We start from the raw sequence: 204101 nt of genomic DNA on the forward strand, positions 1-204101 counted from the left end.
CATTTTCTTTGTATAAAATTTGTATTAAACTTAAATATCTTTTTTGATGATGGTGTTTCTTTGTGACTGAGCCAGTGGACTCACACCGTTATGCTCTTTTGGGTTCTGCCCCCCCCCCCCCCCCCCCCCCTTTTTTCAGATTCTTCACCTTTTTTTAATTAAACTGTTTTTGGAAAAATGGCTCGGTCGTCCTCAAATCTGCAGTTTTCCATCGGGTCGGGATGGCCGTGTCAGGTCTGCATGACCCAGCACAGGAAGTCAAGGGCATCTCCACAGGTGGTGAGCACATAATGGGGGGCGCCAGTGGGCACCTTTCCTAGGAGGTCCTGTTCCTTGGAATCCGTTGACGGGGACACACCAACCAGAAGGGAAATCCTGGTTGGTCTTAGCAAGACAGTGAGAGGGGGAGGGGGACAGTCTTCACTTGGCGAGGGTTGGGGCCTGAGCTTTCGGGAATGGCGGGGCCCGTGTGCGACCTTAATACGGCTTGGGTTCACCCGGGTCATTTGGCTTCTGTGGGGTCACAAAACATTTTGATTTTTTTAATCAGTCACTTGAAAATGTAAATCCTATATGCTCAGCTCATGGGCCTTGCAAAAAGCAGAGGTTGGGCTGGATTTGGGCCATAGGCCATTTGCTGACCGCTGCTGGGAAAGGAACAAAATGGGGATACTTTATTTTTTAATTAATTAATTAATTTTTATTAATTATGGTGCTAAAATCCAGGATCAAACCAAAAATGGGCATATTTTAAAATAACACCAAGGGGTGAAGGTGACTTCTCTCACTGGAACCTATACTGGGGGTTTGACCTGAGACCTAAATGAAGAGCTGGCTGTGGGGACCTGGAGTGGGTGAGCATCCTAGACCAGAACCAGCAGGTACAAAGGCCCTGAGGTATTCACTGCGAGCTTGACATGCTTGATGGCCTGCAGGGTGGCTGGTATGGCTGAGAGGAGTGGAGGTGGGGAGGGCACCGCATGTAGGGTCAGTGGTACCTGATATTCATGTGGATGGTGTGGGCCACCGTGATGGGAGCCGCCAGGGGCTCTTGTAGAAACAGGCCCAAAGAAGTAACTAGCTCAAGGCCATGGAGCTAGTGAAATTCTAATTGGACTGCTACTGAATGCTTTTTCCAGCAAATAGGCCATCATCTTTTTTTGGGTTAGAAATTTTTTGAGCTTCCTTCCTTTTCTTTTTCTTTCTTTCTTTCTTTCTTTTTTTTTTTTTTAAGATTTTATTTATTTATTTGACACAGAGAGCACAAGTAGGCAGGCAGAAAGAGAGGGGGAAGCAGGCTCCCTGGTGAGCAGAGAGCCCAATGCAGGGCTGGATCCTAGGACCCCGAGATCATGACCTGAGCTGAAGGCAGAGGCTTAACCCACTGAGCCACCCAGGCACCCCTCAGCTTCCTTTCATTGGGCATGTATGTGCCCCTTGCTGTCTCATTTGAAGACCACAGAGGGGCAGTGGACACAGCCCCACCTTAGAGAATGAGGCTGAGGTGGTAAGCAGGACCGCAGTATCCCACTTCTTCAGCTCCAGCAAACCAGCCCCTATCCGGCCCCAGGGCCCTTGCACTTGCTGTGCCCTTGGCCTGGCACACCCTTCCGTGGCTGGCATCTTGGATTGTCTTTCAGGTGTCACCTCTGAAGCAGCCACTCCCCCCCCCCCATTGTCCTCTGTCCCAGCCTCTTACTAGTTCTCATATCCTTGAGCAAAGTTAATACATATTTATGACTTCCTCTTGTGTGTCCCACTCAGAGGTGAGCTGTGTTGCCAGGGCTTGGAAGGATGCACGGTTTCTGGGTGGGGTTGCGTTTAAGCAGGGACAACCTCTGAGCCTTCCTCACTGTGAGGTTCCCCAGCACCCCGACCCTGCACCCAGGGGTCTCAGCTGCAGCCTCCTGTGGAAGGAAGCATCCGAGGCGGAAGTGGTAGAGAAAGTGGTGGTTTTTAAAAAATGTTGAATTTTACTATATATTTGACTAGGTCTGTGCCTCCCATTTGGAAAGACATGGGTGTGCTCCCAGCCCCCCTGGCTCTCCCCGGTCCCTCTCCTAGGCACTCTTCAGTCTGTGCATTTACAGACCCCTGTGGGGAGGCAGTTTTTTTCTCTTTTTGGAACATAAGCGGCAGCATTTGACACAAACCCTCCTGTCTTGTTGCCTTTTTTACTTACCTGACGTCTGGGGCATATCTCCCAACACCTCTTCATTGCCCTGTGGGTCCGTCACCCTGGGTTGCAAGAGGACAGTGCACGTCACAGCCCCCGGGAGTGCATCCTCGGATAGTCCCCGAACACTGGCCATAGGGTTGGGGGTCCCGTGGGAGTCCTCCAAGGCTGCACCAGAGGGTCTGTGAGAAACCAGACAAGAGAGGGACAACTCCAAGCTTCCAGACAGGGTGCGGAGACTTCCTCGCTGGTGCTAGTCCCGGTCGAGTATTTTCAGATGCCTGAAGAGTCTGGATCGACGAACGAGAAGAAGGAGGACCCAGAGGGGTTTGCCATGGTCCTCGTTACGTTTTAAGGATGGCCCAGCGTGGGGCCGGACTGGCTGAGAATGCGGAGGACCGTAATGCGATCGGGCACTCTCGCCACCTGGTGGCCCTGGCCTAGAACTGCAGCACCAGAGCCGCAGCTGGACCACGGGGGACAGAGAGGTGGGCCAAAGCCGATCATTCGGGTGACAGCTGCTTACCGAGCACTCTGTCTGGACTAAGCACTGAGGATACAGTACTTGCAAAACAGGTGCAGCCTCTGTCCTCATCTGACATTCCCCACGGGAATCAGTCAACTATGCAGATAACATGATCATAGGTGGGACAGATAATGTTGAAGGTAAATAAACGGGGCGTGGAGGGGAGGTTGATGGTGTGTTTGGGGACGGCCTCTCAAAGGAGCTGGTCCCTGAGCATAAACCGGAATGAAGGTGTACCGAGCTGTGATGACCAGGCCATTGGTTATTCTCAGCGGAACATTAGAAGCCCCTGGGAAGGTGGTTTTTTTTTTTTTTTTTTTTTTTGGTGATAACAAACAGGTAAATGCTGAGATCCTACCTGCTTTTCCCAAATAATGACATCCCACTCTCCGGGCTCGGGTTTGGGCTTCTGTCCTTTCAAAGTTTCTCAGGTTATCCTACTGGGCAGCCAGACCCGAGAGCCATTAACCTGGTTGGAAGAATGTCCCGGCTGGAAGAACGAATATAAGAGGCCTGAAGTGGGGACCCGGCATCTTCCAGGAAGAGAAGGCAGGCCCCTGGGGCCAGAGCGGGGGGGTTCCAGGGGGGGGGGGTGGGGCTGATGGGCTCAGAGAGGGAGAGAGGAAGAGGCTGGGTTCCACTGTGCTCCAAAGCAGATGGCAAGCCGGGTGGGTAGTTTTCTTTTTTAACAGCTTAACTGAGATATAATTCACATATCATACAATCTACCCATTTGAAGTAATTCAGTGATTTTGGGGTATATTACATTATTTAAAAAAATGTAGTAAAACATGTAACAAAACTTGCCCTTTTAGCCATTTTCTTAAAAAAATTGAGAGAGCGCGTGTACGAGCAGGGGAAGGAGCAGAGAGGGAGAAGCAGACTCCCCATTAAACAGGGAGCCCCATGCCGGGGTTGATCCCAGGACCCCGAGATCATGACCTGAGGTAAAGGCAGACGCTTAACGGACTGACCCACCCAGGCACCCCCCTTTTAACCATTTTTAAGTGTAAAACTCAGTGGCATTAATCAGGGTTGTGTTTCACACATAGAAATTGTTTTCCAAACTTAAGCTTTTATATCCGAGCACATCGGGACACCCCCTGCATTTTCTTTCATCCGGGGAAGCAAAGGTCACCATATTTCTTCCACCGTCCCTGGGGTGGGCTGAGGGTTTTCCATGCTGGCATCTTCTGGTCTTCATGATAACCGCACGGGGCAGCATGAGGGAAGTGACTTCCCCAAGGTGACACAACAGGTTAGTGCCAGAGTCAGGATTCAGACTGGACCCCCATGACTGCGACACCGCGGTCAGTTTACGAAATGACCTCCGGGGACCCTCTTTTCTGGACTCCCCGCCACTGTCCACGGGGTGGGTACTGTTCTCTCTGTGAAGCTGGGAAACTGAGACTCCAGGCTTCCATGAAATTAAAGGGGGGGGGGGGCAGGGTTTTAGTTGCATACAACACTCTAGGTAATCTGGCAGGAAAGGAATTCATTAAAGGATATTGCGGGACTCACAGACATCTGGGAGGCAGGGCCGGAGAAACCGGCCAAGTTACATCACAGGACCTTCCCTTCACGGCCACTGGGCCCAGACACTGCAGCTCTCACCGGTGACACTGGGCCTGTCCGTCCAGCCTCCTTGCTAGATTGGATCCCACACATCAGAATGCACGTTGCAGAATCCCACTGCTTTCCCGTGCGAGCGAATCTGGACGGGGCAAAACAGGTTGCGCTCGTTGGGTCCAATTGAGTCTAAATAGCGCTTGGGGGTACTTGATTGGCTGAGTCTCCAGCTGGGGATCTCTGATTGGTTAAATCTAGGTCACATGCCTACGTCCTAACCGCAAGGAAGGCTGGGAAGTTGGGATTCAGGACGCTTCGGCTGCCACGCCTAAGGTAGGAAATTGCCCAAACAAAAGGCCTTGGGTTGACACAAACATTGTCAGCGGCCCCTGCAAAACTTCCCAGAGTCTCTGTCAGCCTGGCCAGAATTCTGGCCAGCAGAATTCGCCCGGCCAGGTAAAGCGGAAGGGTATAGTAAGCGAACCAGGCTGTAGTGGGGCCCACGGCAAGTCGGCTCGGCTGGAACTATATTTCCCAGAATCCTTTTCCCTTGAATGGTGCCGAGTTAGACTTGACCCAAAGCGGGACTCAGATGTGATTTTGAAGCCGGAAGGGAAGCAGCAGCTCGTTCTCTTGCAAGGCTGCTGTGGCTAGGACAGCTGCAGACGTGCCCTCAGACCCCAGCTTGTCCTTGCTGGCTTCTGTGCTACACGCCGGTCTTGTTTCTGACTCCTGGACACCAGCAGCTGGCCCGCCGCCCCTGGGTGCTTGGCCGCAGAGGCCAAGGTTCCTCGTCGATTTCTCTTCTGGCGCCTCCCTGCAGACTCACTTTGGTGGCTGGACATGCCCCACGGCTTCTGTTTGCCTCGTTGGTGACTGGGCGCCGCTTTTCCAACTCCTCTGACCCCCGTAGAAGATCTAAGTCCCATAATACGTATCTCACCCCTAACTCATGGGCCAAATCTGAGTGCTTCCCTGATTGGATCTGATACAGGATGAGTGTTTACAGACTCAGGAGGAGGGCTGAGGGAGCCTCATGGCAGGACCGTCGGCGAGGTGTGGGGTGGGCGGGCATGGGCGCGGGGTGCTGCTCCCCCGGGATGAGGAAGCCCCTCTGTTGATCTGTAGCAGCTGCTCCAGCTCCTGGGGCCTGACCCACACAGCATTGCTCTCGTCTCCACCTGCAGGCCGAATGCCCCGTGTGCAGCCCGCTTTCTCCCTTACTTAGTTCAATACCAAATAGGGGTCTCTTGTGAACGTAGCTGATTTGTGGGCCCTCAGTGCTCCAGACCCCTGACTGAGAAGGGTTTCCAGCTTTCCCGCCTCTCCATTCCAGAAAGCACAGCTCAAGGAGGGGCAATGGTTGAATCTGAATAAGTAATTTCTCACCCAGAGTTGTGGCTGGTGATCAAACCCTTGGCTTTGCCATCTGGCCCAGGGCTCTGTCTGCCCCAGGCTCTCTTGAGGGCATGATATTTATGGAAAACCATTGCCTCCCTGGCCCAGGAGATAGTCCAAGGCCAGGTCAGCTGGGCTGTAGACAGCTTAAGACAACTGGTACTGACCTCGGTTCACTTTGGTGATCTGCAGGAGAAGGCAACTTCATTTCTGTAGCATCTTTTACATTCCAGGAAGTTCACGTGCACTGAATCCTAATAACCTGCCCTTGGCAGCTGAGGACACCAGACCCAGAGAGGTTGAGGAAGCCGTCTGAGGTCACACAGCTAGTGAGTGGCAGAAACGACTTGAACCCAGTCTGATGACGCAAAGGAATGTCTGCTCTTAACCTTTACGTTTGTCATCATTTGAGAAGCTTTTGTATAAAAGCTACTTCCTCCCTCCCTCCCTCCCTTATTAGGCACCCATTCTTGGCTGGGCAGTTTCAGGTGCTGGGGACACAGCTGTGGACAAAGAGATGTAGCTACGAGGTAGTGGTAAAATGGGAGTTGCCAGCTCTGCTCCCAGGACCAGGTGGGGAACAGAAACTAGTGAAACAGGTCGGGGGAGAGTGGACACAGACATGTATTTTTTTAATATCAAACATGTTAGAATAGACTTGTGCCTCTGTTTTCTTCTTGAAACCTGTAGTTCTTAGTTTAGTTTTTATTTTCCTTCCACTTTTGATAGAAAAATGTGTTTTCTATGGAAAAACCAGCTGCTATGTGTGATGGTAGATGATGTGTCAGGGAGGTGACAGGGCATGGCAGGGGACGGTGGCATTTGGTGAGGTTGGAGCAGTGACAGCAGAAGCTGCGGAGTGGCCCCAGCTGATCTTGCGTACCTGCAGGCCCAGTGTTGCCCTATCCTTGGTTTTGTTTTTGGAGAGAAGTTGGAAGAGTGGATTTTGAGTTAAATCTCTCAAGTTTTGTTATTATTTTTAAAGATTTTATTTATTTATTTGACAGAGATCACAAGTAGGCAGAGGCAGGCGGGGGTGGGGGGCGGTGAAGCAGACTCCCCGCCGAGCAGAGAGCCCGAAGTGGGGCTCAATCCCAGGACCCTGAGATCATGACCTGAGCCGAAGGCAGAGGCTTAACCTACTGAGCCACCCAGGCGCCCCAGATCTCTCAAGTTTTGAATAGTTGGGTCAACGTTTGAATGCGTTAATGTGAACAACAATGAAATGTCTCTGTGGGCCCAATCTGGACTGTGAGCCACCAGTTGGCAACCTTGGGCCGAAAAACAGTCATTTGGCAAGGATGCTGGGTTGGGGTTCAGCTCGGCCACCTTCTGGCTGCAAGGTCAAGGGCATGCCACAACACCCCTCTGGGCCTCCATTTCCCCCTAGGTAAATGGGGCTTGTGAACGCCGCAGTTAATTGGAAGATGGACGCACTGTTGGCCGAACGTTGTTCTAAACTAGCATCTTCCGGACACCGGGTTATAAGAGAAAATGTCATAATAGATTGTGACCTGCACCATTTAAAATATAATAGAGCAGATGGCATAGACTAGGATGTGTCACAGTAAGATGGGGGAGGCATTGATTGGTGAAGCCCATTTCAGACACAGACAACATACACACACGTGTGTGTACATACACAGGTACGTGTTCTCCTCGGTTTGATGTAATCGGCACCGCTCACCGTGGGGTGCAGTCAGAAATGTCTGGAAGCCGCCGTTCTAAGTACTGGTCCTGTCTGCACGCGTTCAGTGCTGTGAGCAATCCGCCGGGTTGGTTCTGTTGTTGCCCCCATGTTACATCTGAAAAGTGAGATTCAGAGAGTAGCGGGAAGAGCCGGGATTTAACCCAACGTCCCCTGCCTGATCACCGTGCCATGCTTCCTCTCCCGTGGGGGTGATCTGAGCTAATGTGGGTCAAGGGCTTAGCGTGGTGCCTGGGACACAGCAGGTGCTTAGTGTTAGAAGCTGGGCTTGGGTTTGCAGCTTCTCATTCAACCACAGCAGGTGGCTATCGGGGATCCAAGGGGCGAGGCAGAAGAGGCCCAGAACTCTGCTGACTCTGCTACCCGTGGAGAGGGCTGATGTCTGCAAGGGCGTTTCACCTACAGCCAGAGCTTACCGGCTACTCATTTGGGGCCAGATACTTCATGCTGAATTTTATAATGCTCTCTGAATCCTTTTAAGGGCAGCCTTGCATTGTTTCCAGGCCCGGCTTAGGGTGGCACTGGAGGGCGGCTGGGCCCAGCTGCGGGGTCGCACTGCCCTCTGGTGGTCACCAGCGGAATAGCTTTTCCCCGAGCGGAGCTAGCATCAACAGCGGTGGAAAGCACCACTCACGGGGAGACTGGTGAGAGATCAGGACAGTGATGGAATGTGGGTAGAGGCTGGGAGAGGCTGTGAAGGAGCCTTTTGGGGGTTCCTAGAAAGCTTTTCCATCTTGATCTGGGCGGTGGTTACCCAAGTGTGATCCTAGGTAAAAATACATCAAGGTGCATACTTGAACTTTGTGCAGGAAACTCTCTGTAGATTATAAGATGAAATTTAAAATTATTTAAGTTCATGAGGAATTCCAGTTGTTTTTGACTGGACACCCTACTTCTTTTTTTTTTTTTTTAAGATTTTATTTATTTATTTGACGGGGAGATCACAAGTAGGTAGAGAGAGAGGGGGAAGCAGGCTCCCTGCTGAGCAGAGAGCCTGATGCGGGGCTCGATCCCAGGACCCTGAGATCATGACATGAGCTGAAGGCAGAGGCTTAACCCACTGAGCCACCCAGGCACCCCTGGACACCCTACTTCTATCCTTCTCCCTCTAAACCACTGTCCCCACAGTAGCCATTTTTAAAAAATACCAATTCGATCATGCCAGTCTCCTGCTTAAAACCCTCTTGTGGGTCCCCATTGGACTTAGAATAAAATCCCGACCCCAGTAAAATTCCAAATCTGTGACCAAAAGGATCCGACCACATCTGCTTGGGCCTTACCCTCTGACCCCATGACCTGTGACCTCACCTCCAGTTTTCCCAGGTTTCCCTTCTTTCCCTCCAGCTTGAAAGCTTTGTTTGCCCACAAGTTCTGTACTTCCTTCTTTCCCCCTGGAGTGCTTGCCCTGGATTTTCTCACCAGCCAGGACTGAGCTCAGGTGCCACCTGCTTGGAGGGGAGCAGGCTGTCAACAGCGTCCCCACACTGTTCCGGTTACTCTGGGCCTGTCATCCCAATGCTCCCTTCTGGACTCCAGCCAGTGTCTGAGAGGACAGCAGCCCCCTCGTTGACCCAGCACCACCATGTGTATACTCGGGAAGTCACGATCTCAACCAACAAAAAGACCCTCAGTGTTTATCCGCTGGACAAGAGGCTGCTTTTTGGACCCTAAATGTTGGTACAGAAGGTGGCTTATGATACATGATGTTCTGAAACTGCCCTTTTTCACTTAGTGATGTGTTTAGGCAACCTTCCCAGACTGATACGTAGGGAAGAGCCTTATTCTTTTTCATGGTTGCATAGTATTCCACCCTGTGACCGTGCCGTCCTTTAACCCGCACACAACTGATGGGTGTTTAGGTGGTTTTCATTCTTTGCTATTACAGACAGTGTTGTAGAAAATAAATCTGTATGGAGTTTTCACACCCACATGAATATATAGATCAGTTCTCAGAAGTGGAATTGCTGGATACCATTTACAAATTGGGTAAACACTGCCAACTTCCCCTCTTAGGGAGTTGTGCCAGTTTCAGCTTCTGCCAGAAATCTGTGAGGGGCCCTACAGCTCTGCTGGTACTAGGAGTCCCAGAACTTTCATATTTTTGCCAGTGTGATGTGGAAAGTGGTATCTCAGTGTATCTCAGTGACCATCTTTTTATAAGTTTAAAAAGCAGTTTTATTTTTTAAAAGATTTTATTTTACACCCATTGTGGGGCTTGAACTCACATCCCTGAGAGCGAGAGTTGTATGCTTCACAGACTGAGCCAGCCAGGTGCCCCAAGTAGGAGTTTTTTTGTTTTTTGGAAAAAATGTAGGCACCCCCCTGGCTGGCTCAGTTGGTAAAGCGGGTGACTCTTGATCTCAGGGCTGTGGATTGGAGCCCCACATTGGACAGAGAGATTACTTATAAAATAAAATCTCTTTTTTTTTTTTTCTTTCAAGATTTTATTTGTTAGAGGGAGCACAAGCAGGGGGAGAGGCAGCTAGAGGGAGAAGCAGGCTCCTTGTGATGCAGGACTCGATCCCAGGACCCTGGGATCCTGAGCTGAAGGCAGATGCTTAGCCAACTGAGCCATCCAGGCATCCCTAAAAAATAAAATCTTTTTTTTTCTTTTTAAAGATTTATTTATTTATTTATTTATTTATTTATTTATTTGATAGAGATCACAAGTAGGCAGAGAGGCAGGCAGAGAGAGAAGGAAGCAGGCTCCCTGTTGAGCAGAGAGCCTGATGTGGGGCTCGATCCCAGGACCCTGAGATCATGACCTGAGCCGAAGACAGAGGCTTAACCCACTGAGCCACCCAGGTGTCCCCAAAATCTTTTTTTTTTTTTAAAGATTTTATTTATTTATTTGACAGAGAGAGATCACAAGTAGACGGAGAGGCAGGCAGAGAGAGAGAGAGAGAGAGAGAGGGAAGCAGGCTCCCTGCTGAGCAGAGAGCCCGATGCGGGACTCGATCCCAGGACCCTGAAATCATGACCTGAGCCGAAGGCAGCGGCTTAACCCACTGAGCCACCCAGGCGCCCCCTTTTTTTTTTTTTTTTAAAGATTTATTTATTTGACAGAGATAAAGAGCACAAGTAGGCGGAGTGGCAGGGAGAGGGAGAAACACGTTCTCTGCCGAGCAGGGAGTCTGACACGGGGGTTGATTCCAGGACCCTGGGATCATGACCTGAGCCGAAGGCAGATGCTTAACTGACTGAGCCACCCAGGCGCCCCTCTAAAACATAAAATCTTTATAAAAAAAAAGTAAAATCGGGCGCCTGGGTGGCTCAGTGGGTTAAGCCGCTGCCTTCGGCTCAGGTCATGATCCCAGGGTCCTGGGATCGAGTCCCGCATCGGGCTCTCTGCTCAGCAGGGAGCCTGCTTCCCTTCCTCTCTCTCCGCCTGCCTCTCTGCCTCCTTTTGTTATCTTTTTTTTAAAAAAAAAAAAAAAAAATTTTAAAAAAAAAAAAAAAAAAGTAAAATCTTTGTTTTGTAGCCTTCAGGCAATTTATTAAAAAAATTTTTTTAGGGGCACCTGGGTGTTTGGGCTCCCTGCTCAGTAGGAGCCTGCTTCTCCCTCTCCTGTTCCTCCTGCTTGTGCTGTCTTTCTCTCTGTCAAATGAATGGATAAAATATATATATTTTTAATTTATTTATTTGACAGACAGAGATCACAGGTAGGTAGAGAGGCAGCCAGAGAGAGAGGAAGGGAAGCAGGCTCCCTGCCGAGCAGAGAGCCCGATGTGGGGCTTGATCCCAGGACCCTGGGATCATGACCTGAGCTGGAGGCAGAAGCTTTAACCCACTGAGCCACCCAGGCGCCCCTGAATGGATAAAATCTTTAAGAAATTTTTTTCTAGACTTTTTTTTTTTTTAAGTAATCTATTGGGGCTTGAACCCATAACCCCAAGACCCAGAGTCACATCATGCTTCCTGACTGATCCAGCCAGACACCGCTAGCCTTCAAGCATTTAATTAATTAATTCATTTATTAAAAGATTTGTTTATTTGACAGAGAGAGACACAGTGAGAGAGGGAACACAAGCAAGGGGTGTGGGAGAGGGAGAAGCCAGCTTCCCCCTGAGCAGAGAGCCTGATGCAAGGGTTGGAGCCCAGGACCCTGGGATCGTGACCTGAACCGAAGGCAGACGCTTAACCACTGAGCCACCCAGGCGCCCCTGCCAGTGCATTTTAGATGCCTGAGTAATATCTGGTGACAAATGCCCAGCTCTAGGTGTTGGTAATATGAATGAATGATATTCTGAGTAGATATCTGAGCCTGTGAGATGTAACACTACTACTAATAACACTATTATGTGCTATATAAGTTGGGACGCTTTTGGTTACAAGTAACTAAGGAAGAACCAATTAAAAATATTTGAACCACAAGGACTTTTGTTAACTAACATAATAGATATAACCTGACTTTCCAAAACAGTTGTCCTTTTAAGAATTAGTGCTGTATCAGTGGAAATCTTCTACTCTAAGTATATGCCTGTAAATGAAACCACACTGAAGCGTCCAAAGATGGAGAGAAAGAGACTGAATTAAAAAATTTAAAGCCATGTCTTGAATTCTGCATTTGGGATGGGGGTGTCTGAGGTCACACATCCCTAAACTTTTCAGTCAGGTAAGCCAAAGAATTCTGTTGTTTGGTTTACGCCTCCTCCGTTGTGTCTCTTTCCTTTGCAAGGGAAAGAAATCCAAATGGTTACTCTCTGATTTCTAAAGTCCTTGGATAGGCAGACCCAGAGGCTGACGTGAGGACTTCCTTGGGTCTCTGTCTGGGCTGGTCAGGAAGTTCTCAAGTCATGCTCAGACTTCTGGGAGGCCAAGGGCTTTTGTTTGTGAGTGCTGAATAGTGTAGTTCCTCTACTTTGAAATTGTTCTCAAGAGATGCAAGATACTCCTGGGAAAACAGTGACAATTAAGCAGCCTGGGGCCAGTGAATCTTAGCTTTCCCCACCCATGCATCCATCCTCCATTCCTTCATCCATCCATCCTCCCACCCCCATCCATAATCTATCTGCCGTCCGTCTGTCTGACCGACCGTCTATCCATCCATCATCCATCCATCTATCCATCCGTCAGCCCTCAGTGCTGTATCTGTGTCAGACTGTGATGGGGATTGAGTATACAGAATGAGGAAGACCCTATCCTTGACCACTGGGAGTTCTGGGTCCTCTAGAATTCAGGCAAAAACACTTACCTTACAGACTGTGAAATCCTAGCTTCCATCAAAACCACTGGGACATTTAGTCCTCACAACAGAACAGTGCTTGACAACCTGGGTAGTTAATTTTAGGAATAAGGGGTGGGTCTGTCTGTTTCACCCAAACCTCCTCTCTGTGGATGGCTGGACGTCTGTTAGTGCCTCTAATGGAAGCCTCGAGCATGGTCATAAAGTAGAGACACCCTAGCCCACTTCAAAATGTAAACGTGGTTTTATTTAATGCCTTTTATCTGTCACAAAGTACCGCCTCCTCCCCAGGGTCCCCTCTTCCTAGAAAACAAGATGGCAGCATAAGGCACGTGCACTGTCCACATGACGTCGGGTTAGGTCTTTAAAAATAAAAATAAGCAACAGTCTTCCCATCAGCCCCGAATCGCCTCCCTCACCAAGTGTTCAAAGAATGATTGTCCCCCCAGAGCACAACTTGGAGCAGAGAGTACGTAAATGCCAACTGCACCAGCCCACATGCCAGGTTAGAAAACCAAACCAAACCAACGACTAAGAAAACCGACAACACAGGTACAAGAGCGTAATACCGGAGTAATGAGATTAGTCCATAAATTAAAAAGAAAAACAAAACAGAACAAAAAAATCCCAGGCCTGCCCCTTCCTCATTACCGGCCCTCCCCCAAATTAGCAATTCCTTGCTTTTGTTCTGTGGGTCTTGTAGGAAGGCCTGGTCTCCGAGCCAGTCCTCTTCTCCAAAGTTAAATGTTCCAGAGCGGCTGTGGGCTTCCCGGCGTCTCCGGACCCGCGCTCGGACTACGGGGACAGCCGCTGAGATGGTCACCAGGCACGTCCTCTCGGCCGCAGGGGCCCTGTCCGGCGTCCGGCATCAGGCGGGGAGGCGGGGACGGCGAGGGCGTGGGTGGGTGCGTGGGATGCGCCCGTGATGGCAGGTGGCGAGGCGGCAGCTCCGCTATAAATACTCCAGCTCCAGGGCGTGCCGCAGCGCCTCCAGGTCCGCGTGGCAGGATACCCGCCAGAAGGGCATGTTGTGCTGCAACACAGAACACCAGCCGCGGGGTTAGGGCCCCGCGCCGCGCCCCCCCGCAGTGCCCCTGCCCAGAGCCTGAGCCCGATGCCGAATCCCCGCAGGCTGTGTGTCCTGTGGGCGTTTCCTGGACCATGGGACCCCCCCCCCCCCCCCCCCCCCCCCCCCCCCACCGTGGCCGGTGGCCCCCGGTCCGGCTGCACGGTTGTGTATTCCCTCGCAGCCCGCGCGGCCTGGCTCATCCCGAGCAGCCTGGCACACGGTGGACCCTCTCCCCATCTTTGGGAAGGTCTTAGGGCACAGGTGGCGCGCTGACCCGGGAGGGAATCCGGCAGCGAGATGGCCGTTCCTTCTTAAAAAGTTGTCCTGGATCCTGCCACCTGGAGAAGAAAGTCTCAGCTGGGGGCTCGTGCGGCTTGCGCCTGTCCCTGCCATTTGCTCGTCTCCCGGTGGCCGGAGCCGGTCCCAGCCCAGGCTGCGCAGGCGGGCGCGGCGGACGGGGCAGCGGCTGGTCTAACTGCCCAGGCACCGGGCATCCTATTTGCCGCCCGCAGCGGCTGTGGCTCTTCCTGGTGCCTGGCACGTTGGCTCAGGGCGGCTACTGTGATTACATCGAGGCACACGAGGTCGCAAGGGCGAGGAATACCGTTGCGTGGGGCGCGTGTGCCCGTGTGCAGGGCACACGGGTGGGGGGAGGCTGGCTAGTGAGTCCCTCGGTGTCAGGATGCAGGGTTTGGATCCCACGGTGTCAGCCTGTGGCACAGCGTCTCAGATAATAGTGTCTTAGGACCACTGTTCCAGAGCCAGACCCTGGGCTAGTGCTTTGTTTTCTAGCTCACCGAACTGCCCAGACAAAAACACGAGCACCTTTTCCAAGTGGGCATGAGAGTGAGAAAGAAGAGAATTGATGTAACCAGAGTTAAATTGCCGCTCACCAGAACGAACCGCCCTCACAGTCGCGGTCATCCCACAGTCACTAACGCTGGGTGAGCGTGCATGTTCTGGGCCACACACACGACCTCGTGTAACCTGGTCCCGGATGCTCAGGGAGGCACTCTGTCTTATGTCACGGATGAGGACACTGAGCCACAGAGAGGTCATGTCAGGCTCCTGAGAAGACAACTGACTGCATTTTTATCACTGGAAAATTTAATCACTGGCTGAAGTTCTTGCCTGCCCAGTACCACTCTCTTCTTTCTTGCTTCCATAACCCAGAATTTGGCAGTGCTATGCCCACATCTAGAGGATGAGCTATGACTGTCTAAGCAAGCTGTGACAACCCCAGCCTTGTCTGCCAGGGACTTGTCCTGTTTCCCCAACCTTTTTTTTTTTTTTTTAAGATTTTGTTTATTTGGAGAGAGAGATGGAGGGAATGAGTGGGGGGCAGAGGGAGCAGCAGACTCCCCACTGAGCAGAGAGCCTGATGTGGGGCTCGATCCCAGGACCCAGAGATCATGACCTGAGCTGAAGGCAGACGCTTAACTGAATGAGCCACTCAGGAGCCCTAGTCCTATATCCCTCTTGACTTGGGATCCACCGAAGCCAGTGAGGAAGGTGGGAAGGGGATTCTGGGAAAGGTTTTCCTCTAGGATTAAAGGGAGGCACCTGAGGAGAGAACTGCTTCCTCCTTACTTTCCCTTCTTATTTGGATGCGGTCACATTACCATGTGATGCCTGGAGCTGTGGTAGCCATTTTGAGGTCATGAGACAACAAATCAGAAAATGCTGGAGATGGTTAGAAAGGTAGAGTGAAATGATAGGAAGTGATGCTTGGTGAATTTCTGACCCACGGCAACAATCCAGGGCACAACTGTTTCGAATCTTACTGGGTAGCAAGTGTTTAACTCACCATTACATAGGCTTTTTGCTACCCGCAGCTAAAAGATACTGAGCCTCCACAAGACAGTCATTGGCCTTAAATTATTTACTGAGTGAGCAGATGGCACTTGATGAATATTTGGATGCCTGGAATTCTGCCCTGTGAGGTGCCATGTCCATATAGCATCTATACCGGCATCCTTTTGGCTCGTGGAGTACATCAAGTTCTTTTCTGCCTCTGGGAGCTCTGCACTTACTGCTCTGCCAACTCTCTATATCATCATTTATCTTCACCTTTCTGCTCTGTGGTAGGCAGAATAATAGCCCCTAAAGATGTCCAACGGATCCCTAGAACCTGTGAATAAAGGGATTTGGTGGCTGTGATTAAATGAGGGATCTTGAGATGGGGAGATGATCCAGAGGGCAGGGACTGTGTCTGAAGGTCCCCTGCCGTGTGCTTGGGGTGGGGGCCTCCTGCACAGCTGGCACGCACACACAGGGTCCCCACTGGAGTCACAGAAGAAATCCACAGGTACGAAATGAACAGGGTGGTTTTGTGTTGTGGTGAGCACTATGAAGGCAACAGAACAGGGAGGCAGGGCAGAAAGCAGCTGGAGGGGGTGACTATTCTGATAGTTGGGGTCTGGGAAGGCCTCTCTAGGGGGTGACAGTTAAGCAGGCCGCAGAAGGCAAGAAGGAGGTGTAAACCTTGGGGGGAGATAATTGAGGCAGAAGACGAAGCAAGTGCAAAGGCCCTGAAGACAGAGCTTGGAATGTCCTGTTCACTGCAGCATAGCATGGTTCCTGGCACATAGTAGGTGCTCAAGAAACACACAGGTAAGGAATGAAGAGGAAGGGAGGGGGGACGAGAAGGAAGGCAGACTTCTCATAGTTCTCAGCAAACACATCTTTTTCTCTTTTGCTCAAAAGAAGCTGCATACTATCCATCACGGGCAACAGATGCCATTTCTTTAATGCCATCCGGCTCCCCCAGCTCCCTCACCCTCTCCTCACTCAGCCAAACCTTCCTGTCTCTGCGAAGATGGATTTTGGTTCCTGCCCGGCCAATCCTGTCCCCCTTTAAAGAGTGTAATTCATTTTTCTGGGAAGAAATGAGCAAAGGTAGAAGAGAACCTCTATCCCAGGCCTAGAGCACGGGTGGATTTATCACTTACGGAGAGGTGGGGACAAATGACCCACTAAAATGGAGATATTAACAACACTGTCAGCCCCGACAGTCCCAGTCCCTGGTCCTGTCGCCGTATTTCACGCAGCTCAGGTGTCCGGCAGCCTGGCCTAATGACTCCCATCCATCAGGTGGGGAGAGCGGCCGGTGCACAGCGTTTCTCGCTAATGGGCTGGGGCTGCTGCTTCAGATGGTTGCCGAGGTTTTCGGGGGAGGCCAGTGTATGGGGGTGTGTGGTGCGCCCTGGTCTTCTCTGGTGGACTCTCTCTCTTGTCTGACCAGCTCAGGGGTGGGGACAGAGTGTTTGAAACTCCTAGGTCCACCTCCTGCCTGCTTGCTATTTGGAGCAAAACACACATTAGTTTGCAGGTATAGCTGTGTGACCTGAGGTAGGTTAACGAACCTCTCTGAGTCTCAAACGCAGCCTCTATAAAATGAAGCAGATGATACCAGCTCTGCAGGGGGTTTGAGGATTCACTAAAACCGTGACGGCACTAGTCAAGAGGAGGGGTCTGGGCCTGTGGTTAGGTCAGGCGCCCCTAGGTGCCAGTGACCGCCCTGCCACATGCCAGCTGTGATGGAGATCCCCCAGCTGCCCCCCCTCTCAGAAGCAGCCCCGTTTTTCTTAGCTGGGGACACGGTGGCTGAGAATAAAGGCGACATCTCCCAGCTAGCACCGTCATAAAGTGTGATAATGTGACCCAGAACTGGCCACTGGGATCTGAGCAGCAGTGCCATCCCCCTGTATCCCCTGTACCCTTAGGGATGCCGCAGCCTCCCCCTTTCCATTGCAGGGCCGCCGTGCAGATGGGGGGGGCGTGGCCAGAGAGCAGTCCTGGGACAGGCAAAGCAACAAGACAGAGGGAGCCTGGGTCCCCGGTGCTGGAGCTCATGTGTCTTATGGGAGACAGGAGAGCCCGTTCTCTCTGCTGTTCAAACTGCCATCCAGCGTCTCTGGCCACCCCAGCCCCGCTCCACAGAACCTGGGTGACGCTGGCCCTGCTGAGAACCCCCCCCCCCCCGCCCTGCTCTGCTGGAGACCATCCTCTCCACCCCTCCACCTGTCTCGGTCACAAGCGTCTCCTGTGGGCTCTGAGCAAACGAGATGTGGGTGAGTTCTCACCTTATGTGCAAATTAGCATTCATATTTTCTTTCTCCACTGGTTCTACCGGAGACCGAAGCTCCTCCGCTTCCAAAGGCTCTGTTATCCCGCCTCTCCCGCCCCACCGTCCCGGGGAGCAGGACGGAGGCTCGGGCTGCTGGGGACTCACTCTGCAGGGTTCCTCTACTCAGCCCTGGGTGCCTGTTCCCGGCAGCTGTGACAGATGAGGAAGGGCTGCTCGGAGAGGGGGCATCATGTGCTGAAGGCCACACAGCCCCAAATGGCAGAGCTAGCATTTAGGGTTGCACGTGCGCCCCTGGTCGCATCTGTGGGAGCCAGGCTGGCGGGAGGGTGAGGCCAGGGAGGTGCCCAGCTGGTACAGTAAGGCCAGTCGAGACTAGCTGTTCTCAAAGGAGAAAAAGCCTGCCCCCCCAGGGGTCACTGTGGAAATTTCTAGAGGTATGAATTTGGACTCCTGATGATTTGGGGGGCAGTGCCAGTGGGGTCCTGCCTCATCTCATAGACCTGGGACCTGATTTTCGAATGTCCAGTCAGATAAGTATGTACAAACCTGACGTAATAACCCGAGCCTGGGCTCTTAGCACTGGAGCCATCATGTAGAAATCTAGAGTATCCTTTCCATGCTTTTAATAAAACCTGCGTTTCTAGGAGGGCAACTACTGTGTAAAGCAAGGGAAGTCTGTATTTTTTTAATTCCGAATCTCTCCACGAGTGGCTTAGCAGTTTGGAGAGATCAGGTTAGGGCCGCAGCCCCTCACGTGGCTCCTGAGTGGCCGAGACCGCACACCTGGGTCCCCCGTGTTGGCTGGCTCACGGGCACGGCACGCTTGGGTCCAAGCACTGGGATTTTGTGCCCACTTACATGTTGAAGCGCACGTTACTGTGAGTGTCAGTAACTTTCCCTTTATTTCTCTTTGATAATACCATTCGATCTTGACATCTTGGCCATTGTGGCTATAGTGCCCGTGACCATTTGTATTTCATTTCAGTGGAGTAAGGGGGTCATTTCAAAACATTTCCTATGTTGCCCTAACAAACTCTTTCCAATTGCAAGAAGGCTGCTCCACTGAGGTCCCTGTCCCTGTTTGGGCAAGGGCCAGAGGGCAGGGCAGGGGAGCCGGGGGCCGCAGGCCTAGGCTGGTTCTCCAGGCCAACTGTGCTTGAAGCAAAGCTTTATTCTGATGGCTGTCCCAGGTTGCGGGCAGAGTTCGGAGTTAGAGCTCAACCTGGAGAGGGGGCTCTAGAGCCCCTGGCAGGGGCTAGTCTCATCACACAGTGCTCTTGACCTGGCATGGTGTTTCTGGAACACCACTAATTCGTGGTAATTCGTGTGATTCCTGCTACTGCCTTGGACAGTCCTAGTGTATCACCTCTATGACAATTATTTACTTAATATTTTTCTTGCTAAATTAATTCATTTTTTGGTTTTGTTTTTAAAGATTTTTGTCAGCTTGAGAGAGAGCACAGACAGGCAGAATGGCAGGCAGAGGGAGAAGCAGGCTCCCTGCTGAGCAAGGAGCCCAATGTGGGACTCAATCCCAGGATGCTGGGATCATGACCAGGGCTGAAGGCAGCCGCTTAACCAACTGAGCCACTCAGGTGTCCCAATTAATTTTTTTTTTTTTTAATTTATTTGACAGACAGATCACGAGTAGGCAGAGAGGCAGGCAGAGATAGAGGAGGAGGCAGGCTCCCTGCTGAGCAGAGAGCCCAATGCGGGACTCGATCCCAAGACCCTGAGATCATGACCTGAGCTGAAGGCAGAGGGTTTAACCACTGAGCCACCCAGGCACCCCAATTAATTCATTTTTAAATATGTTTGAAAAAGTGCTCAGGTTCCTCCGGGACCTCTCCTGGCACTCCCCACCCCTGCAGCCCACGGCCGTGACCAGGCTGGCTCCCTGCCCGAAGCTCCAGCCTCCAGCCCTTGGAATCTCTTGGTTCCTCTCTGGGACTGCCTTCCCTCTGATATCTCCTTGGCTCACTTCCTCTCCTCCTCTCTTTGCTCATATGTCACCTGGCAGCGAGGCCTACCTTGACCACTGTGTCCACTGCCACTTGCCCCACCCCCACAGTCCCATCTGTCCCCAGTCCCTGCTTTATTTTTCTCTGAAGCTCTGGTCACCACCTTACACATGTTACCCTCTTCTGTCTACCACTTGCTCCAGGCTGGAGCTGAGTGAGGGGCGAGAGCCTGACCTTCCTGCTCCCGGCAGGCTCCCCAGCACGGGCTCCAGCCGCTGGCACGCAGGAGATGCTCAGCTAACAGAGCTTATCCACGAGCTGCAGTGTCTGCGATGAAGACCCCAGTCAGAAAGGCCCGAGTGGTAGCTGGTCAGGGAATTCTTCCCTCTGTGGTCCTGCTGGAGTGTGAGGCCTAAAGGCGGAGTCTGCGGGAGCTGGGAAGGGGAGGAACCTTGCAGGTGGCAAGGCCTTTAGCTCTGCCCCCAGGCCCTCTCCTGGGACCCTTGGGGCCCTCCCTCTTTTTTCAGGCTTTGTCCACTGAGACTCTAAACATTTCTGCATTTCCCTGGAATCTGTTGCTGGGGGAGGGCAGGGGGAAACCAGGTCCTCCCAATTAAGCTCTGGGACATTAACAATCCACTTCCCAGGTCTCTGGGTGGGGGGTGGCAGCCTCTCTGGGATGCGTTGACAGGTCCAGACCCAGGACTTTGGCAGCTGTTTCTTTTCCAAGAGCAGAGCTGAGGCCACAGAACCCCCTGCCCCTCTCCTCCTGGGCCCAAGATCACAAATGCAGGATTTTCTTTCTCATTAGCTTAATGCTGTCTTTATTAACTGGGAAGGGTTCCTGGAACATATGATCAGTAAGTATGAAATAAAGCGTGCACACGTGCACCAGCCCCCCACCAGCCTGCCTGACAGAGTGTCTCCGGGCTCCCGAGCAGTTGTCCTAGAAAAAATCCAGGGCTACTAGTGGGGGGGCAGCCAGAGGCACCGAGGGGATTTGCAGAAGGAAATTACTCAGGATGTTTCTGCAATTGCAAGTGGGAAGGGACGGGGGAGCTAAGAGCCTGGGAAGGAGGGGACCCAGCCAGCGCCGGGTGGGGGGTAGGGAATCCTGGGAGAGCCCAGGAGAGCCACGAGCCTGTCTCCAGGGGAGAAGCAGCACAGCGTGAAAGATGGACAGACGGACAGAGTACCTTCTTCGCCCCCTGCTCCTCTTCCACGCCATCACCGATGACAATGTAGACGGCTTTTCTGCCAAATCGTTGCATTATCCTCTCGAAACAACTCTCCTTCCCTGCGCACGCAAGAAGGGGAGAAAGACAAGACGAGGCTTGCGGGGACCCCTCACCGCAACCCAGGAGCTTGCTGGGAGCAGCCGTCCGCCTGAGGGCCAAGCACGGATCGGGTCGTCCTCAAGCAGTATGCACCCGGTCACCATCCCCACATGAGGGGTGACAGCGCAGAGAGGTTCAGTGGCCTGCCCAGGGTGACACAGAAGAGGGAGTGCAGAGGCTCGAGGCAGGCTCCGGAGTCTACACGGCCGGCTGGTGCAGGGCCCCCGACCCACTTCACAGCAGAGTACATCAGGTGACGTGACTGAGGCGTCCAAGTGGCAGCCTGGTGACAGACTTGACCCTCAGGGCGGTTCCCCTACCCAGTTCTTTTCCTTGCTCCCCGAGGACGACCACCCCGAGGATGACCACCCCTTCGTATCTGCCTCCTTGCCAGGTGGGTGGGCAGCAGTGTTAGTCCAGATCTGGATTCAGATCTTCGCTCTCCTGGTGGTCGGGGCAGCAAGTGTAGCGACAAAAAGGCAAACAGCAGCGCCAGAAGTAGCAGTCGCTCCCCGGCTCTACCGCCTGCGAGGTGCGCTGCTGAGCACTGTACCCACATCGGAAGTGCTCAGCCGCGGCGTTCCTGGCACGCGGGGCAGGACGGGGCTTTGCCAAGGGGGCTGCCCTGATCCTGGGGGATGGGAAGGGGGCATCCCTGGTTTCCACCCAGGAGATGCCTGTAACACCTCCTGCAGGTGAAAAATAAAACAATGTCTCCAGATGTTGCCAGAGATCTCCCGGGAGGCAAAATGCTTCCGCACTCTGTTGGGAAGTACTGAATTAGGTTATCCATTTACCGTCATCCCGGCCGTCCTTACGGAATTGCAATGAACAATGAAATAAAATGAGATAAAGAAACTGAGGCTGGCGGAGGGCCCTGAAGAAGAGCAGAGGAGGAGTATCGACAGTAGTTACAATAACAACAACACAGCTCTTATCTGTGAGCACTTGTGCTCTGCTGGGAGCATGTATTACCCCCTTGCGTCAGACACTTATGGGGATTTTGATCTGTTTTTACAGACTGAGAAACCACTTACCTGGGTCACCCGGCTAGCAAGCACAGAGCTGAGATTCGAACCTAGGCTGTCCCAGTTGCTTGAGCTCTGGGCTACTCTGTTCTGCTGCTCTAGGTAAGACTCAGCCCTGCTGGGACCGTTCCTCCCTCCGTGGGAGCCCTGACCGCGTCAGAGCTGTGAATCCTGTCTTCTGAGGTAGCAGAATTACATCATCACTTTGCCAAGCCTTTTGCTACAGGAGGTGGAGTCTACTCCTCACCCTGCTGATACTGAGTTGGCCACGTGACTTGCTTTGACTGATGCTGCACGGCTAGAGACCTGCCACGGGAAGTGTGTGTGGGTGGTGTGGCTTGGCTCCCTTCACTTCTCCCATCTGTCAGGAGAAGAATGTGTCCCTCCCTGATGGCCGCAGTGAGTGAGCATCCCACGGTGAGAGGATATACAGAACAGACCAGAACCTGGATGCAGTCCCAGGGGAACCACAGCGGGTTCCCCAAACGCGTGAGTGAGAAATAAATACCGTCAGCCACTGAATGTTTGTTATGCGGCCTTATCAGAGCAGAAAACTGACCACTGAAAAAAGTGATGCTTTTAAAGTTAAAACCGGGAGCTGGAGGCCAAATTTCTATGCAGTCTCAACTCTGATTACCCTCAGTGTGTTGACCTTCAGGTTCCCCAAGTGGGAAGGAAGTTGCTCTAACATGTCCCTGATGGCAGAATCAATGGGCTGAATGGAAATTTTAGATGTGCCTGGGTTACGGATTCCTTTCTTGCAAAATCTACAGAAGAAAGGTGCTGTTAAATGAAACTTTGCTTTAAAACTTTTATCATAGGACTGAATGGAGTCTTTGGCCTGTTCATGTTCATTGTGGGTTTTCCATACTCATCTGACCACTGAATGGATCCTCTGTTCATGAGTCAGGTCGTGAGACATGTCCTCTTGGACAAGAGTGTCTCAAACATTCCAGGACTACCCTCACCATTGTGACCAAATCTGGGAACTCCTGTTACGTAATCTTAAAAAACAACTCCCACTTCTATTTTTACTGAAATGAATTCATTTAAAAATATAGAATAGAATCACTATATTAAAAAGAACACTAGGGGCACCTGGGTGGCTCAGTGGGTTGGGCCTCTGCCTTCAGCTCAGGTCGTGATCTCGGGGTCCTGGGATCGAGCCCCGCATCGGGCTCTCTGCTCAGCGAGGAGCCTGCTTCCTGCCCCCCGCCTACTTGTGATCTCTGTCAAATAAATAAATAAAATCTTAAAAAAAAAAAACAACACTAGATCGAGAATCTAAGATGACAGAGGAATAGGAGACCTAAATTTCGTTGGGTCCCAGGAATTCTGCTAAATAGCTATCAGACCATCTTGAACACCTACGAACTCAATAGGAGATCAAAGCAAAGAATAGCAACAATTCTAAGCAACCACTTTCTGGAAGGCAGGACAGGCAGAGAAATGAATTCAAGGTGACATACGGGAAGACAGACCACAGGGGGAGGGGCCAGCTCCCGGCAAGTGGTTGAGCAGCGGAGCATAAAACTGAAAATTTTAGAAGTCTGCTCCACTGAGGGACGTCACTCTAGGGGCTAAGGTGTGGAGGGTGGAGCCCTCAGGGACAGTGTGGTCTCAGGTCCCGTGGGGTCACAGAAAGACCGGGGGTGTCTGTAGCAGAGCTGCAAGTTATTGGAGCGGGGAAGCCAGCTGCAGAGGCGGAGACAAGGAGGGGGCTCTCGGCTCAGGGTTACTTAACCATGATCTGAGGCACAGTTGGGTCAGTGTTCGAGCAGGAACCCCACAAGTGGCAGATCTGGGGAGACCCACCTTCCTCTGCTGGAAGAGCAGCGTGGCAGAAATGTGCTGGGTTTGGAGACTCCAAACGGGGCTGTGCACCAGAGAGAGAAACGCTCAGTCACAGGCCGGGGGAGTTCGGAGTGTGGCCCGAGACCAGAGAGATGGGAGTGATTGACCGCTTTTCTCCGAGGGTGCACTGAGGAGTGGGGCCCCCAGCTCTCAGCTCCTCCGGGCCAGAGACTGGGAGGCTGCCATCTTCATTCTTGTCCTCCAGAGCTCTACAAAAAGCCTTCAGGGAACAAAAACTCCCCGGCGTGAACCCGAGAACCCGAGCAGATTACTTAGCCTGGCCCCTGGCAAGGGCGGTGCAATTCCTCCTCAGGCAAAGACAGTTCAGAATCACTACAACATGCCCCTCCCCCAGAAGATCAGCAAGAACATCCAGCCAAGACCAAGCTCATTGATCAAGGAGAACTGTGGAACTCCAGAGCTAGGGGAAAGCAACACAAAGAATTCATATGTGTTCTTATATCCCCATGATACTTTCGCCTTTCAAAGTTAAATTTTTAAAATTTTATTTTTTCTTATTCTATGTTTTTAAATTTTTTCTATTTCCCATTTTAATATTTTAAAACTATTTTATCAATACCTTTAAAAATTTTTTAAATTTTTATTGTTATAGTCCTGTTTTATCCCTTCATTGTATTTAACCTTGTTTTTTGTATACATATAGGTTTTTCTTTAAAAATTTGGGAAACAATTTCTTCTAACAGATTAAAATATACCCTAAATGTAGCACATGGCTTTGTTCTAGTCTCCAGCCTGATCACATTGTTTCCTTTTTTTCTTTTTTCAATCAACTTATCAATTCTTTTTTAAAATCTTTTAAAATTTTGATCTTTACAGTCATATTCCATCCCTTCATCATGTTTACTCATATTTTTGTATATATATATGTTTTTCTTTCTTTAAAATTTTGGGAGGTTGTTTCTTCTAACAGACCAAAATGCACCCCAAATCGAGTGTGTGGCTCTGTTCTATTCACCAGTCTAAAATATATACATGTATGTGTGAGTGTGTATTTTGTTTGTTTTTGTTTCCCCCTTTCTTCTCCCCCTGGTTTCAGGTCTCTTCTGATTTGGTTAGTGTATATTTTTCTGGGGTCACTGCTACCCTTTTAGTATTTTGTTTTCTGGGGTCACAGCTACCCTTTTAGTATTTTGTTCTCTCATTCATCTATTCTTATCTGGATAAAATGGCAAAGCATTAAAACTCACCAAAACAAACAAACAAGAGGCAGTACCAAAGACTAGGGACCTAATCAATACAGACGTTGGTAATATGTCAGATCTGGAGTTCAGAATGACAATTCTCAAGGTGCTAGCTGGGCTCAAAAAAGGCATGGAAGATATCAGAGAAACCCTGTCTGGAGAAATAAAATCCCTTTCCAGAGAAATAAAAGAACTAAAATCTAACTAAGCTGAAATAAAAAAAGGTATTAATGAGGTACAATAAAAAATGGAGGCTCTTACTGCTGGATAAATGAGGCAGGAGAGAGAATTAGTGATATAGAAGACCAAATGACAGAGAATAATGAAGCTGAGCAAAGGAGAGACAAAACAACTCCTGGACCACGAGGGGAGAATTTGAGAGACAAGTGATACCATAAGATGAAACAATATTAGAATAATTGGGATCCCAGAAGAAGAAGAAGAAAGAGACAGAGGGGCAGAAGGTATATTGGAGCAAATTATAGTAGAGAATTTCCCTCATTTGGCAAAGGGAACAAGCATCAAAATCCAGGAGGCACACAGAATCCCCTCTCAAAATCAGTAAAAATAGGTCCACACCCCATCATCTAATAGTAAAACTTACTAGTCTTAGTGACAAAGAGAAAATCCTGAAAGCAGCTCAGGACAAGAAGTCTGTAACATACAATAGTAGAAGTATTAGACTGGCAGCAGACCTATCCACAGAGACCTGGTGGGCCAGGAAGGGCTGGCATGACCTATTCAGAGCACTAAATGAAAAAAATATGCAGCCAAGAATACTATATCCAGCTAGGCTATCATTGAAAATAGAAGGAGAGATAAAAAGCTTCCGGGACAAACAAAAATTAGAAGAATTTGCAAACACCAAACCAGTCCTACAGGAAATATTGAAAGGGGTCCTCTAAGGAAAGAGAGCGTGAAAGTAGTAGACAAGAAAGGAGCAGAGACAATATACAGTAATAGTCACCTTACAGGCAATACAATGGCACTAAATTAATATCTTTCAATAGTTACCCTGAATGTAAATGGGCTAAATGCCCCAATCAAAAGGCTCAGCGTATCAGAATGGATAAAAAACCAAAACCCATCAATATGCTGTCTACAAGAACCTCACTTTAGACCCAAAGACACCTCCACATTTAAAGTGAGGGGGTGGAAAACAATTTACCATGCTAATGGATATCAAAAGAAAGCTGGGGTGGCAATCCTTAGATCAATTAGATGTTAAGCCAAAGACTATAATAAGAAATGAGGAAGGACACTTTTTCATACTTAAAGGCTCTGTCCAACAAGAAGATTTAACAATTTATTTATTTATTTATTTATTTTAAAGATTTTATTTATTTGACAGAGAGAGAGCACAAGTAGATGGAGAGGCAGGCAGAGAGAGAGAGAGGGAAGCAGGATCTCTGCCAAGCAGAGAACCCGATGTGGGACTCGATCCCAGGACCCCGAGATCATGACCTGAGCCGAAGGCAGCGGCTTAACCCACTGAGCCACCCAGGCGCCCAGAAGATTTAACAATTTTAAATATCTATGCTCCTAACATGGGAGCAGCCAACTATATAAACCAATTAATAACAAAATCAGACACATCATCAATAATACAATAATAGTAGGGGACTTTATCATCCCCCTCACTGAAATGGACAGATCATCCAAGCAAAAGATCAACAAGGAAATAAAGGCCTTAAATGACACACTGGACCAGAGGCACATCATAGATATATTCAGAACATTCTATCCCAAAACAACAGAATACACATTCTTCTCTAGTGCACATGGAACATTCTCCAGAATAGATCACATCCTGGTCACAAATCAGGTCTCAACCAGTATGAAAAGATTGGGATCATTCCCTGCATATTTTCAGACAACAATGCGCTGAAGCTAGAACTCAATCACAAGAGGAAAGTTGGAAAGAACTCAAATACATGGAGGCTAAAGAGCATCCTACTAAAGAATGAATGGGTCAACCAGGAAATTAAAGAAGAATTGAAAAAATGCATGGAAACAAATGAAAATGAAAACACAACTGTTCAAAATCTGTGGGACACAGCAAAGGTGGTCCTGAGAAGAAAGTATATAGTGATACAAGCCTTTCTTAAGAAACTAGAAAGGTCTCAAGTACATAACCTAACCCTACACCTAAAGGAGCAGGAGAAAGAACAGCAAAGAAAGCCTAAACCCAGGAGGAGAAGAGAAATAATAAAGATCAGAGCAGAAATCAATGAAATACAAACCAAAAGAATAGTAGAACAAATCAATGAAACTAGGAGCTGATTCTTTGAAAGAATTCATAAGATAGATAAACCCCTGGTCAGACCTGTCAAAAAGAAGAGAGAAAGGACCCAAATTAATAGACTCATGAATGAAAGAGGAGAGATCACAACCAACACCAAAGAAATAAAAAAAATTATAAGAACATATTATGAGCAACTATACGCCAGCAAATTTGACAATCTGGAAGAAATGGATGCATTCCTAGAGATGTATAAACTGCCAAAAGTGAACCAGGAAGGAATAGAAAGCCTGAACAGACCCATAACCGGTAAGGAGATTGAAGCAGTCATCAAAAATCTCCCAACAAACAAGAGTTCAGGGCAGATGGCTTCCCAGGGGAATTCTACAAAATATTTTAAAAAGAATTAGTACCTTTTCTCCTGAAACTGTTCCAAAAAATAGAAATGGGAGGAAAACTTCCAAACTCGTTTTATGAGGCCAGCATTACCTTGATCCCAAAACCAGACAAAGTCCCCATCAAAAAAGGAGAATTACAGACCACTATCCTTGATGAACATGGATGCAAAAATTCTCACCAAAATACTAGCCAATAGGATCCAACAGTACATTAAAAGGATTATTCACCATGACCACATGGGATTTATTCCTGGGCTGCAAGGTTGGTTCACCATCTGCAAATCAATCAATCTGATACATTAATAAAAGAAAGAACAAGAACCATATGATCCTCTCAGTAGATGCTGAAAGAGCATTTGACAAAGTACAGCATCCTTTCATGATCAAAACTCTTCACAGTGCAGGGATGGAGAGTTCATACCTCAATATCATATCAAAGCCGTCTATGAAAACCCACAGCAAATATCATTCTCAAAGTGGGAGAAACTGAGAGCTTTCCCCCTAAGGTCAGGTACTTGGCAGGGATGACCACTATCACCACTGCTATTCAACATAGTACCAGAAGTCCTCCCCTCAGCAATCAGACAACAAAAAGAAATAAAAGGCATCCAAATCAGCAAAGTTAGAGGTCAAACTCTCATTCTTTGCAGATGAAATGATACTTTATGTGGAAAACTCAAAAGACCCCACCCCAAAACTGCTAGAATTCATATGGGAATTCAGTGAAGTGTCAGGATATAAAATCAATGCACAGAAATCAGTTGCGTCTCTATACACCAACAACGAGACAGAAGAAAGAGAAATTAAGGAGTCAATCCCATTTATAATTGCACCCCAAACCATAAGATACCTAGGAACAAATCTAACAAAAGAGGCAAAGAATCTGTTCTCAGAAAACTATAGAATACTCATAAAAGAAATTGAGGAAGATACAAAGAAATGGAAAAACGTTCCATGCTCATGGATTGGAAGAACAGACATTGTTAAGATGTCTATGCTACCTAAAGCAATCTACACATTTAATGCAATCCCTATCAAAATACCATCGATTTTTTTCAAAGAAATGGAACATTTCTTTTGAAATGGAACATTTCCATATAAATGGAAATTTACACGGAACCAGAAAAGACCCTGAATAGCCAGAGGAATGTTGAAAAAGAAAGTCAAAGTTAGTGTGATCACAATTCCGACTTCAAGCTGTATTATGGAGCTGTAATCATCAAGATTGGTACTGGCCAGTATGCTACTGGCACAAAAACAGACACATAGATCAATGGAACAGAACAGAGAATTCAGAAATGGATCCTCAACACTGTGGTCAACTAATCTTTGACAAAGCAGAAAAGAATGTCCAATGGTAAAATGACAGTCTCTTCAACAAATAGTGTTGGGAAAATTGGACAGCCACATGCAGAAGAATGAAACTGGACCATTTCCTTACACCATGCACACAAATAGACTCAAAATGGATGAAGGACCTCAATGTGAGACAGGAATCCATCAAAATCCTTGAGGAGAACACAGGCAGCAAGCTCTTCGACCTCGGTTGCAACAACTTCTTCCTAGAAACATTGCCAAAGGCAAGGGAAGCAAGGGTGAACATGAACTATTTGAACTTCATCAAGATCAAAAGCTTTTGCACAGCAAAGGAAACAGTCAACAAAACCAAAAGACAACTGACAGAATGAGAGAAACTATTTGCAAATGACATGTCAGATAAAGGGTTAGTATCCAAAATATTTAAGAATTAAACTCAACACTCAAGGAACAAATAATCCAATCAAGAAATGGGCAGAAGACATGAACAGGTATTTCTGCAAAGAAGATCTCCAAATGGCCAACAGACACATGAGAAAGTGCCCAACATCACTCAGCATCAGGGAAATACAATTTTAGTATATGTGCTACCGAAGCGAGCACAGCATCAGGGAAACACAAATCAAAACCACAATGAGATAGCGGGGCGCCTGGGTGGCTCAGTGGGTTAAGCCGCTGCCTTCGGCTCAGGTCATGATCTCGGGGTCCTGGGATCGAGTCCTGCATCGGGCTCTCTGCTCAGCAGGGATCCTGCTTCCCTCTCTCTCTGCCTGCCTGTCTACTTGTGATCTCTCTCTGTCCAATAAATAAAAAATATTAAAAAAATCCACAATGAGATATAGCCTCACACCAGTCAGAATGGCTAAAATTAACAAGTCAGGAAATGACAGATGCTGGCGAGGATGCGGAAAAAGGGGAAGCCTCCTACACTGTTGGTGGGAATGCAAGCTGGTGCAGCCACTCTGGAAAACAGTGTGGATGTTCCTCTAAAAGTAGGAAACAGAGCTATCCTATGACCTAGCAATTGCACTACAGGTCTTTAGGGTATTTACCCTAAAGATACAAATGTAGTGATCCAAAGGGGCACGTGCACCCAAATGTTGATAGCAGCAATGTCCACAATAGCCAAACTATGGAAAGAGCCCTGATGTCCATTGACAGATGAATAGATAAAGAAGATGTGGTATATATATACATTGGAATATTACGTAGTCATCAAAAAATGAACCTTGCCATTTACAACAATGTGGATGGAACTAGAGGGTATTATGCTAAGTGAAATAAGTCAATCAGAGAAAGACAGTTACCATATGATCTCACTGATATGTGGAATTTGAGAATCAAGGCAGAGGCTCTTAGGGGAAGAGAGGAAAAAATGAAATAAGACAAAACCAGAGGGAGACAAACCATAAGAGACCCTTAATCTCAGGAAACAAACTGAGGGGTGCTAGAGTGGAGGGGGTTGCTGGGGTGGGGGTGGATGGGTGATGGACACTGGGGAGGGTATGTGTTGTGGTGAGTGCTGGGTGTTGTGTAAGACTGATGAATCACAGACCTGTACCCCTAAAACAAATACATTATATGTTAATAATAATTTTTTTTAAAAGATTTTATTTATTTGACAGAGATCACAAGTAGGCAGAGAGGCAGACAGAGAGAGGAGGAAGCAGGCTCCCTGCTGAGCAGAGAGCCCGATGTGGGGCTCAATCCCAAGACCCTGGGATCATGACCTGAGCCGAAGGCAGTTGCTTAACCAACTGAGCCACCCAGGCACCCCTGTTAGTAATAATTTTAAAGAACCCAGTCCCCTCACACCCATTAGGATAGTTATCATCAAAAAAGGACAGAACAGAACAGATGTTGGTTGAGGATGTGGAGAAACTGGAACCCGTGGGCCCTATTGGTGGGAATGCACAATGGTGCATCCGCTATGGAAAACAGTATGGCGGTTCCTCAAAAAATGAAAAATTACCCTACAACTCACCAATTCTACCACCAGATATATATCCCAAAGAACTGAAAACAGAGTCTTGAAGAGAGATTTGTATACCCATGTTCATAGCAGCACTGTTTTACAATAGCCAAGAGGGGGAAGCAACCCAAGTGTCCGTAGACGGATGAATGGATAAAGAAAATGCAGCACAGACAGAAATGGACTATTACTCAGCTTTTAACAGGAATGGGATTCTGACACAGGCCACATCATAGAGAGGACCCTTGAGGACATTATGTTACGTGAAATAAACCAGTCACAAAAAGAAATATTCTATGATTCTATTTCTACGAGGTCCCCAGAGCAGTCATTCCTAGAGGCAGAAAGTAGAAGGGTGTTTGCCAGGGGCTGGAGGCAGGCAGGAACCGGGACTTCCTGTTTAAGGCAGACCCAGCTGCAGGTCTACAAGATGGAAAGAGTCCTGGAGCTAGACAGTGGGGATGGTGGCACCACGGTGTGAACGTGGCTCACATCCCCGGACTGTACACTGAGAAACGGTGAAGATGATAAATTTCATGCTACGTATACTTTTCCACAATTAAAGATAAAAAGTATTTAAGAAAGAGGTTCTGAAGAAGCCTGCAAAGGCACATGACTACAGCGTGCAGAAAGACGACGACAGGGTGACCAAGGCCTGCTGCAGAAGCTCTTGTGGGCGTCAGAGCCTGAGTTTTATGATTTTAAAACCTAAAAATCTAAAAGCACTTTTCTGTAATGTTCAGAACTAGAACTTGAGTAAAGGCAAAAACTGCTCTGGGGAAATGCTTCCCAAGTACTACAATTTTTTTGTTGTTGGTCCAGAAAAGAAAAAACAAGGTTAAAAATTTCTAATTAAAAGCATCTTAACGCGGGTTGCTTAGGTGACTCAGTGGGTTAAGCCTCTGCCTTCGGCTTGGGTCATGATCTCAGGGTCCTGGGATTGAGTCCCGCATCGGGCTCTCTGCTCAGTAGGGAGCCTGCTTCTCCTCTCTCTGACTGCCTCTCTGCCTACTTGTGATCTCTCTCTCTGTTAAATAAAATCTTAAAAAAAAAAAAAGCATCTTAACTAGATTTATTTTGTATTATTACATAGTTTTAGGTGATGTAAGAATAATAAACCCCAGCTCCTCCCTCAGGGAAACCAATAGGACTTGCCCTGATGATAAATGATGCTGTTCATTTCTAGGTAAATTCTCTTATCTGATGGAAGCTGAACCTAAGGCTTGTTCTTTTTGTTAATAAAGATTATCAAGCATTAAGAGAGGTGTCAAAGCAAGAGAACACTAAACTGAGACTCTCTCCTTAAAAGAGAAAAAACACCGAACAAAAAACCCTAAATTTTCTGTGTGGTTTAAGGTTAGATTCAAGGTTATTTGAAGACTTGTACCACCTAAATTAAAATCACCTCATGTGCCATGCTGTGGTGGAAACTATTTTCCTTTTTTTTTTTTTTCATTTTTAAGATTTTATTTATTCATTTGATAGACACACAGAGCATGAGCAGGAGGGAGAGGGAGAAGCAGACTCCCTCCTGAGAAGGGAGCTGGACGTGGGGCTCCATCCCAGGACCCTGAGATCATGACCTGAGCCAAAGGCAGATGCTTAATTGACTAAGTCACCCAGGTGCCCCTATTTTCCTCTTAGTAATAGAGTTCCATGACTTACCTATGTTCATGGCACTTAGCTATGGACTACATTTCCCAGCCTCCCATGCCACTACTTACGGCCATGTGACTAAGCAGGGGCCAATAGGAGGTGAGTAGAAGCACCAGGTATCCCACACTGAGTTCTGGCTTTAAAACATTCGACACGTATTACTCCTTCCTCCTTCCCCTCTTCCCAGACACAGAATAACAGTGTGGCAGGATTCTGATTTAACCACACATGAGAATAAAACCGCAGGGGATGGTGGAAAAATAAGGTGGGAAGAGGACAGAGTTGCCCCACTAGCCTGCATCAGTCACCTCTATTCTGTTGACATGCGAGAGAGAAAGGAGCTCGGATTCTGACGTAAGCCCTTGTATTCGGTGTTTGTGTGTTACAGCAGGTTTGCAGGTATTCTTACTAACACCCACACTTCAGAAAGCGATGCTCCTAACCACTTTCTCTGGGAGCTGAGGTTAAAGCGAGTGGTTTGCGGGATTGTTCTGGGGATCCGAGTCATGCCCACAGACCAGTTCTTTAACTTCCTTAGTGCTGTTTTCCTTAAGCTTCCCAAATGCGGGATGAAGAGCTAGTCTCACCCTTCCTCCCTGCATCACCCCGAGGCTGGGTTGTCCCTACCTGTCTTGGTTGCACTGTAGATGTTCTCAATAGGAAACACGGAGCCCAGTCCATACAGCAGGACTTTGGCTAAGGCAGGGATTAGTTGCGTGGTAGTGACCAGCACGTTGACACAGTTGGGCCTGAGGACAAAGAAGACTTAGGTCAGAACACCAAGGCCAGGCCTCCTCACCCTGCAGCACGAGCCTGGAGTTGGCAGGAGCTCTGGTGGGGTTTGGAGCTCTGGCTAAGTCATCTTCAGGCGAGGGGAAGCCCGAAGGTCCTTCAGCTATTCCTCTCTTAAGCCCGAGGCTGCCTGGCACATTGAGACGCAATCCTGTAATATTATTTACAGAGTTAGAATGTAATACTTAAGTAAAACAAATGCTTCTTGTAAGGACACACACATAGCTGCAGCCACCTTTCAGGGATAGAAATGAGGAATATGGATCAGGTGTAGGACAACAGGGAGCAGTGAGGACTGGGGCAAACTGGAGAACACCTGCCAGTTCTGATATTTTGACAGAACCTAGAAATCTGGAGTTATGGATTCTTTTCCCAGTCTTTGGGACAAAATGTGTATCCAACAGGACATATCCGTGGGACGGAGCTGGCTCATGGGCTGGCATCTTGTCACCATTCACATGCTGGATCACAAGATTTTTGGACGCTAGTGCAGAGAGTTATTTGTTCTCTGGCTCAGATGATCTTGTTAAAGAGCAAGAGGCAATTTGTTGGGAGGCCTGGAATGAAACCAGACCCTCCTTACCTTGTAATCGCCCCCTGGGTGATCTGCGGCCCACTATACAATGGTTTTCAGATGGCTTTGTGGTGACCAGCAGGTGTTGTGGGCAACAGTGGATGGGACAGACCAGCCTACGTGCAAAGGTCTTTGGCTCTGCTGGACCCTGAGAAGTCTCAGCACCTGTTTGCTCAGCGGTGGTACAAGGTGACCACGGTTCTGTGTGAGACCTCAGCTTTATCAAAGGTCTGGAAAGTGTGCCAGTGAGAACTGGGAAAGTCCAATTCTCCAAGTATGGAAATGGAGGAACCCCTGCCCTCAAATGGGAGAAAGTTCAAGGGCAGGAAGGCAAACGGGGGCTCCCACCTACCGGGAATTGATGAGGTTGAGCGCCTTCAGAGAGTGGGTCAGCCAGAGGTCGGTCAAAGCTTCCAGCTCGGCTCGGAGTTGTAGCCAAGTCTCTCTTTTGGGAGCTCCTATCAAACCTATGGATAAGGGAAATAAAGACGTGGTATTTATCATTTGAGAGGTCTGGGGGGTGGTGGTTAGGGAAGGGGAGTCTAGCTACAGGTACCCTGAGGTTCCAAATCAGATGGTACCCAAGGTCAACTTTATCCAGTAATTTTAATCTTACTTTGGGATTGATTGATCACTCATCCTCGCCCCTAACTGATCCATTCATCGACACACCCACCATCCACCCTTCCCTCCCTCTGCCCATCCATCCAACAAAGAATTTGGGAGTCCCTTCTGTGTACTCAGTATTGTAATAGGCACTGCATATGCAGATGAACAAAAAATGCAGATTATAGCATTTATACTGTTACAGTGAAGATAAAAAATGAATAATAAAACATTTATTGAGTGCTTACTGTGTATATGGCCTGGGCTTTTAATATGATTTATTTCATTCATTTTCACAGTGACCCTAGAGGTGGACATTTTTTCTTTTTTTTTAAATTGAGATATAATTGACAAATAACACTGTGTAAGTCAGGTGGAGAAGCTGAAGCTTAGTGAGGTCAACAGACTTGCTCACCGCAGGAAGTGTGGAGACAGGTGTGGCACCAAGGCAGCGGGCTCTCTAGACCTGTCAAGTCTCTCAGCCATCAAGGCCCTTGAGATAAAGTCCAGAGCCCTGGCCCCTGTGTCTGCTTAGTTCCTGGTCTCCTCGCTTGCCATTCCCCTGCCGTCCTTCTGTTCCCTCCCTAGTGGCCTCCACTTTGTCCTCTGACACACCAAGTACGTTCCTGCCTCAGGACCTTTGCACACCTCATCTGAGAACCTAGACCCCTCTTCATATCTTATCTTCCCTTTTGGCTAAGTCCTTTACACTCCGTTTCAATGTCATTTCCTCTGGAAGGCCTGTCCTGGTCAGGTCTCTTATTTTACACTCTCCCAACACCCTGCACCTCTTGTCCTTAGCACTTGTCACAACTAGGATTTCACACACATCTGTGTGATCATGTGTTCAGTGTCTGCTTCGCCCACCATGCTGTTGGCCCCACAAGGGCAGGGACCGAGCTGGTTTTGTTCACCGCGGCGGAACCAGCCCCTGGGCGGTGCTATTGCAGGGGCTGGCGTGCGCTTGGTGCCGAGTCAGTATTTCTTCAAGGGAGAAGGGATTCACTGGGACACGCTGCTGTAGATGGTCTCTGGCTCGCCTTCTCTCTGTACCTCCCCCACAGCCCTTAATAATACAAACTGCTGGGCGCACAGGACCACAGAGTTTACAAGAGGCTTCACACGTGCTTCCACGGGCAGCCAGCTGATCCGCCCCTCCGACTTTGCACCTGCTAGGGAAGTATGCTCCTAGCTTCTGTCTGCTCGCCTCCAACACGCGGCTTTTCCCCGGGCTGATCTCCTTCCCCAGACAAGAGCAACATTCAAGAAATGCTCACTGCGCAGTGGCACAGTTCCAAGCCAGTCCCATGTGTTAATTCATATTATCCTGACATTTATCCGAGGAGTCGGGCAGCATCATTATTCTCACCTTACACCTGAGGAAACTGAGGCACACGTGGGCTAAGTAACCCGCTCAAGGGTTATAACAGGACGTGGCAGAGGGAGGTGTAAAATCAGGCAAAGGCCTCTGAACCCAGCCCTGCCTCCTGATGTGGATTTGTTAAGCCTTTTCTGTTTTCATCCTGTTTTTTGGGGATGTCTCTCTTCTGAGCACAACCTCCCAAACCCTCGGGGTCCTGGGGTGTGTGGTGACCCCCAGGCTGGAGACTACGGCCCTCACCAGGCTAGTTCTGTGATGCAGCAAGAGCTGGGGGAGAGGAGCGGGGAAGGGAGCATGCAGAAACTGGGGTGGGGGCAGGGGGGCTCCCCACGGTATCCTGCCCACTGCAGGCTCCCTTCGCCTGTTGACACACTGGGCAGTTTCCCCTCAGCTTAGGGGAGCGCAGAGCAGCCTGACAGGAGCCCTGGGTGCTTCCTGGGGCTTAACCTAGATGAGGAGCAGGTGGCCTCCGTTGGCCGACCCCATCCCTCTCTCCTCTCCTCCAAGCGCGCCTGCTCCCCTCCTTTCTCTGCATCAGGGCGGCTGAGCAGGCAGGGCTGAGCCTGCAGCTCTTTGCCTCACTCTCGCCATCCACAGACTCGGGTGTGAGAGGCCACGGAGTGTGGGCAGAGGTGGCGAAGAAGCCGGCCTCGGACTCCACCGTGGCTCTGCCCCGTGGGCTGTGTGATGTTGGGCGGGTTACTTAACGTCTCTGATCTCAGTTTCCACCTTCACACCACACAGATGAGGAAAGCATTTACTTCATAGGGATGTTGTAAAGAATAAATATTAGATGAAAAGCCCTCAGAGCAGAGCCTGGCGCCCACTGAGTGCTCAGTAGACATTAGCTCTCGCCAGGACAGCATTAGGACCACAGCCATGGTCGGCAGACACAGAAGAACCTGAAAGACTCCCAAGCAAAATGAGAGGAGCCAGTGACCAATGCGACCGTTTACTTGAGTCCCTGCCTCAGGCACAGAGTCTTGACTTCTGTCCCCATTAACAAACGTTTCCATAACCCAGGGAGACAGAATTGCTTTTATCCCCATTTCATAGATTGAGACACCGAGGCTCAGGGAGGTAGCCAGAGAGTGGAGGCAACGGGACTGGAAGTAGGTTCTGTCCAGTTTGAGACCCGAGATTCTTTCTGGGGCGGGGGGTGGGGAGGGAGCTCCAGAAGCTTTGCAGACGCTACCAGCTGCCTTCTCAGACCTTTTCCCTTTATGCGCCCATAGCTGCTTCCACACACTGTGACCATCAAAACACCCTCACGTGTCTCCTGGGGGAGAAGCAGTCTCACCTCCTGTTAAGAACCACTGGCCCACAGAATTCCAGAAATAGCGATCTAGGGCCTGGCATTACAGAGCCAGCCTTGCCCACAGCCCCTTCCAGACTCCTTGTTCCGGTGCCCTGACCGACACTCTGGTGAGGCCGGAGCCGGTGGCTTTCGCCCTGTCCGCACATCAGGGCCTGGACCCTGTGATCCCAACCGCGGCGGCAGCCGGGCCAAGATCAGAGCTGGAAATGCCCCAGCTGGTTCCAGTATGAGAACCAGCAGCCTCCAGGCCTTCTCCAACTTCAGCGTTTCCACAGATTACCTGGGAATCTTGTTTCAAATGCCGATTCTGACCCAGTGGCCTGGAGGGGGTCCCTAGAGTCTGACAACAAAGGTGATGCTTACGTGGCTGGTCCGAAGCCCACTGTCTGAGCAGTGGGGGCTGAAGCCACCGGTCCCCCAACTCCAGTGAGTGCCGGAGTCGCCCAGGATGTGTTGGAATACGGGTGGCCAGGCCACCCCAGCCTCAGACCACACCTGATGCAGCCGTGGGGTGGGAGGCCGGCCCCCAAACCCGCTCCACTGCTCGTGGGCTGCGGGATCCCGGGCAGGCTGCGTCGTCTATTCCTCCGCCTCCCCCACAACCCCGAGTGAAGACGTGGAAATGCTCGTGTCCCCTTCCAGAGTGTGCCCCAAAGGTGCGCACTGAGCAAGCTGTTGTCTGCGCACGCAAGGGACCACGGCCGCCCTTGACCCTGCCTCGGCCAGGGGTGAGACCTGAGCAGGTTAGTCCCCCACCCCAACCCTCCCTCCCGCCCCGGGGCGGGGGGGGGGCTCCGACCACTCACCACCGACGTTGTTCTTGTAGGTGTTGTACATCTCCTTCACCCGCCGGTAGCGGAAGGCCAGCTTCCTCATCCAGTCCACGCCGCCGTGGACGCCGGAGCCCAGGCACATGTTGGCTCCCGGGGCCGAGCTGTGGAAGCCGTCGGCGGAGAAGTTGTACGTGCTGCGGGGAGGGAGGGGAGAGACAGGGATGGGGGGCGGTGGGCGTGAAGCCCGTGCAGTGGCCAAGCTAGGATAAGCCCCGCCCCCTTTGAAGCCCGTGCAGTGGCCAAGCTAGGATAAGCCCCGCCCCCTTTGAAGCCCGTGCAGTGGCCAAGCTAGGATAAGCCCCGCCCCCTTTAGAATGGAAGCTGGAAGGGAATTCCAAAAAACGATTGCAGCTGGTTCATCCCAACAGAAGAGTCCGGAAGGAAAGAAGTTAGTTCCCGCTACTTCGATCCCCAAATCAGCGCTGCTCCGTGTTCCCTGGAAGGCCTGGCTGCCAACCCTTTCTTCCCACGCTGTGACATCTCCCTGTCTTTCACAGAAATAATCATAGCCTGATTTTTTTGATTTTTTAAATAAGGCAGAGCTGATTGCTGGTGCTTCGCAGACACAATCCTCCGGTCCGGATGCAGCATGCCGGCCTAAGCAGTGCTCTGTGTGGACTGGGGACGAGTCCGAGTGTCTCACGGAGCTGATGACAGAGGCGGCAGCTGGGAACACGAATGGGGGAGTGGGGGCGAGTCCCCGCTGACAGCAACCAGCACGTGAGAATGAAAACCCCAACGTACCAGAGACCCCCATCTTCTTTCCCCTCCGCCAGAAGCCTCGCCGGAGGTTTGCAAAATCACAACGTTGCAGGGGAAAACCAGAGCGCGACAAGGGACGCGTGTAGAGCATGACCCAAAGCTTCAAAAATGAGTCTCTTCCCAGGGGCACCTGTGTGGCTCAGTCGGTTCAGTGTCGGACTCTTGATTTTGGCTCCGGTCGTGATCTCAGAGTTGTGAGATCGAGCCCCGCATGGGGCCCCACTGTGGGCGTGCAGCCCACTTGAGATGGTCTCTCTCTTCCTCTGTGCCACCCCCCCCCCAGCCCCCAACCCCCACTGAGTCTCTTCCTGGAAAAGAAGAGCAGGAGGAGACAGGCCAGTGTGGTTCTCTGGCTGTTTCAGGGAGTGAGTCTGTCTGATTTCCCCCATCTTGTACTACTTCGAACTTTCTAGATGTTCTACGATAAGTTGAAGAGTGGAAATAAAGACACGTTATTTTTTACAAAAATCATTCCTGCTGCAGCAGGAATGAGGCAAAACTTGGAAATTGTATCTCACGTCCATCCCTGGGCTTCAGGGCCCTGCTGCTGCGATCAAAGGGCATTTGGAAAGTGTGAGGTGCTGGGGACCCGTGGGTCTGTGGGTGCAGACTCTGAGGACCCGTCTGCAGCCTCGTGTCAAGCAGCAGTGAACTTGGGAGCCAGAACAGCCCTTCACCCCGAAATTCCTCCTAGGTCACAGCCTTTCCAGCAGCGGCCTGCTCTCCCTTCTCAGTCTCTTCAGAAGTCTCTGCAGAAGCCACGATCAGGTGTGACCTCCCGCGGGTGCTCACAGGAGATGGTGCCACGGACATGCGGGACCTCCTGGGCCAGCACCCGCCACAGTAGACCCACCATGTCGGACCCACCGTGGGAGCTCCCTTGTTGCTGGATGGGGTGGCAGGGTCCACACGGCGCGGGGGAGAGTCTGTGACACGAAGCCATCGTAGGCAGAGTGGCCCCTCTGGTGGCTACTGATCCCAGGGCTGACCACTGTGAGAGGCTGGGCGTCAGCTCCGGGATCAGTCATGGCTGCTGGAAGGCTGCGTGGATCTGGTTGGTGAAGGTTCTGGGAGGGAGGTGGCCTGCCATGCATGCGACTGGCCCCCGTGGCAGCAGCAGCACGACACAGCTCACTGGCCAGTATTCCCAGAGGCTAGGAAATGGCCATCAGCCAGCTTTTCAACGGCGACCACGTGACGAGCTGCCTGTGGGGCTTCTCCCACGTTCTCTCAGATTTATGATGTACGCGCCAATGCTTTTTTTTTTTTTCCCAAGATTTTATTTATTTAATAGAGCTCAAGAGAGGGAACACAAGCCAGGGAAGCGGGAGAGGGAGAAGAAGGTTCCCTGCTGAGCAGAGAGCCTGGTGCGGGGCTCGATCCCAGGACCCTGAGATCATGACCTGAGCCGAAGGTAGATGCTTAATGACTGAGCCACCCAGGGGCCCTGCCCCAATACTCTTCCCTCTGTGCATGTACGGTTCCGTGTGGAAGTCAAGGTTGGTGCCACCTAAGTGAGTTACGGCTGTAAGGAATTTGAGGACATCCTCCTGCCCTAGTGTCAGGACATCAAGGACTCGGGACATGGTGGAAGTTTCCTTTAAGTTACGAAGGGAACCCAGGACTACGCTTTATGGATCCCTCTCGGAGTAGTGTGGAAAGGCCAGATAATTGGTTCTTGAGAAAGAACACAACATGCTAAAAACTCCGAGGACACCCTGGGGGAGGTCCCTGGATGTTCTGCCCAGAGAACAGGAGGGTAGGGAAGGACGTTCATGAACCCTACCACCCCCACATACCAGCTGTGTGAGGTTCCGTAGGTTACTTAACCTCTCTGTGCCTCCCATTCCCCAGCTGTAAAATGGGGAGGAAGAGAAGAGCATGTGTTGCTCCCTGCGGTAACTGTGAAGATGAGGGAGTTAATGCACAAAAGACACCTGGGATAGGGCATGGTGCAAAATAAGGGCATTACCAAGGTTGGTTTCTGCTGTGAACTGAAGTAAACAAGAAAGGGTATTTGATGCTTGGTACCCGGCACACAGTAGGTACTCAAAAGAGACTTCTCAAATGAATGCATGGAGAATTTGGTGTCTATGGGGAAAACCATCCTTGGATGGTTCTGGAAGTGAGGTCCCAAACAGCTCAGCATGAGACGGCCTTCAGCGGAAACTGCTCTCAGTCCCACGCCAGCCAGCTACAGGGGAGATGTTACAAACACGGAATCCTGGTTGCTCATTGCCGTGAAGAGTGGTTCCCAGCTATGACGTCGTGGAAAGGGCACAATTAACCTTGATCTGGGGTCTATTTACTCCACAAATAGAGAAGCCCCGGCCGGCACTGGAGCCTTGCTTCTTGCCCGTCCTGACTGCGAGGGATTTTCAGAATGGCTAATTAATAAGAAGCAGGCGCCTGCCTATCCCTCCTAGTACTGCTGGGCTTTGAAAAGACCTCCAGGGCCCAGTGACAGAAGCTTTGATTTCTTTCTTTGGAGTAAGATGGAAGACACATCGAGGAAGCAAACACTAAGTGAAGTTCCTGGTCCCATAAGCAAAACACCATGCAGTCTAGTAATATTTCTGATGGGGCGAGAGTTCCTGGGCTGGGATAATTTTGGATAAGCACAGATTAACTATGGCTCCATTTTTATAAGGTTTTCTCAGGGGCGGGCTTGGAACATTCCAGCCACATTCCTCTGAAAGCTGTCTCATTTTGAGCGGTGGGATACCTTATTTCTGGAACCCATGTCCTACCCATGTTTTCCCCTAGAAACTAGACATACGGCTTACCTGGTCAAGAAATCTTTTTTTGAGTATTGACTGTATCAACATTTATATTAAATAATATATTTATGCTAATGAAGCAATCAAGCCTTTGAAGAAGGGGTGCCAAACTCTTGGTGGTGGTGATTCTGGGAGGCACGGTCAGAAGTGGTGTTTGATTTTTTTTTTTTTTTTTTTAACCAACATGCATGCATTACTTTAGGCAGCTGACAAGAAACCGCCAAGAGGTGAACATAAGCAGAGCCACAGAGAGTCTCTGGAAATCTCTGTGACTGGGTGATGCGAGAGCCTGCAGGCTGGAGGCTGGGGCTGCGACCTAGGGCTCTGACCCAGGCAGGTACGCTCACCCTCATAACCCAGCCCGCTCCTCCTCTCCACTTCTGGTGGAAGGCAAGCTCAATAACCAATCAAAAGGGGGCAGTTTGGGCTCCCCAGATTCCTACCTCAGGTCTTGCCCGTTGTCATCAGATGAGACGTCGTCAACGTGGATCTGGTCACAATCCTACGGAGAATGTGGCAAGAGGAGAAAAAGAGGAAGTGTGACTGTAGTCTCTGAGAGCGAGTCAGTTTCATAAGCTGAGCACTGGTGTGGGAGTCAGGAGTCCTGGATTCTAGTGTGAGCTTTGCCCCTAAAGGTTAGGTGACCTCCCATGAAGTTTCATGCCTTCTGTTGCCTTTGGGACCCTTGTAAACGAGGTTGGCTGTTGAGGGGGAGTGACCATGTAATCTATCCTGCACACCCAGACTGTTTTGCAAGTAAAGGGACTGCTGTTAAGATTGCACTGGGAGGACAGGCACAAAACAGGACCACCTGCCTCTGCCCTTGGGTGTGTGAGGACATATGGGCATCCCGGCCCTGCAGTTGAAGCCTTTGCCTTAATCAAGGTATGTCCTCTGCGTGGAAGGCTCTTCTGCCTTCATCCATGCAGGGAACCTTGGATCGATCAAGCATTCACTTCCAGAGGCACCCCCTTCCCCAGCCCCCCTCTGTGTCCCGTGAGCTGTGGCCAGCACTGATCGGGCACTTATCATAATGTGTAATGTACGAGGCTTGCCATTCCACAGACTCCCGTGCCCTGCTGCTCTCCACCACTCACACCCGGCTCAGTTCTCTTTGGGGAAACACCTTAGTACAGGTGAGTTAAGACCGAGGGGAGGAGATGACGGAGGTGGGCATGTGACCCAGGCCCAACTAATCAGAGGGACCCAGGAGCCTTCCAGCCTCAGTGGTGGTGTGAAAGGGGAGCATGTGGTCTAAACTAGACCAGTGAGGGCCGGCCCGGGACTCTGGCTGAGACCTTGGGGGAGGGGGTCTCTCCTTTACCGCAGCTGCCAGGTGGTAGGATTCAGCCTGGAGAAAAGCAGATCTGAGAGCTGGAGAGGGATGAGGCCCTGATCACAGTATTTGATCCCCAGGATCCAGCCCCAGCTGAAACCAGAAACCAGACCACCCTGACCGTGGTAACCTGAGTAATTAATCCCCCCCCCCACCTCCCAAATGTCCATGCCCCAATTCCAGGCTCCTTATATAGCGAAAGGGATTAAGTTAAAGGTCCTGAGATGGGGACATTATTCTGGATTATCCAGGTGGGCCCTAAGTGTAATTACCAGGGGTCCTGTGAGTACGAAGCAGAGGGGTATTTGACGACGGAGAGAATAGGATTGGGATGCCATTGGGATGGCACAAGCCCGGAAATACAGGTACCCACTAGACACCAAAAGAGGGCCAGACTCCTCCCCTCAGAGCCTCCAGAGGAAACCAGCCTTGCCAGCGTCTTCAGCCCAGTGAGACTGCTTCTGGACACCCGTCTTCCAGAACGATAAGGGAACACTCAGCTTAAACCACTGAGTGTGTGGTGATCGGTTACAGCCACCACAGGAAATGACTCCCTGGGCTCTTCGGTTTGAGCTAGTGGAGTTGGATTTCTGTCACTTTGCAACCGGGTGACATAACCGCTTCCATGAAGCTACACGCAACATCCAGCCAGAGGGGTCACCTCTGCCCCCGCCAGGAAGTCCACCCAGGTGGCAGGAGGACCAGGCGAAAACCGTGAGCGTGCTGTGCCTGCTCCGGCTCCTGGTGAACCCCAGGCTCTGGAATCTGACCACCTCCCGGCTGTGTGACCTCGAGCCAGTGGCATAACCACCCTGAGCCTCCAAGGTCGCCTTGGGAAATGCGAGACAGAGGAAGATCCTTCACGGGCTTGGCGTGAGGAGAAGGGAGGTGCTGGGCTAAATGCACCTAGCGCCAGGGCTGGAACGCGGCAGGTGTGGCATGAATGGTAGTTTCTATTACTGTGTTAAGATTTAGGAATGTCCACATTTTGGTTGCAAGGTAATTTCAGGAGGCAGGTGTCTCCTGGAAAACACTACAAGGGAGAGGGAAGCACATGGAACTCTGAGGTTGACCTCTAAGAAAAAAACTGGTGGGGACATCTCTGGCTGGCTGATGGGAGGGTAGAATCTGGGGGAAAAAATGGCATTGTCAACATTTTGAGCACATCTCTTTTTACTTAAGGAAGAGGCTTGAATTTATCTTCGAGAATAGGAGCTCTGTAGGGGATGGGAATGATGGGAACCCCTCCCCTCATTAATTTTTAAAGACCTATAGGGGTAACCATGTTGTTATGGAGATGTGGGGGTGGGGACAGTGGCATTTGGGGTGGCCTGGGCTACTCTGTGGGGATCAAGGCTGGAGCCTGGGAGAAAGGGGTGGTGTGGCCACTATTCTCTCTCTGGTCCCCTGAATGGGCTTTGGATTGCAAAGGGGTTTGCCGGGAGGTGAGCTTCGCTTCCAGAGTCCCTGGCACACACTGGCCCACAGCGCTGTGGCAAAGTATGACCTCGAGTCCTGACACCTGGGGCCTCTCACATCCGTGGGCCTGGGACAACGCCAGGGCCTGGGCAGCAGCGTGCTCTGACAGGCCTGGATGGAAAGGGCCGTGGGGAAGTTCCACCATGTGGGCAGGTGGGAGTAGGGGCAGAGGGCAAAGAACATGGCGGATGTTAAGTGGCGAACCCAACTGAGAAGCTCTTTGGGGAGCACTGGGAAAAAAACTGGGGCTACGGAGTGACCGCTCTTGAGCTAGCTTACACCCAAACCTCTATTGTTCTTCATTCTGCATTTCCTTTCTTCCATGGGCCTGGAATTCTCATCGATATTTGGTGGTCTCAGGTCTACCCAAGACCTTTCCTAAAATAGCAGAACACAATGGTACACCCCAGCTTGAAAGGTTCTACAGTCACGCTAAGACAGTAGTGATTAGCCACATGTGGCTATTGATAATTATTTTTAAATAAACTTAAATTCAACAGCATACAAAACTTAGTTCCTTAGGCCTATTTCAAGTGCTCAGTAGCTACATGTGGCCACTGGCTACCGTACCAGACAGCGCATGCACGCCCATCATCACAGAAAATTCTAGTGGACAGTGCTGCTGTCGAGGGGTAAAGGAACCAGGCTGACGATTCTTCTGTGCTGATAAGCTCACTTAGGGAAGAGCTTGCGAGCTGGCCTGGAGACCGGGCTCACTCAGCCCACACTATGCTTGAAACATTTTTTTTTGGAACAATAGCCAATACGTAAACCTGGGAGACCGCTCTTTCTCTCCTCGCCTTCTCTCCCCCTTTTCCCTTCTTGTTCTCACTCTCTTCCTCTGTCTTTCCAGATTTTCGGCTACTCAGACTTTACACGCTCTGGCAGTGTGGCGCTTGCATTCATCTGTCCCAGCCGTCCCTGGCCCTTTCCAGGGCTGTGCAGGCTCGTCTGGGTTTTCTGCCCTTCACGTTACCTGCTCACATGGCCCCAGTGGGCGTGCTAGTTGGAGACCTCTGAGCTGCAGAAATCTTACCTAGATGGAAGGGTCCTCGACCAGCAAGCCTAATATGTTCATGAAAATGGTCTTTAAAAGCCAACGCTGACTTTGAAGACCCAGGCACAGAGAAAACAAAATTAGTAGCAGACTTCTACCCCCTGTCCATGGCTTTGCCTGAAATTGGAAAAACACCTCCTTCTGCTCTCCAGTCCTTGCCTCAAGCTCAAAAGCTGCTCCGGGGGTCACACGGGCTCAGGCCCCTGGGCAGGGTTCCCTGTGCTTTCCCTGATGTCAGGGGAAAGGCATGTGGGAGGCTCTGGTTTTCTCATTTGCAAGGGGATTGTTGGGGGTGCTAAAGTGTGACAACAGTAGCGATCACATTTCGGGCTTCATAAAATACCATGGCGCTCAGCTAGACGCTACCTCATACTCCACCAGCTGACCTGGATCCTGTTACCCGCTGGGCCTGGGCTGGCAGTGAGGGGAGTGCAACAGTGCCGAGGAGGGGAGCTCTGGGGGAGGAAGATCCTACACCCCCCAATTCTCCTGTGTGGGGGGCCAGGCTTTGGAGGTGGGATGCTGGCTTTTCATAGCCTAGGGTGTTTCTTGCCTCTTCGGGGTCAAGTGTGGCCATCCTGCGGGGTCTAAGCAGGATCCGCTCATAAAGACAGAGGAAGGGTTCTCATGCCCTGACCTGGGTGAGACGCCTGGGCCTCCATGCAATCCCCACCATGGGGAATTCACACTTTCTGATCCAGAGAAACACCCGCACATTGGTTTGTGCAAGAATGTCCATCATCCCAGTGAAAAGCAGGAAAACGCCTCAAGTTCCCTCAACCGGATCATCGCTAAATAAACTGTGGTACGTCCATTCAGCGGACTCCTGCCTGGCGGGTCAGAAGAGTCAGGGAGACTTTTGTTAGTACACAGAAGTATTCCCAAGACATCCCACTGTGTGGGGAAAAAAGAGCAGCCTGGAGAACAGTACAGCCAGGTTCACACTGTACATATGCTGTTGACCTAGGAGCAACAGGGGGGTTTGGAGGGCTGACCCCCACGCAGTCAAAAATCTGTGTATGACTTCTGACTACCCCCAAACTTAACTGCTAAGAGGTTTTGTTGATTGGAAGCCTTACTGGTAATATAAACAGTCAGTTGCCACAGATTTTATATATTATATGTATTATATACTGTATTCTTAAAATAAAGTGAGCTATACAAAAGAAACTATTAAGAAATCATAAGGAAAATACTTGTTACTTTTAACAAATACAGGACTGTGCTGTATTTATTTAAAAATCTGCATAGCTGGGGCACCTGGGTGGCTCCGTGGGTTAAGCCTCTGCCTTTGGCTCAGGTCATGATCTCCGGGTCCTGGGATCGAGCCCCACATTGGGCTCTCTGCTCAGCGGGGAGCCTGCTTCCCCCTCTCTCTCTGCCTGCTGCTCTGCCTACTTGTGATCTCTCTCTGTCAAATAAATAAATAAAATCTTTAAAAAAATAAAAAAAATAAAAATCTGCATATCTTTAGATCTATGCAATTCAGTCTCATGTTGGGGTGCCTGGGCGGCTCAATCGGAAATCAGTTGAGCATATGACTCTTGGTTTCAGCTCAGGTCATGATCTCGGGGTCATGAGATCGAGCCCCATGTTGGGCACTGTGCTTAGCATGGAGTCTGCTTGTCCTGCTCCCTGTGCTCCTTCCCCTGCTCTAATAAAAAAATTAAAACAAACAAACAAACAAACAAACATGTTGTTTAAGCATCAACTGTATTTATAAAAACCAATTAAAAACAAAGTAAAATATTTTATATTTTACATATACATAAATGGAAAAAGAAAGATCTGGAAACTTATGCATCTGATTGGAAGCAGCAGTTCTATCTGGGAAGGCACTGGGATTGGGTTAGTGGTCAAAGGAGGCTTTAAGTTCATCAAAATGCTTACTCCCTCCTTCCCTCCCTCCTCCGCTCTCTCTTTTTCTATAAGGATAATGTACATATGCATTGTCTTTGAAAATAGGAAATGTTTCATGGGAAGGAGACAGACAGGATCTAACACAGGAGCAGGAGGAGGGATCAAGGGAGAGGGAAAGGCAGATTGTTCTGCTGAGCAGGGGGAATGATGGGCTACTTGGTCCCAGGACCCTGGAATTATGACCTGAGCCGGAGGCATATGCTTAACCGACCAAGCCACCCAGGCGCCCAGCACTTTGCCTATATTAAGGGGGATGCTGTTGACATGCCATCTCACAGAGGAGAAAACGAAGTGGAGAGAAGTGCAGAAACTTGCCATTGTGGGCTGAGTTGTGATTGTGAAACCCCAGCCCCCAGGACCTGCAAACAGACCTTATTTGGAAATAAGTTCTTTGTAGATGATCGGGTAAAGGTGAGATCATGAGGGTGGTGGCTCTAATCCGTATAAAAAGGGGAAATGTCGACACAGAGACAGACACAGGCAGGGAGAATGCCAGCTGAACATGAGGACGGACAGGCATGGCACAGACTCTCCCTCACCGGCGTCAGAAGGAACCAACCCTGCCGGCACCTTGATCTCAGACTTCTGGTCTCAAGAACCGTGACACAGTGTTCCTGTCGTTCTGGCCACCCAGTGTGTACTTTGTTCTGGGAGCCCCAGCAAATGGATACAGTGCCCCAGGCTACACAGTGAGGGAGGAGGAAGAGCCCAGATCCACAAAAACCATTTGTAAAAACACTTCTTGTGGCCCCAGAACCACATCACACAATGCATGGGTCAGGAGCAGGGAGGTTTCAAGGATGAAAAGTGGCTCTTGCCGTCCAGGTACTTAACATATCACTGGGAAAGAGGAGGTACACGTACATGAGAGGCTGCATTGCTCATTCAACACACAGACCTACTGATCACTTACTATGTGCCCAAAACTAGGTTGGATCCTGCTTGTGTCCTGGAGCAGGCCCTGACTCCTTGCTTCCTCTCACATTCCTTCACGAACCCATCAGCAAATCCTGCTGGCTCTCCCATCAATGTATATCCACCATAGGTCAATATATATTCACGATAAGTCAATGTATAGTTGGTATATGTCCACGATCTGACCATTCGCACCTCCTCCACTGCTCCCACCACGCTCCAAGCCCTCCTTATCTCCCACTGAGATCAGTGCTCAGCAAACTACAGCCTCCCTGTGCAAATAAAGCTTTACTAAAAAAAAAAAAGATTTTATTTATTTATTTGACAGAGATCACAAGCAGGCAGAGAGGCAGGCGGAGAGAGAGGAGGAAGCAGGCTCCCCAAGGAGCAGAGAGCCCGATGCGGGGCTCGATCCCAGGACCCTGGGATCATGACCTAAGCCGAAGGCAGAGGCTTTAACCCACGGAGCCACCCAGGCACCCCCACAGAAAGCTTTACTGCAGCACCATCAAGTTCATTCATTTACTACTGTCCATGGCTGCTCCTGTCCTACAACAAGAGAACTGAGTAGTCAAGACAGAGAGTGTGACCGGCAAAGCCTGAACTAGCTACTACCTGCCTCTTTACAGAAGAAGTTTAGGGACCTCCGAGTCAGACTCTTGGGTCATTTCCTCACTATCCCTGCTTCTCCCCCTTCTATGCCCCATCCTGCCAGGCCAGTCCACATCTTGCAGCCAGAAGGGTCCTGTTCACTCCTAAGTCAGGTCCCGTCCTTTTCTACTCAAAACCCCACAATGGCTCCCACCTCCCTTGGAATAAAAGCCCGGTCCTCACGAAGGAGGGCCCTGCGCGCTGTACCCAGCCTCCACCTCCCGCCATCTCTCACTGCACTTGCAGACACGGCAGCCTCCTGCTGTTCCTTCAACAACTGGTACACGCCCGCTACAGGGCCTTTGCACCTGCTGTCCCTTCTATTTCAAATGCTTTTCTTTCCCTTTCCATTTGCTAAAAGGCTGAAGAGGCTCTGTTGATATAATCTCCTTTGTAAAAATGGCCCCAACTCCACCTTATATCGGGACAAATAACTTGTCTTTGTTTTCCCACTTTGCGGGGCCTCTAGGACCAACTAGGTCTGATATAGTGGCCAATCTCTACTCTTATCCGGGAATTTTGAAAAACTCTAAAGATAGCATCCATCAGAGGATATAGCAGTTAGGAGCATAGACTCTGAACCCCCAGGTTCAAGTTCTGGCCCTGCCACTCAGGAACTGAATGACCTTGGACAAGGTATTGAATCTTTTTGACCCTCAGCTTCCTACCTTTCCTACCTACTACTTACCACACTGGGGTACTGCAAGGATTAAATGAGTCAGTAGAGCTAAGGCACTCTGAAAGGGAGAGAAAATGAAAATTCTTGCTATTCTCACTAATTTGAATCCTATAGGCCTGAACTCTGTGCCTGGTACAGTAATGGTCAAAGTGGAACAGAGTTCACCATCAAGAGAGGCTCATGGACGGCCAACCCTGCAGATAAGGCAATTTAGAAGCAGAGCAGAAAAATGCATTCCTCAGTCAAACCCCACCAACATGTCAGGACGCCGTGCACTCCTGCGTCTCAGGGAGCCGGGGCAGGAGAGAACTGGGAGCGACGTTCAGGTTCGCGTCTCCTAGGTGCTGCAGTTGCGGTGTTCAAATGCCCCTCCCTGGGCTTCAGTCCCAGCCCTGCCGTATTCTAAGTACATGACCCTGGGTGGCTTACTTAACATCAAACTTTTAGTTTTAGAACGACTTTAGATTACAGAAAATTTGCGAATATAGTACAGAGCGTTCCCATATATCCTAAGCTCAGTTTCCCTTATTGTTAACATTATATATATATATATATATATATACATATATATATATACATATACATATATATATACATATATATATATATGTTATATATATAACATCTTACATATATATGCATTTTAAAGATTTTACTTATTTATTAAAGAGAGAGAGAGAGGAGGAGAAGTAGAGTGGGGAGAGGGACAGACTCCATGCTGAGCGTGGAGTCAGACATGGGATTCGATCTCAGGACCCCGAGATCATGACCTAAGCTGAAACCAAGAGTCAGACGCTTAACTGACTGAGCCATCCAGGCGGCCTAACATCTTATATTTGGATGGTGCACCTGTCACAATTAATAAATTACTATATCCTTATTAACGAATGTCAATTTCTTTTTTTAATCACAAGTTGATTGGCAATTTAATTTTTCTTTTCAACATTCTGTTCTGCAGCTTCCTTGGCCCTTTTTGCCCGGAAGCCGAAGAGCCGGGCATTGGCACGGGTCACATGAAGACTGACGAACAGCCTGCGTTTATTCTCCTCTGGGAGGACCCCGACTCTCTCCGCATGGACATTCCGTGTGGGCATGACCCGGCCCATCAGCTGGATGCCCAATCCGAGTTCTTCGGCAGAGCTAGTCATGTGGACATGTTCGGCCTTCTTGGAGCCACTGAGATCCCAATGGTCTGTGCCACCTTCTCGGGGATGCCAGACACCAGTAACCCTTCCAAGCAAAAGCCCCTGCCCGCTGGACTTTGGTGCAATGCCTCACCGGGGGGCAGCCCGCGATGGGTCAGATGGGTTCCAATGCAGGGCACGGTCAAAGCGGTGTGCCTTGGCTCGCTGGGTCCTGCCTCTGTGGCTCTGCCATGTCCGCTGCTGGAACCACGTCGCCACCTGCCACTGTCAGTCCTCGTGGAAACGGGGCTTCAGGATCGCGCCATTCTGGCTGGGCGCATGGCTGCCCCCTCTGGGCCTCCTCCGAAATCGGCCGGCCCAACTAATGTCCATTGTTTATTCAGAAATCTTTAGTTTTCTCCCTCATGTCCTTTTTCTCTTCCAGAATCCCCTCCAAGGCATCACACCACATTCTGTCCTCTTCTCTCTTTAGGTTCCTCCGGGCTGTGACAGTTTCTCTGACTTTCCTTGGAGCTGCTAACACTTTCAAGGGGTACCAGCCAGCTGTTTTGCAGAATGTCTCCCAACGGGGATTTGCCCGTTGTTTGTCTCCTGGGTAGATGGGGTTATGGGTTTCGGTGAGCAGGACTGCAGAAGAAAGTGCCATTCCCACTGCATCATGTCAAAGGTGCATCCTATCAACATGACTTCCCCTGCTCATGGTGACCTTGACCCCCTGGCTCAGGTGGTCTCCATCAGGTTCATCCACTGTAAGGTGACTCTCCTCTCCTTTCCATACTGATCTCTCTGAAAGGAAGTCACCATGCAAAGCGCACAGTTGGGATGGAGAATCTAAATCAATGATTCAGGGGGCTCAGTCGGTTAAGCATCTGACTCTTGGTTTTGGCTCAGGTCGTGACCTCAGGGTCATGAGATCGAGCCTCGCTTCTGGCTCTGTGCTCACTGGGGAATCTGCTTGAGATTTTCTCTCTCCCTCTGCCCCTCCCCCATCCACGTGTACTCTCTCTCAAATAAATAAAATCAGGTTCCTCATCCGTCAAACAGAGCCGAAGAACCGTCCCTCGCAGGCTGCGGTGAGTGAGGAAATGCACGTGCGCTGCCCAGACGGGAGCTCAATAATGTCTGCACCGGGCAAGTTAGCATCGTGGTGCCTCAGTTTTCCCATCTCAGAAATGGGGGTACGCCCCAGTATTTAGCGTCTGCGGCGGCGAAAGTCCTGAGTGAATGAGTGCAGGCGGGCCCCGTGGACAGTCTGAGGTACGTGTCAGCTGGCGCTGTGACCGTGTTTATCATTCCTGGCTGTGTCCTGCGCTCAGCTCATGCCATGGCCGGCGTCCTTCTTTCTAGAAATGCATTCAGATCCTCTATGGCTCTGTCCACCTTCTGGGTGGGGCGTGAGGGCGCCGTCAAGGTTCCTCAGGCTTCTGTTGTTATCTGCGGGGCTTCTGTTTTGTGTATACAATGGGAAGGTGGTGTGTTAACTCCTGGGGGAGCTTCTGTCTTTGTCTTGCACATTTACGTCAGGAGTTTCTTCTCCTCTTGCTGTCTGGACCTTGCTTGTCTTTCTCCAGACGCCGTCCTGGCTACACCAACCCTCTCTGCTCTCTCTTTCCCTATGAACCCATCATCTACAGCACCGTATTGAGTCTGGGGAACCTTCTTTCCCCAGCCAGATGGCGGTCACTCCCTGTGGGAGAGGCAGCAGAGCACGGTGGGTGAGCCCTCAGACTCCGGAGCCAGGCTGCCTGGGTCTGAATACCGCCACCGCCAACTGTGTGACTCTGGTTCACGTAACCTCTCTGTGCCTCAGTTTCTTCATTTGTAAAATGGGTGTTTTGGACTGAATGTGTGTGCTCCTGCCACAATCCATAAGGTGAAGCCCCGAATCCCAGTATTTGGAGCTGCGGCCTCTAAGAAAGTAAATGTTAAGGTTAAATGAGGTCAGAAGGATGGGGCCCTGATCTAATAGGATTAGTGCCCTTTAAGGAAGGGATGTCAGAGAGCCCCTTTTCTCAGTCTCCACACACACACTGAGGAGAGGCCACGAGAACGCGGGGGAGTAGGTGGCCTTCTACAAGCCAGGAAGAGAGTCCTTGCCAGAAACCAGATCTGACAGCGCCTCGGTTGGAGACCTCTAGCCTCCAGAACTGTGAGAAAATTCCTTTCTGTTGCTTAGACCATTCAGTCTGTGGTGTTCTGTTGTGGTAGCCTGAGCAGACTAAGACAACGTGTAACAACGAGGATTACACAAGTTATGTGCCCCACATCGGGCTCCCTGATCAGCAGAGAGCCTGCTTCTCCCTCTCTCCCTGCTCCTGCTCTCTCTCCCTATCTTTAGCTCTCCAATAAATATATAAATTCTTTAAAAAATGAGTTAAAATTAAATACAATAGAAATTCCGGGTCTCAGTTGCACTAGACGTAATTCAAGGGCTTCCTAGCCCCACGTCGCCAGTGGCCACTGTACTGGACAGAACATTTACAGCACTGTAGAAAATCTACCAGACGGGACTGCTCTAGACCATCGGTTTCCAAATGGTTTTGACCATGACTTTCAGTAAGAAATACATTTGCTATCACACAGAGATTTTAATTGCCAAAACATAATTTCTACAACTGGAACAATTTTCCAACAATATTCACCACCACTGTTTGTGACGTACCTAATCATACTCTAGTTTACTCTTTTCTCCTTAATTGCTGAAGAAAGGATGCTAGTCTTCACCCTTTAAATGGTCATGGTTTGCTTTTTCCAAAATGTTAGCGCTCCTTGTGTGGTAGGAAGTGGAAGTGCGGGAATGGGAGAATGACCAATTTTGAAGGCTTTTCCTCATTTCAGTCCCACAGCGACCTGCAGAAGAAGTGGTGACTCAGCCAAATTCAGTGCCTTGTTCAAGGTCTTAGAGCTAAGAAGGAGTGGGATGGGGATTTGAACCTGGGTCCTTCTGATCCCGGGGTGGCATCCCCATTCTCTTCCCAGTGCGAGGCCTCTCTGGGGAGTGGGAGCCTCCATGGCCGTGGTTCCAGGCTCTGGTCCTTCATGTGGAACCGTCTTGGAGTTTGATCTATAGAAGCCCCTTTCGTTTACTTCTCATTTTATCTTGAAATCTATTCTCCTTTTCAGACGTTTAAAACTCTCATTTCAGGGTTCCCTGGCTGGCTCAGTCCATTAAGCATTTGACTCTTGATTTTGGCTCAGGTCATGATCTCAGGGGCATGGGATCGAGTCCCAAGTCGGGCTCCATGCTGGGTGTGGAGTTTGCTTCAGATTCTCTTTCTCCCTCTCCCTCGGCCCCTACCCTCCACTCTAAGAAAGTAAAAAATAGGGGCGCCTGGTGGCTCAGTGTTATTAAAGCCTCTGCCTTCAGCTCAGGTCATGATCCCAGGGTCCTGGGATCGAGCCCCGCATTGGGCTCTCTGCTCAGCAAGGAGTCTGTTTCCTCCTCTCCTTCTGCCTGCCTCTCTGCCTACTTGTGATCTCTGTCAAATGAATAAATAAAATCTTTAAAAATAAATAAATAAAACGTTTACCTCATCCTAAGTAATATCACCTATGAAATCACTGGCTTAATGGCTCAATCGTTTCCGCCCCCAGACATGAGGAGGAAAAAACCCCGTACATTTAACAAGTTCTTTTTTCTTTTTCCTTTTTTTTTTTTTAAGATTTTATTTATTTACTTGACAGAGACAGAGAGATCACAAGTAGTCAGATATGCAGGCAGAGAGAGAGGAGGAAGCAGGCTCCCCGCTGAGCAGAGAGCCCGATGCGGGGCTCGATCCCAGGACCCTGAGATCATGACCTGAGCCGAAGGCAGAGGTTTTAACCCACTGAGCCACCCAGGTGCCCCTACAAGTTTTTTTCTTTTTAGTATTCAAGTAAAAGCCCGCCGCCTGAAGCCTGGGTTGGGCTGTCCACTGCGTGATCCAGGAATCTCGTGCAGCCGCCTCAAGGCCTCAGCGCCATGATTCTCCAGTGGGTGCCGCCGGCTTTTTGGGTGTGACAGTTCCTGACGCGCAGGGCAGTCCACAGGGCCGGGTTATTTGGCATTCCGGGTCCTGCCTGCGGCTAGCCAGTAGCTCTTCCCTTTCCCGGGATGACTGGCACCCTCCTTCCCATTTCCAAACACATCCTCCTGGCAGGATGGCCCTGCCCTCGAGTCTAGGGAAAACACACCGATGACAAGGATAAAGACGTTGCGACCCCCGACAGCGCGTGCTCTTGGAGAGGACGTGGTAACAGCGCCCACCCTCTCCCACACCCTGAGCTGGCCCTGGCCCACCACAGCCTCCGTTTCACGTCTTTCTCTTGCCTAAACTGAGAGCCTTCTTGCTGGAATTTGGAAACGCTCCCAGTCACACCACTGACACAATCTCAGCCATTCAACAAGCTCTAGATTTTTCAATCTATTTTTAATCAAAGTTATAGTCTCTTGAAACAGAAAGAACGAATTCTTGTCTTGAAGATTTGCATTTTTTAAGAGTGCAGACCTTGGAGTCCAGCAAACTCTGGTTTGAATCTTGGGCTTAATACTTCCAGCTGCCGTGAGCTTAGGCAAATCCCTAACCCTCTCTAACCTTTACTTTCCTCATCTGTAAAATGGGGGGAAAGAAACATGATGGGCTGTACAGGGTTGTCACAAATTCCTGGCACCTTTGCAGGATCCTATATGCACATGATGATAATGAAAATAATTAGAATAAAATAAGACTAATAATACTGATAACCATCAGTTATGTCATGCTATTATGTTCTAGAGGCTTTATATACATTAACTCATTTAATTCTGAGTAATCTTATGAGGCAGGAATTATAATTATTCCCATTTTGCAGATGAGGACAGAGGCACAGAGAGGTTAAGTACTCACCCGAGGTCACACAGCTTTTAACTGCAGGGCTGGGTTATGAACCCAGGCCATTTGGCCCCAGAATCTTTGCCTTCAACCATTGCCTCATATTGTCTCTGGTAAAGATCCACCAGACAGGGGAGGTTTACAGTTCGTCTTTCGACTTTTTGCACCCATCGAAGACATTTCAAAATCTACTGATAGCATGCCGCCTCTGTGCTGGCATTTGGGTTGGGTAGGCACTTACTAGAAACGCTTCACACTTCCTGTAAAGTGGGCTGCCCTGGCTGCCTACACCACCTCCTTTACCTGCCAATGAGGGAGCGCCCAGTGGCCCCTGAAGCTGAGTGGGCACAGGCAGAGTCTCAGGACTCAGAGTCTCAGAGTCCAGGAATGGGGTCTAGGAACAACCACTAAGAGGGTCCGTTCCCAGGTCTGGATCTGGACTTGCTCCTAGCGACTCCCATCTCTCCGGGTGACTTGCAAGGCTTGGCGGAGACCTTTCATGGCTCTGGGTCTCCAGGGGCAGAGGGCAAACGACGGTCAACCCTGTGGGTCTGGTTACAAACAGCCCAGTCTCTGCTGTCACTGTTGGGGACTTAGCCAGGCCAGGTAGTCCATGTGCCAGCGCAGGGCAACCTTGTACAGCGGAGGAGCTGGGCCCAGGAGCGGGACTGTACACACTGCAGCTCTGATCTTACAACAGCCTACAAGGCATGTTTTCATCCTCGTTTTACAGAAGAGGCAACGGAGGTCCAGAACATCGAAGTCACATTGTGTCTAAGATCACTCAGTGAACAGCAAAATGGGGTTCACACCAAAGTCTGACTTCAACGTCTGTGCCTCTGCCGCCGCCTTATTTGTTGGGTGTTTTCTCTGCTTTGAAGGTCATGGTTCTCTGCCAACCTTGCTTTTGCAAGCACCCCATTCATCCTGGGGTGGATCGAGGAAAGAGAGCTCTCTCTGCCACAGGAAGTTCCTGCTGTCACCCAGCCTTTGGACAGGTGGAGACCGGCTTGGGCGTAAATGCCAGGGCCTCCCAGCTGCGGACGGCACCTCTGGTGCTCGAGTCCCCCAGCACGCATGCGTGTGGGGGCGGGGAGCTCTCAGGATTCTGCTTTCTTCCTGCCACTGGCAACACACTGAACCAGCCCAGGGGGCAACCCGTGGCTCCCCGCCTTCCAGCCTACACCTCGGCGGGTGTGGGAGGTGTCTGACCCTGGGCAGAGAGTCCTGAGGGCTCTTATTCACTCCAAAATTTCTCTTTACAATGGAGCTGGGTTCTAATTCAGCTCCAAGTATACTTTCTTTCGCCTTCTCTTGGTTTTATTGGGTTTACGGGGAGATAGAAGAAGAAACCGAGCTGTTGCATCTCCCAAAGCTACACGGCTTAATACTGGGGCAAATCCTAACCCTAGAGGAATGGGATGCTCCCACCACTTTCTCTAGGGGCGCACACGTGCACACATACACATATGTTACGTTCAGTTTCAGGGGTTCATGTACTCTTCACAGAAGGTTTGTGACCCGAACCATCGCTCTTGAGCTGTAAGTTCTGCAAGGGAGAATTTGTCTCTACGTTGCTAAAGTGCCTGGCTGGTACTTCAGACACGCATTTTCATCGAAAAAGGTGAAACAAGTTAATAAACGTGGATCTGTCTGCAGGAATGTTAACTTCTGCTGTGTTGTATGTTCCCCAAACATACCATTCTGTTTCTAGCCCCTTTAACATTTGTACCTGCTGTTTCCTGGCCTGGGAGTACTCTTCTCCCACCTTTCTCTCTCCTGTACTTTCTCCCCATCCGCCCAGCATCTTTAATACCCAACTATCTTTAATACCCAAGTATCTCTTCCTCTTTGATGCTTCCCCTGTTCCCATCATCCCAATCAGAAGGACCACTTAATCCCTTCCTCCTTCGGGTTGCCATGGGTATGTCCGGCTGTGTTAACACGTGTGTCCCTTACCAGAAGGCGGGATCCTCAGGGACAGGGGACACACCTGGCTCATTTCTGTGACTAGAGCCCCTGGTACATAGAAGATGGGCAGCAGAAGTTAGTGGGAGGAATACAAGATAGAGGGACAAGATGGGGGAAAGAAAGAAGGAAGACTAGGTGGATACATGGAAGAAAGGAAGGGAAGGAGGCCAGAGAGGGAAGGGAGCTCGGGAATGCATGGAGAGAAGGGAGATGGAAAATGCGTGGGAAGATGGATGAATGGACAGCTGGATGAATGAGTGTGGGGGGAGGACGGATGGATGGAAAGGCCAGGGGACTGACAGTGATGGGCTGGAAATACAGGTGGATGGAGGGAGGGTCAAAGAATGGATAAAGGAACAAAGAATGGAAGGAAGGAAAAAGGAAGGGAGGGAGAGAAAAGGAAAGAACAGATGGGTGAGGTTCTAGGGGGAGGGAGAAGTGGGAGAGAGAGAACAGGCAAGCCAAGGCAGAAGCAGGGCAAAGAGGGAAGACAGGGAAAATGAGGCCAGAACTTTCTCTAATGTGGAACCGCCATGCTTTGTTCACCCCGGGGCCATGTTGACTGGCATCTCCTCCCCTGCAGCCTGAGCCGGGAAGTCAAAGCCAAGAGTGCTGTGTTCCCGAGAGCCTCCGCGCAGCTGGAATGGAGGCGGCAGGACTAGGTCAAGCGTTGGCCTTGGCCGTGAGTCCTATAGCCCTCTACGAAGTGGCAGCTCGGGAGGCTCCCCACTAAAGGGCTTTCTGGGTGAGTGCAGGTCAGTGAGCCCCGAGGATGGTCTCCCCAGCTCTTGAGCCATAAGCGCACCAGTTTCAGTTGAACCTGCACCTTGCCCCGCAACCCAGCCAACATTTTGGATGACGCGTCCCCTGGCCCAGCTTCCAAGCTGCTCCTGCACAAAGGTGAGGTGGCCTGGAGAGGGGAACTGGTTGGCGGAATTTATGCCCAAACCCCAGCAGCTGGAGTCCATAACCTTGTTGTATCTCTGTGTTGCATGCACGGCTTTTGAATCATTGTGAAATCAGAAGTTGTATTGTTCTAGCTTGTAGTGAGATAAACGACGTCTAACAATTTAAAGGAAACAGTTTGCCTTGGTACCGTGGAGTACCCCCCACCTTCGCCCAGCCCCGGGACACGCGCTGCACCCCTGGTGGAAAGGGGCCTGCTTTTTGGGCACGTGCGGCGGGCCAGGCTGCGTGAGGGCAGTTTTCATCTCTCCCCCATCATCATTACAACCTGGGAAGCTCAGTTGCTCTTCTACCTGTTGAGCACATGAGGGAAATGAGGCTAGAGGAGAGGGAGACCCCTGCCCCGGGCACACAGCCAGGCATGGGCGGAGCCAGGACGCCAAGGCAGATGGAACGGATTAGAAGGTGCTTGCCCTGAGCTCAGGACAGGTGTCCTGGAGAGCCTGAGATACAGCTGACCTTGGCGCCTACCCTTTCTCTGGAGTCTTCCCCCTGAGTGCTTTCACGTGGGAGGCTGGGTGCCTGACTTGACGGAGGGAGCTCAGGTACCTGCTTCTACCCTTGCCCTCTCTGGTCTGTTCACCCAGCAGCCCGACGGAGCCTCAGAACGTAAGTCAGATGGTGTTCTCCTTCTGCTTAAAACCCTCCAGCGGCTTCCTGTCACCCCGAGAAGATCAGCCAAAGTCTTAGGATGGCCCAGAGCCCCATGTGGTCTGCACCCAGCTTGCACTCCACTACCATCCTCCCTGATCCTGTGCCGGCTTCCCTGTCTCCAGAACCTGCCAACTCGGACCATGTCTCAGGGCCTCTGCCCTGCTCTTTGGTCTGGACTCTCCCTGTCCGGACACCCACGTGGCCTGCTCCGTCACCTGGTTCAGGTGTCCGCTCCAATGTGCCAATGTGGCACAAGCCTTACCTGGTCGTAGCGAGTGAAATAACAGCTCCGGGACCGTCTCTGCTGGTCTCTCTTTGGGGCACTTTATCTGACATTAAATATTTGGTGGTTTGAGGTCTGCTTCCCCAGCTGGAAGGTCAGTGCTTTAAGGGCGGGGATCTTGCTGGTCTCATCTGTCCCTGAGTCCACAGCCCTTGGCGGAGGGTTTCCCTGAAACTGCTGCTGCAACCGAGAGCGGACTCCCTTCTTTAGAGATGGCCCTTCAGGCTCCGAGTGGAGGGAGGGTCTTCTGACTTCAGCCCCAACACCTAACCATCCATGCAGGGGCTGGCCTCGCTGGCTTCGGGTGGGCCATGGCCCTCCCCCAACTCCCACAGTCTCCCTGGGGAGCACCGGGAGGCTGCCCCGTGGACGTGGACAGGGGCTCCTGCCCCAGCAAGCTAACGGTTTTAACATGGGCACCACGGTTTCAGTTCTGCTGGGGTGCCTCGGGGGCATCTGGCACGGGGGACATTTCTGAAAAGCATTTAGGGAGTAAAAGCAAACTGGCTTCCCTGGGCAGCTCCAGCTGGGAATTCAATCCTTCACCAGGAGGTGTGGCTTCCGCTTCGGAACCAATGAGGAACAGCCGAGGGGGCTAAAGACATTGCCTTGAAACACACAACAGTCCAGCAAAACACCTGGCCCTGAGCCTCAGGTTCAACCCACACCGATAAAGTGCCCACTGTGTGTCAGGCGTTCTTACTGTGTGGGTCTTTAACTCTTACCTCTGCCCGTCACTTTGGTATCTTCCCTGGGTGTCGCAGACATCTCCAACTCCATGTGCCCTCAACAGAAGGATGGGTTCCCCCCTGCATTCCCACGTCTGCCCATCTCAAAGGATGGCACTGTAACCCTTGTCAAGCCAAGCCTTCCGCCGCCCCCCAACTCTTCTATCTCCCTCACCCCCCATCCAAACCCTCAGGAGCCCTCTTGGCCTTAGTGCAACCCTGAAGCCTTGATCCAACCAACTTTCTTCTGTTGTTTGGACAACTGCAATAATTTCTTTGCTGATCTCCCAGCCTCCACCCTTTGCCTCCTGTTGTCTACTCTCCACACACAGATCTCATTTAAAACATAAATGAGATCACACAGCTTTTCCTGTTTAATGCTCCCTGGCCCCATGCTGTCTACAGCACGTAGGATAAACTCTGATATCCACGACCCAGGTCTGGCCCACACCTCCCTCTCCAGACTCTCTCATCCCAGTTGCCCCTGTGCTTTCACTCATTAACTACAGTCACTGTGGCCTTCACACACTTCCCACCACAGCGCCTTTGCATGTGCTGGTCCCGCCTCTCTAGATCTCCACCTGGCTGGCTGCTCTTTTAAGCCTCAGCTCAAGTGTCCCCTCCTCCAGAGGCCTCTCCTGACTCCCTGAGAAATGCTGACCACCTCCCCACAGCCTACCCCTCTCTCCCATCACTCACTATCATATCTCATTGTTGTATTTTCTTCACGACCATCTCATTAAATGGACTTTCTCATTTATGGATTTGTTTGGCTGTTTATTGCCAAGGCCCCCGGGATTGAAGGTGACACAGCTGGAGTTCCTGCCCTCATGGAGCCAACATTTTAAGGAGGAGATCTTGAGAGACTAAATCCAGCCTGGATTTTTCAACTACAAGAGCCAATAATCACTCTTCCTTTGCTAAAGCCAGTCAGGTTTCGTGATTTGCAATCAGCCGACTCTGTATTACATTACACTCCATAAATATTTGCTGAATTCAACTGCCATGTTTGTTTTGCTCATTTGTTCTCTCCCTCCCTCCCACCTCCCTCTTTTTCCCCAAGACACAAGAGGTCACTGTAACGCGAGTCTGCACGTCGCATCTGGCTGAAGGGACAGTCCTGGGCCTGATGCTCACAGAACAACCTACCATGCCAATGTTCTCTTTTGTCATCAATGACTTTCTACATAGATCCTCTCTTTGATTCCTCAAAAAGTTGAAAATAGAGCTACCCTATGACCCAGCAGTTGCATTACTCGGTATTTATCCCAAAGATGCTAATGTAGTGATCCAAAGGGCCACCCGCACCCCAATGTTTATAGCAGCAGTGTCCACAATAGCCAAACTATGGAAAGAGCCCAGATGTCCTTCGAAGACGAATGGATAAAGAAGATGTGGTGTATATACACAATGGAATACTACTCAGCCATCAAAAAAAATGAAATCTTGCCATTTGCAATGACGTGGATGGAACTAGAAGGTATTACGCTGAGCGAAATAAGTCAATCAGAGAAAGACAATTATCACATGATCTCACTCGTGTGGAATTTAAGAAACAAAACACAGGATCATAGGGGAAGGGAGGGAAAAATAAGGCAAGATGAAATCAGAGAGAAAGACAAACTGTAAGAGACTCTTAATCATAGGAAACAAACAGGGCTGCTGGAGGGGAGGTGGTGAGGGAAGGAAAACCTTCCTGATGATACGTATTAGTCACGCTCTGGGCCAACCAGGCTAGATCTGAATTCAGAGCCTTCATATTTCTACTTCACAGGCTAGTCCCAGGGATTTTTGATTCCAGGAAGAAACATTCCTGCTAAGATAAACTGGGCTGTTCTTTCATACACAGTATAATTTTAAGTTACCTTCATTTTTCAATCTGGTAAACCAAAAACACAAATACAATTTGCAAAGCCATTTGATCCCTCCGTTAATCCTCTTATCAGCCAAAATAACAACAACAACAACAACAACAAAGTCACACCAAACCCCTTCTCACCTTGTAGAAAGCTGCTTGCTCTTTCATCAGAGGTAAGTCATGCATTGTATTTCCCTCCTTGCTTTGGCTACCAGGGAGCTCAGAGAGATTAACTCTGAACTTCACTGCAGTAGTTGGCCTGAGCTAGATTTTTTGGTACAGTGCTTTACCCTTATTCATTAACTTAGCTTTCTATTCCTTTGCTTTGCTTTAATAATTCAATTTTAAATATGTTTTCCATTTGAAATCCTTCTCAAATCTTTCTGCCACAGGCTGGATATAAACAAAGGAGTTAAATACATTTCTGACGCTATCTCCTTCCCCTTTCCTATCTCTTTTGCCACTTGCTTCGGGCACAGAAGCAGACACTAAATAAGCACCAGTCTCTCTGCTTGCTCTCTCTGTAAAATGTGTTTTCAGGGGAATGTAAATTGTTTTTAAAAGCTTCCATCCTGGCCCACTGCTAATTATTACTGACCCAGGAGGATCTGTACTAATTTGCCTCAATAAACTTATTAAATAGTAAGTTTCAGGAGGAAGCGACCGCATGGCCTTAATTGGATTAGCGAGACCACCAGTGGTCATCGCAGCCAGAGTGGCGAGAAGCCCGCTGGCCACATGGGGCAGCTGTGGCGATCAGCTGGCCAAGTGTGTTTTCAATAAACTGTTGCTGGCCACAGCGTTGTGCCTTCTTGGGGGTTGTCAGCAAAAGTTTCTAGCCTCCAAAGGAAAAAGGAAAAACAGAAAAGAGAGAAGGCAGCATCTCTTCCCCTGAACCCGCCGCAGGTCGTTAAGCATGGGGACTATGACGCGGGACGGGGCAGGGGTGCCAAACCTCCAGGTCGTTGAAGAACAGATGCGTATCTGCAAGGTTGAAGATCATTTCTTCCATCATCAGGCCGATGCGCACCGATGTCGTGGTGTCCTGGTAGAAAGAAAGGACAGAGTCACCTGCTGGCGGCGCCTCTCTCTCCTATCCCCCCTGCTGACAGGCAGGGTCATTCCTGATGGGCTCCCACGTGGTCTCAGCTGTGTCTCCATGTGGGGTCAGGGTGACGATGCTTGATGGCTTCTGAGATTTCCCTTCTAGGCGCCCCTAATTTCTACTAGCCCTCTCCCCCAAAGGCCCCCGCAACTGTGACTGTGCTCAGCATTGCCAGATCCAAGAATGGCAGCAAGAAAGGAGGGCCCCTCCCAGCCTTTCCCCTTCCAGGGAGGCCTGGGAGACTGCAGGGAAGCAGCGCAGACTGTCTAAAACCCACCGTGAGAGCCGATATGTATGTTGGTTGTCTCTTTACTACGGTCTCTCTGTGGATGCCGTCATTCTCCTCCCGATAAGTGCACTATCACGGTGACCTCACAAGAGGATTAATTATAAAAACAAGCGCACAAACAAAACCCCATGATGGCCCATCCTTACCCCGGAAATCTAGGCCGCCATTAAAAAAGCAAAGTCATGTGGGAGTTCCTGAGGTGAAACTATCACCAAGATATGAAGTAACAACTGTGCAGTAAAAGGGTCCCTTCTCTCTCCCTCTCCCCTATACACAGGCTGTGGTAGACTGCGGGACTCTTCACCCATATTTGGGGTCTCTTCCTGGAGAGCTTTTCCCTGTAGGAGGATGACCCACATCGGGGGCACACTACACCCATGGGTCCAATCTGGCCTGCAGCTTGTTGGTGTATGGCTCATGAGCTAGGAATGAATTTCCACATTAAAAAAAATTTTTTTTGAGAGAGTGCATGTGTGTGCAACTGGGGGGAGGGGAAGAGGGAGAAAGAATCTTTGGCAGGCTCCACACCCAGCATGGAGCCCGATGCAGGGCTTGACCCCATGACCCTGAAGTCATGACCTGAGCCGAAATCAAGAGCTGGACACTCAACCAACCGAGCTACCCAGCGCCCCCAACTTTTTCCATTCTTCAACAGCGTGTTGTCTATGGCAAGTTTGGCACTTTGAAGGCAGAGGAGAGCAGGAGCCACAGAGACCAGGTGTCCTGCAAAGCCTAAAATATTTACTATCTGGCCCTTTGCAGGAAAAGTCTGGCGACCCCTGAAATATGCCCTCCCTGTTTGACTCAGATGCGACTGTGTGACTTGCATGGGTAATGATATGTGAGCAGAAGTTGTGTTTCATTTCTCGTCCGAAGATTTAAAAGCAAGTGCATGGTACTGGGTATTTACCCCAAAGATTCAGATGTGGTGAAAAGAAGGGCCATCTGTACCCCAATGTTCACAGCAGCAATGGTCACAATTGCCAAACTGTGGAAAGAGCCAAGATGCCTTTCAACAGACGAATGGATAAAGAAGATATGGTCCATAGATACAATGGAATATTACGCCTCCATCAGAAAGGATGAATTCCCAACTTTTGTATCAACATGCACAGGACTGGAGGAGATTATGCTGAGTGAAATAAGTCAGGCAGAGAGAGTCAATGATCATATGGCTTCACTTACTTGTGGAGCATAAGGAATAACACGGAGGACATTAGGAGAAGGAAAGGAAAAGTGAATTGGGGGAAATCGGAGGGGGAGAAGAACCATGAGACACTGTGGACTCTGAGAAACAAACAGCATTCTGGAGAGGAGGGTGGTGGGGGGTTGGTGAGCCTGGTGGTGGGTATTAAGGAGGGCATGTACTGGATGGAGCACTGGGCATGATGCATAAACAATGAATCTTGGAACCCTGAAAAAATAAAACAACAAAAAAATGAAAACAATAAAAGTGCATGGTTGGTCATGCTCTCTCCTCCTACTTCACAAGACTAAATCTTCCAGAGACAAGATGATGTGGGTCAGAGCTGCAACAAACCAGAACGGGCATATACCATAAAAGAGAAGTGGATGACGTCTTGGAGATGCTTGTTACTGCAGCATAACCTCACCTAACCTAACTGATACATGTGAAAAATACTCGGTACGATGGCTCTCAGTTCTGGCTGCACACTGCAATGATTTGGAGAAGGTAAAAGTCCTTATGCTCAGGCCCTCTCCTGGGCCAATAAAATCAGAATTTCTGAGGATGGAGTCCAGGCATCAGACATTTGGAAATCTCTCCACCTTCCTAATTTCAATGTGTGGCCAAGGTAAGAACCACTGGTCTAAAAGGATATACAACACTTGGTAATATTCCAGGTTAATATCTATTAAGTGCTTTCTCTGTGCCACTGTACAAATTAACTCATTTAAGCCCCACAAAGACTTATGAGTTGAGCGTTATTATTTTCCCATTTTACAGATGAGAAAACCGAGGCCCAAAACGATTAGGTAACTTGCTCAAGGCCCCGCAGCTAGTGAGTGCTGGGATGTGAACCCAGGTCATGGGGCCCCAGAGCAGCCCTGCTTGTGCGGAGGCCTTGGAGAGGCTGTGGTGGCAGGAGGCGTGAAGGGGACCTTGTACACGTCTTTTCCTGCTTGAATTTTTCACCAGGAGACTGTCTCACTTCTAATATAAAAATAAATAATTAACGACATAAACCCTTCTTGACCCTGAAAAAAAAAGGGGGAAAAATGCAGCTGGTGATCTCAGCTCACACACACAACTGTGGAGAATCAAGCCCAGGAACACAGAAATTCGGTGAAACACCTCATTAGGGCCCCAGCAGCCAAAGCTTAGCACTCCGGGTCCTGGCTGGAAGGCGGCAGGGTACTCAGTGAGAAATGAAGAAAAAACGAGGAAAGCAAACGTTTCGGGTCCAGCAGGGAATTGGTGTGTGACCCGGGAAATGGTTTTGGAGGGGATGTTTCCACACATGACTCAACCCCAAACCATTTCACCCCTGCGCGATTGTATGTTCTGAAGCCGCGCACCCAACCACGGGTGAGCAGGCTTCCGTGCCCTGGACGTGAGCGAGAAGCTGCCATCTACACAGATCCACTGAAAGAATTTATATAGAAAAATGTCTGCTCCCAGGCCAGCGCATAAACCAGGAAAAGCAATTCTTGCGTATGGGATGGGCTGTCTGTGAAAAGTATTTTGCGTAGCTAGAAGAAGGCAAATGTTCAATATTGATACAGCTGAAATGACATCTTATTGATAGCGGCAGGATGTGGGGAGGAAGTCTGCATGTGTGTGATGAGGGCCAGGGTGAGTAAAGAGAACTAAATGCTCATCTTCTAGTTTGGGAAGTCAGGGAGCATGCCGAAAATGGAAATGAAATAATCAAGAAGTAATAACATGAGCAGGTTACTTAGAAATTTGGAGATAAGTACCCAAAGAATCGGCAAGGGTTGAAAGTTGTTGCCTGTGGGCAGAAAGAAAGGGTATGTGTGGGGTCCACTGGGGACTGCTGTTTCCTCTAACACTTTCCTTTGTAGATCTATATGAGTTTTAAACTATATGCATGGATTTCCTAGATTAAAAAAGCGAAATTAAAAATAAAAGGGAACATACTGAGTATTTCCCTAGAGAAAAACCCATGCAGAGGAAGAGGGGACATGTAAAAAGTCATTCATTTCAGAATTATTTGTAAATACCAAAGATTGAACAATTTAGCTGTCTAGCCAAAAGTTACTAGAGAAATAAAATGTAGTACCTTCATTCGGTGGAAAACTAAATTTAATTGAAAGAAATGAACCACATCTCCACGTATTAATAGGGACGTGTCAAAAAAATAATACCAAGTGAAATTAACAGTTTTCTGAAAGTTATGTACTGCATGTTACTGGCATTTACTAGAAACACACACAATGCTACTACCTATTTTCCATAGTCACTTTATATTTATAAATTTCTGGAAGGATATACTCAGAGTCAGAACAGTAACTACTTCTGGAAGGCACAGTGGAGAGGACGGGAATTCGAGGTAAAGATGAACGTTAACTTTAGCACGAGCTCGAATATTCTAAATTGTTTTGAAAGAGAAGGGATTCACATACTTATCATATAATCAAAATTAAAACAAAATTTTGAGGCACCTGTCTTAGTTGGCACAGTGTGAGACTCTTGATCTCAGGGTTGTGTATCTGAGCTCCATGTTGGGTGTAGAGATCACTTAAAAATAAAATCTTTAAAAAAAATTCAAACAAAATTTTAAAAACACCCAGATGTTTCTGAGGGGAACCTTTAGAATGCCCATCTACTCCTTGAGAATTCTCATCGTTTCAGGTTTTCCTAAAATCTGTCTGCATGCTGGCTGGGGATTGCTGTGAATTCTGTAGGTGGGACCTCTTTTTAAGGAATTTGATATAAACTAGCTGTAAAAGGCAGAAAAGTCTGGAATAGCCCAACTGTCCCAGGAATTAAGGAATACAAAGTGTGACCCTGAGCCAGACCACTTTATCCAAGTAGAAAATGTTTTTCCAGGATTGCAAAGACTGAGAACCTAAGGGGGAAAAATGGGCGGGGTCTCAGCAGTAATTAACATGAAACACATCCACAGTGAGGGCAACAGAAAGCCCCTGGTTTTGTCTCTTGCTACCTGCCCAATCTGTTCCTAATTTACTCCACAAACACACCACCTTGGTCTGTTGGCTAAAGTCGCTCTGTGCAACTTGGAGGGGGAATCTCTTTCTGATCTAGCACGTCACCCTCTCAAATAAACCCTAACATAGGGAAACCTTCACGTCACGTTCTTCAGCTACAAACAGGCCCACGACCCATTCAAACTCACTCTGACCCCTCTAATACCTGAGGTCGCGGTGAGGTTTATGCAGCAGACACTCCACCAGCACTGGTCATTGTCAAAATCCCCCAGGCCACGTCCTTGAACCCGTACATCAAGAACCTGTGTCTGTAAACCCAGCTGGAACACCCCAAATCAGGTGGTACTGCATGAAAACCACCTCTTAATCATGACATACTCTTTGGATTAAAAAAATCATCAGCTTATTTAGGTTCATTTCCTAAATAAGCAACAGCACACCCAGACTGTTTTTAACAAATGATCAATTTAAACCAGAAGGGAGAACTGAAATAAAGGGATTCCCCCTCAGACCCCCGCCAAAAACTGGCTTCTATTTGTAACTTGTCCATCAAAGGACCGTGCTGGGGACAGGTGGGGTTGGGTGGGTGGAACGTCATCTTTGTTTGACTTGTGAGTTTGAGGTGGTTCTTTCCCAGAGAGGGGACAAATCAAAGGCACTGCAGATTTTTTCTACGTGTTCTAAGGGACGCTGAGAGTGACGTGGCGAGCTGTGCTGTGCGAGTGTTCATTCAGGAGACAGACGTGGAGGCTCCAAGCCTTGACACCCTGCCTCAGCGTGGGTGCCGTGGACCTAGACGCAGCTCTGGTATCTAATTATTACACATTCTTGGTGAAGTTCTCTAACAAGAGGAGGATGGCAGGAACTTTCTACACCTGGGCTGCTCTAAGATCTGCCCTGTGGAGCAGTAACTCAGTTGTCTTGTGACGCACGGTTGTGTCTCCTAGATGGACGGGATATGGTAAGAGCGTGAAAACGAAAATCTTTCCTAAAAGGAAATTAATCTGATGTCAAACAAACTCGAATGAAGAAAACAGCATACGGGTTCTTGGAGGTTTCCATCTCTGAACACAAATGTTATTCGGGTTAATTAAGGCAACGGTGGCTGTTTAATACCAAGTCTCCATCGTGCCCAAATTTATAAGATCCCCATTTCAAGCCATATTCTTGGAGGTCTACTTTCCATTCCTCTATCTATTAGAAGGCAACATTTTCATTTCAAAAGGAGTCCAAGTTTTTACCAGTCATTTAAATGAGTAACTCTCCCTGTCCACTATAGAAATCTCTTCTCTGAGCTAACCCTGTTTTCTGTTTTTAAGCATGTAGTGCTTCGGTTGTAGATGGTTTTAATGCACGTTTCATTCAAAGAAGTGAGATCCACACATTATTTATTCAACATCACAACAACCCTTTGAACAAAAGGAGGATTTGTCCTAATCTTATCCTGAAACTTCAGGTGACTGTAGGCCTTGAGGTTCTTTTGGGGCTGGTTGAGTGATAATGTTAACAGCTACTTTTTGAATGCTCTGGAGAGAGACTAAGAGAGTGGGCTCTCAGCCAGACTGCTTATGTCCAAGGCCAATTCCACCTCTTACCAGTTAGATGACCTTGTACAACTTAACTTCAGCACGCCTCAGTTTATCATCTGCAAAATGGGGTTACTTACCACACAGGGTTGTTGTAAGAATCAGATGGCTTTTTCAAAGTGCTGGTTATAATCGTTACTGAAACTTTACTTTAATGGCCAGCATTACCAAAGAAAAAAAAAGAATGGAAGAAATACAAGAGAATCTGTGGCCCACGGTCTGTTTTTGTAAATAAAGTTTTATTGCAACACAGTGATGCCCATTTGTCCGCTTAGTGTTTATGGCTGCTTTTGTGCTACAATGGCAGAGCTGATAGTTGCTACAGAGCCTAGCCTAAGTCTAAAATATTTATTATCTATCTATCTATCTACCTGAGATAGAGGGCAAGAGGATGAGTGGGGATGGGGTGAGGGGGAGGGGCAGAGGGAGAGAGAGAGGCAGGCTCTCCACTGAGTGGGGAGCACAATGTAGGGCTCAATCCCAGGACTCCGGGATCACTACCTGACCCAAAGGCAGATGCTCAACCTACTGAGCCATCTAAGTGCCCCTTATTACCCCTTTATAGGAAAAGTTTGCCAATCCCCAGAATAGATGACAAATACCCAAGTACGCCATTCACAGTAATGGTGAACTTCTATTTCAGTTGGAGTGTGTGTGTGTGTGTGAGAGACAGAGGGAGGGTGGGGAGGGGCAGAGATGTCATGGTATAAAATGCTTTTCTTCCTGAGGCAGCTTATGGGACTAGAACTCAGGTCTGATCTGACACCATAGTCCACAATCCTCTGGTTATGTCATGATGCCTGTCAGGACGTCTTTGCTGTGAGGACGTGTCTACCTTCCATGGTTCAGCTGCATGACTGGAAAGAAGCGTGACATCGCCCCTGGGATATCCTGATGGACCAGGCCCAGCATCCAGCAGTCTCCACAGGAGCTGAGCCATTCGGTTGGTTTCCTGTGGGCTCCCTGCTGTGAAGCTTCGGAGGCTCTCTGTCAGGAAAGGGTTAACTAGGTAGGCCCATGTTGCTAGAACCCTTTGCATTCCTAAGGGGGTCCTCTTCAAGACTGATCCTTGGCCGGCTCCTGACAGATGAGCTCTGAGTCCTTGGGCCATGCAGTGCTGGTTGATCAGACGGTGTCTGCTAACAATGGAATTAGGGAGAGTGCCCGTTTTTGTGTTGGGGGGCTGGAGTCTGGGTCGCGGAGGCGCTGTGTGCCTACAGCACGGAGCCCAGTAAGATCCTGGACACCAGGGCTCAGGTGAGCGCCAGTGGTCGGCCACACCCGGCATGTGTTGTTAGATCAGTGCCAGCAGAAGTCACTGGAACGTCTGTGCTCCACTGGGAGAGGATTCTGGAAGGTGGTCTCTACTTTCTCCTGGATCTTATTCCATGTGCCTTTTCCCTTTGCTGATTTTAACCTGTGTCCTTTCACTGTAATAAACTCTAACTGTGAACATAATAGCTCTTCTGAGTCCTGTGGGTCCTCCTAACAGCTCATCGAGCCTGGGGGTGGTCTTGAGGGAAACACCAACTAGTGAGGAAAAGGGGCAGTGGCATGATATTGTGCAGAGACCTAATCTCTCTGGGAATGAACTTTCAAGTCTATAAATAAGCAGTTATGAATTTTTAGCAAAAATAATACCCATTATTGGCCTCCCAGGATGATTTCGTAACCCAGGCCTGGGCTGAGCCATTGTGACGGATGGTCGGTCATGTGGCCAATGGAAGCCCCTGAGAATTGGCACCAGGAGTTAGCTGTAACTGCTGGGAAAGTGGCAGCTTTTCAACCCCAGTGCGAGCTGGGAGAGCTTCTGCCAGAAGTTGCCGGCAGCCATCTTTGTCACCACACTGGCAGAGCCTCCCTGACAGGGCATATAGGTTCAGACAAAATTATGTGGGGACTGGATCCCACTGTTCCTGAAGTCCCCTTTGGGACATATTGGTCATAGGAGTAGATACATTTTCCTTTTTGGCTTAAACTAATGTGTGTTGAGTTTTTGTCACTTATAATCTAAAATTCTTGACTCTGCTCGCCGTCTCCCCATGTCTGGGCAAAACTGGGTGTTTCCAACATTGCCAGTGTCCAGTGGTCAAGCTCAAATGCTTCTCCACATCTTAACAACAATCAAGTTCTGCCACGTGGCACTTTAGAAAGACTGAATGTCTTGTCTTCTGATGGCACCTCTTAACAACCCCTTCCCAAGGTGATATAAACCAAGATCCAGTAATTATCTGGTCTGAGAGCATCAATCTCTCCTTCACATAGCACTAATGAGGCAACTGGCTTCCTGCAAATGATGACCCCAAATTGTCTCCATTTTCAAACGTGTGCGTGCAAGTGGCCACAGACAAGCAGCTCCATGGAGCAAAAATCGCTGAGAGCATGAACCATGCAATTTGTGGGGCCTGAGTTCAAATCCCGTCCCCCCTTTATTTTTCCCAAAAAAACCCAAGGACATGACCTTGGATGAGATGTTCATAGTTCCTGGGCCTCAGTTTCCTCATCTAAACACAATCAACGAGTCCCTCCCAGGAATCCTGGAGGATAACGCATGTGTGATGACCTACCCCTGGGGCTTGGGTACCATTAGCAAAAAGCAGCAGGGGCCAGAATCTTCCATCGGAAAACTTTCCCTTCTTGGAAATTCCCATGCACTCGTTTAACCTGGTATCTTCCAACCCACGGCCATACTCGTTACACCTTTGTTAAGTTCTGTCCCACCGCAGGGCAACTGGACTAACTTAACATTTTCCTTTAATTCAGCTACCCTCCCTGCTTTTTTCTAACTTAAATGCATATAGTTGAGAAACAAGTTTTTTATCACGACATAAATGGCAAATCGGTTCTAGTGACTGTAACTGGGAGGTAAGCGCGAAGATAAGCAGCGGTGTTCGCTCCCTGGGCTGTCTTTTTCAGCTGCTTGAGGCCACCTGCACGCCCAGTGCCTCCACTTCAATGCCTTCCTTCTGTCCTCCTATCTCCTGCTCTGTGCTCCGATCTCCTGCCTCCCTCTGGAAGGACCCTCGTGATCACACTGGGGCCACTTAATCACATCTACCATAGAAGGTAACAGTCACAGGTCCTGAGGACTGGACGTGGAGATCTTTCAGGGGCCACTGGTCTGCCTTCCCCATCAGGCAAAGATGAAATTACAAAATGCTGCTCTTCTGGGCACATCGTCTCCCGTACCAGGCTTTATTTTTTATTTTTTTTAAGATTTTATTTATTTATTTGACAGAGAGAGATCACAAGTAGAGAGGCAGGCAGAAAGAGGGAGGGAAGCAGGCTCCCTGCTGAGCAGAGAGCCCGATGTGGGACTCGATCCCAGGACCCTGAGATCATGACCTGAGCCGAAGGCAGCGGCTTAACCCACTGAGCCACCCAGGCGCCCCCCGTACCAGGCTTTAAAGCAGTGGTTCTCGGCAGAGGTGGCCCAGCTCCTGGAGAAGGACTGGTGGTTTTCATGGTCATAGTAATTGGCTGGGGTGGGGTGATTAGTAGTACTTGGGAGTGTGTGATACGAAATATATATTTGGTTTTTGTCCCCTTTCCTGGCACAGAGCTCCTAAAACCCTGGAATTTCCTAAGTGATGAAAGCACTGAAGGTGAACTGGGTGTCTTGTTCAGATCAAGACCCTTTGGACCACAGAGAGTTTATGTTAATGAAATGCCTTTTGCAAAGTCCCTGAAGGGATGCTTGGGTGGCTCCTGGTTTTGGCTCAGGTCATTACCCCAGGGTCTTGACATCAAGCCCCGCATTGGGCTCCCTGCCTGCTTCTCCCTTCCCTGCTACCCCGGCTTGTGATCTCTTTTTCTGTCAAATAAATAAATAAAATCTTAAAAAGATGGGGGCTGGTTGCCAGGGAAACCAACAAGGGATTAGAGGGTTGAACTTTCCACTCTATTCCCTGATCTCTGGGGAAGAGGAGAGGGGCTGGAGGTTGAGTTCAATCCCAATGGCCACTGATTTAACCAGTCATGCTGATGTGATAGAAATTCCATAAACACCCAGTTCTTCTCCTTCAGAATGGCTCTGGATTTTCCTCTCTTAAATGCAAATCTTTTTAATGAGAAGCAGGTACACGTACCACGTTCCTTCACTGTGTCTCCTATTGTGGTCAGGCCTGGGTGTTTACATATTGAAATATATATTAAAAAGTTTTTTCTTTTATTTCTTTTTGTTATGTTACATTCACGATACTATATTCTTTTTTTTTTTTTTTAAGTCGTGAGTGGGTGGGCTGTATTATTTAGGTTTTCATTTCAGCATAGTAAATGGGGCATTTTAAGTTATTTATTTTAAAAGGGACTTTAAAAAATTTTTTTAAAAATGAAAAAGGGGCTTTGGATGGGGCGATTAAGTTCAAATCTGCTTTAGGAAAATCTGGAGGCAAAGTAGTGACTCAAATCCAGAGGCCAAGTGCAACCACGCTGTCGACTGTCCCCTACCAAGATAGGGGAGCAGTTCGGAAAGGCGCGCTCTCTCTCTCTCTCTCTCTCCCCTTCTCTCTCTCTCTCTCTCTCTCTCTGCTGCTTTTCTGCTAGGCCCCATTTACTCCTGTTCTACATTTCGCCTTACATCTGAGTCAACCAAAGAAGTGATGTCCCTGTCTCAAGGGGGAAGCAAGAGAGTGAATTATTCTCAGAGTTTCATCCTCGGCCCCCAAACACCTGAAAATATCTAAGAACCGGATCCCGAGCTCGAAGGCATTAGTTTCGAACAAACCGCAGTTGACATCGGGATCAACACCCCTGCCTTGGGTGGTTTAGGGAATAACACCTATTGTTCACCCGGATGGGACCCTACCCTGGATTCTTGAAGGAACATCTATCCCAGACCCCTGTCCAGTGTCAACCCCTAACCCCAAGCGGCAGGGAGACTCACCTCTCCTTTTCGGAGTCTCCCAGACACCCTGTCTGCTCTACTCTTTCTCTCACACTATTTATAAACAGGCTCTCTTCCTCCTGGTTGTATTAGATTCCTGTCCTGCACAAAGCCAAGAACTCTCCAGCTGGTCCTGTAGGATGCCCCCTGGGTCCTTGGGCCCAGCCGCTAAGTCACTACAATGTGTTTCAGGGCAGGTCACTCTCTGGCTCTGGGAGGGAGGGAGCAGAGCTCATGTGGCTGTAGTTTCCAAATGTCCCTGTTGGCTGCAGGACTTCAATGTTCACTTTGTCCTTACACCTCAATTTCCCCACTTTCTTCAAAAGCGAGGGATTAAGACAGGCTTCCTCCAAATAACAATACTCATTATTAGAGCTCTCCTGGTTATTGAGTGCCTGCTAAGTGCTAAGCCCCATGCTTAGTGCTTTACCTTATTTCCCAAGGGCCTTTATTTATTTTTTTAAAGATTTTATTTATTTATTTGACAGAGAGAGAGATCCCAAGTAGGCAGAGAGGCAGGCAGAGAGAGAGGGGGAAGCAGGCTCCCCGCTGAGCAGAGACCCTGATGTGGGGCTCGATCCCAGGACCCTGAGATCATGACCTGAGCCAAAGGCAGAGGCCCAACCCACTGAGCCACCCAGGTGCCCCTCCCAGGGGCCTTTAGTCCCTCACCAAGAGAGGGAGATGTGTGGGAGAAAGGGAGTAACTGTGTCTGTGTGCTGGGCTACATATAGAGACAGTTTGCTTCCCTTCTCCCCCAGATCTGGGGTCTATGAGGCGGCCAGAGTACTCTTTTTTTTTTTTTTTTTTAAAGATTTTATTTACAGAGTACTCTTTTTAAGACAAAAATCAGAACTGTTTTTCCTCATTTAAAATCCACTAACTTCCCCTGGCCCTCTGAGTAAAGCTAACATCTCTTAGCAGCCACCATCGACTTCTCTCCAACCCAGCTCTCTGCTCCCTCAACTTGCCAAGCCAGCTCTGGCCTCAGGGCCTTTGCACTTGTGGTTCCCTGTGCCTGGAATTTCCTTCCCCCAGATGCTTTCATGGCTGGTTCCTTCATGACATCTGGTTCCCACTTTCAGTATCAGGTCTTCTCTGATCATTCCATCTAACCCTGATGCCAACCACGTTCACTCTACTTCCCTCCCTCACCCTGGTACAGGTTTTCATAGCATTCGGCATGATCTGAAATGCTCTTTCTTATTTATGCTTTTTGGTGTTTCTCCCTCAACCAGAAGGCAAGCTCTGGGAGAGCTACTGCCATGGCCCCTGAGGCTGGAACACAGCCCAGTAAACAGCAGTTGCTCCAGGTAAGTATTTTTTAAATGGATGTCTCAGCGTTTGTGAGTTTCACCTACATTAATACATTTCCCCCTTGAATCTTCCTTTTCCTGTTTTACATTAAAATCAAGATGCAAAGCCATGAAGTGATTTGTCCAGGGTCATGCTACTTGTAAGGGGCAGAGCTGGGCTGCAAACTCGTGACTATCTAAGAAACCAAAATCTTACCCACTTTCCTCGTGGACTACATCTTCACAGGAACTAACAGCACAAAGTATTTTATTCGGGAGAGGAGGCTTAAGGCAGATTATAACGAGGTTTTTCTTTTTGCAAATGTCTGATTTAAAACTGTCGATCTCTACTTTGAATGAAATAAATGGTTCGTTTAATTAAATTGCACTTGCAAAGTTGGGAGAAATGACAGGCAGCTGCCCCGCCTCTTTCCTCAGGTCTCAGGCTGGCTCGCCTTTCTAATAACTGCTGGGCTTCTGAGAGGATAAAAGGAGGGCCCAGGGGTGGGAAAGGATCTCCCCTTATTGCCTCTGAGCATTTGTGCCTTTCATTTCCTGGACTTGATATGGAAAAGCGAAGTTCCCCCGGTAAATCCCTCATTTCTCAGCTGCTCTCCTCCCTGTCCCCCAGGCCAGGCTGCGGGAACCAGACACCTTGGCTGAGGCTGGAAATCAGATGGCTTAGCCGCCCCTGAAGGGCTCCGAATCCTTCTTTTGCCTAGCCTTTCCCCTACTTACTGGCAGCCCATAACTTTTTAGGATGTCCTTGTGGGAGTCAAAAAGGAGATATGCGGTGGAAAGACTCATTTCGGTCACTGACTTTAGGGTCTCTTTCAATTTTTTTTTTTCTTTTGAAGATTTTATTTATTTATTTGAGAGAGAGAGAGAGAGAACATGAGAGGAGAGAGGTCAGAGGGAGAAGCAGACTCCCCGCCGAGCAGGGAGCTGGATGTGGGACTTGATCTGGGGACTCCAGGACCATGACCCAAGCCGAAGGCTGTTGCTTAACCAACTGAGCCATCCAGGCGCCCCCTAGGGTCTCTTTAGATCCATTAATGGTTATCAAATGCAGTGCTTCTGAAAGTATTTTTCAGAAGCCGGCCATCCAACAATCGCACAAAATACAACCCTGTGCACGCTGCCTTGTTCTCACAGTGATCCACGGTCGGTGAGTCCCAGGTGACGTCTCTTTCCTCCTAACCAGGGCATCTCTGCTGGAACGCCATGATTGGACCTTGGACATGAGGACAGGGAAGTCCTGTCTTTGCTCCGAGCGGCTGAGAGTCTGACATCCTAAGTGTTAAACCCAGTTCCAGTCTCTGAGCAGAACCAGTCCCAGAGGCAAGCCGTCCTGGACTGTCTGCTTATCTTTTCTGCTCCAGACACAGCTCGGATGCTCCCAGGGTGGGGGAGTCCTGGTGGCTTGAAAGGGGCACCTGGGGATTTCTGAACACTTAGCACGAAGCTTCTTGGATGGTGAAATGAGTTAACCCTGCTTCGTGCTCCTCATGAGGCATTTTCTTAAAGAAACTTGTGTCACAAATCAAGGTTAGTGTCTGGGGACTTGGGAAGGGGTCTTCATATACTCATGCTACGGTTCTTTAATAGCTAATGTTTGGTTAAGAACTCTTAGCCCCTTACGTGTGTTTTGGAAAAACTTCTGTGGCATGGTCAACAGTCAAGATCACCGTGATAACTAATTAATGTAGCTAACCAATTAAAAACAACGTAAATGAAGCCACCTATTGGGGTGGGTAATTTGTGGGGCACCTGCGTGGCTCAGTTGGTTAAGTGTCTGCCTTTGGCTCAGGTCATGATCCCAGGGTCTGGGGATCAAGCCCCGCATTGGGCTCCCTGCTCCTCCAATTCCTGCTTCTCCAATTCCCTCTGCTTGCCACTACCCCTGCTTGTGTTCTCTCTGTCAAATAAATAAATAAAATCTTAAAAGAACTTCTGCATGTTGATAAAATGTCTCTAGAATAAAAAAAATTGAGGATTCCATAGATCAGGGTTTTTCATCCTTGGCACTGTTGACATTTAATCTAGATCATTCTTTGTCATGGCAGGAGTCCTGGCCATTGCAGAGTAAGTGGGAGCACCCCTGGCCTCTCCCCACCAGGTGTCTGTGGTACGCCTGCCCCCCCTCCCCCCCGCCAGTTGCGACAACCAAAAATGCCTCCAGATTTTGTCACGGGGACCTGGAGACAACATTACCCTCAGCAGAGAACCACTGCTCTAAATCGTTAAGAAATAATGACAAGGTTCATCCTTAGTGTCAATGAACATTGTGTTTGTAGAGGGAGCACCCTTATTAATGAAAGTTGCTTCCTGAGTGATGAACTAAAATAAAAAAAAAAAAAAAAAAAAACCAAACCCACACCTAAATCTCCCACCCAGCTGAGTGAAAGGTGCCACTCTCGTATCCCCAGGGGCAGTGTGACCTAGTGGCGCAGAACCACCACTGCGGCCTGACACCTGCCGGCACACCTGGGCTCTGCCCTACCCCCGCAGAACGTGTGTGACTGTGGGCACGTCGTGGGCCCGTTTCCTGTCCGTGGGAGGTTGGGGTAACTCCAGCACCTGCCTCGAGCAACGATAAGTCAGTGAGCAGACACACGGAGAGCACCTGAGAGGGGTGCCAGGCTGGGGACACACACGGCCTGCGGGCTCGTCACTCTTATTCACAGACTTGCTCCTCTGGGGCCTCCCTGGCCACACCCAGCATCACCCCCACTGTCACCCGAAGGGAAGGCCAGGGGAGACACGGGGTGGGAGGCTGGCCTGGCGTTTTGCAGCTCCCTGCCCTCCCTCCTCTTAGCACCCTGACTGCCACTCGCCGGGCTTGTGTCTGATGGGGACCCTGCCCGGGCTTGTAGACCTGCCCACTCTGGAGACGGTTCTCAAAAATATAGGCAGCCCGCCACCTGCGCTGGCCCTGCTTTTCTTCTCTGTGGATCACCCTGACACCCCAGGCTTCAGGACAACGCGCTCCTGCATCTATTCTGGAAACTCTCCCCTTCTTTTAAGGAAAAAAAAAAAAAAAGCCACACAAACACACAAAACCAATCAAAGCCATCACACCATGCAAGCCAACTGGGCCTTTAAAAACATCACTGCCAAGTAGCTGTTTACAAGCTGAACAAATAATTACGCTGCCACAAGGAAGAAAAGTATTAATTAAAGCTATTCATTAAACCAGCCTCACTCTTCTGTGGGGTTTATCTCGTGGAAGTGTCAGCCAGAGGTTAGGGACGGATTAGCACACAATGGAGGGCTTTGCCAGTTAAATCTCCTCCTTGTGGTTTGCTTTTAATAATAAAGTTGTCATTAAAAGAAAGAATTTAATGATTTTAATTGGGTTTAATTACTTGGAAACTCCTGGAAAACAGATCAGCTTGTTTAAAAGAGGAAGACAAGAAAATGATGGTTGTAAAGAAAAAATAGTTTGATTCACATGTTTAAACAGTGAAGTTAAAAAAAAAAACAACCACCCAACAACTTGGCTTCTTGGGCAGTTTCATAGGAGAACACAGAAAAGAGAAAAAACTTCTTAGCTCAGCAAATGGGTCTATTTGTCCTAACGAGACCGTTACCAAAAAAACTGTAGGATAAATCCCTTCACCACTGAGTCACAAAAGAGCCAAGCCGACTGCAAATGATAAAATCATGTTCAAATCGAAAAGAACAAACAAAGATGTCTAAGCTGGTTCCTCTTTGAGAGTTTTAACCGACAACTCTGACTCTTCAATTTGTTTACAGCCTTCAAAAAATGTTCTTTCAGCTGGAGCTATCTGGCAGCTTTTAAAGCACTTTCCGAAGGTGTAAATTCAAAGGCAAGAAAACCCCCCAAAAAACAAAAAATCAGAAGTAAGTAGATCTGGATGTGGGGCAGGGGGCCCGCCCCACTGTCCTGATTTGCCCACATTGAGGGATTTCCTGGGACTTTGGACTTTGAGTGCTAAGACCAGGAAAGTTCCAGACAGATCCCAGGAGATGGTTACCTATGCTAAGGGAGTCACTGTCCAGGACCAGAGGCCACTTGATGGCACAGGAGACCAGTGCATTTTTGGAAGTTCACATAAGTGCTTAGAACAGGGCCTGCCGCCCATCAAGTACCCACTGCTTCCGCCCAGCACAGACGCGCCCTCAACGCAGGGAGTCTTCGGCTTCTCGTTATTTGCCTGGATCACGCTACTTGGGCTCATCGTGCCCTGAGTGGACATACTTACACAATCAGCAATGTGCTTCTGAGGACTCGGTTCTTCAAAAGACATTTATTTCTTCACTTATTGTTAGTTATTATGATATTTATTTTTCATTTACCCTACAAAGACTGTTTGCTACATAGCATGCTAAGTTCCAAGCACTTCCCATGTATTATTAACTCACTGAATCCTCCCCCCAGGGATGCTGAGCTGTTACTGATACTACACCCATGCTGCAGAGGTGGAAACTGAAGCCCAGAGAGGCAAAATGACTCACTGGTCATATGGCTAGGGAACAGAATGGGCTTTGAACTTGAGCAGTCTGGCTTAAAAGCCCAGGTTCTAGACCAGAGGTGAAATTTTCTAGACCAGGTGAACTTTTCTATAAAGGGCCAGTATTTTAGGCTCTGTGGCCCAGATGGTCTCCACCACTACTCAGCTCGGCTGCTGCTGCACAAAAGCAGCCACAGGCAATATGTAAATGGATGAGGATGCCTGTGTTCTAATAAAACTTTATTACAAAAGAAAGAGGCGGAGGGCCAGCTTTGGCCCGTGAGATGGATAGAGTTTGCCAACTCTTGTGGTCGAGCATTATGCTATACTGTCTCTTTGCTCTCTGACAGTGAATGTCCCTTGCTGCAGAGAGCCCACATTCTAGTGGAGGGGGAGGGCCACGATAAATAAAAAACATTCCATTTCAGCTAGGGATGGGTGTTCTGAAGAAAATGAAACATGAAGATGAACATGAAACATGAAGATGAACATGAAACATGAAGATGAAGAAAATGAAACATGAAGAGAGAAACCTAGAGAGCAAGAAGATTAACTATGTGTGGGTGTGTGTTTGGGGAAAGGCTATTAGAGTTGGGATGGGCAGGCAAGCTCTCTCTGAGGCTCTAACGTGGGGACAAAGACCCCAGTGAAACAAAGCAGCCGGCCACAGGATGCTTATGTAGCAGGAACAGCAAGTGCAAAGGCCATGAGGCAGGAACAAGCTCTGTATGTCAGAGAACAGAAAGAAGGCTGTGGAGTGATTTCATTAAGTGGGAGCAGGAGGAGAGAGCCAGGTGGGATAATCAGGTGAGGCCCTCTGATTTATATCCAAAATTGATCACCTGGGCTGCCTTCATAGCACTATGGCATCCTATCTAGCCAAAAAGCCAGGGAGGTAGGTATTGTGATTATACCCATTTCACGATGAAGGTCTGGGGCTCAGTGAATCCCCACCGTCCTAACAGATGGAACTCAGCTCCAGGATGGTCTGCTCCAATCCCATCCTTTCCTCCCCTGTCACTCAGCCCTAGAGGATGTGGGCTGCTTGGACCGTCATCTCTCAGCCCAGAGGTCTCTCTGTGTTGAGGATCAGGAATGTGAGGGGGTTTGGCACAAGCCGATACTGGCCTGGGTTCAGTCTGCAGAGAAGCGAAACAACTTACAAATACTGATGGTGTGTCATGGTATGATGAACAGCGTCAAGGGTCCTATAACCCCCTACCAGGGAACCTAAAGAATGGGAGGAGCATAGGCGAGAACAAACAATCATTTCAAGTAGCAAAATCAATTTCCTCTTAAATGGTGTCAGAGCGCTCAGCATATTGTCATTGGACTCCCAGCATCTAAGAAGGGTTCTGAGAAGGAGCTAGCGGTCACTGCATGTGGCTCATAGACATCCATCAGGACACAGGACTCCTCTTCCCTCACACTTCACCTTAGCTGACAAGGTACAGCATTGTTGAGAGCAACAGAAATTCATTCATCCATCCTTTCATTTATTCTACAAATATTTACTGAGTGTCTTTTATGTACTAGGCACTGTTCCAGGCATTAGGATACATAAGCAAACAAAACAGTCATATAAATGAGTAAAGCAAGATTTGCAGTATGTCTGATGGCAGGGATGCTATGTATGGCCGCACAGGTTGTACACTGCTTAACTCCAGGGGGACTGTTCACACAGACCACCATGAAAGTAGTGCCCCCATATTCTGCACTTCTGCCAGGTGGTGGAAAACACTACAGAAAAAGAAATATGGCAAAGAATCTGTGTCATGTATGTGGGCTGTGTAGGAGGTGTGGCAATTTCACAGAATGGTTAAGGAGGTATTTGCTGAGACCGTGGCATTTCAGAAGATTTTTCAGGAGGAGATGGAGGAAGCCATGTGGGAAGAGGAGCATCTCAGATAGAGGGAACCAAGTGTTCAAAGGTCCTGAGGTGGGAGTGTGTCTGGCAGGTTTGAGTACCACCAAGGAGGCCGGTGTGGCTGGGTCAGAGTTGGGGAAGAGAGGAGTACAAGAAGAGGGCATAGAGGTAATGAACCAGACCCCTTAGGGCCACATGTAAGGGCATGGACCCTGGTAACTGGCCAGATTACATTTCATCTTCAAACGTTTAATGAACACCTATTACATGGTAGGTAAGACCATGCAAGCTCTTGGCTTTCGGGTGGCTTACAACATACATGTGGAAGGGAGTGTCTGCTGTTCTTGTCTGCATAGCATCCAGCCCACCTGCTAGTAACAGCATCATAAGTGTTTTTCAGGGAGTCTGATTTTCAGCACATCCTATCTGTGTAGTTATGAGGAAGCTGACCCTAACACCAGGGTGACTGGTTCCAGCCAGGTCAAGAAGAGCGTTGTCTGGGATTTGGCCAGAACTACTGGGAAAGAGGTAGTCTCTATTTGCTGGGGTTACGAGCTGGCAGGATGTTGGTCTTGTGCTGTTAGGGGGCCATTTTTGCCACTGCAAATGAAAGAAAACTGAGTTCTGCTGACATTGCTTGAGCCCCTTGATTCGGCCACACCTGAAGCCAATAAAGCCCTGAACGTTTTGGTTATAAAAGCCAATGAATTCACTTTTCTGCTTGTCAGCTTAAGTTGAGTTTCTGTTACTTATAACTGAATGGAAATTGATTTGACAGCAATTACGGGCACATCATACATGCTGTGCTAGAAAATGGGGATCTGAAGACACAATCACTATCCCTGCACTTGAGAAGCTACAGTCTAGTTGGGGAGACAGAGAAGTAAAGAGACAGTAAAACATCTAGTGGTAAATGCTGTAAGAGGGGCAAGTGCAGGGTGCTAAGGGAGCACACAGGAAGGATGCCTAACCCAGGACAGTCAAGGAAAGCTTCCTGGAGGTGGAGACATCCAAGATAAGACCTGAAGGCTAAGTGAGAATTAGCTGGGCAAATGGATGGCAAGTGAGAACGGCATTCCTGCTGGAAGGAACAGCATAGACAAAGGTCCAGAGTTTCTTGGTGCAACTGCAAAGCTGCAGCCTAAAATATAAACTTGAGAATCTCAGAGCTGGAGGTGAAAGGATCTAGAAGGGTCTGGAAGCCGGCCTGTAGAATTTGGGCTTCATTCTGTACATGAGGCACCAAAGACAGCCAGATTGACAGAGACTAAGCAGCTCATACGAATGAACAGAATGGGCTGGGTCTAACAGGGCCTTGCTGTCTCTCATTCTCTAACTCCTGCTGCGAGAAATATTTAACTTTCCTCTTGACTCTTCCTAGAAAGACAACAGTGCAAGGGAGAGTAATGATGACTGATACCTGGCCCTCGGCAATAGGGAGTAGTGGGGACTGTGGCAATCTGGAGCCCACCGGCCCCACTGAGTGGGGCAGCTCCAGCCAAGTGATGCCATCTGGGACTGTGGGTGCCTCATGGCCAGACCTTCTGATTTTTTTAAAGAGAACCCAGAAATCTGAATTTTTTTTTTAAAGATTTTATTTATTTATTTGACAGATCACAGGTAGGCAGAGAGGCAGGCAGAGAGAGAGGAGGAAGCAGGCTCCCCGCTGAGCAGAGAGCCCGATTCGGGGCTCGATCCCAGGACCCTGGGATCATGACCTGAGCCGAAGGCAGAGGCTTTAACCCACTGAGCCACCCAGGCGACCCAGAAATCTGAATTTTTATGTGAAATCTCCCAATTTTATTTTTTAAAAAGATTTATTTATTTATTTATTTGAGAGAGCGAGTGCGCATGTGCACACATGAGCAGGGGGAGGGGCAGAGGGAGGGAGAGAGAATCTCAAGCAGATTCCCTGCTGAGCGTGGGGTTTGATCTCACAACCTGAGCCAAAACCAGTATTTGGAGGCTCGATCAACAGAGTCACCCAGGCGCCCCGTGAAATCTCCCAATTTTAAATGCTGGCAACTAATTTAAAAAATGCAACAAAAAGGGGCACTGGGTGGCTCAGTAGGTTAATGCCTCTGCCTTCAGCTCAGGCCCTAATTCCAGGGTCCTGGGATCAAGCCCCGCATCGGGCTCTCGGCTCAGCAGGGCGCCTGCTTCCTCTCTCTCTCTCTCTGCCTGCCTCTCTGCCTACTTGTGATCTCTGTCTGTCAGATAAATAAATAAAATCTAAAAAAAAAAAAAAAAAACAACACAGTTAAAAAAAAATGCAACAAAAAATATGGTTGAGAGTCACTGGTGGCCTGTGGACCCCTTACCTTCCCCAGCATGATGTCTGGAATAGGGAAGAACTGGGTTTGAGTGAAGGTCTGAACACTGGTCTGAGAAGTGGGCACCTTGTGATTGGCTGTCGTATGCTCTGGTGGCCTTGGCACTCAGAATGGCCTTTGGAGCTCTTGGGTCTGACTGCTTCTCTGACCCTTACTAGCTTGGCTTTCTGGGGCAGTGTCCTTCTGGGTAGAATGGGGATTACCCCATCTGCCTTTGTGGGTTTGTCTTGAGGACCAAGGGGATGACTCATGACCCAGTATCAGGTACATGGGGGGAGGGATTTTATCTCTATACTTGAAGGCTTCTGGGTATGGTTATATACTACAAACTGAAAGTCACCATAAAAGTAAATTTTTTTTTTTTTTTTTTTAGCTTTTACACACATAAATTTGACAACGAACGAAATGAACCAATTCCTCGAAAACCACAAACTCCCAAAACTCGCCCCGGGTGAACTAGCAGCAAGCATTAAAGGGATCGAAGTCACGGTTAAAAACCTCCTGAAGAACAGAATCTCCAGGTCCACATGGTTTCACTGGAGAATTCTACCAAACAGTTCAAGAAAAATTAGCACCAATTCTCCATAGTCTCTTCCAGAAAACAGAAGATGATGCCTCCCAACTCATTTTATAAGGTCAATGTTACCTTGACCCAAAACCCGATGAAGAAATTATTTAAAAAAACAAAACAAAACCAACTCCTCAAATGGTCTTTTGAGGTCTGTGGGGCAGGAATATTATTCCGATTTTACAGATGAGCAAACCCCTCTCTCGTTCCTACATGTTTTCATCAGCTCAAAAGAAAACCCCATACCCACAAGGCTGTTGCTTCCTGTCCGTCCGTCCATCCCCCCAGGCCCTGGTAACCTCCTGCCTGTGTTCGGTCAGTACGGATTTACAGATTCTGGATGTTTTGTAGAAATGGAACCACACGACGCATGACGTTTGCATTGGGCTTCTTACACGTAGTGCAACGTTTTTAGGGTCTGTCCGTGTCGTAGCACAGATCAGCACACCATGCATTTTTATGGCTGAAAAACATTCTATTGTACGAACAAACATCCCAGGATGTGTTTATCCATTCATCCGTTGATGGACATTTCCAAAGAAATTCTACAACTGCATATTTCTACTTTGAACTAGGCCCCGTGGGGGGACTTGGGTCAGAGCATTCCCCCTCGGCCATCAGAAGGACCTCTAAGTTTACTCATTCACAGAGGAAGTGGGGGAACAGGCAGGGTGGGGGGAACTTCCTAATTCCCTGTCAAAGTCAACCCCAACACAACCGCGTGGACACCTTCCTGCCATTCACCGAGTGACACCCTCATCCCCAGAGGCTCACAGCAATTCCAGCGATCTTGGAACAGCTCAAGAGCCCTATTGTTGGAAAATAAGTACCATAAAAAGTGCAGGTGGGGCGAGGGGGAAGGCTGCTTCTCAACCTGCTAGTTAAGCATAAGGGAAAATTGTTCCCATTATTTAGGTTCGCAGGGTGCCTGGGATTTTTTTTCATGCCTTATCATTGTGAGCACCAACCCCTATATTTACAGAAGACAAAGAGCTTCTCGCTGGAGCCCAACCGACAATCTGTTGCAGGTTTTGCATAGATCTAAATCCCCCTTATTATTATTACTTTTTTTTTTTCAGATCCCCTTCAGCATTCACGGAAAGGTAGAACTAAAGAAGGGAACAATAAAAGAAAACAAAAAGTTGGCGAAAGAAGTCTTGGGAAGTGGTCGGCATCTGCTAAATTTGTGGGCGGAAAATCAGGGGTCTTAACCAGCTTGAAAAGCTGCAACCTAAGTTGATTCTACAAGGAAATGGTCCCCTCTCCAAGCAGCAGAGAGCACAGGGCTTCAAAGAAAGTCCCTGCTAATGAGCACTTTTCTGACAACCCCAAACCATCTCTAAAATACATTTTATGTTGGAAATAATCCTTTAATGCCCTAAAATACATAAGCAGAGGCACTTGGCATGGAGACCCACTTGCTCAGGGAAGCGCTATTACAGGGGATTAACTCTACAAAGGGTACTACCCCCTGCCCATGGCCCCTCCAACTGTCATTCACCTCTAGGACATCCTTCAGAGCGTTTCCAACCTCTTCCTCACCCACCCCCGCCCGAACGACAACCACAGATGCTTGCTTCGCTTCTGGCCCTAATGGATGGAGTGGAGCTGCCCGCAAAGTCGCCATCCCCGGTCCCACAAAGAAAATAATCACCGCTCTCTCGAAGGCCAATCTAAGCCCTCATTTCTTTATTAGCCACAAAGACTAAATACCTTTCACTTAACTGAAAAGAGAGCTGGAGGGGGAAAAACAAAGATTTAAATACAAGGTTTAACCCCCAGTGGGGGAAAGAAATCTCCGACTTCCTCAGAAAATCCTTTCCAAATTGTATTCATCTTGACTTAATCCACATCTACCGAGTGAATTAGGCAGTATTTATTTTGAAAATCTATTTTATAGAGTTCCAAGGACTCTGTTTTCCTTGGGCAGGGCTGACTGCCTTTCAGAGCTGGAGGCCGCTGCGAGGGCCCCGCCAGGACTTTAAACTTCCAAGGTGCTAGCCTCACATGGCTAACACAGAGTCAATAAACACAGCTGAGCCCAGAGAAATTGGAAGGTTTTCTCATTAAAGAAATAAAATAAACAGATGTCCTTAAGCACTTTGGCTTGTGTTTGTCAAAGGATGGAAAGCGCTGGATGTCTGAGCGGCAGAAGCGAATTAGAGCTGCATCTCAAGGTAGACGGGGTAAAAAGAAAGAGAAGGAAAGAATCCGTGGGCCTCTGAATTAACTAATAGTCCTCCAGGGAGGGCACTTTTGATTTGAACCGTAGCAACTTCTACAAATAGTTTTTAACTGCTGGGTCATAAAACCGGGTTTTTTTTTTTTTATTTCTTCTCAGTCTGTAAAGCGGTAACGGACAGGCTCAGCCATGTATCGCCGACTGGATCTGATTGAATCCTGATGGCACCGCGCTGGGTATTGGATTCCGGAATCTGAGCCGGAATCACGTAATGACACCCTCTGAGGAGTGGGGGAGGGCTGTGGCTGGTCGGAAGGGGCAGAGGAGCTGTGGTTGGGGGGAGGCTATGGGCCAAGAGCCCAGATCTGGCCAGGCTCGCTCTACCCAGCCTCTTCCAGACGCACAAAGACGCTGGTGGGCGGGCCGGATCTTTGAGAAAAGTTGTCACTAAGTGAGTTCATGGCTTATGTCTTGCGGCACAGACTGATGTGTGAAGGAATTACCTGTGAGTCAAGTTTAAATGTCCATTCTGGTTCAGCACATCTGGAACCCGACACTCTGCATTTCTAACAGCTCCCTGCTGATGGCGGGCCCCGGACCACACTTCTCGTTGCTAGGAGGGCTTATGGGACAACAGGGTTCTGCTGATGAGGACTTCCCCATTCCTGAAATCGGAGGAAGTCTGAACACTCGGACCTCCTTGGAATCTTTATCTCCTTGGAAGCAGCCCCTGATCCTGGGATGCTGGTGTGAGCAGTTTAGCTGGGAAGAGACCCTAGAAGCAGGGGTGGCACAGTAGAGAAGTGGGGGCCGGGGAAGGAAGTCAACACCCACGTGGGTCAGTGAGGGGGTCACTGCTGTGTGTAACTGGGGACGTCTGGGAGACTGTGAAGAACCCCCCAGAGTTTCACAGGTCCTGGCAGAGGGAAGCCATCGTGCCCACAGGAATGGGGAGGGCTATGGGGACAGGACGGGGTGTTCACAGTGCCGCTAGAACGAAAATTCCGTCCTTGCCACCTCATGATGATGACAGTGATGTGACTCTATCGCCCGGTAATCCCAGCAAGAGAGGGACCACAGCAGTAGGTGCTGTGACAAGCTCCGTGGGGCTCTGAGCCGTCGGGAGGGGGTTTAGACCTCGTCAGGAAGGGCGGAGAGCCCTGGGTGCGGACACTGGGTGGGGAGCCCTGCTTCTCTTCCAGCTGTTGGAGGAGGCGGAGCTGGGGCAGGTGGCAGGGCTTTACATACTCTGAGTGAACAGACCCCCCGCCATGACAGCGTGCCTAGACAGATGCTCCTGTGGAAGGAGACGGCCTGCGCTTCTGAGAGGATGCTAAAGGCACAGTTTAGAATGAACTGACAAAGCTTCAAGGCCCCTGGAGGGAACCAGGGGCCAGTGATCTCTGCCCTCACACATCCTAAACACTCTGGGAATAACCTGGCATTGGTGGGTCACAAAGGTAAGTGTCTCCTGGGACAAAGGAGGGGAAGAGCTCCATAGTCCACTGCCCAGGGGGCTTAGCGGCACCTGAGGGCATATATCCTGTCAGAGGTCCCCACTCTTTGAAAGCTCAGGCTTGCTGTTGCCAGACCTCCCCAGTTTTCAAGAGAAGGGAGACATCCAGATTTTTATGTAAAATATCCAGATTTAAAAATACTGCCAAGGCGCACAGGTGGCTCAGTTGATTAAGCATTGGACTCTCAGTTTTGGCTCAGATCATGTTCTCAGGGTCATGGGATTGGCCCCGTGTTGGGCTCTCTCTCCAAGCTGGGCATGGAACCCGCTTAGGATTCTTTCGCACCCTCTCCCCACACACATGTGCTCTCTCTCTCTCAAAAAAAAAAAAAAAAAAAGGAGATATAGGGCGCCTGGGTGGCTCAGCCGGTTAAGCATCTGCCTTTGGCTCAGGTCATAATCCCAGGGTCCTGGGATCAAGCCCTGCATCGGGATCCCTGCTCAGCAGGGAGCCTACTTCTCCCTCTCCCCTTGCTCCTCCCCCCTGCTCATGGTCTCTCTTTCTCTCTCTCTCCATCAAATAAGAAAATAAATAAAATCTTTTTTAAAAAAGAGATATAAGAAAATACCAGTAATGACTTGAGAGCTTCAAGAAATGCCAGGGGGCCAGACTAAACCTGTCTTTAGGCCACATTTGGCCCTGCATTACCGGTTTGAAACCTTGAATCTTTTCAGATTCAGCAAGGCATGCCCCCCTAAAGGCGCCACGTGGACAGAAACCCTGGACAGGACTCTGCTCAGGCAGGCATCAAGGATCACCTGGCTCCAGCCCAGGTCCCCCACCTGCCAAAATGTCCCTGGCCGCTAGCCTGCCTAGATGGGCCCCTTGCACAATACTCAACGGCCTTCGCTGAGCCCCTGCTGTGGGCCAAGCTCTGGGTGAGGCCAGGCCAGGCTGGCACCTAGCGTCTTGGCCCCAGAGAGATGCTGACAAGCCCCTGTCTTGTCATGTGTGCGGACATCTGTTCCCTCGAGGGCAGGCGCCCTGGAATCTCACTTCTGCAGAGCTTGCAATCGCTCGCACTTAAAACTCACTGCCCGCAAGCTATTATTTGTTTATTCAACAAATATTTGTCAAGCAGATGTACTGGGCACTGCTGGGTGCCAGGGGATGAAGCTATGAACACATCAGATCCAGTCCGTTCGTCCTTGGAGTTCACGGTCACGTAGAAGAGTTCATCCTAGCGGCTTTTCCTTTTTACCCTGAGAACATTCACATGGATCGCCGGGGATGGCGCGCAGATGCGTGGTTGGGAGCACGGGGCTGCACCCTGGCTTTCCTCCCGTCCAAGCTGGGCGACTACGGCTGAATTCCCCCCACCTCTCTGAGCATCAGTTTCTCCAGAAATGGTTGTAAGAGGAGCAGCCATGCCTTACAGGCTTGTGGTGGAGATTCAGTGAGACAGCACATGCAAAAAAACTCGAGAGTCCCTGAGGGTTGCCTGTCACAGTGTGGTCTGTGTGGGTGGGTAGGTGGGGCAGCCTGGGTGTTCTCCTCGTGCGGAAGGCAGAGAAGGTTAACGTGGAATCCCGGGCAGTGGTTAGGGGCAGGGGCTTCTCAACTGTGGCTCTATGGATGTTTGGGGTCAGATCAATCTCTGTGGGACGGGGGGCTGCCTGTGCATTGCGGGATGTTTCCCCAGCATCCCTGGCCTCCAGCCACTAGAGGCCAGGAGCACCCCTCTAAGTTGTGAAAACCCAAAATGGCTGCGGCATTGCCAAATGTCCCTTGGGGGCCAGGTCACCTCCAGTTGAGAGCCACTGAGTCAGAACACTGCTGTTGGCTGTATGGTGACACGGAAGGATCCAAAACCACAGAGCAGAAGGAAAGAAGTGAGAAACATGGGGTATTTAAACAGCGATGTTTATAGATGTGACAGAAATGTACGCAAAAAATCCCAGTACGTATGTCACAGGAAGACAAACAGAATCTACCACATTGAAACATGGGGTGATGAGGAGGAAGATCCAAATGGGCCTAAAGGGAAACACACATTGTACCCCCGTGAAACAAGAGATGGGCTTTGCATGCACAAAGAGTATGAATAACTCAGCATCTGCATGTGAGGTCCAACTTAAAAAATAATAGTGCTCACAGTAGAGTACTTGGCATAGAGCGCACTGTGCAAAAAAATAGGAGAATTTGTTCAAGAGGAATTTGCTAGTTGGCAACAGGGGGTGAATAGGTCAGGTCTCTTCAGAGGAAGACCCTAGACAGAAAATAGGACATCTCTGTATCCCAGTGCAGGAGAATGAGGAATCGTGTTGTGTTCTTCATCTGTGGTTGGTTTTTGCCTCCAAAATATATCCAGGTTGCCACACTTCTCACTGCTCCACCGCTCCCACCCTAGTCCAAACAACCATCATCTTTCAGCTAAACTGTTGCTGTAGCCTGCTCACTGGTCTCCCTGCTTCCACCCTTGCTCCCCTGTGCTCTACTCCCCAGGAGAGCAGCCCGAGGGATTCTTTAGAAATAGAATTCAGATCCTGTCCTTCTTCTACTCCCAGCCTCCATGGCTCCCACTTCAGAGAAAAAGCCTGGTGTATTATTACTCTCATCCTTGCTTGTTCTGCTCCAACTTCCTCGCTGTCCCTAAAACTTACCAGGCAAACTTCTGCCTCAGGGCCTTTGCACTTGCTGTTCCCTCTGCTCTGCCACCAGATATCTATCTGTTCCTTTACTTCCTTTAAGTCTTTTTTTTTTTTTAAAGATTTTGTTCATTTATTTGGGAGAGAGAGAACATGATTTGTTGGGAGGGGCAGAGGGAGAGGGAGAAGCAGACTCTCTGCTGAGCAGGGAGCCTGACGGGGAGCTCAATCCCAGGGCCCTGAGATCATGACCTGAGCTGAAGGCAGACATTGAACTGACTGAGCCACCCGGCACCCCCCTTTAAGTCTTTATTGAACATTCAGCTTCTCCATGAGGCCTCTTCTCAAATTTAATTTCAATCTCTCTCCCCTGAAATACCTGAAATACTTCTAAGAACATCATCCACAAAGTGAAAAGACAACCCACTGAATGGGGAAAACATATCTGCAAATCACATATCTACCGTTGCAAAATGTTGCAAATCGTGTATGTGTATATATGTATATATATATATATGTCATAGAATTATACATATCATATATAATCATATATTTATATATATTTATAAATTATACATCTCTAAAATATATGTATATATCCAGAATATATGAAAAACTGGATACATATACACACATATATATATAGAATATATAAAAATCTCTTAAAAGCCAATAAAAAAAGACATAGACCAATTGAGAAGTGGGCAAAGGATTTGAATAGCTATTTCTCTAAAGAGGAGACTACAAGTGGTGAATAAGTACAGGAAAACATCATTGGTCAATGTAATTAGTCATTAAGGCCATATGAATCAAAACTACCGGGAGATCCCACTGCACACGGATCGGGAGGACTATAACTGAAAAGACATGCACAAGTGTTGGTGAGGAGGTGGAGAAACTGGAACCTTAAACACTGCTTAGAGGACCATAACATGGGGCAACAACTCTGAAAAACAGTCCAGCAGTTGGTCAAAATGTTAAGCCTAGAATTCCTACAGGACCCAGCAATTCCACTCCTGGGTATATACCTAAGAGAACTGAAGACATATGTCCCTGCAAAAGCTTGTCCTCAGGTGCTTGCAGCAGCATTTTCCATAAAAGCCCCAAACCCAGCTGTCCCTCAACTCATGAAGGCACAGACAAAATGCAGTACAGTCCGTACAAGGGAGAATCACACAGCGATGAGAAGGGATGGAGTCCTGGTACCCAATACAGCACGGATGGATCTCGAAAACAGGATGCTAAGTGAAAGACGCTGGTCACAAAAGACCACGTACTGTCAAATTTATTTTATAAGAACTGCTTAGAAAAGGCAAATCTATGGAGACCAAATGTAGATTAGTAGTGACCAGGGACTGGGGGAAACAGGGGGTGACCGCTGAGGGACACGGAGTTTCTTTTTGGGGTGATGACAATATTCTAAAATTAGACGGTGGTGATGGTTGCACGACTCTAGAGATCCTAAAAACCAGTGATTTGTACAGACTGAAATGTCCAGGTAGAGCACATGGATTCTATCACCAGAAAGCTGTTATTAAAAAGACACACACCACTGGTCCTGGAGTTGAGTTTCCAATTGGTGCTGAGCGGCCTGGAAGGCAAGGCACAAGGGGAGGAGTCAGGGCCGACCTACGGGGCGGGGGTGGGGGGGCTGCTGATGAATCCCTCTTAAGAGTCCTTTCCTGGCCACAGGGAAAGAAAGACTCCTGACCACCTTGCATTTTCCTGATCCAGGATGGAAAAAATGGAGTTCAGGGACTGCTGGGAGTGAGGTGGGAGGAGGAGAGGTTAGGGAAGAGGCGGTGACTGCTGGCTGCTCAAGCTCTCCCGGGAATTTCTAATGGATCCACAAGATGAGGGAGGTACAGCTACCAAAGGGGGATGCTCTGGCTCTGAGCACTGGGTAGGAAGAGATGGAAAGGAAGTGGAGAGATGACAGCCTCGAGCAGCACATGCCTCTGATTGGGAACAGGAAGAGAGCCCAGTTTCTGTTTGAAAATTCAAACACTCTGTTTTGAATCATTCCTTAATCATTTTAGCTCTGTTGGTCTTATTTCCCTAAGTAAACAGCAAGTTACCCCTTTGGCTGGGACCACAGTTGGTATGATTTCTGCTTTCTATGCAGTGCTCAATGCAGTGGCCACAAGCAAAGAGCCATGGGGCCTTGGTGTGGATGTATAGGGTGTTTTGCCCTTCAGAACCCATTCTGGACCTCCATGGTCCTCACCCTCTTCTAGAAAGAGCATTTCAGTTTCCTTTGGGAAACATTCCTCCCCCATTCTGTACATTTAGTTGGGATGGAGCTGACCTGTTCCTTTACTCTCTCTGGGCATTGGCTCCTGATCTAGCATGGCTAATCAGAGCCAAGAGTTTGGGCCAATGAGATTCAAGCCTGGGATCTGTGCTTGAATTCCAGGAAGTAGGTCTTCTTCTTCAGTTGGGATTGCTGACAGGGAGTTGCTATATGAAGAAAGTCAGCTGAGGAATACAGAAAGACCAAGCCCTGAGAACACTGCTGGTGCTCCTGGATCCAGCCCAACCTGAATTCCAGATACCTCTGAGTTGTTCAATTACTGTGATCCAATAAATATCTTTATAGTGTAAATACTCCATGCTTCAAATTGACTTCTGCTTGATACAGGCTATTAATAATGAGCTTCACATAGCTATAGTTTCTAGGAAAAGCGCAAAGAGAAAGAGCTGTGGGCCAAAAGTCAAGGCCATGTATTTTAGTTCTAAGGAGGGCATGTATTACATGGAGCACTGGTATTATATGCAAACAATGAATCATGGAACACTACATCAAAAAATAATGATGTACTATATGGTGACTAACATAACACAATAAAATAAAACAAAAGGGGCACCTGGGTGGCTCAGTGGGTTAAAGCCTCTGCCTTCGGCTCCGGTCATGATCCCAGGGTCCTGGGATTGAGACCCGCATTGGGCTCTCTGCTCAGCAGGGAGCCTGCCTCTTCTTTCTCTGCCTGCCTCTCTGCCTACTTGTGATCTCTGTCTGTCAAATAAATAAATAAAATAAAATAAAACAAAACAAAATGAATACCCTGACTATATCACCTCCCTGTGCCTCAGTTACTCTGTCTGCAAAATGGGGGCCACACTCTTATTCTTCTGGGTTCTCGATATTTCTCTGACTTCCAAGTTTATTGCTGTAGCCAAGATTTCTCTTTGGAGCTTTAGACCTACAAACATGATTGCCCTCTGGGATCTTTTTCCTCAACATTTTCCTCTTTCATTGTTCTTCCCTTTATTAGATGCAGATGGTACTTTGTGCTAGGAAACACTAGCTGTCCTTGGATATCCACTCTTTTTTTCTCCCTCCAGAATAACAGAATTCCTGAATGTCAAAGGGCCATGTGACTGGACTACATTTCCCAGACTCCCTTGCAGCTACATGCAGCCACATGATCAAGTTTCAGCCAAAGGGATGTGAACAGAAATGCTATAGAGAGATTCTGAGTCTGGCCCTTAAGAGAGCAGGGGACAAATAAAAATTAAGTAAAATAAAGAGGGGTTAATTCTCTTTTTCCTGTTCCCCCTTCCCACTGACTGGAACATACACATGGGAGCGAGCTAGGTTTTATCTTGCCAGCAGGGTGATGTTCTGGGACGGCAGAGGACAAGTAGGGCCTCGGTGCCTCGTGCTGTGTAGCAGCCCTACCAGCTAGAGCTGCGGACACCTGCACTGTTATGAGGAAGAAATAAATGGTCTTGTATAAGCCATGGTTATTTTGGGTCTTTCTTGGGGTGCTTGGCTTTTGCAAATTAAAAAAAAAGCAAAACACCTCATTCCTCACCTAGGGGAGAGCTGGAGGAGGGAGCGGTGAATTCTAGAATTGGAGTGAATATGGCACAGGGGACTTGGATGCTGCAAGAGCTTCTCATCTCAGTTTTCCCTGGGCATCCTGGGGGCTCCCGGGGAGGCAAGTGAGCCTGAAATATGACTCTTATTCTCTCCTGGGTGATCTCACTCTCTCTGGGCCTCAGTTTCTCCTTCTGTACTACGGAGACTATCTGGGCATGGTGATCTCCTAGGTCCTTCCAACTGTGACCTTCTGTGGTTCTGAAATTCTAGGACAGTTGGAACTCAGATGCCAGTGGGGCCAGGATGCTCCCATAAGTGGGTTAAACAGGCCAAGTGGGGGCTGTGGTTGGGCTGCAGAGCGGACACCAGCCCCCCACCCACTGAGGCCAGTCACTACTCAGCTCCCGTTGATTGCTGCCACATGAGAATGTAGGATGGCCAGATTTTCTAATTTTTCAAGAAGAGCTGGAAATCTGGATTGTTTTGGTCTCTGCAATCTCCTGATTTTTAAATGTTGGCGACAAATTCACATTTTTTCAAACACTCTAGGGGCCAAACAAAAAATGTCTGCAGGCTGAATTTGGTCGTTGGCCACCAGCTAGGCATTTTTTGTTTTGATACTATTTCCCTTCCTTCCTTCCTTCAACAAATATTTATTTGAAGCCTTCTAAGTGGGGGGTACTGTTCTATGCACTGGGAATAAAGCAATGAACAAAACAGGGCAAAAAATGTGCCTGTCATCATGTAGCTTTCATTCCAGCAGATCGTCCTGACTTACTCATGTAATAAATATTTATTGAGCAATTCTGGCCCAGGCACCGTTTGGCTGGGTAGGTAAAAAAGTGTTCACAGCCCCTGCGCTCATGGTACGTATAGCCTAGAAGGGAGATAGACGGTGAGTGCGTAATAGAGATGAAAAACACAGTAATAGCGAGAGTTGCAATTTAGATAAAGGGGAGTGGTTAGCTAAGTGCTCTTGAAGGAAGCTACATTTTTTTTAAAAGATTTTATTTATTTATTTGACAGAGAGATCACAAGTAGGCAGAGAGGCAGTCAGAGAGAGAGAGGAGGAAGCAGGCTCCCCGCGGAGCAGAGAGCCCGATGCGGGCCTCGATCCCAGGACCCTGGGACCATGACCTGAGCCGAAGGCAGAGGCTTTAACCCACTGAGCCACCCAGGCGCCCGGAAGCTACATTTAAAATGGGAACTGGAAGTAAGATTTCATCTAGTAAAAGAACATGCTAGAACATTCTAGATTACAGCAGAGGCTTCCGGTGTGCCCGTTTCCCATATCCCCTCAGCTGTGTCCGTTCCTGTACATGCAGAGGCTTTCAGTTGTGAGCACTGTGCTCTATGGCATTCTTGGGGCAGGCCAGAAGTGCAGGGAGGTAACAATCCAGCAGAAGCCCTCAGCCTATGATGGAAGGGAAGATGCAAATACATATCCCAGTATCCTCACTCGTCGGTGGTCCACTTGGAGGTATGTCCTACAGAGTCTCCCAGGGGCCCCAGGGACCTGCAGTGGTTAACAAATTTATGTAACGTGTATTGGCCGCCTCCCCTCCCCCGTCTCTTTCCCACTCTACACCTGGTGCGTCCTGGGAGAAACCCAGCAGAGATTCGAGAGAATGTGGCCAGCTTTGAGGACAGAAAGTAATTTAGGATGAGTAGTGGGAAACGGGGCTGCAGAGGGGGGCAGGAGTTAGCCCATGAAGGGCCTTAGAAGGCTGGGATTAGCGTTTGTCCACGGAGAAGCCAGTGACCATTTTCCAGCAGGGAAGTGACATGACTCCCCTGGGCCTGGGCTGTGGGTCGAGCCCTCTGTAGGCAGCTGTAAAGGGCAAGGTCCACAGCTGGCGGTGGAGGTGGCTCGGATTAGATGGTTGGATTAGGGTTGGAGAGAGGATCACGTGGTACGGGCTCAGAAAGGCTCTCTGGGCTTTGTCCCTGTCTTGAGGATGCCCAAAGTTCGGTTTCAGGAATGGTGGTGACACAGACACAAAGACCATCGCCGAGATTACACAGCCTTCCACAATCCCCGAGAGCCCAGCTGTTGCACGCAGCTGTAGGACCTCAGAGTGGGCTACCTCTAAAGGCGAGAAGGGGGAAGGCATGGGTTTTAGGGGGTGGGGGCTTTACCGGGCTGGTCAGAAAAGCCCTGACACCCAGACTAGCAGGTAACTCACTATGGCAGCCCCTTTGGGATGGCCCCACTTTTTGCAATGTCTGCCAAGTCCACTCTGGTCCTTTTTGCAGCTCTGGACTCTGCCATCCTTTACCAAAGCTGTGCTCCGTCCAAGATCGCACGCCGGATTTCCCACAGGCACTGCTAGACATATTAATGGCGTCCCTACGTGGCAAGAGATTTCTGCACCACCGACACCATTTTTATATTCTTTACAACATAATGGCAGATGATAAATCTATCTTGCTAATTACACATCCAGCTTGTTATAACCCCCATAAAAAACACGAGCAGCTGGAAAAGCCATGAGGTGATGTCAAATCATATTTCTGGTCTCTAAACAGAAACAGAAATATTTTCCAGGCGCTGGTGAGTCTCATGGTTCCTACCCATGCGTGGAAGCAGCTGCTGACAGGTCGCTCGCCTCGGAGATGACAGCTTGCCTGTTCTCTAAAGCTCTGCCTCGACACCCCCACCTGTCTCCCCAAAGAGACGGCCCCCACATGTGGTTTCCTGGGAAGCCAGCGGGGAGAATGCAGAGAACAGGCAGGCTGTGGGTGTGAGCAGCTGGGTTCACTTTTGCATGATGAAGGTGGTTTCAGTGATTCTTCCATTCACCACCGCTTAGCTGATAACATTTGCCCCAAATCCTGACTGGAGGGTTCCCTGTCATACTTTGTCCACGAGACGTTTGCAAAGCGGTTGCAAAGGTCCACGCTGGAACGGACAAATGCCTCCCCCTCATCTCAGAAAAACGGAAGGAAAATGGAATTCATCTGCTGGAGACACTAAGATAAACAACAGGGAACTAGAAAAATACTTTACCTCGCTTTTTAAGCTAAGATTACTGTTTTTGGCTGCCATGTATCCTCGCCCTCTTAGGAGAGGAGACAGCCGAAGGCTCTGAACTTATATCCCATCAAGTGAACGGTGAACACTTCATGTGTTGGAAGGAAGGCGTTGGGGACGACAGAAGGGGAAGCTAATTAAATTTTCACATGTTGAGGGAACATTCCATAGGAGCTCTCAAACCCAGACTGACCTAGAGGGGCAGCTTTTGTTGGAGAAGCCGCCTCATAAACTGCCCCCACAATTCCCAGGACAAACCAGCTGGACAGACCGTCATGTTGAAAAAAAAAAACAACAACAAAAAAAACCCCCAAAAAACAAAAAAAAAAAGAGACAGAGAGAGAAGAGACAAAATGGATTCTTACCTTCCCATATCTGGACGCGAAAGTCCCGGTGAGTAAGGAGTGAAAAATAATTATCGTCTCATCCAAATCCCACACGAACACACGCTGTGATGAAAGGAAGGAAGAGAATGGAGACAAATGGACTCGCTTGCTTCTGACTTAATGTCTGCAGAAATTAATTCCCCGGGAGGAGAAAGAAATCTTGAAAAACATTATCTTTAAGTTATAAAACATGTGACTCACTGATGTGTCACTGGGTCCCCATCCAACCTTAGCCGTGTAAAGTGTATTCTGATGGCCAATTCTGGGCTCCTATCAACCCAGAGATGCCAGAACCAAGAAGCCTGTTCTTGCCTTCCACATAAAAGCTCAAAAATGGAGGAGCTCAGGCCAAAAACAACAATAAAAATCATATAACTCATTTGAAAAAATGAAGTACTACCTTTTTTGCATTCACCACTCACTGTAAGCCCAACTACTTCTCAATACTCCTGTTTTTTAGTAATGCCTTCTTTGCTTACCAGTTTGCCAACTTTAGATAATAGCTTTTGACTGAGCAATGCAAAGATGAGAGTTTAACTCACTTCTCTAGGACTTTACATTTTTCACATATGTGAGCCCCGCTAGTTCCGAGACCATCCACTCTGGACACTCTCCCTGGCTGAAATAGTGAGTCCGCCATGGAAGACTCTGGCTGTTGGCGTCCCCACCCCCTCCCCAACCTCCTCCTCACTCTCATCTGAGCAGCGTTAGCCTTCCTTTCCCACCGCCAAAGTGGATAGACCACATTTCCTTCCAGGGCTGTATTTCAATCTTCTGTGCTCCGTCTAGATGTTGGCTTTCAAAGTTGGTGACCAGTAACGAGCACCCACATCTTGTGATTATGTTTCACTGCAGAGGCAAGGAAACTGCTGGAATTTTGCTTCCTTCTCTGCGTGTCCAGTGTCCTAACCCTTGAGCCACTTTCAGGAGACCATTCCTCCCACTAAGGTCACGTCCTTTCCTGTGCTCCTTCTCAATTAAAATCATGCCATATCCTGGTTTGTTCACATAGGAGCCATACCTGTCTGGAATAACATTTTGTTTTTGCAGGAGTTTATTAATTGATTTAATTCTTTTCTTGTTTCCAAGGATGTGGCTTTATTAGAATCTTTAATTTGGCCACACCCTCCATATCAAAGATGTTCCTCCTCAGTGACAGAATGTTCCAGTGTGGATTGGATCATCTTCAGGCTTGCTGCAGAGCTAGTAGCATCTTGAGATGTCCTTTTACTGCATTTCCAGATGAGATCCACTGTTTCCTGGATCCCAAGGCCCTCTCTTGGTCTTCTTATCTTTCTTTCTTTCTTTCTTTCTTTTATTTATTTATTTTTTTTAAGATTTTATTTATTTGAGAGAGAGCAAGGGAGCACAGGCGCGAGGGGGGAAAGGAGTGCAAGTGGGGAGATGCAGAACAGGAGGGAGAGGGACAAGCAAACTCTGCACTGAGTATAGAGCCCATCTTGGGGCTCGATCCCAGGCACATGAGATCATGACCTGAGCTGAAACCAAAAGTTGGATGCTTAACCAACTGAGCCATCTAGGTCCCCTCTCTCTTGCTTTTCTTCTTTGTTTTACCTGAGTACATCCTTAAGCTGCTTCTTCTGAAAGGGTGCTTAGAAAGTAGAATTCCTACATATCTGATCTATTTTGATTTTCCTCTGTGATACCTCTGGGTACAGAATTCCAATTGGAAAATCATGCCCTCCAGATGTTGGAAAGCATTCCTCCATTAGCTTGACGCTCAGTGTGACGAGTGAGAAGTGTGTTGTCTCACTGATCTTCAGTCCTATGTAGGCTTTGCTTTTTTTCCCCTTTTGGACACTTTAGGATCTTTATATTTGCAAAGCTCAAGTTCTATGAGGATAGACCCAGCTGTGGTTTTTTGGCATTCATACTATTCAGTACCTCGCATTTTCAATCTTATTTTTTAAAATGATTTTCCCCCACCTTTTCCACTGTTTCCTCTTGCTGGAATTCCCAACAGTCAAATTAGACCTTTTTTTTTTATGGATAAGGCTTATACTCAAAAAAATATATTCTCTATAATTTTGTCTTTTTGATCTGTATTCTGGGAAGTTTCTTAAACATTTCCTCCCAACCCTTCCATTAAACTTCTGATTCTGTCATTTTAAAAATTTCCAGTGACTCTTACTTTGTCTCTGAGTTATGTCCTTCCCAAGAGCCTCCATTTCTTATTTTATAGATGCAAGAGCTCCTTTGGATCCTTATACGAAAACCAATCAGAATTTTCCTACATTCCTGTTTCTTAAATTACCTTTCACTTGTCCTATTACCTTATCCTGGCCTTATTTTTCACATTGTTGGTTTTCTTCGTTTTCCTGGTGATCAGCGTGTTTAAGAGCAAGGGGCCTGACTGATTGTATGTGTAGCTGGTGTTGGGGGCAGAGGCCAAGGTCACGTACTCAGTCTGCCATCTTAAATGGGCCACCCTGGAAACTTCTCTGGAGGTGAATGGCTGTACTTACACACTGCCCTTTGCCATGCTTTTAACAGTAAAGGGAAGGGTGGTCTGTAGGAGGAAAAGGTCAGTTAGTGCAGGGGTCTTCAAAGCAATCGGAAGATCTGAGTGTTATTTCATGAATTTTTGGGTCTAGTTATAGTTACAGGTGTGTATGTGCTGGGTCACGGTAGTAAGAGTAGTTCTTATTAAGGGTCACGGTAAAAAAAGAAGAAGTTTTTTAAGGAGGGCTTCTGGGTTTCAGTATGCTAAGTCCTAGTTTATCTGAACTAACTCAGTTGGATCGGTGAAACTGAGAAATTTTGGTAAGGGAATTTAAAAAAATCAGTCAATATGTTCAAATTGGATGCAGACTCCATTTAGTGATCTACTACATTCCCTCAGAAGAACGTTTGTCTCCCTCCCCTGCCCTAGATCTGCTGTGGGTAGGTTCCTGGTAGCTATTCTGCAGGCGACCCTACTCCTTAGCTCACCGTGGTCTGGGCCAGGGAAAGCCCTTCATCCCAACTGAGTCAGAGGTCTTTCCTTGGAAACTTGAAATCGGAACCTAGAAAGCCATTCCTCATCTTTGAGGGACTGTTGGCAGCCACATGCTCTGAAGGACGGGGAGGGCCAGTCTCCAGGGAAGAGAGGGATGGAAGTTGGAAAGACCACCCCCGCACTTCCAGGACCTGGTTTCAGTCAGAGGCAGAGCGAGGCTGGAGGAAAGTGGAGCCCAGGAACCAGGGCGCACCTGCGCTGAAAAGATACCATGGCTGATCGGGGATTCTAGCACCTTCGCTGTGCCGCATGGGGAGAGAAGGGGTAAATACAATTCCTTGCCCTGTGTACCTCCTGGCTCCAGGCTCTGGCCGACACACCCCTGTCCCCTGCCCTGGGGTTCTACGAGAATCTCAGTATCCCTAAAATAACTTCTGCTTTTTCACTTAAGCTAGCTCAAGTTGGTTTCTGGCACCTGCAGTGGAGGGATTGTAACTAATCTACAGTCAGAATTTCTCTCCTTTCCACTTCTCTGCATAACTTCTCTCTCGTGGGCTTCCGTCATTAGCAACACGGCCAAAGACTTAGGAGGTGCGACTGGGGCAAACCCTCCACGCTGACATTAAGCACGGAAGTGAAACACAGCTCGCACCTTTTCAACTGTTCTTGCCCAGTGGTTCTTTCCTCTGGAATCCAGAAGCAGAGGTTTCCAGAATGATAGAGCCCCGCAATCCCAGACTTCCATGCACTCCCGCTGCCTTCTCAATTCAGCGGAAAATGTCTCTCTATCCCCACCCCTACCAAGAGCAGGAGCCACGTTAAGTGACTGAATAATGAAAAAAAAAAAAAAAAGGCATTAATGTATGTGCTGCTCTCGGTGATTTCCTCAGATCTGCCACTCGAAGCTGCAGGAAATCCTCAGGAACAGGGGAGGCAGAAAAAACAAAGAAGACAACCTGAGGCAAACGAATTTTCTTCTAGCCTTTTGCAAAGACCTAATCCTGCTGAGGGGATGGTGTAAAGTCTTCTTGGTGTTGGAAGGAGAGGCCTTCAAGAATTAGAGGAAAAGTGAGAACAAATCCCTTGGCCTGAGAGCCATCCCATGAGCAGTGGGGACGCTGGCTCTGTGGCAGGTCCCCAGGGAGGCAGGCTCTCAGCGAGGATGGCTGCTGGTCTACCTCAGGAGGTCGACCAAGGGAAGGTATTCAAAATATTTAACACCTTCTGGGAAAGCTGGAACAGACACTGGCCATAAGCAAGCACTTAAAAACCCTGCCAGTGAACACCGGCTAACTAGTACAGCTCTACTAGTGAACACAGGCTAAGTCTCAAAAGCCCTGGGGCTGGCATTTGTTGTTGGGTGCCCGGCATCCATCCCTGCCCGATAGGAGCACTCTGGTTTTCTTTACCCGTTCTGAGCTGTCTCAGTGGATCTGTCAATCAAGGGCAAGCCTGAGCCAGGCCAGAGGGCTGCTGTCTCCTTGGCGTCAGACGCTGAGTCGAGCGGAGCTAGCATCTCACACTTACTCTCCGGTGGGGGCAGCTTCCTCGAGGTTCCCGAGATCGCTCAGCTCGGCCTCTGCTACTGTTCTTTCCAGCTTTGGTCTGATGACTTTCTCTCCATGTTGCTCCCTTTCTGTAGATTCCGTTTTCTTAAGTAACCAGAACTGGTTTCTGTTGCTTACAACCGAAGGATTGTATCTCATCCCCAAGGTTCCCATTTTCAACAAGGATTTCTACGCCCAGCGTATGGCACAGAAACCCAGAAGTCCAGACCCTGGCTGGACTCTCCTTGACCACAGTGGGTACTGACAGTGGGGAAGGGAGCAGCCACCATCCCAGTCCTGGACACAAGAGGCTCTGTGTCTTGTATAATTCTGGGGGCAAGAGACCCCAATAATGAGGTGGGGTTTCTTTCTATCTTTCTTCTTCTTCTTCTTTTTAAAGATTTTATTTATTTATTTGACAGACAGAGATCACAAGTAGGCAGAGAGGCAGGCAGAGAGAGAGGAGGAAGCAGGCTCCCCTCTGAGCAGAGAGCCCGATGCGGGGCTCAATCCCAGGACCCTAGGACCTGAGCCGAAGGCAGAGGCTTTAACCCACTGAGCCACCCAGGCGCCCAAGGTGGGGTTTCTTAACCACCCTGATGGGATGGGGACTCAAGAGTCAAAATTACATCGACTTTAATTAAGGAGATGATGAAAATGACATTTCTTAGCACATGTGAGTTTGCGGGCTGAGCCTCATAGTTCCTGCATACGTTTTGCAGGGCTATGAACACAGATGGGATACGCCTTTGGATCTCTTGGCACGGACCCAGACTTTGCCGATACTGCCCATATACCCATAGCGCACTCAAGCCAAGAGATGTGCCCTCCTGTACTTCTGCCTTTGGTGAAGACGTACGAACTAACGAAGATGCCCATTTTTCCTCCCTAGATGTCGATCAGTTGCTTCGGTCTGTTTTCCGGAGCATCCGTTTTGCCTCTGTCCCCACTAGTAACCTTCCCCCTTCTCTCACGCATGTGGTTCTTTTTTGTCTGGGAAAATGTCAGTGCTTGACCAATAATCCCACACTTGCTTTATTACAATAAAGATTGGCACATCCCTCAGACCAGCCGTTCTCAGCCTGGGCTGCCCGATGGAAATCCCTTGGGGAGTTTTAAAATGCTGATGCCTTTGTCCCTCCCTCAAGGAACTGGGTTTCACTGATCCGGGGTGCAGCTTGAGAACGAAGGCTCTCAGTGCTCCCCAGGAGATTCGAAGGTGCAGCTCAGGTTGTGAGCTAGTGCCCAAGAACTCCCTCGAAATGTGTATTTAATGAGTGTGTGATGGGGCCTGGGCACCTGCATTTGAAAAAGCATCCCAGGTGACACTCATAGGTAGCCAGGGTTAAGAACTCTCTAACCCAGCTGGGAAAGCCCACTGTCCACAGGTGTCTTTACCAGGGCCTCTCAAAGTGTGGTCCTCAACCCTGTGGCATCAGCATGTTCCGGGAACTTGGTGGAAATGCAATTCTCAGCACCCCACCCTGCCCCCGAATCTACCAAATTGGAAACTCTGGGTTGGGGCCCAGCTGCCTGGGTTTTCACGGGCCTCCAGGTGATTCTACTACTGCCTATGCTTGAGAACCGGTGTTTTACGTTCTTTGCTATCTCCAGAGTCACTCTCCCTAGCCTGGTCTGTCAACAGTGCTTCCTTATGGTCAACAGAATTCTTTACCTTCCCATCAAGCATCCTTTCCTCTGCTATGGAGCTTTGTGGACACAAAGGGCCATTCTCCCCTGTGTGTGTGGACAGAACTCTGCCCCCCGCCCCACACTCCTGTTCCGGTCACAGGTGGGAGATTACATTGCCCAAGCCCGAGAGGCAGTCTGGAGTTACCTCGATCTCACTGTCCCCTGTTGGGGAGGGGTCGCTGCTCCGCTTGGAGCGGCCTCGGAGCTTCCCGTCGGAGGCCCGGGGCGGCCGGTCCACGTCTCCCTCTTTTGCCGGCGTGGAGGGTCCATTGTGCGTGTTATATTCACCTGGTGCAGGAAACAGAAGTGTGGACATATCAGAAGCTCGGCTGAGTGTCTCCTCCCGGGAAAATATCTCCCGACTGGAACCAAGTCCACAGTTCTAGGCCCCAGGGGCAGCACAGAAGGCAAAGATCTCATGGGATCAGAACTGCATGGGATCAGAACTGCTCTGGATGGTCCCTCCGGCTGCCTGTTCATAACCATTCCCTCCTGGAGCAAGGGCTCATTCAGCAGGCAAAGTCCCAGGCCCTGCTTCTCACACACCTTAACTTCTAGAGGGAGGAGAGGGGCGTTAGGCAAACAAATGAGTATCTAACAGACTAGGCGAGGACGTGTTACAAATGGGATGCGGGCGGGGAGTGCTGGGAGGTTACTAACTGCTCCGGTGCTAGTCAGGGAGGGCCTCACGGGTAAGGGGACACCTGAGGGGAGATCTAGGGCAGGGAGGATGGGTCACTGCGGGAGCTGTAGGGATAGGGAGCAGAGTTTTATGTTTGCAACTCTATATCCCAAAGCCTGAGAATCCCCAGCCAAACAGAAGGAAGAAAATCAATATTTAAAAGGAGAGGGGCAGCAAACTTTTCTTTTTTTCTCTTTTTAAGATTTTATTTATTATTTGACAGAGAGAGACATAGTGAGAGAGGGAACACAAGCAGGGGGAGTGGGAGAGGGAGAAGCAGACTTCCCGTTGAGCAGGGAGCCCGATGCAGGGCTCGATCCCAGGACCCCGGGATCATGACCTGAGCTGAAGGCAGAGGCTTAACAACTGAGCCACCCAGGTGCCCCCAAACTTTTCTATCTTTAAGACACACCCGGCTTGGGTGAATGGGAGGTATACGGGGAGAATTCTCTGTGTTGCTTTCTGTGGCTTGTTTCGTTCTCTATGAAAAGCACAGGGCTGGCCCTAAGGACACATCAGTGAACAATCTGAACTAAGTTCTGGCTGGGCCCACGTGCATGTGGCGTCAGTGAGAGGGTGCAGGGCAGAAGGCAGCCACCTGCGGCTTCCACTGAGCTGGAGCTTCTAGAAGGCACAGAGAGGCTGCCCTGCTCATTCCCTCAGGAAGCTGTTTGATGACCCTGCTTAAGTGAGCAGTACCCTCCTGGGACCCAGGTCCCAAAGCCCGCATCTGCGCTGTGCTGTGGTTTTTTTTTTAATTTATTTTTTATTTTTATTTATTCATTTGACAGACAGAGATCACAAGTAGGCAGAGAGGCAGGCAGAGAGAGAGAGGAGGAAGCAGGCTCCCCGCCGAGCAGAGGGCCCGATGTGGGGCTCGATCCCAGGACCCTGAGATCATGACCCAAGCCAAAGGCAGAGGCTTAACCCACTGGGCCATCCAGGTGCCCCTGTGCTGTGTTTTTAAGCACGGAAGTTTGAAATATATGGCTTTTTATCAGAGTCTATTGTCTTTATTGAACTTGTGAAGTAGGATGACATTCATCAGTGTTACCCTGGACACTAATGTTAGAGGCAGAAGCGAAGTCTGGGCCAGTCCCCATTGCTAGAGTAACAGAAGCCTGCAACGGCACGGAACCATGGAGGGCACCCCATCCCGCTCTCTCATTTCACAGCTGCTGGGATTAGTTCCTAAATGTATCCTGAGGACTTCATCTCTCCTTCCATAATTGCCAGTTCTTGGATCATAAGGAGGGAAATGCTTTTGTCTAAAACTACTTGGCAATGGACTGATTTTCTTCCCTACCCTGGAAGGACGATTTCCCTCCAAAACCCAAGGGACTGAACTTGGTTTATTTAATATTTCTAAAACTTCTTAGCAGACTAAGGACATAATAAGAAAAGGCTTGGTTTTGCGTTGTCAGGACTGCGGGGCCATCTCCAACTCCCCAGCATTTTCAGGACACAGCATGAGAGATTCCCAAATATCCATCTTGCCAAGACTTTCTTCTGGACGGCGGGGAAGAGGCGGTAGAGAAATTCACAGATGTTTAAGAGTCGTAGATAAGGTTTATCCTGATTCATATGGTAGTTCTGAGGCTATGGGGACTTAGAAAACATGTTGATCCCATCAAAACCCAGGAAAATATTATTTAAAAAGGGAGATAGACCAGGCATCTAAGAAATGTCTAAATAAGATGTGGGGGAAGCCAATATACGGAGTCTCCCGAGGTGCCTGCATGGCTAAACGTCTGTCTTCGGCTCGGGTTCTGATCTCAGGGTCCTGGAACTGAGCCTCCCAAAGGTAGGGGCTCCTTGCTCAACAGGGAGCCTGCTTCTCCCTCTCCCTCTGCCCCTCCTCCCCGCCCCTTCCCACATAAGCTCTCTCTCTCCCTCTGCTCTCTCTCTCAAATAAATAAAATCTTAAAATCTCCCTTCCCACCTCTGAAAGCAGCCCTTTCCTCAACCTTTTACATTCTTGAGAATGAAGTGCCAGGATTCAAAGTTCACGGTCAGAGGTACAGAGGTTAAGCAATTTACGTAAACCTTCTTTGGGGTCATTTCACTCTTTTTCTTTCTCCTTCCTTACACTTTTACATGACTTCCAAGAGTTTTCTTGTAAACCCTCTGTGATCTCTTCCTCCCGTCCCACTCCTCAGGTGACCACTGATACACGTTCTCTCACTAGAAATTAGTTTGCTTTTTCCAGATTTTAGATAAATGAAATCAGGCAGTATGTATTCTTTTTTGTCTGGCATCTTCCAGCCAGAATAACTGTTTTGTTGTGATTCAATCCATGTCGTCACGTATATGGACAGACCATTCCTTCCTGTTGCTGAGCACGATCCTATCGCATGGATATACCACCCTCTGTCTGTTCACCTGTGGATGAACATTTTGATTGATTCCAGTTCTGGGATGGAATGAAGCTGCTGTGCACATTCACACATCGATCCTGGTATGCATGTAAGCTTTCTTTTCACCAGCGTGATTACAAGGTCAGGTGGTGAGTCTATGTTTGACTTTTTAAGAAACTGCTAAATGGTTTTCCAAAGTGGTTATACCATTTCACACTCCCACCAGAGGGGTAAGAGACTTCTAGTTTGTGCCACATCCCTGCCAACCTTTGGTATGGTCCATCTTTGCAACTACAGTTATTCTAAGAGGTACACATTGTGGATTTAATTTGTACTTCTCTAATAACTAATGATCAGCATCTTAATTATGTACTTTTTTTTTTTTTTTTTTTTTGCTGTCCCTGTGTCTTCTTTGGTAAAGCGTCTGCTCAAATATTTTGCCCATTTCATTACTGAGTTGTTTGTTTTCTTAGTCTTGGGTTTTGAGAATTCCTTATATATTACATGCATGTGATGGTTAATCTTGTGTGTCAAGTTGATGGGCGGGTAAAGCATTATTTCTGGGTGTGTCTATTCGGGTGTCTCCAGAAGAGATTAGCATTTGAATCAGTAGACTGAGAAGAGATTTGCCCTTACCAGTGTGGGGGAGAGGTGCATCACCCATTCCACTGAGGGCCCACATAGAACAAAAAGGCAGAGAAAAGGCAAATTATCTTTCTTCTTGAGTGGAAATGTCCATCCTTGCCTGCCTCCGACATTGGAGCTCCTGGTTCTCAGGCCTTCTGACTCAGACTAAATTGCACTACCGGCTTTCTTGGCTCTCCGGCTTGCTGGAGGTGGATCATGGGATTTGCTGATCTGAGCCATTTCTTACAATAAATCTCCTCTTATCTCTCTCTCCTGCTCTCTCTCTCTATCTTACTGGTTTCTTTGGAGAACTCTAATACAACATACTTTCTCAGATACATGCTTTGCAATTATTTTTTTTTTCCCCAAACTGTGTCTTCTCTTTTCATTCTCCTAACAGTGTCTTTCAAAGAGCAACTGTTTTAAAATTTTGTGAAGCCAATTTATATAATTTATTTTCTTTTTCGATGTTTTGGTGTCTTATATGAGAACTGTTTGCCTAGCCCAAAGTCACAAAGACGTTCCCCTGTTTTCCTTAGAAGTTTTATGGTTTTATGTTTAGGTCTATGGTCTATTCTATGTTAACTTTTTTATGTCATGTGAGATATGGACTGAAGTACAGTTTTTCTGAATATAGAGATATCCAATTGTTCCAGAATCTTTTGTTGAGAAGACTGTCGTTTCTCCACTGAATTGTCTTGAAATTTTATCAAAAATCACTTGTCTGGGGCACCTGGGTGGCTCAGTGGGTTAAGCCTCTGCCTTCGGCTCGGGTCATGATCTCAGGGTCTTGGGATCAAGCCCTGCATCGGGATCTCTGCTCAGCAGGGAGCCTGCTTTCCTCTCTCTCTCTCTCTCTCTCTGCCTGCCTCTCTGCCTACTTGTGATCTCTGTCAAATAAATAAATAAAATCTTAAAAAAAAGATCATTGTCCGAATACATGTGCATTTATTTCTGCATTCTTTATTCTGGTACCTTGATCTACTTGTCTATCTTTATGCCATGATTGTCTTGTCTCCCATTTTTCCATGATTACTGTGGCTCTGTAATAAGTCTTAAAATCAGGTTGTGTTAGCCTTCCAACTGTGTTTTTCTGTATCAGAGCTACTGAGGCTATTCTAAGTCCTTTGTTTTTCCCTATGAAGTTCAGAATCAGCTTGCCAATCTCTACAGAAAAGAGTGGGATGTTGACAGAGACTATGTTAAATACATAGATCAATTAGTAGAGAACTGACATCTTTTTTTAAAAAAGATTTTTATTATTTATTCAACAGACAGAGACACAGTGAGAGAGGGAACACAAGCAGGGGGAGTGGGAGAGGGAGAAGCAGGCTTCCTGCTGAGCAGGGAGCCCAATGCAGGGCTCAATCCCAGGACCCTGGGATCATGACCTGAGCTGAAGGCAGATGCTTAATGACTGAGTGCCCCAGGCGTCCCAGGGAACTGACACCTTAATAATATTAAGTCCTCTGAGTTGTGAGCCCTTTACCTTTACTAAAGTCTTCACTTCTTTCAGTAGTGCTTTGTAGTTTTAAATGTACAACTCTTGTACATCTTTTGTTAGATTTATTCAATAGCACTGAATATGAAATGAAATAAAGTGAAATAGCATTGAAATGAAAGTATCCAATATTTTTTGATAGTACTATAAATGGCCTTTAAAACTATCTTATTTTCAGGTGCCTGGGAGGTATAGTCAATCAAGTGTTCAACTCTTGGTTTTGGCTCAGGTCATGGTCTTAAAGTCTTGAGATCAATCTTCACAGCCAGATCCGTGCTTAGCACAGAGTTTGCTTAAGTTTCTCTCTCCCTCTGCCCCTCCCCCGTGCTTTCTCTTAAATAAATAAATAACTCTTTTAAAAAATCTGTCCGATTTCCTATGGCTTGTTATTACTACATAGAAATACAGTTGATTTTTATATATTCACCTAGTACTCTGAAACATTGCTAAACTCATTTTTTAGTTTTAGCTTTTTAATAAATTCTATTAATTTTCTACATATGTGACTGTATCATTTTATTTCTTTTCCCTTTATAAAGTTTTGCTTCTTTTCCAATATGGAGAACTTAATTTATTTTTCTTGCCTTATTGCACTGGCTAGAATCTCCAGTACAATGGTGACTAGAATTGGTAAGAGTAGACATCTTTGTCTTGCTTCTGATCTTGGGGAGTAGCTGTAGTTTTTTTGCAGCTATCCTATTTTAGTCATCTTGGGCTTCTATGACAAAAATGTCACAGACTGGGTGGCTTACACAGCAAAGATTTATTTCCCAAATTTCTGGAGGCTGGGAAGTCTAAGATCAGGGCACTGGCCAATTTTATTCCTAGTCAGAATCTTCTTCCTGGTTTTCAGATGGATGCCTTCTTGTTATATCCACACAGGGTGGAGAGAGAGAGAGAGAGATTATCTCTCTTGTGTCTCTTCTTAAAATGACACTAACCCCATTCATGAGGGCTCCACCTTCATTAGCTAATTACTTCTCAGAGATTCCATCTCCAAATACCATCACTTCAGGGATTAGGACTTCAACATATGAATCTGAAGGGGTATACACACATTCAGTCCATAGCATGTCTTTTTCTAATAAGGTGTGCCCTTCTATTCCTAACTTGGAATTTTTATCAGGAACAGATGATAAATTTTGTTAAATGCTTTCTTTGCATCTATTTTGATTACCTTTTTTTCTTTCCAGTTAATTAATTATGGCAAATTATGTTGATTTTCAAATTTTAAACCAACTTTGCATCATTGAGACAAATCCCATTTGGACATAATATATTATTCTTCTTTCATATATTGCTGGATTTGATTTGCTAACATTTTGTTTAGAAAATTTTTATCTACATTTATCAGGGATATTGGTCTACAGTTTCCTATCTTTTTTTTCTTTTTTTAAAAATTTATTTATTTGAGAGAGAGAGAGAGTGCATGAGACAGGGGAGGGTAAGAGGGAGAAGCAGACTCCCGGCTGAGTGGGGACCCTAATGCCGGGATTGATCCTGGGACTCCAGGCCCATGACCTGAGCTGAAGACAGATGCTTAAATGACTGAGCCACCCACATACCACTAGTTTCCTTTTCTTATAATGTTTTTATCTAGTTTTGGCATCAGGGTCATGCTGGCCTCATAGAATGAGTTGGGAAGTATTCTTTCCTCTTCAATTTTCTTAAAAACGTTTGTAGAATTGACAGCTTTTACTTAAATGTTTAGTAGTCTTAATCAGTGAGGCCATCAGGGCCTGGTGATTTCATGGGAAGATTTCTAACAAAAAATTCAATTAATTTAATAGATGTAGGCTTATTAAAGATATAGATCTGTTTAGGTCAGCTATTTATTCTTGAGGGAGTTTTGGAAGTTTTTGTCCTATAAGGACTTTGTCCCTTTCATCTAAGTTGTTAAATTTATTGGTATGATGTTGTTCACAAAATTGCATTATTGTCTTTAAATATCTGTAGGGTCTATAGTGATGTTACCACTCTCATTTTATTGGTAATTTATATCGTCTCTCTTTTTTCTGTATCAGCCTATCTAAAGTTTTATCACCTTTATCTTCTCAAAGAATCAGCTTTTGGTTTCATTGATTTTGTCTCTCTTTTTTCTTCTTTCAGTTTTCATTGATTTCCGCTCTGATCTTTGTTTCCCTTCTTCTTCTTACTTTGAGTGTAATTTGCTCTTCTTTTTCTAGGTTCTTAAGGGGAAAGATGAAGTGTTTGGCTTGCAATTTTTCTTCTTTTTAACATAGGCATTTATACTATAAATTTCCCCTTTATGTACTGCTTTTGTGACATTCTACAAATTTTGACATATTGTGTTTTAATTTTTAAGTTCAAAATACTTTTACATTTTCTTTTGTTTATTTCTTTGACCCATGGTATATTAATCAGGATTCTCCCCCCAAGAAACAGAACCAATAGGATGCATGTAAAAAAAAAAAAAAAAAAAAAAAAAATATATATATATATATATATATATATATATATATATTTATATATATATATTTTATTATAGGAATTGGCTCATGCAATTATAGAAGTCAGGAAGTTGGGGCACCCGGGTGGCTCAGTGGGTTAAGCCTCTGCCTTCAGCTCAGGTCATGGTCCCAGGGTCCTGGGTTCAAGTCCCGCATTGGGCTCTCTGCTCAGCAGGGAACCTGCTTCCCCCTTTCTTTCTGCCTGCCTTTCTGCCTACTTGTGATCTTTCTCTCTCTGTCAAAGAAATAAATAAAATCTTAAAACAAAAAAAAGAAGTCAGGGGGTGCCTGGGTGGCTCAGTGGGTTAAAGCCTCTGCCTTCGGCTCAGGTCATGATCTCAGGGTTCTGGGATCGAGCCCCGCATCGGGCTCTCTGCTCAGCAGGGAGCCTGCTTCCCTCTCTCTCTCTCTGCCTGCCTCTCTGCCTACTTGTGATCTCTCTCTCTCTGTCAAATAAATAAAATAAAAAAAAAAAAGTCAGGAAGTCCCACAATCTGGTGTTTGCAAGCTGGAAAACCAAGAAGGCCAATGGTATAATTTATTCTGAGGCTGAAGGCCTGACAACTGGGGGTAGGGGGAGTCTGGAGGAGTTGGGCCCCACCGGTATAAGTCCTGGAATCCAAAGGCATGAGAATCAGGAGCTCCAAAGTCTATCCGATTATCTTTTTAGATAATCTGCATCATACTGAAAAGTCTGAAAAGAGCCCTTAAGCAACCACTACTAATTTGTTTTTTCTCTTGAGTAACATTATATGTTCAGATTTTGCCCTCTACCTCAGCGAATTACCCTGCAATCATCTGTAAATTGTTGGGACTTCTTATAATTGTTAATGCGTATCGATGCAGGCTGGGCTAGGAGCTGGGGTGGAGAAGGCATCAGGATACTGTATCCAGGCCATGCAGAGAGGGAACACGATCTATTGGTAATGTATAAACCTCTTGGGGCTCTGGAATTTGGAACCAACCACTCAAGGAGATCCTGGAGAATTTCAAAAGTGGAGTTTTATGGGAAATTTTCAGAGAGTGCATGCATGTGTGTGTGTGCGCGTGTGTATGCATGTGCACACGTGCTTGCTTACGTGCCCTTCGTTTATAACAGACACTGGGGAAAAGAGGCAAGAGACCTCAGTTACAGCTGACAACTATTTATGTCATTAGATTTTATGTGAGCTTGTTAGACACACAATAAAAACCATCTCAACCACTTATGGTTGAACCTTGGGCCAAGGGATAAATGAAGAACAGGGGGACATCATAAAGAAAAATTTCAAGGAGATACAATGGACCTTCATGTTTGCTCTTGATGGAGAACAAAGATAACCTTTCCGCATATCCCAAAGTCTTGGGAAGTAAGTCTTGGGGATCCAGTTCCAAATTATACATAGAAGGTGGCATCCACTTAAGGATTTCCCGCTTATATCTCCTCTCTGAAGTCAGTAGGAGTGGCCCCACTCTGAAAACCAGGATGGTCAAAGATAATTTAGTACCATGACAAAGAAAAGTTTTTTAAACTTTGTACCCTTCAAAGAAAGCAATTTAGAAGTTGTTACCTAGGTACTATAAATTCATTAAATACTGTAATGAAATCACAATGATGGAAATCAATGCTCAAGCCCTAAACTTCCTTAAAAATTGGCTTAAAAGGGCATCTGCATGGCTCAGTCAGTCAAGCATCTGACTCTTGATCTCAGCTCAAGTCTTGATCTCAGGGTCACGAGTTCGAGCCCTGCGCTGGTCTCCACTCTGGACGTGGAGCCTGCTTAAACAAACCTGACTTAAAAATGCCTGGCCATGTTATCTCCATTTGTCACCAAACCAAGGATAGTTAACTTGTCCCCAGCAATGTGCCAGCAACCTCAGGAACAGAAGAAGTTAGTCTCCACTACTGTTCTTTTCCTAACCATCAACCAGTATTTGTTGAAGGAATGGCCACACACTGTCACGTTGGCTTAGCTTCTACAAGCCCCAGAATATCTGTGGGTTCTGAAAAACCCACTGAAAAGGAAAGAGAACAAAACGCAATGATATCTACTTTACATGTGGGCATTCTAATTTATTGCTATCATGTCATTTAATGATAAGCCTAAACCATCTCATAGAAGATCTGTGCATAGCAGCTCTCCGAGAGTTTGCACACTGGATGAATGAACCCACAGGCTCTGAGTTAGTTGCACAGGGATGGACATCACCCAGGGGTCAGGACACGGATGCTCCCGTATGTTGCTCCAACCCCTAATCACGGGTTGTGGATACTTGTTTCTTTGGCCTACCCACTGTCTCTTTTGTCTTCCCCTGGGTAGGGGTTGGGTGAAGATGACCCAACTCTAGCTCCTGCTGTGGGCATGAGACCCAGGTCTGCTGTCTCATCGCAGCATTTTATCCACAGCCACAGAGACTGGTGTGAGGATAGGTATGGGACCTAAGCTGGGCCAACAGAAGCATGCCTGGGACCTCACCAGGGGCTGTTAGGAAGGAGGAAATCTCTCTGAGGGGTAGATAAGCAGGCAGGACTGAATCCTGGAGCAGCCAGTGACTATCTTTGCCACCATAATGGGAGAACCTGTTTGAGAGTGAAATGAACCCAGGAAAATGAAGAGCCAGAGGAATAAATAGACTGAGGCCCCAAATTATCATCTGAATCCCTGGACCCAGCCTGGAATCCCTATACTTCTTGATTACATATGTTTAAAAATTCCATTTTTGGGGACACCTGGGTGGCTCAGTTGGTTGAGCGTCTGATTGTTGGTTTTGGCTCAGGTCATGATTTTATGGTGGTGAAATTGAGCCCTGTGTCCGTCTCAGTGGGAGTCTGCTTGAGATTCTCTCTCCTTTTACCCTTCCCACGCTCATGTGTGCACCCTCTCTCTAAGATGAATAAATCAATCTTAAAAAATTCGTTTTTTTGCTTGAACTTTTGAGTTGCATCTTCTATCTTTTGAAGTCAAAAAGTCCTGACCAATAAAAGGGATTCCTCTTTTTAAAAAAGATTTTATTTATTTATTTGAGAGAGAGAGAAGGGGCGCATGTGTGCAGAAGCAGGGGGTGGCAGGGGAGAAGGAGAAGTAGACTCCCTACTGAGCAGGGAGCCTGACGCAGGGTTTGATCCCAGGACCCTGGGATCATGACCTGAGCCAAAGACAAATGTTTAACTGACTGAGCCACCCAGGCACCCCAATAGAAGGGATTTATAAAGCTGTTGTGCTATTGAAAACATACACATGAGGACTTTTTAAAAGATTCTAGAATTCTCAGTGACAGAACCAAGGTTTGATGCTCCCGCCCTTCTGTTCCAAAATGGGTTTTAGATAACATAATCTCAGCTATGTGTGGCTACTGAATATCCAGGAGCACTGGTTATGGAGCCCAATAGGTGTGGTTCAAATCCCAGTTCCACCAATTACTAGCAAATTACTTATTATTCTGATCTTCATTGTTCTTACCTGGAAAAGAAAAAGTACCTAAAAGCCAGTTTTTGTGAGGATTATGACTTTCCTTATCATCATCTGTAATTATTTATGTGATTATTTAATTCCTGTCTATAAGAATCAAGTCAATGTTGCACTATATTTTATTTCTTAAATTAAGGAGTGCCTGGAAATCGGCAGGTGCTTTATGAATATTTGTTGAATCAATACACAAATTAGTGAAATGAGAAGACCACAAGATATGTGCTTGGCACATTGCAGATGGGCAACAAATACCGGTTTCCCTTCCTTGAGGACTAGGGCTCACCAACTCCAGTGCCCGCACGGGCCAGGTGGGTAATGAACTTGATGTACATTGGCCAGATGTGGAATCATGTGTGCCCTGTCTGAATGGGGAAGACATTACTCAGCCAGCCAAATGTCGTCACTTAGGAAGGGAGACCTAAGGGACCAGGTCCAGATTTGCTTTTGAGAGAAGACCAGATCTACTCTCAAGGCAAAGTAGAAATGAGAATTTTTAGTTAAAAATTTTAAACATGGGTACAGTTAAAGACACACACATAGAGAGAGGTCAACCAAATATATCCGAGGTCTGGATTTAGCTCTTGGGTGACCGGTTTGTTACAACTGGGACCCATGTCTGGTCTATGGGACCTATGAGAGCTCAGATCATAGCCAATAATAACCACGAGACAGCGACTATACTTACCGCCAAGCAACTCAGAACTCTGGCTGGGGACGCTGTGAGATGCCTCCTGGAGGACGTAGGTGGAAGTGGAGAGGGGAGAAGGGCAGATGCTGCTGGCCGGGACGTAAGGAGGGCTGTAGGACGAGCTGTAATACTGGGAATACTGGCTCTGGGGGAAGCCAGGATAGGAAGGATAGTCCTAGAAAGGGAAACACACAGGGTTTTTAGTGAAGAAGCCTGTCCGAGCCTTCTGTCGGCCCAGTCACAGGCTGACAGCAGTGAGGGGCCTCATGGGTGGGTCTCCTGTGTCTGTCTCCATCCCTCCCACTAGAACAAAAGCTCCATGAGGGCAGGGACTTGCCCCAGATGCAGACCCCGAGACAAGGAGGCAAGTGCAAGTATTTGGGAGGCAAAAGAGACCCCAGTTGGGGGATGGGGAAGTGTGACAGTAAAAGCAGCCAGTCTGGGGGCTTTTAAGTGGGGACTGGAGGGAAGTCCCCTGGGAAACACTGGGATGGTATAAAACACCCTCAGGACGATCTTTCCCAGCGGCAAGGGAGCTGGGATGTCCATCCACCATCTCCAGCTAGGCTTTGTTTGAGAGCTGCTCTCAGCGGTCTTCATTCCCTGGCCCTTCCCTCCTGCCCCGTGCTCTGGTCCTAGGGAATCCCCAGCAGGTGCACCCTGAGGGATGTGGGTGTGGCTCTGTCGGTGTCTGCCTTGACTGCTGTTATATCCCTAGTACCTGGAACAGTGCCAGGCATGGAGGGGAACTCAATAAATACTAGTTAAATCAATGAACCAATGAATGAGTTATAAGGACCACATACACACATACCCAGGAGACTGGGTGACATTTTAAGTTCACAGGAGGTACAAATACAGCAACACCTATACAGCATTAGGGATCCAGAATCTTCTATGAGGAAATCTCAGAGATCAAATCAAAGAATGCCAATCCCCTTTTGACCAAGTTTTGCTTAACCCAGCCTGATATTCCAAGTCTCCCACAGTAGTCATTGTTTCAAATATTCTTTTTTTTACTTATTCTTTTTATTTATTAACATATAATGTATTTGCCCCAGGGGTGCAGGTCTGTGAATCACCAGGTTTACACACTTCACGGCACTCACCATATCACATACCCTCCCCGACCTCCATCACCCAACTCACCCTATCCCTACTCCCCCTCCCCCCAGCAACCCTCAGTTTGTTTCATGAGATTAAGAGTCTCTTATGGTTTGTCTCCCTGCTGATCCCATCTTGTTTCATTTTTTCTCTCCCTTTCCCCCACAACCCCCAGCCCTACCTCTCCAATATTCTTCCCCCCCACCACCATAAACCAATGCTTCTCAAATCCTGTGAAAACTCATGGGAAGTTCAGCTTCCTGGACCCCCACCCCAGCTCTACAAAATTGGAATTTCTGGAGGTGGCATTTAGGGAATCTGCTTTTGACAAGCTCCTCTTGGTGAAATGAGCAGACACCCAGAGTGAAGAACCACACATTAAAAAGCACTGTTGTATTCATAAGTACTTTATCCATGTACATAGTATACTCGGAATAATACAGAAACACAGAGACTATCTCCCAGTCTTCCAAGGTTTAAATCATTTAGATTCTTTAGCTCATTGAAGAAGATGTAGTGCATTCCTCCTATTTAAGTGTTAAATATTCCATAAAGCCCACCTACTCTGTGGTAATTTTGTTTTAATGCCAGCCTAAAAGCATGTTTGAAATAACTGTTTTGAAATAGTTTTGTTTTGAAATAATTTTAGATTTAATAGGAGACGCACAAATAGGACAGAGTTCCCCCTCTCATTCTTAATTTACTAAGTGGAAAACAAGACAAATTATTGGCCAGTGTTCATCTTTACAGGGTTGACCTGGTGTGATTGAACAAGCATTTATAAAACCCCTACTGTGTGCTGGGCACTTGGCCCTGGAATGCAGAAGTGAAGATGATGGAGCCTCACGCTTGAGAAGGTCAAGAGAGCACAAGCATTTGCATTTCATACATGCTAGATTCAACAGTCACGGGCATTTCGGGGTCAGGCAAGATGTTATATATAATATCACTTGTGTCATCTTGGAAGCCTGCTAGTAATTCCAATTTCTCTATCTCTACCCTGTATCTTTCTGATGCTCTTTTTGTGCACAATCTGACTCCTGTGGTCACTAAATCCAGGGCATCAGAGACTGCATTTCTGGTGGGGGTTGTGGGTGGGAGTGGACTCTCAGGGTACCCTTATTTAAGGGGGCTATTTAAGGAAACGGAATACAAGTGGTGGGGAGCGACGTCTACCTGGTGCACACTTCCGAATCCGGCTGCATTGGTCAGGCCATTTGCTCCTTGGTAGATCCCCGCCGTGCCTGCAGGAAGAAGGAATGGGTACAGATGAGGTTTCTTACAATCAGAGAGGGATGTGGAGGAGAAAGATGCGGCAGACAGGTGGGCTCTTTGAGGGCTGACAACCTGGGATGGAACCTGTGACCTTGGCAGGTTACCAAATCTCTCTGCTGCTCATTTCTGTCAATTCACGAATTAAAATAAGTAACTCTGCCATCAAAGGGTTGTGGTGAGCAATAAATGAGATTGTGCATGCAATAAAGATTCTGGTTCTCAAGAGTTATGTTTCAAAAATATTTATTTAAAAATTGTGGGAAGCCGGGGCGCCTGGGTGGCTCAGTCAGTTAAGTGTCCGCCTTTGGCTCAGGTCATGATCCTAGAGCCCTGGGATCAAGCCCCACACTGGGCTCCCTGCTCAGCTGGGAGTCCGCTTGTCCCTCTCTGCTCTGCTCATGCTGTCTCTCTCTTAAATAAATAAATAACATCTTTAAAATAATTGTGGTAAGCATCCATGACATAAAACTAACTGTTTTAACTATTTCTAACCACACAGTTGAGTGACATTCGGTACATTTGTGTTGTTGTGTGACCGTCTCCACCTTCCATACCCATAATTCTTTTCATCTTGCAAAACTGTGTTGTGTCCCCATTAAATAATAACTCCCCATTCCTCCCCTCCCCCTGCCCCCGGCCTCTACCATTCTACTTTCTCTATGAATGTGACTATTCTAGGAGCTGCACATAAGCGGAATCACATAGTACTTGTCCTCTTGTGATTGGCTTATTTCATTTAGCATCACGTCTTCGAGTTTTGTCCACATTGCAGCAGGTGCCAGCATAACATTCCATTGTACCATACACTACATTTAAAAAAAGTTTTTTTTTATTTTTTAAAGATTTTATTTATTCGTTTGCCAGAGAGAGAGTTCACAAGTAGGCAGAGAGGCAGGCAGAGAGAGAGGAGGAAGCAGGTTCCTGCTGAGCAGAGAGCCTGATGCGGGGCTCGATCCCAGGACCGACATCATGACCTGAGCTGAAGGCAGAGGCTTAACCCACTGAGCCACCCAGGCGCCCCTATACACTACATTAAAAAAAAAAAAAAAAGACTTTATTTATTTATTTGACAGAGAGAGGGAGGAAAAGCAGGGGAAGTGGTGCAGGGAGCCCGACGTGGGGCTTGATCCTAGGACCCTGGGATCATGACCTGAGCCAAAGGCAGATGCTTAACCCACTGAGCCACCCAGGCGCCCCATAGTTAGGACCATATACCACATTTTGTTTATCCATTCGTCTGTCAATGGACACTTGGATTGCTTCCATTTTTTGGCTATCATGAATAATGCTGTTATGAATATGGGGATACAAATGGCTCTTTTAGACCCTTCTTTCAAGTTTTTTGGGTAGATACCCAGAAGTAGAATTACTGGATATGATCATTTGCTTTTTCAATTTTTTGAGGAACCACTTACTGTTGTTTCCAGCATTCCATCATTTTACATTCCCACCAACAGTGCACAGGGATCCAAATTCTCCACATCCTTGTCAACTCTTCCTCCCTTCCTTTTCTTTCTTTTTTTGATAGTAACCATTCTAAGGGGTGCAAGGTGGTAAATGAGTAAACTGAATGGTGGTAAACTGAATAAAGGCACAAAAGGACTTTTGCCCTCTGAGCCTCAGTTGCCCCATCTGTAAAATGGGAATAAAAATGACGCTTCTACTATTAGTACAAGAAAATGCGATTTACTGAATGAATGAGTGAGTGGTGCGTGGGGTGTCACTGAAGACTGGGTGGTCAGGCAAGGCCTCTCTGAGGTGACACTGGAGTGGACACATGCCAGCGATGGACACAGCCTGGGAAAGGAGTGTTCACGCACGCTGAGGGCACAGATCCTAAGCAAGGATTCGCTTGGCAGGTGAGAAAGGCAAGGCCAATGAGGCAGGAGCCCAGGGAGGGAAGAGGGCAGTTGCAGGAAAAGCCGTGGTGAACTTGTGTGTTTCAGGTGCCGTTCTGAGCTCTTCCTGGACTAACTGAGGCCCAGAAAAGTTAAGCGACGTACCGAAGGGAGCACAGAGGTGACAGCTGCTGGGGCGGGAACCGGGCAGTCTGACTTGAGTTTTCAACAGCTCTCTGTGCTGCTGTTGCTGCTGCTTTATAAACTGTTCTTTTGGGGGTTATAACTTATATACTATACAATTCCTCCACTGGGGTCAGTTGGATGATTTTTAGAGTAAATCCATATAATTGTGCGCCCGTTACCACAGTGCTGTTTCAGAACATTTCCATCTCCCCCAAAGTTCCCTTGTGCCTCTCTGCAGTCATCCCCCACCCCCGCCCCCAGCATCAGGCAGCTAAGCCACTGCTGATTCTGGACTTTTGCCTTTTCTAGAAATTTCACAGAAGTGGGATCAGAAGAGATGTACTTGTTTCTGGCCTCCTCCTTCCGCATAAGGCTGCAGAAGCCCATCCATGGACCAGAAGTTCATTGTTTCTCATTGCTGAATTGTACTGAGTGTGGGGATGCACCGCATCCAAGTTGGGGCTATTCCAGATAAAGAGGCTCTAACCATTTCATATGAGTCCTTGTGTGCATATATGTTTTCATCCCCCTTGGGCACATCCCAGGGAGTAGGAGCGTGAAATCATGTGGCAAGAGTATATTTTCCTTTTTAAAGACACAGTCAAAGTGTCTTCTGAGTGGCTGTACCATTTCATGAACCTACTAACAGTGTATGAGACTTCTGTTTTTTTCAGCACTTGGTATTTTTGGTCTTTTTGATCATAGCCATTCCAGTAGGTATGCAGTGGTATTTCTGTGTGGTTTTAGGTAGTGTTTGTCCAACGATTAACCATGTCGGGCATCTTTTCATGTGCTTATTAGCCATTCATGTATCTTTTTAGATGAAGATCTATTCAAATCTTTTGCTCATAAAAAAAAAAAAAAAGGTATGTCCTCTTAAAATTTTGTTGTAAGAATTTCTTATATACGCTGGACACAAGTCCTTTATCAGATACACAGTGTGTAAATATTATCTCCAAGTCTGTAGCTTGTTCTTTCATTTTCTTTATGGTGTCTTTTGAAGAGCAGAAGCTCTTTTTTTTTTTTAATCAATATCCTCCTTATGGATTCTGCTTTTACTGATTAATCCAAGGTGAGATTCTTTCCTATGTTTTCTTCTAGAAATTTTACAGTTCTAGCTCTATGATCTAATGTAAGTTAATTCTGTGTGTGTGGTGTGAGGTGGGGGTCTAAATGAATCTTTTGCATATGGATATCTGGTTGTTCCAGCACCATTGTAAAAAAGTTTATCCTTTTCCTCACTGAATTACTTGACACCTTTGCCAAAAATTAATTGACAGTTAATGTGAGGGTTTATTTCTGGACTCTGTTCCACCCATGTATCTAGCCTATACCAATTCCATCCCGACCTGGTTACTGCAGCTTTATAGTAAGTTCTGAAATCAGATAGCATAAGTTCTCCATTTGTTCTTCTTTTTTTTTCTTTTTTTTTTTCAAAGATTTTATTTATTTATTTAACAGACAGAGATCACAAGCAGGCAGAGAGGCAGGCAGAGAGAGAGGGGGAGGCAGGCTCCCCGCTGAGCAGAGAGCCCGATGCGGTGCTTGATCCCAGGACCCCAGGATCACAACCTGAGCTGAAGGCAGAGGCTTAACCCACTGAGCCACCCAGGCGCCCCTTGTTCTTCTTTTTCAAGATTGTTTTGGCTTCTATGTGTAAACTTAGCATTTACATATCAACTTTAGAATGAGCTTGTTGATTTTTGTTGGCCAGAAGGAAGTGATACATTTCTCAACCCAGAATCCTACATCCAGAGAAAATATCCTTCAGGGGAAAAGGGAAAATCAAGACATTCTTAAATGAAGGAAAACTAAGAAAACCTGTCACAGCAGACATACTCTGAGAAGGTGAGTACAGGAAGTTCTTGGAACAGGCAGGAAAATTTTTTTTAAAGAATTTATTTACTTATTTGACAGACAAAGATCACAAGTAGGCAGAGAGGCAGGCAGAAAGAGAGGGGGAAGCAGGCTCCCTGCTGAGCAGAGAGTCCTATGTGGGGCTCGATCCCAGGACCCTGGGGACTCAATCTCGGGACCCTGAGATCACGACCTGAGCCAAGGCAGAGGCTTTAACGCACTGAGCCACCCAGGCGCCCCCAGGCAGAAAATTTTAAAAAGGACTCTTGGAACATCAGGAGGGAGAAAGAAAAAAGAAAAAAGTAAAAATAAGGGTAAATTAAGTCTCCTTTCTGTATGGCTATGCCAAACAACTCAATATGCAGTTAGGTCTATAAAAGTTTGCTATCAAATTTTAGGAGTTTTCAAATGTGTTTTGTAATTACCTAAAATATTGAAATGGCTCCAAAGTGAAATCTGCAAAATAAACTCTTCCCATACCCAGGGGTGAGAAGGATTCTGTGCTGGACCCTGGGACGTGTTCCGTAATGCCTGCCAGGGAGTGGAGGGGCCAGGGAAGCTTTCCCGGGAGAATTGACACCTACACTAATCTCTGAAGGATGAGTTAGAGTCAGCCAGGTGAAGAGAGGAAGGACCAGGAACATGGCCACACCTCAGTGTGTCCATGACACCTGGTCCAAGGACCAGAACCCACAGAATTTGTCCACAATAATGTGGGACGCTGGGATCCCTTTCTGTCCTCAGTGGCCTGTTCAGACTCATCCACAGAAGGTCTAGGCCAGCCTATTCCATTCTAAATTATTTTTGGGGTCACGGTTACCATGGTGACCCCACCTGCTAAAGCTTAGAAACACACTGCTCTAGGAAGAGCCTTGGCCGCAGCGTTTCCTGTTCTGATTTCTCTTTTCTTTTGTGTCCATCTTCTGAATGACAACATTGAGCAGGTTTGAAAACAAACAGGCCACAGTCTGGCCCCTTTGTATTCTTTCCCCCAAACAGCCTCTTGTTTGTTTGCAACCACAAACAAACTGTGGTGTGCGGAGGGCATTCCCAGAGCCCCTGCAGGGGGAGACAGCCATCCCCTGGCTGAAGACCCAGGAGGGCGGGGGCATGTGGCCCCAGAAATCTTGTGCCACAATATGTGGGTTTTCCAAATGGACAATCTTAAGCTGGAATGTTAAACACCGACTTCTTGCCTCCATCTGGCTGGTGGAGTGCCCACGGGAGAATTGGGGAAGGCAAGGGTGAGATATGGAAAACATCCTTTCCTAAAGTGATGGTGCAGTCCTGCTAGGGCCACCCCCAATATCCATTCACCCCTTCTGTCTCGTGTCAATAGTGTCTCTGCTTTTAAGCTGGGCACATGCCTGATATATACTACTTTTCCCAGTGTGGTGGGTGTGGCCATGTGATGAGTTCTAGTCAAGGGGAGGGTAATAAGTTAATGTGTACAATTTCCTGAGTATGCCCTTACAGGGCAGGGGTAGGGCCTGCAAAATAGGGTCATCTGGGATCACACGGCTGAGCATAAAGATGTAAGGAGCTTGGACCCCTGACGCATTTGCAGACCAGAACCACCATCTCAGCGATATGATTTTCAAGTGGATATCCATCCATTTATTCAACAATACAGTTCCTACTGAAATGGATCACGGTGTCAGGCACGGTTGTGGATGTGGCGTAAGGGGCTGAAGCTTACATTCACGGAGGAGACAGGACACAATCAAGTGGATAAGTGCACGAAGACTTAAGATGATTCCAGATCCAAATGCAGTGATGCATTACAAAGCCTTACTGAGCTGTGGACTATGGGCTGGGACCTACTCGCTAGGTGTTCTGGATGAGCAAAGAAACCGGGAGAGGGCATGTAGGATGTCCCTTGTCTGCCGAATCTGTGTCTTTTTAAAAATTTCATTGTTTCTCTCTATATTTTTTTATGATTGTCCCATACTTTTTGGTATTTTTCTTCTACTTACTCTTTCCCCCGTGAAATTCTACCCGATTATAGATAATCGCGTATCTGTTTTGGTATCTAAGTATATTTGTGCTTCATGCAAAAGTGTTTTTGCCCCCACTCTGAGAACCATTTTCTGCTCCCTTTGGGGGTGATATTGCCCCCAATCAGAATGCAAGTTCTAGAGATTCATTTTTATTGTATTTTACACTAAATGAAGGAAAAACCCCTGCCCTTCACCATAGTGAACATGTGAAGTCCTGGGTGATCCAGACCCTGGAGGTAGGCTCGGGGCCAAGGAAAGACACCCCCTGTATTGCATGTTGTTATGCACAGGACTTGTTCAATGCAGCTGTCCATCCTCCAAGGTAGATAGTGTTACGTAGTTTACAAAAACTCAGTGTTGGAACGTTCCCTGGCTTGTCCAACAGCGTCTGAGCTTCTGGACATCTACTCTTACACGTCTACCAGGTCAGCCATAAAAATCCCCAAAACTCTTACAAAGTGGAAAAAGCAAGTGCTGGCGAGGATGTGGAGAAACTGGAAAGCTTGCACACTGCGGGTAGGAGTGTAAGGTGTGTAGCTGCTGTGGAAGGAGGCTTGCTGATGCCTCCCAAAGGTGCACATATAATTACCAAGTGACCCAGCAATCCCCCTCCCGGGTGCATACCCCAAAGAGTTGAAAACAGATGTTCAGACAAAAAGCTGTACACAAATGTTCCTGCAGCACTATTCACAATAGCCAAAAGGCAGACCACGCCCAGTGTCCATTGGCTGGTGGATGGATAAATGGACTGTGTCACAGGCAGACAATGGAACATTATTCAGCTGTAAAAAGGAATGGAGTCCTGACGCCCACTACAGCATGGATGAAGTCGGAAACATTGTTGAGTGGAAAAAGTTAGATGTCAAAGACCACATATGGTCTGATTTGCATTTATATGAGAGGCCCGGACAGTGATCCACGGAGATCAAAGTAGACTTGTGGCTGCTGGGAGCTGGGGGCAGAGCTGAAGTGGGAGTGAGAGTTTCGTGGGTGGTGGGCTTTCCTTTTGGGGTGATAAGAATATCTTGGAGCTGGACAGAGGTGGTGTTTGCACAATGAAGGCATTAGACGCCACCAGCTGTGCACTCTGAACTGGTTACTGTTATGTGACTTTGACCTCCTCTGAAAGTAAAACAAAGCTGCTGCTTCCACTGCCCCCCAGCAGCGTCCCACAGCTGGCCTCCCAGGCAACAGCAAAGGAGGGGTATGGAGCCGCCCCAAGAGTTCAGGACCCTTCCCTCTGCCATTCTCCTGGGTGCTCTTCGGGCTTTGAGATAAGAGATGATATCGGCATCTCTGGGATTCCTTGTGCTCACCCACCAGGGAACCACGCCTGTCCCCACCTCTTCGGCACCAACCTCACGTTCCCTTCCTATTTTCTCCTTCCCCTTTGTTGGAAGGGTCACGGCTTCATCTGACCAGGCTGTGAGATTCCCTGCAGAAGGCTCTTCGGGATTGGGGTCGGGGGGGGGGGGCAAGTTGGGTCCGCCTCTCCCCGGCAACAGTGGGCCACTTTCCGAGATCATGGAACAGCTCTCATGTGCAGGGGCCCCCGTACAGTACAGGTGGCATTTGGGATCTTTCAACCGCTGTCAGTGCGCAAAGACCCACCGCCTTTATTACTACTGTCAGGAGGGCCAGTCCGCCGGGGGACGCGCTCCATGTAAACTGGGAAGCGAACGTGTTGACTACACTGGTACTGGCCCACAATGCTGAGCCCTCCCTGCTGAGTGACCCCCGCACCCCGTCAGCCCCACCACGGAGGTAACTACGCAAAAGTGGTGGCACCTGCCCCGATTCAGGAGAATTCCCCGTGAAGCCAGCGCCTGATGTGCTACTAGGGTTTTACAAGGCAGACGAGGCAACCGGGAACCATATCCATATGGGGATGTTTAATGGAGAAATCCTAGGGAACGTGCTGAGAGGTGCGCACTTTCTGGACACTTTTCTCCAACTTCCCTGCGGAGAAAGTGCTCCCACAGTGCTCCGAGGGGCACGATCTGGTTTCACTGTTCCTTCCTCCACCTGCTACTCCTTGCCACACAATCACAAGTCACAATCACAAGCCACTGTGGGATGAGGGGAGGAGGGCAAGCATGTCAGAGTAACTGAGGCTTCTCCTCCTGGTCCCATCAGGGTCCTGGGTCCTGAGCCGGGATGCACAGGGGAGCAGAAGAATGAGCAGAAATGAGTTATCCCAGCTCTTGTGTTCTGAAGTTTAAGCCTTGGAATCTGGGAGGATTTGAGGTGCATGCTAATGCTTCTCAAACTGTCAGGAAAGGACAAAGACATGGTTGCCTAACTAGCACACAACTTGTGCCACACATAATTCACTGCGTGATACCACACCCCCAAACGGCTCTGCCTCCTGTGCTGAGATGTGCCAGGGATTACGTGCCTGGTGGCCGCGGCAGAATTTAGTCTTTAACTGCTGGGAAAGTTTCTCTCTCTTACTTTCAGTACTGTACTTATGTTATCATGGGCCAGTGAGTTTGTACACCGGCCCCATTTGGTGGGCCAACTGAGAATTAGATTGATGTAGGCAAAATGGCTTAAGAAATCCAAAGGAAGGATTCTCTTGGGGGGATGGGAGAGCCCATTGGCTAGAGAAATGGGGTAGGGCAAGAGGGAAGGCAAGGTGGTGGGCAGGGGAAGAAAACGAGAATGAGCAAGGAGTCCCGAGGCAGAGGGATTCTCTGTACCCACACAGAGGTATGGAGAAAGTAGCAAGCCTCCCCTTCACGGGAAAGGGCTGTGTGCACTGAGTCTGAGATAGGCAGCCCTCAGAACATTCCAGGCCCAACAGCAGAGGGAGGTGAGGGAAGGAGCTGGTGCAGCCACAACGGTAAATGGCAACTGACACACAGCATCAGTGTTGGGAAACAATAAGGGGTGGTGGGGATTGTGGCAAACTGGAATGTGCAGTTTTTTTGTTTTTAAAGATTTTATTTTTGACTAATCTCCACACCTGTCGTGGGGCTCAAACTTTACAACCCCAAGATCAAGAGTCATATGCTGCACCGCCAGAGCCAGCCAGGCGCCCCTGGGATGCACAGTTTTATTTAAGGGGGCAGCAGCTTGTGGCAGACGCTGCTTGGTTCCCCACAGGAATTCTCAGTTCCTTTCTCCTCGGCAGTTACCTCCCTTGCTTTCCCAGTTTCCCTTGCAGTTCTGGGATGGCTGTGTAATCTAGTTCCAGACAAGGGGTTTCTGGGAAAGACTTTTCTTTTGTTCCCCTGCCAGCCCCTCCCCTGGATTATGTAAAGATGGAATGCCTGGAGTTACAGCAGCCATCTTGGGACATGAGGCTACAAATATAAAAGCAAAAGGCCCACATGTTGAGGATGAAGGATTGGAAGGATAAAAAGAACCTGGGGCTTCTCCTCCCAGGCTTCTCCTCCTGAAGGTAAAAATGAGCTACCAAACCGATCTTATGGTCAGACTTCTTGCTAAATGCACAATAAATGTTATTATGGGTTAAGCCAAGATTAGTTGGGCTTTTTGTTACTAGCAGTTCAAAGCATTCCTAACTGATACAGTGCTGCTCAGCTCCAACTGACCTCTGTCCCCAGAAGTGTGATTTAATGTAGCCAGGCTTCTGATTTTTCCAAAGGAGCGAAAAATCTGGGCTTATATATGAAATTTCCCAATGTTTATATATAGGCAACAAATATAAATTAGTTGGGGCCAAAAAAAAAAAAAAAAAAAACAAACAAACCAACAAACCCAAAACAAACAAAAACATATTTGCAGGGGATGTGGCCTGTGGGTTTCCAGTTTGTGACCTCTGCTCTAGGAGGAGAGAACAACGAAACATTGCTGTGCCCACAGTGTGGCAAAGACACAGCGACGGAGAGCCCCAGACAGAAGGAGCCTCATGGACTGAGAGAGTGGACAGGTCGGCAGCAGCCTGGGTCTCAGTGAGGGAGGATGGGGAGTCCGGGACACTGTAACACACTGGCTTGGGGTAAGATGCCAGACCTGTGGCGAAATTCCAGAGAATTTGGGGAAAGCCTTGAAAGACTACAGTGAAACTTGCCACCGGCCCAGGGGAACGGTAGCTCCAACTGGAAATCATGTTGAAAGGCTGAAAATAAAGTCAGATCCACTTTTTACCTCCCTGAACTTACAGATCAAGATTTATACCTGCTAGACAAGATACAGAGGGATCCTCTATGTCCCTGAAACTGGGCCTCCACCAGCATCAGGGAGCCCGTGTGGACAGTCGTGGACACCAGCCCACCCTCTTTCTCCATCCCGCAAAATGCAGGAGGACAAAATGTCAAGTGAATTCAAGTTCATGACACGTTTTCCTCACCAGTACACCCAAGACCTCTCTTTTTAAAAAAATGTGTTTCCTTTCATTCCTTATCACTTCATAGGCAGTAATTCTAGCAGAGCTGAGGCATGTCCCACCATTTCTGTTTTCCTGCAAAAGTGTGCCCAGTGCTTTGTGGGCAGCTACATAACTTCTGTGAATTCTGTGTTACATTTCCTATGATTTCTCGTTTTTTTCACTCATCAGGAAGTTCTTAAGACCTGTCTACGTTGCTGTGAGTTCGTCCTGTTTGTTTCGTTTCATTATATTCCATATGGTTTCCCCATTTTTTTGCCCGGCACTAAGTCCTTGGGCTCTGTACCCACTGCCGGAGGCACCGTTCCCCTGTTGTCCTGGCAACTGCCCTGCCCGCCCTTTGTGTGCATTCTTGGTATCTGCCCGGGGCACCTCCATGTCCACCCAGGACATCACGAACACCCTTGGGCCATCCCCTGTGGACTTGTGTCTGAGTCTCCTTGGGATGTGTTCCCAGAAGTGGGACGGCTGGGTCCCATTGTCCTAAGACCTGGTCTCCCTAAGGGCCGGGCGAGAGCTCCTGGTTGCTGGTGCACGCCTCCCTCCCCCCACTGCCCTGGCAGTGCCCCCCACCCCTGTATCCCCAGCAATAGCTAAGTGTTGCTATTCTAATAGGACTAACAGGATATCTGCCTTGTTGTCTTTAATTCACATTTCTCTGATTACCAGTGGCTGTGCATATCCTTCTTGGGCTTCTTGCCTTCTAGATTCCCTCTGCTTTCCAAGGAGATGGTGACAGTCACCATAAAAACCTCTCCTCCTTCTCTTGGGCCAAGCTCAGCTTTAAGTGAACCCAAGCCCTTGGAGACCTTAGTTACTGGCATTAGCACTTAGATGAATAATAATAAAATAATAAGAATGGCCTCCATTTACGGAGCCCTTCCTTCCCCAGGGCTAGTCATCGTACAAGCAGTGTCTTGCTTCATCTAGACCACAAGCCTAGGACGTCTGTCCTAGTGGGAAGTGGCAGAGCAGGGTTCAAGCCCGGGTCGGCCTGACCCTGAAGCTGTGGCGCCCAGCCAGCATGCGGCCCTGCCTTCCCAGCAGCTCTGGGAAACAGCACAGGTCACTGCCTGCCTCGGTTCTCCAGCCAACCCGATGTCCCTGTCACCACAGGCTTGACGTGTCACTCCTGGCAGCGCAAAGAAAGCCTTGTGGGTGATCCCAGTGAAAAGCGGCCCCTCATCGATGCTACTTGCTTTGGAATCCACCTTATGATTTCTTTGCCCACAGCCAAGGGACCTACTGTCCCGGGTCCACATCATACTCAAAAACAAGTACTTGTTCATCTTAATGAAGTCTCACTGATGCCCGTGTTCAAAACTGCTGAAAACACACCAGGGCAGCCAGTGAAAAGACCTGGGTGTCTAGCCAGGGGTGATATAAAAAGTTATCGCCACATAATGTGTAAAATGGAAAAGCCACAAGTAGGCAGACAGAAGTGAACCCCACCCAGTCAGGCACCCTATCTGTAGCCCATTTGCCCACAAAGGGACAAATCCCAGATCTCCCCAGGTTCAGGGCTCTGTTTCTTTTCTTTGCCCAGAATACCTCGTGGTGAAGGCCAAGCCCTGCCTTGACCTGACTAGCTCTGGCCTTGCCCTTGACCTCCTGTGTTCATCCAGGCAGTCACTCTTTTGTTCAATAAATATTTGCTGACTGCCTAGTGTGTGCTATGATTTCTGTTTTGGGAAAGAGCTAGGTCCTGTCTTCTCGGATCTTAGGGCCTAGAAGGGGTGGGAGACGACAGAGAATCCACGCATAATTGATTATTTGCCCTGGTGACTACGGACAGTGGTTGAAAGTGCTAAGCCTCAGTTTCCCCATATGTAAAATGGAACTAAATGGTTTATTTATTTGGTTTATTATGAGGATTCTGTAAGATACGGCATATAAAAGGGAGAGCCCACACAGAGTAAATGTTCCATAAATGGTAGCTGGGATTATTATTCTTCGTGTGTTAATAATCACCATCAAGATGTCAACGTTAGCTAGTATTCCATTGATCTACCATTTAAAAAAAATTGTGGGGTTAAAGACACTGGAGGAAGTTTGAAAAAACAGAATAACAATTTGGGTAGGGCCAAACAGAAGATTCCAGATGAAAACAAAGGATTTGGGGAAATCGAGGTTGTGCTTTGAGCTCTAAGACCAACAGGGATGCACGGTCCACACACCGGGGAGGGAGGCATCCATGACCATTTGCTGGCACTGAGTCATCTAGTCTATTTTGCCATCTTAAAAAAAAAAAAAAAATCCAAATATGCACCCGGAGCCTGTCTTCCTGCATCTTGGCCGCACATGGAGTCCAGCCCACATCTGCGTTTAATCAAATCAGTTGCTAAATGTCACAATGGCCTCATTCACAGGTAGCGTAAAGCATATTTAACTGGCAATAAAACAATCCGCATTCCTGAGAATGCCGTTTCAGATAGGCTGCCTGTCACTGCATCTCTGCCTCACGAGCAGGAGTGATGTCGGGGCAGAGATGGGGACAGGGGCCAAGAAGGGCAACAGTGCTGCTGAGCAGAGGCGACCACGTGCAGATTCACATGTGCTGGGCTGCAAAGAGAGCCAACACGTGGCGCCAGCTGGGAAAAGGCAAGTGGCAATCGTGAGCACACTCCAGACTAAATGTTGCTGTTTGTGCACGACAGTTATGCAGAGGATTGATAGAGCTGGAGGGCTTCCTAGAGGAGGTGGCAATCGAGCAGAAGCTAAATGGACAGAAGGAGCTAACCACACAGAAGATCTGGGGAAAGAGCATTTCAGGTTGGGGGCAAGAGTAAAATAAAAAGGCCCCGAGGTATGAGGAGTGCAAACAAGGCCAGTGTGCGTGAAATGGAGAGATGGGGGTGCGGTATGTGTCACGAGGTCAGAGAGGTCTTCGGGGGCTGAATCAAATAGGGCTTGGTTGCGGGGAGGTCACTGTGAGGCACTGGCATTATTTCTGACTACAGCGGGAAGCCTCACATGGAGTGTTTTCAGCAGAGGAGTGACATGATCTGATCCAATACAGGGAAGGATGGACTGTGTGACTTCACTCAGTGGGGCGGAAACAGATCAGAGGGTCACAGTGGATCCCAAGACCAAGTGCATGGTTCTTACTGCCAAGGATCTCCTCTGGAGGGACTGTCAGGAGTGGTAACCCATAAATATCAGGGCTTCTGAGACAAGTTACACATGATGGAGAGAGATTTTCACTGATCTAGTGCCCAGGGAAGGCCCTGGGGTAGATGTACCTTATACTGCTCTGGTGGAAATTTGGCAGGGTCGGAGTATGTGACACAGCCTGGACCAATCAGCGCATCACATTCCCCTGACGACAAAGATTGCTTCAGGGGCGTGCATCTCAGCTAAGAAGACCCAAATGAGGGGACATCGCCAGGTGTCGTATGGTCAAGAGGCCGGAGGGCTGTGGCCACTTGGCCATGGGGAGAGCACCAGGCATTCACATGACTGCCCTCCTCCCCAAAGAGATAACACACCCAGTTTTCACTGCCCAGATGTGCAAAAAAGATGTCTGCTGGGAGAAGAGACGGGACTGAATCCTCACCCTTGGTGCCCCTCCCCCTCTCACCCACCTAAATACCGTCGCTGATTTCTGTGCACAGGGTCCCTGAAAGCCCTGGAAGACTGCCCCCCTTTCTCCACCTCCACGGTTCTACCATTTCTTTCCCTGGGACCACCTCACTTCCTCGCTGATTCTCCTGCATCTGCCCCGACCCTGGCTCCATCCGCTGTCCTCACAGCCTCCCAGAGCTCTTTTCCCCATCAGTCACAACGTCCTTGGCTTCCCTTCACAGGGTCCACAGGCCTGCTGTGACTTGCCTCTTCTCTGACCTCACTGAGCCCGATCTTTCGGGCCTATTATGGGTTGATCTGTGTCCGCCTCAAAAGATAGATTCAAGTCCTTACCCCAGTACCTTTGTGACCTATTTGGAAACAGGGTCTTTGCAGAGGGCATCAAGTTATGATGAGGTCCTACTGGATCGGGGTGGGACCTCATGCAGGAACTGGAGTCCTCATACAAAGACGAAAGTCTGGACGGAGACGCAGAGGGAAGAGTGCCATTAAGCTGGAGGCAGCGATGGGCCTCCAAGCCCAGGATCGCCAGCAACCAGCGGGAGCTGGGAAAGAGGCAATGAAGAGATTCTCCCCCAGGGCCTCCAGAAGGAACCAAGCCTGGAGTCTGGACTTCAGATTTCCGGAACTGTAAGAGAATACGTTCCTGTCATTTTCGGCCACCCAGTGTGCGGGGTTTCTGTGACAGCAGCCCTAGCAAGTCACACTGCCACCCCCCCCTTGCCTCCTTCCAGCCACCTGGCCACCAGGAGATTTTAGGACGTGTGTGTTTACTTGTCCCCCTGCCTGCAATACCTGCTCATAGGCCAGCATGTCCCCAAGGTTAATGTCCCTACAACTCCCTGGGGATCCTGTCAGAAAGCAGATTCTGCCAGTTCTGGGTGAGACCGGAATTACTAACCCTCTCCCAGGTGATGCAGATGCGGTCAGACTGGGGACCAGAGCTGGAATCCCTGACACCTCCCACAGCTGGTGGCCCCAGGTCAGCCAGGTCTCTGCTCAGCTATGACCGTCCCCGGCCACTCCAGGGCAGGCCCGCTCCTCAGCCTCCCCTGATTCCGGCCGCACCTTACAAGTCACTCTGGTACAGCTGTTTCCTTTTGCTGGAATTCACACCCCTGGAACCACCTTATTTAGAAACACATTTAGTGTTCGTCTTATTCTCACTAGGACATAAGCTCATGTGAGCTGGGACTTTGTCTCTATTTACTGCTTGGTGCTTGGTTTCTGGAAAAGTCAGCAGCACGTGGCAGCTCTCTGAAGGTAATTTTGGAGAAAAACAAACAAAAAGAATGTCTGTCTTGTTCTTGGCACTATTTCCAGCTTCTAGAACAGGGGCTGGCATCTAACAGACATTGAATAACCATATATTGAATGAATTAATTAAAAGAGCAAATGAACCAACCTGGATAGTTGTTTTCTGATTATGGAGCACGTACTGTGTCAGGAACTCTGCTAAGCCCTTCCCCTGGTTATCCTAGTTTATCCCCCACCCAACAAGGAGAACAGAGCCAAGGAGGCTCTCATATGATCTCTTATCAATCATTCTGCCGATGTTTACTGAGCACCTACTATGTGCCACCCTGTCCCAAGCACTAAGGAGAGAGTCATGGGCAAGACGAGGTAAACACTGGCCCCATGGAGCTGACGTCCTAGCGGGGAGGGGCTGAAAGGGAATAAGCATGTGAATTTGGTGGGACCTAGGGAACTCAGGTACTGGTGGGTGGCCACAGAAGGCTCTGGATTTGAGCAAAGATTTGTAAGACATGAAAGATCGAAGCTTACAGAGGTTACGCAATTTGCAGCTTACAACTCTGAGAATGCAAGTGGCACAGCTGGGATTTGAACCTGGGGCTGTCTGACTCTGGGGTCCATCGTTTTTCACCTCAGTGTTCTCCCGCCTCCTTTCTGCTGGTGAATTCCCACCCCACCGGACGGTTTATTAATAGTTTCAGAGGGTGTTCGATTTAGTCTAGTGGAAAATGCCTCTCCTCCTCCATTCACTCCCAGTGCACCCCGAATGCTGGTGCGGCTGCGTGGGGGTCTGATTCCCCAGATGCAGATGGCTCGCTGGACTGTTTTGGTTGTGGTTTGTGAGGCCAGCCTCCCACACACACTGTGGCCACACCGCAATGCGGAGTCCTGCGGGACGCACTTGTCCAGCTCCCCGGCAGCCAGGGCTCAGCAAGGAGAGGTTGGCTGCAGGCTAGGGCCTTGCCCTGGGGCTAGCATAGGGCAACATCTGGTTTGTGACGGGGTAGCCCTAAAAAGCCACAGTACAGCCTCTAGTCTAAAGTTTCCTGGTAGTAAAGACAACCTTCTCCAAATTGATACTTTTTCAAATAGAGAGGTCAAGTGCTTGCCGGAATGACCTCCCACGGCAATCCTCCAGTGCCTCATAAGATAAAAATCCTCCATCTGCCCGACGGATGGGCCAAGAGCCTCGTAAAATGCTACGTTCTTCTCAGGTACCTTTGCAGGGGCAGCGGGCTCCTTCTCTCTGAATGTCAGCTCCGCCCCTCTACTCACCAAGCTGCCCGTTCCAAGTGTTTACCATTAGCAGGGAGGCCCTTTCTGCAGACCGGTAAATTCCAAGCGGCCCATCTGAAGTACCCCAGGAGGATGTGGGAATGACGCACGCAAAGGCCACAGCTTCCCTTAAGATATCTTCCACGTTCAGATCAAAGCCGTCTTGTCCTTGGTCCTAACGGCCATAATTCACTTCTTGCCCTAAAACCTCATGTTGCTTTTAAAGATTTGATGGACCCAGCAGCTGCGGACCTCGGCTTTCATCTCTGCTGGATTTATTCCCCGTTCTCCGGTCAGCTCTTCCAATCTCTGTAGCTGAAAGTAATTCCAAAGGCCCAGAATTTGGGTGTTGCCCTTCCCCACTCCCACCATCACCAGTGGGTGCTTTTGAGCCCATCTTCCAACTCGGTGGGGTGCTCACATTGCCAGAGCACATTGTATGGCTGAGGTCAGCCCACGGGATAGATGAGGCCCTGCCGGTGTGGCCTATGGGAGATATGTTTTTATCTTTTCTCCTCTTGCTACACAAGGAAAGCATTTAAACCAAGGGGTTATAAGATGGGGACTCTGCTGATCAAGGTCAATGTGGCCAGTAATAAGGCAGACTAACACCACGTAGCCCCTAGTAAGATGCAAGGAGGATACGGCATTGCCTGTGTGGTCTCCCAGCCCCAAACACACAAGCTCAGTCTAATCATGAGAAAACACCAGACAGACTTAGGTCGCCAGGGACATTTGACAAAATGTCCGACTAGTGTTCAACAAGGAGTCAAGGTCATGAAAGACAGAGGGGCTGTCACAGAAGAGGCACAACCACTAAACGCAATGTGACATGCTGGGTTGGATCCTGGGAACAGAAAATGGATGTTTGTGGAAAGACTGGTGGTCTTTGGATAAGTCTGTCACTCAGAGCAGAGAGCTATCGTCCGTTTCCTGGTTTTGACCACTGGACAGAGATATTGTAAGTTGTAGGGGAAGCTAAGAACCCTCTGTACTATCTTGGCAACTGTTCTGTAAGTCTAAACTTCTTACAAAATAGACAGTTTTACTTATTTTTGAAGATTTTATTTTTAAGTAATCTCTATGTCCAATGCGGGGTTCAAACTCACAACCTTGAGATCGATAGTCATATGCTCTCCCAACCGAGCCAGCCAGGTGCCCCTAAAGAGTTTTAAAAAAAGAATAACAGATTCTGATGGACAGAATTTAAGTCTGCTACTTACTGGCTATGTGACCTCATGCAAGTTACTTAACCTCTCTGTGCCTTACTCCCTCCATCTATAAAATGGGTATTAAAATAGCACATACTTCACAAAGTCACTGTGAGAATCACATGAGTTAATACGCATATGTTCAAAATGCATCTGGTCCTCAGCAACTTTGGGACAGATGCCATCCATCGATAGTGTCATTATTCTTGTTACTCTCACTTCCGTTATTTATCTTTTGCTGGGAAAGAATGGGGTGAAATGCATATAGTAACTCAGAACCCTCCAGCACCATCCCAACCTGGTGCATTCATAATATCTGCAGGGATATGCTACATAATGTTTTGTTTTATTTTTTAAAAATGATTTTATTTATTTGAAAGAGAGCACAACAGGGGAGCGGCAGAGGGAGAAATAGGCTCCCCACTGAGCAGGGAGTCCAATGCGGGACCCAGTTCCAGGACCCTGGGATCATGACCTGAGCTGAAGGCAGTCGCTTAACCTACTGAGCCACCTGGGTGTCCCTGCTGCATAATATTTTTTTTTTAAAGATTTTATTTATTTATTTGACAGAAATCACAAGTAGGCAGAGATGCAGGCAGAGAGAGGGGGAAGCAGGCTCCCTGCTGAGCAGAGAGCCCGATGTGAGGCTCGATCCCAGGACCCTGGGATCATGACCTGAGTCGAAGGCAGGGGCTTAACCCACTGAGCCACCCAGGCGCCCCTGCTGCATAATATTTTAAAAAACTGGTAAAATTGGGGGCACCTGGGGCGCTCAATTGGTCAAAGCGTCTGACTCCTAGTTTCTGCTCAGGTCATGATCTCAGGGTTGTGGGATCGAGTCCTGTGCCAGGCTCTGTGCTCAGCTCAGAGTCTGCTTGTGTCCCTCTGCTTCTGCTCCTCCCCCTGCTGGCACGCGTGCTCTCTCTCTCAGATAAATAAATAAAATCTTAAAAAGAAACTGATAAAATCTAATAATTTCACATAAGAATCCAGATCTGGGGCTTCTATTTGAAAAAAAATTGAGGAATGCTCTGGAAAACTGGGCTTACATTCTCACCTACAATCAGACACTCAAAGTGAGTAGTGGCTGCCCCTTTTGGGGGCATGTACTCTCCATGTGACCATACTCCCCACCCCTCCCTATTGTCTCCCCACACTGAGGCTAAACCCATCATCCTTTGTCTGATATCTTTCTTTCTATTTATTTTTAAAGATTTTATTTTTAAGTAATCTCTACGTCCAATGTGGGGTTCAAACTCACAAATCAAACAATTAATTAAAAAGATTAAAAAAATAAAAAAAATGCTTCTGTATCTCTGTGGTTAGCTGAATAACGGCCCCCAAATGTCTATATCTGAATCCCTAGAACCTGCATGTTACTTTACATGGCAAAAGGGACTTTTCAGAGATGACTAAGTTAAGGTTCTTGAGATGGGGAGATGATCCTGGATTACCCAAGTGAGCCTAACGTGAGCACAAAGGTCTTAACAAGAGGGAGACGGGCGGGTCAGCGTCAGACAGGAGACATGGCCTGGAAGCAGAGGTTGCAGTGATGGGCTCTGGAGATCGAAGAAGGGGTCATGATCCAAAGGACGCAGGCAGCCTCAACAAGACAGCTTCTTCCCTAGAAGCTTCAGAAGGAACACAGCTCTGCCAACACCTTGAGTTTAGAATTCTGACCTCCAATACTAGAAGCTAATGAATTTTATTGTCAAAGCCACTAAGTCTGTGGCAATTTGCTATGGTACCAATTGCACAATGACATAGTACCCATGTCTCTAATGAAAGTAAGACAGAAAAATACAGCAAGGGTCACCTAATTTTTCTTTGGCTCAGCCCGTGTTCCTCACTGTGTGACCTGCCCTGTGTCTGTGGACACTGGTGTTTGCTGCCCCTTGCCCAGGAGCCATGTATCATTCACTCATTCTTCACTCATTCATGCACGCGTGCTTTATAGTTACTCACTGGGGAAACAATGGGGACTAGGACATGGTCCCTGCCTTTAAGGATCTTACAGTCTGGGTGCCTGGGTGGCTCAGTGGGTTAAAGCCTCTGCCTTCGGCTCAGGTCATGGTCCCAGGGTTCTGGGATCGAGCCCCGCATTGGGCTCTCTGCTTGGCGGGGAGCCTGCTTCCCTTCCTCTCTCTGCCTGCCTCTGCCTACTTGTGATCTGTCAAATAAATAAATAAAATCTTTAAAAAAAAAAGGATCTTACAGTCTAAGTGGATATTCAAGGGAATCAAATATGGCACTTAAACTTGAAAAGAGAAGAATCACGCCATTGGACAGACACTCAGAATGAATTTAAAGAAAATGAACAAGCTGCCCCAGTTTATTTTAGTTTTGTCTTCAGAGTAACCTGGGGGACAGACACCATCTCCAATCCTGACCTCTTAAAGATAAGGGATCTGAAGCTCAGAGAAGTTAAGTAGCATGTTTAAGGTTGCACACCCCGTGACTGACAAGCCAGCTCCCACAGTAGCCTGTGCCGCGTCCTGGACGCAGCTCAGACCTGCTGGAACTTGCCCTGGGAGCATCCCAAGCTGCTGAACTCCTGTACTCACCTTAACAGTCAGCCGTTAAGTGGTGGCACATTTTAGAGTGACAAACCGAGCCCAGAGCTGGCCCCACGCCGGGCTGGTTGTGGTTATAGCCACTTAATGACGCGTTCCGAGCAGATGAAGGACTGGTCCAGAAAAGGCAGCTCAGCACTCACTCTGCACTTGGCTGGGAGGGCTTGGATCCAATCCACCCCTAACACAAACCCTCCATCCAAGCCCACACACTAGACATTTGTACCCAGACAGGGATGGCAATTCCAGTGGGCAGCCCACAGCTGACTGATCTGCACGCTGCTTCCTACGACAGCCACGGTGGCCGAGCCAGATGTCTACCTCCAGTGTTTGTGCTTGCTTTCATTTTCTTACAAGATTTTATTTATTTATTTGAGAGAGAGAGAGTGAGAGCACACACATGGCAGGGGGGGGTGGAGACAGAGAAAGAGAGAGAAGCAGACTCCCTGCCACTGCGCACTGAGCCCGATGCGAGGCTCAATCCCAGGATACTGAGATCATAACCTGAGCCAAAAGCAGACACTTAACTGACTGCGCTGCCCAGGTGCTCCTGTTCTTCCTTCTCTCTCATTGTAAAAAAGTGCCCAAGTTCTAGCTGGGTTGATGGCCGTCCCAAATAAATACTGTATCTCCCAACTTCCCTTGCAGCTAGTTTGGCCAAGTGTCTAAGACCTGGCCAAAGTCACATGAGAAGGTGTGTGGGGTGCCATGTCTGGGTTGCACCCTCAAAGGGAGGGTGGTCTTTGGCTTCCACATCCTCCCCCTTCCCTCTGGCCAGCCATCCTAGGTGAGCCATCCTAGGTCACCTGGGTAAGGGTAGCAACCTTAGGTACCATGAACATTGAAAGGGAGGAGGGCTGCTGAGCTTCCCAACTCCTAACTTCCTAACTGCAGAGCTGCTCACATCCATACTGTCACACCAGGGAGAAATAAACTGCAGTCCCATTGAACCACTGTTAAAGCAGCTGAGCACATACCTGGACACTATTCCCAAATCCTCATACACCAGGGATGCCAAGTAAAACTGTCAAAGACAGGGCCCTGCCAATTCCACATGAAAAATTCTCTTGGTTTTACAGCGATTCCACTGCTTATGCAGGTGTCTGGGTAAAGAAGTTGAGGCAAAGGACAGGGCCATCCAAGTAAAATTTCCTTCCGATGACAAATCCGCAGGAACACTGTCTTCCAGCCACTCTGCAGTCAGTGTTTAAGACCGAATGCGGTAGGTCCCCTTTAAACAGGGCTGCCAATAATTCCTCTGATCCCTGTTTGCAGAAGTGGTGGGGCTTCTTTCCCTTCTCCTTGAATGTGGCGTGGCCTTGTGACCTACTGGCCATATAATCACCTATGGCAGAAGAGATGTTCTGGAACTTCCAAGTCCAGGCCTTAAGAGAGCTGGTGGTTTCCACCTTCATTTTCTTGGCACCCAGCCGCTATGCTGTAAGGAAGCTGGCAAGACACTGGAGGAAGAGAGGCTGTGTGGAGGAGAAGGAAGGCACCCAAGCCTATAGCCCCAAGTGCCAGATGAGTGAGTACACCCTTCCTGGACATCTCAGCTGAACGCAACTGTGCGAACATCACCAGGAAGGGCAGAAAAACCACCCTGCTGAGCCCAGCCAAGATGAGAAATTGTGAGAAAGAGTACATTGTGGTTACTGCAAGCCACTAAGTCTTGGGGTGGTTTGTTACACAGCAGTGGCCAATTCATAGGCAGGGGCTGTTATTTGTCTTTGTCTTTATCTAAGCCCAGTTAGAGTTCCTCAAAACTCCCTGTACTCTTCCTTCAAAGCCACGATCACAAGTGCAATGCCTTAGTTAGTGTGATTATCTGTTTAGCACACTGAAGTGGTAGAAAGGGTATACTTGGGAACTTCTCAGACCTGGCTCTTCCACTCCCTGGTCATGGGACTCTGGGCAGGTCACTTTGCCTCTCTGGGACTCGATCTGCTCGTTACAAACTGGGAGAAATATCAGTCCTTCCTTCCCAGGATTTTCACGAGATGAAATGGGAGAATGTTAGTTATGAGGCTGGTGTGGAGTCTGGTACCTAGCATGCCCTCAAGATGTATGTTGAGTGAGGGGATGAAAGAGCGGATATAACCAACTTCTACAAATATTCAATGGGTGAATGAACGAAGTGCTCAGCTGTGCCTTCCTGGCGAGACCTGGCCCGACCATCACAATGGAACAGTGAGACTGGTTCCCACAACCACACCTCGGGTCCTCCTGGCCACTCCTCTTTGTTCTTCCTCTACAGACAACATTTCTCACCTTACCAGATAAGGCACTTGCTTATTCATTCTATTACTTATCTTGGTTTTGTCTATCTTTCCCATCACAAAAATATTTTTTTGGTCTCTTTTGTTCCCTGAGGCATCTTGAACCATGCCCAGGACATAGTAGATGTCAACAAATGTTTGTTGACTGACAGAGTGAATGTAAGTGTTCATGAAGGTCCACGGCTCACAGAAGTGTGGACACGACCATACAGAAAGCAGCCCTCTTTGAAGAAGACCCTTTACATTCTCAAGACACTTCAGTGTCATCTGTTGACAATGGTCCTGGTGCCTGTGTAAGCCCATGATGACTCTGCTATGGACGGTGCCCCCCGGAGTTGCATAAAACCAAAAGCCAAGCCCTGGCGGGAAGGGCAATGCTTAGACACAGCACCCAGCTCTGTTGTTCCTCCAAAAAGCCCCATGAACACCTCTCTCTCCAAACACAGTATGATCTCTGGAAAACTTCTCTGGAATCCCCCAAACCTCCTCACACTGAGTTATCCCTCTGGCCCACTGCAAAAATGAGACAATCACTCAAGGACTGCCCCACACAGATAGGGCAGGTGTCACCTTCCATTGACCCACTCATGCAGGGCAAAGATGACAATTATGATGACACAGTAACATTAATTGAGAGCTTATTATGTGCCAGGGAGGTCTCTGTGAGCTTCTTATAAATATTAACTCTCAAAATTTGATGAAGTGGGTATTATCCTCAGCTCAGTAAACAGAGGAGATTGCTGTGGAACAGAGAGATGAAGAAACTTGTCCAAGGTTAGAAAGAGATGGGAAAATGCTAAGTTGGGCCAGGTCATAAACGAAAGGAGAAATGCTGCCTTGTGAGCAGAGCACTGTAGGAAGGGTGCTGGCTGGGCACATGAAAAAAAATGTGGTCCACACACATGGCCGTGGCAGCTGGGGACAAGTCACACTGGCTCTCAGGCCACGTCCTATCCTTGGCTATAGCTGGAAGGCACCTGACCCATTCATTCTTCTAGAGACTTGTATGTGACCTTCCCAGGCGGAACGTTTGCCTTCCCCTTTTCCAGAGTTCCCTTTCCATGGGTTCCCTGCCTGTGCCTCCCGTCGTACTGAAATATACATCTGCACCGTGGTGAACTTTCATTCCCCTGGAGTAAGGTTGCCAGTAAAAACAAAAGTGGCCTCGACATGTAGGAGTTCACAGAAAAGCCCTTTTATGGAAAAATACAATATTCGTGCTCTTGGGCACTGAGCTCCATAAGAGAGGGGAGGACGAACATTCTTTGATCACAGTCCTAGAGAGCTGGTAGGGGTCTGAGGGATAAGCCCGCTCCTCCTTCCCTCCTTCTTTTCCTTCTTCAAGCATTTCTAGTTGCCTGATGGTTGCCTACACAATATTCATTTCCTCCCCATTCTTGTTAAGAGAAACTGGAGTGCCTGGGAAGCTCAGTCCGTTAAGTGGCTGACTCCTGATCTCACCTCAGGTCTTGATCTCAAAATTGTGAATTCAAACCCCACACTGGGCTCCACACTGGGTGTGGAACCTACTTAAAGAGAGAGAGAGAAAGAGAGAGGCGACTTGGAATAGCAATGCACCCAGGTAAAAATCATCACTTCTCTAGTCTTTCCTGCAGCACAGAGTAGCCATAAGACACAAATCAAACCCATAAAACAAAATCTGAAAACTTTAGCTTTCCGAATCATAGCATCATTCCTTCTGGATTCTCCCTTCTTCTGCCTGCCTGGAATATGGAGGTAAGGGCTGGAGGTAAAGCAGCCATCTTATGACTGTGAGGTGACAAGAATCAGGATGAAAGTTAGAGGGAAGTTGGAACACTGAGTTCTCTGCTGCTTGGCTGAATGTACTCTGATAATGTGGGCCATGGGTCCTGAGGGATAAGGGATGGTTCCTGCTAACCAGAACCTTAAATATAGGCCAACTTCTGTACTTTACAGAGTGGGGGAGATTGAGGATCAGTGACTGAAGGACCAGGGTCATGTACAAATTTGTGAGAGATGGGATTAGAACTTAGGTCTTAACGTCTGCTTCTAGTTTTGCTGCTTCTGCTGGCCCAGGGGTCCCAAAGTGTGACAGAAACCCCCAGTAGTAAGAAAAAGATAATTTAAGATGACTTTCTTTTTAATTCTTTTTTTAATTAACAATTTTTTCCATTACTTTATTCATTTGTCAGAGAGAGACAGTGCAAGCAGAGGGAGCGGCAGGCAGAGGGAGAAGGAGGCTCCCCGCTGAGCAAGGAGCCCCATGTGGGACTGGATCCCCCCAGGACCCTGGGATCATCACCTGAGCAAAAGGCAGACACTCAGCTGACTGAGCCACCCAGGCATCCCTTTAACTCTCTTTTAATGTATCTCACAGTTAGCCAGATCAGAGGTGAAGAGCTGGGACTCTGGAGCTAGACTGTTTGGGTCCAAATCCTGGTTTCACGACTCATTAGGTGAATGACCTTGACCATGATATTGGCCCTCTTTGTGCCTGTTTCCTCCTCTGCAATATAGGCATAATATAATTTCTATATTATATAGTAATTGTGAACATTTAATGAGGTAGTACCTGAAACACAGTATTAAATACTAATTATTATTAGGTCAAGGAGAAAATCTCTAACAGTCACTAATCTCTCTTTTTAGCAAAGAGAACACAGGCAGGCATCAGGCCCAGAGCCTTAGTTAGAATTTAATAATACTGTTTTACTTTCGATGACTTTATTTTTACCAACTCCTTCCATTTTTGGCAAACAATGGTGGCTTTCCACCAAAGGCAGTGCTATAAATTTGCCTTTTAAAATGAATTTATTTTAAGGCAAAAGAAGCCTGTAAAGTTTTTAAAAAATCAAATAACAGTAGAGGTGGTATTTAGATGTGACAAAATCATGAATAAGATGTTTGAGTGCCTGAAGTTGGGGAAACGCTTTCTAGACCAAGGGAGAAAATCTGTATCACCACCCCCCATACATGCCCTCCTGTGGGCACAGCAGATTCCACGAACTGATCCCCACACACCTTTCCAAGGAGGCCAGCTAGGAAATTCACCAGGGGCTTCCTCAGCAGGTCCGGTTCTGACAAAATCCAGAACCTGACACTACGCCCTGGTGATGGACAGATCAGACCATTAGGCTGCCAGCAGCGAGTGGCTCAAGGACTGAGTTCCAATTGGTTTACGGTTGGGTTTTTAACATTTGCATAAAAAGTTTCCATCGTACAAATATGCTTAGACATGCACAGACCATCTCTGGAAAGACACGCAAGAAACTGGTGACCGGGGTTGCTTCTGGGGACACGATGTGGGTGGCTGTGGGACAGGGCCAGGATGCAGATGTTACTACCTTTGTACTTTGTGCATATGTTAGCCATTCAGCAAACCTAATACATCCTGAAAAGAAAGTGCCTAGGGAGGGGGAATTTTTATGGCAGGTTTGAGTTGCCTATGTTCCTGGGTTTCCTGAGGATCAGGGTTTTAAACACCGGAGAATCAAAAGCGGTCTTGCTACAGAATTGCGAATTCCTGGGGGCAGAGGTGTCAACTGAGCTCCAGGTCCTGCTTCAGGGCTGTCCCCTGCTGCTTATCTAACTTCCCTGCAGGGGGCGGTTTAAACTGATCACCTGCAGGAGCCCCACAGGGTGCGTTTGTGCCCCTGCAGCTCTACACACACACCTGGGGTACACCAAGGGTTTGTGCTATTTGGTGACAAGCCACTGGATCTCCCTCCCCTCCTCCTGGCCCCCAGACACTTCCTTTTCTAGAGACAGTTCAACACAGTGGTGACAGCGTTGAATTTGGACAGAAATCCTGGTCCGTCAGCAGCCACAAGCATCGAGGCAGGACCCTCCACCAGCAAAGGGATTACCGCGTGCTGAAAGCTCACATGGCGCTTAGCATTTTCTAGTAATAAAGTCTTTTATTTAATTTTTTAAAAGATTTTATTTATTTATTTGACAGAGAGAGAGAGATATCACAAGTAGGCAGAGGGGCAGGCAGAGAGAGAGGGGGAAGGAGGCTCCCTGCTGAGCAGAGAGCCCGATGCGTGGCTCGATCCCAGGATCATGACATGAGCCAAAGGCAGAGGCTTTAACCCACTGAGCCACCCAGGTGACCCTAGTAATAAAGTATTTTAAAATTAAGGTACATATATTGTTGTCTTAGACATAATGCTATTACACACTTAACAGGCGCAAGTATAGTATAAACGTAACTTTTACATTTACTGGGAAATCCACAAATTCATCCGACTTGATTTACTACGGTATTTGCTTTACTGCAGTGGTCATCCGACTTGATTTACTGTGGTCTGGACCCGAACCTGCAACATCTCTGAGGAAGGCCTGGATAGCCACGCCCACACACGAGCTCCTGCATCGTGATAACAAAGAACTGTATTTCTTCCTTTGGGTCCAGATCAGGGAACAGGTAAAATCAGGGAACAGGTAAACACTTTCTGTAAAGGGCTAGACGGTAAATATTTTCTGCTTTGGCCATATGGTCCATGTTGCAAATATTCAATTGTGCCCCTGCAGTGCAAAAGTGGCCATCGGTGTTATGGAACTGAATAGAAGGGGCCGTGTACCAATAAAACTTTATTTGTGGACACTGAAATTTTGAATCTCATATCGTTCTTAGGTGTCATGAAATATTATTCTTCTTTTGATTTCTTCCTCTGTCTGAATGTGTAGAAACCGTTCTTAGCTCCTGAGCTGGACAAAAACAGGCAGGAGACAGACTGGGTCATGGTTACCCCGCACTTGATCTAGGTCCAAATGTTTGAAACTCACTGCTCCACAGCTTTTGTGTACATCTTCCCTCCTGTTTCTGGAAGTGTCTATTCTCCTGTTTAAAAAGGCCCCTCAGGGGCACCCCTCAGGCCACCTCAGGGTGGTTCAGTTGTTCAGCGTCTGCCTTTGGCTCGGGTCATGATCCCGGGATACTGGGATCGAGCCCCGCATCGGGCCCCCTGCTCAGCGGGGAGCCTGCTTCTCCCTGTGCCCTCCCCCTGCTTGTGTTCCCTCTCTGGCTGTCTCTCTCTATCAAATAAATAAATAAAATCTTAAAAAATAAATAAATAAAAAGTCCCCTCAGGAGGCAAATGCTAACTGACTGTAGTTCTAAGAGGTCTCTAAAGTAGTTAAACTCTTGAAAACAGGAAGTAGAATGATGGGTGCCAGTGGCGGCGGGGGGGGAATGAGATGTTCAATGGATAGAGTTTCAGTTTCACAGGATGAAAATGTGGAGAGCTGTGGCACAAAAATGTGAGTATAGTTAACGCTACTGTAATGTACACTTAAAAATGGTTAAGATGATAAATTTTATGTTTTATGCTTTTTACCACCACACACACACACACACACACACACACACACACACACACACACACCCATACCCCAGGGTTTCTCTTGCCCGCATGGCAGGGGGCAGAAGAGGCCCTTTGCTGACCTTTGGCCCTCCTGCCTAGGGACAGAGAAGCTGTCTCCCAGCCGGGGTGAGGACAGGGCCACTAGTGGCCTGCTCACCAGCTCCTGCCCTTCACAGGGGCCGGGCCCCCCCTCTCCCCTGGACTATGACAGTCACCTCCTCCCATGGGTCTCCCTGAGCCCAGCATCTGCCTACAGAGCACTCTCCATGCTGTGGGCCTTACTAGAACATGTGGTTGGTTGCATTGTGCCCCTGACCCCCATTCACATCTACCCAGAACCTCAGAATGGGACCTTATTGGAAAGAGGGTGTTTGCAGATGTAATCGAGTTAAGAATTGGGGTGAGATCTCCCTGGAGTGAGCTAAGCCCTAAACCTAATAACAGTGTCCTTATAAAAGACAGAAAAGGACACAGAGACATGGGGAGGAAAGGAGCCCCCAGGAGCTGGGAGAGGAAGGAAGGACTCTCCCCCAGAGTCTTCAGAGGGAACACCTCCCTGCCCCACCTTGCTTCCAGACATCCGGCCTCCAGAGCTGCGAGACATACCAGCGGGTGGCTGTTTGTCACAGCAGCCCCAGGAAAGTTGTACAGAACACAGATTGGATCCTGTCCTTCCTCTTGCCTTTCCTACCTCACTCAAGTGAGGCCACAGCCCTCACAGTGGTCCACCAGACCAGGCCCATCATCAGCTCTTGGCCTCACCTCTCCCTCCTACCCCCCATTACCTCCCTTCAACCACCCGTCCCCTTCCCTGCTTCTCAGACCTCCAGGTGGCACTGCCGCCTTTGCGGGCGCTGTTCCTCTGCCAGGAATGCCCTTCCCCAGACTTCCCTTCCCCCTGTGGTCTTTGCTCTAATTCACCTTCTAGGCAAGGCCAGCCCTGACCCCCCCAATACCCAAGTTGCATCTGTTTCATACCAGTCCCCTCCCCTGGTGTCTTTTCCTGCAAGAATCCATCACTGTTGAAAACATCATGAATGTTACTTAAAAAAAAAAAAAAAAAAAAGAATCTTATTGTCTGTGTCCCCCCTGCTAGGATGTAAGCTGAAGTTTTTCTCTGTTCTGTGCACAGTGGTTGCTGAGAATAAATTATGGTTGACAAGTGAGTATGTGTGTGTGGTGAGCAGAACAGGACACCCCTCCATTCCCCAAAGATACCCCTCCTTGTCTTGGAATCACGAATATGTTTGGTTGCATGACAAAGAGAATTAAGGTTGCAGATGCAATTAAGGTTGCTAATCATCCAACCTTCAGACAGAGAGAGCATCCTGGATTATGGGGGGAGAGGGCAGTGTCAGCGGAAGAGTCGGGCGGGAGAGAGGGTCAGAGAGAGAGAGAACCACAGAAGATCAAAGTGATGTGGCGCGAGCAGGACCTGACCTGCTGCTGGGGAGGGGCCACAAGCTGGAGAGTGTGGACACCTCCAGGGGTGGAAAAGGCTTCCAGAAGAAGCCCTGCTGACACCTTGAGTTTGGCTCAGTGAGTCCAACTTTTGACCTTCCGAACTGCAAAATAGCAAATATGTGCTGTGTAAAGCCACTAATTTCGTGGCAATTTGCTACAACAGCCACAAAAAACAAGCATAGTAACACTCACGGATAATAATAATAATAATAATAATAATAATGCCCATCAGTACTGCCTCTGTACCAGGCTCTGCTCACCCACATTCCAGCTAATCCAGTCCTTATGACGGTCGTACAATAGCACAGCTGATGAGACAGACATCCAAGACCTGAATCTCACAAAGGTGGAAACTGAGGCCTGGAAAGGCAAAGCCGCTTGCCCATCACACAGCTATGAAATGGCTGGGCTTGGATGTGGACCCTGGCGGTCTGGGTTCAGAGACCACCTTCTGAATGCCCGCACATGGTTATGAGGATTACAGGAGATCCTGTGTGCAGTGTTGTAGAACCTACGAGAAGGGAATAGTTAAAGACAGGGACTTTTTTTTTTTTTTTTTAGAGAGAGAGAGATTGGGATGGGTGGAGAGGACAGGGGAGGGCAGAGTGAGAGGGAAAGAGGCAATCTTAAAGCAGGTTCTACACCCAGGGCGGAGCCCGCCCGATGGGGGCTCGATCTCACCACCCTGAGATCACGACCTGAGCCGAAACCAAGAGTCAGACACTTCACCAACCAACCCACCTGGGTGTCCCTAAAGATAGGCACTTCTGGAGGCTGCCTGGAGGAGAAGCCTGTCAGTGCCGAGCCAGCAAAACGCACGTTCCTGGATGCATTTACCAGAATAACCTCCCGTATTGTGAACCAAGTGGAAAAAGTGATTAAACACTCCACAATCAAAAAGCATGACTACATATAAAGCCCTGTGTTGCCAGCTCTGTTTGCACACGCTCCCGGACCCACGTGGCAGGAGCAGGACCCCCAGGGACCCACCATGTGTGGCTGGAAACAATGGTTGCCCCCGCAGCTGATGCTACCTGGTGAAACAAACATGAGCCAACTGTCTTTATTTAACGTTTTTTGATACTTTGTTCATCAGGGCTTCTTTGCATTGGCCTTGACTATTTTTCAATGTGGCATCTAAGTATTTATCTTGGTACCGAGCTTCCGGAACCCTCTGCGAATTTCACAGATGGGAAGAATGCCTTGCTTGCCTCCCCTTCCCTGGCCCTAATCCTGGTTATGTCCCTCCCGGGTCTTGAGACTTCCGTCCTCGGAGCCTCAGTCTTCTCACCTGTCCAGTGGCAATGAACTTGCCACAAGCACTAAAGTGAGGAGCGAGGGAGGGAATGCCAGCACAGTGCTCAGCCTGGTGCCTGGTCCCCAGAAGCCCTCCAGGACAGCTCTGTCACTATGGTGGCCACTAATTGACTCATGGGGGCCGTGATGAGGCTGGTGTTGGTGAATATTTGGCAAATGAATGCTGGCTGGGAGGACACACTATCTGAGTCACCGCCTGAGGGTCCTGAGCTGCCATTAGAGAGAGCGGTGGTGGGGTCGGGGAGTGGGGGGAAGGCGCACACTGGAGAGACATCTAGTATGAAATTTTTTCCCCTTGGGGAGGGGGTGGCGGGTGGTGGCGGACAGAAGGGGCCGGTTTTAAAACAATAAAGTCAATTTGGTACGGTCTGCTTCGGTGTTTTGAGATCTTTGAAAGAGATATTGTGTGGCTGGGGTGGGGGGTGGCCGGGAAGGCGGTTATATTTATACTGTAAAGAGTGAGCCCTGACCTTTGCTGACGGCAGCTTCTCCTTGTCGAACTTGCTGGGTCTGGGCTGCCTTTGCCGCCACAGTCTTAGACTGAGACTAATGCAAGCCAGCTGAGCAGCCGACGCCTTGACTGACCTCTCTCGCTTGGGTGGTTTCAATTTTTGCAAAGTCCAGCCACAGCAGGGACAGAACATGGCACTTGGCCCCCGTCTTGTGCTGCTCTGGCAGGGACCCTGGATCGGTGATGCTATGGGTTGAATTGTGTCCCCCCAAAGCATACGTTCAACTCCTAACTCCTGGTGTCTGTGAACGTGACCCTATTGCGATTGGGTCCTCGCAGATGTTAATGAGTTAAGACGAGGTCCCACTGGATTAGGTTGGGCCCCCAATGTAGTGACTGGTGCCCTTATCAGAAGAGGGGACTTTGGGTACAGACACACAGGGAGATGGTCATGGGAGGACAAAGGCAGACACTGGAACGCCGTGGGCTGCCAGTAGCCCCCAGAAGCTAGGAGAGAGGCATGAACAGACTCTCCCTCAGAGCCTCCAGAAGGAACCAGCCTTGTCAATGTCTTGATTTCAGACTTCTAGCCTCCAGAACCGTGAGATGATGAGTTTATATTCTTTAAAGCCACCCAGGTTATGGTGCCTTATGGCAGCTTTAGGAAACTAATGCAGTCATTCCTTGTCTGCAGAGAGCTCCAGTCCAAGAACCCCGGTAGATGCCTGAGACTGCGGAAGGTACTGAACCGTACATGTACCTTTTTTCCTAAACATACATACGCGGCGACGATGAAGTTCAATTTCTTTTTTTTTTTTTTTAAACATTTTTTCTTTTTTTTTTTTTTGGTCAGGGAGAGCGAGCACAGGCAGACAGAGTGGCAGGCAGAGGCAGAGGGAGAAGCAGGCTTCCTGCTGAGCAAGGAGCCCGATGTGGGACTCGATCCCAGGACGTTGGGATCATGACCTGAGCCGAAGGCAGCTGCTTAACCAACTGAGCCACTCAGGCGTCCCTGAAGCTCAATTTCTAAATCAGGAGCAGTAAAGGATGAACAACAGCGACTAATAATAAACACAGAATGATTATAACAGTACACTCTCAGTTACGTCAATGTGGTTTCTCTCTGTCTCTCTTAGAAGACCTTACTGTACTGTCCTCACCCTTCTTGTGATGATGGGAAATGACAAAATGTCTTCACGGTGACATACAGTGAGGCCCTGTGACATGGTGTGAGGCCACTACTGCCCTTCTGACCGTGTGTCGGGTGGGGGGGTCTTCTGCTTCCAGAGGATGATGACTGTGGGTAACTGGAATCAGGGAAAGCAAAGCCATAGATGGTTGCTCTACGGTACAGGGGATCTGGCTGCCTTGCTGGCATTCATCAGTTTCCCCTGAGACTTCGGCTGGGACAGGGCCATGGGTAGGAGTGCAGTCTGGCCTCTGAAATGCAAAATTCGATGTCTCCCGGCCCTGCCACGGGGGAGCTCGGTCACACCAGCCAGAGCACGTGCTCTCTCTGAGCTCACACTTCCACACTCGTGCGAGGAAGAAACTGACATGGATTTGTGTATCCAGACTGACTCATCTCCCTACCTCTGTATGCTTTTTACCACGTCTTCACACCACTTGCCCCATTATCTCACCTAGCATTTTCCTTAAGTCAACTTCAGTCGGACTTACATTTTTGTAAACCTGGGTATTCTCCTCAGCCATTATATTTATAAAATCACTCATTGTTTTTACTTGAATAAAGTTGTCTGCGAAGGAGATTTTATATCACTGCTGTAAAGAGAAAATCAGTGCCATTGGCCATCAATAATGAAAACAAAGAAACAGAAAATACACAGAAAACAAATGTTCTTAGTTCTAGCTAAATACGTTGGCTTGCCGAGGACCTCAAAACTCAGTTCTCCTCCCATTTTAAAATAAAATAAAATGAAATATTTATTTGCAGGGATTAGAAGGTGGTAGAGACCTATGCACTAAATAGAGACTTCCCTACTCGCTTTGTCACTGAAGCAGAAAGACGGAAACAGGAGAGAAAGGGGGAGGCTCTTGCTGCCCCTTCCTGTACCATGTGACATCATCTCTATGACAATAAATCAGTCTGGGCCGGTCGTGGTGCGCTATGGTAATAGACATTCCCAATATTTCAATGGCTTAAATACAATCAAAATTGATTTCTCTCTCATGCTATTCGTCCACTGAAGGGCGGCGAGGGGCTCTGTTCACCGGAGTTACTCAGGCACATCAGTAAAGGGGGAGCCCTCATCCCAGTCTGAGAAAAGAGCTCTTAGAGGGTCTTGTAGTGGCTGCTGAATGCTAAGGCCTGGAGGCAGCTTATTATTTCTGCTCACAACTCAGTGGCTAGATTAGTTGCCTCTCCTCCAACCACCCCCAGCCACAGCAAGCTAATCCTGCCACTCTGGTTCATTCTGGATCACTGAAAACTAGAAATAGTACTATTGGCAGCCACAGGGACTCAACCAGACCTAGGGATGGGTTGACCTAAATCACCCTACCAAGAGTTGGCAAACTTTGGTCTGGCGACTCATTTGTGTAAATAAAGTTTTATTAGAATGCAGCCATGCCATTCCTTTATGTACTGTCTGTGGCCACATTCCTGCTACAATGACAAAGTTGAGTAGTTGTGAAGGACTATATGGTTGGTGAAGCCTAAAATATTTCCTACTTGGCCCTTTACAGAGAGTTTTCTGACCTAGGACCTAGATGATCCTTCACATCCCTTCTAGAAGTACAGTTCTGAAATATGCATTATCTCTGGTAGATTTTGACATTTGCTCTTTCTTGCCCTCTATTCCTTTGTCCTTGAGAGACCAAAAGTACTCTATGGACTTGAGTCTTATATTAACATTATAAAGAACTCCTAGGGAAAATAATAACAGAATTAGTCAAACACAACTGCTTGTGTTTATTAAGCATATACTATGTGCCAGGCACTATTCTGCGTAGTTCTTAAATCCTAACTCCTTTTATCTTCACAACAATCCTATAAGCAAGGATTATTGTTGTCCTTCTGATGCAAGAAAGGTTAAGTAACTTAACAAGAGGGTTCGGATCCCTGGTTCTGGGTCCCTGAGATCAGCCATTCTCCCCCGTCTAGGTTTGCTTCTATGAGCCGCTACATGCCTTTCTGAGTCTTAACCTAGTTTGCATTGGGTTTTGGTAACTTGCCGAAGACCGGTGGGGGTAGCTGGCATAGGAGAACATGAAGGACCACACATGCACAATGACTTGTCTCAAGTCGCCCAGCAGTTAGTGGAAGACCAGGACCCACACCCTCTCCATAATCATAATTTAAGCATGATTTCTACAAGATTCCATGCATTCTCCATGGCTAGGGTATGTCCTGTGGACCCATGCCCACCCCAGATTAGGCTGTTGTCCTGGCATAATTATTAATGGTGTTCCCTGTCATACCAAAAAAATGTATAGGTTCAGGCAATAAATTACATGGTCACTCCAACCACAGCACTATTAAATAAAAAGAAATGTTTTTTTTCTTCATTTTAACCTAGTCATTTACATTTCATTCTGGGAACCACAGCTAACTTTTTCTGCAAAGGGCCCAGACAGTAAATATTTTAGGCCTTTCAGGCCACTGGGTCTCTCTTGCAACTACTCAGCTCTGCCATGGTAGTGAGAAAGTGGTTGTAGATAACACAAACATGAATGGGTGTGGTGCTGTTCCAATGAAACTTTATTTATAAATACAGGCTGCTGGCTGTTCAGCTGTAGTTTCCTGACCCCTGTAGGAGATAGAAAATGCTGGCAGCTCCTTCAGTGCCCCTCATTATAAGTTGTTACATAAATTACAGAACGCTGATTCACTGGAGTCTTATAAAGTCACTCAAGAGCATGCTTGCAAAGAAGGTTCGATGAGATGAGAAAATGCACGCAATGCTAAAAAATCCACAAAATCTATGGATTCAATCTCAATTTGCTCACTATATATATATATATATATATATATATATATATATATATATACATATATATATATATATACTAAATTAAAATTGTAAAAGGAACTGGTAGAACCAAAGATAAAGTGGTTTCATCAGATGGTGGGAATAAAGACTATTAATAGAATTTTCTTTACTGTGCTTTTATAGTCTTTTCCAATGATTCCACAATGAACACAGAATACTTGTGAAGTCAAGCAAGAAATTATCATTAAAAAAAAAAAAATCCAGCCCTCTTGTCCCCAAGCCATCATCATCAAGTGCTTTAGAGATCTTGTCCAGAGTCCCAAACTGGACGCCACCAACCAACGGACGTGTCCTGACCGGCAACGCTTTACGTGAAATAGAAGAGGACTGTGTTTTGTTTCTGTTGTTTTTATTTTCAGTTAAACAGAAAATATCAGAGCATACAACTGTACAGTAAGAGTGGGTTCTTTTTGCACAGACTTTGTAACTAGTCATGCATGCAAACATCCACACATCACATATTGCGATGCAGTGTCCCACTTAGTGTGGGCTGTCATCAAAAAAGGTTGAGAGCCACTGCCTTCTAGTTCAGTTCTCCCATTTTACAGATGAGAAAGCTCAGTCCTACAGAGAAGGGTACATTATCCCTGATACTGTCGCACGCTGGGCAAACAACAGAAGATGAGCACCACCACCCCCCTTAAAAAAAAAAGATTTTATTTATTTGAGAGAGAGAGAGTGCATGAGAGCAGGCACAAGTGGGTGGGAGAATGAGAGGGAGACGGAGAAACAGACTTCCTGTTGAGCAGGGAGATGACGTGGGGCTTGATCCCGGGACCCCAAGATCATGACTTGAGCCAAAGGCAGATGCTTAACCAACTGAGCCACCCAGGCTCCCCAGCCCTCCCTTTTAATAACCTGCCTCAATGTTCCAGGCCAGAGCAATCAGCCAGCTGTTCCAACATGCAATATCAAATGTCCCTGTGATTGATGACCCCCGAGCAGGTCACAAGGCTTGAGAGCAGTTAAAGCCTCAGCAACAGCAAATTCTAAGAATCTGGGCCCCCGAGGTCACAAATCCCACCCCCTCCCCCAAGACAAAGTCCTCCTGCGCATCTCTGCAGCCACATCCCTATGTTGGTCCCAGGGGTCTGTAACGAGACCAGTCAGAGAAGCCTGGAGAACTTAAAGGGCAGACAGCTGATTGGGGCTCAAACGCAGCAGCAGCTGGGATGGCCCAGGGCTATGGTTTTGGGAGTTGCACAATCCTTTTGAGCAGCCAGTTCTTAGAGACCACAATTTAGGTCCAGGTTAGCAGAGATGCAAGGTCTGGGGAGACCTGGGGAGGCTTCTTGCTGAAGATGGGGGAGGGGGGCCCTGGGTGCCGCAAAAGGAGACGAATCTCCACACAGAGATGAGGATCCTGAGACAAAGCAGCAGGGACAGCAAATGGCCTGTTAACAACCATAGTTGTAGTACAGCAACTGATACTCCAGGGTAGTGACTATACCCAGGGCCAGAATAAGTGTAGCGGTAAGAGCTTCAGAGGAAGTAAATGTAGTGAGATGCTGGAAATGATCGAATTGCCCACCCACGGGGAATGGCTAAACTCGACGGTGTATCTGTAAGAGCAGTAACAGCCGACCCTGCAGTGCCTCCACGGCTCCTAAGCCCCACGCATGGACCACCGGCACCCAGCTCCACAGCAGCCCCCGAGGTCGGCTCCTTCTACGGACTAATATCAAGTCTCAGAGACCTTATTTGCCTAAAGTCACACGGCTAGCGAGCAGTGGTGCTGGAATTCAAACCCAGGTGTCTGATTTTGCAAGAGCTCCAAAGCATCTTCTTTAGTGAAAAACACAAAAGACCATTTATCAAACAAGATGTACAACAAGATCTCATTTGTTTAAAAAAAAAAAAAAAAAGAGGAATTCTCTAGTTGCGGGAGGAAACACACAAGCATGGGCACAGAAAGAAAGACACTGCTTATGTGATTGAAAATAAATATATGAAAAATGAAAAAGCAGCGGAGAAAGGCAGGTGGATTCGGGTCTGGAGGATTATGCCCAGGGCTTGCAGACCGCACGCACGGGACATGAAATAAGGCAGAGAGAGGGGGGCAGAGGGTCCCATATTGAGAGAAGCAGAGAAATTCCGTGAACGTTCTCTGTTCTCCTTTACCAGCTGAACTTTTGGGAGTAGAAAAAGCTTGATTTGCTTTAAGGGTATAAATTATGTTCCCACGGCTGACTCGTGGCTTCTCTCCGAGCGAAGATGGATTTGCAGTGTTGGTGTGTGTGTGTGTGTCCCACCTAATCAATGGCTCCCAGCTTGAAGCTGTATTTCACCCCTCCCTTAATTATCTTTTCCAGCTCCTGAGCAGAAGGCCCGACAGCCTGGGCTGGGAGCAGGCTCACCACTTTTGTCTCCAAGAAACTGGAGCGGTACCAATGGGACTGGTACCTCGAACAAGACTCTCTGTTTTTGTGTCTGTAGGTTTTTGGTTCACTGTTGTTTTCTTTTTATTCCTCCCCCTTCTCCACCAAAATGATCAGAGAGATTGATTCTGCCATATTATATTTTATTTTTTTTAAGATTTGTTTATGTATTTGAGGGAGAGTGAGAGCAGGGGTAGGGGCAGAGGGAGAAAAGCTCAAGCAAACTCCCCACTGAGCTTAGAGCCTGATGCGAGGCTCGAGCTCATGATCATGAAATCATGACCTGAGTCAAAACCAATAGTTGGAGAAATAGAAGGAAAACTTCCAGACTCTTTCTATAAAGCCAGCATTACCTTGATCGCCAAACCAGGCAAGACCCCATCAAAAAGGAGAATTTCAGACCAATATCCCTGATTAATATGGATGCCAAGATTCTCAACAAGATCCTAGCTAATAGGATCCTACAGTACATTAAAAAGATTATCCACCACGACCAGGTGGGATTTTATCCCTGGGATGCAAGGGTGGTTCAACATTTGCAAATCAATCCATGTGATAGATCAAATCAGTAAGAGAAGAGAGAAGAACCACATGGTCCTCTCAATTGTTGCAGAAAAAGCATTTGACAAAATCCAGCATCCGTTCCTGATTAAAACTCTTCAAACTATAGGGATAGAGGGAACATTCCCCAATTTCATAAAATCTATCTATGAAAAACCCACAGCGAATATCATTCTCAATGGGGAAAAGCTGACAGCCTTCCCTCTGAGATCAGGAACACGACAAGGATGTCCACTCTCGCCACTGCTGTTCAACATAGTACTAGAAGTCCTAGCAACAGCAATCAGACAACAAAGAGAAATAAAAGGTATTCAAATTGGCTAAGAAGAAGTCAAACTCTCTCTTTTCGCAGATGACATGATACTTTATATGGAAAACCCAAAAGACTCCACCCCCAAACTATTAGAACTCATACAGCAATTCAGTAATGTGGCAGGATACAAAATCAAAGCATAGAAATCTGTTGCTTTCTTATACACTAACAATGAAAATACAGAAAGGGAAATTAGAGAATTGATTCCATTTACTAGAGCACCATGAACCATAAGATACCTGGGAATAAACCTAACCAAAGAAGTAAAGGATCTGTACTTGAAGAACTACAGAACACTCATGAAAGAAATTGAAGAAGACACAAAAAGATGGAAAAGCATTCCATGCTCATGGATCGGAAGAATAAACATTGTTAAAATGTCTGTATTTTCAATGCCATCTCGATCAAAATTCCACCAGCATTTTTCAAAGTGCTTGAACCAAACAATCCTAAAATTTATATGGAACCAGAAAAGACCCCGAATTGCTAAGGAAATGTTGAAAAATAAAAACAAAACTGGGGCATCACATTGCCTGATTTCAAGCTTTACTACAAAGCTGTGATCACCAGGACAGCATGGTACTGGCACAAAAACAGACACATAGACCAGTGGACCAGAGTAGAGAGTACAGATATGGACCTGCAGCTCTATGGTCAAATAATCTTCAACAAAGCAGGAAAAAATATCCAGTGGAAAAGACAGTCTCCTCAATAAATGGTGCTGGGAAAATTGGACAGCTCTGTATAGAAGAATGAAACTCGACCATTCTCTTACATCATACACAAAGATAAACTCGAAATGGATAAAAGACCTCAACCTGAGGCAGGAATCTATCAAAATCCTAGAGGGTAACATGGACAGTAACCTCTTTGACATCGCCCACAGCAACTTCTTTCAAGACATGTCTCCAAAGACAAAGGAAACACAAGTGAAAATGAACTTTCGGGACTTCATCAAGAACAAAAGCTTCAACACAGCAAAGGAAATAGTCAACAAAACAAAGGCAAACCATGGAATGGGAGACGACATTTGCATATGACACTACAGACAAAGGGCTGATATCCAAGATCTATAAAGAACTCCTCAAACTCAACACTCAAAAACCAGATAATCACATCAAAAAATGGGCAGAAGACATGAACAGACACTTCTCCAAAAAAGACATACAAATGGCTAACAGACACATGAAAAAATGTTCATCATCATTAGCCATCAGGGAGATTCAAATCAAAACCATATTGGGATAACCACCTTACACCAGTTAGAATGGCCAAAATTAATAAGACAGTAAGCAACATGTGTTGGAGAGGATGTGGAGAAAGGGGAACCCTTACATTATTGGTGGGAATGCAAGTTGGTGTAACCACTTTGGAAAACAGTGTGGAGATTCCTTAAGAAATTAAAAACAGAGCTTCCCTATGACCCTGCAATTGCACTACTGGGTATTTACTCCAACGATACAGATGTAGTGAAAAGAAGGGCCATCTGTACCCCAATGTTCATAGCAGCAATGGCCACAATTGCCAAACTGTGGAAAGAGCCAAGATGCCCTTCAACGGACGAATGGATAAAGAAGATACGGTCCATAGATACTATGAGCGTTATGCCTCCATCAGAAAGGATGAATACCAAACTTTTGTATCAATGTGGACGGGACTGGAGGAGATTATGCTGAGTGAAATAAGTCAAGCAGAGAGAGTCAATTATATGGATTCACTTACTTGTGGAGCATAAGGAATAACATGGAGGACATTAGGAGAAGGAAAGGAAAAGTGAATTGGGGGAAATTGGAGGGGGAGATGAAGCATGAGAGACTGTGGACTCTGAGAAACAAACTGAGGGTTTTGGAGGGGAGGGTGGTGGGGGGATGGGTGATCCTGGTGGTGGGTATTAAGGAGGGCACGTATTGGATGGCGCACTGGGTGTGATGCATAAACAATGAATCTTGGAACACTGAAAAAATAAAATAAAATAAAATAAAATAAAACAATAGTCAGACACTTAACCTACTGAGCCACCCACGGTACCCCAATTCTGCCATATTTTTAACAAATTTTACAGACCCAGACCCTGGTGTGAGCTCAGTTCCTATTTCCTTGAAATGTCAGAAGTAGGAATGAAAAACAAAAGACACCAGAGCAGCAACATCAAAGACCCCTCTGAAGCTTTGTTCCTTGGGGAGTCCAAGGATAAGTTGGGATGATTCTAGAATTTTGTGAGCGGGGTTGCTGGGAACTGGCAGATGTCGTTAGAGTCAAGTTCTGTGAACTTTGGCATTGGCTCCATTGTATCTGACCTCGAGGACTGGAGAGAGGTAAGGCCGGAGCTGGTCTCCAGGAAATACCTTCCTCCCAGTCTCCTTGCTTCTTCCACAACCCCCCTGTAGTGCACTCAGGCTAGAGCAGCTAACTGGTCTTTCCAAGATGCAAACCCTATCAACCTCCCTGTTTTAAAACCCCTCCAAGGGCTGCCTGGTGCTCTCAAGACAAAATCCAAATGCCTTCACTTGGCTCCAAGGTTCTGTGAGGTCCTGTCTCCCCACCTTCCGGCCACACCCTCCCCCCTCCCCCCTTCACAGTAGGAGCCACCTGCCCTCCTGTTGGCAGGAACACTCCTGACCCATGGCTGCTTGCCTTGATTTATATGGACTGGCTCTGTTGTCACCTCCTCAGAGACCCTGCTCGGCCCACCCCTCCCAACTGGACCCCCCCTTCCCCAGACCCTCTGTACCACATCTCCCTACTCATTCTCCAAGCGCTCACCACAGCCATTTGCTCATTTCCTTGCTCACCATCTGTTATGCACTGAATTCTGCCCTCCCCCCAAGTCCCCCAATTCGTATATTGAAGCCCTACCTCCCAATGAGACTATATTTGGAGTTGGGGCCTCTAGGGAGGTCATTAAGGTTAAAGGAGGTCATAGGGTGGCTCTAATCCTATAGGTCTGGTGTCCTTATAAGAACAGAAAGAGATCCCAGGGAAGGCTTTCCATCTATATGCCATGTGAAGACACAGCGAGAAGTGGCCGTCCTCATGCCAGGAGAGCACTTACCAGAAACTGAAATCTACAGGTACCTCGGTCTGGGGCCTTTGAGCCTCCAGAAGTGTGGAAAAATTCATTTCTGCGGTTTGGCCCCCAGTATATGGGATTCCATTATGGCAACCCCAGCAGACGAGGACGTGGTCTGTACCCTCTCATGGGGACAGAAATCCCATGAAGGCAGGGGTCCACTGCCAGCTCAGGGCTGAAGGGCCTGCACCCAGCACACTGCCCGGATCAGAGCTGGTGCTCACGAATGTTTGCTGAGTGAATGACAGATGGTCTTTCCTACACACACAGACACTCCTCCCCAGGTCCGTATCTGCTGCCACATAAACCAGCAGTTCTCAAGGGCACTGTAGTGCCCTCTAAGAGTGCTTGGAAATTTGTGGGGACACTTTTATTGGGGACATTAATGGCATTTCGTGGGTAGGTGACAGGGGTCCCAGATGTTTTGCAAGGCATGCAACAGTCTAGCAAAAATGAAGATTTTTTTCCCTATCTCATTTGGCTTTCCAATGTCCTGCCAGACGTTCACACAGGCAAAGACCTGGCTTTTACGATGTGCTCCTACAACACAGGGGTCAGTGAACTATACCCTGAGGGCCAAGTCCAGCCCACTGCCTATTTTTGGAAGTAATATTTTATTGGAAAACAGCCTTGCCAATTCATTGAATATCATCCACGGTTTCAAGCTACAATGGCAGAATTACAAGTCATTAGAATAGAGACATAAGGCCCACAGAATCTAAAATATTTGCTCTCTGGCTCTTTTACAGAAAGGGTTTGCTAAGCCCGATCCTAGTACAGCAGTCCATTCCACACATACCTAGAAAGGATTTTCTTTTTCAGGATTTTCACACCTGTGAAAACTTGCAGGAAAGCCACTATAGTGAGGTCAATGGTAACTATACTATGCTATGATGTCTTCGACTATTTTTAACTGAATGTTTAACAGTATTCCATTACATTATGCAGAAAACAACAGAGCGGCTCTCCCCTCCCAGACCCAATGCCTTCCAGGGGAAACTGGGATTGAAAGGGAAGCTCTTTCCCTGGCTGGGAGGGCTTCCCCTCCGGAACAGGCTGCATGCCAGACAGGGAGCAGCCCTTCCTGGCTCCGCCCCCCTCGCCCTCCATGTATATTTCTGGTTCATTCCCCACATCCAATCCATCAGCAATTGCTGTCAATATCACAGGCACAACACATCCAGCATATGGCCAGGTCTCCCCATCTCTGCCATCACCCCTAAGCCAAGTGCCATCCTCTCTCGCTTGGACGATGACAGGTGCCTCCTCACTGGTCTTATAGCCTGTGTTGCCTCCACAGCATCTTCTCCCACATGGCCAGAGAAAGCCTGTTAAAACTAAGACGTATCACCCTCCTATTCAAACCCCTCCATGCTTGACCTTGGATAGTCAGAGCAAAAGCTGAGGTTCTCTTACTGATCCCCTGGGCCCTGTCTGAGCAGCCTCAACTCCCCCAACATCCCCCCACTCACTGTACTCCAGCCACGTGGCCATCCTGACACGTGTGCATGCGGCCTGGACTGCTCTCCCGCAGCACACGGCCCCTACTGCACCTTCCCCAGACCACCACTTTACTCTCTTCCTCCACGAAGCCTTCCTCGATCACTCTGTCTCAAAAAAAAATCACAAACCCAGCACTTGCTTCTTTAGTTTTCCCCTTAATTCTTATCCCCCACTCACATACTGTATAACTTGTTTTTCTTATTTATTATCTGTCTCTTACCACAGAAGGCCAGCTTCGGGAGGGCTGAGATTTCCCGTTTTACTCCATACATATTTGTTGAATGAATGAATGAATGAACGAACGAACGAACTTATTCCACCAGTACCTCAGAGTCAGCTCAGGAGACAAACTCCCGGGAGCTGTTTGCCAGGACTGGTGGGCACCAATTCCTGTGGGCTGGACCATCAGCTGCTTGAGGGCAGGGCCGACAGGAGGAGCTCAGAGCTCGCCCTGATATCAGTCTTCCCCACGGTCACCATGTAGAACTGGGTTAGCAAAATGGCAGCCTATGGGCAGAAGTAGCGCTTTTTAATTTGTTGCTACCAGTTCTTTAAATCGGGAAAGATCTTACAGAATTCCAGAACTCTGGGTTTTCATTTTTGTTTGTTTGTTTACTTTGGAATAAGGACCACTGCATGGCACCCATCAGTTTTAGTGGCGTACGGCTACCCCTTTGTGGTCGGCTAAAGAGCCTCGGTTCCTCATGGGTCTCACCCCGCTGGCCCCATACGTTGACCTGTGGGCCAGTCTCCTGGGCATGTTGGTTTGTGACCAGTTGCAGAATGAAGGGGACAGGCTCGGAGCCAGACAGCCAAGGAGTCGCTCTTGGCGTTGCCCTGTGCACTTCACAGGCATAGATTTACCTGTGTTGTGCCATCAGTCATTTACCATCTGCTTCCCCATCTTGGGCTGCAAATGCCATGGGGGCAGGGACCACATCTGTCTCGCTCACCTCCACGTTCCCTGCACCCGGTGCGGTGCCTGGCACAACAAGAGGCTCCGTTAACATCTGCTGCAATCACGGCCACATGAGGGGACCAGTCTGTACCCCCCTGGAGCTCTTGGCTCCACAGGCAGACCCTGAGGGCAGCTTTCTAAGCCCTCAGTTCTGTAGCAAGAAGAGAAGGAGGTGCAGTGTCTCCAAAAGATAAAAAAAAAAAAAAAAAAAAACAATGTTCTAACTCTCAGCGTTTGCGTTTCTACTTCCACTTTTGTGTGTCTCGGAAAAACCAACCATCTCCATCAGCTTGGGTTTTCACGACAAAATACCAGAATCCGGCTGCTTTAAGTAGAAGACATTTATTTCCTACAGTTCTGGAGTCTGGGGAGTTCAAAATCAGGGTGCCGCCTGGTCTGGTTCCTCCTGAGAACCCTCTTCCTGGATTGCAGATGGCCCCCTTCTCGCCATGCCCTCACATGGCCTCTCGTCGGAGTGTGCACTCGGGGAGGTGGGGGAGAGACACAGATCGCCCTCTCCCTTTTCCCAGAAGACACCAATCTCCACAGGAAGGCCCCTTCCTCAGGGCTCATCTACCACTAACTGCCTGCCAAAGGCGGCATCTCCAAATACTGTCACAATGGGGGGTCAGAGCCTCAACAGATGGGTTTTAGGGGGACACATTCATTCTCTAACACCTGTTAATGACCCTCCCCTGGCCCCATCACAAACCAGGAGAGTTGGCTTTTAATGATCTCTCAGAGCTGTACTGCCAGACATGGTGGCCACCGGCCACATTTACAGGTGTTCTCATTAAGATTAAACAGGACAACTTCAGTTCTTCACCTGTGCGGGCTAATGCTCAACAACCACGCGTGGCTCGTGGCCGCCACGCTGGGCACGAAAGTTCTGGATGCAGAACTTTCCCATCATCACGGGACGTCTACAAGCCAGCACTGCCTTTATGGATCATTGTTGACGAAACTCCCTCCTGACCCCCAAACGCATGCCCCGTCACCCCAGCTGCTCCCATCTGTCATCTCCAGTGGCGTTTGGAGATGGGGTGACTAAGCAAATCTTATTATATGACCAGAAGAAAAGACTACCCATTTAAACCCTATACGCCCTAAACCTAAAAGACTTGGGCGTAAGCAGGAGGCAGTGAGTCTGCCGACGCTGGTGAAGGTGACGAGAAGGTGACTGCCAGGGTGGCGGTGCCACATGGCCCAAGAGTGCTGAGAGGTATCGGGAAACCTCACCCACGTCGTCATGTGCAGAAAAGTTGCTGATTCACACCAGGAAACCTGACCTCGGGCCAGGAACCCGCGGGATGCCAAGCCTGGCTTCTGTCTGGACTGACAGAGACCAGGCGGACTTGGTCTGCTCAAGACTGGCTGGACTGGGACAGCCTAATGCAGCCGGTTGCTGCCACGAAGACGTGGGGGAATCACTCCACTTCACTGGGGGGAGACCACAGGGCTCCTGGTTCAGCTGTAAGGGTTAGGAGTTAATTGGACGCTTAGGGAGTCGGAGCCAGGGTCTCCAGCAAGAAAGCAAAGAACCCAGGACAGCTAAGACAAAACCGCACTAGCACCTTGCTTTACGGCTTAGACAAGACCGCAAGAGCAATCCGTCTAGCAGCCTCTGTAGGGGTGACTTTTGCTAAACATCCTGAAACAACACAACCATAAAACATCGGTCACTATCACAATTTGAGCAGTTAGTCTCCAAATGTCAGCCCAAAAGACCAGCAACATGTGAACAATAACCTGATAGGGAGACAGGTGCATGATCAAAGCCCTGATGGGCACAGCTAAGCAGCCAATCCACAGGGGGCCCACACACAGAATGCTTAAGATAGTTCCTCAAAAGAGCTTATAAAAACCCCTAGATTCGAATGCCAAAATGGCAACCCTCTCGGGTCTCCTCCGTCTCTGGGAGCCTTGGACTATCGCTCTCTAAGCTTTTCTTGGCTGCTCAGCACTCTTGGTCTGGTCTAGCTCCTCATTCTTCGAAGCAGCGTGACCAAGAACCTCGGAGACTAAGGGAACAAAAATCCTATAAAATAACCACGCCCATCACTCAAGTCCCTTGGGACATGCCTCAATGATAAAACAGGACAGAGGTGGGGAGTGTCTAGAAAGGGGTGATTTTTCTGGATCCCCAAGTCACCACCTGGCTGGCAATTTTCTCCATGGACCTCTGGTATCAAGACCTGTGGTTCAGTTAAGAATATAGGGAACCAGGGGCACCTGGGTGGCTCAGTGGGTTAAGCCGCTGCCTTCGGCTCAGGTCATGATCCCAGGTCCTGGGTTCAAGCCCCACATCGGGCTTTCTGCTCAGCAGGGAGCCTGCTTCCTCCTCTCTCTCTGCCTGCCTCTCTGCCTATTTGTGATTTCTCTCTGTCAAATAAATATATAAAATCTTAAAAAAAAAAAAGAATATATGGAACCAGATTTTAAGATGGAAGCATGAAGACCAGCCTTATACACGGTTGTCTGCTTCCCGAGGTATTTTATTTTATTTATTTATTTAAAAAGATTTTACTCATTCATTTGATAGAGATACAGTGAGAGAGGGAACACAAGCAGGGGGACTGGCAGAGGGAGAAGCAGGCTTCCCTCGGAGCAGGGAGCCGGATATGAGGCTCGATCCCAGGATCCTGGGATCACGACCCGAGCCGAAGGCAGACACTCAATGACTGAGCCACCCAGGCGCACGAGGTATTTTAAAGAGAGTGTTTAAATCAGTTTGCCAATACTGAAAAAGAATGAGATCTCACTGTAGAATACAAATTTGGGGTTTATCCTGAACTATGGAAAGACTTAGCCTCCTGAGGACCCATTTTAGTGTGGGTGCAATGGGCTAAAGCCCCAGTGGGCGTGTAGTGTCCCTGTGCCACAAGTCCCACTGCTCCCTGTAACATTACACCTGCCTCACTTCTCATTGAGAAGAATCCCTTCCCAGAGCAGGTTCAATCCACAGAATTGTAGAATCATTCTGAAAAGAGTAACAACTTGTGTACAATTTGGGATGTAAATGTTTCTTCTCAGTTTGCCATTTGTTTAGTTTGTTTTTGTTGTTCTGACTTTAATTCTGGTGTTCTCTGCCATGTGCCCCCCTCCCGTGCAACCAATCTGTAGTTAAACTTGCTGTCTTTTCATTGATGGCTTTGCGTTTTCTGAGTCACAGTTAGAAAAGCCTTTTCTACTCTAGGGTTATACAAATTTTGCTTATTCTCATTCTAGTTCTTTTATGATTTTACTTTTGTCATTTAAACTGCTGATTCAGCAGGGGAGGGGGTGAGGGATGGCCCAGATCTGTGACGGGGATTAAGGAGGGCACTTGTTATGATGAGCTCTGGGTGTTATAGGAAAATGATGAATCACTAAATTCTACTCCTGAAACCAGTATGACACTATATGTTAACTAACAAGAATTTAAATAAATATTTGAAGAAAAAAAATTAACTGTTGATCCATTTGAATTTTCTTCCTGGTATATAGTAAAAAGAATGGATTTTTTTCTCTTCCAGATGGCTAATGAGTTGTTCCAACACTATTCATTGACTATTCCATCTTCTCCCACTGACAAGCCATCTGCCCCATGTACAAAATTTCTGGATATGTTTTGTCTCTTTCCGGGTTCATGCTCCCCAATATTGGTCAATCAGTCTATGTACCCAAACCAAGCCATTTTGGTTATTGAAGATTTATAATATGTTTAAATGTTGGTATGCCTAGCATTTCATCTCTCTTTTGCAAAATGTTTCAAATCTTATCTTCTAGTTCTCAGAAAAGTAACCACAAATTGGCTAAAGATCTGAAAAGATGCTCAATCGCATAAAACACACAAATCAGTGTTACGCTGAGAAACTGTTTTCATGCATACAATTGGAAAAAACACGTAATAACTAGATGATACTAGTTTGGCCAGATAGGTACTCTTGGACACTGCAGCTGGGAGTTTAAACTGGTAGAATCACTATGGAGAGTAACTTGGAGATATCTTCCAAATTTAAATATAGACTTTCCCTTCGACCCAGATTTCCACTTCTGCAAAACCTGCCCTTCAGATACTGTACTTGCAGAAAAACAAAAATGATACACATTCAGGGTTATTCAGAGCCATATCGGTGGTTATTGGAAACACCCAATGAGGAAATTATTAAATCACTTATAGAGCATCACTCAGTGGAATAATAGGCATCTGAAAACAGAGGAGGCTCTTTCTAGACCCTGACTTGGAAAGTTCTTCAGTATATTGCTGAATGAAGAAAGCAAAGTGCAGAAGATCGTGTATGGACATTGCCTATAAAAACAAGAATATATACAAGTGTTACTGCCAGAATGTGATAAATTTCTTCCTGAATGGCCATGGGTTGTGCAAAACTGTGCACTGAAATAATAGGGCTTATGGGAGAGAGTAGGGTCGGGCAGACTTCTCAAAAACAATGCAACTTTGTAAACAGAGTATTGACAAAAGCCATAATAATTTCAACAAAAAAGAGTAATACATAGAGAAGTGCTCCATTAGAGGACTCGGCTTTAAAAAGGAAGAGGAAGTATCTTGGTGGAAGGGTGTATAAAGACAGTGGAGGTGCTGAATTATGGAAACCAGGGCAAAATGCATGAAATATTGGGGAAATTGTAAAATGAATTCTTCAACACTAGAGCATGTGGCCAAACTGAGGCCAGAGAAAGAACACAGGCACCAGGGACAGAACTGTATTCCTCTAAGGCTTGCAGCCTTTACCCATGTTACATATTTTGCATTCAGCTGCTGTTACCATATGTGCTGGGAAAAAGTACAAATAAACCAACACAGCTATACTTCCACTTCTGGCCAAGACTGAGTCATGGGGACTGGACTTATCCTCCCACGTGAAATAGTTTAAAAACTAGATACCCAAGATATGGAGCATCAGACAGTGAAAGATAGCAATCCTTGAGAGTAGGGAAATGAGGGGTGAGCCATGGGATTGCCCCAGTGTGACGGGTACCAGGAAGGACCACCCAGATGACACCCAGTCATCTCTCTAAGTTGAACAGATAGAGCTGCAAGTTCAGGGAAGCCAAAGTAACAGAGAGAATTCACAGAGCAGAGTATTAGAAGACAGAGCTGCACTGCAAGAGTGTTCTGGATATTTGTGGACATTTCCCCTCTGGTGTCCACCCATGTCCCGATGAGCTTGGAAGGAAATTACCAAGCCTAGAGGAGAACCACTTGAAAAGATTAGAAGAAACAGTCCTCAGAGCTCACAACAGAGTTGTAAATAGTTCTTATTCCTGCCAGCCAGAGTGGAAAAAAATCTCCTAATTCATGGGGCATTGGGTAGAACACTCAGAAAGCCTTCCTCAGTAGTGGGAAAATTTTGTTGGGTCCAGATAGCCCTAGACCAAATGCTGCTCTGCTCTACCTAACAAAGCCGAAAGCAAGACTGGAGAGGAACAAATTGTTTCCATGCACCTTTACTGCATCCCAGAATAGAGCTCAAGAATATTCGTAGAAATATAAAAATGTCTAGCACCCAACAAGGTAAAATTTTCAATGCCTGGCATACAATCAAAACTTATGCATGCATAGGCAACATGAAATATGACCTATAACAAGGAGAAAAATCAATGAAAAATAACCCAGAAATGATATAGATGACAAAACTAGCCGACAAACACATTAAGACAGTTACTATAACTGTACTCAGTTTGTTCAAGGAGCCACAAGAGAGACTGGACATGCTCAATAGAGGCATGAAAGATAAGAAAAACAAAAAACAAAAACACAGATCAAATTCCTGAAGATGAAAAAAAATGTCCTGAGTGCAATTCACAGCAGATCAGATACTATAGAAGAAAAGTTTAGTGAACCTGAAGACATGGTGGGGAGGAAATATTTAAAGAAATAATGGCCAGAATGTTTCCAAATTTGATAAAAACACTCACAGATTTAGAAGCTCAATGAAGGGGTGCCTGGGTGGCTCAATGGGTTAAGCTTCTGCCTTCAGCTCAGGTCGTGATCTGAGTCCTGGGATCAAGCCCCACATCAGGCTTTCTGCCCAGCAGGGAGCCTGCTTCCCTCTCTCTCTCTGCCTGCCTCTCTGCCTACTTGTGATCTCTCTCTCTGTCAAATAAATAAATAAAATCTTAAAAAAAAAAGAAGCTCAATGAATCCAAAGTACTAGAATCATGAAGAAAATGACACCAATGCATCAAAAATGAAATTGCTTAAAAACAGTGATAAGGAGAAAATCTAAAAAGCAGATGAACCAAAGTAATTTCAGAGTTATCATTTGAAAATAGAGCTGACATCATTTCCTTATTTATGAATCACATATGAGCTAATTCTTGTCATAGAAACATGCGATCTAATTGACTATGTTCATGTTTGCCTACACTTGCAAAAAAAAAAAAAAAACCCAATTCTGAATGGGTTCATAAGAACCTAGTATAAATGGTTAACCACTGGGGCTTTGGAAACTGAGTGGATGTAGGACAAGGGTGGCAGAAAGAGTTCTATAGATATTTAAACTAGGTAAACACATAAACTGTTCAAAAAATAATATAAAGGAAGAGTAGTTTTAAATGTATCTCTTTTCCCTTTATTAAAAAAGAAAATATATTGGTGGGAGGGGAATCGAGACTGATGGCTAATGGGCATAGGGTTTCATTCTGGGGTTATGAAATAATAATTCATAAGAAATGTATATTTGATCATTCAGATGACCAAAATATAATTCTCAGATATATGTGGTCTTCATCCAATTCTGAAAACATTTTAGAGCCATTAAGGTGAAACAGGTGTCTTGTTATTAATGGAAGTGACATTTGGACCTATGCAAGGGTGGGAGCTGGTCACTAGGAGGACCACCCATGTGATTAAAGGGCTGGAGATTTTGGTCCCACTCCCTGACCTCTGGGGAGCAGAGGGGTCTGGATGCTGAATCAGCCAAGGGCCAAGGACTTAGCTAATCCTTACTACATAATGAAGCCTTCATAAAAACCCGAGAGAGCAGATTTTTTGTTTTTGTCAGGATGTTTCCATGCCTGGGGAACCAGAATGCCCCCATGAGCCACAGAGCCAGGCCCAGAGGTCCATGAGGACAGAAGCTCCTTCGTTTGGGAATTTGCCCTATGTATCTCTTCATCTGACTACTGATTCGTATCTTCTAATAAACTGGTAAACATGTTTCCCTGAGTTCTGAGAGTCACTCAAGCAAATCATTTGAACCTAAGGAGGGGGTCACTGGAAGTTCCAATCTGTAGCCAGACGGTCGGAAGGAGAGATAATAGACAGGGCTTGTGCCTGATATTTGAAGGGAGGATAAGGTAGTCTTGCAGGACTGAACCCTTAACCTGTGGAATCGATGCTGCCTCCAGGTAGATAGTGTCAGAATCGAGCTGAATTCTCGAACACCACGTTGGTATCCGAGAATCACTTGGTGTGTGTGTATCGTACTCCCGAGTTGGATTGGGGCCCAGGAACCCTGAAGGAGGTGTAATGAAAATGTGGAATTAGAGAGTAGTGATGGTTGTCCAACTTTGTGAATATAGTAAAAACACTGAACTGTATACTAAAAAGGATGTATTTTATGATGAGTGAATTATATCTTTGCAGAAACAAACTAAAATACATAAAAAATACATGCATGTTCACCATTATTATTTTTTATTTTTAGAAGATTTTATTCATCTATTTGATGGAGAGAGAGAAATAGTGAGAGAGCAAGCACAAGCAGGGAGAGGGGCAGAAGGTGAGGGAGAAGCAGGCTACCCACTGAGCAGGGACCCTGAGGCAGGACTCGATCCCAGGACCCTGGGATCATCACCTGAGCTGAAGGCAGATGCTTAACTGACTGAGCCCACCCAGGCACCAATCACCATTTTTTTTTTTTTTTTTTAATTAGAGACTCAGGGGCGTCTGGGTGGCTCAGTCGGTTACGTGTCTGTCTTCAGCTTGGGTCATGATCCTGGGGTCCTGGGATCGAGCCCTGCATCAGGCTCCTTGATTATTGGGAAGCCTGCTTCTCCCTCTCCTTCTCCCACTGCTTGTGTTCCCTCTCTCACTGTGTCTCTCTGTCAAATAAATAAAATCTTTATAAATAAATAAATAAATAAATAAGAGACTCATACAACTTTAACACAGAAAGGGTTCTAAGGACCATCACACTCAAGACTTCCCACTGAGTACGGAGGAGTCATTTGCGGAGAAGGTCCCCATTCAGCTCCCCATTCAGCTCCATGGCCCCAGCGAGTTCTTACAATCACTCTCAAGATAATTTCTTCTTTTCTTTTTAAAGAAAAGCTACCAAATTCCATTCCTCAAGAAAACACAAGGTGTTATCAGGCTGCAAAGGATCTGAAAAGTCCTGCAGCAAATACATCTATTTAGCTCTGTGCTGCTCACTATTTACCAAATCTATCTGATGCAGCCGACCATGAACTTTTCTGACCTCTCAATTTTTTCAGTGAGCATCTGTGAGTACCAGAACAGTAAGATACAGATCTTGAAAGTTCAATGACTTGTCCAAAGTCACGAAGCTTTCTGGTGTCAGAAACCATGCCAGACGTCACAACCCCACCTCCCCCAAACTGGCCCCTGAAGTCTCTGGCTGAGATCACCAGCTTACAAACCCTTTTGAAGGGCTTTTAATTCTCCTATACATCCCCGAATCACATGCTTCCCCCGCTCCTCAATGGCTCAAGCTGGGTTCTCAGCCTCAGTATTAACAGTATTAATGGTCCCTGGCCTTTGGTAAGTACAAAAGGAATCCCCATTGAAGAGCTCTCCTACTATTTTAAAGTCCCCTGATAATGCAGATTTCACCAGAAGGGGAGTTAATGCTGTTGTGGAAGATTCAAAAGTCTCAAATTCATATTCCTCTTTTCTCTTACCAGGACTACTTAGTAAAACACAGTTCAGGAAATGCAGGTGAACTTGGAAAGAACACAGACCATCAGACTTGCAATTAGGAGAAGAGTACAGTTGTCTCTTGAACACACAAGGACGAGGAGTGCCAACAGTTAAAATTCAGTTAAAATGAAATTAAAATTCCCTGTATGACTTTTGGTTCCCCAAGAACTTTACTACAGAGTATGCTTATCGTGATGGGGGAAAAATGATAAAAAGAAAACTACTCATAGTCTACATTGCCTTACCAATGACCAAAATAGTCAATTAACACAAATTTTGTGTGTTATATGTATTATATACTATATTCTTATAATAAAGTAAGCTAAGAAATGAAAATATTATTAAGAAAATCATGAGGAACAGAAAATACATTGATAGGACTGTACTTATCGAAAAAAATATGTATATAAGTGGACCAGTGCAGTTCAAGCCTGTGTTGCCTAAAGGTCAACTGTAATCACAATTAACATTTGTAGAGCCCTTAGTTTATGCCAGGCACTGCTCTAAATACTTCACATACATTAATTAACTCATTTAATTATCATTGCACTCCATGTGTAAGCACTACCAGTATCCTATTTTATAGGGGAAGAACTTGAGATACTGAGAAGTAATGCGTTCAATGTCATAAGCCAGTACACTGCAGAACTGGGAAGTTCACTTAGCCTGACTTCAGGGTTACTGCTTTTAACACCTATGTTATAAAAACAAAACAAAACAAAACAAAACAACAGTAATAATAAAGAGAGCACCCAGCCTTTATGAACACCCTCTGATGTGCCCAGGAATCACTCCAATTAGAACTTCTGAGAGGCCCATGAGGTCATCTCTCTTCTTAGGATGCCAGTTCATGGGCGAGGGAACAGACATGGGGAAGTCAAGTGTCTCCCCCAAGTTCAAGGAGTGTGTGGGACACAGCGAGGCCTGACTGCAGCCCAGGTCTGGCTCTCAACCCCTCCATGGCCCCAGCGAGTTCTTACAATCACTCTCAAGATAATTTCTTCTTTTCTTTTTAGTAGTTGGGGCCAGTTCTGTGAATAGCAGTGTTTCAGCAGGAGAAGAACAACAAAAAAGAAACAACAAAAAACTCAAACCCACAAGAAATACATTTCAGTTATAAAAACCCTTGGGTGAACTTAAAAAAAGAAAATAAACAACTGAGCGAAGGCTGAACGAGTGCTGTGAACTTTTCTCTTTTACGTTTGTTGTACATTTGGTGGAGGGGCAGTGTTATCCAAACAGAAAGAGATCTCAAAGCAGGGCCTTGAAGGGGTGAGGACCCCGTAGAAGTTTCTGGAAGTTTATGAGAGTAGGTAGAAGACCTAGGGGGAGGCAGCCCAGTTTATCTAATGCTTGCTCTGTGACCTTACAGAAGCCACTCTGTGCCAGTCAATGTACTCATCTGTAAAATGAGGCAGTGGTCCCTGCTTGGGTGTTTTTGCTTCTATGAAATTATGATTTTAATTCCTAGAGAGGAGAAAGACTCATCCCAGCTTCTAAACGTGGACCAGTTTCACTTTATTCGTGTTTTCAGGTCCCTTCTTCACTCCCTTCCTCGTCTGAAAAACTAAGCTCAGCTGACGTCTTCCATTCCGAAACACACAGAGTAGTTTGAGAGTTTATTTCTCCTCTGGAACAACTTGAAAAAAAAGTTAATAGGAAGCACATGGGCATGGTGTGTGAGCGTTCTGTGTGTTTGTGTTTGAAAAAAAATACCTAAGGAGGAATATGTCAGGCTTGCAAAATGCCTGGGCTGTCTCCCGAGCAGTTTATGGCCATTAGCATTAGACTGAAGGCAGTTAAGTGGGACAGAATCCAGCTGCTGCCACAGCCCTTCTGGCATCTGGGCCACAAAGACGATAAGAAAACAACCTGGATTATTCCCATGGTCCAGTGGGAACAGAGCAGGAGATGTTTTTCGATTTGTGAAGGGCTGGCGGGGATTGAGGCAGGGAGGTGGGGTGTAGGCCAGGGCTCATCCATAGAGGATCGTCTTCTAGATGGTTCTGCGGGAGGAGGAAGGGCAGGATGGTGTGGAGGTTGTGTGTCTGGGCTCTAGAGAGCAGCAGCCTGTCTTCACTGCCGCAGCCATGTGACCTGAGGCACGTTACTTTGCCAATTTATGCCTCAGCTTCCCCATCTGTAAGATGGGGATAATGACAGAACCTATGTCATAGGGCTATCGGGAGGATTGAAGGGAATAGCGTACAGTGTATACGCAGCTTAGGATGCTATGTGGAGTCCTGAAGGAGTCTAGGCAATAGCACTTGGAGGAAACAGCATAGGCTCTGGAATTCTAGAAACCTAAGTCTGAATCCCAGCTCTGAACATTTATTGGCTGTGTGAGCTTGGGTAAGTCTCTTCCCCACTCTGAGCCTTGCTTTCATCATGTATAAGACAGACGTGATGGTGCCCTCCACATGGGGCTCCTGTAAGGACTGGAGAAGAAATATCATATTCTATATGTCCTGGTCTGGGGGGGCGGTTCCTGCTTTGCTTTCCAGTCTCATCCCCCCTACTCCCTGCCCCCAGATGCATGGTTCTCTTTTGGGAGAGCCTCCAGCTGCTCATGTGGCTGGCTCCTTTTTGTCACTCAGGTCTCCTTAACAACCCGGGTGATATCAACCACCACTCCCCTCATCACTGCCCATTGCCCTGCCCTGTCTTTGCCCTTCACAACTCTATCAAAATCTGTAATTATCTGCTTCTTTGTCGATTGATTATTGTCTGTCTCTCTCCACGATGGATTGTCATGGTTGATGGCTGTGTGTCTCTTGGGGCCTAGAAGGGGCCAGGCATAGAACTTGTACTCAATATTATACAGTGAAAGAACTGAACAGACTTCTTATCCTACAAGGCCATTGGGGCTGGGGAGGGGGCGGGAAGATGTCAAAATGGGGTAGGGGACTGTATTTGCTCCACAACCTTAGAAGTCCTAAGGCAGTAAGTTCTATCTCTATTTGCAGAGCTAGAAAAAACTGGCCTGAGGGTGATCCAAATGCCAAGTTCAAGTTCAGTGTCTTCACAAGCCTTTATTATTAGGATTGATGCCATAATTCACTTTCCACTTGAAGATGGGTCCCAGCATTTGTACCCTTCAGTGGGACTCAGAGAGGTCGCCGTGGGGAGCCAGAGGTGACAGCGGAAGCAGAGAAGAGTGTGTATGGGCTTTTTGGGTGAGGCTGGGGGACGGGATTCCATCAGACCCCTGAGAGGCTCGACATGGTCGCTTGCATTGCCTATGCAGTAAAATCTACACCAGCACCAACACTTTGCCACGAAGACTGTGTAGGATCATCCACACAACGCCATGTGCCACGGGGTAAGTGCAGGGTCAATGTTAGCAGATGGTGTCGCCAACAAACTCTGATACAGGCCTTTACGAGGAAGCTATTGCCAGGGCTGGGCATCAATTCTCATCGATTCTCACCAGCCCCTTTCTCTACACAAACTCCTAAGACCATTTGTTGTTCCTCTGCAGTGTTTTTCCCTGAAAGGCTGCCCTTGATATCCATCTTTACTGTCTCCTTACTTCCTTAAAAAATTTAAAAAGATGAAGTGACAAGACTTGTGAATAGTTTTGTTTTTGTTTTTGTTTTTGTTTTTGTTTTTTAAAGAAAAGTACTATCATTCATTCAGCCATAGCCTTGTTATCATGCTTTCTTTCTTGCATATTACTTTTCAGATCCTGGATGGTCATTTTTACCAGCTTTCATGAAAGGAAAAAAAAAATGCCAGGAGGAGGATCCCCAAATTACTGCCACCAGCCCTCTACTCCATGCGTCAGCCCCAACGTGCTCCCAGGGGGCTCTAAGAGGAGAAGGGGGCCTAGGCTGGTCAACAAGCAGAGGTGGGGACAGAAGAATTCAGCAAGCCAGCTGGTTAGGGGATATGGGGGGGGAGTAACTACGCACTGGAGTTTTCTTCCCTAAGGTCACCCTACAGTGACGGAGAGCACTGAACCTCCTGCCTGGAATTATGGCTTCTTTACCTTCCTGCCCCTGACTCCCACCACCTGGCATTTCTCTGAGCCTACGATGGACTTGCCTTTTCTATCACACTCAAATCAAATCTAGCTCCTATCCATAGCCCTCAGGACCCTGCATGATTTGGCTCTGTTCTCTCTCTAAGACTATCTCCTTTCCACATCCCCTGACCCTGCTCCAGCCTTGCTAGTTTCTGTTCTGTGCTGCAAACATATCAGACCTTTCCCTGCATACAGCTTTTGCACGGGGTGTTCCCTCTGCCGGGAATGCTCTTCCTCCAGGTCCGCCCAGCGCTGGCTCTGCCTTACCCTTTGGGTCTCTGTCCAATGTCATCTCTTCAGAGTCTTCCCTGATGACTCCCTCCACAATTACATATCCCACCATTCTTGACCCTTCAATGTCCCATCACTCTCTACCCAAATACCATATTTGCTTCATGGCACTCAACCTCTTCCAAAATTAGCTGTTTATTTGTTGCCTTGCTCATTGGCAATCTCTCTCTCCTGCTATGTAATTGCCATGAGGGCAGGTGTCATATCTATTCTGTTCTGTCCACCGCTCTCCTTGAGATAGACTCTGGCACATAGTAGGTGCTCAAGAAATCTGGCCAGTAAATGAATGAATGACTGGCCACCTAACTTAGGCAGTGCCTTAGGGGTGGACAGGAACGGAACGCAGCGCCACACTGACCGTGCATCTGGTAGGTGTACGGGCTCTGTCCAGTGGGTGGGGTGCTGAAGCTGGAGCCGTAGCTGAGGAATCCACTCTGGCTGGGGGAATGGTTCAAGCTGTCTTCTGTCTTGATGCCTTTAGAAGGAGGAAAAAGAAGCACCAGGAACACATGATTAGGATGATTCCTTGTCACCTACAGAAGAGCTACTGAGTCAAGACCAGAACACAATTTTATCAGCTTCTAAACCAGGAGCTGCAAACTAGTAGCTTGTCAGGCAAAGTTAGCCTGCGTATGTTTTAAGGAAAATCTGAAATGAGTTCTTTTTGTTTAAAAATCAGGAGATTTCATCAAAAAATTTGGACTTACGGCTTCAGCTGAGCAATAAGATGGTCTAGCTATACCGTGCCTCCATTCCCATGGGACAGCAGACCATCTGGGTAGATTCCCAGGGCACCACAAATACTGCATTGTCTCTGAGACATTAATGCTGGTTTTAAGGTGTTATTTTTTTGTTGCAGTTGTACTTTTTTTTTTTTTTTTTTTTAACATCCTAGGACATTGTCAAAAGTAAGGAAGGGAAAGGCAGGTCAAGAGGGGCTCGCATTTTGCACATAGAGTCATCTTCACTCTTCCTGCCTGGCTCTAAGGGTAAGGAGTTTTCAACCTCGTACTTACAGAGTAGCACCACGTATGGTTAATATCCAGCAGGATTTGAAGGAATGTGTCAAATGAATGATCCTTCCTCTGTAAAGATGCTGCCACTTAACACACTTTCCACTCTTACTGAGTGGGGAACCTACTCCTCCAAAGGCCACAGTTAAAAATGTGCCCCCTCCCCAACCAAAGTCAGACATGTTTCCCCAAAGCACAGCACTCATTCTATGAGCAACAGGCTAGAAAAGGGACTGTACTGAGAGAGGGGGCCTGATCTATCATCAGTAGCCCATACATTATATCTTTATTGAAAATGTAATAAACTCTTTATCTTACAGGTGTTAAATAGTGTCTTTTTAAAAAAAGATTTTATTTATTTATTTGAGAGATAGAGATCACAAGTAGGCAGAGAGGCAGGCAGAGAAGCGGGGGAGGCAGGCTCCCTGCCGAGCAGAGAGCCTGATGTGGGGCTCGATCCCAGGACCCTGGGATCACGACCCGAGCTGAAGGCAGAGGCTTTAACCCACTGAGCCACCCAGGTGCCCCTAAATAGTGTCTTAATACTGTTTATACCTCTTTAAAGGACGTTTCTAGTTCTGGGGCCAGTTTGGTAACTACGGTTCCTTCCTTTTCCCCCATTCAGTCTTGTGAACAAAGACAACGCTTCTAAGTCATGGGGGAGCAAAGGAAAGAAGGAGGAAAGTCCCTGCTTTCTACCCCCAGAAACTTTTCTGGAAGAAAAGCCCACCCTTGCGTTTTAGAGACAGCACTGAGACTGGCCCACTGTTCTCTCTTGAGCAACATAGGAAGATGTCAAAAGATTCTGTGAGACAGACATGGGGAAGTCTATTGTATGCTCAGAGTACTGAGTTCTTGAGTTTGGTTCCTGAGTTTCCAATGTCACCCACCATCCAATTCCAGAAGATTCACTTCCTGTCTGGGCAGACTCCTGCTTCCTTGTTAAGAAATTCAGATGTACTCGGGTAGATTGAAAAACACAATCAAAATATTTTGCAGCTTCTCTTGTCAACAGGTAGAGTCTATGTTCACACTCCTAGAATCTCCCCTGGCCTTATGACTTGTTTTGTTTGGTAGCAGTGGCCGAGTGATGGGAGTTTTGGAGACTAGGTATCAAGCGGCTTTGAAATTTCTACCTCTGCTCTTCTGGAAACCTGAGACCAGCATACGGTGAACAAGCATAGGATGAAAGCCCAGGTTAAGAGGCCCAGCCATGCCAGCTAACCTGCCAGTCAAATACAGCTGCATGAGGGAGACCAGGGGAGACCTGCGGAAAGCCTACCCAGTCAACCCAAAGAAGCACCAGAAATAATATAGCAGGGTGTTGTTTTAAGTGATGAAGTTTTGGGTGTAATAGATAAATGAGTTGTGGTATAGTTAAATAATGGACTATTATACAGCAATGAAAATTAACTACAGCAGCATGCATGAACAGGGATAAATTTCACAAACATAGGTTGGGTGGAAAAAGCAAGTATCGGAAGAAAGGATACTAGGGACGCCTGGGTGGCTCAGTCGGTTGAGCGTCTGACTCTTGATTTCAGCTCAGGCCATGATCTCAGGGTTGTGAGACTGAGCCCCATGTCAGGCTCTGTGCTGGGTTGAGTATCCCAAACATTCTCTCTCTCTCTCTCCCTCTGCCCTTCCTACCCCTCACCCCCGGCTGGCTTGCACTCTCTCTTTCAAAAAAAGAATGGATACCAGAGGAAACAATGTATATGAAGTTGTAAAACATGCAAAATAATACTCCACATAAGCCCATGCTAAATGTGACCTGCTACCTGTTTTTGTAAATAAAGTTTTACTGAAACAGACACATATATTCGTTTGTGTACTATGGCTGCTTCTGCAGTACAGTGGAACAGTTGAGTGGTTGTGATAGACTGTGTATGACCTGCAGAACTAAAAATATTTACTGTCAGGCTCTTCACAGAAAAATTTTGCTGACCTCTGTTTTACGTAAAGAAATGCAGACGAATGATAAATATCAAATCCAGGAGTGTGGGTATCTCTGAGTAGTAAAACAAATAAACCTTTTGTTTTTTACTTCTTAAGTTGGATGGTCAGCTCATGGGCGTTTGTGCTATTACTCTTTATGCTTTTACAGATGTCTTAAATGTTGCATAATAAACTGAGGAAAACCATATTGAATACCCCTCACCTCCTTCCCTCTAGTTTGCTCAAATGTGTTTTTTCCTTGACGCTTTTTCAACAAAAGTAAATAATGCTATTTGCCAAGCAGCAATGAGAAAAGTTTCCTAACAAGATTCAACAAGGTTTGTCCAGACAATGAGCAAACACTGCTTGCTCAGGCACAGGTGCACGTGAAGGAAAACGGCTTTTCATCTTCCCGTCATTATTCAGTGACTTGAACGTTCCAGGTGTGTGTGGCAGCTTGGGCCCTACAGCACTGACTTAGCATTTCCCCTGGGCGGGCCCTGTGAGCTAAGCCCTTCATGTAGATCAAGGGCTGACAGATTAGGGTCTGCTGACCAAATCTGACTCACTTCCTATTTGTGTAAATAAAGTTTTATTGGAACACAGACACACCCATTTGTTTACATATTGCCTGACTGCTTTCACACTACGGTAGTAGGGCCGAATAGCCCTACAGTCCCCAAAGCCAGAAGTAACCCTCAGGACCTTTGCAGAAAATGGCAGCTGACCTTTGATATAGATAATCTAATTTAATCTTCACGAAAACCGTGAGGAGGCCAGACTTGGTATCCCTCCCACTGCATGAATGAGGAGACAGAGGTGGCTTGCCCAGTGTGTTAGGACCAGCAAGTGGCAGAGGTGGCGTGTGAGGCCAGGACACGTGCGCTTACCACCTGCCACGCTTTTTCTGGGAATAGGGCTACTTTTCCCCTTAACAACGAAAAATAATACAGCTTCATTTTCCCTGGCTCTCAGCCAGGTGGGGTAACTTGTGTGATTTTATCACAAGTCTTCCAGCACAGGAGGGACAGAATATTGGAAACACTGCCCACACCTGTTGGCAGAGGTCTGTCACTGGTAATGCCATAGGTAATCCCCCAGCATTAACAGGCAGTGGCTCGGGCAGCAGAGCTCAGTGGTTAAGAGTTTGGACTCCAGGGCCAGGCTGCTTGGGTTTAATGCCACCAACCAGCTGGACGACTCTGGGTGATTTACGTGCCCTCTCTGGTAAGGACACAGAGCACTGAGGGCCTCAGGGTGGCAGCAGCTCCCTGCTGGTGACTGTTACCAACGCCTGGCCTGTTGCTCCCCCAGAACACATCACTCCCGAGTATAGAATTGCTCCTGTGTCTGCCTTGCCCCAGGCCTCCACCATTACCTTGTCCATCCGCTTCCACAGTCTCCACTAGCCTGCCTGCTTCCCTTTTCCTTCCCTCCGATCTAGGCTCCCTACAGTGGCCAAAGCGATCTTGAAAAAACCCAGATTGTAGAATATAGCCTTCTCCTTATAAACCCATCCGTGAGTTCCCGTTTCACTTGGAATAAAAATCCCAAATCTTCCCCAGGCCTCCAGGGCTCTGCCCACCTCTTCTACCTCATCTCCCACTGTGCTTTCGCTACTGGGCTTCTTGGACTTGCCAAATTCCTCCCCATCTCAGGGGCCTTCCCACGGGCGGTCCCTCTGCCTGGATGCAGTCTCAGTTCTTAGCTGAATCAGCTCCTCATCTAAAAGCCCTCCCTGATGTTGGATCCGAGATGAAGTCTTCCTTCTTCTGTTCTTTCTCATGACCTACTTCTCTTCCTTCTGTCACACAATCATAGTTTGAAACACAGAGAGATTTTTAAATCTTTAATTTTTTTTTCTCCCTTTAGGCTGGGGGGTTGCAAACTCAAATGTCTTCAGAGGACTGGCAGATAATTCAAATGAGTCATGTGGGCTGGGTGGGGAGCATGACAAATTTAGGCTAATGGGCTCAGCCCTACTCAGAGGCACCTATTCCCAACACAAAAACTGCCAGGTCAGTGCTGCCGGATCGTCTTTCTTTTTAAAGACATTAGAAATATAATTTTTTATGTTAGCATTTCACATTTAAAAATTGGCAATTAGTTTTTAAAATGTCAAGTGTATTTTATAGGTTAAGAGAGCTACCCACATTACCCATTGGCTTTCATTTTTCAGCCTCTGTTCCAGACTATAAGCTCCAGGGAGGGCCCAGCTCTGCTTTGTTGATCTCTACTGGCTGGCACATGACCCAGCATCATGAAGGAATGAATAAAAGAACACACGGAGAGCAGAGGTAGAGAGGGAGAAGAGGGTGGGGAAAAAAATACAAGACTGGGTCTCTGCACTCAAGCCATACTATCTGGTTTAGAAGGTGACCTGAGATATTAATGTTGACAGTTGAGGACACTGAGGACTGGGGAGATCAGAGGCAGGTGGTCCTGGAAGCTAGGTGTCCTGCCAACCAACCTACATTCTGTCTACTAGACATCTGTGGTTTCTACCTAATCCCCCTTCCTCACATTCAGATCGGTTCTCTTTCTTGGGTGAGCTTGCCCTGACTCCCGGTTCCATAGGTGGATACGTGGCCCAATGTGGCCATCCAGAGCATTCTATCTTCTCTGCCCCAGTGTCTGGGTCAGTGATGGCTGTGGGAGCCCAGTCAGAGGAATCCTTGGGATGGTGCAGGAAGTCCCAGATGAGAGGAGCGTTCTTTGCGGGGGGAAGTTACAACTTGGCACTGTTGAGGCTGTCTTTGGCACCTCAGTGGAAAGGCCTGAGACTGATGCTAACCTTCCAAAGCATGCCTCATATTATCACTTGAGTATCTGAATTTAGCGCTGCCTAAAGCTAGTACCTTAGATTGTTCAGTTATGTCTGCAATAAACACCCTTATTTCCCTATGCTAATTCACACTGGGTTTTTCTCATTTGCTACCAAAAGAGCTTTTGGTTGATACATCAGTTATGACAGGAAGGACTAGCATGAGTAACAGCCAGAACCTGTGTGATAGTTAATTGGATGGGTCACCCTCACTGGGCCCCAAGGTGCTCAGACATTTGGTCAAACATTATTCTGGGTGTATCTGTGTGAGAGTTCTCTGAAGGAGATTAACATTTGCATCTGTAGACTAAATAAAGCTGACTGCCCTCCCTAAGGTGGGTGGGCCTCATCTCATCAGTTGAAGACCTGAATAGAACAAAAGGCTGAGTAAGAGGGGACTCCTTCTGCCAGAGCGCTTGAGCTGGGACATGGGTCTTTTCCTGCCTTCAGACTGGAGTCTTCCTGGCATCCACTGACTTTCCTTTGAGAGAACCATCTCTCCCTCAGATACAATCCACAGACTTCAGCCTCCTTATTTCTCGTACTTTCACTTCCTTGCCCAGACTGAAGCATTGTCATGTGACCCAACTGGCCAATGAGGGCCCCTAGGGATTCTGGTGGGACTACTGGGAATTAAATTTCTATTTTCCCTAAGCCAGCTAGTGTTGAGTTTCTAAGCCTTGCAATCAAAAGAGGCCTTGATATAGTTTGTTGAACTAGGACCACATTTAAATGTGTCTGTCCTTTCCCTCTATTTCCAATCCAAACCTAGCCTGGCTGCATTTGCCATTTTGCATTTAACTGAGGCAACAGGACAAAAGAAAGACCATAATATCGGGGACCACAGCGGGAAAGCCAGGGCTTGGTCGGGTACTCACTGTAAGAAGGGATTCCATAGGCTTGTGCTGGGGGTGGATAGGTGGTGTAGGGGGCAGCCTGCTGGATCCCCGCACTGTACTGTGTCTGGCCGTAGGCTGCCATGGCCGTGGCGGGCTGGCTGGGCAGGACGTGTGGGCAAGGTCTGCAGGGAAAGAGACAAGATTAAATCTCCAATCCTAGCCCAGCATCCCTTCCCCCTATTTTCCTTTGAGTATTGACCCTTTCAGGGGCAGAGATAACTTACATGTTCATCAGATCCCATTCCATTTTCCTCTTCCTGGGCACCAGGAAGATTTTATTTCTTGTCTGCCTTGAGTCAGGTTCACCATGGGACTGGACTCCTTCCCATAGAATGTAGAAGCCTCTCCCAGTTCTGGCTAATGAGACCATCCCCTGCTGTCCTCTCCCCTCTTTTGGCAGCAACTGTCAAGACTGAGGGGACAGAGCTCTAGTATGGATTATCTCCCAGATCCTGCATCAGCATCTAGAGGACAGCTGCCCTGGGGAGTTTCTTCCGGTCCACTGAACTTTTGGTGAACCACAAACAAGCCTTTGTTGTGTGATGTCACTGTGTCTACACCACTGATGACCGCAGCCTCTCTGTCCTATCTTACCTACCCTAACTTAGACACATTCCCAGCTGATGCCCTGCTCTTAGCCAAGGGGTGGGCTCATGATGGAAGAGCATCCAATCACGTTCTGTCCTGGGAATTTAAATCTTGGGCTGATTGGTTCATTCCAGCAGCTACACTCTGAAGACCCTGTCTTCGTTCCTTCCTGTTGCTTGATCCCAGAAGCTATCCTTTTCTTGGTCTTTCTCAAGGTCTGATTATTGTGCTCTCACTGACACTGCAAGCTACGCCAGATTTTCCAAGAAAGTCCTTTTGGGCGGACATCAGCTGGAGCCTATATTCTGTTACATGCAACCCAAGAACACAATTGGATTCTGCTCTCCCTGGTGAATGACAGGTTCCATGAAGGCCTAGGATTTAAAGGGCCACTTCCTAAGATATCTGTAATGTAATGAGCACTTCCAATCACTGTGTTTTCACCACAGGCTCGAATTGTGTCCCATAGGCCTTACACATGCAGTGTAGCTCACTGGACGCTCACATCAACTCCCTTGGGTGGGGGCTCCTGTAACTCCCATTTTCGAGAAGAGGAAACCAAAGCTGAGAGACCTGAAGTCACAGCTAGAAAGTGGGAGAATCTAGAATTTAAACTTGGGCTCTGATTCCAGTGTCCCCACTTGTAACTGTGCTGCTTCTCATTGACAGGACTGAGACTGACCCAGCCCTACAGGCAGCAATGTCAAGTCAAGGTGGGTTGTTCTAGAAGGAAAGGGACAAGATGGTGGCCCAGGAGCCAGAGGTGGTCCTTGGATCCATGGATACAATTCTTTGGCTAGTGCAGTTGATTTTCTTGAAATTTGAATTCATCACTATTATTTTCAAACCATGAGGTTTCTCTCTTCCTCCCTCTCTCTCTCTCCCACACACCCCCCCACAAAGCAGAGGCTTCAGCAAGCCTAGGTTTGCACTCCTGCGTGACATTATCAATTGATCTGAGCAGTGGCCATTTCTCTATCACATTCATTTGCAACATCCCCTCCAGGGTCCGCCTCCTTTAGTGTTAAAAAACAGCTAAAAATTGTTGTACCTATTATGTGCCAGGCACTGTCCTAATTCCTTGCTGTGTACTGGCTCATTTAAGCCTCATGACAACCCCTGGAGGTAGTTACTGTTCCTAATCCCATTTTACAGATAAGGAAACTGAGGCTGAGAGAGACTAAGGGCCGTACTAAGTGTGCACGCTGATGCAGAGGACATGCCCTTCACCACTCCATGGGGCCACTCTCTCCCGTGAGCTCCCACACCTGGACGCAAGGGCCGTCTGCACCCGACATCCCGTATCTAGCTGCTCTGCCAGTAGATGGTAGCGAGATCCCCATCTCTGCACCTGCTTCCATTCTGGTTACATCTCTTTGGGTAAAATCTGTTCATTTCCGGACTTCCTCCTCCATAAGAAGCCTCATGGCAGATCTGAGATGGGTACAAAACTATACAGAATTACAAAAAGATGTTCTCCTGCCCTTCTTTCTTTCGGACTACTACTGTGATAGATAGTGGGGGGGAACTTGTTCCAAAGTGCGTGACTTTAACTCAGAGATCCCAGACCCAGTCCTGGAGGTTTTATCCGCCAGTGTTCCCACTTGGTGCAGTGCCCCAGGATGCGTCCCAAGGGTCGGGACTTAGTGTTGAGCACAGAACCTTATCTGACCCTGCTCCCAATTTACACCTGTCCTTGGAACTAGAAGGTGGCAACTCCCAGCCATCGACTCTGGCTTCCCATCAGAAGCCGTTTCCCCCTCGCAGATTAAACTGGGTGAGGCTATAGTGAAAACCTAGAGAAAGAGGAGCAGAACCCCGAGGCCTTGAAGAAAAGTTTAGGTACATCTGACAGACCTCCATTGCTGCTAAGCACCTTCAAAACACCCGCAGGGAAAGGGAGGCTGAGGAAGGTGCTCCTTTTAAGCAGCTTTTCCGGTGTTGTCAAGAGAGGTGCACATCCACATCGGGAGGAGCTGACCCTCTAGACCAAGGGCACCTTGGCCACCTGGCCAGGAGCACTGCAGGCTTCCCACGCTGCGGGCTGCAGGCTGGCAGCTCCCCGAGGCCTCTCAGGGAGCCGTGGCCATCAGGGAGCCAGCTCTGCCCTGTGCACATGGCGCCGCTGGTGGAGCACTGATGCTGCCTGCCCGTGGGAGGGGTCTCTGCTTTACCGGCCTGCCTCCTCCCTTGGATGGGCAACTCCCTGAGGGCAGGGGCCCCACCTCACCCATCTCTGGGACTGGCATCCCCTGCAGAATGTGGCCCGAAGGAGTGCGGGGTGGGTGTTGGGGCCGGAAGAGAGGATGAAAGAGGGAGGAGGAGAGGGGGTTAGGTGAGGGGGGGGCAAGGAGAGCAGGACAGGGAGGGAAGGGGGAGACGAGTGAAGAAGGGAGGGGAAAGGAAGGAGGAAGGAATAGAGGGAGGGAGGTGGGGACAAAGAGGGTGGAAAGAACTGAGAAGGAGTCTGCCCAGGAAAGGAAGGGAAGGGGAGGGGAAGAGAAGGAAAGATGAACAAAAAGAACAAAGAGAAGAAGGGAGAAAACCCAACACTCAACACTCTGCTCCAGGCTTCATTCTAAGTCCTTCTGACATGTTCTAGCCCGTTTCATGGGGCAGACATCGTGATGGTCCCCCTTTTAAGGATGGGGAGACTGAGGCCCGTGGAGTCACGTGCTCAAGGTGGCTCGGCTGGGAAGTGCTGTTGCTGGGATTCCCCTCTGGGGACTCTGGCCCCAGAGCCTTTGCCCAGCAAGGTGGAGAGAGCGAGGGAGGAAGAGGAGCTGGGCCAGGGCGCTCACCTTGTGAAGAGCTGAGACACACTCGGGGAGGCTGATGTGGTGATGCCTGGAGGGAAAAGAAAAATTGGAAGGGCTTTAGCTGTCAGAGTGACGACCCACAGAAGCTGTGACTTTAGACGCTGACCTGAGTGGGAAGAAACTCAGACCAGGGACTTTCTCAACCACAAAAGCTCATCCAAGGCACATTTGAGCACTCTCCTTCTTGAAAACCCTTTCTGGGTGACTGTCTCCAGGCCCTAATGGAAGGACCACATGTGAAGGGTCTAGGGCATCTTGAAACATCAGAGGAGAACACTCTCCCTTACGTCTTGCGTGGACGGGGACACTGAGGCCAAAGGGACAGAAAGAGCATGCTCGAGCAAGGTCACATAATTAGAGAGCAGCACAGCTGGGATCTGACCCAGGTTTCCTGACACCCAGTCTGGTGCCATTTCCACTTCTCGGGAGAGAGCTGCTCCCTTCCCTGCCTCAAAGGCAACCCAAGAAACTGAGAATAGCAGACACCAGCTGGTTTTGATTAGCCGACATCCATTTCCCTTCTTCTGATGACATCACCTTGATGTTCTTCTTCTCCCACCCTAGTTTCGGTCCATGGGGTTCAGGTGGGGCTGGCCCCAGCACTTAGGGGAAGGCACATCTTGGCTCATCTCCTAGGCTCCAGCTAGGGTGTGGAGCAGGAAGACAGAAAGGGCCTGGGCTCCTCATTCAAGTGTATCCCTAGTCACCATGCATGCAACTGTCAGTGGGAGACAATAATGCAAGAGGGGATGAACAGGTGGTGGAATTAAGCTGGAGGGAGATTTTTACGAGGCTAATTTTACACATGGACAGTCCACTGGGGACTGCACTCTGTCATCTTTAATAGCGTGACTCAATGTCCTCACAGGGAAGCCCTGGCAAATACCAGAGAACACATCTTCTGATTGTATCAGCCTGCTGATTCATGTTCCCTTGTGTGCAGGGCAGTGCCTATGTCCTGGGGTACATGGCTGGGGTGTCCCTGTGCTTCTTGAGAAATGCTCCAAGGTCTCCAGAGCTCTAAGCCTCTCTAGCCCCAGAGCTGGAGGCTCAGAACAGCAACTTGCAATTCCAACTCTATGACTCAGCAGCAATGAGACTTCAGGCAGCTTGCCTCGAGTCTCTGGACCTTAGTGTTCCCTCCTGTGAAATGGGGAAAAGCTGATCCCATGAGGATGCGTGTGGCTTAAATGCGGAGATGATGACGACGTCTGTCATTTACTCAGTGTCTATTATGTGCCAAACTCTAAGTCTGTTACCTGGATTAGTTATTGTTAATCCTCATAATCACATACCTCCATGTTACAGATGAAGAACACAGAGAGTTTAACTAACTCACCCAAGGCCATGGAGGTCAGAAGGGGTGGATCTGTGATCTGAACTCAGGTGGTCTGGCCCCAGGGCGCTGTAGCCCACGCTGGCTCTCATCCTAAGGACAGCGACCAGTGTCCACGTAGGAGCTCGCTTTGTGCCAGGCCCTGCGCTAACTGCTCATATGCGTGACCTCACTCATTCCCCGCATCAATGCTACAAGGTAGGTGATGTCACTGTCCCCACTGTACAGATGAAGAAACAGGGGAAGACTAAGGACCCTGCTCAGGCCACATAGCCTGACGGCACTGGAACTGGGACTTGAATCCCAGGGCCATGTGAGTCCCAAGTCCATTCCCTGAACTGCCGCCCTGGCTGAGTCAAATTCTGTTGGGGTCCCAGACCCCCAGGGTCAAGGGCAGGAGTCCTGAAGCCCATTCAGGGACTAACAGCTAGAGCCAAACAATAAAATCTAAAATAGACAACAGCAGCATGTATTGCCCAGAGTAAGAAGGGTTCGGGTGAGACTTTTGTTCCATTATAGACATGAGAATGTGCTGTGGGGTGTGTGTGTGGGGGGGGGGGGGGCACTGGCATGTGCGTGTGCTGAGTGGCGTGCAAAAATACATTTCTTGGGGCACCTGGGTGGCTCAGCGGGTTAAAGCTTCTGCCTTCGGCTTGGGTCATGATCTCAGGGCCCTGGGATCGAGCCCCGCATCAGGCTTTCTGCTCGACAGGGAGCCTGCTTCCTCCTCTCTCTGCCTGCCTCTCTACTTGTGATCTCTGTCAAATAAATAAATAAAATCTTAAAAAATACATTTCTTACTATGTGTTGAGAACAGCCGTGGTCTAATGTCAAGGAAAGTGCTGTAGGTGCTCCCTCAATGCTACGGTCCCTAGTTGGGGTGCGCTGCCCCAGGCAGGACCTCCAGCACCCGTCCTCACCCTCCCCCAGGACTAGAGAATGATCTGCCTCATTCGGAAGCAGCCACAGTGTCATTATTGGTAAAAGCCCATGATCTCAATGCATTTGGTAATGCATAAGTTACTGAATTAAACATTTTGAATATGTTTTCTTAAATAAATATGTAAATATTCATAAAAATCGCATCTTATGGAAACATTCCTATGGGCTCAGATGAACTTGGCGTTCTGTAAATTCGAAGCATCTTTCTGCCCCAGCCTCCGCACTGTGATTTGCATGTTTGCCTCAACTCCAGCTTCCCCTGCTCTGAATTGCTGAGCAACCTGGCTTCCCCACGTGGGCAGGTCTCCCTCTCCTGCTGTGCAAACCTACAATCCTCTCCCCTTCCCGCCCCAGCACACCCCCAGATGACTGTGCGAGTGAGAGACGGGTATTCGGTGACAGATGTGCCTTCTACAGGTGGTGGGACTTTTGAACACAGGCTTTTATCTTTTGTGGGTGGGTATTGTATAGAAATTTTCATCCCAAGAGACCTGGGCAGGGAAACCTAGAAAATGAGTACATTATATATGGAACGACCCCCTTCCTCCTTCCCAACCTGCACCCTTCCCTTCTGCCTTTTACTCCGGGTGGCAATGCTGTACACCTCACTGGAAATCCTGATGGCTTGTGACAAGGTGGGGCTTTCAAGCTCCTTCCTTCTTCTGGGCCTGGGTGGGACTATGTCCAGGACGGGGACGCTCAGTGCTTTGGGCGCGGAGCAGAGGCAAGGACTTGCCAGGAGCGGAGAGCTTCTCTTTCTGTCCGGTGCTGCTGCTGTGGCCCAAGGCTGTGTCCCTGGAGGTCACGAGGACCAGGAGGCCTGCCTGCAGTTGTCATCATCTGCAAACTAGGAAGTGGGCCCGACGGGACGACCCTGTGGGCAGTGCCAGCCCCAGTGCGACATCGCTCTTCAAGTCGTAGGTGACAACCTAGACCTCAGTACAGCCCAGGACGGCTCTCGGTGATCCCCCCCAGAGGCCCGCTTCACTACTTTCTGAATGCGGCTGTACCTGACACCTTTCTCTGGATGGTAGTCAGAGCCAGAGAGACCCGCTGAGGGTGGAGATGCGGGAGGCCAGGCCCCTGAGCTCTCCATGCAGCGGAGGTTCAACCCCGCCCCCAGCCGTGCGGGTGCCGCTGCTGCGTACAGGCGCGACGCTCCGGCCAGCTGCAGGACCATGGTACCACAGTTTGCCAGAGGGGCAGACAGTGGGTGGACTGTGGTCACGAGTCCCTGCGTGATGCCAGAGTGTTACAGAGTCTGGCAGTGGGAGTAGTGGGAGCACAATCTAGGGGGAGGTCATACTCCTCATGGTTACCCCAACACCAACATGGGGCCACCGGCACAAGGGGCAGGTGACCCTCAGACTGCACTCGTCAAGTGAGCCCCCAGCATCTTCAGGGTGCCGGAAACATTATATTCAGAAGCTGCAGTGGCCCACACTCCTACTGGTGGGGTCTAGAGCCTGGACTTGCACTGACCACAGCTTCTTGTTCTCAACCTTGTTAGTGCCACTGAACTTGCCATGATGGATGAGGCTGAGGTCAACGGGGCATCAACCATATCCATGTTGCCAGAGGTGAGACCTGCCCTAGTGACCTGACCCAAGGTAGCCGATCTCCAAGTCTCACCACGTGTCTTGGGGGATGTGGTTGACACATAAAACGGGACAGCTAGCTCTCAAGGAGGGGAGGGAGACAGAGCCTCCTCCATTTAATTCTGAATTTAAAACTCTTAAGTCTCCTCTTCCTCCCCAGCTTCCCATGGGTAAAGGGAGAAGGATTAGCTAAACAGATGGCCGCGGCCTCTGGAATGAGCCCATTCATTCATTCATTCATTCATTCACTCATTCACTTATTCGTTGCCTACTTGCTCCAGGCATGTGCTAGGAACTGGGTTATAACAATGAGCTAAAGCGGTCCAGAAGTGCCTAAGTGGGGAAGATGGATGGCAAACAAAGGATTATGTAAATAAGTGCTTAATTATAACGAGAACAAGTGCAAAGGAAGAAAGTGGATGGTACAGAGCAGTGCACCTGGTGCCTTACCCTGCACAGGACTCCCTGGGGACCTTGTGAAAATGCAGACTCCCAGCCTGCAGGCCAAGAAAGATCCCAGGTGAAAACAGTACAGAGGTTCCTCAAAAAATTAAAGCTAGAACTACCCTATGACCCAGCAATTGCACTAGTAGGTATTCATCCAAAGGATGCAAACGTGGTGACCCGAAGGGGCACGTGCACCCCAATGTTTATAGCAGTAATGTCCACAATAGCCAAACTATGGAAAAAGCCGAGATGTCTATCAACAGATGAGTAGATAAAGAAGATGTGCGGTAGATATACAATGGAATATTACGCAGCCATCAAAAAACGAAATCTTACCATTTGCACTGACATGGATGGAACTAGACAGTATAATGTTAAGCAAAGTAAGTCAATCAGAGAAAGACAAACACCAGATGACTTCACTCATATGTGGAATTTAAGAAACAAAACAGATGAGCATAAGGGAAGGGAAGGAAAAATAAGATGAAAACAGAGGAGACAAACTATAAGAGACCCTTAACTCTAGGAAACAAACTGGGGGTTGCTGGAGGGGAGGTGGGGGGGATGGGGTTACCGGGGTATGGGCATTGAGGAAGACACTTGATAGGAATGAGCACTGGGTGTTATATGCAACTGAAGAATCACTAAATTCTACCCCTGAAACTAATACTACACTAGATGTTAACTAACTTGAATTTAAGTGAAATCCTGAAAGGGAAAAAAAAAAAGAAAAGAAAAGAAAAAAGAAAGCTCCCTGGTAAGACTGACACAGGAGGCCAGGAAACCACACTTCTGAGCTTCGAGAAAGAGTATGGGCTACAGGCTAAGAAAACCCCTGTGAATCATTAAAAAGTATCCCAATTTCAGGTTCAGAAAAAGAAATCTCCCTTCTAGAAGTCACAAACTCAAATGCATACAGGTCCCAGAAGACAATATAGACGAGCAAGTTGTAAGATCTGGTTTTTAAAATAAGACAAACAGGGGCACCTGGGTGGCTCAGTGGGTTAAAGCCTCTGCCTTCGGCTCAGGTCATGATCTCAGGGTCCTGGCATTGAGCCCCGCATTGGGCTCTCTGCTCAGCGGGGAGCCTGCTTCCCTCTCTCTCTCTCTGCCTGCCTCTCTGCCTACTTGTGATCTCTGTCAAATAAATAAATAAAATCTTAAAAAAAATAAAATAAGGCAAATAAAGCTAGGTCTACGTGTGTGAATGCACACTTGTGCGTGACTGTGTGTACACGTGACTGTGTGAAGAAACTTGTGCAGGGGCCTTCATACTTTGTTCCTTCATCTGGGCCTTCATGCACCTGCTGTGGGTGGGCCAGATCTACAACCCAAATCTCTCTAATTTGTCAATTTAAAGTTCTTCCCTAAAATAGCACACGGGCTTAAGGGATCGGTCCCAAATTCAAATCCTGCGGCTGCAGCAAAATAACCACGTGACTTTGTGCCTGTCCCTTCCTCTCTCTAAGCCTTGGTTTCCACATCCACAAGATGGGACCACACCTCACAACTGCAGAGCTGCCGCCAGCCTTGCAAAGGCAGGTACCTACCAAGGGCTCCCCGGGCAGAAGCTCGCATTAGCTTCCCGTTCTCCCCGGGCCCTTGCTTAAGCCACTTGAATCCATGAGCCCAATATGAATGTTCACCCTTTTTACCTCTCACTGGGAGGATTAAGAAGCTAATGATTCTGAAAGCAGTAGCCACTACTATGTTGCCTAATTTGACCCCAGGGGCCTGCTTCTATGATCCCCACAGGACGGGACTGTTTCTAGTGCAAGATGTCTTGAGGCAGGTCTTTGCTATGAAAGATGCAAGTCTACTAACCACGTCAGCTCATCTCGTCTGTATGGGTGGTTTAAAGTGCTCTCGGGCCAGGGACAAGGACAGCAGGAGAGAGCACTGTGTTAGGGGTCCAGAAGCACTAACCCCAGTTTTGACTCTCATTGAGTGGCTATGTGACAGTGAACAAGGCATCTGTCCCTTGGAGGGGTGTTCCTGAGGACTGCAAGGAACAAGGCCAGGACATCCCAGAGTGCGAGGATTTGAGAGGGTACGTAGATACACACTCTTCTATTTAAACCATCACTGATTCTTTTTTAAGATTTTATTTATTTGACAGAGAGAGATCACAAGTAGGCAGAGAGACAGGCAGAGAGAGGGGGAAGCATGCTTCCCGCTAAGCAGAGAGCCCGATGTGGGGCTCGATCCCAGGACCCGGAGATCATGACCTGAGCCCAAGGCAGAGGCTTTAACTCACTGAGCCACCCAGGCGCCCATAAACCGACACTGATTTATCTAAATGCATATATTAGAACTACAGCAAGACTATCAAAGGCAATACTTTTCATTTCTAGAACAGGTGTTAAGTCATCCTTTTAAAATGAATGTACTGGGGAACCTGGGTGGCTCAGTGGATTAAAGCCTCTGCCTTCGGCTCAGGTCACGATCCCAGGGTCCTGGGATGGAGCCCCGAATCGAGCTCTCTGCTCGGCAGGGAGCCTGCTTCTTCCTCTCTCTCTCTCTCTGCCTGCCTCTCTGCCTACTTGTGATCTCTCTGTCAAATAAATAGAATCTTAAAAAATAAATAAATAAAATGAAGGTACTGAAAGGGAATTGTTGGTTTTTTTTTTAAAGATTTTATTTATTTGACAGACAGAGATCACAAGTAGGCAGAGAGGCAGGCAGAGAGAGAGGAGGGGAAGCAGGCTCCCTGCTGAGCAGAGAGCCCGATGTGGGGCTCGAACCCAGGACCCTGGGATCATGACCTGAGCCGAAAGCAGAGGCTTTAACCCACTGAGCCACCAGGCGCCCCCTGAAAGGGAATTGTTTTAAAGAAAAATCAGTAAGCCAGCAACAGGAGAGGTGGTACCCACATACCGCAGAGAGTGGCTGGAGAAGGTGGGGAGTCCCGGAGACATTGCCAGGGGCGAGAGCTCTTCACGTAGGGAAGGCGCTCAATAATTAATAATCGCCTGTGTCCTTTCTCATAAAGAGGGGATTGGCAATCTCCTTCATAGTACACCCCCAGAGTGGGATTTCTGTTCTGTTCGGGTAGAGGTTGTTCTGGGTGCTGAGGCCCCCAGGAAGCCAGCTGGGGAAGGCGATGGGGCGGGAGAGTGGAAGCTGATCTGCGTCTCCCCAGGTGAGGACTCGGGCAGAAGTCTGGGCGGCTCCACCTGGCTTGGATGAGATGGGAACTGAAAATCAGACCCTGTCATGCCCAGCATGGAGGAGGAACAGGAGGTCTGAGAGTAGACAGCCCAGCTTGTCCTGTGGGCACAGTCTTACCTCTCAGAGGAAACCCTTGATGAGATGATAACATTGGCCTCTGCAAAATGTATCTCTCTCTCTCTTTTTTTTTATATCAGCATTTTATTTTTTACAAGATTTTTATTTATTTATTTGACAGAGATAGTGCACAAGTAGGGGGAGAAGCAGGCAGAGGAAGAGAGAGAAGCAGGCTCCTCACTGAGCCGTGAGCCCAATGCAGGACTCGATCCCAGGACCCCGGAATCATGACCTGAGCTGAAGGAAGCTGCTTAACCCATTGAGTCACCCAAGCACCCCCATACCTACATTTTAAACAAAAAAGTTTTCTTTATTCAGTTTTGCTTTCTCAGTTCTGTAACATTTTTTCCTCTCCTTCCAGAAGACAGGATACAATTCAAATCCAATTTTCCCTTGAAGGGTAATGAATGATAGCTAATATTTCTCAAGCAGTTACTATAAGGCAGACACTGTGCTAAGGACGGCATGAGACTTATCTCTATTGTTGTCCATAATAGCTCAATGAGAAAGTTATTATCTGTATTTTACAGATATGGAAATAAGGCAGGGGAAATTAAGGAAACTTTATTAAGGATTCAAAGCTAAATCACCTCGTTATCTGTGATCCTCAAGACCATCCTGTATTCATTCATTCATTCACCCAGCCAGCCAGCCATCTCCCCACTCACCCACACATCTATCCTCCATCCATCCATCCATCCATCCTCCCATCCTTGATCCATTCATCCACCCACGCATTCATCCATCCTCCATCCATCCACATCCATTCTCCTCCCTTCCATCCATCCTCCAGCCATCCATGATCCTTCCCCCATCCATGTATCCACCCTCCACTGATCCATATCCACGCTCCACCCATCTACCCTCCTCCATCCATCCAACCATCATCCATCCATCCATCCATCCATCCATCCATCTATCCATCCATCCATCCTCCATCTATCCATCCATCAATCCATCTATCCATCCTCCATCCATCCATCTTCTATCCATCCATCCATCCATCCTCTATCCATCTATTTTTTATTCTTCCATCCATTATCTATCTACCTATCCACCCATTAACAATTTTTAAGGCTCTACCATGAGTCATAGACTGAGCTGTGTGTTAATCAGGGACAATAATTTAAATACATATCTAGGAATAAAAAACTGTCCTTGTCCTGGAGAAATTCACCATCTAAAACAACTGTTCTCAATCCTGGTACACAATAAACTCATCTGGAGAGCTTTAGAAAAATCCCATTGCATGGGTTATACTTCTGACCAATTAAATCAGATTCTCTGGGTGTGGGATCTGGACATGAGTCTTTTTAAAAACTTTTTTAAACTTCCCAGGAGATTCCGGTGTGCAGTCAGATTTGAAAACAGTGCAAAAGCCTTGTTCTCAGGGTGTGGTTTTTGGGCCAGCACTATCAGTATTACCTGGAACTTGTCAGAAACACAAATTTTTGGGCCCTAGACCAAACCTTTACTGAATCAGCAATGCTAGGAGTGGAGTCCTGCCATGTGCGTGCTAAGAAAACTTGCAAAGTAATTCTGATGCACAACCAAGCTAACTCCTCGCTCCTAAGAGTGTCTGGTGAAGCCCAGCAGAGCATAGACATCGCCAGGGGGTCTGTTAGAAATGCGGACTCTTAGGGTCTGCAATTTAACAAAGTCCCCGACTGAGTCTATGCACATTAAAGAGGGAGAGACACGGAGCTAACCTCCACTGAGTGCTTTCTGCAAGGCTTTAGCATAATCACTGGAAAGCCCTTCTAACCACTGGCCCGCCTGCAGGTCACCCTACCACATCCCTGCTTTACTTCCTCATAGAAACCACCACCATCTGAAATCCCATATTGGTTTAAGAATTCAGTACCTGTCTCTTCCACCAGAAGAGAAGCTCTGGGAGGGGGACTCGTCGGTCTCATCCACCTTTATATCCCCACCACCCGCACCAGGTGCTGACTCACGGCAGGCATTCTGGAACAATTTACCAAACACATGCAGCCAGCATATCTTCATTATCCAGGTGAGGACACAGGCTGGCGGAGAATAGGAATTTGGTCAAGGTCACACGGGGGGCAAGTGACAGAGCTGGGATACACACTGAGCTCGGGCTGAGCCCAAAGCCTGTAGGATGTGGGGTGCAGTGACCACGGGGAGAGGCTGAAAGTGCCTCTGGGAGCAGAGTGACCTGCAAAGGCCCTGAAGGCAGGCAGTGGGGGTGGGGGGTTCCCCAGGGCCTCGTGCCCAGCAGGTGCATCAAACAAACTGTTGACCGCATGGCTGCAGAAACGAAGGAATGAACGAGAAGCTACCAACCAACCAGAGGGGCTCGGGAGGTTTTTGCGATGAGGCTGAGGGGGAGTCTGTAAGACCAGGGAGGGGAGACCTTGACATCATCCCTCCACCTCTCAGCCTCTTGCCTAGAGAAGCAGGACACATGTTCAAACAGCAGCACACATGACGATACTCCTAGCGTTGTCTATAAGAGCAAAAAATTACAGATAACCTCATGTTCCTCCCCAGGGGGCGGCTTCATGAACTGGGCACCGCCATTCTTTGGTGTGTCATTCGGTCAAACAAAAAAGAGGTAAATCATTACTTAATGGGTCCTGAGTAAGCAGAGCAAGTTATAACAAATATGTATTATATAAGCGATAGATTTGTATTTGATTTTTTTCCAGCGATACTGTAATTTCTATGGTAAACATACATGTTTAAATATATAAAAATATACACACCTAAGTCACATAAACACATGTTGATACAGATATGACTGCTTACAGAACTGCCTTGACAGACACACAAAACAGGTCACGGTGGTTACTTCCGGGGAAGGGAAGAGACACCGATCTCGGGTAGATGTGACCCAGTGTTTCAAGTCTTTGTAAGGACTGTGTGTTTGTGTATTGGCTGGTGAGCAGAAACCAACATGTCACAGAGAAACAGAGGAAAAGGAAGGGCTCTCGCAGGGGTACAGGGTGGCGAGGACTGTGAGGTGTGAAGGTGCACGGGTCCGACAGAGGGGAGCACTCACGGTCATGGGCTCTGGCTTCTGTCCTCCCTCATTTGGAGGATTTCTGAAGCACCTACGAGGCGTCACACACTGTTCTCAGCAGGGGGGACACACAGGTGACTGAGGTGGGCCATGCCTGCCTTCTGAGAACTGACATTCGGGCCGAGGACACAAAACACAACAGGCGAACAAACACGTGCCTTCTGACAAAGAAGGATGATGAAGAAAAGGAAACAGGACACAGAAAAATGTGGGTGCGGGTTCTGTCGGCTCTGCCCTCAAATCCGGTCCTGAATCTGCCCCTTCTCCCTACCCAGGTCCAAGGCACTGGCGCCTCTCACCTGGGTTACTGCAATGCCTCCCTCGCTGGTCTGTGGGCTCCCCGTGGGTCCCCACACCCAGTCATTCTCACGTATGGCCTGAGGGGTCCTGTCAATACACAGATCAGCGGTCTCTCCTCTGTGCCAAACCCTCCCAGAGCTCCCATCTCACTCATGGTAGGAGCCAAGGTCCTTCCTGTGGCTCTCAAGGTCTGAACCTGGCCACTGTCCGTACCTCCTCTCCCCCACGGCCCCTGGCTCACTGGGCTCCAGCCATGCCGCCTCCTTACCACTCTCAGGCACTCTGGAGACGAGGCTGCCCCAGAGCCTTTGCACTTGTAGTTCCCTCTGCATCCGAGGCTCTCCTTCCTCGTTGACAGGAACACCCTCCTTCATCTCCTTAAGGTCTTTACTCAAGTGTTATCTTCCCAGGGACATTCCCCACACCCCTGCATTCCCCATCCTCCTCCCCAGCTTCCCCCCTGCCTCCCCCATCCACAACATGTGTCACTGCCTGCCATGCTCTGTATTTTGCTTATTTACTGTTATTATCAGCCTCTGGCCTGCAAGCCCCTTGGGCCAGACTCCAGGAAGGCAGGGGCCTTTGTATGCTGACTTCCTAGTGCTTAAAACAAAACTGGGCAGGCGGCTGAAGAAACACCTGTTGCAAGAGTGAATGAACCGTTAATTCTGATAGGAGGAGGAAAAGACCTCTCTGATGAGCCCTGAAGGCTGAGGGATGGCCCCACAGATGGGGAGACTGGTCCAGGCCAAGGGGACAGCCAGTGCCAAGGCCCCGAGGGCAGCATCACGCTTTTGATTTACAGCAAAAGAAACAAGGCCAAGGCTAGGTCTGCTGAGCAAAGGGGATGGGGAGGAGCCAAGTCGGAGAGGCTGGTGGCGACAGACAAGGCGAGCCTGGTGGCCGAAAGGAAGGAAATTAGATCGTTTTCTATGCTTTTTAAGAAAAGCTTAGTCCTTTCCATGTTTTAACAATTTCATCCTCACATGGTCCGTGGAACAATTACTCCCCTTTAACAGAGGAGGCAAAGAAATTCCAAAGAGGCTGGGTGACCACGCTGGTGGTGGTGGTGGGGGGGGCGGCCCAGGCGGTAAGAGGCAGCATGAATGCAGTGGGAGCCACCGGGGGATTTCTGGGTTTCAGATTCCTTCCAGAACACCCTGAATGGAGGCCCCCTGGCTTGTGCCCCCCCCTTGGGCCCTCCCTGGATCTGGGCCCCTGCAGTCAATAATGACTCTGTCACAGAAGGGCCCAGAAGGCCAGGCTGGAAGGGCAGGTGATGAACCTGGCAACCTGGCACTAGAGGCCACAGCCAGGGCAGAATGTTCCCTGCAGAGCCCAGGAGCGCATCGCCCATCTCAAGAGAAAGAAAAGTGTGTGTGTGCACGTGCACACGTGTAACCTGACCCTATTGGCTCTGCCTGCTCTGAATTTGGGAGCATCTGCTCCAGGGCAGCTGGAAAGGGTGAGGACAGGAGAGAGACAGTCTGTGGGTGCTACCACTGTGGGGGACAAATAATCTGGGGTCTGAGGACTCTTCAGGGCTTGGGAGAAAGTGAGTCTGAGGTTTAGAAGTGGGGACTTTGGGGGCGCCTGGGTGGCTCAGTGGGTTAAGCCTCTGCCTTCGGCTCAGACATGATCCCAGGGTGCTGGGATCGAGCCCCGCATCGGGCTCCCTGCTCAGTGGGGAGCCTGCTTCCTCCTCTCTGCCTGCCTCTCTGCCTACTTGTGATCTCTCTCTCTGTCCAATAAATAAACAGAATCTTTAAAAAAAAAAAAAAAAAAAGAAGTGGGGACTTTGGAGCCGGAGTGCCTTGGTTTGTTTCCTGACCCTGCCACTGGTTGTGTGTCTTTGGGCCACTTACTTTATATTTAATTCTCCTGTGCCTCAACTTACGCATCGGTAAGATGGGCTCATAGCCTCATAGAGGTGTAATAACTCAGTGATAAACATGATAGTGTACTGATTAGGAGAAGAGATTTCAGGGTTAGACGGCTTAGGTTCAAATTCTGGCAGTCACTGAACTGTGTCATCTCAATCAAGCGACCTCATGATCTCTTGACCTCTCTGTGCCTCAGTTCCCTCATTGGTAACACAAAGCTTAACCACAGGGGGTGTGGGGATTCAGTGAGCTAGACATCCATGCCTGGTACACAGCAAGGGCCATGTGTTTCCTCCGCCGGGGCAGAGGAGGAGGAGGGTTAATCTGCAGTCACGCTGCTTTTCACGGTGCCTGCACTAAGTACATGCTCACAAAAATTAAGGACGAGGGGCGCCTGGGTGGCTCAGAGGGTTAAAGCTTCTGCTTTCGGCTCAGGTCATGATCCCAGGGTCCTGGGATCAAGCCCCGCATCGGGCTCTCTGCTCAGCAGGGAGCCTGCTTCTTCCTCTCTCTCTGCCTGCCTCTCTGCCTACTTGTGATCTCTGTCTGTCAAATAAATAAATAAAATCTTTAAAAAAAAAAAAAAATTAAGGACGAAGGAAGTGGCTGGGACTCATCTCAGGGACAGCTGCTCCCCTGCTCCCACTAGTGGCAGCCAGGTGGGAATGTAGACCCCGCGTCTCTAAAGCATTCAGCATATCAAAAGCAAGTAGAAATTCAGATTTTTATGTGAACGCTCCTGGTTTTTACAAGTTCACTTTTATTTAAAGTGGAGTGTAAACCAAACAAAGGCATTTCAGGAGGACCAGATTTGGCTGTGAGCTGCTGGTTTTTCACCCTAGTTTTACAGTCCCTGTGGTGATCTGGCTCCGAAACGAATGACCATGCAGTGCTACGTTTAACTCTGGTACCACATGTCCTGGTACCAACCCTGGCCGGCAGCAGTAAGCATGCTATGAAGTGGGTCGTGACTATACCCCCATTTGACAGGTGAGAAAATGGAGGCTCAGAAAGGTGAAACAATTTGCTGGAGGCCATCTGGCTGGGAAGCAGTGGGTCCGGGGTTTAGCCTTGGATCCTCCTCACCCAGCAGCCTCCTCCTTCTCCTCCTCCTAGCTCTCCCAGCTCTAAAATAAAGCCCTAGGTTGAAGAGTGCCTCTACTAGGAAAGAAGAGAATAAGGGCTTAATAAACTGTCTCCAACTCTCAAAGAGCCCAGGCGGGGTCAACATGGACACTCCAAAGTGCCAAGAAGAATGAGGGTGTGTTCTCCAGCATGTGATTTGGTCGGGGGGTGGGGGAAATCCCAGACCCTCCTGGTGGTCTTTGAGTGGGCTTGTCCCAGCTTCATTACCAGCACGCAAGGGAAATGTCATTGTCCTGGTGACAGCAAGGATTACTCCCTGGAGGCCTGGAGTTGCTTAAGAGCAAATTCCTGGCGATGCTGTATTTGACTAGACACAAGTCTCTGGTTTTCCATGATGGTAACGTAGCACTTCTGTCCCTTGAACCGTCATCAAACACAGACAGGGAGGGAGAGACAGCCCGGGATCTCAGGACACCAGCGTCAAATCCCAAAGCTGGCCACGTAAAGGGTTAAGTCCAATGGTTAAACATAATAGCTTAATGCCTTCTGCTACCTCCCAGCTCTCCCAGGAGGGCTGACAGATCCCAAACAGGGCAAACAATAGCTGGAATTGTTCTAGTGAAAACTAGTTCGGCTGCATCACTTGCCAATAATTTTTTAAACAGCTTAACTCTCCTCTGCTTCCTTGACTCTAACCCAACCCAAAAGCAAAAGGCAGATGAGTTCTTGTCCCAGCGTCAAACCTTTGTAAACAAATTGCCCGCCAGGATGCGTGATGGCAGGACGGTGCTGGGGGACAGACTCGGAGCTGGAGCCCTGACCCTGCGGGACACACCCAGGGCCGGGCCCTGGAACACACCCGAAACTGCCTATCGTCCCAGGAGGTGTCAGCATTTCTTGGCACAGGAAGTTTGGGACACTAACGAGCACATTTGCCCCTCTAATGACTAGACAGGACAGCATTGTTAGCAACGCATGCCAAAGTTCGGGTCCAGAGGCAACAATCCCAACGGCGAGAGGAGAGATTGTCATAATGACGGTACTTGGGAAAGGACACGTGTAGAAGGCTGTTGGTCCCTTAACTAAATTCCGCGGGGCGAGTGCGACCACCACAGGCCCACCAACACTCACACCGGGAGGCCTACCTTCTACGTCACTCAGAGTCCAGACATCGGTATCCACACAGTTAAGCTTCACTTTACCAGGACGATCGCGGTTTACAGTGAGGCTGGGTGAGATCACCAGTTCTAGCATTTCCTTGTACCTGGAAGAAAACAAGGGAAATATAATTTATTCATTAATTATGCATGCTTACTAATGATTCCTATTTCTTTCCCTAAGAGTATAAATATTAAAGCTGATTACCTAAACCCGGCTGTCTTATAAATTCTACATAATAAAAATTCACTAAACTTTTCATCAAAGGGAAATGAGGAATTAAAATGAAGTACTTGCTCCCCTCCGGAGAATACACCCACTTGATTAAAACTTTCCCCTCCTTCATATGGTATTTTGCCATTAGAAAAATTGTATTCCGGTCTCTTTTAAATGGCATCTGAATGAGCTGGAGAGAGCGAGGGAGCCTTCCCAGCAGAGGAAGGGAGAGACAGGCGGAGAGGGAGAGCTGGAGTTTGGATTCCCCAAAGCAGAGGCTTAGGGAGCGGAGGGGGTTGACTGCAGTTTCAAGGGAAAAATGGACATGATGTTAGTTAGATGGACAGACAGAGGCTCAGAAGGCACTCACAACATTTAACAAGTCCCTCTTGGTGGCCAAACTCCCAGCCCATCACTTTGGTCCCCACCAAGGGGGAGGAAACACTAGCTCCCGAATTACGGCGTTGATAAAATGTTATGGAGGGCAGGGAAAATGTGGGACACGTCTCCTGGGTCTTTCTCATTTTTTTATTGAAAACTGTTCAGTCCTTGCACCGTGGCTGGTAGTTATTCCTCCTAAATTCCTATCCGCCGTGGTTAGGAAGTGAGGTTTCTGGTTCGTGTGCATGATACCACACCTGGCGGTTTCCAAAGGGCTAAACTACAAGCAGTAATGAGTGGCGCTGATTCAAGGTGTCCTCAGAAAAAGACTACGCACATCAGTATTGCGAGGTCATCGTTGGGAGGATCAGTTATCATTACTTTAATAAAACACAACATACCGACCGATGGCAAAGAGGTTATAAACTCAGGTTCCACCATGAAAAGGTCATGGATTCAAATTTCGGTGTCGCTCCTCACAACTTTGAGAAAGTTAGTGAACTGCTTAAGTGAAAAGCTGGCTCGTCTGAGTAATGGGGTTGTTAGAGTACCTCCCTGGAAAGGTCATGGTGAGGAAGGAAACAGGTGGTACCTGCAAGGAAAGGTCTTTGTGGGGAGCAACCTAAATGTCCACACATTCCCGAGAAAGAATAATTAAAGGTGGTGTGTGCGCACGGTGGAGTATCATACAGGAGTGAAAAAGACTAAGCTGGGTCTCCACACACAGCAGGACAGACAGAGTCCTGAGCAGAGGGGCAGAAGGGTATCCAAAGTAGGATATCATTTCTATGAAGTACGAAACATACAAATCAACACTATACACCGTTTAGGGATACACGCATATGCAATTCATGGGTAATAGTATGTATAGGATGAAAAATATGAATTTCAGAGAATGGCTGACTCTGGGAATGGTGGGGGGAAGGCACTTTGGGAAGTGGTATCCTGGGCACCTCAACTGAGTTTGTAATATTTTAGTTCAGGGGTGGACACCCTGGGGTCCATCCAAATTCCGCCCATCTTTTTGTGGGAACCATGAGCTAAGAATGGCTTTCATATTTTTATTGTCTATTATTTTTTATTTATTTTAGAGAAGGGGAGTAGGGGGCAGAGAGAGAATCTCGGGCACGTTCCACGCCCATCGAGGAGCCCGACACGAGGCTCGATCTCATAACGCTGAGATCACAACTTGAACTGAAATTGGGAGCCAGATGCCTCACCGCCTGAGCCACCCAGGTGTCCCAGCTTTCGTGTTCTGAAATGGTTAGAAACAAATCGAAAAAGGGATAACATTTCAAGACCTGTGAAAACTGCAGTTAAGTCCACAAGCAAAGTGTTCTCTGAACGCAGTCCTGCCTATTGGTTGGTTGGATCATCTGGGGCTAATTTCACACCGCACCTTCTCAGTACAGTAGTTGTGACAGAGACCCGCCCAGCTGGACATATTTAGCGATCAGCTGAAAAAGCTTGCCAACTCCCGTTTTACTGGTGGGCATACCCCTGTGATGTGGCCACTACAACTTTGTGGGCCCGAAACATTGATTAAAAAAAAAAAAAAACCACCAAAGAAATCTCTTATGCCAGGACCGCACACAGGAAGTACTTTATATACACTTTCTAATCTGATGAGAGAATTCCACACAAGTGAGCTCCTAGTGTTTGTATCTTTCTGTGAGCAGGTAAACATTTGCCTGATGGGGAAAGAAGGAGCACTGTGACTTCTGGGCTTGGTCGCGTTGCTTATTTACTTCACCAAGTGCTGCTGTCCTTCTCAGGAACTCAGAGCAGGAAGGTGCTCGTGAGTTCTAGCCCTGGGACAGAGCACTGCTAAGGAAAGCTTTTGCTGTGCTCCCCTTTGACTTTTGCCTAACATCCTTGAAGGCCAGGCCAACATGGAAATCACCTTATTTCCCCCACAACACCTGACCCAGAATCATGGTCATTCTGTTGTCATCCTGTTACCATCTGCAGAAGGGTGCAAGGAAAGAGAGATAGAAGGGAGACAGGGAAGGAGGAAATCTGTAATTGGACGATTAGCTTCTTCAAACAAAAATTTTTTAAATGTTCCCATATATTCTCATGTTCAACTCCATCTTGGACGGTGACTTTTAATGTATTAAATATGTAAATGCATTCCCTTAAAAAGTGATGTTGTATTGTTTTATGTGTGACTTGTGTTTTTAATTTACGTGAATAGAGCTATGCATGAGATCTTGTCCTGTTTATTAGGCTTTTTCTTTCCAGTCTGCACCATGATTCTATAATGTGTACATATTGCTGAATAGTCATCTAGCTTATAGTTAGAATTCTGTATTGGGGGTGCCTGGGTGGCTCAGTGGGTTAAGCCTCTGCCTTTGGCTCAGGTCATGATCTCAGGGTCCTTGGATCGAGCCCCGCATCGGGGTCTCTGCTCAACGGGGAGCCTGCTTCCCCCTCTCTCTCTGCCTGCCTCTCTGCCTACTTGTGATCTCTGTCTCTGTCAAATAATTAAATAAAATCTTTAAAAAAAAAAAGAATTCCATACTGTGTGGTCACTCAATTGTATTTATGTATTGCCCTAGAGATAAACATCCAGGAAGGCATAAAATCTTTAAAAAAAAAAGAATTCCATACTGTGTGGTCACTCAATTGTATTTATGTATTGCCCTAGAGATAAACATCCAGGAAGGC

At 48.0% G+C, this 204101-nt stretch overlaps 1 protein-coding gene and 1 pseudogene across 2 annotated transcripts; both read right to left on the reverse strand.

The window, feature by feature from the left end:
• Nucleotides 1–12794: 12794 nt before the first annotated feature.
• Nucleotides 12795–200945, reverse strand: LOC111141593 (EYA transcriptional coactivator and phosphatase 2). Of its 2 annotated transcripts, XM_022494259.1 has the most exons (15): nt 200822–200945; nt 185730–185775; nt 182320–182462; nt 176025–176141; nt 118572–118639; nt 116289–116466; nt 104662–104804; nt 98298–98381; nt 63183–63272; nt 42179–42237; nt 38167–38327; nt 34408–34522; nt 33317–33438; nt 20880–20980; nt 12795–13596 (listed from the first exon to the last, which is right to left on the reverse strand). In XM_022494259.1, the coding sequence occupies exons 1-15, from the start codon at nt 200928–200930 to the stop codon at nt 13516–13518; spliced, it is 1617 nt and encodes a 538-aa protein (XP_022349967.1). In that variant the 5' UTR covers nt 200931–200945; the 3' UTR covers nt 12795–13515. The 2 variants fall into 2 exon arrangements, with proteins under 2 accessions (XP_022349967.1, XP_022349966.1); XM_022494258.1 differs by lacking the exons at nt 33317–33438; nt 34408–34522 and having other exon boundaries at nt 200822–200939.
• Nucleotides 50699–51289, reverse strand: LOC111141457 (annotated as a pseudogene).
• Nucleotides 200946–204101: the final 3156 nt, after the last annotated feature.

The sequence above is a fragment of the Enhydra lutris genome, unplaced genomic scaffold (assembly GCF_002288905.1).
Source record: "Enhydra lutris kenyoni isolate GAN:26980312 unplaced genomic scaffold, ASM228890v2 scaffoldscaffold6, whole genome shotgun sequence".
NCBI classification, from domain to species: Eukaryota; Metazoa; Chordata; class Mammalia; order Carnivora; family Mustelidae; genus Enhydra; species Enhydra lutris.

What these genes read in the sequence shown, in the direction of transcription:
- LOC111141593 (XM_022494259.1), bottom strand. Translation starts at nt 200,930, where the DNA reads ATGCTAGAACTGGTGATCTCACCCAGCCTCACTGTAAACCGCGATCGT. An exon ending in GACTCTGAGTGACGTAGAAG is followed by an intron (nt 185,776 to 200,821) that starts GTAGGCCTCCCG and finishes TTTTCCCTCCAG; the next exon opens with GCATCACCACATCAGCCTCC. An exon ending in CTCAACCTCATCAATTCCCG is followed by an intron (nt 33,439 to 34,407) that starts GTAGGTGGGAGC and finishes CTTTGTCCTCAG; the next exon opens with GCCCAACTGTGTCAACGTGC.